This window comes from Thamnophis sirtalis, unplaced genomic scaffold (assembly GCF_051295495.1).
Source record: "Thamnophis sirtalis isolate CommonGarterSnake01/CBP01778 unplaced genomic scaffold, rThaSir2_p1.2 scaffold_6, whole genome shotgun sequence".
Lineage (NCBI taxonomy): Eukaryota > Metazoa > Chordata > Lepidosauria > Squamata > Natricidae > Thamnophis > Thamnophis sirtalis.
This window is the reverse complement of record NW_028261386.1, coordinates 60,399,829-60,688,186: the sequence shown is the minus strand read 5'-3', so window position 1 is coordinate 60,688,186 and position 288,358 is coordinate 60,399,829. Positions and strand designations below refer to the sequence as shown.

General features: G+C 37.2%; 1 protein-coding gene across 2 annotated transcripts; it reads left to right on the top strand.

Annotated features, from left to right (window-relative positions):
- The first annotated feature begins 48,009 nt into the window (after positions 1–48,009).
- On the top strand, positions 48,010–256,096 carry LTBP1 (latent transforming growth factor beta binding protein 1). Of its 2 annotated transcripts, XM_014058956.2 has the most exons (31): positions 48,010–48,616; positions 51,526–51,596; positions 90,023–90,308; positions 120,309–120,484; positions 146,388–146,555; positions 163,598–163,822; positions 165,476–165,759; positions 180,195–180,297; positions 181,077–181,148; positions 187,128–187,250; positions 192,061–192,228; positions 193,163–193,390; positions 202,223–202,318; positions 203,750–203,875; positions 204,594–204,719; positions 206,475–206,597; positions 209,154–209,273; positions 213,821–213,943; positions 215,726–215,857; positions 217,477–217,599; positions 218,255–218,380; positions 219,381–219,506; positions 223,012–223,155; positions 227,768–227,947; positions 229,967–230,053; positions 232,897–233,025; positions 234,580–234,720; positions 237,405–237,575; positions 250,887–251,009; positions 254,231–254,380; positions 255,476–256,096. In XM_014058956.2, exons 1-31 carry the CDS (start codon positions 48,153–48,155, stop codon positions 255,643–255,645), a joined length of 4,884 nt encoding a protein of 1,627 aa, XP_013914431.2. In that variant the 5' UTR covers positions 48,010–48,152; the 3' UTR covers positions 255,646–256,096. The 2 variants fall into 2 exon arrangements, with proteins under 2 accessions (XP_013914431.2, XP_087574087.1); XM_087717961.1 differs by lacking the exons at positions 48,010–48,616; positions 51,526–51,596; positions 90,023–90,308; positions 120,309–120,484; positions 206,475–206,597 and having other exon boundaries at positions 146,048–146,555.
- Positions 256,097–288,358: the final 32,262 nt, after the last annotated feature.

Genomic DNA, 288,358 nt, shown 5'->3' with positions numbered 1-288,358 from the left:
TACTGCTGTTCAAATCCAATCGTTGGTTGGCTCCATGGATCGCAGCTGCTTTGCTAATTCTGAAATGTGTAAGAGATGGGTATTAGCTTGTAAGAAAGGGTTTGGAGTTGCTTGGCAGAGCTAATACTCTCCTTTAAACTCTTCAGTTTTTCTAATTTGCCAAAGAACAGATAATAACTTGGATCAGTTACAGCACTAGATTAAAGGAAGACAGGAGAAAGAACAACCAAAGAGAATGTTTATAATAGGATGAAATTTGGAACCATGTTCAAACATGAGGAACCAATTGATCGGAGATTTATGGCTGGTTATTGGGCCTGGCCTATTTTCCTCAGGCTATTTCTACCTTAAATGTCAGTATCATTACCAGGCCCTTCTGGAGGGAAACTTACCACAGGCTCCATTCCTGGTGGCAAGAAAACTTAGTGGAAGTAAGGAGGGAGGAAAGAGATCTCAACTGGAACTATTGGAGCCATGCCTTCTTCTCTGCAGTTATAGGTGCCAAAATTACTGCATGTCTGAATCATCTTTCTGGGTTCTCCTCCTGTAGATAAAAAAAGGACATTTAAACAGACAGACCAGAATTTATTTATTTTTTTAGAATAGAATAGAATTCTTTATTAGCAAAGTGTGATTGAACACACAAGGAATTTATCTTTGGTGCATATGCTCTCAGTGGTACAACACTTAATGATAATCATAGGGTACAAATAAGCAACCAGGAAACAATATCAATATAAATCATAAGGATACTGTTCTGACCGAGGCTTCCATTAGACAGTAAAAATCACACACTTAGTCCCAAAACCCCTTTTTTTTTATTTAAACGGATGTGAATTATGTTCATTCACAGCCAGTAATGAATCACAACCAGTCTGTGAAGAGTCCCACAGAAGTCTGCCACAGTCTTTCAGGATAAGGCTGATAAGCACCCACCTTTATCTTCCTTGAAAGCTGCCAGAGACCTAATTGCCAATTAGTTTTGCAAGGCCAAAGGAGCTTCAGAGTTTCAAAACGACCAGAACAAACAAAATTACTTCCTGCAAAGGCTCACGTCCATTTGCTCCTCTTTTATGTCTTATGGGAGGGGTCAATCATCTCCAAGCCTTACTCCCAAGTTGCCCATTTTGTCTTAATTGTTCTTGTCTTCTGGCAGTTCTGCACATGTGCGCAGTGGGAACAGGCTCCCCCTGTTCCTCTGCCTTGCTGATGTCAGATTCTGGAGGCTCCGGAGGCAACACATAACTACCAGATGGCCCTGGCTCCCTCTCTGCCCGATGCAGAGTCCTCGTTCGAGCCATGCCCAGACTCCAGAAGTGGCCCATGTTCCTCCCCAACCTCCTCACTGTCCGACTCAGCTGCCAGCTCCGCAGGCCGCCGGTGGACCACAACAGATACAAGCAACAAAGTTACAGTCATGCAGTCATAAGTGGGAGGAGATGGGTGATAGGAACAATGAGAGGACTAATAGTAATAGTAATGCAGCCTTAGTGAATGGTTTGTCAGTGTTGAGGGAATTATTTGTCTAGCAGAATATTTAGCAAATTCACAGTTCTTCCTATTCTCTTCCGATTTTCCTCATGGTTTTTCAAGTTGATCCTCAGTGGAAATCCGAATTCCATGCAGCTCCCAGCAGAATCAGAATGATTAGTTCTCCTGCTTTGAGAGAAGTTACAGCCTGGCTGGGATTTGTTGCTGGTGTGAGACACAAATTAATTACTGTACCAATGAAGTAGGTCACCAGACTGTAGAGCGCCATTGGGAAACTGGCATTTACGAAAGACCTTTTGTCTTTGGGCACAATGTCATATCATGATAATTAGCCTTGCTATAGTTTGCACAGTATTAGCTTCTGGGAGAATTCAGCAGAGGAAGTGATGGAAAGATGGGAAATCTGAACACAGCCTACCAAGCTGTTGCCCTCAGATACTGTATTTTAACACAATTTTATCAGTGTTGTTCTAAGACACACACATTATATTACTTGTAATGTGGGAAGATAGCACAAGTGTATGGTTTCTAGACTGAGAAGCAAATAGAGGAAAATCACATATGTAAGGTGTAGCAAGATAATCAGAACTGATGTTATTCAATAGAGCTATAAAGGCTCTAATATTATTTTTCAAACAACTTTTTGTTTGTTTTCTGAATCAAGCATTAGAACTTGAGTTGTGAGGAATTCCCCCGAGTGTCCCGGATGAAATATTGAGTCTCAGCATGTATTTTGTGTTGATTTAACTACAAAGAGGACACTCTTAGCATTTTTGAATGTTAAGTTACATTTCTGTTTAGAGTTGTAACTTGGCCTTTTCTGTTTATTTAGTCATTCTAAATAGGCACCACACCCATGTCAACACAGTTAAGTTAAAACCTTAGGAACTGCTGAAGTACAGGAGGAGGAAAAATTACTGCTTAGAAATAGTAGAGAATTACTGGTATTTGGTTAGTTTTTCATAAGTGAATGAAGTTATTAATTTCATATCAGCTTTGTAGTCCTTATTGATAATGTCTTATTTTACTACTCAGTTTGTTTGAAAAGATTGGGGTTCTGATGAAAATTCTCCTATGGCTTCAATAGAATAACGACTAGCTCCCAAAACTGTTTGGTTAATCAGGTTGCAAATTTTGCTGCAAATTCATTACAACATTTTAAACAAGTGGTACCTGGCTCAATAGTAGTAACTATGAGAGAGATCTTGGAGTCCTAGTGGATAATCACGTAAGTATGAGCCAGCAGAGTGCTCCAACACAGTTCTAGGCTGCATTAATAGAGAGATAGAATCAATTTTATAATGCCTTGGTAAGGCCACACTTGGAATACTACATCCCGTTTTGATTGCCACAATGTAAAAAAGATGTTGAGACTCTAGAAAGAGTGCAGAGAAGAGCATGATTACTGGAGGCTAAAACATATAAAGAACAGTTGCTGGAATTGGGTATGTCTAGTAAAATAAAAAGAAAGATGGGGTGACATGATGGCAGTGTTCCAATATCTCAGGTGTTGCCACAAAGAAGAGGGGGTCATGCTGTTCTCCAAAGCATCTGAAGGCAAGGCAAGAAGCAATTGATGTAAACTGATCAAGGAGAGAAACAATTAGAACTAAGGAGAAATTTCCTGATGGAACAATTAATCAGTGGAACAACTTGCCTCCAGAAGTTGTGAATGCCCCAACTTTGGAAGGCTTAAAGAAGAGATTGGAGAATTTGTTTGTGTAGTGTTTCCTGTCCGAGCAGGAGATTGGACTAGAATACCTTCAAGGTCCCTTGCAACTCTGTTATTTTGTTATTCAGCATACTGGCTGTTGCTGGAGAGGAAATATAACAAGTAAATCAAAGTTATAAAAAGACAAAAGTCTCAAACAATTAGAATGTTCCAGTACAAAATAATACTTTTCTTATCAGTTGCATCCATCACCTAGAAACATTTAATTATTATGTGCAGAACATTTTGCCATTACTGTAGCAACTGTACATTGGAGAGAAGAAGAATGAGTGGCACACAGCCCAGTGAGGCATAAAGATAAGGAACAACATTGAATGGTTAAGGAAACCACAGTAGATGGCTAACAAATATGGATCTTTTTTGAACTGGTCAAAACAGTCAGAGTGACATATCCTATGTCCTCTCCTCCCCACTGTCACCGCCACTGCTGGTCCATGGAATTGGAAAGATTGGGGATTGCTGCCTTAGCTTTATCACATTGCATTACTAGAGTAGGATAGAGCAGTATATGCAAGGAACACAAACTGACTGAGTTATGTTTGTGCTTCTAAGTTTTCCCCTGTAAAATAACAGTCATTGAATGTGTGCTACTCCATTGCTGAAACTATCATTTTGGCTCTCAGTTTGTAAGCCTTCCATACGCATATTCTTTTCAACTAATTACTGATTCTTGAGAAGCTCCGCCCAGGACAAGAAAGGAAAATGTATTTCCTCTTGTTTGCATCATTTTTTGCTCAAGTTCATAGCATTTAGTGACAGATTTCCTTTCATTAAAAATAGGACACCCAGACCTCAATCCAATAATGTCTATGCAAAAGTATATCTGTATTGAATGCATTTTTAGGCAACACTTAGAATTACATCCAAAGTAACTTTGGCTGAAATCCTGTGTGTTACCTAAAAACTTCTGCAATATGTAGTTGGGCTCTTATCTTGTAGACTTTGCTGTACTGTGTTATCATGGTTATCAAGTCCTCTTCTTGGATGGAATAGGATGTACAAGAGATGAAGCAAGAGCAGGAAAAAGCTGAATCTGTGGTGCCAGGGCCTAACACTGAGAACTTGAAGGATCCATCCTTTACTATATCAATTATCTAACCCTGTGCATGGTTACATAAAAGGACATTCTCCAAGTTGACCTCACAATTGAAAGCCAAGAGGAAGAAAGATTAGGGAATGCAAAATTGTTTGGAAAGGCATTTTAGGAAAATGGCCTATTCTGAAATTACATTCTATCCAGGAGTAGATTACCACTCAAAGTAGGCTAATTTTTGCAATCAGCTCTGATTAGTACCATCTGTATTTAAGTATGGAGCTGCCAATATATAAGCTTCTACTGGAAAGCAGTCAAATGTAAAAAAAAATGTTTGCTTTAATGCTGTGCCTTGTAAAATCTTGGAAAAACTGGATATTTAATAACTTGTTGATAATTTATTACTGATACTGAACCTTATTGTTTTGAACACTGGATCAGAGTTTGGCTGTATTGTTATTTGCTGTCATTACTCTTTTGATTTTTGATTCCTAAGTTTCTTAGTATATTTCTTGTCCTGTTGTGTCAACTTGAAATAGGACAATTTTAGTTCACAGTACAGGTTTATTGTTTGCCATTTTCTCCATGTCAGTGATTGCATTTAACCTTGTTTACACTCCCTTATTGAAGGACCTTGTCCTAAATATATAAATATAATAGAGTGACAGTAAAGAGATATGAAGGCAGGGCAGGGTTGGAATCTCAGTTTAATGCTCAGCCCAATAACTTCAGCTCATAGAAGTGATTTTGCAGATCAACTTGGACTATTCTGGGAATTTCAGGATCTATGCCAAGGCTTCATCACCTTCGGGACATCAGGATTTAATGGATTTCAAGATAATTGCATACTTGAATATACAGATCAATCTATAACTAGTCAGTATCAACATCACAACTCTTTCATTTTATCATAGTTCCACATCATTCTATGCTTTTTTTTAAAAGCTTACAATTTATCTTATGTATTTTGGATAGACATCTGGAAAGCAACATTGCTCAAATATAAACATTTTTGAGCCAATAAATATTTCAACAATACTAGTAGTCTGTGTAAATTATGTATATTCATGTGGTGACATTCCAATTTAGCAGATTATAACATTTTGATTGAAAAGAAATATGTGAACTCCACGTAAAATTTTTTAAAAGGGTCTATGTCCTAAGGGTACATGAAACTATACAGTCTGATGCTTATTTGGAAGATTTGAATTGACTGAGCCATGTTTCTTAATTTCACAATATATACTGCCCCAAGCCATAATGGAGAGGACTACAGTGCCTCACATGATTAGAATGCTGGGTTTACAATCAGCAAAACCATATTCGAGACCCAAGACTGCTATGTGATGGGTTGAGTTCCCATCATTGCTCCAGCTCCTCCCCACCTAGCAGTTTGAAAACATGCAAACTTGGGCGCATTGAGAAAGACATGAACGGAGCCCCAAAGTGGCTTCCCGAATAATGGTGATGTCACCAGCTAATCCTTTCAACTCAGAAGTGTCTTGGTGCTTCTGACATGAATGAGCCCAGATCAGAGGTGGGTTTCTCCTGGTTCGGCCTGGATTTCATTTCATTTCATTTATTTAATTTCTATGCCGCCCAATCCCGGAGGACTCCGGGCAGGTTACAGAAATGAAAAAAATAATTAAAAAGAATTATTAAAAACAATGGGACACAAATTAAAAAGGAACACAACAGACACTCAATCGGATGGGGCTGGACCTCCATCAAGGGGTCAAGGGATTGGCCGAACTGGTAGTGGCAACGGCAGGAGGCTCCACCCACCTGCCTGGATGCTTCTGTGCATGTGCAGAAATGTCGCGCGCACGTGCACGAGCGAACCGGTATTTTAAAAAATGGTAACCCACCCCTGGCCTAGATCCATATGGACCCTGGCTGGTAGACAGTAAGATGCAGAAACAACATAGATATAATAACAATAAGGAATAAAATAAATATATATTTTTAAAAGTGCACTAACAACAGAAGAAAATAAATGTACTCAAGGTTGAACTGAGCAATCCTTCTCTGAACTTGTTTTTTTTTTGCTTGCAGATGCTGTTATTCAACAAGTTAATATCATCAGTGCTAGTAAGTGTGGCGTTTACATCCTGTTTATATACAGTAGCCTTGCCCTGCCAGTTTTGATCGAGGTGTGATTTTCTCCTTGTTAGTTTCTTAATTAGCGTATTGTTTTCTGCTTGATTGTCTAGATTTGATCCGTGCATTTAGGGATGTTGGCTGCTGGAGAGGATGTGTTCTGCTTTTTGTTTTGTTTCCTTCTTAGATGTACGTATGTTGTGTTTTTTTAAATGGTGTATAAATATAGTTTATTTCTGTGTGTCTATTGGTGGCTCTGATTTGTCTGAATGCCAAACTTCCAGGAATTTCTTAAGACTTTGGATCCAACATGCTCTAAGTTTCCCAGTTGAAATTGTTGTTGAGTCTGTCCATGTCTCATGTGATGAAGGAGCTTTCATGGTGTCTTCTGCTTGCAATGTGGTTGTTACAGTCCTCACACTATATGTTGTAGATAAATCCCGTTTCTTCTTCTTCTTCTTGTGCAACTGGGTCTTTAGTTTACTTAAGATGTTTTGGAGGGTTTTAGTTGGAGGGTTTTAGTTTGGAGGGTTTTAGTGTCCTATTATGTCATGTGATTAAAACAGAGTGTTCGTTGTTGCTGAGATGTTTGTGATGTATGGCAATCTATCCCTTTAATAGTTTGTATTGGTCATGGATTAAGTCAGTGGTCTCCAACCTTGGCAACTTTAAGACTTGTGGACTTCAACTCCCAGAGCTTTGCTGGCTGAGGAACTCTGGGAGTTGAAGTCCACAGGTCTTAAAGTTGCCAAGGTTGGAGACCACTGGATTAAGTGATCAGGCTTCTTTTTTTTTTTTTTTTTTGAATAAAGTTGCATGGGTATCCATTTTGCTGGAAGTTGAACAGGCAGTCTATTTCCTTTTCTATGAAATAAAATTTTATTTATTGTCTTCAACTGTACCTTTATGTGATAACAAAAAAAAATAAGGCTTATGTTACACAGATACATGCACACCCATCACTGGAGTTTGGTGATCATTTGAAGTTTACATAAAGGTCTGCAAGCAAATGGAGATTGCAGGATGTCAAACAGATGAGATAACATGCAGAGTAACACAATAATACAAATTCCATCTTAGGTAATTGTGTCCCAAAGCTGATAAAAGTACATAAGTCACATTTTTTTGCGTCATAATGTGATGACATGCATTTTGCCACCTACCCCAGATACATGTGGTAATTTATAATATTTATATTGGACACTGTAATCTAATAGTTACATACTTCTTTTTCTGAACCTTACTGTATCTGAAAATATAAGACCAAACCCTTGGCTTCTTTATTTATCGGTTATGCAACTAGAACCCAGAAATAACTGAGATATAAATACAGATCTTTTGAATGCTTTCTATCTTGACAGGGATTATGGCTCTTCAAGGATATCAGACTGGAAATGCTTACATTTTACCCTAACTTGATGTAGTGCAATTGTTTTTAAAATAAAACTTCAAATACCAATGAGGTATTGGGAACACTTAATTTTTTCTGGATAGCTTTTCTCTATATTCACAGCTGTTCTGCTTTTTATATACAAAAGTATGGCCAGGAGGCAAACAGGTCCCGATTAATGTATCTGTTAATAGAAGATCTGAGGCCTACTACCCTGTTTTTTTTCATACTGGAAAACAGTTGCCCTTCCTTTTTTTGCTCATTTGAAACAACTTGTTGTTGTATCCCAGCCTAGACCACCAGTGTAATATTGCTGGATCTTTCAATGCCAATAAATGGTGTGTCTTGTTAATTTTTGGCTTTGCATGACCATGGGATTCTGGTTCTTTTGTTATGAGGGAAAGACAGTGTTTATTCTCTGATGGAGATAGTCTTACTGGCAAGAAAGTAGAAAAATAGCTTGGCTCCTTGCAGGTTCCATTACTTACTAAAGATCTGAAGAATTTCTCGTTTAAACCATATGCATTTATTTATTACTAGCTGTACCCGGCCACACGTTGCTGTGGCCCAGTCTGGTTAAATTAAAAGAAAGAAAAGAGAAAGTGCAAGTTTGTAATATGTTTAATTTCACAATGCTTGTGGGTATACAATATTTTTTGTTGTCTGTGCAGATATAGAGATTGTCTGGTTTGCCGACTCTAGAACACGCAATATATAATTGTCCATGTGAGAAACAATTTTCAATTGCTGGAAAGACGTTGGACCGGGCACATTTACCAACAGCATGCGAAGAAAGAAACATTCCCAGGGTGGTTCCCTCCAGGCAGGGTCATGCCATTGCCAACAGCGGCAAGGTTCATGAGGGTATTGCCCACCTGGCGGGCCCTGCCACTTGCTGCACTGGCGACGGCTCCCCCAGCAGAGGTGGCCCCTGCATGGAAGTGAGCCACGGTGGTCCCTGCAAGAGCCGGCACGGAGGACCCTCCCGCAGGCCCCAACCTGGCGCCCTCCAAGTTCCCTGCAACAGGCAACCTCCGGAATGATGGGCTGGATGGGGTCCCTCCGGACATGGGCGGGGAGACCCCAGCGTGGGAGGGAGGCTAGGGTTGTCCCCCGTGGGCATAGTGGGGCGGCAGGTAGGCGTTGCCGCTGGTCAGGCCTTGGGGCTGCTGGGCCGGGTGAGGCTGGTTGGGGGAGATGGCACCGGGGCTGTTGGCCTCGTGGAAGTTGTTGAGTGTTTCCTTGGAGAAACTGCGCTCGGGCTCCCCCAAGTCAGTAGCCCGGGAGAACTGTATAGTATATTCAGAATTGTTCCGAATATACTATACTCACGAAATGAACTCTATGGTAAATGACACAGCTCAATTACAAAGCAGTGTCACACAAAATAATTAAATCAGAATGAAAATAAATCGAAATCTATGAAAATTCAATATAACAATGCAATTGGAAACATTGAAATGGAATCATGAAATATTTAGTATAGCATGTGTTGCTTTTACGTCCAACAGATGGTGCTGGTTTTCAAAAAAGCATGTTTTTACCTGTCACAGGTGTGACATCTATATAATATAGGTATATAAAAACACATGCGTATTCGAATGCAACATTGTGTCAAAATATCAAAACAATCGGTGAAGAAGTTTTGGAGATTTAAGATTTTGAACAAACATTTACATTTTTATTTATATAGATAGTCCTACTCCCTCTTTTTTTATGAAACTTGGTTGGACATGTCTGATTCTCATTTTCATCCTCTGTTTTGTTCAAAACAACCTCATGCATAAGATAGGATGACTGACACACGGTTGCAGGGACGTGCAGTCACTAGGGGCAGGGGAGGCGTGGCCTCACGAGTCATGAGGAAAAGGAAAGAATTTTAAAGAATTTTTTTTAAATAATTAAAGCCAAGGTAGTTGCTACCAGATTCTAAGTCACAGTGACTTGGAACAGTGCTTAGTATTAACTATAGGAGGAGGCCAGAGAACTAGGGGCCTCTTTTGCATAAGGAATTTTTCGCCTTTTAAGAGTTAACCAAGGGTTAAAAAGCGAAGAATTACTTATGCAAATGAGGCACATGTTCTCTCGCCTCCTGTAGAGGGCATTTTTAGAGGCTGTTTAGAGTTCTCTGGGAGCAACTAGCTCAGTCTGACTCAGAGCTCTGGCCTTTCATGAGGGCAGAGTTGAAATACTCTCTGAAACAGCTGGAAAAGGTGCGTGTGTGGGGAGAGGGGAGGAATTCAAAAAGTTTGATTGCATGCAGAACCCATATTGCCTTTTCAAACACACACACACACACACACACACACACACACACACACACACACAGAGCTGGATAAAAGTATATAAGCCCAGCTTCACTGAAAAGGCAACGTGATTCACCTGCAATCAAAGGCTCCGATCGGAAGGCAGCAGGGGAAGGGGGGGTATGGCAGAGAAGCTGCTTTCAAGCCTTTGGAAAATATATTCAATCCAACTTCTGTGTTTGTGTTTGTTTGAGAGTGAGTGAGTGAGAGAGGGATCCAAGTTCTCTGTGTGCGTGTGTCTGTTTGAGAGAGGGGGGAGGAAGGAGGGGGAGGGAGAAGAAAAAGAATGGGAAAACTTATTTTGCAAGGGGGGAAAATGCTGTCGCTTTAAATCGGAACTGAGCATGCCTGGCTGTGGAATTCTGGGAGTTGAATTCCACAAGTCTAAAAAGCTGCCTCACCAGCCATAAAACTCACTGCACGTCATTGCACGGTTGCCAGTAAGTTATATAGCTGGGTGGTTGATATAGAGAATGATATACAGAATGCAAGTCTTTCCAATACAGAGTGTAACTAGCCTTGTAACCAATCAATGCTTCTTTCAGGTAAACCCATGTAACATTTTTGTTCTTCATTCATTAGTTATAACCTGCATTTCTGTAAAGGGTGTAACATAAAGAAGAGTTAGACTAAATTCACTTAAAATTATATAATAAATCAAATTCAGATTATAACATTTGTTTTAAAAACAAAGATAAATTCTTAATCATCAGTGAAGTAGATATGAATTATTGAAATGAATTGCAACCAATAATGGGATATAATCAATTAGGATGGTGTAGACACAGGAGATATTGATATAAATACAAAAATCAGGCTAGTTAGATCATTAGTCTTCCCTATAATGATGAATGGGTGTGAGAGTTGGACACCAAGAATGGCTGGTCAAAGAAGAATTGATGCCTTTGACCTGTGCTACTGGTGTAAATTACGGCGTATACCATGGACAGTCAGGGTAACTGACAGATGGTAAATCATATAAAACATGACACATCACTAGAACCTTAAAATCATGTCTGGTCTGGTTTACCTCGGCCATGTCATGCATGCAAATTCATTGGCAAAGGCAATGGCATAGGAATGGTCAATGGACAAAGAAGAAGGAGCAAGTAAAGAACATGGTAGCTTGATAACATCAAATCTGGTACAAAGTTGAACATACAACAATTGAAAGAAGCTGTGCTTGACAGGGTAGCATGGAGAGTACTTGCTTATAAAGTCATCAAGACTCAGACACAACTAAATGGTTAAAAACAACAAACAACGGACACAGATTTAAGTCTACTTCAGTCATGGATTCTCCATTGGCTCTTTGGGTCATTGGAAGGAATATGAATGTTATCTTGAATTTTTTGAGCTCTTTCTTTAAGAAAACTCCACCCAGATTCCTATTAAACATCTCCATCCTAATCACATAGGGTCATCATGAAGTCCTGATGTTGTATGGAGGAATATGGAAAGTTTCTACACTTCCATGAAGTGATAAAATAGGATGCACATCTAAATAAAATAAATATCCGAGTGGATGGTTATTAATGCAATTTTTTACACATTATCTGATTTATTATTTTCAAGCTTTACTATTTTGTTTTAAATAATGACATATTACTTCTTTTTTCATGTACTGGTATACAACATCCTTATCCTGAATGATGCCAATCTATCAAGTCAGTGCTGTTATTTTTACTGCATATCTAAAAAAAGACCTTTAAAAGGTTGCTTGCTACTCTCCTAGGCTTTGGTGATCAGGTCATATGTTCAGACTTCGAAAAAGGATAAAAAAGTGGGTGGTGGGTGGTGGGTGGAGAGGCACCTGTATCAATTTTGGGTATCATGTTTACCTAGGATTACTGATGTGTTTTCTGAGAATTTCCTGTAACTTGGAATAGCAATGGTACGGCTGTTTGTCAGTCGTAAACTTGGTGAAGCATCAACAATTGATAGCAAATTAAATTTGATGCCTTGCTGCTTTGATGTTAGAACTCAACATCACTGACACAAGCAATATGCGTGTTCTTTTTTACTTCATTCATAATGACAAAATGTTAAAACTGGTAAAATGTAAGACATTTTGGAATGAAGTGTATTTGGCTTATTTTTAGCAAGATTATTTTCACTACTGTGTATAATGTTGTCTTAAATAAGGAACAAATGTATGAGTGCAGTTCTATGGATCAATGATGGGACATGGCTTAGCCTCACTAAAAGGTGTCCTTTCCCATAAGAAATCATGCAACTGAAACAATGGAGTAAGGCTTCTATGATGGGTAACCGTTGAAAAACAACAACACCTTTGCCCAACATTTTCTCTTTCTCTTAAGAAACACCCTGGAATCCAAACATTCTTCCATAACAGTTCTTTCCCCCACTATCCTGCTCTCTTTCCTGGACAGGCTCACTTCCACGAAGGCAGAGAATTGGGCCACACATTAATTTCATTTTCTAGGAATAATTATAGGGACTTGTGAACATCTAGAAGTGTTAGTGTAAATTTAAGAAGATTCTGGAAAGCATAATTTGCAACATGCCAAGTTTCCCATTTAACAAATCTGAAGCTGGGTGAGAGGAAAACCTACTAGACTTTAGGAAAGTATCTACTTTAAGAATAACATTGAAAGTTATTATTTAATTCAACTCATGTTCCAAATGAACAATTTTTTTTGTTATAGTTCAGATAGAGGTGAATTGTTCTGTGGGCATCTCTTAGAAAAAGTGCTACAATAGAATATAATAATTTTGTATTTGTCCAGAATGAGCAAATAATAGAATGTAATTATCTGTTGTAAATGTGTACAACAGAGGTGGTATTCAGCAGGTTTTGACCCATTCTGGAGAACCAGTAGCGAAAATTTTGAGTTGTTCAGAGAACCGTTAAATACCACCTCTGACTGGCCCCGCCCCCATCTATTCTCTGCCTTCCGAGTCTCAGCTTATTGGGAGGAAATGGGGATTTTTAGCAACTTTTCCTGGAGTGGAGAGGGAATGGAGATTTTACAGTATCCTTGCCACATCCACCAAGCCACACCCACAGAACCCGTACTAAAAATTTTGTATCCCACCACTGGGGTACAACACAATATCCCTTTGGGATCAACCAAGAATTTTGAAGCAACTGAAGGTTCTGAATTCCATAAATATTTCTGAAACTTTCGTTTGAATATCTGATCCCTTGTTAGAGAATTTTAAAAACATAACAATCAATATTCAAATCATCATAGCAAGTATCATTCCTTGGAGGATGTAACAAAAATATCCTTTGTTCAGTTGCTTGTTTCCACAAGCAAATTAAACAGTTCTTGTTTTTCAGGTATTAGAGATCAATTTGCAAGATGGTGAAGTATTTCTCACAAAGAAACAGTGATTGGATGTATAAATACTTGTTTATAGCATGCAGTGCGTGCCAACATGCCCCAAAACCATCTGAGCTTGAGAAATAAAAATTGTGCCAAGGAAGCCTGATCATAACTCTACTCTATTGGTACACAGACAGAGAAAAATATCTAATGCAAAGTGGGTGGCTTGGGAGCAACAACTCAGTATCTCGTTATGAACAAGTACCACTTATTGCTTAGCTAACAATGCAGGTGGTCATGTGTGATATTTTGAATGTTGTCTTAATATCTGGTAAAAGCTGAGAGTCAGTAATATATTCCTACAACTTTATGCAAATCTGATTTTCAGATCTAGCATAATCACAGCACCTCATGCTCTCAAGTGCTATTTATTACAACTTTTCCTCTCCCCTCCCCATTAGAGGCCAATATCCTTGCATTCTTTCTGAACTGCAAACTTCCACCACTTGAAATTGATGTATTAAAAAGCACAGTAGTTCTGCAGTGTTTGGATGTTTGGAAACAAGCCTTGAAGGAATTTTATTGAATTAGGCCAACTCCTTGGTCTGAGAATTGAGACTCCAGCTTGAAAATGTTGTGACAATCAATCTGTTCTTAATTTTGCTCCATTCCAGTGGTTTTTAACTTTCATTTTTTAAAATGCTGTTTAGGGAAACTGTCGAAGAACACAACACCAGTAACCCTATTTTTTTTAATCCAAAATAGCAAAAAGACAGATTGATGATTGCATACGCTTTTGGATCAGAGTTTGCTTTATCCGATGCTTAAAAGCATAGTCCCAAAACTTATTATATAAACATAAAGAGTTGTTGGTAATGTGGGAAAAGGAAGAGAAGATTAGTAAATATGAGGGAAATTGGGAATTACTTTCAGTAACCTTCAACAAAAAATAGTAGTTAGAAGTATTAAATTGTAGATTCAGGAATTATTTACTCTGTTCTGACAAATATGCTATTAATATTAAGTGGTATTTCATAATTTTGGTAGTATGTGATAATATTTTGGTAATACATTGCTGTTTGTTTTTAAAAATTATTAATTGCACATAAATAATTTGGTATACATAAATCTGATTTTTAAAGATGTGGCCTCTAAATCACCTAAAGAACTCTGTTATTGTTTTGTTTTCTGATGAAATCAGTCTTCATTTTCTAAAGAATGGGTGAGGTCTGAGACAGCATTTCCCGGAGAGTTGAAATATCTCTATACAAACTCCCTACTGCTTCTGAATGTTAACATTTCTGTTGTCATTTCTGTATCCATTTATTCTTTTGCCTATAAACCAACCAGCCTGTTGATTGTCAAGCATAATGGAAAATTGCTAAGAGATGACAGCAAACTTATGTTTGCGCTGATGTTCTGGCTAATAACTGGACCTCTAGAAGGACCAGAATTGCTGAAAGATTTGACTACTGTGTTTGTGTCACTGAGGCAAATCTGTTTTTGCTACTTGGCAGGGTATAAGCAAGTACTAATCTATCATCCAGTATTTCAGTGGTGGGTTGCAGGCAGTATGCTCCGGTATGGACATACGGGTGCCTGCCTGGAGCACCAGATACCATTCTGATACAATGCTCCGGAGGGCCCACCCACCCACCCATTGTCCTTACCTGTCTTAAAGTCTTTGGTGCTTCCGCACACGGTGCATACGGCCCCTGTGTGACGCTCCATCGAGCAGCTGGAGCATCGTGGAGGCTTTGCTGGAGGGTAAGACTGCATGTGCGTGTAACAGAATCCGGAACCCACCACTGCAATATTTGTAGGCGGGAAATATTATGCACCTTCACAGCAGTGTGGAGAATGAACAGTTGCTTCAGTATTGTTGAAGCCTGATAGAAATTTGAGGTGCTTCAGGTCTGTGCATCTAGATAAGAAAACTTCCATAAATGCATCTTAAGGGGAGAAGAGGCTTCTGGGAGGATCATCTGTTTTTGGGAGGGTGAATGCAACCTGAAAATCCTTGTATCTGACCAAAGGCTTTGCTATTCACACATCTCAGTGTACAAAAAACAACAACAACAACAACAAAAAACCAGAGATGCTCATATAAAGTTTTATTCCATTTGTATTGCACACATGTTTTATTATTTTCCCCATCCGACAAATACTCTCATATCTCAATGAAGGACACCTCTGGAAGCAAATTAGTTTTTTTAGTCCTCCTATAATTTCCCCCCTGCTAACCTCAAACATCTGTGAAGACCATCATAACTTTTTTTTTGTATCACCAGACATCCATGCTGTGTTTTTAAACAAACCAGATCTATGTCAGAGAAAACATAAACTCCTTCCTCTCCTTGTAAATGTTTAAAGCATTAAAAAACAAAAAAGTCAAAGCTTTTAAAATAAAAAATAAGATTTCTAAAAAGAAGAATTAGGTTAGGTTTGTATGGGATAGTTCAATTTGGTCTCTGAAGAAATGCCCCAGAGGTGCATCAATGAAGCATTTCTCTGTTAAAAACACCAAAATACTCTTCAGAACCGTCTGAAGCTGCTTGGATGGCTTAGAAGAAGCTCTTGGACAGGTGCAGAGGTTTCGCTCCTATATTTACTTCACAGATGTCACACAGACACAGCTCAACGATCAAGGGGCATCCTCAAGATGTGATTTTTAAAAAGTCAGGATGGTGACCACAGTGGTTGATCTAAGTTCTGGCTGTTTTATATGTGTGTTGCATGTGAAAGACACATTAAAAAAACATATTAAGCTTTAATCATAAGGTCACAGCTGCCATCTTGACTTTTATTTAAAATCAGGCCTGAGGACAGTCCTGTCATCTAGAGAAAAATCCTTTCTGCAGGCAAGAATAAATGTCCATGGTCCATGAAAAAGTGTTAGTGATGTAAAGGTTTATCTCTTCAGAGGTTTAAGCTAATTGCAAAGTTCTTCTGCTTTTCCTTCGATTTAGGAAGTTTTTGGTGCAGTGTTTGGTGGCCTTGAAACTAAGGTCTCTTGAAAACTGCTGGCTCCCAATTCAACACTTACAAAAAAGAAACTTACTTTTAATCAACAAAAAATATGTTCTTACTGATGTTACTTCCGTTAACATCTTCCAACATTTCAGAAATCAAACAGGACTTGCAAAAATATTCGTGGTGGGTGAGGGGGAAAAGATAATGTCACCCTTTGTGGTGAGACTACTTTAGAGTTCTGTTCCTTGGCACAGCATGTTCTCATGTACAAGATATAAAAGCATCAGAATTATGATACTAAGCTGATACTTTATTTTACAGCATGCTAGCATCCATTACTTGCTTTTTTTTGGGTCTGAATTACCTTTCAATATATTAGCTCTAAATCAATCCATTAACAAAATATGTTGTTTTAGTACTTAACTTTAGTACTATTCTTTGAATTTTAATGGGGAGAAATATAATTGGATGTTGTCAGCATACAAAGCCAAACAAAGTCTCACCTTTTTCCATAAATATCAACAAATGCCTGTTTGGCTCAGGAGACATATAAATTACTGTTAATTCTAAGCTGTTGCCTCAAGAATTAATGCAACCATTTAAGGCAGTGGTTCCCAAACTTGGCAACTTTAAGACCTGTGGATTTCAATTGCCAGAATTCTCCAGCCAGCTCTGCTGGCTGGAGAATTCTGGGAGTTGAAGTCCACAAGTCTTAAAGTTGCCAAGTTTGGGAACCACTGATTTAAGGACAATGCCTATCTGCAATGCATCTTTAATTATTATGCAATTGATCATTCAGCACAGATGGTGCTTTGTAGCAATGCTGTGATTGCTAAGGAGAAGTAATGTGGACTAAAAGGCATGTTTTGTTTTAAAAGGAATGTGTTTTTGCATGGTGTAGTGAAACGTGGATGCAAATACCTCTCATTAGGACACATTCTTGTTAAATGATTTACTATCCCAGCTGGGATTTGACTCCTAAAGAGAATTCCAGATTTGCCCCTTGTTGGCATTGGCTCCATTTCAGTGAAGAATGCTGCCTTCTGAGAGAAGACAGATGTGGATGAAGAAGGAAAGGAATGGAAGATGGGGAGAATATGCTTGATCAGCATGTTACATGTGATAGCTGTCTTTCTCATCTGTTTGTGCTATTAAAACTATGGGGAAAGAAGTTTTCAAATAAGAAAAATCCTCAGGACTTACTATGAGTCAGGCCTCAGCCTGGGCTGTTGTTTTGGTGTCAGAACATGTACTGGAATGTGAAGTAATAAGAAAAGTGTGTCTCCGAGCAAGTTCAGAGGATATTTCTATCCCTGTGAGACAACAAATTGTCAGGGCATACATCCCAAGTCTGCCTGGGAAAAGATTTAATTAATTTCCCCTGCAAGGCAATGCTTATTTTCAAAATGAAACTCTGAGTGTATGGACATCTCTACCATTCCAAGACTTAAAGGATGTGTAAAGTTCCCATAGTTGTTTAAGGTATTTATCGATGCCTATAGTGATATTTTAAGTCTCTTAGCTGGGGACATGAATGCACATGTTGTTCTGTATGCAGACAATGCTTGTTGCGATTGAGAGAGAACATTAGATTGCACAATGTAACAAGGAATATGAATTTAAAAATAAATGTATCAAAGACCCAGGTACTTGTGTTCGATGGGGAAAATGAAAAAAAATATCAATGGTGAAAATCTAGACCACATAATCATATTTGTGTATCAGTATGTTTTCTAAAGGTAGAGAAAAAGTTGAAGATATTTTAAGATGTGAAAATTCTGTTTAAAAAGTTGAGGGTAATATGTGTCTGTGTGTGTTGCATATGAATGTTGAAACAAGTAAAAACAGCTTTGTAATTAGCTATGTGCTTCCCACATTTTATATGGAAGAGTTCAGTAAGTCACAAGAAGGCATTAAACTGAAAGCAATGGAAATGGGTTACTTAATAAGTAAAGCAATAAGAGAGAGGGTCAAAAATGAAGGGATGATGAATGAATATTGATTACATATGAAATGGGAGTTACTGTTATAAAAGAAGTACATTGAGGTGGCTTGGTCATAAAGGGAGAATGAATGGAATTCAAATTAAGCAACAAATATGTCACAGAAGAGTGGATGGATTATAAAGACGAAGGAAGGGGAAGTTCAAGAAAGTCATTGATGAATGAACTTGATGAAATCCCCCCTGAAGAAAAATAGGAGAAACTTTAAAAAAAATAGGCAACGTGTGAATCATTGTATGGATGTGATCAAAACAAAAAGTATTTGCAAGGCAAGAGAAGTATGAATATAATAAATTGTGGCTGGTTTACACTAAATTAAGTTTATTTCCTTTTCTTTTCTTATCTGATGCCTTTAATTTATTGACTTGCTTTTTGTTACTCTTTCTGTGCTTTGCATAATGTTGCTTGCCCCCAAAGGGAATAATGTGATAGATTTGTATGATTGCAAAGACTGTACTTGCAATGTGAACCCGACAGGATAAAGTAAAGAAAATGTTGTAGGGAAAGATTGATGATTTAGGTTCCAAGTCCTGCTGTATTTATCTGGTTTCTGACATGTATAGAATCATCAGCTAATGCCATGTGGGTTCAAAGCAGAAATCTTGATGTTTATAATACCTCTATCCATTTTTTTTAGCACTTTGGTCCTAAAACATCTAATTTCATCTTGTGGTTGATCATGATACAAGAGACTGCATCACCTCAATTAGTTTGATTAAACAAACTTATTTTTCAGTCTCTGAAATTGATTTGAGTTTCATAAAATAGAATACATGTGAGTCTTTGTGTGACTTCGCAGTGTAGCTTAGTTATAGCAAATGCCAAAAGGGAAAAAGCCAGGAAACAAACCATGATTTCATCTTGCACAGCTGTGAGTTAAATTTAAGCAAGCACATATGAGTGTTAGTGGCAGTCCTGAAATATGAGCAAAGGAAATTATGGTATTTCAGAATCAGGAAAATAGAAACAGTTTGTTTTGTACTTAGCAAAAAAAAAAAAAACCAAGAATTCAGATTTAAAAATGGGTATGCTTACTAAAGACATTCATATCACATAGAGAATTGTATTTATTTCCTCTAGTTCAAAATGTATACCACATTATGATTCCAGGCCTTGGAAAATATCCTCAGTGCACTCAGTCTGAATATATATTTCTTTGGGAGTAAGGTTGAGAAGGCGTAAATTTCAACTAGACGCTGGCTGTGCTTGGTGCTGAAAATGTTCTTAAACTAAAAAATAGCATTGGTGCAGTAATATGAATAACTGAAATACTCCAATCTTTGTATTTTGTCACTGATTCACTAAGTCTTATCTATTATTTTTATTAACTGTATTAATATTTTTTGATTTAGAAATACTCAAACATTTTTCTCCTGCCCACTTCACTAAAACCATGCTTCCTTCACTAAAATTGCTTTGCAGGATGCGGTGACCCTCTAGTTTAGCGGCTCATTGAAAATCAAAAGTTAGGTTCTCAGATTGTGGTCCAGGTAGCACCCATTGTCTACAGATATCCACCAGAAGATGGCCTGGCCAGAGGCCCCTTGTTACTTCGGCCCTTGTATCCCATTTATTGCCAAGCAGCTGGTTTGCAAAAATGGATCACTGCTGGATGAAAACTCTTTCCCCAGAGTATATAAATGGTAACAAAAGCAGCAAGAAGAGTACTAAAATAAGTAAGTGAAGAAAATTGGACAGTACCAAGGGGACATTAAGTACTGTTATTGAGTCCACATGGGCTGCACTAAGTGGAACTGTCATCTCATACAAGCAACCTCTGCAAAAAAAAAGTGACAATCACTTACTTGGTTTCTTAGTATGCAAGGATTTCCACTGTCCAGCTTGTAGAATTCAAGTAGTAAATAATTACTTAATTTTGAATTAAATACTTGGGAAATGGAGCCAAAGGAAGATAACCATGGTATAATCATTGTCTAACTTGCCAAAAACAAATGAATTCCGGTGCTTTTAAAGAACAAAAAAAAAACCATAGGGAGGAGTTGTTTGTTTAATTGAGCAGTTCCTGCATTTTCCAAATGCTCATTTAATGGTAGAGAATTGCAGGAAGTTTGAGAACACTATTCCAGGTGCTGAAATATAGGTGCCATTAGAACACCTGTCTACCCGTGCCTGTTCCTGGCAACTGAACTCTACTGCTACTGGAATGGAGATTTCCATGCTCGTCAATAGCATTTGTTGGTTTGTTTATTACATAAACTCCATTAAAACCAAGCACATTAAAAACAAAAACTAAATGCCAATCCAAGCTTTCAATATGCAGTCAGCTCAACTTATCCCAGTAATCCAGGGAGAAACCAGGTCTATTATTCTTCTACTCACATCTTAAAGAAGAGTGGGTCATCATCATGGGGCAGCAAAGAGTTCAAGTCCTGCCTAAGCCATGATAACTTGTTGAATGACCTTAAGCCATCACTCTCTCTTAGCCCAACTCACCTCATTGGATTGCTGTTGTGGGGAAAATTGAAGCAAGTGTGCTGCCTTGAGGTATTTGTAAAAAATAATAAAGGCAGGAGATAGATAGATAGATAGATAGATAGATAGATAGATAGATAGATAGATAGATAGATAGATAGATAGATAGACAGACAGACAGACAGACAGACAGACAGACAGACAGACAGGTTTGCTCAATTACAGAATAAATTTTAAGCAACAAAACTCCCATCTTTTACAATACTTGTAAAATGCTTGAGATTTATCTATACTAGGAGCTTTTACATGTCTTACAGCAACTTTCCCCTAATATATTCGAAGCCAGAGGCCTTCCCAGGGACAGTACCACAGAAATAATGACTTTCTTTACTAATCCTGAGGTTGATACTCATTCATTTGCCAATAAAGGAATTTGTGGAAGGGAATTACACATTTCCATAATGTGATTCCGCCTCTTAATTCTTTTTGGCTGGGACTTAAATTTGGAATGTATAGAAGTGACATTGCTAGGAACTGCCACATTTGATTGGTTCTGAAATCCTTCTGTGTAACACTGAACAATTAAAATGCTTTTTTATTGCTCTTTCAAGTGTAATCAAGCGAATAATTGAATAAAACTGAAGTAAGGCTGCAGCAGGGCCACCCACAATTACTTTTCATAGCTGCTACAAATAGATTAAAAAACCCAGATAGGGGAAGGCAATTTGCTCCATAGAGACAATACTTATGTGAATAATATGGCCAGAACATGAGAGTGGGCCCTCTGTTTATATATACCTAAACAAGGACTGAACTTTCTTTTTTTCAAAGAACTGCGTAGTGGATTAATAAAAGCCAAACAATAAATGCCACCTATGATACAAAGATGCTGGGAGCTGCAGAACTGCAAGCTCTACATGGTTAAAGACCACATTGTGGGAGACAATGTATAAAATTATGCATTGAAATTCAACTCTCCATTCACTTATGAAGTCCACAGAAGATGCAGTCATGCAACATATTGAACTAAACTAGTCAACCACATTTCAGTCTAACTAGCATATTCAATGAATCTGGAAAATTATATTAATTTAGCAAATCATTGTTAATTTACACAAACCATGAATAGGTAATGAACTCTTAGCCTGAGTAATTTTAAGCCTAATACCCTAAAGCAGTGATGTGCGGTGAGGTTTATGGCTGGTGAAGCACTGACACAGTGGTGGGTTTCAAATTTTTTTAGACTTGTGGGCTTCAACTCCCAGAATTCCACAGCTAGGCATGCTCAGTTCCGATTTAAAGCAACAGCAGTTGTTTTTCTCCTTTGCAAAGTAAGTTTCCTTCTTTCTTTTTTTTCTTCTCGCTTCCCCTCCTTCCTCCCTCTCTCCCTCCCCCCTCTCTCAAACACACACACAGAAGTTGGATTGGACTATCTCTCCTACCCCGTTCCCTCTCTCACTCACTCACTCTCTCTCAAACAAACAAACACACACACACACACACACACACAAAGTTGGATTGGAGTGAGAGCACCAGCGAGGAGACCACAGGAGGAGGCAGGAAGTGAGTCAAAGAGCCATAATGGTGGAACACACATACTTTCCCCCAACCCTGGAAGGATCCAGTCCAGCTTCACTGATTACAGGTTTGAAAAGGCAACATGGCTCTGCCTGCAATCAAACTACACTTGGGGAGGGAGAGCACAAGCGAGCCAGGGTCCTTCCCTCCAGCCTTTGCCCAAAGCCCCGCACCAGGAGGATGAAATTTGAATTCCTCCCTTTCCCTCTGACCCACACGCACCTTTTCCAGCTGTTTCAGAGAGGATTTCAACTCTGCTCTTGCCACGGGTCCTCCGAAGAAGCCCCGCCCAAATGAGCATCCTCTACTATGAGGCAGGAGAACGGTGTCCCTCACCTACGTCAGGAATTTTTAGGCTTTTAACCCTTGCTTAACTCTGCTCGAGTAATCATAAAACGCCTAAAGTCAGACTAGATGAGGCATACTGTTCCCCTGCCTCATAATAGAGGGCACTTTTTTAGAGGCTTTTTTAAACAGTTAAGCAGAGTCATCCACGGTGAGGCAGCAACTAGCTCAGCCTGACCTCAGCACTCGCCTTTTTCCTTTTACATTTTTTTCTTTTCATGATGGGAGTGGTGAGGCTGTGCCTCCCCTGCCCCACCTGACTGCATGTCACTGCCCTAAAGTTTCTCCTCACAGTTTTCATGAGGAAAACATGAGGAGGGGTCCTTATGTTATTCTGGGTTCATTGGCGAGTAAGATGAAAATATAATGGTAACACATAGCTTTTGTTACTTGAATAAGAACAGCTAAGCAGAATTTGTGGTGCTTCAGGACAAGAACAGAAGATTAAGATCCCATTGTAGGATAGAAATAGTTCTTCTATCTGCTGCTTCACTACCACACTGCTTACTAGGCAGATCTCACAAGACAAGGAATTGCTGTATGTCACTTTTCACTTAAATATGATTATATATGAGATGACATTTAAGTATATATTCTCCACTGCAGAAACATATATTGAAGTTCAACTATACATAGTTTGGTATTGCATGGATTTTTGTGTTTAAACATGTAAATTAATTGTTCTATTTTCAATGCATATGAAGATTCTCAGTCATCCAGGTCATGGTTTTCTCAAAGGTAATTTTTCAAAAGGAAACTGGCCTTTGTTTTTTCCTTAAGGAAGAAGAAGAGGTTTCACTTCTCAACCAAGAAGCTTCTTTCTCAAAGGTAATTTTTCAAAAGGAAACTGGCCTTTGTTTTTTCCTTAAGGAAGAAGAAGAGGTTTCACTTCTCAACCAAGAAGCTTCATCAGTTCTGACTGGATGGTGATGGGGGAGGGAAAGAAGGCTTAGTTTTGACAGGATGGTGGAGGGGCGGGAATGGAAGGATTGTATTTCTTTGCAGTCATCTCTCTCTCAGAGCTGTTGAGGCCACTTGTTCCATTTTCAGTTTTATGTAGCAGGCCTGGGAGAAGTTTTCCTTCCTTAAGGAGAGAAAATGTTCCCTCCCAAACTACTGTTCTATATGGAAAAGAACTCCAGTTTTAGCTGAGACTTAGTGGAAGAGAAAAGTTTAAACTGAACATTTTGCCTTTATTAAGAAAATTTAGAAGATTTACATTTGATAAGGTGGTTTAGATATTTTTTTTCCATTTTTCTTGGATGAAAACAATATGGGCATCTTGCCAGGACTATCCAGATATTTAAAACTCTGACCCAGCCAATGACAGAAAAATCCCACGTTGATCTATTTCCAACCTAACAGTAAAAGTAAAATATTAACAGAATACATTACAACAACAACAATCCTGCCCTTTTCCAAGACCCCAAATTTTCTATCCATGGCAAGTGAATTACACTGTCTAATAGTAGCACTTGCCCTGAAACCAGCCAAAATCGGCTTTTACGTTTTTAGAGGAATGCATTGTCATTTAGTTAAAAAAAAAATAGAATGGTCCTGTTGAGTTGAAATTAAATACAATGACAAGTGGTTTCACAAATAATGAAAGCACTGAATGTGATCATCATCTGGACAGAAAAGCTGCCAGTGCTTTCAGTGCTTTGAATTTTTAATTTTCTTTTGAGCCCCAACAATTGCAGTTGAAATGTTTAACACTGTGAAATGTGATTCTCTTCTTACACTAATCTCAATACTATTCTTAATGGATATAATCAAAGACAACTGAAAAAAATCTTCACTTCTGACTTCTCCCTTCCTTTCCTGATTTTCCAGTTTCTGTTAGAAAGCTGGTTGGGATATAATATGTCATCTTGTGACACATGACATTTTAAAGTGAGATTTTCTTACAATTAGATGAAAAACTGCTGCAACTTGTAGGGAGTAAAAACTTTGTTGGTTCCTCTCCAGACAAACAATTTCTTTTGTTGATTTTAAAGTCTTATAAAACAGCTGTGGAAAATGAATGCATTTGGACCAGTTTGTCATACAATTTATTTTACACAAGGCCACTGTAACTTATTTTAATCTTCATACTGTAGATACAAAATCACTTTTTCTTTGAGGATATAGAGGCTGAACTTTTACACTGTACTAAACCTAATGTGGTTTTTCTTTAGGGTTGCATGAAATTTATCCAACAACCCAGGGCTAAATCATAGCTTAGTGTGAAGTAAAGCTGGTAGTGTGTGTTTGTTTGTGTGTGTGTGTGTGTGTGTGTGTGTGTGTGTATGTACATATACATACATACATACATACACACACAATTCACTTGCTACACCTTCCATTAGAAATAGATATCAAGAGAATCCATATTCTCTTCCAGCCACTTCTTCATATTCATTGGAATATAAAACAATAGAGTTGGAAAAGATCTTGGAGGTCTTCAATCCCCTGCTCAAGCAAGATACCCTATCCCATTTCAGAAAAATGGCTGTACAGTCTCTTCTTAAAAGCCTCCTATGATGAAGCAACTACAACTTCTGAAGGCAAGCCATTCCCAGTAGTTAATTGTTCTCACTTTTAGGACATTTTTCCTTAGTTCTAAGTTGCTTCTCTCCTTGATAGTTTCTTGTTTTGCCTCCTGGATTACTGGTCTTTCTTACTTTTATGTTAACCAGTTTCAGAATTCACAGTATGCTGTGCTAAAAATCTGAGAGTTGTAGACACAGCCCATCTAGAAAGCTGCCATTCATTTGGGAAAAGTAGTAGGTAATTTTTCCAAGCAACTTAATATTCTGAGTAATGCAAAGTATATATTAACACAGAGAGAACGTGCTTGCCTACAATTTATACACAACCTCTGCAATATTGTAGTCCCTCTTAGATTACTGAAAGTTTCAGACAGTTTAGTGATGCAGAATACAGTACTGTACGTTGTCTTTTTTTCCTCTCTTAATTCCTTGCTGACATTTTTGAGATTGCCGTATATTGAGATTTATGTTCTTTACGAAATTGAATCCAGTTGGTTCCATTGCTAATTCACAAATTTTCACCCATTTCATTCCATGAAGAAAACAAGTTTGAGACTTAAGCCCATGCAGTCACAAACCTTTATACAGCAACATTTCATAATTAAAATGAACAGCTGGAGCAAAAGTGAAGCTCAAGTTTTGGCAGCACAATAATAAACTCCCCCATTTGAATAAATTGGAACCTCTCGTGCTGACGTCAGTGAAATGTTACCATTCATAAAAGCTTCTCATTTTGTATTAACAGGAAAAATAGTATCTGTTGGTCTCAGAATTATAATGCAAAGGCATGCTTGTAATTTGTATGATTCAAAAAAGGAGGACAACTTTCTGAATTTGCCTTTCTTTTGAAATGCTCATCCTAAGGTATAGCTTTAAACCAAATGCTGCATTAAAACTAGTAGCATCTGTTTTGTTAATATTGGATGCCATGCAAAACCAGCATCTGTTGAATTAAACACATATGCAAAGGGAAGGATAAAAGTGTAGGGAGGATTTAAAGAGATTCTAAAAAATCAGCCACCATAATTAGCTGAAGCTTGTCTGAACATTTCCAGAATACCCTCTTGAGAAGAAGTAAAGAAATACATACCTAAAATTATTAGGCAAACAAACCAGAATTTGAAGCCAGAGTGTCTGACGGCAGAGTGGTCCCAGTTAGTTTGCCATTCCTATCACTAGTATCCATCCATCAGTATTCTGTGCCTACTAATGAAATGAACGAAACAGGACAGGTTCAGACTTCAACAGATAGTTAGAACTGCAGGAAAAACCATTGCAACAAGCCTTGAGGATCTGTACACTGCACGAACCAGAAAGAGGGCTGAGGAAATAACTGCAGACCCCTCAAATACTGGACATAAACTGTTTTAACTTCTCCCATCTGGACACCCGCTATAGGGCATTAAGACTCATGGTGGCGTAGTGATTAGAATGCAGTATGGCAGGTTAATTCTGCTGATTGTTGGCTGCTAGCAGTTCAGCAGTTCGAGTCTCATCATCTCAAGGTTGACGCAGTCTTCCAGCCTTCTGAGGTTGGTAAAAGGAGAACCCAGATTGTTGTCGCAGGCAATATGCTGACTCTGTAAACTGCTTAGAGAGGACTGTAAAGCTCTGCGAAGCAGTATATAAGTCTAAGTGCTATTGCTATTGCATGCCAAAACAATTAGACACAAAGATAGTTTATTCCCCTATGCCATCACTCTGCTGAACACCTAATTCATGCAGCACTGTTTTAGGACTAAAAATATTTACGGTACCTATGTAATAGTGTTGCATTGATATTATCTTCCTCATGTTCTTTTTTTCTTTCTATTTTCTCATCTGCCTCATCTTCTCATCTTTCCTACTACTTTCTCCTATTGGTATCTATGATTTATCACATGTTGTATCTGTATGATTAATGATTGTAATTATGATCTATGACCTATCATTTTTTGTTGTATGTACATTGAAACTTATGCACTGGAGACAAATTCCTTGTGTGTCCAACCAGGCTTGGCCAATAAAGAATTCTATTCTATTCTATTCTATTCTATTCTATTCTATTCTATTCTATTCTGTATGCTTAGATCATACTCAGCTGTGTATGTATAGAGACAATTATATGTTCCTTATTTTTTTCCTTCATTCAGAGCCATTATGCTTGCCTACAACATTAAATTTTATATTAAATGTACTGTATTTTAATATATATTTCATTATTCTTTATCTCTGTTCAGATTTTTTAAAAGATAGAATTAAAAAACCAGTTTGCTACAATTAAATAAACATTTCCATCATTATTTATTTTGTCTAACTTTCTATTTTTGTAACTACGGACAAAACAATTTTCAAACAATTTCACGAGTAAATTCATGAGTAAAACAGGGCCTTATAGTCACTAGTTATTTAAAGCCATAATACTGGATTTTAAAGATGAATTTAATTGGATGCTGACAATAACTATAAACCTTACTAACATCATAATGGAATGGGGAACAATACAGAAATATGTAAACTTATAATTCTAGTCATAGACTAATGCTTAAAATATTGCATGCATTTTATAGTTTTTTCCTAACCTTCCACTAAATTTTATAGCGAGAGAAATTTGCATATGCCCGTTTACATCCCTGTTGTCTGAATGGCTAGACTGTTTTAAAAAGACACTATAAAGCACCAAAACATATTGCTCTAAGCACCGTAGACAATTTTTTTCAGGCAGAAAAAGCCAGAAGGTTTATGTGTCCACTTTATGTCTGAGGAAAACAGAATTTCCCATGGGCTGTTTTGCGCCCCAACCCCATGCCCCCCACACTTCCCTTTAGAATTCTCCCAAAATGTTTAACTCGCTAATTTACTCTGGAGAACATTTATAGCTTTTTTATTTTTAGGATTGTGTGTCCACATAAGACAGACTGCAGAACTGCCTTTTCTCTTTCCTGTCTAGAAGTTTTGGGTTAGTCTCTTGTGTGGGATTGTGGTTTATGATGCATATTGTCTTAAAATGGCTAGTGTGGGATTTCCCCCTGCTGCTAAGCAAGGCTGAACTATTGTGATTATTAATTTCCAATTATCCCTTTATCAGTGCTGAGGAAAGATTAGACATGTTTTTTTTTCACATAATAAATTCTGAAATTGCTCCCTCTCTGAAAAATCTATTTCATTTAATATTCCCATTACGCTCTTGATCTGATCAGCAGTGAGGTGATGAAAGCCTTGCAGCTGCCAAACATATCTGTATTCTCCTGTGTGTGTGTGTGTGTGTGTGTGTGTATGTGTGTGTGTGCGCGCGCACGCTGAATTTATAGAACATAGAAGAATAGGGACAATTGGATTGTGTCTATTGAGAAATAAGCTATACATAACTACTTACAAAATTTTGGGCTCAATTTTTGTCATAAGTCAAGGACTACCTATACAACAACAAAACAGGATGGGGACAGTTTCCATCCAATGAGACACCCTTTGTCTGTTCAAAAGGCAGCATTCAGCATCTATGAGATTTTGCCTGATCTGATTATGATTTGTCCATGCATGGCAAACAGTGGTTAAAGTTCCTTGTTTAATAATTCAGCATTAAAAAGTTGGATTATAACCTTTTGATTTATATGTCGATGCAACTGATATGGTTTTTGACACTAAGCAAGAGTTTGAGGGTGGGGAACATCCAATTCTTTCAAAAATTCCTTTCAGATCTTTTCAAACCAAAATTTAAACCTTTCAAAAAAAATTGTCTCTAGAAAAGAATAAATAGAAAGGAAAAGGAAACTCTAGGAATCTCTTTGGGGTTATGAATTAACTGTGGCCAGAGATCACTAGCCATTTGTTTGCCTGGAAAAGATTAAAGACATTAAGTGAAGATTAGGCTACACCCACAAATTCCCGTCAGCCAGGGAACAGCAATAAGTTGTTGATTTCCTGTCTAGATATGGAACTGATACCAAAACTGCTATGTGCATAGGAGATATCATTGAAGCCAATGTAAATCTTAGGAAATCCCCCAATAAAAGGGGGAATTTTGTGATAGAAAGTAACAATTAAACACTGCCTGCTATCCTGTCATGACATCTCCCAGGCATACAAGCTACACTTAGAAATTGATAAACTCATCTGGGAAAATGTTGAGCTGGAGAAGCTAAGGGTTTTTCACATGTACAGAACCCTGATGGGAGAGGACAAAGAAGTTGAAATGGGTGGATGATGTGGCAGATAAGAAGTTTTGAAGTTGGTGAAAATAAATTATGAAAGGCAAATTTAAATTGGATTTAGATGGATTTATCTGCCCAGGAAAGGCAGGTTCCAGGATGAACTGAAAACCACTTATAGGTTTATAGGTTTATTATTTATAGGCCGCCCTTTTCCCTGAGGGGACTCAGGGCAGCTTACAGTTCATAAAGATCTAGAGGGTCCTGGATGAAGGGAAGATAATCAAAATTAAAGGAGGAAGAGACTTTGAAGGATCACCTTTATCAGCACAGAATTCCAAAAGGAGAATAAAATCAACATTCTGTTAGTCATCAGAGATGGGCAACCAAGTTTATCCGACACACTTGATAACTCTAAAAGGGAACTTATAGGTAGGCCTCGACTTACAAGCATAACTGAGCCCCAAATTTCTGTTGCTAAGCAAGACAACTGATAAGTGAATTTTGCCCCATTTTTCTATCTTTCTTGCCACAGTTGTTAAATGAATCACTGCAGTCATTAAGTTAGTAACACAGTTGTTAAGGGATTCCCCACTGATTTTATCGCAAAGATGATCACATGATCTAGAGACAGTGCAACCATCATAGACATTAACCAGTTGCCAGTCATCTGAATTTTGATCACATGGGGATGCTGCAATGGTCATAAGTATGAAAAATGGTCATAAGTCACTTTTTTCAGTGCCATTGTAACTTGAATGGTCACTAAATGAACAGTTCTAAATCAAGGACTGCCTGTATTCATTGCTACATACAAAATTACATTCTAAATTAGCTGCACTCATTATAATAGTACCCAAAGAGTTAAATTTACAGACAAGGGTATAACTAAGCTTGAAAAAGCAAGGGATACATTGAATTGTTGCATCCTAATCTCTCTTCTGATCCCTTTGCAGAGCGCCTCTCCCCAATCTTGAACAGGAGGGGAAAACATGATCTACTTAAGCTGAGTGCCTCCTACATGATCTACCTTACGTAGCAGAAAAAGAAATGACTTTTCTCTCTTGAGTTAGGTCAGGAATAAAGAAAAAATGATTTACAAGGTTTGTCTGGGTTGAATCCTAAAAAGTCTCACTCCTATTTGTGACAAAGAGAAATGGGGAAAATCACTTTGAATTGAAGCTTAGGGCTAACAGAAATAAAGAGAATACCTCTTTATTTTGAATTTAATTTAAATCTTCAGGACTAGAATTGCTTCAGAAAATACTTAGTTTCCTGGTCTTACATACCTTTATATGTTATCTTTAATAAATCTGGAAAAAATGATGATATGCCAGGCAATTGGAAGAAGGTGAAAGTTGTTCCTGTCTGTAAACAGGATGAAAGTAAACTCCAGGAAACTTTAGGCAAGCCAGATACTATGTATTCTAGAGCTGATAATCAACAACCCTTTGTTGTTGTTAGTTGCGAAGTCGTGTCCATCGCAACCCCGTGGACAACATCCCTCCAGGCCTTCCTGTCCTCTACCATCCTTTGGAGGTAGAGCTTTCAAGCTCATGCCTACTGATTCGGTGACTCCATCCAGATACTTCATTCTCTGTTGTCTCCTTCTTCTTTCCCAGCATTAGGCTCTTCTCCAGTGAGTCCTTTCTCCTCATTAAGTGGCCAAAGTATTTGAGTTTCATCTTCAGGATCTGGCCTTCTAAAGAGCAGTCAGGATTGATCTCCTCTAGGACTGACCGGTTTGACCGCTTTGCAGTCCAAGGGACTCACAAGAACCCTTACCTCCCTTGAAAACAATTCCCACTGCTAGATTAATCTTCCATTTTTTGTTGGATTACTTTTTAGTAGATTGTGGAAATGTTGTAGATGTAATACTTTGACTTAAGCAAAGCTTGTGACAAAGTAGCACACAAAGTAGCTACTAAATAAATTATGTATTTATTAGATGGCATAACTTTTAAAAAGATGGTTCAAAACTTTAGAAAAAAATACTGGTCAGTGGCATCTGATGAAACTGACATGAGGTATCAAGTAGGAAATCATCTAGTTCGGTGTTATTTAACCTTATTATTAAAAATCTGGATATAAAGATACAGAGGATGCTTATCAGAATTGCAGATGACACAAAATGTGTCTAACAGTTAATAGTCCAAAGAGTAGAAAAAGGACTGAATATGGTATTAAAGAAATGGACTAAAGATAACATAATTGTTTGTTTAATAGACAAATGAAAAGATATTCATTTAGGAAACAGAAATCAAACACACAAGAATAGACTGGAAGATATCTGACAATAGTTAAGAAGATCTTGGAATTATAGTTGATTGTAAATAAAATATGAATCTGTAGTGTGATGTGACTGCAAAAAAAAAGGCAAATGCAGTTTGCATTTATTTCTCTTAAGCGACAGAAATATAATGCACAAATCACAGGAAATAATAGATCAGCTTTACTCTCTGTTGGACAAACCTACTCTTTAATACCATGTCCAGTTTTAGAATGAGAACTCTTAAGCAGGGTTCAAACCAACTGGAACAAGGTCAGAGAAGGACAGACCAGCAGACTAGCAGCTAAGTCTTATGGAGAGAGATGGAAGGATCTGGAAAGATTTAGCCTTGAAAAGAAAAGCCTGAAAGATGTGGGTGGGGGTAGATACGATAGCACATTAAAATGTGTGAGAGGATGTCACACAAAAGAACAGGTCCTGACCTTCATTGTATCAAGTGCAGGATATGCAGTAATGGATCAGCATTACAGGAAAGCAGACTCCAATTGAATGTGAGAAAAAAAAACTCAGCTAGTTCAATAAGGGCAATTTCATGGTGGAAACAATTAGCCAAAGAAACAGTGGGCTTCCCCATCTATCAGTCTGGGAAGCTATGCTTTAATGTGGATTCCTGCACCAAGCGAGAAATTGGGTTTTATGCTCTAAATGGCCCCTTCCAACTCTAGAATTTTACTGCTCTAAGTATATCATGGATTCATGGAAGATACTACTAATTCTAAAAAAAACACACCCTGATATACATTAAAATGTTAATACAGTATACAATGTTTAGTATACATACATACATTAGTTTTGGTTTAGAAAAAGCTTTCTAGCTTAATTGTATTCTTACCATCATTGCAAACATCCTACTGCTTTTAAACTATGATATTGTGAGTACACATGCATTTAACAAATGTATTCCTATCGTCATCACTGTTAGACATAACTACCCATGGCTTTTTAAAATGGGTTGCACACCAAAAATGAATATAAGCATATATGCTACTTAATTTTCACCTTATACATTTGTGTTTTAAAAAAAACAAGCAGAAACTGTTTTCAGATTCTCTCTACTTGCAATCTAATTTAGATTCTAGTATAATAGCATGTTAATTAACATAATAAAAACCCACGTAGCCCAATTCAGTTGACCAAACATTTCTGGATTCAATGTACCCCTGTCTAGTGCAAGGTTCATAGAATAAGATACAGTACTCCTAATTTATGCTGATTTACAACAAAGGATTTGCATTAAGGATCCTTCAGCGGAGAGCTTCTGGTGCTTCCACCAGCTCCCCCCCCCAAAAAAACCACAACTGTGTTTATGCATCATGGTATGACTTGGTTTTCTTTCATTCAATTGTGTTCGATTCTCAGAGATTGTATGGCCAAGCCAAGGCAGTTTTCTAGGCATGTTTTTTCAGAAGTGGTTCACCATTGCCTTCTTCCTAGGGCTGAAAGACAGTGACCAGCCCAGCTAACTTTATGCCTAAGGCAGAACTTGAACTCACAGTCCTCTGGTTTTTAGCCTGATGTCTTAGCCATATTGCCAAACTGACTCTCATGTTATGCCATAGTTGGTTTTAATTATAATCTGTTGAATGACCACAATCAGGCTGAGCTTCTGACGCACAATATACCAAACCAGGATCAGTTGAACCACGTGGTGAATGGGTACCACATGTGCACCCAGCCAATATGCAGCTCTTGTTCTTGTTTCTCCTACACACTTTTTGTTCAAACTTGAAAGAAGCAGTGGGTTATAACTGAACTACCAAGAATATCTAGTGAGTGAAGGAACATTGGGTGAGTTGAATGATATATTAGGCTAGCTAGAATGTTGGTTGGTTGATTTTTGGTTTACATATGTAGTTGATTTATGATTCAATATGTTACATGAAGCCAAGCAGTTGGTTTAATCTAATAGACTGTGGTATAGTTGCATGTGGGCATACAGTTGTGTAAACACAGTTGTTATATGCCTTTTCTGAAAACCGCCTAAACTCTCTAAAATACTTTGTGGCAACTCAAATGCTCTTGTATCTTTGTAAAACCACAGAGTTGTCAGCTATTAAGCCCTGCTAACCATTCTGCATTATCTCAGAACCAGCTGCTTGTTATTCAGTGAGTGCCAGTTTCAATATTCATTTTTTGTTTATCAAGGAACTTGGTGCTATGAAGTATCCATATACTCCATATCTGTTCATCAAAGCATTAGCATGGGTTGGTTTTGTATTACACAACAATTCTGTAGAGTCAAAGAGAAATGGATGAGTTTTAGAGGGTTTTTTTAAAAAAAAAAAAATCCTAGTGGGGCAAAATAAAAGTGTCTCTTTTTCAATTGTTGACGCTTATACCTGTACAGGGCATATATTAAGGCTGATGGTAGGTAAGAGAAATTAGGCTGTTGCCGGACTAATTGAATGGTGTTCCTTGAAAGAAGGCATAACTATTGGTTTAGCTATAAACTTCTAATTAGAGATAAAATTATTTATTATTATTTTTATTTACTGTATTTCAATCCTACCTTTTCATTAGCCCTCAATGTAGCATACCATAGGAGGGACTTCTAGTGTTGTTTCCATTTTAAAAATGCAACCCTGTTTGGTGATTAGATTACAAGAGAATGACTGTCCAAAATCACTCAATGAGCTTTATGCTCAAGTAGGAACTTGAATTTGGGTCTCACCAACTCAAGTACAGTACCTTGACTAATGCATTATATTTCCTCTCTTACTTCCAGGCAGTTCCCCCATCACACTCGTTTACAAATCCTTGAAATCACCACCTGGCCAGTTAAGCTATTAAACCTTAGCTCTATCAATATCTCATAAGATATGTAACTTTTGGCTTAAACTTCTCCCTTAAAGCTCAACATTGTATTTTTTGTCTGTCACAACTGACTAGACTTCAGAATTAATGCTCACAATAGCGTTCTGAAAAATGAAACTATAAATACACTTTTAAAAAGTCTTGGGATTATGTTCTCTATTGGAATCTAATCTCGACATTACATCGAACCGAGTTAATAAAAAGTAAATTGTCCCATATGGCTTCTGCTAGCATCTGTATTTATAGTGAATGAGGTCCATTTCTTACATTTAAGGAAATTCCAGAGCAGCATATATTCTATGCCTTAAAAGTTCAAAGCCTTTTACCAGTCTAGAGCCTTCCAATATGATAACTAGGGATTATGATATTAGAAGTGTTAAACACACTTCTAGAACATACGCTGGTGACCATTTGGTGACCAAGAATCCATGAAAGGGTAATGAGGCAATGGTTGAACATGTGTTTTTTGCCCTACGTTCTTTAAGGTAAGGGTTGCTCCCATTGAAAGTATTTAATTTCTCTCCTGTGCCACTAATTCAGTGGCCCAAAAAAATAATAATTGAGCAGTTTAATTAAGGGGAAATGCTGTTTGTTCTTGATTCTTGAACTAGATTTAATAAAAATGTCCAGGATGTCTCTTAAATGCCCTGAATTGCATTAAAAAAAGAAAGGAATTTTTTAAATGCAAATATTCTCTAACTTACTCTGGATTCTCATTCTCTGGAACATTATAAAAGAAAAATTACAAAGCCACAATATATTGTCTAGTATTTGCATTCATTTGGATCACAATTTAAATAAAAACAAGGGGATATACTTTCAAGTGGAACAACAGATGTCCAGCCTATTTTATTTTCTAATCTTTCTTTCTAATCAGTTCTGCTTAAAGTACTCCCTCCTCAATTTGCCAGTTGATGGTCTTATAAGAAATTCCTGATATCTCAGCTAATTACCTGCTGACATTTAGGAACCATAATTGTATTAAAAATAGATCTAAAACTAAAAGCTCAGGTTTTGTGAAACTCATGGCCATAAAGAAAAAGCAAAAAAAGCTACCTTGACAAATACGGTATATGGTTTGCTCTCTCAACATGGAAGTTGGTATATTTTAAAAAGTATCTTTTTAAATTCCAATAAAATGATTTGGGAAACTGGCCAAGATTAAGTTGATCTTCAGATTCAAAAACTGACCAAAGAAAAGACAACATTGGAAGATCAATTCCGTTAAAAACTAGGAAAAGATCCATGATTTCTCCAACTTACAGTGGCTGGCTGCTTTCGTTAAGATAGTTATAGGCAGAACGTACTATTCAAACATGTCGATTGGAAATATGATTCTAATACACATCATCCCTGCCCTGGAGTGTAAAATATTTTTGTGGCTTGCTCTTTTCCAGGATAGTTGGAGGTTTAGCACAAGGGTAGACATGTTAAAGAAAAGCATTATTTCTATAACATTTTCTCTATAGTGTTGGCATTAATCATCAATATAATTGTATAAATTTGTTTATAATTGCATGACCTTATACCTACGTAATCCAGTTACAGGAAAATTATACATTTTTGTGGCTTTAACTTCAGATATTAAATCTGAGAGTGTTTTCTCATTTCTTAATTGTTGATGCAGTCTAAGATCTCTCTCTTCAAGGCATGTTAGTTAATTATTTTCTCCTTCTGTTGTATTAACCATCACAGGCCTCCAAGGACACACCCAAAACCATATATAAATCTAGCGATATCCACATGATTTGGAAGCCTTTGCCTTTGGAAAATAAAATATAAGTCAACTTGGTCTCCTTTCAACCTGAACATGAAGGGTATTTTTTCCTGTTTCTTAGACGTTGTCTGTATGTGGCCTATACAACAGAAATGTCAGAAGTGGCCCAATTGCTACTCATCATGAATGTTGCATTTTTGGATAGATGATGCATTTGTGGTTATGAGGTACTATTTCTTCTAAAAATGGTATTTTAAAACAGACAGGCGTTTTAATGTACACTGAGGAAAGTATTAAATATACTGCTCTTTGGTTTTTAAATTGTCCTCCTGAAATAGGACAATAGATGGAGATGGTAGCTCAGACATTGTTTTGATACTTTATTTGGCAGAGACTTAAGTAGAGATGCTACTTAAGGTCATCCTCTCAGATTTGTCACCTTTTCCACAATGGTGAGAGAACTTGGGCACTGCCCATCCATTGAGCTACTGCAGTTGAAGGCAGCAGGGGACAGATATTCTTACATCATTTCTTTCTATTTTATCAGCAGATCTGAGAGAGGTTAAGATCTTCCCTTACCTCCTATGTCAACCAAAGTCTCTCTTTCCTTCTCTTTGGACACCAGTCAGATTATGGTCACACAGGTGACTACACTCACACTCTTTCTCCTCAGATAATTTCCCTCCACTTGGATGCTTGAAAATTTCTCTCTTTTAGACATGTTAGGTTTCTCTGATTGTGAGATGCTGATTGTTGGATACTGGTTGTAGATGTGTCGTGTATTGCTCAGCATGAATTACTGTGAGTTTTGCTACTGTTAGCGACTTTGTGTGCTGAACTGATTATATGATACTGGACTGTGTTTGATGGATCATCCCTTAACTGAGAATGTTGATGACTGACTGTCTTAATCGTGTATGAATTGGACTCTGCATACCTCTATTTCCACAGAAGTAAAAATACTATCTGTTTTACAATTCAGTGTCTCCATATGCTGGTTTATGCGTTTCTTCCACACCACTCTCACTACGCTTCTCTGCACACATTCGTTCTCCTAACGGGGAACTCACCTAACACACACCACATTTGGGCTCCAAATATTGGGACAACGATGAGATGACTTTGAAGAGATATCACAACCTTTTTGCTGTTAGCTAATGATCATTCAAATATTGGCAGCCAAGAAATGGTACAATTATTCTCTCTCCTCCTTTCCTATCACCAGAAGAAAGGGGATGCAAGAAGATAAAGAAAGGAACCAGAAGGGTGGGTGTGGCTTGGTGGGCGTAGCATGACATGGTGGGCATGGCATGGCTTGGTGGGCATGGCATGGTGGGCGTGGCATGGCTTAGTGGGCATGGTTTGGTGAGTGTGGCTTGGTGGGCGTGGCAGGGGATGTTCATTCCCTCCCCACTCCAGGGGAAGGTTACTGCAAAATCCCCATTTCCTCCTGATCAGCTGGGACTCAGGAGACAGAGAATAGATGGGGCAGGGCCAGTCACAGGTGGTATTTACTGGTTCTCCAAACTACCCAAAATTTGCACTACTGGTTCTCCAGAACTGGTCAGAACCTACTGAATGCCACCTGTGATATGTATGTATGTCCTTCCTGCCTTTGTTATTTTTATAAATAACTCATGGCAAACATACTGAGAGAATAGTTGATCCAAAATCTCCCAGCCAGTTTTCATGCATCCATCAGGACTAGAACCCACTCTCTTCTGGTTTATAGCCTCTAGTCTAGCTTCCCTCTCTGAGGGAGATGGGTGGTTCAGAAATGTGAAAAATAAATAAATAAAAATAAAACCACTAGACCAAATTTATATATAAGTGGAAAAAAATATAGATATTTAATAGGATTAACTATAAAGAAGACATCAATGAATTGGGAGACTAGAACCTACAGGTGGTCCTTCCTTGTGGTGGTTTAGATTAAGACTCGACAGCAGGAAAAATGAATCACTGACTGGTAGTGAGAGCAATGTGTGAGCACAGGAATATGTCATTTTCTACACCACAAACAGCATAGTGTTTGGAGTTGTTGGCGTAGGTAACCACAGCAAAATTGCTATGGCAATATTTGAAGAAGAGGAAAAACTTATAGTTGGCATTTATGGATATTTAATTTAGGGCAGACTGTCTAAGACAAGATTAAAATTCAGAAAGCGTCTCTTCTTTCCAAAGCAATCACACCTCTGGGAATCTGTCTAGTTAAACAAAAACAAACAGACTTTCTCTTTTAGCAATATTTCTCTCTTATTTAATTCAGCCGCCCGAACCAACATAAAAGGTCTCCTCAATTACCAACCTGGCATCATCCAGATGTTTTGAACAGGAACTCCCATCTTTTCTAGCCAGCAGTCAATTAAATCCAGCTCAGCTACATAACAGTTGATTGGGAAAGGTTTCTCTAACATGAAGCTGGTTTAAATACCACTTTACCACTTGACTGGGGGAAGCATAATTTTCCACATGTCTACTTGTTGATAAAAGTTTGTACGTAGAATTCAAATGTGCAAGTCTGCTTGTAAGAAATCCCAGTTTATTTAAAATGTGAAGGTTAGGTTACATAGGGCAGAATTTATACTTAACCCACCACTAAGCCTGGTTAAGATGCTTCAGTGAAGCCTAGATGGATTTTTCAGAGAGGGCTGCAATGCAAAGAGGAGCAAGAAAAACTTTTATTAGCCAGCTTCCACTTAGGCGATTCCTGAATTCAAGGTCATATTAGACCATCTTAAACTAATACCTGATATTCTATAAAAGAGGAAAAATTTAGAGACTTCCACAGTAGAAGCAAAAACGGTACCGAGGTCCTAAGGCAAAATATGACAAGTGCTCTGATTTGACAGTGAATTCATGTTGCCACAAGCATAAGCATGTTTTCTTGGATGTACCTACTTGATGTAGCTTCCACTGCCTTTAATGCGTCTAACCTAATGGACAGGATAGTCTGCTAGGAAAGCAACCATAGCTCTGTTGACTTTGATGGACTTGTTCTACCAGCAATTGTTATTATTGTGGTTATTAATAGGTTCAGAGATCTTCAGGAAGATCATGGTCATAGCAAAGTAGCTACACAGCAAAGCAGGCTCAAAAGAAAAAAGTCTGGATTGGAAGGAGAAATCTCATTGCTGGTAGAAGAGGTTGCTTTCACTGGGCACTTACTAACCTGAATCCTCTTGTCACTCTCCTCACCATGTCTTCAGGGCCATCAATACCATTTGACAGAGTCTGAGGTTGTATGCAGCAATGGGAAAGATTTTTTTCTCTTGCATTTCCAGATACCAAAATCCCGGCTTCTGGCATTAAGACATTACTATACTACATAATTCAGATATCACTCTCTGCCTGGCTCTTAAAAGTGCTACATATTAATATAGATCAGTGATGGCTAACTGTTTCCAGACCAAGTACCCAAAGCTCTGTCGTGCACAAATGCATGTGCACCCCCCCATGCATGTGCACCCCTGCATGCCCTCTGCCCCCTGTCCATGGTGTGTGGCCCCCTGCATGCATCCTGCCCCTGTGCACGCCCCCTGAACATGTCCTGCTCGTGTGTGCATAGCCCCCTGCATGTGCCCTGTCCAATGCATGTGTGCACGCTCCTGCATGAGCCCCTCCTCTTGCACATGCTCAGCAGAGACCCAAAGACCAGCTGGCCAGTGGAAGATGCACGCGCATGCACAGCGGAACTGAACTGGAGTGATGGCTCATGTACCCAGAGAGGCATTGTGTGCCACCTCTGGCACACGTGCCATAGGTTTGCCATCACAGATAGAGATAGTTCTTTGTAGCTTCACAATATGTGCCCCAGCTATCAGTGCAATGGTTTCTGATTGGTGCAAAGGCTGATTTTCAGTTCTAAAAAGTTGCCAGATTGTCCTCAAATAGTAGCTTTTGTAAAGAGAATTTGAAAAATTCTGAAAGCAGTTTCTCAGTTTCTTTCCTGTAATATTTCTTCTTGTCTTATATAGGATATATAATATATCCATAGAAACAGGAAACAAAATATTTCATTTAAATAAGTTCAATGGCTATTCCAATTGACAAATGTCCCTGACAATCTTCTTTTGTATACAAGTAGAATGTAACATACCACGGCTCCTGTGTAACTCCTTTTAAAATTACTGGTTCGGATAAAGTTTCAAAGAAGATGAAAATGCATAAAACCCTCTTTCCCTCTGACAGCAAGGCACCACTTCACAGAAGGTAGCTCAATCCAGCTGGCTTGAAGCAAGTAGCTTCATTATATCTGGCTGCAAATGTCAGTGATGGATGAAAGAATTAGATGTTGGCCAAGGATTTTTAGTCTTCTAAAAATCAGATAGTAAACAGTGTAATTCCTAAAGGTCACCTCTTCTGGCAGCAGAAAAGGGGAAAGGGACAACCACCTCAAGCTGTCACCATTGTTCTCTTTCAGGAGTACCAGCTTTTGAGCAGTTTAATCTGCTTGAGAGAATTCTTAATGTTCTTATGTTGCTCCAAGCTTTCCATTTTCATGCAATGTATGAAAGCCCCGATTTATAACAACAGTCTGCGGAAACTAAATTAGCTCAGAACTCAGGACTTTGATTTGTGTATGTAGGGTTTCAAATCACTGTTGATTCCTGGCAATTACTCAATTAATCCTGCAATTTTCTTGGCAACGCTTTTCAGGAATAGTTTGCCATTGCCTTCTGAGAGAATGACTGGCCCAAGGACTCCCAGATAGGTTTGTGTTTCTAGCCTGTTGCCTTAACCAGTAAACCAAACTATCTGTCTCTTTTTAAATTATTATTATTATCTCTTTCTAAAGATCAATATCTGTAATTATATCTATTTGACACAGCCTTTCAAATGGTGTGTATTTAAACCTCATGAAAAAAAAAGGCAGCATAAAATTCTTGGTGATTTTTCCAGTTTAGTTATCTGCCCAATATTCTTCACCAATTCATCCTGCTGGAATTGCTCATTCTGGCTCTTGGGGATATTTGGTCCATGGGATCTTTTGTAGCCTTGTCAGAGATAGGATGGAGAAGTGAGACATAAACAGAGAGTGCACAAAATTATAGCAAAACTTATTCTGAGCACTTATGTGAACTTATAGGGTTCAAATCCGGCAAAAATCAAAACCCAGTTTTGACAATAATAACCCAGTTCCATTTTTATTGCATATCTATTCCATACAGAATGGAAAGAAATAAAAAAGTCCCTATCTTATGCTAAGGTTTAATGTACAACTCCTTCTGTATTTTAGAATAATTAATACTAGGCACAAGGGGCTTTGTTGTTTGCTGAATTGTGCATCCAAGCAGGAAGGGGGGGGAACCCTTATCCCCTTCATGTAGTTTTCATAAAAAATAATTTCTTTTAGGAAAGAGAGATGTTCTCTTTGGCAACAGTAACAGCTTTTTTCCAATGGCCAGTTGCAACATGGGCAAATGTCAAATGCATTCCCCAATTCCCACTGGGCTGCCCCACCCTCTACCGGGCCCATTTCTATCAACATGTATTTTGTGTAGGAAGACACAAAATCCAAGAGAGCAAGCAAAGAAAACATATAAAGGCCAGAATTAACATGACTGTCTCTGTTCTCCAGTAGACCTGTGATCGAAGAAAGTCAGCATAATGATAAATCTAGATGAAGAAAATAAGAGATACTGGTGTTATTCAGATGAATTATCCTATCTCATTAGCCTGACATTAGCATTATGAATCCTAATACATTTGATACTTAAATGTTGCTTCTTGGAGCTTTTCTAGAGTTTTTAAAAGTTCTTTTGCAAGCTGCTTTGGTAGCATTTGTTGTGTGAAATGCAGGAAGCAAATAAAATATTTTATAATAAATAAAATAAGGAGGTTTGTCTTTTTAACTGACATTTCTACTTGATGCGACATAGCTTGTTGCATTTACTTAAAAATAACTAATTCCGCTGGAGGAGGAAGGTGCAGTTGTTACTACTTATGGAATAGATGCAGCTAAAAAATAGACATGATCTCATTCTGACAAAGTTCAGAACAGTGAAACCATCCCAAACATGCATATGTGTTCTTTTGGAGTGTTTTGCTACAACTGAAGAGGGGATATTTAGAACTTTTTGTTCTTGGAATTTTGCTAGAATATAAGCTGCAGACATATAGTTGCATCTCATTACCACAGACTTACTATAAACAAAAAAGTTCCCAATAATTAGCTCATGTAACAATGCCAGCAAACAATAATCATATGCCTTTATAGTTGAACTGAGTAGACTGTCTTCTCTCCAGCTGAACTCTTAACTCTATTGATAATTTAAAATTATAAGCCTGCCGAATTTACAGCAATTCAACATATGTGACAACAGAGAAGAGAATGAAAATGCAATACTACAGTAATAGTGCATCAGTATCAGAGATGTTCACATGTGCGTCTTGCTCGAAAAGTTATTTATGAGTGCATGTTATTGCTAATACTGGTATTTAAAGTTATAAAATCATAAGAGCTGGAAAAGGCAATTTAAGCCACTGAATTCAACATCTTGTTCAATGCAAGAATTTAAAATACAGCAGTCCAAAAAGATACCTGTTTGCCGAAACAGAAGGGAAACTGACCAACTCTGGGTAATTGATCCACTGGTGAACTATTCTTAAGAGTGATAGGGTGGTTGGGTTTTTTTTAAACTCACACTCATTCAGAATCTGTATTTTTGTAACTTAAATCCATTATAAAGTTTATCTTGCACCCTGGAAGGAATAACAGGTCTTGACCTTCTTCTGTGTGACTTTCTTTTAGGTATTTGGAAAAGTGCTATCCTATTCCCCTCAGTCATCTTTTCTGAAGGCCAAACATACCTTTCAGCCTATCTTCATATAGATGACCGTAAGTCCACTATCCAACTTTGTTGCTCTTGTTTGATCCTGTTTTGCATTTGTCTGAATCTTTGACGCCTAGAACTGGAGTACTCAAGGCGAAATCTGACCAATAAACTAGAACAATGGCTTTCCAGCAATTGGAACTTATACTTTGGTTGATGCAATGTAAAACTTCATTTGCTTTCTTTACAGCCACATTACACTGCTGGCTCATATTCAGTTTGCAATCAATTACTATTCCAAGATCCTTTTTTGTAAGCACTTGTAATCTGTCTCACCTCTAACCTGTTTCTGCATAAATAGCCTATCTTCACCCTGCATCACCCCAATTTAAATCCTCACTCTACACATCTGATGAAGTGACTGGCAGCTCATGAATGCTTATGCCTTTTAATAAAATGTGTTAGTTAGAAAAGGTACTATCATGCTTTTATTTTTTCTTACCATAGAGTAACACAGCTCTCCTCCTACAAAGGGATCTCTCTAGGAATCTAGTGATGCCTCATCAGGTTTGTCTAGTCACATGAACACCCCAAATATTGAACTGAGAGGGTTCATAAAATGCACATACTTTTTCCAGAAGTGGAAAAGTTGATTATCTTCTGGAATGCAGTCAGTATTAAATCCAATTAGACTTTGCTCTGGACAAAAGAATTGGGAAATAAAGTTTACAAGGGTGTTGTAATACCAAAATAAAAGGTTGGTAAAGAAGGGGCAAAAGTGGTTTTTATTCAATACTCTACTCAGAGATGACTTGACTGATGCATTAAAAACTAGTAGTGCTGTCAATTTATTGTCAGTCCATAGGAGCAATATACACACATACTGAACTTCTCTCTACATCTCCTGATTATCAGTTATGGGAACTGAAGTCCCAGTTCTAGATTTAGGTTTTTCATTAGTCTTTTCAGTGTTCAAAATACATGAACATGTTCTGATTCTGTTCTGTGCATAGACTTCACAAATGACAAATCTGATAGAATTTGCCAGCATTCTCTTTTAACCATTCTCTTTTAACCAGCTACATGATTTATCTATTTGAAAGACTGCTTAAATGAAATTGACCCGTGTCTAGATGTGCAATATGCATTATTGCAATAATGCAATATGCATTATTGACAATAATTTAGACATTCTCAATATATTACAAGACAACTTTTGGTAAGAAGCAACAGCATCAAGAAAGAATCTTTATACTTTAGAAATGTTGTGATATATTTTTTATAGTTTTGAGGCATCAAATGTTTTTATATTTAATACATGAAAATGCATGTCATACTAAATTTATATAATATGATTTAAAACTTTTCATCAGAACAAATGTACATAAAATTGTATAGCATTAACTTCTGGTGTTCAGTATCATTCCAGGCATGGGATTCAGAAATATTTTACTGAATTCAGTAATAAATTTAAATTTCTTTAGGGTTAAACCTTATAATATCCATATAACTATCTGGAAATACATTCATTAAATGCAGGCAGGACTTATTTTCCCATAAGCAATTCTAGGAGGATTGAAATAACTATAGTCTTCCAGATGTCGGTATCCAATTGCCAACAGCTAGCATGGCCAATAGTTAAGGATAACAAGGTTTTTAGTTTAACATCTGGACAGCCACAAATCTTCCAGCCTCATTGCACTGACTTACCCTGTGTGATTACCATTACTTTTGGTCTTAAATATAATGGTACATAATTGTCAAAGATGTGTTTTTATAACACACTTTTCTTCCCAAAGGAATCTAGAATAGTTACAATTCTAAAAGCCAACAAAATATAAAAATTAAAACATAGTTCTTTTAATAAAGCAATATAATAAATAATAAAAATATATGAATGCTATTTAATCACAGGGAAAATACTTGATCCAACAGGTTTAAAGTTCAAGAGACAGAATTTTTACTGAATGTCCAGCTATATGAGCTATTTGACAATGGAACAGGCTGCCTCAGAAGATTAATGTTCATTTATGACAGATGTTTAAGCATCATGATCTGTATCTATGTGGGACGCTGTGAGAATAGGAGTCCTGCTTTAGCAGGAAGCTGGTCTCCATGAAGTTTCAAGTTCGAGTCTAAACCATGGAGTACTATGAACCATAACACATTTGGCTTCCATGGCTTACTTTTCAATGTGAAGGAAATTGATGGCAGATTGTGGTTTAATAATGTGGAATATTTGTAGCTCAGGGTTAAAATGAAGGTTCTTGGTGCTCTCTGAGCTTCATTGTTTTCTTGTAGACTTTTCATTACCCAAACTAGTAACATCATCAGTGGTAGTAAGGAATGAGGTTTGGTCTCACTTTATCATTTCTCTGCTGTGGCCAGGGGGGCATTTGCCCAGATTCGCCTGGTGCACCAATTGCGATCCTACCTGGATTGGGAGGCCCTTAGAACAGTCACTCACGGCCTTGTGACCTCAAGACTGGACTACTGTAACGCGCTCTACATGGGCCCCTTGAAGAGTATTCGGAGACTTCAGCTTGTCCAGAATGCAGCCGCGCGAGCGATTGTGGGTGCACCTCGGTACACCCAGGTTACACCTATCCTCCGCGAGCTGCACTGGCTGCCTGTTGGTCTCCAGACTCGCTTCAAGGTGCTAGTCGTTACTTTTAAAGCCCTACATAGTATTGGACCTGGGTACTTGAGAGACCGCCTCTTGCCAATTACCTCCCTATGACCATTTTAGGCCTCCTCCGAATTCCATCTGCTAGCCAGTGTCGACTAGCAACTCCCCGGGGGAGGGCCTACTCTGTGGCTGCTCTGGTCCTCTGGAATGATCTCCCCGTGGAGATCCAGACCCTCACCACCCTTCCGGCTTTCCGCAAAGCCACTAAGACCTGGCTGTTTCGGCAGGCCTGGGGCTGATGAGTTCCCAGCCCCACTTGAATTATTGCGACTGTCGTTGTGTTTTAATTTGCTTGGTTTCGTTTGTTTTTCTTTGTGTACTCCCCTTCCCCTCTGTTTGTTAGCCGCCCTGAGTCCCTTGGGAATAGGGAGGCATACAAATTGAATAAACATAAACACAACATAAACATATTCTAGTAGCTTTCCCTGTCAGTATTGATGGAAATGGTCTTGGAGTCTCTTTGGTTGGACTATTTACTGTTCATTTGTTTGGCAGTTCCTTGATTGGGGTATTGTTTACTTCTTGACTATTGGTCTGATGCTAATCTTGGTATTAAATCTATGCTCATCTGAATGTTGATTTCTGCTGGGGAGGTGTTTTTGTCATTTTTCTCTCCTTTTGCTTTGCTGACTGTCTCTTTGCACTGTATGTAGATGTTGCATATGTCTATGTGTCAATTGATGGCCAATTTGTAAACTTGCCAAGCTTCCAGGAATTCTTTGTTGTTTTTCGACTTGGCTTGGTCTAGGATGGTCCCAGTTTCCCAGTTGAAACTATGGTTAAGTCTGTCTCTATGTTGGGAAATTACAATTTTCATCACGTCTTCTGACTACTAGTTAGTGTTTATGGACCCGCTCTGCCCGGACCCTGAGGATGTGGTTTGTTTGGTCTATATTGGGAATCTATCCCCCCCTGAAGTTTATGAACTTTATATAGTAAGCCATAGTTAAACAAACCATGTTTGTAAAGCTGTAGTCTGCATTTAGTCATAGCAATCTATTCACACCATAAACATCTGTTAACTTCCCCACTTTGAACTTCTATGAAAATTGCCAGGGATCTTTCCACACTTCCCCAATGGCTTCCCCAATGTCTGAATAAAAGAATTAAAAAATTATTATTATTATTATTATTATTATTATTATTATTATTATTATTAAAGAACTGAAGGCAGAAAACATATCAAATACTCATTCCTCTTCCTATTTTATTTAACTAAATCAGAATAGACAAGATAAATATAGCCAGTATTCCCCAACTTGGAGCCCACTCTCATTGTCCCCAATGGGTCAATGGCAGGCAGGGAGTAATGGGGTTTGTAATCTCTCACATCTGGATTGTGCCTGTTAAAGGCCAAGCTATCCACTTTTGGAGTTCCACATCAAAAGCAGCCCTTGGCATGCAGCTGATTTTATATGCTTTAACACCAGGGCTTTTCACATCCCTTCTTGACAGCAACACCAAAGAATCTTGTCTTACCTTAAGGACTAATAAATTTAAGGTGGCATCAATTTTTATGGATGGCAGAGGAACCTTTCTTCAGAAGTGACTCTTTGCAGACACAGCTCTTGAAATGGTAACCGAAAGAACTGCCATTCAGAATATTCTTTCCCCATCCCCAACTGTCTTGCTGGTGACTCAAAACTGACCAAAAAAAGGATGCTTAAAACACAGCCTGGGAACCAGACCAGGATAGCACTAGAGGAACAAGGGGGAAAATTAAAGAACATTCCGTATCACTGATAAGGAAAGCTTCTTTGCAACTTTTTATTTACCGGTACAGAACCTAGCCGTTAGGAAAATGCAACACATGCCAGCGGGCATGTGCTAGGGCTGGCATATGGCTAGGTAAGACTATCAGCTGAGGTTTTCGGTCTTGCCATCGCGGAGGTAGGGAAGGCTGGCAGATGTGCATTAATTCTGTTTTTGAAACTGGGTTGTGACTTTGGAGCTCCAGCCCCTTTTATAGTTTTCCCAATTAGGAACGGCTGCCTGACGTCACGGCTATCTGGGATTGGTTGTGCAGATCCGACACTCAAGGGGAGCCACACAGCCAGAGAAACTTTTAAAAGACTGGTCCCCCCCCCCTCCCCGCCAGTCTGAACTGCCTGAAAAAGGTTAGTTCTTACCTAGGCGTACTAGCAGCTTGCTCAGCCTGCCTGTTTTCTCTCTCCCGAGAGGGGAAAACCACTGAACTACAAAATCAGCCCCTGCTGCAGGCTTCCAGCTATTTTCCGCGAGCTCCCTCGCCTAACGATGTATTCTTCTTACTCGGTGCAAGAAACTTTTTGACTGAACTTGCCTCGCACGGTGCAAAGGCAACGCGGGAAGGCGGTGGATGAGACGCCGAATCTAAAGCACTTTGATTTGTGGGGGTGGGGGTGGGGTGGGGTGGGTGAAAGGAGCCGCACTTTCCAAGAGCAACAGAGGGGGATTGCAAAGCGCTAAGGGACTCCGTGCGTTTCTTTTGTCTGCGCCGAAAGTTGGTGGGAATTTGCCCGGCGGCAGAGAAGTCCCTGGAATTGGAGGAGATGGCTTGGATCAGGTGGGCTTTCCTGTTCTGTGCCTGCGCCTTTTGGTGCCCAGGGCTTGACGCTTCCGAAAAGGCGAAGGTGAGGACGGTCACCTACGTGCTGCAGCCGGGAGCGTCTCAGAGCCGCTGGCAGAGCGGAAGGCAGCAGCAGCGCCTGTTCAACCTGGAGCTGGCGGATTCTCCTTACGGCAACTCTTGGCGGCGCAGCAGGCGCAGCAGCAGCTTGGAGCGAACTCGCCGGATAATCAAACCAGGCAACCCCGGCGTGCAGCTCCGCTTAGGTCCCACCGTGCGTCTTCAACACAAACCTGCCGGCATCCACACGGCAGCCTCCTCATCTTCTTCCACCTCCTTCGCCAGAGCTGGAAAAATCGTCTTGCGCTCCAAGACCCAGCAGCGCCAGAGCAACGGCACCGCCGGCGCTAAGATCCACCCTAAAGCCCATCTGCGGCAGCTGCAAGGGTAAGGAGACAACGGCGACGCTCTCCCGCCTGGCCAAGGTGCTCTCGCCATTTGGGAGTGTCTAACCTTCCCCCCCACTCACCCACTTCCACCCGGGCCACTTAAGATCGCGCATGACTGGCAGACCCATAATCCGATGCATGATGCTCACGTTGCTTAGGGTTTCCCACAATGCCGTTCTATCCCCATTTTTCTCCCCAGAGTGCAGTTCCTGTAATTCCCAAACAGAATGACCCGAAAGAGATGGAGGTGATTAGGAATTTTGAAAGTGGTAGCATAATATCTCTGGACAGCATCATGTGTTGGTCCTGTTATTTAGAATCACTTCCAAAGCCCGGTGTTGTCCAGATGGAGGGAAACAGCAAGGCCAGTCCGCGCTTGGGTGAATTCTAGGAGTTAAGGTCCAGAAATATCTGGAAAATAGCAAGTTAGGAAAAGCTGCTTTGACTGTGGTTAAAAGGACAGTGTGAAAAGGAGCAGGGGCAGAAACTCCCTTCTAAAGTTTTGGCTTAGTTGTCATTCACATAAATGAACCATAGCTATAGAAACTGAAAGAATAATTTAAACACATGGTGTATATAAGTCTTTTGAGTTCATGGTTTTTGTAGAGGAGCATGTTAAACTGGAGATACTTCTGGCTGAATGTTCATATAAATACCTGCTCCTTACTTGGATAAAAGAGTGAATTGTTTGTCAACACTATCCTTGAGGCACGTACAGCTGTCAAATTAAAAAAAGGGCTTGGTGGTTCCCTAGTTTATACAAATACAGAAAGTCCTCTACTTATGATTGGTCACTTAACAACCATTTGAAGTTACAACAGACCTCCCCAGATCTACTTATAACCTGTTTTTGGAGTTAGGATGGTTGCATAAACTCCTGTGGCGATGTGATCACACTTGGGTGCTTGGTAATTGGCTCACCTTTACAGCCATTTGCAGCATCCTGTATCAGGTGACCATGATTTGCAACATCTTTTATGGGTTTCCGGCATTTACTTCTGGTAAAAAAGCCTATTTGTGAAAATCGATAAATGTTAATCGTTTAACGACCTCCTGTTTACTTAACAACCATTGTATAAAATGGTCAGAAATTCAAATGCAATCATGTGACACCTCAATTTATGACTGCAACAACTTAAGACTGTAATTCCAGGCTCAGTTACAATCATCAATTGAGGACTACCTATAGTACTTTAGATGAAAATGTGTTAAGCTATTTTCATATGATGCGTAAATCCATCTCATATGGTTAATTTAATAATGTTATAATAGAAAGCAGGTTCTTCTTTGAAACAATATTCTAATACAACTCTTTTCTCTTGAATCTTTTTCCACTTCAAAAATTATGGAGGACCCTCAAAAAGCTTTTGTTTGTATGAATTATATTAATAGATATTCACTATATTAAAAATTAAAATTGATGCATTTGCTGCCACTATAGTTTTTTTTACTATAGGGTGATGGGGTTTTAATATTGTGTTCTTTTTCAACATAGGTTGGCAAATAATTTTGATTTAGTTAATCTCTGAAAGGATCTTGGGGGACCCTTAGGGGTCCTAGGACCACACTTTAAGAAGTACTTGCCTAATTCATTAAATCATGGATTCAAATATAGTAATGGTCCAGTTAAAGGTTTGCTTGATTATATTTTAAGTAGTTAGTATGATTAAATATCTTTATTCTTTGCAGTAATCAACCATAGTTTTAAAGGGAAAAAGTCAACTTTACTTTTAGATGACAAAATCACATTCAGCTTATTTCAGTAGAAGCATATACTATGTTGGACAAACAGAGGGAATGCCTCTTACAAATTAGCACACCTCTTTCAATATGTTTGAAAGTCTTTGTGTTAAAAGATAATATTTTGCTTGAATTTGTATATCACTCTTATTTCTTTAAAAAATGTAATGATTTAGATATCATATTCAGTGTTTTGGGAACCTTACTCTTAATACCATTTATAATGATCACTGATTAAATTCTTGAGGGAGAAACTCAGACATGTTTTAAGTCACCCACTATTTTACAATATATGGGCATTTGCAAGAGCATTCCATTTAAGCTTGTGGAAGCCTAGTTTGTACCTGCAACAAAAGATGGCAGAAGTAATTCTTAAACTTGGATAAGTACTCAAACTTTCATTGATGGGACCTATCGGTGATATGGTTTATCTGCTACCTCAATGCAGAAAAGCCAAAAATTATCCATAAGGATTATAAAATCATAATATTAAATATTTGTCCTCAGCTGGCCTTTATTTATGCCCCTAAAAATGTTATTGGTCCACCTGGCATGAGGTGGAGTAGCCAATTTGGTCCCAGTTTTCATTTATTTGTTTATTTTGACTTCCTTTTTCCTTTGGCTTGTGGGAGGTAGATTGAGCCCACTGTGGTCAGAGACGTTCAGCTTTGGGTCCTTAATCTTAGAGAAGGTGGTGAGAATGTAAACAGCTGAGGCATTTGGATGCCTCTAGTCCTTTTCATGCTTATGCAGCCAAGAGAGATGTGCCTCTAGGTCACATACAATGAAAGTGAGGTAACCACAGAGGAAAAAAGAAAGCCCTCTCACAGACAGTCAGGAAAGACCTATTGCCTTCTAAGTACTGAAGAATCTATTCTTATTTGGAACATTTATAATTACTTTCCTTCAGGCCCGAAATCCGCCACCCCTCCTGCCTACCCCTAGCATTCCACTGAAGTGTCAGCCCAACCGCTCCCCCCCTATTTTCTCCCTGTTTTAGTCTCTTGTTATAGTTCTAGCCGGCTTTTTTAGCTCATTCCCCCTCCCTCTCCCTGCTTTGAAAGGGTCCCCAAGGAGAGAAAAATAGTGAGCTATTGAAATGCAGCAGAATTTATTGGCGACGTCTGCACCTGGCAGTTGATCCTTTCCTCTACTATTTTTTTGCAGGGTGAATGTCTGTGGTGGGCAATGCTGTCACGGCTGGAGCAAAGTTCCTGGGTCCCAGAGGTGCACCAAACGTAAGTAACCATGTGGAAGGATAAGCTTTTAAACATGAAACAAAGGCCTCTCTCCAAAGTAGAAAAATAGTTACTGGACCTTGCATAGTCCTGCAGTATGCAGGAGGATACAAGGCCTGAAATGATGGCCTAAAATCTCCCTCAGATACTTGTCATGAGAAATTTACCATGCTAGCGGCCTAATTTTATATTCAGTCCTACTTAAATATTATTTATTTATTTATTTATTTAATTATTTTTGTTTACTTATTTATTAATTTTGCTGCCTCTTTTGCTGCAATTAAAATAATGCACCCTTTATGAATTATACAAATCTGAGAGACTTCTGTACCAGGTCACAAAATGAATTTGTGCTAGGAAATGTAACCCCCCCCCACACACTTTCCTTTGGGATTTGACAGGTCACAGCATGACAGTCCCAATGGTTTTTATACTTAATATTTTAAACTTTGGATATTGGATTGCTTTGCATGTAGATCTCTCCATCCTTAATGACATTTAAGTGACTTCCTACATCTGGTTCAGATTTCCATAACTTCCTCCCAATGAAACAGGGTCTTTCTGGTGGTGAACTTATCTCTTAATGGGAGAGAGGTTTAAATATTGATATCACGGGAGAGAGGTTTAAATGTTGATGTCATGTTTGTGTTAGAGGAGCCTTAATCATCCTGTTTTAATTCCTCCCCACTTTCTAAATCACTAGGGTTCAAAATAGGAATGGCTTCTTCTCTTAAATGCAAGAGTTTGACTGTTCCTGAACAAAAAGCAGATATTTTGCAGAACAGCAACTGAAGGCTATTAAAACATTTTGCAGTCAGAGGTTTCTCTACTGAACTCTGTGTAGCAGATGTGGGATGAGGGTCTATTTGTCCTGTCCTGCATGAAAGCCAAAAGAGGGAGCAGTTTGTTTTCTGACCTGGGATGTGAAAAGCAAAGTTTCTTCTTCAGCACATATTATATTGCCACAATAGTTGGCTGGAGGTGAGGGGCAGGTAGCTCTTCATTCACCTAGTCTTCATCGAGGGAGCAATGAAAAACAAAACTATATTAAGATAAAGCAAGTTCAGCTTTCTAAAGAAATCTCTGGAGATATACAAATTCAAAGCCCTCTTTTCAGTCCCTCCAATAAATCCATAATGGTAGAACTGATACAAGGAAAACATTTCAGCAAAAGGACTCGAGTGAAAAATTTGTTTTGAGTCTTTTCTTTACATTTCAGATTTTGAGACAGCAAGAAACAATAACATATAAAACATTTTGAAGCTGAAGTACATGTGTCAGATTGCAATCAGAGTGCAGTTAAAATGATATGCACATCATGATGTCATCAGATGTTGCCTTTATGTATGTTGGTGCAAGTGTGCAGCCATGGTAACTTGTGCTATCATGTCATTGTATGCGTGCTTCATTTGCCACCTCGTGAGTACTCGTGAAGTAAAACTGTTCTGAATTTGAAACACCTTATCTTAAATGAGAAAAAAAAACTGTTTCAAACATGGAATAGGCTGTTTTGATTATTCTGAACGTGTTTCACGTTCCAAACAGATAATTTTGCATTCAAAACAGGTGTTCTGAGCTTGGAATACTTCCAAACTATTAAAACAGCCTGGGACAGGGCATTCTGAACTCAAAATTAGGTGTTTTGAATTTGATGCAGTTCGTGTTCCAGAATTATTTTATCCACCCAGCAAGAAACCTACCTAGTGTCAGTAAAGAAAACCTTACTTTAGTCTGGTCCTCTGGCTAGACCTATAATAGAATTGGATTAGATTATGGAATACCTGGTACACAAATATTGCAATTGTATGAAAGAAAGGAGAGGGTGTCCCCAGTATAGTTAGGAAAAACATCAAAACTGTACACCAAGTTACCTCAGGATTCTTAAAGGATTTTGTCATGTACGCCTTACCTTAGTCATGAAATTTTACTGTAGGTATAAATGTTGTCAACTTCTGCATACAACCTTCTCTTCTATTTCAATCACCTGTTTTAATTCTACAAAAATCTATTATAGAGGAAAAGATAAAATAATTGCTGAGATTCAGTGTTACACTCTAAATATATCACATAACCAGTGGTGGGATTCAAAAATCTTTACTACCAGCTCTGGGAGCGTGGCTTGGTGGGTGTGGCGGGGGAAGAATACTGTAAAATCTCCATTCCCACCCCACTCCAGGGAAAGGTTACTACAAAATCCCCATTTCCTCCCGATAAGCTGGAACTCAGGAGGCAGAGAATAGATGGGGGTACCGGTTCTCTGAACTACTCAAAATTTCTGCTACTGGTTCTCCAGAACTGGTCAGAACCTGCTGAATACCACCTCTGATGTAAACCCAAAGAACTTAGCCCCAGGGATACTCGGTGGCTACTTTCAGTTACCTCTGGAAAGATGCATGAAGCAATTCCTTTGAATGCTTCCAATATATACCGGTATCAAAGGAATAAATACACAGACTGCCTCTGTTACAGTTCTTACTGGGAAGACTTTTAATTTTAATTTTATTAATTTTAATGTTTTATGAAAATGATATTGACAAATGGCTTTTATGAGCAAACCTTAATATAATCCTTGTGACCCCCAAGATCTTGCTTCTAATTTTAGTATGACTTTGTTCATTTTTCTCAGCACTGGCAGGAGACAGACCCATGTGTATCTCACTGAATAGAAAATTAATGTTTTAATGCTTTGCACACAAACATGGTATTTATGCAGTATGTTATCAGTTGTTATTCCTTTGTAATATCTTTTAAGAAACGTTGGCTAACATTTTCAAACATCTATTGAAAAATTTAGAAAAATACAGGGAAGAAAGCCATAGTCCCATGCCAGTGAAATTACTGACTTCCTTTCCTCTTTCCAACATCCTATCAATTAATATTTATTAATATTTAATATAATGAATGATTCATCTTTTCAGCTCAAAGGGCTAGAAATGTTTCTAAAAATATCTGGTTTGCCATGATTTTCACAGTCCTTGCGGTGTTAATATCGAAGTCTGTATTAATGCAGTATTTTCACAGAATGAACAGATATTGCATTATACAGAGGAAAATGGCGACAGGTGGGGAAAAGTTAATTGGCTCCTGCCCACCTGGTCTTCATATGATGCTGTTTCCTTTGTTCCTACTGCTGAAATTGTTTCTATCAGTCTGGCTGGCAGATGTCCTGCAAAGACCTTGATTTTACATAGTCAGAAATAAATGTTTCTGTTTCATTCCACATTTACATATAGAGATATATCCAATGCATTCCTGATGAGAATGTCTGTCTCCCAGCCTGCATGCAGAAGTAGAAATGCTTTATTGGGGACACACTATAATCTAGTACATTCCCATCCCAGACGGAAAATAATCTGCCTTTAATGTGCAACAAAGCAATGGCTTTATGAGTCTGAGCATCTGTTGCTGAAGCATATGTTATTACAACAACGCATTTGCATTTTGATATGCATTCCTTAAGGTCCATGTTGAGGTTCATGTTGAAAGCTTTCATCTCTCAGGGCATGCCTTAATGGCCCATTCTTCCTTCCTCTTCTTAAGAAGTGAAGCAACTTATTTTTGTAGCTAACTGGTAGTGATCCCTTCTCCCTACAGCTGCAAAAGTTCACTAATGCTTTGTGTTGGTTTATTCACCGGTATAACTACTTGTATTGAAATTCGTTTCTTTCTACCATTTCTTGTGTTTGGAGAGTTTCTAATATGTGTATGTTAATGTAAGTGTATGTTAAGATTGTGATGGGTTTTGATTTTAATAGTGTATTTTTAACCATGGTAAATATGGTAGCTCTAAAATATATCATATTTTTCGGACTATAAGATGCACTGGAGTATAAGACGTACCATGATTGTGAAGAGGTAAATTTAAAAAAAGGTTTTTGCATTCTGCAGACATCCCAAACCCTCTGCATGTCTTGTTTTTTGCCCCCCCCCCCCAAAAGGCCATGCAGAGCTTTGGGAGGCTTGTAGAGTGCCCCTGGGGCTGGGCAGGGGGGCAAAAACCAGCAAAAAATGGGGCATTTTTTGCAAAAATAAAATAAAGGGCATGGGAGGCTTGTAGAGTGTTCCTGGGGGCTAGGGGAGGGCAAAAATGAGCAAAAATGATCCATTTTTGCACCCCCAGCACCCAGGAGCACTTTGCAAGCCTCCCAAACCCTCTGCACATCTTGCAAAGGGGGCCAAAATGATGTATTCACTGTATAAGACCCACCCAGATTTTCACCCTCTTTTGGGGGGTAAAAAGGTGCATCTTATACTCAGAAAAATACAGTAGTAAGCAAATAAAACTATCTTGCTTTGGAGTTTTCCTTCTAGGCACTGAAAAAGGAAAATGGCAACTTATTGCTGTTATCAAATGGTAAATTGCCAATCTATACATTATGTGGCAATCTGGAATCTTCACTCCAGGGATGCATTCTCCTACATATACAAATTCAATATTGAGAAAGTAACATTGGAGCTCTGCCTACTGGCTTTATCTTTCATGTTAGATGCATTTAATAAGTGCAAGCGTTTGACCTATTTACAGATGTCAAACTGGAAGAGATATGGTAGAGAATCCCCAAACTGATATTTGTAAATATTATCTGTTCTGAGGCAAAAGAGCATATGTTTAGTTCAAGTCAAATAAACTGTTGAAGAAGAAAAGCATGCATTGGCTGGCTTTGTAAGATAGCCAAAAATGACCATTGATACAAGTTAAACATGGGAATTTACTGAATGTGCAGAAAACGAAATGAATATCAAAATAATATAACACCAATAGAATACCGGGAAGGAAGAACATTACGTGGTCAACTTCTGCACAAGATTGAAAGGAAAGCGGTAAGGATAAAACCTGAAAATGGCTAACAACTGGAACATTAAAAAAAAAAGAAACTGAAGGCTTGATTTTGGCTGCTCAAGAGCAATCTATTTCAACTGATGCAATCTAAAGCCAGAACTGAAAAAAAATCATCACATGATTCAAAGCACAGATTGTGCAAAAAAGCAGAAGAAACACTCAATTATACATACTCAATTCATGCAGAAGATTGTGCAAATTGATTATAAACAAAGACATAACACCAAGGCCAAAATGATTCACTGGTACAACTGAAAAATTATCACGTGCCACTAATGAAAAATTGATTGGAATATAAGAGTTGAAAAGTAGTAAAAAATGAGTAGATTAAAACATTTGTGGGATTTCCAAATACAAACTGGAGCACCACTTGAACACTGACAACATTGACAAAATCACCATCAGTCAATTTCATAAGGCAGCTTGGGAAGGACTCAGTAAATGGACAAATACAAAATTCAGTCTCTATATCTGGCTGACTGATAATATATTAAATGTATATGCTGCATTACTACCAGTGACTCTGGGTGGTTAGGACTAGTATCCTTCCCATGCATGGAGCTTGCACGTGGGAGAAATGAACTGGTTGGGCCTCTAGAGTCTGACATCACCATGACTTAAAGTTTCTTTATCGTTTTCATGTGGTGAGTTTTTAAAAATAATACGGTCTGCTGTTCACCATATTTTAAAGACCCATTGGAAAGATAAACTTCTCCAGGATGTGGTAAATTCCTTGTGGCTGTGCATTCTTAAGAATTACTGACCACATGAAAATGACTCTGACACTTTAAATGTAATGCAAACATTGGACCTTAAGCAGTACGCACTGAGTCCTGATGAGCAGGAACTGTATATATGCTCCATGTATCGGGTGTTGGTCAAATGAGAAGACAGCCCACATGTTATCTTTATGATGCAGAAGCTATTAAAAACATCCTTTATGTTTTGAGTTCTTCATGCTGCTATAATATATAGTCATGGTCACATGTGATTCTTTCAATAGCCTGGAAACTTTCCACATGAATGAACCCTGTCCTTGGTGTTAGAATGGAAACTAATAAGGATAACTGTGAGCTAATCCATTCCACATACACATTAACTGTAGAATCAGCCTTTTTATCTATGGACACAGTTGGAATTTTGAGATAATTTTGAGTGGTCTCTACTTGTATTCTCTTGAGATATGGATCCTGTCAGACATATCACGCTGCTTTAAAAAAAACACCCAGTTTATTCAGTTTTCATTTTCTAGCAAGTGCAGCCTAAAAGGATTGACACATGATATAAGAGAAATGCAAAAGAAGAATCTTTTGGTTCCAAGCAGAGGCTGATTGCAGAGAGACAGAAGAGATGATGAAAGGACTGAATGATTGAAATGATTATATTAATCATATAAGAGTGGGTAAAGTAAAAAGAGATTTAGTGTTGTTGGTACAGACACCTGTGGAACTCTGGCTATTCCATCTCACTAATGGATGAATCAGGGATATTTGATAGACAAAAAGCATTCTGGAAATTCTTTGGATCAGTTTGTATTCAGTCTTGGATCTAAGTACTGAAGGTTTTGGGATTTAAGGGACTGTGTTGCAGATGGGATACACAGTCATGATGGTGGATGGGGCCATGTATATATGTGTGTGTATGTGTATGTGTATGTGTGTGTATGTATATATATATGTCTGTCTGTCTGTCTGTCTGTCTCTCTCTGTGTGTGTCTATGTTTGTGTGTGTGTATATATATATATGTGTATGTGTATGTGTATATATATATATATATATATATATATATATATATATATATATGTATATGTATATATGTGTGTATATGTATGTGTGTATTTTTTTATTTTTATTTTTTATTTTTGTTTTTTATTATATAGACAACAATGGGAAGGGGAGAGGATGGAAAGAAAAAAAAGGGGGGGGGAAGGGAAAACCCATCTTCACATACAATATGTCGTTTAATCACAGGTGCATCCCTACTAAGTTTATACATCCCGTATCTCTCTATTGTATATTTAATAAGCACCACAATAAGCTAGGGTTTGAAAAACAAAAAACAACAAAGTAAAACAAGGGAGAGAGGAAGGAAAAGAAAAAAAAAAGTTCAAAAAGAGAAGGGGAAAAGAAAGGGGGAAGAAAGGGGTGGGGGGAGGGGGGAAGGCCAAAAAGGACAAAAAAGGTCCAAAAAGGAAGGGGGAAGAAAAAACAAAACAAAACAAAAACAGAACAAAACAAAACAAAACAAAACAAGAAAAAAAAAAAAAACCATCATCACATGCAGCATGTCGTTTGATTACAGTTGTTTTAACATCTACATCTTCAAATAATATTTACCATCTCAGATATTCCCTCTAATGTAACTAAAGGTCTCATTTTCCTTCTACAATATATATTCAGTTAACATTAACATTATTTTCCCCCAGAGAGTATACTTCTATTCATTGTTAATCTTACATTTCATACCTTCAAACAGAGATCTTATTCCTTCATTGTTCAACAAGGCATCGCTGCCTATATATACCCGTTTTCATTTGTTCCCCTACTAAAATTACCTTATCAGCAGCGAAATGTCATTATAATAAATTCTTAATCTTGTACATTATATCACCAGACCTTATATTAGTACTTCCATATATCATTGTTGAATTATTTCACAGCATAATTATATCATCATTTACTTTTTCCAATTAAGGCATAAGTATATCATTTTTCATTTCCAAAATTTTGTTCTTTTTCCCTTAGCCATTGATAAAACAAGTCCCATATCTTATAAAATTGTTCATCCTCTTGCTCTCTAATTTCAAATGTCAATTTACTCATTTCGGCACAGTCCATTATTTTTCGAATGATTTCTTCCTCTTTTGGTATTGTTTCATTTTTCCAGTTTTTTGCAAATACAATTCTGGCTGCTGTTACAACATTTACAATCAAATATTTTAAGTCTTTGTTGTAGGTTTCTGGTAAGATTCCCAGTAAAAAGACCTCTGGTTTAAAGTCTATTTGTTTATGTATCATTTTCTCCAACCACATGTGGATTTTAGTCCAGTATCTTTTGGCTTCAGTGCAAGTCCACCACATGTGGTAGTATGAACCAGGTATCTGGTGACATTTCCAACACTTTTCTGATTTATTCTTAAACATTCTTGCGATTCTGGTCGGGGGTAGATGCCACCTATAAAACATCTTATACAAGTTTTCTCTATATGCAGTAGACATTGTCATTTTATAATTTTGAGACCACAATTTCTGCCAATTCTCTAAATCAATCCCATACTTAAAATTTTTCCCCCAAGCAATCATAGTTTCTTTAACTTGTTCTTCATGCAATTTAAACTCCAATAAATATCCATATAGTTTTTTAATTATTTTTTCATCGGTACCTGTTAGAATTTTATCTAGCTCAGTCATTTTATTATATAGACCTTTAGTTTTTCTATCTTCATTATATCTAGATTGTATCTGTACATATGAATACCAGTTCATTTCCATCCCTTCTTGCTTCAACTCTTGACTAGATTTGAGCTCACCCTCTGCATTCAATAATTCTATATATCTAACTGTTTGTTCCTTTTTATATATTATCGGATACGAAAATGCTTCAATTGTTGATGTCCAGACTGGAATTTTTAAATAATGTAATTTTTTAATCTTTTCCCAATTTAACAACAACGCCTCCCTTATATAATGTCTTCTAAAGTAACCATGTGGTTTAGTTCCCTTATACCATAAGAAAGCATGCCATCCCAACAGCAAATCGTGACCTTCTACGTTCAATAATCTAGAGTTTTTTAATGATATCCACTCCTTAATCCACATCAGGTTTGCCGCCTGATAGTATAGCTCCCAATCGGGTAAACCAAAACCTCCTCTTGATCTAACATCTTGTAGTAATTTAAGCTTTATTCTAGCTTTTTTCCCTTGCCAAATAAATTTCAAAACTATTTTATTTAAGTCTAAAAAAAAGTCCTTACCCAGTCTAATTGGGATTACCTGAAACAGATATAAAATTCTAGGTAGGATGTTCATTTTAATTGTAGAAATTCTTCCCATCATTGATAAATGCAAGTTTCCCCATTTCTCCAGATCGATTGCTATTTGTCGTTTTAATCTGATATAATTATCCTCTTTGAGAGTGCTACATCTAGGTGATAAATGTATCCCCAGATATTTAATTTTACTTGTGTTTTGAATCTGCAACATTTCTGACAACTGATCCTTTTGTGTGGCTGGGATATTCTTTGTCATGATCTTTGTTTTATCTTTGTTTATTTTCAAGCCTGCTACTTCTCCATATTCCTCTATTCTTTCTAACAATTTGGGTGCAGTTTCTAATGGGTCTTCAAGGATGAAAACTAAGTCGTCTGCAAACGCTTGCAGTTTATACTCTTCTCTCTTAATTTTCATTCCTCTTATTTCTTCTTCTTCTCTGATCTTTCTATTTAAGACCTCTAGTGTTAGGACAAAGAGTAGCGGAGATAGTGGGCAGCCTTGTCTTGTACCTCTCTTTATTTCAATCGGTTCTGTTAGTTCTCCATTTACCATTATCTTTGCTGCTTGTTTCTGGTATATCGTTCGTATACTTTGAGTGAATTTCTTGCCAAAGTTCATCTGCTCCAGTTGCAAAAACATAAACTGCCAATTCACATTATCAAAGGCCTTCTGCGCATCGAGGAACATCAGTGCCAATTGTTTTTCTGGGTGGGCCTCATAGTATTCCAAGGTATTCAAAATTATTCTCATATTGTCTTTGATTTGTCTTTTAGGTAAAAAGCCATTTTGATCTGAATGGATAAAGCCATTTAAATATTTTTTAAGCCTCTCAGCTAGTATAGATGCAAATAGCTTGTAGTCTGAGTTTAATAAAGAGATTGGTCTATAATTCTTGATTTGTGTTAAATCAGTCTCTTCCTTGGGTAGTAATGTGATGTACGCTTCTGACCATGACTTCGGTATTTGGTTCTCAGTCATCACTTCATTCATAACTTGTAGGAGTGGGAGGGTCAATATTTCTTCAAATGTTCTGTAGAATTCCACGGGTAGACCATCTGGTCCTGGGGCTTTCCCACTATTTTGTTTTTTAAGTGCCTCTGTTAGCTCCATCATTGTTATTTTACTTTCTAACATTGTTCTAGTTTCATCTGGTACCTGGGGGAGATTGGCATCTTGTAAATACTTTTTGACTCGTCCCTCCTCCACCTTCTCTTGTTCATAAAGTTTAACGTAATAATCATGTATAATTTTTTTCTTTTCTGTATTTCCATATTGAATTTCTCCTTGTTTGTCTCTTAGTTGTAGTATTTTCTTTGTTTCTCTCTCTTTTTTCATCTTATATGCTAACCACCTGCCTGGTTTGTTCGCATTTTCAAAATAATTCTGTTTGGCACTTCTAATTTTTTGTGCCAATTCTTCTTTTTCTAATAAGTCCATTTTGTGTTTAATTATATCCATCTTTATTTTAACATCTTTTTTTTGTGGTGCTCTCTGTAGATCTCTTTCAAGTATTTTATAGTCATTGTCTAAAGCTTTATGCATTTGTCTTTTTTTGGAGTTTCTCTTCCTTGTATAGTCTATTGTCAAACCTCTAATAACAGCCTTCATTGTGTCCCAGAGATTCTGCAACGACGTATCTTCTTTCCTATTTTCTTTAAAAAAAAGGACTAACTCTTTTTCCATTTTTTGTACATACTCTTTTTCTTTCAATATAGTGTTATTTAGTGTCCATCTAGATCTTACCCTTTGTCCTTTCCATTTAATTAAAATTGGATTATGGTCCGCCCAGGTGCTAGCTTCGATCTCAATTTCTTTTATGTTGGAGCTCAGGTCCGCTGAAACCCATATCATGTCTATTCTGGAGAGTGAAGAATGTCTATTTGAATAGAAGGTATATTGTTCTTTTTTAACGTTTCTTTCTCTCCATATATCTTTTAAATTTAGTTCATCTGTCATCCTAAAAAAGGATTTTGGCAGAGGCTTCCTGTTTAATTTTTTTGTTTTATGTGTTTTGTAGTCCATATTTGGATTCACAATGCCATTAAAGTCTCCCATCATACAAATATCAGCATAGTCTAGTTCCAAAACTTTTTGGTGTAGTTTTTTGTAGAATTCATCTTGTTTTTCATTAGGGGCGTAGATTCCAATTAGGAGTGTCTTTTTGGTATCCATAATTTCCACCATCAAAATTCTTCCCTCTTCCTCTGCGTATACTACTTTTGTTGGGATGTTGCCTTTAATGTAGAAGACCACTCCTCTTTTCTTACAATTTGCCAATGATGAAAACATTTTCCCAAGCTTTGGTTGAGTTAATAAATATTCATATTTCTTTTGGATATGTACTTCTTGCAGACAAATTATGTCAAGTTGTAACTTCTCTAGTTTATGAAATACTTTCTTCCTTTTAGCTACCGAATTGAGTCCATTAATGTTAATTGTAATCATTTTTCTTTCTTCCATGTTTATACTTTATATACAGGGTTTATTGCTCTAGTGGATCTAGGTTCTCGTTTTTCTTTGCAGCTCCCATTCCCTATCTCCCCTTTTTTCTCACTTCCACCTACTGCTCCTTCTATTTTTTCGGTCGCGGTTACAGGTGGTTCCAGTATTTGTATCACTGCATCGTCTTTCCCAGCTTTCTCCGCCGTTTCTCTAAAGTATTCTTCGTAGAAAGCTTCTGCCTTCTCAATTGTATCTATCCTGTGTCTTTGTCCTTGCCAAGTACATAATAAACCTTCCGGTATGAGCCATCTGTAGTTAACACCTTTTTTTATCAATACTTTGGTCAGAAATTGATATTCTCTTCTCCTCTCTCTCACCTCTCTTGGGATTTGTTTAAGTACTACAATCTCCTTTCCTTTATATTCTAGTTTTCTGTCTCTCATTTTCTGTAGGATTTGTGATTTAATTGTTTTCTTAGTAAATCTTACATGCACTTCCCTTGGAAGAGCATTTCTCATTGCATACCTTGTGTATACTCTAAAAGTCTCATCAATTGTTTCTTTTATTTGGTCCTGGGACATCCCCAGAACATCTATCAAAATATTTGAAATTATCTGGACTAAGTCCTCTCCTTTTTCTTCTTCTATGTTTTGGAATCTTAAAAAAAATTCAGACCTGTCCATCTCCCATCTTAATATTCCACTGCTCTCTCTTTCTACATCACTTAGTCTAATCTCTAACTTTTCAGTTTTCTTCTCTCCTTCTTGAATCTTATTTTCGATTTTTTGAATCCTATTTTCATATTTCAGCATCCAGTTGTGTATACTTTCTACTTTTCCTTCCATATTATCAACCTTTTGAGCCATATTTAAATTTTGTTGTTCCATTGCCTCCATTTTTTTTACAAGGGTATCGTTTCCTGCTTGCATTTTCTGCATCATTTGTATAAGTATTTCAAAGTTGGCTTCCTTCTCTTTTTCCTGATGAGACGTCATCTGTGTTGTCCTCTGGCCTCCCGCAGGTGAGAAGGCAGGGGTTGATGTAAGGCCAGAGGCAGCTGCTTTTCTACTCATAGCCAATTAGTATTAGAGGGTAGGGGGTTATAAGTATAGTGGATTAAGTACGTAAAGTACACAAAGGAGAGGTGGGGAATATAAGATAAGGGGGGAGGGAAAAAGGGAAGGAAAAGAAAAAAGGTAAAGAAAAGGAAGGAAAGAAGAGGAAGATTTTTTTTTTTTTTTGTTTCAAGGATGAAATACAGTAGAGTGCAGTAATATATATATATATATAAGAGAGTATGAAATAGTAATAATAAAAAAAAGGAAGATACCCCCCCTCCAAAAAGGGGAGAAGGGGTGCTTCAGTTACAAGTGAGAAAAGAAAGAGGCAGAAAAAATGAAGATAGTCAAGAGGTGATCCAGAGATTAAAAAAAAAATAAAAATCAAAACAGAGAAGAGGAAGAGAAAAAGAAAAAAAAATATGTAAAAGATCAAAAAGTCGGTGATGATCAAAAAAAGAAAAACTTGGTGTCGATATCTCCTCAGCCGGTAATATGAGAATGGTGTTGGGAGATGAGAGGATGCCAACAAGCTAAAACAAATGATTTTTCCCGGACTCTTTTTTCCCCCCCTATGATAAGAGTCTCTTCAAGGTCACGGTCAGCTTTGCTGTTTTTTATCTCAGTTTGCCAGCTGCATAAACACGTAAATCAAATGCATTACAGGGGGGATTTTAATAACAAAGTTCAAGTCCACAAGATGGCAGTGTTGGCTTGTAATTTGTAATTTACAGCTTGTTTTAGTCCATTCCGTTTGTTAATTACTAATTGTAAAAAAAAAAAAAAGACAGACCTCAAAAGGGCTAAAAGGCAACGAAGAAAAGCAAACCAAAGGAAAAAAAAACCAATCTTCAAAGCACTTTAAGTTTAAGATTTAGTGCCCCAATAAATTCAAAGTTAAAGGTGTCGACAACCAAGAGAAGGAATGCAGAAAGCCGATTCAAATTACAAGAAAGTCCAGCCCGGCTTAGGAATTAGAAAAAAGGAACAGAAAAATAAACTTCCAAATGGCAAATATTTATCTCCGCCGCTTTTCTCACTTCTCAGCCTTATTTTAAACTAAGTTTCCAAATTTAGGGTGCTCTCTTTCCAACAAAAAAAAGGATTTAAGACTCACATCAAACGGCCTGCTCGTATTCTGCTCTCTCTCTGGGTCTTTGCAGTTGCGGTCGGCATTGTTTAGCCGATCCGGAAGCCACTGGATTGGGAAGGCTTTCCTTAGGTTCCCAGAGGTTTTGCGGGTACCTCTGGGACCATGGAGTTCCGCCCCACGTCACTGTCTCTTCGGGACAGCTTAGATTCAAAAGAATCCTCCAAAAAAGACTCCGGTGTAGATGGTCATTCAGGAAGTGCCTGAAAGTCCGTCTTCTCACTGCTAAGCCCCGCCTTCTTCCTGTATGTGTGTATATATATGTATATATATGTATGTATGTATATATGTATGTGTGTATGTGTGTGTATATATATGTTGCGTATGTATATATATACATACATACCCCCCATATATATATATATGTATGTATGTATGTATGTATGTATGTATGTATATATTTGTGTTGCATGTGTGCTGATAAATAAATAAAGGGAGACTAGTATAGATCTATTTCAAGCTATTTAGCTCTCATCAGCTAGACATACCCTTACTGGGATTTGAACCTGTGCTGTATTACATATTTGGCAATTGTGTTAACCACTAAGCCACAGGTTCTCCTCCTTTATCAGCTGAGCCAGGGAAATAGGTATGTATTTTATGTCACAACCCCTGGTATGCCCAAATATGGGAAGAAGCATATTGCTTCCTTTCTCTGTCTATCAGCTCATCACAAGAGACCATCCAGACAGAAAGCCATTATTTTTTACTGTTGCCTTTGTTACATTTGTGTTGCATTTGTGCTGATAAATAAATAATCCCTGTAAGGGTATGGCTAGCTGATGAGAGCTAAATAGCTTGAAATAGATCTATAGTAGTCTCCCTTTATTTATTTATCAGCACAAATGCAACACAAATGTAACAAAGGCAACAGTAAAAAATAATGGCTTTCTGTCTGGATGGTCTCTTGTGATGAGCTGATAGACAGAGAAATGAAGCAGTATGCCTCCTCCCATATTTGGGCATACCAGGGGTGTAAAACACACACACACACACACACACACACATATAGTTTACCGCAGCTTTTTTTCAGTCTCAATAACTTTAACATGTGTGAATTTCTACTCCCAGAATCTCCCAGCTAACATCTTAAAGCTTTTGAGAAACACTGGTTTAAAGGATCTGAAATATAATGTAGACTGGCAGGTTCTAGATTCTGAACACCAAATATCTGTTGTGGTGAGTACTGCCAGTTCATAAAACGTTTGCCCCTGAAGATGTGGTCAGTCACAAAACACTCATTTGCTAGAAAATAAACTTGTTAAGAATGCTAACATATGGGGAGGAGCTTGGAGGCCTGAGAGTGGGGGATGAGGCCTGCAAGCACTATGTTGAGGCTTCATAATTATCATTGCAAGGATTGGTCACATGAAAAGGAAAATAGAGATCTGTAACTCTGATGATTATGCTAATGTCTCTTGGAAGTAGAAATCTGTGGCTAGCGGGTTTCCCAGATTTGGTCTGAAAACAAATGGCTATCATAAATCCTGTATGATATTTCATATTGAAAAGTATGGATACATGCCAATAATTGAAAACTCTGAATTGGTATTTACAGAGAGAAGATTGAAGATTGTAGAACTCTGATTTGCAGCCTTGTTTCTTCATCCTTGTGAATTCCTGTCCGTTCCTTTTCTAAACGTGGTTCTTTGAACCTGCAGTTGTAGGTTATGCTTTAAGCCTGAAGTTACCAAGGCAGAGTACTGATTATGGAAGCTGTATGTTTCAGCAGTCTCTCTTTATTTCTTTCTTTCTTTTCCAGCAGCCTTATGTTTTTTGTTTATTCAAAGCATCTCATCACCTAACTTCTTCTTGTGTGTTCCTTTTCTAAAGACATGGAGACAAGCAGTTTTGGCTCCAGATACATATCTTGAGAAAGATGAAAACATTTGTATTACATCTCATGCCTTGGTATGAAGTACTCAAGACGACTCATTAAAGATTAACAAAACCTTTTAAAAAAACTCTCACAAAGTAAAACAAACAAACAACTCAGAAAAGAACCAAATCGGATTATAGCAGTTGATCAGTTTAGATATTACTTTGCTGAAGAGAAACCCAAAATAAAATGCACATCTCCTTAGATTTTTGGCAAAATGCCGTTCAGAAAAAAGCTCTAAATATTTTTCCAAATGCCATTCAAGATAGGCAGCCTAATGGTAATGGAGAACAGTTTATTGTCATGTAAATTTTATGTGTCAGTGAATGATGTAGAACGGTCTAATGTGAAGAACAAATCCACTGTGGTTAGCAGTTCCTTGCAGGTAGTCCTCAACTTACAACCATTTGTTTACTGACTGAAGTCACAACAGTACTGAAAACAGTGACTTATATATGATGCAACATCGCCATGGTCACTCGATTAAAATTTGGTTGCTTGGCAACTGTTATGTATTCACCGTGGTTGCAGCATCCCGGGATCACTTGATTGCCTTTTGCCACCTTGACAGATGGCTTTCAATAAGCAAAGTCAATGGGGGAAGCCAGATTTGCTTAACGATGGTCTGATTCACTTAACATCTCCTGTAATTCGCTTGACAATCATAGCAAAAAAATGGTTTGTAAAATGGGTTATGACTCACTTAATAACCATTTTGCTTAGCAATGGAAATTCTGGTCCAAATTGTGTTCATACATCGAGGACTCTCTTTATATATTTCTGGTAGGGGTACCAGGTTTGGATTGCAGGAAGTTGGACAGCTGCAAGGTGGCAGCAAAGGGGCAGAGCTTCCTGCAGGTCTTTGCTACGACTTAGTGGTCAACTGGATTTTACCAATTCTGATAGAATAGCCCTGTTTTTTTATAATATTCCTATAGCTGATGCAGAATTGATTGAAATTCTATTTTCTTTGGTAGTTTGGGGAAAGAGAAGAAGCAATGTAGTTGCTGATTACAACCATGGCAATTTTATGCCATGTCTTTGCAAGTGTAAAACCTAAGGCTTGTGAGCGAGCGAATTTTCATTTTCCTGGTATTTTAGGCATTTTTAGTTCTGATTATAGGGAAATGCACACTTGTCGCTGATGTGGCTCTCATAGATTGCTTCTGCCACCATAGATTTGCTTTCCACTTCTGTGAGGGGATGTAATTTTATTTTTATTTTATTTTTATTTATTATTTGTCAAGCATGTATAACAGAGAACAGATAAGTATAAACATGATTATGAATACATGAAATGGATACGAATAAATGGGGACATTAGGACAGGGACAGTAGGCACTTTGGTGTGTTTTTGCATGATGATGATGATGATGATGATGATGATGATGATGATGATGATGATGATGATGATGATGATGATGATGATGTTAATCTTTGGTGATATTCACAGCCTTTGCAGCTGGTTGGTAGCTCAACAGCTCAAGTCCTATCCAAGGACCTAGGAACTATTAAGGCAATTTTATTATTATTTATTATTTATTGTGTATTATTTATTATTTATTAGTTGTTATTTATTATTTATTCATTGTTATTTATTATTTATTATTGTTATTTATTATTTATTAGTTGTTATTTATTATTATTTATTGTTTATTATTATCATCATCATCATCATCATCATCATCATTACCATCATCATCATCATCATTACCATCATCATCATCACCACAACAACAGAATTGTATCACAGCAGTTGTTTCGCCGGATTTGGCATTGGTTACTAGTCGGGCCCCACCCAGGGGCCTAGGACATCGTAATGTATTTCCGTAATATGCGTGCAGATCCAAGCAGTGTGGCTTTTTGCATTTGACTGATGGTGATTTTGTCAATTTTTAACTATTTTAAATGTAATTCCAGTGCTTTTGGAATAGCACCCAGTGTGCCGATTACCACTGAAATTACCACTGCTGGTTTGTGCTATAGTCGTTGAATTTTGATTTTTAAGTCCTGGTATGTCGCGATTTTTTTTCATGTTCCTTCTCGGCGACCCTGCTATCACCTGGTATTGCGATGTCTATGATTGTAGCCTTATTTTTCTCAACTAGTGTGATGTCTAGTGTATTATGCGCCAGTATTTTGTCTGTTTGTATGCGAAAATCCCACAAGATCTTGACCATCTGATTTTTGGTGACTTTTTCAGGCTTATGTTCCCACCAGTTTGTTGCTGATTTAATATTATAATTTTTGCACAAATTCCAATGGATCATTTGTGCTACTGAATTGTGCCACAATTTATAATCAGTCTGCATGATTTTTTTACAGCAGCTGAGTATGTGGTCAACAGTTTCATCAGCTTCTTTGCAAAGTCTGCATTTGGCATCATCAGAGGATTTTTCGATTTTGGCCTTAATGGCATTTGTGCAGATAGCTTGTTCTTGCGCAGCCAGGATTAGTGACTCTGTTTCTTTCTTTAATGTACCTGTTGTTAACCATAACCAAGTTTGTTCACTGTCCACTTTATCTTTTATTTTTTCCAGAAATTGCCCATGCAATGCTTTGTTCTGCCAATTCTCCATTCTTGATTTTATCACATCTTTTCTGTATTCTTGTTTCGTCTGTTGGATCTTCAATAGATTTTTGTTCTTTACTTCGATTAATAGATGTTCTTGACTTTCTTTTAAATAATCAGCCAGTGCATGTTTTTCTTCTTCAACTGTTTGCTTCACTTGTAATAATCCTCTGCCACCTGATTTTCGGGGCAGGTATAATCTATCAATATCACCACGTGGATGTAAACTGTAGTGCATTGTCATCAGTTTCCTGGTTTTTCGGTCCAAAATGTCCAAATCAGCTTGTGTCCAGTTAACTATACCAGCTGTGTATCTTATAACTGGTATTGCCCAGGTATTTGTGGCCTTGATTGTATTTCCACCATTCAATTTAGATTTCAAAATTTTCCTAACTCTGTTGGTATACTCTCCCCTGACAATAGTTTTTACTTCTCCATGCTTGATGTTATCCAACTGCAGAATGCCTAAATACTTGTAGGCTTTATTTTCATTGTGCTTAATTAGTTTAATTAGAAATGCCATTGGGCATTTCAATTCCCTCACATGTAGTGATTTTGCCCCTTTTTATGGATACAGTGGCACATTTTTCCATGCCAAAGTGCATTGAAATATCGGTGCTGAACACTCAGACTGTGTTTGTCAGTGATTGGATTTCTATTTCTGACTTTCCATAGAGTTTCAAATCATCCATATATAATAAATGAGATTTTTTTTCAGCTTCTTTGGCTGTTTGGTAGCCTAATTTCATTGTTTAAAAGATTACTGATAGTGGGATCATCGCGATAATGAAGAGAAGAGGTGAAAGTGAATCACCCTGGAAAATTCCTCGCTTGATATTAATCATTCCATAGTTCTCATTCCCTACTGTCAACTCAGTTCTCCACTGTTTCATCGCCTTTTCAGTAAAGGATGTAATATTTTTGCTAATGCCAGTTGTTTCTAAGCATTTTATGATCCAACTATGTGGCAATGAGTCAAATGCCTTTTTGTAATCAATCCAGACCATATTCAAGTTTGTTTTTCTGTTCTTACAATTTTATAATATCATTTTATCAATTAGAAGCTGATCTATTGTGCCCCTGCTCCTTTTTTTGTTGCCTTTTTGCTCTACTGGCAAGATGTTATTTGTTTCCAAATAATCCATAATGTTATCTGCAATAATGCCTGTGAGTAATTTGAAGGTTGTTGGCAAGCATGTTATTGGTCTGTAGTTTTCAGGTGTTGTTCCTTTAGTTGCATCTTTCTGAATTACGTATGTTTTTCCAGTTGTCAACCATTCATCAATTTGGTCCTTTTGTAAAATTTCATTCAGTTGTCTGGCCAATATTGCATGTAAACTGGTCAGATATTTAAGCCAGAAACGATGTAATTGGTCCTTTCCAGGTGATGTCCAATTCTTTACTTTTTTACTCGATTTTTGACCATCTCAGTTGTTATTTCTAATACTTGCATTTGTTTGTTGCCAATGCTTTTGTCAAAGTCATGTATCCACTTTGCTTCCTTATTGTAGTTCTTTGCATTTTCTCACAGTTCTTTCCAGAATTCAACTGTGACCTGCTTTTCTGGTTTTTCACTTTTGGTGTCGTTGTTGTTGTTGTTGTTGTTGTTTTTCAAGATTAATCTTTTATTACATTTTCCTTTTCCTTTATACAATGACTTAAATACTGTGCAGTTAAAAAAAAGAAGCAATAAACAACTCATAACACTTCTATCCTACATATACCCTTCCTTCTACCCCTCCAACTTTCATTTCTCCCTTCCAACAATCCCCTCTTCTACTTCCCCTCCCCCTCAGCCATTCCTTTCTCCCCTTCCCACTATCTCACCCTCCTTACATTCCCCTCTCACTCCCTCTTAATTCCCCCCTCTTCTTTCCCTCTACACCTCACTTCGGTGTATTTCTAGTATTCATTGGTCTATTTGTTTTGTACTAAAACAAAAGAAAAATAAAAGAAGAAAGAAGAAAAGAAAAAAAAAGAAAAGAAAAAAAAAGCAACAGTATCCAATTGCATTCATTATTCTGAAAATTGAGTCTATATTTCCACCCTCCCCCCCACCCACCCCCTGAACCCCCCTCCCTGCCCCCCTTCCGACTTCCCAGATCCCATTCCCGGCATCGTTCTTTATCAAGCAAAGTCTGGAGTATATTTAAACCAAAAAGATTAGAAGTTACAAAATAAAAAAAAATAAAAAAAATAAAGAACAAAAAAGAAAAGAATAACAAAAAGAAAAAAAAGGGGGGGAAAACCCCCCCAAGAAAGAGAAGTCAATAAACTCTCTAACATTAAACTCAGCTTCTCATTATTTTTAAAATCTTAAACAATGTCTTTACCCGCTTCCGCATATAAATTTTATACCTCCCATCCTGCCTTTACCCGTGTCCACATATATATTTTATCCTCATCCATTGCTCCTCTCATATTTACTCCACCCTCGTGTAGACTCTCCAGATAATCTTTCTTAACCTTGTATTCAAATAACAATTTATACAAAAATCAGCTTACATTCTGGATCAAGGTAATCTAATTGAACTTTCACTACCCTTCCATCTACCCCACGCCACCCGACTCCATTCATCCCAAACCACAATCCAAGAAAACTACGATCTCCACTCTCCTCGCCCCAAAGAATAGATCATGCGCAGTTTAAATTAAGATTCAAACAAGTCTTATATAAGTCCCATACAATATATGTCCAAATTCAGCACCGCTTCTTTCAGTCTCAATATCTCTTCATCGGTATACAGCTTTGTCATTTTATACCAGACAGGAGTCCTGAAATTTTATTCAGATTAAAAATTTAAGAAGTATTTTAAAGGCATAGCTGGATCTTTATTCTTTACTCTTCTGCCCTTCCGGAAGGGGAAAGCAACACCCTCCGCCTTGTAGCCACGTGTCCCGCTGCTTATCTTCTCCTTCTCCTTGTCTTTCTCCAAGTCCGGGTGAATCAGGAAGTCCCGCCTTCAGAGTTTTGTAGTAAAAATCTCGGGCTTCGCAAACAGAATTGAGACGATATTTTTGGTTCTCAAATGTGACTGTGATACCAGATGGCACTTCCCATTTATATTGTATCTGAGAATCTCTGAGTTTTTCAGTTAAGAAAGTGTAGTCTCTCCTTGCTCTTAATATTTGAGATGGTATTTCTTTAAAAACAATCAAGTCCTGTCCATCGATTCGCAGCCTGTTATTGTAGAACTTCTGTATTATCGCATTTCTGGATTCTCTTGTGGTGAAATATATAATTATGTCCCTCGGAAGCTGTCGTTGTTTTGCTACACACGAGTTCTGGCGATAAATTTTTTGAATCTGCCAATCAAAGTTAAATCCCGGACTTCCCACCGAATGTCTTCAAAAAAGGTCTGTTTCAAATTCTCCTGTTCCTTTTCACGCAATCTTCTGACTCTTATTGCAAACGCAGTCTTATTGTAATTTATCATAACGAGTTGTTTTTGAGCATTTTCAACTTCCTGTTGTAACGTTTGAATTTTAGATGTCAAATTAGAATTAGCTTTTTCCAAAAGTTCCAATTTGTCCTCCATTTCAGAAACATAGTCTGTCATAACAGTCATAACTCCGATCATATTTTCCCTTGTTTGAGCAATCTTGGCATCCAGTTTATCATATAAGCCCGATAAAAGTTGTTTAATTTCCTGTCTGAACTCTTTAAGGGTTTCAAAAATAAATTCTTGCGTTAAGAGATCTCCAGTAGAGGGCGTGGGAGGCAAGGGCAGCGATTTTGTAACAATTTCTTGAGATGTATTATTAAGGAAACGCTTAGACTGCTTCGATATGGGAGCCATTATAAAAAACGTACAAACAAACAAGCAAACAAACAAAGTCTCTGCTCCCCTCGGTTTTAAATGGGATACTATTTATAGACTTTTAACAGTTAATAAGGAGAAGTCTTCAGGAGAATAGAGCTGATTGAGTGTGTCATATATCAAACGCAGAAGCTATAAAATCGCCATCTTGTAACGCAGCTGGATAAGAAAGCCTTTTACAAAATTGAAGCTGGTATTTTGAATAGTAATAAGAAAAAAATTTACGACTTCAAATTAATATTTGGTTTTGAAGCCATTTCAAAATTTATCTGCCTGCAGTTAGTAAAACTCTATTGCCTGAATATGCAGCTTTAAGTAAAGAGGCTGAGTTCCCCTTTTATTTTGAAGTTTAAGGCTTGGCATAACTTTCAGTGAGTAAACATTGTAACAAGACCGTTCAGCAGATTCATCACCATTTAACTTCCAGATAAGCAAAGTTAATGAAGGAGTAAAATTCTTGTAGAAATGAAACTAATTAAAAAGCTTCTGCTGGCCTATTGTGAAACCAAAACATATGATAAGCAATCTCTTTTGTTTTGAATTCTTGTGACAATCAACAAAAAGTGTTCATTATTACCGGAGAAACCAGCCTGCTCGGCGCCATTTTAAAAGCCTCTAAGTAAATAATTTTTCGGAGGAGAAAAAGAAAAGAAGCTAAAATGTTGATAAACAATTATTGTCCACGGAAACAGATTCAGCTCGTGATAAGATTAAATCAAACAAAACTTTGAACTGAGTGGGGGAGACCTACTTTGTCCTGCACAAGGCAGTTTGAAATTCCCTGCACAGACAGCCGTTCTGCCTTGGGCTAGCCCCCCTTTCCCTACAAGCACAAAAGCTGCAAAAATCGAAGAGCATTTGCCAGCAAAACAATTTCTTCTTTCCTTCTTGCCTGAAGGATAAGAAAACCTGATAAGACATCAGATGGAAGATCCTCTAAACAGGTACGTAGCCAGGAATTCGGAGGCAGCTGATTTTTTTGCTGTCACCACCAGTAGGCTCCTCCCAGGAAGCCGTTGTTATTGTTGTTGTTGTTGTTGTTATACAATTGTATCACAGCGGCCAGTTGTTTTGCCGGATTTGGCATTGGTTACTAGTCGGGCCCCACCCAGGGGCCTAGGACGTCGTAATGTATTTTCGTAATATGCGTGCAGATCCAAGCAGTGTGGCTTTTTGCATTTGACTGATGGTGATTTTGTCAATTTTTAACTGTTTTAAATGTAATTCCAGTGCTTTTGGAATAGCACCCAGTGTGCCGATTACCACTGAAATTACCACTGCTGGTTTGTGCTATAGTCATTGAATTTTGATTTTTAAGTCCTGGTATGTCGCGATTTTTTTCATGTTCCTTCTCGGCGACCCTGCTATCACCTGGTATTGCGATGTCTATGATTGTAGCCTTATTTTTCTCAACTAGTGTGATGTCTAGTGTATTATGCGCCAGTATTTTTTCCGTTTGTATGCGAAAATCCCACAAGATCCTGACCATCTGATTTTTGGTGACTTTTTCAGGCTTATGTTCCCACCAGTTTGTTGCTGATTTAATATTATAATTTTTGCACAAATTCCAATGGATCATTTGTGCTACTGAATTGTGCCACAATTTATAATCAGTCTGCGTGATTTTTTTCAGCAGCTGAGTATGTGGTCAACAGTTTCATCAGCTTCTTTGCAAAGTCTGCATTTGGCATCATCAGAGGATTTTTCGATTTTGGCCTTAATGGCATTTGTGCAGATAGCTTGTTCTTGCGCAGCCAGGATTAGTGACTCTGTTTCTTTCTTTAATGTACCTGTTGTTAACCATAACCAAGTTTGTTCACTGTCCACTTTATCTTTTATTTTTTCCAGAAATTGGCCATGCAGTGCTTTGTTCTGCCAATTCTCCATTCTTGATTCTATCATATCTTTTCTGTATTCTTGTTTCGTCTGTTGGGCCTTCAGTAGATTTTTGTTCTTTACTTCGATTAATAGATGTTCTTGACTTTCTTTTAAATAATCAGCCAGTGCATGTTTTTCTTCTTCAACTGTTTGCTTCACTTGTAATAATCCTCTGCCACCTGATTTTCGGGGCAGGTACAGTCGATCAATATCACCACGTGGATGTAAACTGTAGTGCATTGTCATCAGTTTCCTGGTTTTTTGGTCCAAAATGTAATTGGTCCTTTCCAGGTGATGTCCAATTCTTTACTTTTTTACTCGATTTTTGACCATCTCAGTTGTTATTTCTAATACTTGCATTTGTTTGTTGCCAATGCTTTTGTCAAAGTCATGTATCCACTTTGCTTCCTTATTGTAGTTCTTTGCATTTTCTCACAGTTCTTTCCAGAATTCAACTGTGACCTGCTTTTCTGGTTTTTCACTTTTGGTGTTGTTGTTGTTGTTATGTAACCCTGTCCTTCTATAATTTTCTATAATAAATAGAGTAGCCTTGGGCAGGTTTTGCACCATAATATGCAAAACTCTGCAACAGCTTTGTTAGTTTTGTGTGATACCAAGTATCTTTAAAAAAATGTGGCTTTTTTCCAAGGCTTTGAGCTAGGTGGGTGGTGAGTCTTTAATGGGGCCCTGCATGTTGGGTTAGATGTTTTATTGCTCTCCTGGATGTGCATTGTTGTTTCTCTTTGGCTGTTGTTTTTGGATTGTTTCTATGGATGTCAGCTGTCCAGAGACACTATAGAGTTGGTCAGATTTATAAATCAGATGGATAGATATTGTAGAACTTGGGTGCTTTACATGCGCATTTGATTTTTTTTTAATAAGACTGTGAAGAGGTGTTTGTTCTGTTTCCCACTGCTGCCGTGGCATGTCCCATATTTCAGTTTACAGTTCCTGCTATAGTGGTGGTATTTTAAAATATTTCTGGATGGAGAAAATGGAGAGGCCAGACTGAATTGAGTGAACCAAGTTGAAATACAACAGCTGGCTAATATGGTAGTATGGTTTGAAAACATATAGTTCGAATATATATTTTTAAAAGTAGAAACAAATTCAAGCTGGCTGCTTTGCAGAGCTTACCTCTCAAAGACAAAAGGGAGATGCTTTTATTGATTCATTGTTAGAAAACACTTAATGCAAGTACAAGTCTGCATAAATTACAACCCATCTGGCCAAATGAAACTTCTAGTGATATAGGATAATTCACCAGACCCAACAATCGTTTTTTTTGTTTATCAACTGTCTCGATTTGCAAGACCCAATAATTGGTGAGTCCTAAGTGATTCTGCTCTGCCATAATGTAATTCACTGCAAATGTGATAGGCTTACACAATGATGCGAAGAATGCAAACATTAACTGAAAAAAACATGTTGCATGATAGGAAGATGAGATCATTTTTAGTATCCAGCCTAGTAAACTCAGTTATTAGGCACCAGAAACATTCCAGAACACTACATTTGTAGCAACTTAGATAGCAATTGCATTTAACTAACAAATTACAAAGAGCCAAGAATATAGTGCTCTTTATGGGCTATGTTGTTCAAAGTTAAAATTTAAGGTTTGATTGGGAGTGCAGGATTTAGACTGGCAAGGAGAAGGCATGACTTCTGCTTTATTTCTAGAGGTCATGTTTACACAACTGTAGATGTCACTACAGGAATGCATCAGATGTTTTTAAATGGGCCAACTAAGAATTCCAGCAATGACACACACTTTTATTAGAATTCCCAGTGCTTTCACAAATATGATAAAGTCATAGTCTTTATAGAAAAACATAGCCCTGCATATTTAACCCTCTGGTGCTGCCAAGAATTGTAGAAGAGCTCCTCCCTCCCAAATATAGTGCCAAAATACAGAACACTATTGACAGATAGCAAATTGTTATCATATGAGAGCTGTAAGTCTGTGTTTGTGCAGAAGTCATTCATTTATCTAATCCTTAATGTTTGTACCGGGGAGAGATAAATGAAAAGATTGTGTAGCCAAAGATGGCTTAGTCGCATGAACTGAAGGAAATGGGGCAGAAGAAATCAGAAAGCAAAGATTTATTATAATGATGAGTGAAAGAAATTCTGGTTTGAAAGCAGAAATGGAAAGAGGTGAAAACTTACAGTAAAGAAGAACCAGAGGAAAGTGGGAGTTCTACACAGTACGTAACAAACAGGAGATTGTAGAGAATGGAATGCTGAGTACTCAGGGGAACTTTAAAAAATATGGTTGGAAATTAGAAAACCAGTCTATATATATTGATTTGAACTTGCTATTAAGTATATTTCCACAATTTGTTTTCCTTTTTTCAGAACTTAGCTGTCACCTTCATATAGACATGGTACCCAACCTTTTTTTGGCCATGCCCCACCTAAGCATCTCTAAAATCCTGATGCTCCCCCATGACATATAATTCTTACTTTACTCAAAAGGTGAATTCTACTCATGCGGAGGAAGCCTAAAAAGCCATTGGTTTAAACAAGGTTTAAATTGCCCACCTGTGGGGCCTGGGCCCCACGTTCAGATAATTATTAGCGGTCTGGTCACCTGATTGGATCATTGCAATGTGCTCTACACTAAGGTGACCAGATTTTCAGATTGGTAAAGAGGAACACCTTTGACCGTGGGGTGGGGGGGTTGATTAAAAATTTTATATGGAGCAACAAAAATTTTCATACAACGCAAAAATAGTATTGTTATGTTTTTTTTATTTCAACATAACTACAATTTACAAATATAAATTGTAACTGTTGCCAAACATCCAAATTTTGATCACGTGAGGATGCTGCAACGGTTGCTAAGTGTGAAAAATGGTCATCAGTCACTTTTTTCAATGCCATTGTAACTTTGGTCACTATATCACCTTTCTTGCCACAGTTCTTAAGTGAATAAATGCAGCTGATAAGTTAGTAACATAAGTGAATCTGGTTTCCCCATTTGACTTTGTCAAAAGGTGATTATATGACCCCAGGACACTGAAACCATCATACATACGAATCTGTTGCCAAACATCAAAATTTTGATCGCGTGACCATGAGGGTGCTGCAATGGTCGCTAAGTGTGAAAATGGTCGGTAAGTGTGAAAAATGGTCATCAGTCACTTTTTTCAATGCCATTGTAACTTTGGTCACTATACCACCTTTCTTGCCACAGTTCTTAAGTGAATCTTAAGTGAAGATGTTATATCTTAAGTGAATCTTAAGTCTTAAATGAAGATGTTATACAGTAGAACCTCTGGTCACGAACGCTTCTGACCAAAATATTCACATTCTCCCCCCTCCCCCCCGCTGCTGATTTCCCCTTCTGCACCATTTTTTTTGTAAGCGCCAAATGTCCAAAATTAGGTTTGATTCATGACCAAATCAGTTTGCGACCAATGTTATGGAACAAATTATGGTTGTGACTAGAGGTTCTACTGTATTCATGCCTTTACATACTCTATATCACCTCAAAATGTTGCACAGCCTTCATAAGTTTCTAATACAGATAAAATTAAATACAACATCAAAACCATAAAAAAGTAAAATTAACCTGGCTGGAAAATCCTATGCCTGTCTTGCTATTATTACTGATACACTTGCTGCAGTATTTGATGGCTAAAAGAAAAAAAAAATTGTTAAAGTGTGTATTATGTTCACTCCAGTGACGTGTGGTGACGGTTACCGTTGGTGAGGCAAGACCGCAGCAGCGGCGAGAAGCAACGTCCCGGACATAAACGCGAGACGCCTGTCAGACACAGTGGCGGTGGTGTTGCTTCTCGCCGCCGTCGCGCTCCACCGCCTTGCCCCCCGCCTCCTCCGATAAACAATCCTGCTGCCCCGGCCTGCAGCCAGCCCACCACCCCTCGCCCGACCTGCTCCCTGCCTGGACTCACCGCTCTTCTCCTCCTCCTCCTCCTCCTCCTCTTCCTCCTCGTCCCTGCTCGGTGCTGGGCTGGTTGCAGGCCGGGGCATCAGGATTGTTTGTCAGAGGAGGCGGGGGGGGGCAAGGTGGTGGAGCGCGACGGTGGCAAGAAGCATCTCAGATGGAGCCGGGACACCCAGAAGGCAAGCCGGCATTTCGGCATGCCTTTTTAAGTGCCGGCTTGCCTTCCGGGTGTCCTGGCTCCATCTGAGATGCTTCTCTCCACCGTCGTGTTCCACCGCCTTGCCCCCCCGCCTCCTCATACGAACAATCCTGCTGCCCCAGCCTGCAGCCAGCCCACCCACCCACCCCCGCCTGACCTGCTCCCTGCCTGGACTCACCGCTCTCCTCCTTCTCCTCTTCCTCCTCCCCACTTGGTGCTGGGCTTTAAAGGGGTCTCCCCTCCCCAGCCAGCCAGCCCACCCAGCCAATTCCTCCCTCCACCACCACTGTGTCCAACAGGCCAGGTGTCTCGCGTTTATGGCGGACATAAAAGCGAGACGCCTGGCCTGTTGAAACACAACGGCGAGAATGTCCCTGCCACTTCCGTGCTCCGCCGCCTCACCCCCCTGCCTCCTCCGACCCCACCGCTGTGAAGAAAGAAAAAAAAACACACACACAAACCTCACAATAAAAAAATTACAAATTAAATTACAATAAATTTGAATCCCCCCCTCCCTCCGTCCGGTCCACCTTTTCCAGCTGTGGAAACTCTCTCAACTCTCCTCTTGTCCACCCAACGTAAGCGTGCTCAACGTAAGCGTGCTCATAAGGCATGATTCGCTGCTCCCTGATCAGGAGGCGGGAGAATCAGTGCCTCTTTTGCATATGAAAGTTTTCGGTTTTTAACTCCTCCTTAACTTTTAAAAGGCGAACAATTCCTAGGCAAAAGAGGCCCCGAGTTCTCTGGCCTCCTCCCATAGTTAACACTGAGAGCAGACACCAAGCCACTGTGACTTGGAATCTGGTAGCAACTACCCTGGCTTTAATTATTTAAAAAAAAAATTAAAATAAATTATTTAAAATTCTTCCTTTCCCTCAGGAGACTGGTGAGGCCCCGCCTCCCCTGCCTCTAGTGACTGCACGTCCCTGGTTCACTCCCATGTCTTGTCTGCTGTGTTGATTTTGAATTCATTAAAAGAGTTTATTTTACATCAAATCCCTCTCATAATATTCCCCTACGTTCAATAAACCTTAAGAGACAGCATACTATGCATGAAATTCCTGTAACTGTATATTTAGTAAATTGTGGAGCTGAGTTTATCCAATTAACTCAGTTTTTGGACATGAGTAATCACATACAATAAAGGAAATAAAACTATTTAGAATGAAGTGTAGTTGGCTATTTGTGATTAAGGGTGTCATGCAGAAACAATTATAGTTTTGATCAGGAAAATACCCTTAAAAAAACCTTTTGTTCTTTCAGGGTTTTTTTTAAAATGATTTTTCCATGGCACATCACATATTGTTTTGAATAAAAAAACAGCAGCTGCACATTTTTAAAAACCTACATTATTTTAAAATGCATTAAAAAATAAAAGAAAAAACCCAGCACACTTACCAGCAGGCAGAAACTCAATATTTTTCAAAGAAACTTTCCCACCATTTTGGAGTCCTCCAACCTCCGTGCCCCTCCCCTCCGGAAAATCCAGGAAGTAACACTGGCGACCTCTAGCCATTTCCTGCAGCTCTATGGTACTAGATCATTTTTTTCTTATAAAATGAGGTGAACGCGACCGGCGCACGCGGGGGGGGGAGGTCCGTTTTGTTGCTTTAATGTTTTAATATCTTCAATGAAAGTACTGAGACAGAGAGAGAGAGAGATTAGACAGGGTGCCTTTTGTCTTGCCCCGGTTAGGATTTCTTAAGCAAATCCACTGGGCTTTCAACATGAAGCCAGAAAATCGGGACTTTTTTAAAAGGCGGAGGGACGTGGGAAAAATTGTTATAAAGCGTGCTTGTCCCGCTGAAATCGGTACGTCTGGTCACCCTACTCTATACAGGGTTGATCTTGAAGGAGAGCTCTGGAAGCTACAGCTGGTTCAAAATTCAGTGGCATGAGCACTAATGATCATTTTACATTATGTCTAGGTATTTGTGTTGCCAGTTGCCTTCCAGATACAGTTCAAGGTGCTGATTGTCACCATAAAGCCCTTTATGGTATAGGGCCTTGACGAATCACAGAGCATGGTTTCTGCCCGCTTGGTATGTTCTGGCAGAGTGCATGTGCTCCAGGCGTCTCAATTAAATGTTGACATCTTATGGGACCAAGGAAGCCTTTTCTGTTAAGGCCTCTTCCCTCTGAAACATAATTTCTCCCCCCCCCCTGCAAGGTTCAAGTGGGCGCACATTCGTTGGGATCCAGAAAGCCTTGAAGATCCAGCTCTGGTAGTGGGCCTGTGCTTAGTGTGTTGATTAGGCCAACTGCGGACTTTAGTCTGGGCTGTGTAGGCTGTTTTATATTTGTACAGTTTCCTTGGATATCATAACCCATAATCTGCAGAAGTGCCAATCATAACAAATTTAAAATAATAATTGTATTGTATGAAGTATGTCTTTTCACATCCTTCCTCCTCCATTTAAAATATAGTTTAATGATTCTTTGGGTGGGTCATTAATGACATTGCTTGGAATATAGACTTTACTTTTACTTATGGAACAATCTCTGGGCCTATGTATCATCCTGTGAAGCTGTGGAATGCTATCTAATCTAACATGCTATGAGTAACTTTGTACTATATCTGTTCTTCCAAACATGCCCAGAACAGTTATAGAAAAAAATACATTTTTAGCTTGATGTCTTCCACAGAATCTTTACCTAACCAGCACTAGCTATAATCTTATTTTTCAAACACCTCTAGAAAATATTTAATTTATTAGGCCAATTTATTTACAAGGAGACCGCCTCCTGCCAATTACCTCCTCGCGACCAATTAGATCACACAGATTAGGCCTCCTCCGAATCCCATCTGCCAGTCAGTGCCGACTGGCAACTACGCGGAGGAGAGCCTTCTCCGTAGTAGCTCCGACCCTTTGGAATGATCTCCCCGTGGAGATTCGTACCCTCACCACCCTCCAGACCTTCCGCACAGCGCTTAAAATCTGGCTATCCTGTCAGGCCTGGGGCTAAAGATTTAACCCACCCCCACCCGAATGGTATGAATGGTGTGTTCTTTTTAATTATGTATTGTTCTTATGTGTCATTGTTTGTATCCCCTTCCCCATGAGTTGTAAGCCGCCCTGAGTCCCCCCAGGGAAAAAGGCGGCCTATAAATAAACTTTCAAATTCAAATTCAAACTTTCAAATTTTATATATTTTTTAATGAAGTTAGTTTTATTCAGGCTACAGATAGAACACTATTTTTGATTGAACTCATTAAATAAAACATTTAAGTAAGTAAGACCATGAAAGGATTATAATTCAAATGAACAAACCAGGAATTTAAAAATTCATATGTTATCTTACGCTTAATTTGTTGTGACCAGTTAAACATATTGTATATATTTAATCATATTCAAAGTCTACTAAAAATGGGTATCGGGAACCATGTTAACATAATATAAATCGCTGAATAATGTCATATGTTATAATAAGCTTGATTCATATTACTAAGAAGCTATTCTGGTTTAAGGAACTTGTAAAATTCTATGCATAGATAAACTCAATTTTGGGCTGTACTAATTCATGCATTTGATTACAGTCTAGAAATAGTTTCCTGTTTGAGTTGAAATCTTTGTCAGATGTAATTTTAAGGTATAAAGTATTGTTTTTAAGATGCAGCATAATTCTGTGTTATTGCATTCCTTCCCATGCATGAAAGGATTCAGATCTCATTCTGAGACATGGAAGCTCACTTCTTGTTTTGTAACTGATAACTTTGACCGCTAAGGGGTATTGGGGACCATAAGATACCAATGACTACATTAACTGTTTTGTAATGTGCATAACAGGATAGGTTCACTGAGGTTTTTAAGCTAGCATAACTCTTTGGAATCACCCATACACCATCCCAAGTTGTGGCATCCGAATGCCACTGAGAGCAACAGCTGTGATTTACAGTTCTTCAGGAGGCCATGCATAACTGCTTTAATCTTGGAGGGTGCACTGCACAATTCCTAAGGAGACACAAGTTACATAGTGACAGCGTTGTTGTTCTGGGGCAAACAGGAGGAGGAAGGGGAGTATTAATATGTTTGCTGCCTTGAGTTATTTATAAAGTTTAAAAAAGGGAGGGTTTAAAAATCAAATAAATAAACATGGTCAATTAAACTTAGGGTGAGCCCTGTTTTAGCATTCACAAAGCCTTAATTTCTCCTCTGAATTGGGACTCCTAGCTGGTTGCGTTTCTTATAAGGAAGAAATTTGCAAATAAAATGTACACTTTCTGGCTTGTTTGAGAAGAGAAAGATAGAATTCTCATTCAGATAACATACTAATTTTTAAAATAATCCCCTAGTTTAGTTGTTCCTGCTCATGGAAAATAATGAAATGAGAAAGAAATTATTCCATGCATGTGTATACAATCTATGAATGATAAAGAGGATGCCAGGCAAAGTAGCTTCATTTCTTGCCCCCTCAGTATTAGTGGTGGGTTACGACGGGTATGTCCCAGTATGGGCGTACCGGTGCCTGCCGGGAGCACTAGGTACCGTTCCGGTATGGTGCTCCGGAGGGCCCACCCGCCCGCCCGAGCTCCTTACCAGTATTTGAAGTTTTGGGGGCTTCTGTGCAGGTGCACGGAGTGCACGGCGCCTGCACGACACTCTGATGAGCAGCTGGAGCAGAGTGTTGCAAGCGGTAAATATGAATCCGCGCATGTGCACACGCACTGAGCACATTGATGTGGTGGGCGCCTGGCCCTGTTGCACCATACCAGTTGCAATGGGATCTGAAACTCACCACTGCTCAGTATCTACTGATAATTCCCATTACTTTTTTCAGAAGTGAAGGGATACGACTCCCCATTTCTTGGGGTTTATTCAAGGATAGATCTGTCTAGTTGAATGAAAGAATGTAAGATTAACGCAAATGGATCACCTTCATCTGAGTTCAGTTTTAAAAATGTGGAAAGTTCTATTCATTGACCACTGCTTTGTTTGATTAGAGAACTTGCCTTCCTGTCTGAAAGTTGCTGAGAAACGTGTATACCTTGATTTCTAATGAATGCTTATTGGCATTGCATCCTTCCTTGTTTTGTCATGAAAGAACATTCACTTTAGATAATCTTCATAACTAGAAATAGTCATTTGTAATCACAAGAAATGCATTAGCAAGCATTATACAAAATAAGTTCCCACTGACATGTTTCTGTCAACCCTAACTTGGGAGTGAGGGTTGGAGGTGAGAGTGTTGGAACTAATTTAGTAGAATGAGCATGCTTAGCTTGAGCTAGCTTATCCAATCTTACTACTGATAACCACTTGGATATGTTATTTTCTTGACAGCAATATGGAAGAGATTAGTCAGTGTCTTCTGTTTGGGTAGAAATACAGCCATGGTATAAAACAGAACCATTTTCTCAGCTCACTAAGGCCACTGAGCCCAAATCAGAATAAGCAGATAACTGTTTAGAAGCACTCAGAAGAAAACTGCTTGTATCAGCCCTAGGTCTAATGTAAAGTTCATTCATTTGTTTCTTTACAGTTATGTATTTGCTTCTTTTTCTCACATCTCTAATGAAAAGTGGTTTCATTGAAGAGAGAGAAGCCCTATCATAAGGAGAAAGAAGATCTGATGTAACAGTGGTCCATCCAATTCTTTCCACCAGTGCATCTTGAATATCCCAACTACTGTAATAATTAAAAAACAAAACAACAGAAATTACAGCATTTGTGAAAATATCAACAGACCCAATACATCATGGTCATAAACTGTTTCAGCTTTTTCCCTTAAGGTGACACTACAGGGCATTGCACGGCAAAACTGCCAATTACTTCCCTACGACCAATTAGATCCCACAGATTGGGCCTCCTCCGAATGCCATCTGCTAGTCAATGTCGACTGTTGACCACTCGGGGGAAGGCCTTCTCTCTGGCTGCCCCGGCCCTCTGGAACGATCTCCCCGTGGAGATCCAGACCCTCACCACTCTTCAGGCTTTCCGCAAAGCTATCAAGACCTGGCTATTTCGGCAGGCCTGGGGCTGATGAGTTTCCAGCCCCACTCAAATTTGTTGTGACTGTTGTTTATCTTTTAACTTGTTTTGTCTTGTTTGTTGTTTGTATTCCCCCCCCCCCTTTGATTTGTTAGCCGCCATAAGTCCCTCGGGAATAGGGCGGCATACAAGTGAAATAAACATTCCCAAACATTCCCAACAAAACAACTAGATACAAGAACAGTTTCCTCCCATATCATCTCTCTGCTGAACAACTAATTCCCATAACATTGTCCTATGCCCTAGAATGGTCAAACTACCTAGTAGGGCTGTATTACTGAGAAACCATGGTGGCGCAGTGATTAGAATGGAATACTGCAGGGTACTTCTGCTAACTGCCGACTGCTTGCAGTTTGGCAGTTCAAGTCTCACAGGCTCCAAGTTGACTCAGACTTCCATCCTTCTGAGGTTGGTAAAATGAGGAGCCAGATTGCTGGGGCAATATGTTGACTCTGTAAACTGCTTAGAGAGGGTTGTAAAGCACTGTAAAGTGGTATATAAGTCTAAGTGCAATTGCTATTGCTATCGTTGTCATCTTTCCTATTACCTACTGTATTTCCTTAACTTCTTATAACTTTGTTGTTTATATCTTATGATTTATGTTGATTGTTTTATTTAGTAGCCTATTATGATTTATATTGCTTATTTAGTATCCCATGGCTATCACTAAGTGTTGTATCTTATAATTTATGATGAATATATTTTACGAAGATTATGATCATGATTTATCACTTGTTGCTAGTATGTACATTGAGAGCATATGTATCGGAGACAAATTCCTTGTGTGTCCAATCACACTTGGCCAATAGAGAATTTTATTCTGTTCTGTAATAAAACCAAGACAATCCCCATCCTGGTCATTCAGGAGATAATTTAACTTGCGGACTGATCATCAATGGCCATGGAGTACAATACTGGAAATTTTTCAGAGAGAACTGAGCATCCTAGAATACCCTAATGATGTATTTTGCTAGCATAAATAATTTCCTCTAAATGCTGTAATTTGGGGATAGAAAAGAGTTTGGCTACACTTGGAATTTTGAAAGCATGTTGCAGGAGTTCTACAACATGCTCTCACATGACCAAAATTAGTTACAAAATACCCCTTTACCTGAAATCAAACTGTTGATGTTATTCTTTTCATTTCCTCTAGGCAAGTAAGATGTTATCTGCATCTCCCAGCTTATTTAGTTGTTTCCCCCCCCCCCCCCCGAGGAGGCAAAATCATTCTAAGAAAGCTATGGGCTCTCTGATAGGAGCATGCTGGGATTTTTATAAAATAAGATAATGCTATAAGGCCTGATGCTTTTTGCCTTGCAGCATCTCAGCTTTTTATGTTTTAATTTAGAAAATTAACATAAAAATGAGGTCATGCAGGGTGGGAATCTAGGGGAGGCAAAATTATTCAGAACAACAGAAGAAAGCTTAACGAAAGGTTAAGAGTTAAAAAGGTTAATAAAGGTTAATTGGATGTGTTTCCCCCTAATTCTGCAATTGTTACTTACTTGTACTGCGTCTGGGGCCTGCGTGGTTGCATAGGGGCTTTTTGGAAGATGCAAGTGACAATAAATACCACACTGCATTTTAATTTGATATTAAAATATTTTGGGTTTAAAGAAAATTATGGGATTTAATGGCAGGTTTCAAGCCCCATGCATCTGGGCAAGGCCAAAGAAGTAAGAACAACATGTATTTTAGTCAGGAATATTTAATGTAGAATTCTGTTTTTCATACTTGGCAACTAAGATATGTGAACTCCAACTCCCAGCCAGCCTGCTGAGTCTATCTTAAGGTAAATACTAACTCCACACATCTTAAAGTTGCCATGATTGGGAGGGAAAAGGCTAGACTAAGGTAAATACAGAATCCTGGAAACTTCCAAGATTTCCTACTCTCATCTGTATTGAGTTTCATAAAGTAGAGTCTCTATGAATTCCTCTGGGTTGAGTTGCTGTTTATGACATAAGCTGCCAATGGATTTACCTTCTGTTTCTTGATTGTTTAGGTCTACACTTCTTTACATTGTTTTCCCAGCCTTCATACAAACTCTCACCTCCGTAATAGCAATAGGATTCTATGCTTAATTCCTTGCAAAATGCCTGCAAATTCAGGAGGATTTGGGTCTTGGGGCATTCTCTGAGCATAAAATCACATTGTAACACTGTGCTGGATATTTAAAACAATAAAAATAAAATGTTATTTAAAAGTTAACTTTTTATTCTGAATTAGAAGTAAAGCCTGATATTTTGTCCTTGAACAATTTGGTATTGTTTGTTATTGTGGCTTCAATTAAAAATGGCTCTGGTGACACAAAACAGCTTTTTCTCACTATTGCCAGCAATTGCATAAAAACTATTTGACTCGAGGGTATTTTCCTAATAGGTGAATTAAACATGCTGTGTCTTGTTCTGTATTTTCAAGCCAGAGGATGGAAGTGCCAGTGTGTTTAGAGGCCTGATATATACAAAAGGGTGAAATTCCAAAGTATTTTAGGTAACTAATAATAATAATCTGGCTATAAGTGATAGTCAAGGTATGTTATTGACAATTACCTGTTCTAATGGAAGAGCTGGATCTGCTCATTGAATTCAGTTGATCAATACCAGTTTATGTTTGTAGGCTGAGCAGAGGTGAGTTATGCTGTGCTAAGAAATCTGATGATGGCTTGAAATCATCCATGACCAGTTGCTTTGCCAGTGTTCTTGTGTGCTTACTAGTAGAAGCTTTCACGAAGCCTGTAGGAAATCTGTCTCAGCTACTCAATCATTCTCACCTAAACTAATCGTTATGGTTAAGTGTCAGGCTTTTGGTCTGTCAGTTCCTTGTGCATTATATGCAATTAAAGGTCCCATGAGACTAGAAGAACATGGTAGGGATTTGATTTTTTTCCCATTCATTGGAGACCTGAAAGCAATTGGATAATTTGAAATAACAATGAGTTCTTAGTCCAGAATAGAATAGAATAGAATAGAATAGAATAGAAGCAGCTTGCCAATGTCAGTTTTACAGTATGGAGCAGATTTGAAAGTGAGAAATGCATTTGATGTGTATCAGAGGGTGTGCTCTTTTTGTTTCAGGACAGAACAAATACATAAAACATATGAAGAACTTCTGTGTCAACACTTTTTGATAGTACTCAGCAAAAATATTTACCCAAAGAGAAATAAAGTACAACTCTCAAGTGATATGTTTTAAAATAATTAAGTTTTCTTTCTGAAAATGTGTTTCTTGCACAGCAGTGTTGCACCGTAGGCTTTTTTATGTACATCTATTACATATAATATCTGTATAACTGAAGCAGGTTAAAGTTACTGGCTGTTTCTTTTTCTGGCTTATCTGTCCTCACAGGGGTAGCATTATTGATTATTAAAAGGCCATAATTCATGTCTAGTAAATTCTTACAGATTTACATTGTATGTCTTGATCTCATAGTCTTGAAACTTGACTGAATTGTTATATTCTTCCACACTTCAGGCAAACAGGCTACTGTGGTGATCTATGAAAACACTTCCATATATCTAAAAACAATCAGGGAGAAATTTGCAGCCTCCTTTGAATTTACAAGCTTTTCTCTTTTATAGTGGACAGAAGCATCAGCTTTTGGGAGAAAAGACATTAAGTATCACCACAGAAATCTTGGTTGGCACCTTCAAACTCTGCATATTTTAATCAAAAAAAGAAGTATACCTCAAATGGAGCACATACACATTTTAGAAAATGAAAGTGGGTAGCTGCCATCCAGTGCATTACATGAATGTTGGCCTACCTGCCAAGAAAAGATATTTAAAAAGCAGGGATGGTAGAATGCATGTTTTGGAAGCGACTAAATCCTACTAAATCTCCCTGATGAATGACTCCCAACTTTCATTTGAAATCCTGTAATGAAGATTAGTTCTCTATTCAGTGACCCTGTTGCCAGAAATTCCGCCTAATTGATTGGTAGTGATCATCTTGAAGGGAGGAGGCAGAATATAGGAATTTGCACATGTTTGGGTAAACCAGAGTTTTATAACTGGCTAGATCTCAAGCTACCAATTTGTGAAGTGGATGTATTTTGCTTGCAGCATATTCTAAACGTTCCATATGCTTCCCTCTTCCCCCCAATACCTGAAAACGCTGTGCAACTACTGATTTGATTGATTTGATAAAAGCGAGGGTGGTTTTTACTAAAAAAAAAAAAAAAAGTGCCATAAAGGTTGAGTATTTGTGTCATGGTATATAAACCAAGTAGCTGATGTAGACAGATTTGTAGATTTGCTGGTAACAAACAACCTACATCAGCCCTTCTCCAGTTAGTGCCTTTCAACTATAAAGCTCAATTCCTTTAATTCCCAGGCAACATGGCTATAACCAGGTAGCAGGAGGTTGGGGAAATCTGGTTTTTATTTTCACCCTGAAGAAACTCTTAATTTGATAGTCACAATAACAGCTTCTACCAGATTTAACTCTTCAGATAACTCCAGTAAGCAGCATGAGACCGAAGACCTCAGGAAGCTGTAAATTCTGCCTATTTTGTACAACTGTAAGTGTAATATTTGTGTCTGCTACTCAGCAATGACACCAATGACTTTAGATATGGGGCCTTTACTGCACTGTATAGAATTTAATCCCAAAGAGTTGGTTTTGCTTAAAGATTGTGTAACACAAACATATTTTATTTTTCTATTCACTTGTCCCTTTTGTCCCCTTAGCTAACTGTTCATCACCATGCCAGAATGGAGGGATGTGTCTACGACCCCAGTTGTGTGTCTGTAAGCCAGGCACAAAAGGAAGTATTTGTGAGGATGCCACCAAGCAAGAAACTGTTTCACCTGGGGGATCAAGTCCAGCTACTCCACCCTGGCCTATCCCTCAGCGGTCAGTTCAGCAGATGTTTTCAAAGAAGGTGCAGATCCATCAGAAACCGAATCCCATGGCTCAGATGACATTCACACTCAAGCAGAAACCTCCTGGATTATCTCAGCAGGCGCAGCCACAGTAAGCCTTTTCATTACTGTATGCATGTGAGCATGTTTTAAATTTGCTGTATGAACTATATGGGATTGTGTAGCTTTTATAAGGCAAATTTATGAGTGTCCTCAACTTCCTTCATAGGCTGTTACATAGAGAACTTTTTCTATAAATTTGAGCATTTTCATAAAGCCAATATTTTTCTATAATTAAAGGTCGTGACATCATTTTAAAAAAATCAATAGGTCTGATTCTTATTGTATATTACATCAAAGGTAATGTTGGTAGGATAAGTGCCTTTGAAAACTTGTTGAATATGGTAGCAAGGAATTTGGTTTAGTGGCATTTTGTGGACCATGGGGTTATATCAGTGACAGCCCAATGGAGAGCCATGGCACTGAGAAAGTACAGGACAGTTTTGTATAATAGCACCAACAGTTGGATTCAAATTTAATTGTCTTGAGAGCTGGAAAATCGGGAGTAACCTAGGACCTTGAATGAAGTGCCTGCTATAATAAAAATAAAGTGGATTCTTATGAGCCAAGGTGGCGCAGTGGTTAAAGAGCAGCACTGCAGGCTACTGCTAGATCAGCAGGTCAGCGGTTCAAATCTCACCGGCTCAGGGTTGACTCAGCCTTCCATCCTTCCGAGGTGGGTAAAATGAGGACCCAGATTGTTGGGGGCAATATGCTGACTCTCTGTAAAACCGCTTAGAGAGGCCTGATAGGCCTATGAAGCGGTATATAAGTCTACTGCTATTATGTCCATTGATATAAATGCTGCTGTGGCATTTATAAAAGAAAATATTGTCTAGATCAATGGTCACTCATATTCTTCAGCATGCTTGTATATAAATATGTAAATGAATGTCCCCATTCATAGATCTAGACCTAGGTATAGATATATAGATATAGATGTGCATGTGCACCTCCTCCACCCCAAAAGCAATCTGAGCTATATCATGATTGCTGTAATTTGTAGAGGAAAATTAATGCCTTTTATAACTAAGGTATCTTTCGTCAGTCATCTTAAAGCAGTGGTTCTCAGCCTGTGGGTCGCGACCCTTTTGGGGGTCGAACGACCCTTTCACAGGGCTCAGCTAAGACCATCAGAAAACACATATTTTAGAAAAAAATACAGAAAACATAAAATCATTTTATGGTTGGGGATCACCACAACATGAGGAACTGTATTAAAGGGTCGCGGCATCAGGAAGGTTGAGACCCACTGTCTTAAAGCAACCAACATTGCTTCAGAAGAAAGTTAAAATGTCTTCTGCCAGTGATTTTGCCAAAGATATTACCAGAACAAGTAAAGGGGGTTCAGGTTAGGGCCTTTAAGAAAATTATTGTCATCTACAACTCCTTTAGGAATTGAATTGAATTGAATTTATTCGATTTGTATGCCGCCCTATTCCCAAAGGGACTCAGGGCGGCTGAACAAAAGCCAAGGGGAGGGGAGAACAATACAAAAAAGTAAGACAAAAACAAAACAGGACAATACAGACAATTTAAAAAAACACAACAAGCACAGCCAATTCGAGTAGGGGTGGAACTCAACAACCCCAGGCCTGCTGGGACAGCCAGGTCTTAACGGCTATATGGAAGGCCTGAAGGGTGGCAAGGGTCCGAATCTCCACGGGGAGATCATTCCAGAGGGCCAGAGCAGCCACAGAGAAGGCCCTCCTCTGGGTGGTTGACAGCCGGCACTGGCCGGCAGATGGAATTTGGAGGAGGCCTACTCTGTGGGATCTATGGGAGGTAATTGGCAGAAGGCGGTCTCTCAAGTACCCAGGATTGGAAGGAACGATTGGAACAGAAAATAAGGACCGACAACTGACCATACTAGACCCACTTTTTAAATGCAGGTTTGTACTTGGACATGAACAGAGTTACTGACTTATTTTGCACTCTCTAACACTTATGTTGGTTTTAAATTTTTACTTCTGGAATCTACATCACACCACATTGCAATTTAAAAGAATCCTTAATATGGCCTTTTATCCTTTTATCTTTTCTCCAGATGATGTAATATGTCAAATGTGTTACCACTGTTTTTCATTGAAATGATGTGAGGCATGGCAGTACTAGGCATCCACAATAAAATTCTTATAGTAAGCATTCACAACCAACTTCCCCTCATACTTGCTCAAAGGCAGTAGTTTTCCTTAAAAGCTTAAGAAGGACAAAAGTTTCATATCACATTAAGGAAGGATTTCCATATTAAGACCATTACTAGTCAAGGAGTCTGAATAACATGCAAGCTGGCAATTGTGTGGGTCCCAAGCAAAGCAATTGTTATCAAAAATCGGTACTTGTCTAGGAACAGAGTGCTGGCCTCTTTAGAACTATTAAGAACTTAAGAATGGTTTCAATGAAATCTATTTCTTGGGAAATCACTTGCTAGAATGGTATTCCTTGACTATCTTATATTGCTTTGGGCTTGGATCAAATGGTGTACAAGACAATTTTCCTGGGGGCTGGGGGATAAAAATGAGCCAAAAATGGCCCATTTTTCATGAAAATTGTCCCGTTTTTTGCCAAAAAAAAGAGAGGCATGCATAGCCTTTAGGAAGCTTGTAGAGTGGTCCTGGAGGCTGGGGGGGGGGCAAAAGCGAGCAAAAAACAGGCTGTTTTTTGCTCATTTTTGTCCTCCCCAACCCTGGAGTACTTTGCAGGCTTCCCAAATCCTCTGTACATCTATTTTTGTGAAGGGAGTGAGGTTTCAGGAGGCCAAAAATGCTGTATTCAGTGTATAAGATGCACCCAGATTTTCACCCTCTTTCTTGGAGGGAAAATGTTCGTCTTACACTCTGAAAAATACGGTAGTCCAGATAAGAACCACAACTATGAGTACTAGTTCTATCATTATTGAAAGATTATGTTAATAGAATCTTCTGAAATGCTTCCCATCCAGTCTGTGGTTCTTCCTCCTGCCTTACAAAGCCCTTCCTTCCTTCCTTCCTTCCTTCCTTCCTTCCTTACTTACTTACTTACTTACTTACTTACTTACTTACTTACTTACTTTCCTTTCCTGCCTTTATTATACTTACAAATAACTCAAGGTGGTTAACATATCCAACACAACTTGCTCCTCCTATTTTTTCCACAACAGCAAACTGTGAGTTGAGTTGGACTGAAAGAAAGCAACTGGCCAAGGTCACCCAAGTGGATTTCTAGCCTATTGCCTTAACTACTAGACCAACCTGGCTAAACCACTAGATCTAGCTTAATCACTACACCAAACATACTATTATATTTACAACCATAGGATAAAACAATATTCCGCCAAAAATAAGAACATAAAACAATAAAGCAGAAACAGAAAACACTGGCACCACAACCAAACTTCTCCAATGTAACCCACAACACTTATCCTCCAACTCTGGTTTCATCCCATTCCCACATTTCAGAAAGCCAGTTCTTCAGTGTTTTCCAGACGGTTAAAAGAATGAGGGCCTGTTGAACCTCAAGAGAAGAAATGTCTATGGGCAAAGACTGTCACAAAAAAGGAATACTTCCTTGGTCTCTTTTGCCATCAAGGAAAGTTTGCCTTGATGTCATCTTAAGTAGGATTTATCAGACTCAAGAAAAGGTTTATGAGATCTAATTATCAGTGGGAATACTGTGGGTAATTTAAAAGGCTACAGACAGTGGTCTACTTACGATCATAATTGCAACCAGAATTTGTCTTGATGGCAAAATTTAAGGGAAGGAACCTGCAGTGTTTTTTTTAAAAGCAAGAATGACAGTATTTGGGGGGAAAACATAGCAATGAAAAGGACATGATTGATTGACCATTGTCAAAAGTAATCTTATCAAGTTTTAAAGTTAGAATTAATACTGTCTCTAGGACAATTAGTTAATTTATGTGCTTATTCAGTTCATCTTCCTATGTTAAAAATATCTCTTTGTACATGCCGTTATCAAAGCACAGCATAATTGGAGGAAATTGACTGCTTTAGAAAAATGGTAAAAGTTCATATATACAAAATAGCACTTTATATATAAATCATAGTGTTTGTTCTGTGTAGGTTGTTTAGTTATTGCAGTTCCTATTATTGTATATAAAAATTTAAAAGTTGAAAATATGTAAATAGGATTGCATTTATAATTAAATGTTTTATATCTTCCGTGAGACTTCAGTTAGATTATGAATAGGTAACACGTGGCCTTCAGATGTTGGATTCCAATCTTATCAATTTCTACTATCCCCATGGATTGATGTGAGTTACAGTTCCACCCTTTTAGTTTCCTAATGATATCCTATAGCCTACATACATTTAGAGTAGCTTGGTAACTGAATGGGGAATTCTGGGAGTTGAAGTCCACACACCTTACAATTCCCAAGGTTGAGAAAAACTCGTTTAGAGAATGCAACCGGATTTAAGTAGTGTTTCTGCAAATGGGAGAGCTCATGTTTATGGAATAGGATGTGTTTTGGACAAGGGTGAAATCAACTTACCTTTGCTATTGGTTCGGTAGCAATGTGAGCATGCATGCACTTCGCTCATGTGCACCACCTCCATGAATGCGCAGGAACATCTGTGCATGCTCAGAGTATCAAAAAAAGATGTGATGATATGCAGGTGGGTGGGCGGAGCCTGCTACTGAATGCGCCTGCAAAGGTAAGTGAACAGTGGGGGGAAACCTCTGTACTGTGCGATTTAGATTAGCTAGAAAGCAGAAAATCCTGCTTTCTAGCTAATATAAATTGTGTGTCACAGCTGATCATTGGATTTTTTTTTTTACTACCAGTTTAGGCAAATCAGTGGCATTTTTACTACCGGTTCGAGTGAACGTGTCCAAACCAGTAGCATTTCACCCTAGGTTTTGGGGCAATGTCTTTATTTTATATTCTCCTAAGCTATTCCCGCATCCTGTGCCGTCTATTGCAAAGCCAGTCAGTCTCCTAAAGGACAGTTGAGAAAGAACCAAATTAAGTGAAAACTGTTTCTTCTTCTCCTCCCACGTGTACCAACCTCCATTTGTAGAATCTCTGGGCCCGATCCTGTGGCCTAGCAGGATGGACGGATGAGAATTGGTTCGAATTAACTGAGGAAACCTAAATTGCCAACCTATGCAAGGCTGAGTTGAAAGCCTTTTTATGCGAGTTAGCTGACTCACTCTTTGCTGTAGCTGAGTATATCTGATAATTTTACTTGATCGCTTACTGGTCTTGTGAACACTACTTAAATTAATCAGAAGTTAGCGTGTGTATTCATAAGCAGGACACAAGGATGAGATTCAAAATGTAGAAAGAATGCAAAAAGGGATTCAGTCAGCACTGCTTGAAGAGTTCTCATTCAAATAATTTCAGAGTATTGAAGTTCAGATTACCTTTAATCTACATGGCTAAAATAGAATAAGGGATTCTCCCCAGCTTTTCAATAATACCTTGTGAAAACTGATCCCCTTTTCAAATGTTCAGAAATCAAAATTGCTATTTTTAAAGAAAGCCTCAGAGAACCCTGTCTTTTATCTTGAATTGTAGACATTTGCAAGAAAGAACTCTGAAACACCACTAATACTCTTTTGTCCACTGAGACATTTAAGCTTCTTGCCTCTAGAGCTCTCTCCCCATCCTCTTTGATGCCTTTAATTGAAAATGCAAAAACAGTCTTATGCAACTTTATGTGAAACTGAACTATTGTTTTATTATTCTGTTGTTTCCAATTTGATGGCAGACTTTTTTTTTAACACATGACATTGCTGGCCTCTTTTCAAAGGGATTCCTTGGTAGGCTGTATGCTATAATAAACTTTATTGTAATCCTATCACATGTATTATGCAGTGTTCATATGATACTCTTTTTAGTTAATAGAGTTTCTTTTGGCCCTGTGAATTGAAATAATATTATCTTAATGTATTTGCAAGGAGAAAAGAAGCAAATGGAAAGTATATTGTGTCTGGTAATTTAAAATATATAATATTCAATGAAAGGATAAATCATCGCTAGAGTTTTGAAAATTCAAAGCTAATACAGTATTTTTACTGTTATGCTGTTGGGCAGTAGGTGGCAAGCTTCACTTTTCCTTTTCCTTGTATTTATTTTCAAACTACAGATAGGCCAGAATTTCAAGAGGCTTATTTGAGTTCTCTGCAAGATGTCATTTCTTGGCAGAAAGAATTTGATTGACCTCTTTTTTACTCAACTGGAATTTTGAGTAGAAAGGCTTTTCCTATTTCCAGAAGGTAGAATAAATGTGAATAAATGCATAAATTATTGTTTCTAGACTGGATTTAACAAAAATATAACTACTATAGCCAGTACATTGCAAATGAGTATCTGCCAAATATTATTCTATTTAATTTGTGTCATGGGGCTGCATCACATACATCTTCCCTAGTTTTGAAGGTATCCTATGAATAATCAGTTCCCAGTTTATCATATCTCACTTGCCACAAACAAAATACTTGACTGAAGGAAATGAAAAGAAGGAAATACCGGCTTAAATCCTTTCCTAAGGAAAAATACCAGTTACGAGGAAAGATGGCATTGTGAATATCGCTTCTCTATTGGTTCTTCCTGTGGGATAGTTCTGTGAGCAAATCTGATAGTAAATCAATGAATTGGTCTAAGAAGGTTTCTTCCATGTTATTCATAAATGTCCATAGCTGGCATAGTACAATACAATACAATACAATAGCAGAGTTGGAAGGGACCTTGGAGGTCTTCTAGTCCAACATTCTGCCTAGGCAGAAAACCCTATGCCATTTCAGACAAATAGCCATCCAACATCTTCTTAAAGACTTCCAGTGTTGGGACATTCACAACTTCTGGAGGCAAGCTGTTCTACTTATTAATTGTTCTAACTGTCAGGAAATTTATCCTCAGTTCTAAGTTGCTTCTCTCCTTGATTAGTTTCCACCCATTGCTTCTTGTTCTACCCTCAGGTGCCTTGGATAATAGTTTGACTCCCTCTTCTTTGTGGGAACCCCTGAGATATTGGAACACTGCTAACATGTCTCCCCTAGTCCTTCTTTTCATTAAACTAGACATACCCAGTTCCTGCAACCGTTCTTCATACGTTTTAGTCTCCTAAACATCTTTATTGTTCTTCTCTGCACTCTTTCTAGAGTCTCCACATCTTTTCTAAATCGTGGCAACGAAAACTGAATGCAATATTCCAAGTGTGGCCTTACCAAGGCATTATAAAGTGGTATTAAAGTGGTATAAAGTGATCTTGATTTTATCCCTCTGTTTATGTAGCCTAGAACTGTGTTGGCTTTTTTTGGCAGCTGCTGCACATTGCTGGCTCATATTTAAATGGTTGTCCACTAGGACTTCAAGATCCCTTTCACAATTACTACTATTGAGCAAGGTACTACCTATACTGTACCTGTGCATTTCGTTTTTCTTGCCTAAATGTAGAACTTTACTCTTTTCACCATTGAATTTCATTTTATTAGATAGTGCCCAATGTTCAAGTTTGTCAAGATCCTTCTGTATCTTAAACCTATTTTCTGGAATGTTGGCTATTCCTGCCAGCTTGGTGTCATCTGCAAATTTGATGAGTTCCCCATTTATTCCCTCATCCAAATCATTGATGAAGATGTTGAAGAGTACTGGGCCTCAAATAGAGCCTTGGGGTACTCCACTGCATACTTCCCTCCATGTAGATGCAGTTCCATTAAGGACTACACGTTGAGTGTGATTGGTCAGCGAGTTATGAATCCATCTGGTGGTGATGCTGTCTAACCCACATTTTTCTACTTTATTTAATAGTAGGTTATGATCTACCTTATCAAATGACTTACTGAAGTCCAAGTAAACTATATCGACGGCATTTCTCTGGTCCACTAATTTTGGCACTTTGTCAAAGAATGAAATAAGATTAGTCTGGCATGATCTGTTTTTGACAAACCCATGTTGGCTTTTGGCTATTACTTTAGTATTGCTTTAAGAAGAATGGACCAAACAGAATAATTCTGTGTGTTCAAGGTTCTATAATAGAATGTATGAATGACCTTTCTTGGGGAAAATGCTGCCCAGGAAACAATCAGTCAAGGGAGGCAGGCCACCTAATGGCCAGAGAAAGAAACTTAGCAAATACCTATCTTAATGAATCAAGAAGTTAAAAGTGGAAGTGGAAAGTTTGTGCCTTCAGACTTGCAAGATTCTGTCAATGTAGCCTTACAGTAAAGTAGAATTAGTTCAACTTGTCGCGTTTTCTGTGGTTTATCTGGGAGGGTGACAAGGCACATGATCAAGGTCAATGCTTCTATATTGAAAAGGGATGGCATATTTTTTGTGCTATTTTGAGCTGGAGAACAGATGAAAACTATAATAAAAGTTCTCAGTGCTCTCACCTGCATTCCCTCGTGTCCCTCCCTCCCCTAAATATTAATGTGACCCCCTTAGTCCTAAAAAGCTTATTTATTCCTGATTAGCCAAGAGTTACTCTGGCATGTTTCACAGGGCACCCAATTGGTTTCTAAGAAGTTGGAGTAATATTTTGAGCTGTAAATGACATATCAAAGACTTCTTTCCTACTAAATGATCGTGTCCTGCAGCTGACTGAGATCATTAGCAAAAGTGGCTTCTCATAAGCTTGCCTTCTAATCTTTGACAGGTGGGGTCCTGGAGATATGTGGTATGCCCCAAATATGGCTTGTTCGATTGGTGTCACCCTTGTATATTTCTGCTTCTGAGAAAAGTTTCATTTGACCTTTAAGCAGCTGATTATTTCATTTGTTCTGGATGAAAAGTTTCTCCTGATGCCCTACTTAACATGGTCTCAGACTCTAGGCTGCAGAGATTTTTGGGGAGGGAGGGGAGAATTTACAAACGGCACTTTTTCCATTCCTGAATCCCTGCAAACTCTTTTGAAGCCAACTAATGCCGTCATGTTTACCACTGTAGATCTTGGAAAGCAAGAAAAAGGCAAGGAATGAGCCAAGGCTCTAAGTGATTATTGTCAAAGAATAGCTGCAAAACCACCAAGCCACCCTTCCTTCGTTGCATTTAAAAACCTATTTTTACCTGTGAGGGTGAAAGGCAGCATGCTGTTGGTACTTGGCCAGTCAGACGTTCCCCTCAGCAGCTGTAACCATAGTGACACATTGAAGTGGATGGAATTGGGAGGGAGGAGTGTAAATTCTAAAGTAGGCTTACAGATAGACACCAGGGGTCAGAATAGTAAAAGTTGCCTTAGAAGAGAAGAGGTGGTTCTGAAAGAACCAAAATCCCATCATCCTCAGCCATGCATAAAGCAGAGGCACTTGGACAAAAAACAACCCCTTTCCAATCAACAGCATGGCGCTCTTTGCAGCTGGATGATTGTCATAAAAGAAAAGGGTGGGAGGCAGAATTCTTGTCAATTTCCCCTCAGCTTCTTTTCCCTGTCTATCACCAAGGGAACAGATGCAAGAATCTGCAAAGAGACCAAACAGACTTAAACCCTATCACATTTGAAAGTGAAACCAGCAGGATACAGTGCCCAAGGATATGCAAAAATGATCTAAACAGTTCCTGTGAAGTTTGACCTGTGAAGCTGCCAAGGCACCTTTCCCCTTTAAGGACCAGTGCATCGAATGCTAGCTGAATTGAAAGTGTAAAGTTGGGTGGGAAGAGAAACAGCGTGAAAGCTCTGCAGGGCCTTATTCAGTGGTGGTATTCAATTTTTTTTTTACTACCAGTTCTGCTTGGTGGGGGTGGCATGGCTTGGTGGGCATTGCAACGGAACAACCTGTAAAATTTTCATTCCCATCCCACTCCAAGGGAAGGTTACTGCAAAATCCCCATTTCCTTCCGATCAGCTGGGATTCGGGAGACAGAGAATAGATGGGGGCGGAGCCAGTCAGACCTGGTATTTACCGGTTTTCTGAACTACTCAAAATTTCCGCTACCGGTTCTCCAGAACTGGTCAGAACCTGCTGAATACCACCACTGGCCCTCATTGCTGCAAATGGAAACTTATTTTTGGTTATTGCACAAATATATTCGTTCAATTGAACACAGATCATGAGAGCGGAGAGCTCTAGAGAGCATTCTGGAGTAATACAAACAGCCTGTGTAGAAACACTCTTAGTTTTCCCTTTGAATAATTAATTGCTTTTATGTTACTCACTTCTTGACCAAAAGGTGGAATGAAATTTAAAATAAGCTTTTAAAACATTCTTAATATCTAAGAAATAGTTTTGTAGAGAGAAACCTACACAATGACGGAAAAAGTTGTAGTATTCAGCTGTATCCTTTTGATCCAACCCGCACAATATTTTATTTTCTTTGGATTTTTCTGGGCAAATATTTTATTTTCTTTGGATGAAAATATTTTGCATCATATTACTTTTCTGTTTCCCTAGCCCATCCATTCATCTTTTGTTTGTGTCATATCCATACCGTAGTTGTTTCCCTTGCAAATATGCCTTTTTTTTGCTTCTCCCTATCCCTGTGGAACTTCCAGATTCCACTTATCCCCCCTTCTCTGCTTCAGTCCAGTCCAGTCCAATTCCTAACTCTTTCGTTGTATATAGCAGCTGTCCCCAATTTAATAGTATTTGCAGAAATGTTGGCAAATCTGGCCAACATCAACACACATTTACCCTACAAGGGACTCCAACTACACAAGCCTAAAGCTTAGGAGAAAAAAAGAATTTTTAAATTTTAATTTAAAGTTATATTCAGTCCAGAGGTGGGTTCCTGCCAGTCCTAACCTCTTCTATAGAAAAGGTTCCACAAATCTACAGTGCGGTTTAGAACCGGTCCCAGCTCCCTCCCCCCCGCCCGTCCACACATCATCAAGATGCAGAGCGAGAGAAGGAATGCTGGGAGTTGAAGTCCCCAAGTCTTAAAGCTATCAAGTTTGAACACCCCTGGGTTTTTTTCTAAAGGGTTAGGGGTACAAGGGTCTTGTAACTTGACAGCTTTAAGACTTGCATGCTTCAAATGAGTTTCTGAGCCAACATTTTGGTTTCTAAGCAAGAGCGTTGTTAAGTGAGTTTCACTACATTTTACAAGTTGGCCACGCCCACCCAGTCACATGATTGCCAAGCCACTCCCACTCAGTCCCATGGCTGGCAAGCCACTCCCACCCAGTCACATGGTCAGCAAGCCATTCCCACAAAGCAGGCCACACTTACAGAAGAGGTTCTAAAATTTTTTGAAACCCACCACTGATTCAGTCGTAATTTTCATTTGAGATACAGTCAATAGCAATATATAAAAATAGGAATATTAATTTTTCATTAGATGGAACAAGGAAAAATTTCCAAAATCACTTGGATGGCCATCTAGGAGACAAGTTATGAAGAACTCTATTCCTGTGAAGTTTCCAAGAGTTGGCCTAATTAATTTACAAGCCTCCAGACAAAGTTCAAAGAAAACACATTCATTTAGTAGGACTAACATCTTGGCACGGACTTCTGTGGAGCCGAAACTAAATCCCACTTAATGGCGTCTGAACTTTACCTCTGTGTCCCCTCCCCTCTGGTTGAGGTCATTAATCACATTCTCCAACAGGATGTTATGGCAGGGTTCTGGATATGCGCATTCACATCCCAGTACAGAAATAAGAGACTTTTACTCTGGCTAAAAGTATGCATGGCATCCCCCCTCCTCAAGTTGATAATAGTCATGGAAACGCTTTAGACATTGACAATTCAGTTATAGCACTAGCAAGAGCACATAGACTTATATACCGCTTCATAGTGCCTTTACAGCCCTCTCTAAGCGGTTTTACAGAGTCAGCATATTGCCCCCAACAATCTGGGTCCTCATTTTACCCACCTCAGAAGGATGGATGGAAGGCTGAGTCAACCTTGAGCCAGGTGAGATTTCAACTGCCAAACTGGCAGCCGAAGTAGCCTGCAGCATTGCACTCTAAACACTGCGCCACTGCGGCTTATACGTCTGAACACCTGTGGGGACAGTTTGCTGAGTGCATGGTGAAACAGAGTTGTGAATTTGAAACCTTTTTATCCTCTGGGGCAGCCCAAAGATTAGATGATGGACATGCTGTCATAAATTATTTCTTTTTACTAGAACTACGGTATTAAAAAAAGGTCTTACCTGGCACCACCAATGTGACTTACAGAGAAGAGTGGTCGAAACTGCTTTTTGCTTGTTGAGATCTATCCCAAAACAAATTTTGACAGATTTAAAGACTTGGATCCAACTTGAGGCTCTTACAAAGTTAGGGAAGGTTTTTAGCCAGTGTTTCATTGTGGGAGTCTACTAATATTGGTTTACGTAGAATCTAGAAAATGGGGTTTCTATGCAAAGGCTTTTTGAAGCAATGACCATGTTTTGTATCGAGGTTGATACAAAATCACAATGTATCGAGTTTGATATGAATCACAATGTTTATGAAACCTTATACTTTATAATTTTTATATATGCATTATAATTTTAAATAAAAGGAAATGGGGATAGGTTCCCAATTTACCCGCCCGAGTGTTGACTGTTGAATGCAAGTTGTGTTTTTATTATTTTCTTTCTTTTGTTCACATATTGTTTGTCTTTGATATTGCACCCCCTTCCCTTTGATTGTAAGCCGCCCTGAGTCCCCTCAGGGAAAAGGGCGGCCTATAAATCTTAATAAAATGACTAAAAAAAATGACTAAATATAATAAAATAGCATACATATCAATTGTATTTGATTGAAATCAAATAAATTGATGGTTAAAAAAAGTTGCTATTGATTTTTCATGATAAAGTGTTGGGAAGTCCTCTGTCCAACTGTCAAGTTCATTTTTATTTTAGCTTTGGTGGGCTTTGTAGGGAATTCCTAGAGAACGCCTGTTAAATGTTTCTTGCACTAAAAGTGAAGTTCAAAGGCAAACCTTCTTTTTGATGCTGAAAGGGGCAAATTACTGAAAGTTACTATATAATTTTTGCCAAGTTGTTTGACTTATTATGAATGTTACTGTGGTTTTCTCATTTCAATAATAGTCCCAGTGTTTTAAATTAAAGATGACTCACAAAGGATTTTATATCTGATCTAATATCCTGTGTAATATGCAATATAATGTAGCTGAAATCCATGTCATTGTTTCATTTTAAATATCTTGATCAACGTCTTTGTAAACTGTTTTCTAGTGATTTTAGTTAGTATATATAAGCACAGGTTTTATCTATATGCAGACAAATTTTAACTATCAAAATAAAGAACATATTCTAGAATTCACTACAATACTCCTATTCATTCTTTTTCTTTCATATGGAAAACACTGAGCTAGCCTGAACTTTAAATGAATGCCCAATTGTGTGACCTGTATTCTGTTGTAAATTTCTCATTGAAGGAATAATAAAAAATTCTGTACAGAGTATTGTTAGGATTTTTCAATTTTATGCTCAAAGCATCTTTTTTTCCCAAGATGCTTTCACTTACTGTTTTTTTTAAATGTCAGCAGCATATGTTTTATATGGTATCTGGCTTTGCTTTCACATAATACTGTATATGGAATAATCTGCAGGAATGTGTAGAAATAGGATTTGGTTCAGAAAATTGTTTGTGAAATGAAGTTTGCAGAATTTACAATGAACCAGATATCCTACCATATTTGGTCAGATCTGTTGTCCAAAAAATATGTGCTTCTTCTCTAGTGTATAGTGCAGATTGTTTATTTGTTTTGGGGATTATCAAATGATAAAAGGGGCACACTATCTCATTTAAGGCACATTTTTCCACTGAATCTCCTAAATTTGCTTTGTTGCATGGACCTGCTACTAATTCAGCTGTCACTAATTCAAAATTCTATGTGGAAAGTCTTCTTGGTCATATGTTTCATGGTTGTAGTTGGACATTAATTAGTTCTGGGTATGAATTGACTCTCTTTAAAAATGAGAATGCCACTTCATGAGCAAAGAGATTGTAGTTGGATAAGCTAGTTCTTTCATATCTTCAACAACCAGATTTTCTTTAAAAAGAAACAATAGAGCTGATTTCATCTCACATGTATTTCCCCACATTTCACATATCTACACTTAATGATCTGTAGTTCTGTTTGAAGGAATGCTCTTACACATGTGCAAAATAGTAAATTATTTTTATATATACATAAAATCCATTTTAAAGCTCTTGTTGCCATCTGGAGTGCCTAGGCTGGATTAGATTCCTTCATATAATGAGAGCTATGTTCGGTTTAGAAATACTTAGCCTTGTTTTATTGCCCTTTTTTCGTTAAGGCTTTGCTGTTTTGAAAATAAAAGGCTTAATCCTATTTAACATCCCAAGACACGCACTTACTTCTTAAAAATAATACTTTAGTCCATGTGTTTATATCAGGGCCGCTCCAGGGTTGCTAAACCCCTTTTCACTAATGGTGATGTAAGATTCCTTTTTCCAATATTTTTCAGCGGGGCTGTTTCAGTGTACTGTATTTTAATACTTTTTAAATGAATTCTGGTCATGATGTACCATTATGAGGATATAATAATCTTTGTTCAGCAATGAAAGGAACATGATGTATAATCCAGAACCAGCCCTTTAATTATACACCATCTATTTTGTGCTATGAATGCCATGTATTTTGCCATATTCATTTCAAGACCCCCTATGCTAAATGGCTGTTTCGTGTTGTCTCTGATGTAGTTGTTTACTGTGAAAATGAAACAAAATGCCAGGAGTAGAATTAATGGACGCATTCACCATCAACTATCTCTGGCTGCCCACAAACTCATGACCATGTTCTTGTACAATAGATTTGTCCCCAAAGGGTCATGCTGCTGTATCAGTTTGTTGTAGTGATGATTTATAATATATATACTGGGCAGTAAATTGGGTAGCATATGTGGAAGGTAAAAAAACCCTGGGTATTTCTAGATAGAAGATTAACTAAAATTGCAAAACCTGAAGCAGAGGTATGTAAAAAGCAGCTATTTTACTTTTAGCAACAGATGGAAGCGACTAATATTGCTTTGGCTTTATTACCGTTGTTGTTGTTAGTTATGAAGTCATGTCCGACCCTTCGCGACCCCATGGACAACATTCCTCCAGGCCTTCCTGTCTTCTACCATCCTCTGGAGTCCATTTAAGCTCACACTTACTGCTTCGATGGGTCTATCTAGCCACCTCATCCTCTGTCATCCCCTTCTTCTTTTGCCCTCAATCTTTCCCAGCATTGAGCTCTTCTCCAGTGAGTCCTTCCTTCTCATTAGACGGCCAAAGTACTTGAGTTTCATCTTCAGGATCTGACCTTCTAAAGAGCAGTCAGGTGTGATCTCCTCTAGGACTGACTGGTTTATTACTATTAGTACAGTTCTTTAGAGGGACTTTATGGAAAAATATGGAAAAAATAAACTTTCTAAATGTTATGCTGATATAATTGAAGTTTGAATTAGAAATCATTTATATGTAAAGTTGGATAAAAGACATTTCAGAGCCAACAATGTCTTATAATTTGTTCAACTGCAATCCTGTCAACATTTCATAGTCCTAGAATTTCTAGGGCCTGCAAATTAAATGAGGTTGTCAGTGGGTTTTTCCCCCTTCCTTGTCCAAACTGTGGTTGTATAACTTGTATTATAGTGTCCTCATGGGCCATTATGCTAATATTATATTACTACATTTATTTATGTTTTTGCTGTTATTGGATTTAATCCTCTACAGAATGCCATGGAAATGGGCTGATGCATAAATTGATATAATAAATGCTAATATGCCTCCTCTTCTTCTGCATCAGACATCGGAGCATAAATTTGGATAAATTTCATATTAAAGGGTTGTTTGCAAAATATAATTGGTATTATTCAATTGTTGACTTCCTTGGGCCCAAGTAGTGTCTTTGCAATATTTCCCTGATACTATTATTTGTTTTTTGGGGAGACCTGATAAGTAAATAGTGTGATTTTTCTGACTGAAAGTGTCCAATTCCGGCGTCGTTCAATTTGTTGATGCCTAAAATGATATGTATAATTGATTCATTCATTTTTTACTGTGTTGAGCTTTTCCAAGTACATGCTTGGGGTGTGTGTGTGTGATGTTGGACTCACAGCTCCTGTTCAAAGAGCTGGTATAGCTATAGCCAAGGGGACTGTTGCATAAGTACTTCTAGTGTGCCACTTGTACCCTTAGGTGGACCAGGTGGGCCTTCAAACAGTCATTCACACCTTAGAAAGCTCATAAATGGATTAGTATTTTTACATGAAGCATACTTTATATGAAGCTACACTGGACGGCCACTTAGAAACTATAGCTGGGCAGAATGCAAGAGCACGGGCAGTGGTGGGCATACTTTCTTATGCTTAAGTAACAAAATGTACTGTTACCAATTAGCTTCTAGGTGCTGGTTATCTTTACAAAGTTCTTTGTGCTATGAACTTGATTATTTGTGGAATTACTAATCCCTGGTTCTTTCTGCTTGTCTAGTGTGATCGGGCATTAGGTACACGCCCATCAGTTATGTAACGTCGTCTTATGGAAAATGGGCAGTCTTCTCTTTCATATTGCTTACTCTCTGGAGATCCAGATGGTCCCATCCTGATGATGTTTAGAAAGCTATTAAAGACTGTATATTTTCCCATGACCTGGAACAAAATAATGATTGAGCCTCTGCTGGATGTGTATTTGGTTATAGGTTGGTGCTGATTAGTTTTTCTCCTTTGTAATTTTTTACTTTTTTAATTATAAGCCTCCATGTTTCCACTGTAATTCAATCTTTGCAACTTCAGATTTCCTTTCCTTTCAGAGTAATGTAACAACTAGTTATCCAAAAGGCTTTAATCTAGCTGTGTCATAAACACTATTAGTATTCCAAAAGATCTTCGGCTATTCTTCAACAGGATGAATGCCAACCACCCCAAGAGGCCCATGATTCATCATTATATTGCCAGTTACTTTTACCTTGTCTATTCATATAATCTCCTTGGTAAAATAAAGAAGCGGTTTATCATTGTTTGCAATTGATCATCCACCTCCAGCATCTTCCTATATGTTACCCAATACAGAATAGATGTTACTTCTTTAGCTGGGATGACTGCCACACCTTGAATAAACTTGCTAGAAGAATATATATTTTGATCTAAACCAGTGGTGGGTTCCGGATCCTTAGCGCCTCTGCGAGCCTCAGCAACGCTCCAGCTGCTCAGCGCAAGCACTGTACACGCCCTGCGCATGCACAGAAGTGCCGAAGACTGGAACAGTATCCGGTGCTCTGGACAGACTCCGGTATGCCCGTACCGGGACGTACTGCCTGCAACCCACCACTGATCTAAATGCCTGGAATACTTTGCTCATCCCCCACAGGGGCACCCCAGCCCCGCTGCACAAATCACAGTGAGAAACATACAAAACTGAAGAGGACACTTTTTAAAAAAATACCTAGGTCTGAATTATTTGTTCATCCTCACATAGTTCCCTGAATGGGGCTTTGTCCAGCTACTGTATTAAAGAAACTTTTATTTTATAGGTAGAAAAATAAGTGTGGAATATGAAAGTACACTAATAGATAAGATTTTTAAAGCCATTGATTTGGGTTGGTGACAGATGGTGATTATGACAGATTTTCAGTATCATTCACCATTGTATCTTACTAGAGAAGCTTTTCAGCTGTTTGAACAACATAATGGGTCACTGTAGCCCACTTTGAAGCAGGATTTATGGACAGGTGGGGGAGGAAATTACTTGAACTTCAGAAACTTAAAAGTCAGTTCCAACAAGGCACAATTGTTGAGCGTTGGGCCATTATTTGTGAGAAATGATGCTCTGCTTTTGGAAATACATTCTTCTTTAGCCTGGGTATTTTCTAGCTGTGTCATTTGTAGCTCCAAGAATTTCACAGCCAATGTGTCTGTTGTTGAGAATTCTGGAAAATGAAGGTCCCATCTATGGTCCCTAAGTTGTGGAGGCTTGCATGAAGAAAGGCCTCTTGATTTTGCTCAGTGTATTTCGCTGTGAGTTTCCATAATCTTGTAGGAAGTTAGCACCCATCCCTCTCCTGGGAAAATGAGATATTTTAGGAAATATTAAAAGGGCAGAATATAAAGGGAGGCAGAAACTCAGCCTTTTGTCAACTTTTGTCAAAACTTTTGTCAATGGGCCATTAAGGCCTCACCCAGTCTATACTACATAACAAAGATCTACCTCCTTCATGCAGAGTCATAATAGGAATCCCAAAGCCCTTTTATTACATCATCACCCAGCAAGAGTCAACCAAGCATGGGACTCAAAAACACAACCTACAAAGTTACCCCTGCATGGCCCCAACCAATCAGAATACAAGCTCAAATTCAAATCCCAACAGAGGTATAAATCTCTCTCTCTCTCTCTCAACTCCATGTGCCTTTTTGGCTGGAATTCTCAAACTATGTGGTCCTGTTCACCATTAAAACCATCTTTACAAACATCCACCATTGTTTCCAGTGTCTTTCTCCCCACTTGGAACTGAACCCAGATGGACATTTCTTCCAACAATCTGAAATGAGGGGATCTTTCTTAGACAATGTTTTGCTGTGGAATTTTCTGTTTCCAAAATGGCTTGTCTGTTTAGTGTTTTTATAGGTGTTGTGACCTCTGATGTTTAGTTTCAATCGTGCTTGGTTATATTTAGTTTCACTTTTTATTGTGTTTTATTAAAATGGCTTGGGCATTTTGCATTGAAGACAAATATAGAAAGGTTTAACTGAACATTTACATACATTTTTAATACCAAAAGTATATTGGTGAAGGAGGAACTTCCTGCTTTTTTTTTTGACTGATTTAATTTTTTTGACAGATTTAATCTAAAATGGCTTTAAAAATTTTACCACTTTATGACTCATCTAGGAGGGGATAAAAGCTGTAATCTATATAGAAATGAAAGTGAATCGGTTTTTTTTTTTTTGAGGTTTTCCTCAACAGATGTGTTGGTAGATTGATTTAATTTCTGTTGTTCATTCTCATTAAGACGTTGAGTATATCTTCATTTTGCCTGATGTTTGGGCGTTCTTGGCAAGCAGATACGGGTATTGAAATATATAAACTTGATCTATTTCCTTTGTGCAACAACTAGAACAGTTTATATTATACAAGTTTGATAAGATTCTGCAAGGAGAAAGTAGGAAACAGTAAAAAAAAGTTTTTACATTGCTGAAATAATCACTTTTTCTAGAATATGCTCAAGTGTATGTGTAGTGCCTATAATAAACTACAAATAGATTAAAGCTATAGGCTATAATCCTGTGAAATGTTTGCTCTGAAAAATAGACGTTTATATTGTGCTTTTCTTTATGAAGCAAATACAACGGATTTACAGATCAATAATAATTTTCCTGCCAGTCCAGGTAGCTGACCTTTCTTAGTATTGAAATGATAGATGGTGAGATGTAGTAGATAAATTGTCAGACTAGGAGTAGATTAAAAAAAATCCACCTTCACCTCACGGAAATACAGGAGTGACATTGGGACAGCCACTCTCATTTAGCTAACCCTATCTGACGGGGTTACTGCTATGGGGCAAATATGAAGAAAAAGGCCCATTGAATTATTGGAGGCGAGTCAAGTGATAAACCTACCTCTAACAAATGTATTGTTGCAGTTAGTGCCACGGGGACTTTATATGGGCAAATCTATTTATTTGGCTTCTTAAATTTCTTATCTTTTACAGTGAGACTTCCTTTAGTGTAAACTGTGCCAGTGTAAACTAAGTTATTAGTTTAATAAAGTGATTTTAAAGTTACCACAAAAATATAAATGTATATATGTGTTTTTGCACTTTGCCCAATGTACAAAACTTTTGCAAACATTTTTAGTACACACTTCAGTATAGCATTTTATCAATTTATACACTTTTGCATGTGCATTTTCCTAATTAACATGAACTTTTAATTAGTGAACTTTTAAAAACTTTACGTATTAGCTAAAACATGCCACATAAGGCATGTTGCATTCCAGTGTAAACTTTTAAAATGTCTACTTCAATATCTTTACTTCTCAATGGTAGTCCCATATTTGTGGAGGCTTAAATGCTAGTGGGCTAGTGCACAGTGTGATGGATTATGGAAAATGGATGTTCATATTAAATAATATTTATATCACACTTAAAAATGAGGAAATAGAATGGAAATAAAAGAATAGCAGATGATAGAAATGTATAAATGAGATATGGCTCTAAAAATAATTTATTTTTAAGAGCTGAGGGGGCGCAGTGGTTTGAGTGCAGTACTGCAGGCTATTTCAGCTGACTGCTATCTGCAATTTGGCAGTTCAAATCTCACCGGCTCAAGGTTGACTCAGCCTTCGGTACTTCTGAGGTGGGTAAAATGAGGACCCAGCCTGTTGGGGGGAAATAGGCTGACTCTGTACACCGCTTATAGAGGGCTGTAAAGGCACTATGAAGCAGTATATAAGTCTAAGTGCTATTACTGTTTTTAATTATAGTTTGTGCATTTTGTAGAGGGATAAGACAGACTTTTCCTATATGCTTCCATTTGCTAATTGCCATCAAAATAGTTCAATTTGCCTCAGATCAATGTTGGTCAGGAATTTAGGGGCAATATTTGTTTGGTTCAGCTTTCACATAGTGGACAATCAGATCCCCCTGATGATCCCCACTAATATTTTATTGGTGGGTTAGTAAACATTTCCATTACACTATCACGATATAATACTAGTTGTTGGTATGCCTGATTATTTATGTTGATGAAACTCTATTACCCCATTTGAATAGAATAAATAAGTTTGCTGAACTAGATCGTAATTTCTAGTTGTTTGTTTTATTATATTGAGGTCACATCAATATTGACAGTTATTTTTAACTTTGTGGAGATAAACAATTGGGAATCAATAATAGTTGTTTATATGCAAAGAAATTATCTTCAGTTGAAGAAGGCACAGCTAGTGCCTTTACTTTATTAGTCTAAGTCTTGTGGTATTGTTTTAATTTAATCTTATTAGGGGTCTCAGTGTGTAGGTGCCTCTGCTTTTTCCCTCTTGATCGATGGGCAGTAACTGCTGCTTAAGATGATAATTTGAACTAGGCTAATATATTTGGGAATTCAAGCATGTACTGCTTTGAAGTCTGTAGGAGTGGGAGCAACAAAAAAAGCCTAGAGCAGACATCCAATAATGAAGCATGTTAAATCAAAAGAATTAAACTCAAAGTTTAAGGATGCAATTTCAAACACCTTATAGCCTCTCTCATACATGTGTGTGTGTGTGTGTGTGTGTGTGTGTGTACACATATGCATTGACACAGACACAGACATCAGTCACATACTTTTTCAAGCCATTCCATTTTTCTGCCTTTGCTGAAAGAATTTTTCTGCCTTCCCACAGAAAGATTACCATCTTACGTTTTTTATATAGAAAAACTGTAGCTTTAATGTGTTTCCATCTGTGTTTTTTAGTGGAATTGTTTTGTTGACTTTGTCAGTTGGACCAATCTGAAGTGTATTGTTAAATAAATATGGAATATTTAATTATATCAACAGAAATCCAGACCACTAATTTAGAGCAGTTCGGAATACATTGACTAAGAATTGGACATACCCCATGGAATTTTTGCTTTTCATTTATTTATTTTTGAGTGACTGGTTTGTTTGTTTTTTTGAAATGCTTCAAATTTGGCAACATCCTGGGTAGTGTCCTATCTACAGGTGCTCTTGGTTGGACAGTGTGTTTGTGTGTGTGTGTATCTGTATTTGAAGTAGAGGGCAGGGGTTTTTAGTTTTCTCAAATGCAGAGTTTCTAGCCAGACAAATTTTTAAAAAGGCAAAAAAAAAATGCATTTGTAGAAGAAACTAGAGATTTTCTAAACAGCCAGAGGAATGACTTATAGACTTTACATTTACCTAATGCAAATAAGAAAACAACCTATTCCTAGACTCCTGGTATGCAGTCTGGGGTTTTGGTCCAGAGCACTTAAAAAAAATATAGGCGAAGTAATTTTGGAATAAGAATGCCAAGTTATTCCAGACATTGTTGGTTCAAGCCTGTGTCTGAAATAGCTTATAGTTGCTTCTTGCGAGCTGATATTGGACTGAAGTTAGACCTATTTTTACAGCAGAACAGCAAGATTATTGTTCACATAGTTTATCTGTGTTGATCCCAAGATTGAGGCCAGGGATACAGTATTCCTTGCCTAGATTTGTTTGCATATCCCTTCATTAAAGGGTAACAGATTGGGCAGGGGGGGAAACAGACTATACACCATTTAGTTTCCTAAGTAAGGTTAAAAGATAGCAACTGTGATATTTGTATGCTTTACAAACCTAGGACATCAGCAGCTGATTGACAAGCAGCAAATTTCTAGGCTGAATTCCAAAAACACATTTTTCATTTGTGCAAGTAGTCCCAAGTGTCTACCTTTGCAAACAATCATGTTCGTTGAGCCAAGAATATGTGGCACTCAATTACTGCAACTTTTAGAGTCTCAAAAGTTAGTCATTTTCTGACTATGGCGTTGGGACTGTAAACAAGTTGCTCACCTGGGAATTGAATTGGATAAGATCTACACTAGAATAAGGTGACCAGACGTCCCGATTTTGGTGGGACAGTCACGATTTATAACAATTTGTCCCATGTCCCAGGGCGTTTTAAAAAAGTCCTGATTTTCTGGCTTCATGTTGAAAGCTCAGTGGATTTGCTTAAGAAATCCTAACCAGGGCAAGACAAAAGACACTCTGTCTAAACCCTCTCTCTGTCTCAGTACTTTCATTGAAGATATTAAAACGTTAAAGCAAGAAAACGGACCCCCCCGCGCCCCTTTTACCTCATTTTATAAGAAAAGATGACCCAGTACCATAGAGCTGCAGGAAATACTTGGCTAGAGAAGTTGCGAGTGTTCCTTCCTGGATTTTCTGGAGGGGAGGGGCACGGAGGTTGGAGGTCAGCTCGTGTGAAAAAAATGGTGGCAGTTTATTTGAAAAATATTTCCCTGACTAATTTCACCATTTTAATTTGCTCAGTTCTTTGTATTAACATCTACATCATTCTGGATTGACTTGGAGTGCTCACTTGTGCCTGCTGGTAAGTGAGCTGGGTTTTTTTCTTTTATTTTTTTAATGTATTTTAAAATAATATTTTATTTATTGTGCATAGGATTTTTTAAAATAGTTTTATTCTGTGTGGATTCTTTTTTAAATTGTCTTAGACTATTTTAAAAAAGATTCTATCCAAAATAAATTGAAGTGAAACCATTTTAAAAAATTCTATGCACAATACTTTGAAATATATTGTGCATAGAATTTTTAAAAATAGTTTTACTTCAATTTATTCTGTGTGGAATAGTTTGAAATGTTTTACTTCAATTTATTCTGTGTGGATTCTTTTTTTTAAATTGTCTTAGACTATTTAAAAAAAGATTCTATCCAAAATACAAAATACCATCTGCAGTTATTCACTTAAGAACTGTGGCAAGAAAGGTGGTATAGTGACCAAAGTTACAATGGCATTGAAAAAAGTGACTGATGACCATTTTTACACTTAGCGACCATTTTCTCACTTAGCGACCGTTGCAGCATCCTCATGGTCATGCGATCAAAATTTTGATGTTTGGCAACAGATTCGTATTTATGATGGTTTCAGTGTCCTGGGGTCATTTTAATTGCCTTTTGTGACCTTTTGACAAAGTCAAATGGGGAAACCAGATTCACTTATGTTACTAACTTATCAGCTGCAGTTATTCACTTAAGAACTGTGGCAAGAAAGGTGGTATAGTGACCAAAGTTACAATGGCATTGAAAAAAGTGACTGATGACCATTTTTCACACGTAGCGACCATTTTCCACACTTAGCGACCATTTTCACACTTAGCGACTGTTGCAGTATCCTCATGGTGACGTGATTAAAATTTTGACATTAGACAACAGTTACAATTTATATTTGTAAATTGTAGTTATGTTGAAATAAAAAAATATCACAATACTATTTTTGCATTGTATGAAAATTTTTGTTGCTCCGTATAAAATTTTTAATCAAGCCCCCCCCCCCCGGGTCAAAGGTGTCCCTCTTTACCAATCTGAAAATCTGGTCACCTTACACTAGAGCCCCTTCTATAAGTGAAGTTAATTGGTTATTAGTTAGTATAAGTTAGTACCTGTTCGAAAACATAGCTCTTCTGCATGGGCACGTAACAGTGCAATGCCATATCTCCTCTGTTTAAATTGCACATGGGACACACATCTGTGGGTGCAAGACGAACAGGAAGTGTTAGAAAAGCCTGGTGTTTGGTCATTAACACCTTATCAGTTGCTACTGTGTATATGCAGGTTTCCTTATCTGAGAATATGCAGATTTTCTCATTATTATTTCTTATGCACCTAAACTTTCATACATTTTTTGAAACAATCACCTTTTTAAAAACTACCAGCTTCTTGATGACGTGATCACTTTCTACTTTACTGGTATTCCTTGCTTACTAATTTACGACCATTTAGATCCTTTGCAGCCTCCCTCAGTCACATGATCACCATTAGAATCAGTATGTATTATCCTATTAACTTGTGTTCTCTTTTTTTCCTCTCCCACCCACCTACCTCTACCTTGCAGAGCAGAGAGATTGGAGAGGAAGGCACTGTAAGAGAGTATGCTGTTTCCTCTTCTTTACATTGAAAGCAGGATGATCATGCTAGCAACCTGGCATAGGTGCCAGAGGTGCACTATGCAAACAACTTACAGCACTCTCTTTTCCTCTCCAATTTCTGTACTCTTTGAGGAAGGGGGGGACACGCAAGATTTTTGCAAGCAATCTAGTCTTTGCTTGACCCTTTCCTGCTGCAGATAAAATTGCTTTGCTTTCGATGTGCAGAAGAGCCAGCAGCCCATTCTCCTCTCATAGACAAAGGCATTGGAAAGGAAGGGATTACAGAGAATACCATGAGCTTTTTGTGTAGACTGCCTGTGGCTTTTAGTTCTGGGCTGTGGGACATTTGCATTGCTTTTTATGAGTACAAGTCACTGGGCAGGCACTGGGCATTCCAAGGGACAGAGGAGTGGTTAGGAAACAAATAAAAGCAGAAACTGTGAAACTGATTAGTCTTGCCTTTTTTCAGCCAGAATCTGCAGTTGTAGTTTATGTGATTTCCCACTTAGTGACCACTTTGCTTAGCGGTGGAGTTGTCAATCCCAATTAAGATTGTTAAACAAGAACTACCTGTTTTTTCCTGTGAACCTGATTTAAGTCCCTTCTATTCAGTTTCACAATGCTTATTTAAAAATTCCCTATTCTCAAGTAGAGTATCCCACAAATGAAACTGATGGTGCCATTTTTGCTTGTTGTCTTTGGCAGCACATGGAAGCCACAATTCCTCAAAAGAACAGTCTTAAAAAAACAGGCTTTGTGTGTATCTTGAAGAAAAACAGGGGTAAAACACGAACTGTGCATTCTGAAATGCTTAAACATTCATACAGACCCGACCCTTGGATATAATAGGATATGCTTATACAGGCGAAGATAATGACTCTCAATCAACTTTTTCTCTACCTCTCTGCCTTCAAGAGTTTTCCACTGTTACTTTGTGTAGTTGTAGGCCTTTTGTGAGGCCATTCTTCCTTAACCGTGGTGTCCTCTATATCATGTATTTGCCTATAGTTTTCACTGGCAGCAATTGTTCTTTCCACATCATCAATTCAAAACCTTATTAGAGCAGACATTGTGGATCCCGTTTTTAACAAAAAAAAAACTCGGCTTCCCACATAATTAGCCATTCTGGCTAGAGCTGCTGGGAGCTGTAAATTAGAAACAGTTGCCCTAGATCATACGGTTAGGAGAGCATACTTATTCATGAAAAACTTTAAGAAGATCCTCATTCATTCTTCAAAAATTGAAGTTTTCAGAGAAATGGATTTAAAATCATTTAATTTGGGGGGAAAATATTCAGAACTAACTTTCATTGACTTGACTGGATGCTGTTTGTAACAACTAAGACTTCAGCTTGTGTAATGCAAGTTATCACGTGATTTTACTAGCACTTTTGCCATGGTTGTTAAGCAAATCCTGCTTCCTCAATTGACTTTGCTTGTTGGAAGCTGGCTGGAAAGTCATACATTTAATTACATGACCCTTAGATGCTGCAATTGTCATAAATGTAAGCCAGTTGTCAAATACATGAATTGCAACAACATGACTACCATATGGGGGTGGTATCACAGTCGTAATTTTGAGGATGGATTGTAAGTCACTTTCTGAGGTCATCATAATTTTGAACCATTGTTAAATGAACAGTTGTAAATTGAGGGTTACCTGTAGCTACATGGGAACTTATCTGGGCATTCGTTTTTTTTAAAAAAATGAATCTATTTTGCTAGCCAGAATTTTAAAAGAAAAAGAAAGATCAGGACAAGTAGAAAAATTGAGATTCTTAAACAAAACATTTTGGCTACAGAGTAATAAACAGAACCCAATGGAAATTATATAACATACCTATCACCAGCATCTGAAATACACTTCTAACAAACAATATTTTAAAAGTCTGTACTTTTATCGTTCTTATAATATTTATGACTTGGAATGTTAGAGTGTTTATCACATTTCACTGATGAGAATGTCACAGCATTCTGTATCTGTACTTAGATGCATCACGTCTATTACATTAGAATTGTTTCTGTTGTTTCTGTTATCATAAAATATTTTTAATGTTACATAATAGACTATCAGAGATAGTTTCCTTTCTTAGTATTTTGGTATAAGAATCAAAATGTCATAGTAGCTGTCAATTCTCCTAACATATCCAACTTTATTCATTTTACAATCTCCTAATTTCAAAAATGCAAAAGCTTGCATTTTGCTGGCATCATCTCTCTTCCCCAAATTGCTTCATAGGCAAATAGCGGTCACCCCAATATTTTGTTTTGGAAAAAAACAAAGACAAAATAATGATGGGGAATGGGAAGGATCCTTAAGGCTGAAAACTTCAAAGGCAATGTCCTCACCAGTCTGCCCTTTGAACAGGCTTTCTTCTCTTTCCCAAAGTAGCTACATTGTGGGAGCGCTCGTATTTTTTTTCAAATTTCAACTGTAGGCTCACTGGCCCAAAACCATTGAAGAAATACTCTTAAAACTCTAACTATCTCAGTGAAGACATGTGCTAGGACTTCCAAGTTTGATCTGCAAAAAGGATGGATGACTACTGTTGGCAGCAAAAAAATGCAAGAAGCTCCATTATTGTTACTGCACTGTTGCAGTGCAGATTTAATAACCCTGATGGATGCACGTACTTTATGTCCACTTAAAGCTGTTGTATTTTAAGAGATATTGTGGAATTCTTAGAAACAAAATTGGATTTACTTAGTGTTGACTGTTTAAACTTCTTAGATTCCCATGGAATGTTTCAAGACCCCTACAACAAGTAGTGTGTTTGTGTGTGCCTTCAAGTCAGTATTGACTCTTGACAACTGCCATGGCAGGTCCCTACAGTTTTCGTGGTTATATTTCCAAAGTGGTTTGTCATTGCTTCCTTCCCAGGGCTGAGATAGAGGAATTGGCCTAAGGTCACCCAGCTGACTTCATGCCTAAGGCAGGACTAGAATTCCTGGTCTCCTGGTTTCTAGCCTGGTGCCTTAACTGCTTCCTCAAACTGGGTCTCTCTCTCTCTCTCTCTTTTTCATGAAGAAGAAAAGAAGAAACATGTGATTCTATTTGTTGGCTTGTTGGATTTGTATTTCACCTTTCAGGAAAGGTGTGCCTTCTCAATTTTTCTCTCTTAGCAATCGGCCCAAGAACTTCTTGAGAGTTTTCATGTCTGAAGTTGGATTTGAAACTAGGTTTCTGTCATTCTGTCCCTGTTAGTTAACAAACTTAACAAACTAATTGTTGGGTGATTTGAATATCCTTACCAAGGAATGTAGTATTCAACCCCAATTTATTCTATTAACTGGGGACAGCAGTAACAACTCTAGTTATTAAAGCAAAAGAGCCCGTGGTCCATGGCAGGAACAAGATTTACATCATTCCTAGACAGCCTCTTTTAGTAGCAAGAAGTCTGGTTTGCCAGTATTTTGGGACAAACAGTTCCCATTTTGCTGCAGAACTAATAGTACTGACCCAGTTAGTATATAGCTTCTCAGAAAATTTCCAATAATAGCTACTAGTCAGTCTCTGTTTGTTATTATGCAACTGGTGTTTCTGGTTCTTGGCTGAATTTGTTATGCTGGCAGTTTATTGTGGAACAATATATGCTACTTTTGACAGACTTTCATTGTCTGTTATATATAAATATAACTGCATGAGAGCAGAATGACAAATACATCACTCGATTCTGTAAGGAAAAGAGATATACTAGGACTGGAAATATTCTGACAAATTTAAATTAGAAAATATACATTGCCATTTAGAATCTTAAGCCATGATTTGGGGGGGGGGAGATCAGGTTCTTTAAGCAGTTGTTGGCTGCACAGGAAGTATAAGACTTCCAATAAATAGCATTCATTTATAAAAGAAAGCTCAAGTTAGGATTGACTTATTTAGTCTAGACATCATTTTCCTTGCCAAAAGTTATTTTTCTCAACTCTGCCTGTCATAACTGTTTGATAAAAGGAGTCCAATTTTTTTTTATATCGGGATAATTTTTTTGAGCTCTAGATGAGTGATATTTGAGCTTATACTATAAACTGTAATGATTTTAAATTTGTTTCTACAAGGAGGCCAACATAACTGCCACAGTAATTTCTATCTGCATAAAAGCAACATAGGGAGTGTTAAGCTTTTATGATCCATTGATTGTGTTTGGCTGTTGGATCCAATATATTGAGTTTAACATGCCTTTTGGTGTTAAGAGCAAGTTTAAAACCTTTGTCTATTCATATTCTGTACATAGCTGAAACTTTGAATTGGCGAATATTGAATATTGAAATACTGAAAAGTGTGGTTTCTTTGTTACAGGTTGTATGTATGTCAAAATGTTGCTGTCAATTCTGAGTTAATAACTAATTGCTGTAAATATAAGCAACTTACTTGTACAGTAAATAGTGAATTTTTGTGTAACCAATAGGGCTAAAAAGTGTTCAACCTTGGCTAGGCTATTTTGTATACTATTAGACTTTGGCGGTGGCTATCACAAAGAAGAGGGATACAATGAAAATAAACCAGCAATCTTTATTGTTACATATGGATGGACCCAATATATAAAAATATGTTTTTTAAGTGTGATCAAGATGATAATTATTTATTACATTTGTTATAACCTCCTACTCCAAATAAAACTCTAAAAGATTAATGATATCAGTAAGGAAAAGAAAGTTTCTAAATTGTTTGGGAGAGATTGGGAGGCTTTGTGCTTGTGAAATATTTTGTTTTTCAATAGAAACCCAAAATCCATCAGCTGAAGGAAGATGCCAAAAAACAGTGAGAGAATTAAAATTTGAAAAATCAGAATTCACAGATTTATTTGAATGCTAGAACTGAAAAACACTTGCAATCCTTTTACATTAAACACCCAACCCTAGATTTCCATGGTTTTTTCATTTTAATAATATATTTTTAGGAGGAAGAAGTAGCAATTTCATTGTGGTTTTTATTAAAGTGTGGAAGGCAAAAATTCTGGCTAACCTCATGTAATTAAATAAAGGTCTAAGAGAAGTAAATCTACTTCTGTGTATCCTTGTTTTATTATATATTCCTGGCTGCTTATTTAAATGGTGGGTAGACTACTGATACGTTGCAGGCTTTTGTCCACACCAGGAATTGAATGTTACTTATTCTTTATAATCTCTGAAAATCAAAGATATTATATTAGTAACAATGTTCAGTTAATTAAGTATTTGAATCTCTTTCACAATCCACTGTAATTGTATTAAAGATTGGGTTTATTCTAGTAGCATATTGGACTTACCATTTTCCCCCTTTTTTCTCCTTTCGCCCCCCCATTGCTTTAAGCTTAGTGCTGAAGTACACACTTATGTTCTGCACCCTGGTGAACTGAGAGTTTTAAGTCTTCCAGAATCATTGGAAGGATGGGCACTCAATTGTAAGAAGGAAGGGCTGTGATTTTCTTGTATGTTTGCAACTATCACCTAGCAAGTTTGCTTAGCTGATTTTTTTTAACATCAAGATTTAAATATGTTGCCATAGTCTTAGAAATTATTTGTTGCTTATGTTGTTATTAATTTCATTTCTGACCAACATAATGTTTTGCTATTAATTTCTCTATTTTTCTTATTTATTCAAACAGAATTATCCCCCTTTCGTCCCAGAGTTTGATGATGAACGTGCATCATGGCCAAACACATGAATATGTAATCAAGCCTAAGTACTATCCATCAAAGAAAGTGCTCTCAGGAGAACAGTCCACAGAGACCTCTTTACCTCTAAGAATGAGCCAGGATCAGCTTGCCACATCATATCAGAGTAAGTATGGCTGAAATGCTGCAGTGAAATAAACAAACAAAAGTTAAAAGGGAGGTATGTTGTTATAATAATTGAAAATCGGTAGTAAACGTCTTCTATATTTTTCCCAAAATCACTACATGGACATATCTGGGAATTCACTAATGGTTGAGTTCAGCTTGAAAGAGACATTAATTTGGAATACAAAATGCAAAGGTTTTATTTGTCTTCTAGCAAAACAGGAGCTGATGTGATGGATTAAGACAGGCAAGGTTCAGATTCCAGTTCATCTTTAGCCATGGTAATTCACTGGGCAACTGGGTCAGTTGCTCTCTCTCGCAAGTTCCTCCAGCTTCAGATTGAGATTTTTGTGGGGAAAGAATGAAGAGAGATTCCCATGTCATCTGCTTTTGGTTTCCAGGGGGGGAAATGTATGATTTAAATCTAATAAATGCAATCCGTGATTGTGCACAAAACAAATAATTGTGGAATTCTCCTGGATTTCATGACAAAAGTGGGCTGAATGTATATGTGAAAACCTCAATTTGCAATACTAGATGGCCCTATGTAAAAAATTGAACAGCAATTGAATAGATGGAGCCCTGTAGAATTTCTAAAGCATAACTTTAGAACCATCCTTCAGAATTATTAAGACTTAGCCCAATTTTATAATTAAGATTGTAATTGGTTTCTTGATATTTAAAAAAATTGATTGATTCAAAACATTATATACCATTTCTGCATAGTCCGTATCAAAATATTGTGATACTCTGGGATCAGCTGATGTCTTCAGGATTCTTCCACTGGTGCAAGGACTTTAGAATCTTTGGTAGCAAAATGCTTTCTATTAATTTAGTGATTTAGACGTTTTAAAAATAATAATTATGGATTTAAGTTGAATAGTAGCAGACTCAACCTTTTTTCAGCAATCTACGGAACTTCAGGAACAAAATCCATTCACAAAAAAACTTTCTCCTTTCTCCTTTGTAATCCTCAAAATCATCATCCTGATAGATAGTGGAACTTCTAGAGCTGATTTTGATTATTTTGATCCAAAGAGGAGGAGGAGGAAAATGCCAGATGAGCTATTTCTACTTTATTGTAAGGCTGCATTAATCGAACCTTGCAAGTCTGAAATTACAAATTCTACTCTCTCCTTTAGAGTCTGAGAACTTATTTCTGGTCTCTTTTGAGCCTCTTTCTCCATGCATTATGCAGCTGCAAAATAGCTCTTATCTGATCATTCCCTAGGCAACATCCCTCTCTCCTTATCCTTTCCCTGTCTCCAAAGGGCATTTCCACATACCATTGACATATCAGCAGTAAGCACATCTACTGTTGGCAATATACCATTGTATTTAACATTTTATTAAGATATATTACAATATTGGCCACTTAGCTTTTTTAAATGAAAGCAACTTCAGTGATTAATTGTAGTTGAGCTGGATGCTAAAATAAAATATGTACAGTGGAAGTTACTTGCTGATAAAAGCTTCAAATTTTACTGAGGTTGATAGTGGAAATAGATAAACTGGCATCAGTTGGTTCAGTAGTGGCCTAGGTTTCTGTATAGACCACCGGTATCAAACTCTATTGCATCAAGTGATGTATCGTGATGTATCACACCCTTTTTTGCCTTTGCGGAGCTGGGGTGGGCGTGGCCTGTGCATGATGCATCCAGCCCATGGGCCGCCAGTTTGACACCCTTGATAGAGCTTATGTTTGATACAGGAAGCATAAGATTTCCATTATTTCACCTGGCTTATGTCCTAGTTTCAGACTGCTTCACATGCATTTTAACAAGAAACCTCATCATCATCTGGTTTTTATATTAGAAAAGAGAGAAAATGGAGACTGAATACAGAGTGGCTTTTCTACAGGTGTGATATTTGAATTAGGAACTTTTTGACTGAAAGCCAATTTAAATTAATGTTGCTGTATATTCTTCTAAATCCAGTATTTAATTAATAGCTCTCAATTTGAATTCAGTTTTCTCAGTTTCCGGAAGGAATTACTTGTATGAGAATTTAAGAAAAAAACAAAGTTCTGGCACTCTGGAACTAAGAATGCTAAGATCAACATTTACAAACACCACCCTAGAATGTTCTTTCCAACAGCATGAAGTATGATTGTGCCAGAAGTCCATATCTGAAATTTTTTGAGCCTGCCACTAAATGGCCTAAAATTCCTGCCTGTCTTTTTATTTTCTCAACTGAACAGTTGAGCAAAAAATGTTACACAGGCACATCTCCATCTTTCAATAGGCTGAAATGATGCGATTGTTTACTTTCTAGGTAGAATCTAAGGTCACAATTTTGATCCTTTACAATAAGAATTGGTAGTTGGAGCCATGTTAGTAATTATTAGAGGAAACAACAGGTGAAATTAAAAGTGCAGAGTTTGCACAATAGGCAGTAAATATAGATTGAGAGTGCACACTGGAAGATATGCTTAAAATAAATATGGAACAGCTGTCTGAATTACGGCCCATTGTTGATGTTGTGCACTGAAAATAAGTTATGGGCTCCATAGAGGAATAATCAAATATGTGATCATCTAATTCAAGACCATAGAGTAGTTGAGAACTTTTAACCCAGGATTCTTGTAAACTAATCTTTTCATCTTTGCAAGCATTCTTAATATATGGGTTTGGGTTTTTTTAGTTCCTAAAGCCCTGGAAAATGTAGAGGTCAATCTGCCAGGAATTTATTTCTCAAGACTGTTTTAGTCAGTCTCCATTTTTTTCTACATATCAAAACAAAGGATCAAGAAAGATATATTATTTAAGAATTGATTTATTATAATATGTCTTCCATAATATATGCTGAATACAGACTCTAATAATTAAAAAACATACTTAGCATTTTCATACTGGCTACATTGTTCTGAGAATAAAATATTACTACAATACATTGGAACTAAAAACTTCTATTTAAGCCACCATCCTGTTCTATATGTATTTTTGGACCTTACAAAAGTTCTATGATTTGTAACATACATCAGCATAAAACACTTTTTAAAAAGAATATGGAACAGGTTGAATGTACAGTCTGATTTTAAATCTGAATCTAAATATTTGTCTAACATCATAGATCAATAGGCAGACAGGCTTAAATATTGTAGAGAGATGTAAGATATCTCAGAATATATTCTATTCTTACAAGAACCTCTGGCACTAGAATGAAGTTGATTAGTCATTACTAAGTCAGAGGATTTTTATGGATAATGTTAAGATAGGATTCTTCTTTCAACTATGCTTCTCCTTCATGTACCATCATCTCTTTCTTCTTGAATATTCTAAAGAAAGAATATTGTTTATTTATTTACATTATTTACAACAAACAAACATATATGGGTGTCTAACTCACAAACAGTGATTCTGGATGGCTTACAGGATTAGCTTCACATAATGGGTTTTAAGATTGTATGATTTGATCCATGTCCTTTGGCATCTCTAGCCCAAGTCTTTACTTAGCTATTGCTCTTGGAGAAAATGGAAGCTGACAACTTCTCTTTGAAAAGTGATTATTGACAGTCTTACTCTACATATTTTATGGAATGGACATACTTGTTCAATGTATTTTTTTGAGAATTAGGAATACAGACAACCAACAGAGAAGTACAATTTCCCTTACACACCTTTCTAATATCGACTTATGATAGCATTGGAACAAATCCTTGGAGCCATTAACAATTCCCCCCCCCCCCATCTTTTCACCAAATAGACTATGTTTCACTGAGTGCCTATCGCCTTCTAGTGGCATAGCACTGCATATATTTTTTTAATCCATGAGCTAGTTTGGTCTAGTGCAGTGGTAGTCAACCTGGTCCCTACTGCCCACCAGTGGGCGTTCTAGCTTTTATGGTGGGCGGTAGGGGTTTGCTGTATCTCTGCTTTATAAATTTTATAAAGTAAAGTTACTTCCCTACTTTATAAATCACCATTACTGTGGAACCAATGGGCAGTTAGAAAATTTTACTACTAACAGATACAAAAGTGGGTGGTAGGTATAAAAGGTTGACTACCCCTAGTCTAGTGGTTTTAAGGCACTAGGCTAGAAATCAAGACAGTGAGTTCTAATCCTGCCTTGGGCATGAAAACCAGATGGGTGATTTTGGGCCAGCCATTTACTCTCAACCCAACTCAACTCACAGGATTGTTGTGGTGGTGAAACTAGGAGGAGGTTAGCAGAGATTGCCAAATTGTCTGCTTTGATCAAAGAAAAAAAATACAATTATTTTGTCTTTACTTGGAAACCACTTCTGGACTTTGTGCTTTAGGTAAAAACAAATAAAATGTTGGTTTTGAGTTTTATTGTTATAGAAATGGCTAGTTTATATTATTGTGTAAAAGTAAAACGTTGATGTTTGATGTTTCATTCTACTGCATCAAAGAGTGTTGGAAATCAACACATTTTCTTTCTTTTTTTCCACTTGCCCCCACTTCCCCCTTCCCCTCCCCCTGTTGCTTCCTGCTACTTTCTTTTGTATTTTTAATTATATTTTATAAATAAATAATAATAAATAAATGTGGTATGTTCGCTACCTTGAGTTATTTATAAAAATAATAAAAGCAGGATAATTTTTTTAAAAAAAATATAGAGGAGTGAGAAGTTGCAAGAACAACACTGCAATGATTTCTTTCCTTTGGAAAAAGCATGATGATAAATTTAATCTTACATGCATTTATTAGAGTAAGATCTACCAAACAGTGAATAAACACACACAAAATTGTGTTGTCCAGATATGTTGCCTTTTCAAAAACGCCTAGTATGTATAACATAAATAGATTTATTTGATAAATACATAAATATGACTTTTGTTATCAAATATGGCAGTCAGATTTTGACCGCCAAGGTTCAAAGGAAAACTAAACAGTACCAAAGGGGTACAGAAAACATTTTGCTGCTATCAAGCAGTACTAGGATTTTGTAGCTCAAATCTAATAGCCCAGTCAAAACCCCCATATTTTACTATTAACATACTTCATAAACACCAATCCCACATCAGCTTCATAGAGTAAAGCTAGTTGGGAAGAAACAGCACTTACTCCTTAACCTTGTTTCTACAATATTTTTAATCTAGTCAGATTAACTGATTAGATTAATTAATCTAGTCAGAGCTTCCTTTTGGTTGTTCTAACAGCACATAAACATACTTTAATTATGTAATTGTATGTAATTCTTGGCATGCTAGATCCATTTTCTCTTAGAGCATCCTGGTATTCCATATGCTGTCACATCAGATTACAAGCACGATTTCATGACATCACTGAAAACCTGCCCATTGGCTAGGTCAGGTGAGTGAGGGCCACATGAGGATTGTGTTTGACCTTGGGGGGGGTTGTGGGTGTGGCCAGGGTGAATGTGACCGGTTAGCTCTATTTTCACTGGCAGAGGCTCCATTTTTGCTGGCCTTCGCTGTTTCCAGGGAGACCCTGTGGGCCAGATCTAAGCACCCCGCAGGTTGGATCCAGCTCATGGGCCTTGAGTTTGACACCCCTGGGCTAGATTGATAGCAGGCATATAGTTTGCCCACTAGAACTGGTCAGTAATTGGGGACTATTCTCTCTTGCAGTGAGTTCTCTAATATGAAGATTTCCTTTTTAGCAGCTTTCTCTTCAATTCATTTTCTTGGAAGTCTAGTTTAACCGTGTGCATGACTCAGTATGTTCTGCATTAAATTTAACTATTTTCAGATGTTCCTCTATCATACTATCCACTCTCTCTTCTCTCCAGTAACTGAGTCAGGCAGGAATAGGGAACAGGGCCATTGGTTTTCCTTTCCCATCTTAGTTGTGGCTGCAGCTAATTTGATCCAAAGCCTCAGTTCTCTGGTTTTCATCTACTTTCATTTCAACATCACCAGTTCTTCACATAAATGCTTTGAGCACAAGTATTTGCACCTCTCCAGGTAGGTAGGTCTATTACCCAATCAGAAGACCAACAGCAGTCATTCAAAGCATCAGTATTCTTTTGTCACTTCTTTGCATCAAGTGACATCTTAAACCAAATCAATTTTAATTATATGCATTTAATCTATATGACAGTTTCTAGGAGATCAAGGGGGTGTCAATCTGTTGTAGTGCAACAAAAGGAATTGTATGACATTTGAAAACAAATTTATTGTGGCAGAAAATACATGTGTTCTAAGATAGCGGCATTCTGAACATTAGGGCAAAGAATCTATAATGGCCATTGTGATTTTATTGGAGACCTAGAATTAAAACTATGCCTTATAGCAGGGGTCTCCAACCTTGGCAACTTTAAGCCTGGCAGACTTCAACTCCCAGAATCCCACAGCCAGCAAAGCTGACTAGGGAATTCTGGGAGTTGAAGTCTGCCAGGCTTAAAGTTGCCAAGGTTGGAGACCCCTGCCTTATAGGACACTTGTAGTTTATGTTTACATCATTAGGTCAGAACTGAGATGAAAACAAACATTAAATACAATACAAAATATGGATATATGAACTATAGATAGTCCTCAATTTACAACAATTTGTTTAGTGACAGTTCAAAGTTACAGTGGCACTGAAAAAAGTGACTTATTACCATTTTTCATACTCACAACTATTACAGATCATGGTCACATGATCAAAATTCTAATACTTGGCAACTGGCTTTTATTTATGACAATTGCAGTGTCCTGGGCTCCTGTGATCAACTTTTGTGACCATCTGACAAGCAAAGTCAATGGGGAAACTAGATTCATTTAATCATGTTACTAACTTAACAACTGTTGTGATTCACTTAACAAGAAAAGTTGTAAAATGGGACAAAACTCATTTAACAAAGTTTTCACTTAGCAACATAAATTCTGGGCTCAATTGTGGTCATAAGTCAAGGACTACCTGTAATAATATAGTACATAAATACAGCATAAGAACCCAGAATAGCCCCTAAGCTGTTGGGTAGTCCTTTCCCCAAATTGCTTCCTTGTTGTAGTAGCCGCTGAAAGAAACAGTCACTAATGGAATGACCCTTGAAATGTTTACTTTTTGAAGATATTTGGCATAAAATAAAATGGATTTGCTTAGTATAGGTGTTAGTAATTTTTGGCAGGCTTCACAGCAGTATACAATTTCAAAGCATAATAATATGTTCAGTAGATTTCACTTCTTGTTTGCTGTATATACCAACCATCAAAGTGGGGGAATTCCAGCATATCTTCCCTCCAGATTTGTGAATGAAATATGTCTGGTTTATGTAAAGGTGACTGACAGAAGGGCTGATTGAAAAGAACTGTCTTCAATGTTGGTAGTACTACTGCGAATTGTACCTCACCTGATAGAGAAAAGCAGACAGCAGCCAAAACATAATGAGCCCTTTGGCTTATAGAAAAGCTCCGGAACAACTGTGGCAGGAATATAAAGTAATTAGGGCTTTTCTAAAGATGTATCTTCTCAGTAAGAGCTTCAGGTCAAGCATCCATGCCAGGCCTTCTGCTGTACAAGCAAAACATGGATTCTTTGGCTTTGATTTGTGTGAACTCTGTCACTGTAGCTTAGGGTTTGTGTTTGATTATGTTTGTTAAGCTCAAACCAGAGCTTAGCAAAAAATATACAGTCAGTGCTACTCCAAAACTAGACTGAAGTTTGAATCAAGAATCTGTTCCCCAGATGTTGCTGAACGTCCAGGATACCTTACTTTTAATTTTGTTGCCTGGATTATTTTAAGTTGTAATTCAGTAACATCTGTGAGGCCACATGTTTGTTGCCTACCCGTGATTTAAGTAATTTTTAAAAGAATTTGAGGAGAAAAAAGGCAAGAGACATATCATAGGTTATATTATTTTATAAAGATGTATATTTTGTCATGATTGGGATGCTTTCTTTGGCCTTAAGTGTTTTACCAAGTTCTCAACATGTGACTTCTACATTAACAGAATAGCGTATAGTGGTGATGTTATATTTTGGAGCCTTTTAGAATGGTAGCTGCTTTGATATTATACTCCATAAGGATTTCACTGATGGAGTAAGAGGGTGATTTGAATCCCAAATGATTATATATAATGTATTATAGCAACCTTCCAGATGTGTTGGATATTACCTTCAGAATTATCTACTAGCTTGGCCATTGACCATGCTGCTGGAAATTGTAGCCCCTCACACTTCATAGACCCCTACTGCAATAATAAATATGTAACAAAACTTAATTATTTATGAAGTTTATTAATAATAAGTTTATTATTTCAGTTTAATTGGATTGATAGGGGCTTTTTTTAGCAAGGGCCCAAACTTTGCTTCTCCGTTAATCTGTTGGGCTATTTAGTTGGGTCAAATAATTTTTTATGCTACTGTTCCTTATTTTTTTTGAGAAAATTGATTTTATTAATTGCAAATAGAAATATGGCTTCTTAAAAAATAAGGGCCACTTTTAAGAAGCAGCTGGTTTGGTCCTCAGTAAATATATATGGAAAAGGTTTCCAAATAGAAATATGGCTTCTTAAAAATAAAGGCTAGTTTTAAGAAGGAGCTGTTTTGATCCTCAGCAAATCTATATGGAAAATGTTTTCCTTTCATAAGCACATTTTAAGTCATAATAAGTTCAGGTTTAAAATTTTACCTCAAATCACCTCATTTCCTCTGTTTTTGTTTTCAGCAAAAAGCTGAAAGGGCTTTTCAAGAAATAATGTGATTATTGTTCCTTGCTAACTCCAACACGTTAAGTGTGTCATGCAGCAGCAACAATCCAAAACAGCAGTCCCAGGGAGAGGATTATTCAAGAAATACTTGGTAGTTTAAAAAAAAAAATGAAGAAATTATGATTTAGTTAAAAAAAAAGTTTTGGTCTGTGTGGGATATTTCTACATATTCATATGGACACAAATTAGTTAACTCTTATGATAACTATACGCAAAACACAAAGGTAGAACTTTAATTAGAATACTGACTAGGCTTTCTTGAAATTGTCATCTTTTCACATTTGAAGAAACTGTGACAGCAGATGGCTGTCCTTGTAAGGCTGGTTCTTGTAGGAGAATGAAGCAGATCAAATTTGTAACTCTATGGAATGTAGGTATCTGGCTAGAGTCGTATATCTTAGTGGAATAATGAATCAAAAACTATAGGATATATTGAAAAATGAATTCCTCAAAAATAGATAATAAAAACTAGGCATGCTTTTTCATACATGTTAATTTTCATCTTTTTTTAATACAAGAACAATGTCCCCACCATTTTCTGACTTGAGTTTTTAGGATAATAATTGACAATACATATGTATCATATTCCCATAAATGTACAGTATGTTTTGTCAATATGTCTCTTCTTCCTTTTGTATCTTGTAACACATCTTATATTTAATTCATGATTTTTTTTCTCCTACCACACAAAATTAGAGATATCTTTATGACATTCTTTAAATGTTACATCAGTTGTCAAAATGCGAATTGTCTGAAACAAAAATAGCATTCTAGGCAAAAAATTCATGTTAATTACAGAACTTATCTCCAACAATGACAAGCTATATTGTGTCCCATCTTAACATATATTTTTAACCTCATTCCATGTCTTAAGGTAATTATTTTGAAATAACATACAATTTATATTTGTCAAATGAATACCCAAGTATTTCGCCTTTTTCTCAATCTCAAAATTGTTTTATTCATCAATTCTATTTAATTTTTTATTTTTGTTAACATTGTTATCGTCTGTTAGTCTTTAAATTAGCTAATGCACTAAATTCCTTTAGTTTTCCCATTAATAATTCAAGTTCCTTTAAGAGATCTTCTAAAGCCAGGACTAAATAATCTGCAAAAGTTCTCAACTTGTTTCTTTTTAAAATTTTACTCACACAATCTTTTCATCCTGTCTTATATCTCTATTCAGAATTTCAAACACTGAAGTAAACAAAAGAGACACTGGGAAGACCTTTTTTATTCTTTTTTGTATGTTAAAAGTTTTTGTTAGTTCTCCATTAACAATGATTAATGCTTTCTGTGAAGTATAGATCAACTTTACCCATTTTTATAAATTTGCCTCTAAAATTCAAATTCCCCAAAACTTTAAATAGAAAAGTCCAATTCAGATTATTAAAAGCTTTCTCTACATCTAAAAAATGCAGCTTGCTTTTCATTGTGTAGAAACACACAATTTCATTCAAATATCCTAGAATGTCCAACACAGTTCTGACATCATTTTTTAAAAATGTCTTTTAAGAAAAAACCCACATAAATAAATTCTGTAACAATGTTTCATTTATTCTTCATCTAGAAGAAGTAGATTTCCTTGTATAAACTAAAATCAAAAGGATATGATCAGGAAAAATCTTTGATATAATCTATAATATAGATTATAGTATATACTACAGATTAATGGCCACATTTTTTAAAATCATATTTATTCTTGAGAAAGATATATGTCTTTCTGAAAAGTAGGTACATTCTCTAGAATTACAATTTTTCTATAGATTGTTCATCAGCTAAAAAAAAACCTTCATTCATAAAAAAAGATTCAGTAATATCTCCATGAGTTTGCTTTGTCCTCATTTGGGTAATAAATTCCCAGTACAGTCTTAGCTCCATGAAATTCAATTTCCACTCCAACAAATCTATTGTGATAGCTGTCTTAAACCTTAATAGAATTTATTAAGGAACCATGTGAAATCCATTCTGAGATACTTTTAACAAATTAAAGAAGAAATTATGCTATTCATATCAGCATTTTAAAGTATTCAGTACATTATTTAGTCTACATTTGTGAACTGAGATTGATTTATTTTGACAGGATTGCTTGAAGTAGGCCAGCTTACTGTGAACTCTCGTCTTGTTTTTTGTAGCTTATTAGTTTGATGTCCCTTTTAAGATTATTGCATTTAGAAAACATAATATTTACTAACTGCACATGAAAGTTGTTTTCTTGAACAAAATTTTGAATGAGTAATGACTGGCTAATTTTAAGCCATGGTATAAACTGATTATGTGCAATGACTTCACCTGGATTCTAGTCTTCTATATTTTGAATTCAAACCATCTTGGTTGCCTTGAGGAATAACTTATACAGGGAAACAAATGGAAACCAGAGTGAAGATTGAATGCTTCTCAATTATTTTTACTGGATCTCTTAATAGCTCTGAATATCATCACATTTAATGCATTTTGGAAAGGTCTTCTGGATAAGGAATTCAAGTCACTCTCCATGGATTTACTTCTTTCAACAAGTTAGTTATAGAAAATAATGTTATGAGTTTCTACTTTAACCCCATGTTAGTTAGGCTGGAAAAACTTTCAGTATGTTTCTATGGAAGAGCTGTAGATAGATAGATTGATGGATGGATGGATGGATGGATGGATGGATGGATGGATGGATGGATAGATAGATAATAGATAATAAAATGTTAAGCCAAAATATGATGGAAATCTGTTATATGTAGATAGTAATCCACAAAGGTAAGAGAGTGCAGTATTTAATAGTATGTATGACTAACAAAAAGAAACTATTTAGAAAAACATATGGAAAAATGCTGTGAAGGATTTTTTTGTGACAGTTGTGTAGGTGAACAAGTTGTTCTCAAAGGGAAAAAAGGTACACTTCATTGTATTTTGCCAATATCAGATTTTTTTAGATGACTCTTCCCAGCAAGCTAATTTTGATGTGACAATTAGAAAGTGATATGGACCCATAAGTAATTTCCTCTTGAGTGTGGAGTATCAGCAGTTTAAATGGTAGAAAATTTAGTTAAAGAGCATCAAAGGCTTTTAGTATCACTAAAACATTTAGTTATTTAAATACATTTATTCTTGTAAATAGTTGGCAATAGCTCTATAATTTTAGTGTTTGCATTTCTTGCCCAGCACTGTGCTGCTTTGTCTGAAATTTTGTATTAATTCAGACAATATATGGTCTTCTTTAGACAATAGATTTCCTTTGACTTCGGTATAAAAATTTCTGCAGAGTTTGATGGCAGTAGGATCATATTCCAAGTGGAAGAGAATGCAGATTTTCAGAGTCAAGACTCTTGCACAATATACCAATGGTGTGAAAACATTTTTTAAGATCCGTTCAGTTCATTACAGAACTAAAACAAAACAGCAACTGATCACATTAAAGTTGTAGGAAATCTAATAGGAGTCATCTCTTGAAGGAATAACATTATTATATGTAAAAAGACCTACAAACGTAGTTTGTAGAATGCCTTTACCTTATATAATCTAAACTAGATATGGATTAAAGCTGTCATAATCATATCATCATATAACTCTTGCCAGATCCCCATTTTCCCCAGTTATTTTGCACTGTAGCACTAATGGCAAAATTATGATGGTGGCATGCCATGATGTTTTGAGTGACCCTTTATCAGTCACCAATACCCAACAACTAGCCTCAAAACTTGCCCCATTTTTGCCATCAGTATTGGTAGGAGTGGTCTAGGGTAATTTCTAGATTGGGCAGTTCTTTACTTTTAGCTTGTTTGACAGTTGCTTGATTGGGGTATTGTTGCTTCTTGATTGTTGAGCCGCTAGTAATGGTGAATTAGCCAAGGATGTAAGGGCTTTGGAGGTTTCACTATAAAAAGTAGGCTGCACCAAATAGGATAGTCTTTTACAGACATAGTGGTGACTATCATAAATGTAAGATTCTAAATATTTGATTACCATATTTTTCAGAGTATAAGACGCACCAGAGTTTAAGACGCACCAAGGTTTTAAAAAGGCAATTTTTTTAAAAAAAAGTAGGTAGGTAGATAGAGGGTTAGAGTGGAAGAGTGAGAGAAATACAATAGGTAGGTAGGGAGAGAGAGTAGTTAGCTAGGTAGATAGAGGGATAGAGAGAGAGAAATACAGTAGGGAGGGAGGGAGAGAGAGAGAGAAGGTAGGTAGGTCAATATAGGGTTTGTTTGTGTGTGTGTGTGTGTGTGTGTGTGTATGTATGTATGTATATATGTGTGTGTGTGTATGTATGTATGTGTGTATGTGTATGTGTATGTGTATGTATGTATGTATGTGTGTGTGTGTGTGTGTGTGTGTGTGTATATATATATATATATATATATATATATATATATATATATATATATATATATATATATATATATATATATATATATATATATATATATATATATATATATATATATATATATATGAATGATTTTTTACAACCCCTGGTAAGCCCCAATTATGGGAGGAAGCTAACTGCTTCCATCATCTGTCAGTCGGCTCGTCACAAGAGTCCATCACGACAGAAACCCAATATTTTTTTTTACTGTTGCCTTTGTTATATTTGTGTTTTTTTTAATTTGTGCTGATTTATTGTTTATCAGCACAAATTAAAACACACACACACACACACACACACACACACACACACACACATATATATATACACATACATACATACATACATACAGTAGGTAGGGAGGGAGAAAGAGAGGGTAGGTAGGTAGGTAGGTAGGTAGGGAGGTAGGTAGGTAGGTAGGTAGGTAGGTAGGTAGGTAGGTAGGTACATGTTTCCAGTTGTATTTATCCATGTGCTGGAGAAGGAAATCGCTGACAACCTGTCGCACCTAAGACTTGTTGCTTCTGGCACAGCACTTGATTAATCTAATTCTCATCAATCACTCTAACTAAAGAGCTTTCCAAAAGGTAAAAAAAGTTTTTTCACTCTGCAAACCTCCCCAAAACGGCCCGTTTTTCACGAAAACAGGCCCGTTTTTTTCAAATAAAAGGCATGAATAGCCTTGGGGGGCTTGCAGAGTGCTCCTGGGGGGACAAAAAGGAGCAAAATGGCTCGTTTTTCACAAAAACTGGCCGTTTTTTTGTCAGAAAGATTGCCTTCACAGCCTTATGGAGGCTTATACAGTGTTGGGAGGGGGCAAAAAACGGCCTACTTTTTGCTCATTTCTGCCCTTCCCAGCCCCCAAGAGCTCTCTGAAAGGGTATGCACAGCCCTTTTTGTAAAGGGGCGGGGCTTCGGGAGGCAAAAAAATGCTGTTTTTGATGTATAAGATGCACCCAGATTTTCAGCCTTTTTTTTTTTGAGGAAAAATGATGCATCTTATGCTCCGAAAAATATGGTAATCCTTTTAGTATTGCACCAGCATTGAATTAATATGACAACTGATTTTTCCCCCTTCATAATATTTTTAGCTCTATTTGAAAAATATGATATTTTGTTATTTTTCTAGAGTATCAGTTGGACTATTTTCAGATATTGCTATATCAATGAGCTATTCTTTTTACTTTGATTGTAATATTTGGGTATTAATCATTATAATATATAGGCTATTATATAATTGTAGTATGTGGTGCCAGTTTGAATTTTGAGATCCCACAAAATTTTGATATCCACATTTTGTAATTTGTTTTTCTGGTACATGGTTCCATTAGTTTTGCAAACAGTAAAGTCAAATTTACTATAGAAATTCCAATGAAAAACTTTTGCAATCCTTTGATAGTATTATTAATATTTTAAATGATTTTACTTCTAACATGATCGCATACTGTTTCATCCTTAATTTCAATTTGCATTTGACATTGTTGGAAATACTTTGACTTTGGCTTTGATTCCATTGTTTGAAGGGCTTGTTCTAAGCTGCTTTGATTGTTTCCTTAGTTTCTTTTTTAGGTGCTCCAGATTTCAAATATGTTAGATTTTTATCTATTTTTCTTCATAATTGTCCATATATTGGCCATGGAATAGTTTATTTTTTAAAATGTTAATCAACTTCATTTATTCCAGTTTAGTTTTTGTGTTGTCAAATGTCAGTCTGTTCTTCCTTCCTTCCTTCCTTCCTTCCTTCCTTCCTTCCTTCCTTCCTTCCTTCCTTCCTTCCTGCCTGCCTGCCTGCCTGCCTGCCTGCCTGCCTGCCTTCCTTCCTTCCTTCCTTCCTTCCTTCCTTCCTTCCTTCCTTCCTTCCTTCCTTCCTTCCTTCCTTCCTTCCTTCTTCCTTCCCATCTCATTTCAAAGCAACTCTGGGCGGCTTACAGCATCAAAAGCATTAAAACCATAAAAGATACATTTCTAATATTTATATACTTGTGTAACTACTGTATGGTCATTTAGTTCCCTTATTTTTTAATCAAGTTTATCCCATTTTGCTTGGAACCAATCAGTTACACTTGCAATATATCTAATTGGTGGACTGCCCAAACATTTACTGCTTTAAAAATGCATTCATCATTTAATTTAGATTTTAACCATTTTATACTCATTTGGTACAGTCTTTTTTACTTTATTGTGCTCTAAATCAATAGATTCTGTCACTTATAATTAGTTGTATTGCTCAGGTGCCAAATGTCTAATAGCATTTTCATTCATTAGTTGTAGTCCATCTTCTCTTACAATCTTGCCTACTGTAATTGCAAAACTAGTATATTTGTCTAGGCCAAATATTATTCTCCTGTCTTCAGTAAAAATATGGATAATAACGAACAGAAACTCAGTTTCAGATTTTGATTTACAAAGCACCTTTAGGTTATCCATATGAAGAAAAAAAATCCCCCCGGCCCGGTGATTTTGTATCCACAATTGGTTTTGTTCAAGTTTCTGTTGTTGCCACTGTTGCTGTTGCTAATGATTTAGGAGCTCATCCCATCTGTACTGACATGCTGTGGCACTGATGAAGTATAGCTGAATCTCAGCAAAATGACTACTAAATCGTTGATAATGGTTATTCACTTTGGCATGCTTTAATTAGATCTCTTTCTGGAAGGAAAAAAATGATTGCAAAAGATAAGTAAAAATAAGAAAGATATAGACTTAGACTTATATAGTGTTTCACAGTGCTTTAAAGCCCTCTCTAAGCAGTTTACAAAGTCAGCATATTATCCCCAATAATCTGGATCCTCCTTTTACTGACCTTGCAAGGATGGAAGGATGAACTAGTCAAGATAGCAATAGCAATAGCAGTTAGACTTATATACCGCTTCATAGGGCTTTCAGCCCTCTCTAAGTGGTTTACAGAGTCAGCATATCGTCCCCACAGTCTGGGTCCTCAATCAGGATCAAACTCCTGATAGTAAGAATGCATAGTTAGTCTGCAATACTGCATTCTAACCACAACAAAGGTCAATAGTAAGCATCTCCCAATCCTCAAGAAACACATATTGAGGATTCTGCCTTATATGTCAGGAGGAAGACCATACAACTGATCTAAGTGGACCCCACATTTAAATCAAACGCTATCCAAGTGATTGGCCTAGGGTCAGCTAGGGAACTTCCTGTCTGCCTTTACATCACTGAATTCCCTGATGTTCTCTTAAGGAATTATAACACCCTCACTCAAGAATTCTACCAGCATTCTCCTCCTTCCCAACACAACAACAACATTCCAAGCCATGGTTCAATAAGAACTACATTATTATTTTTTTTAAAAATCTCTTCTTGCTATCATTAACCAGACGTATGTATCCAATGCTACACCAACAGCTGCAAAGGACCTCCGCCAGCAGAAAAGTTACTACAAAGTGCTGGCATGCCAGAAAAAAAGAAAACCATGAAAACAACATATGGACACAAGTCATTTAAGCAGTCAAATCCAATGGCTCAACATCTCTCTGCAATACATCACATCAAATTCCTAATTAAATTGTTTAGCCATGATGAATTGTCACATCCTCCTCTGAGGACCAGGGAGGCAAATTTTTAGGAATTCTATATGGATGTCACTTGTGGAAGTGCCATAGCAAAAATATAGAAAATCCGCCAATATGACACCAAGTGACAGAGATCAAAAATCTTATTGTTCAACTAAGATCAGGGAAGACCCCAGGAGAAAATCCAATTCTTCCAAAGGCTATTAAAAACAATTTGGACTTTGGGTCTTGCTCTGGCCTTGCTGTTTACCTATACCAACACATGGCTAACAACCCAAGGATTGGGTCTCATGCATTATATATAAAAAGGGTAAAAAGGATGATGCTACCAATTATAGATCAGTTAGCTTCCTTGATACAATCAACAAACTTCATGTGAGATGGAAACATGCATACATTTATGGATTTATGCATTTATGGACATTCTAGAACTGGCTGGAGCATACTTAAAGAAGAGCAAACTGAATTTAGAGAAGGACAATCCACCATCAACCAGTACTTAGTGCTCCACATCTAATTGGAAAATACAACCTCCCTTTATGCCATCTTTATATACTTCAAAGCAGCTTTCCATATCACAAACCAAACTATGGGGAAAGTTTGAAGCCTCTGTGATTGACAATTATTTATTTCATCTCATATGAATGGTTCATGAAGGAACATCACTGAAAAAAGGGCCATCTTATTAATGCCATTGTAACTGAGAAAGGCTTAAAGCAAGGCTGAATATTGACACCCCCCTTTTACTTAAAGTTTTTTATAAACTCCATGATGGTCAATATCCTTGACATGAACTTTCACTCTTTAAAACTAACTAGAAATCATATTTCTGTTTTACACTATATGGATGATGCAGCTGTATTCAAGAACATATGTTGGCCTTAAAAGAGCATGACAACATGAATACAGTCTTGCAAGGAAGAACCAGTTGGAGCTCAATGATCAGAAAATCAAAAACACTCATGGAAGATAGATAGCCACAAGACCAAGCAGGTCTCCTGTTTCAAATATCTAGGAGTTCTGCCAAGAGTAGGAATCCCAATGGTGACTGCATCACTGAAAATGCTCAAAGAAGTTCATATGCCATCCTTAAATTCCTCAAGATAAGAGATCTCACTATATTCCTGCAGCACTCAAATTACTTCAAGTCAAGCCAATAGTGTGATGCCTCAGTGGTGCCCATCTTGGCCCCTTCTCCAACTTTATACCATTAGAACTTGTTCACTCGAAATTCCTAACCCTTTTCAAGCCTCCATATGGGTCTCTATTGCCACCTTTTCATTAGAGAGAGGCCTCATGAAAGTAGAGGGTAGAGTATGGTGGATACCATACTCAACTATTGGCTTAGATTGTACTTTTTCCCTCTAGGCCATGCCCCATTAACTATGAGGGATAGTTTTCTGTCATATGGAAAAAGTGAACTAAAATCTTATCCTTGGGATTCTCTCTAGAATTTCTATGAGCAGCAGAGACATAATCAGGCGAAAGCTCTAATTAAACAGTTGTCACAGACACAGGCTGGCAGTTGTATCTAACCAGGTCACCAACCTTTATTGCCAGTGAATCCAATGGGTAGTTTGCCTCCCTTATGACACATTTAATGAATCTGGAAGTACCTCCCCATTGAAGGATCTTTATTCTGGCACAATGTCATACCGTGCCTCCAGTTGTCCTTGAATACCAAAGATTATTTACTCTGACAGACAGGGCTCCTGTGACTCTGGACATGAAGAAGCAACAGAACCAATGCCTGTTACAGAAACATCGGTACTAGACTCAGTTCACTATTGCTCTATACAACTTCAGGGCTCACAGGACAATTCTCCTCCTCCCTCTCCATACAAGGTGGCCAGACTTTGTGCAGCAGGCACCTAAAATACATCACAAGATGACCTGTGGCACAAATCAGTTTTAGTGGGCTCCTAGACATAAAATAAAGTGTTTTGAATCATGGTATATTTAATTTGCTCTGCTTTTCAGGTGCATTTATTGTTCTCACCCCTTCTTTCACTGTTTCCACTGTTTTTGGACTCTCTTTAGTTTTATAATTTATAGCTGTGTTTGTAACTTTATTTTTGTATTTTGTATTGTTTATGCCTTTACATTCCTTAACCCCACCCTCCCAATGTTGGCCCTTGACCGTAATAAAGGTTGATTTGATTTCCATCTGTAGCAACTATTGCTTCATCAATTTTGCTCCTGTTCATTAGAAAAGGTATTGTATTTGTTCCTGGAAAATATAATGTAACATCGAAAAAGTCAATATTTAGCTTTATAAAATATATGTTTATTCATGCCAGCTGAAGTCATGATGATGAATTAAATGCAGGATGTTTTAACATACAATATCAGCCATATATACTTAGAACACAGGGTTAAGTCCTAGCAACTGCCTGGAAAAGTTCCTGCAGTTTTCTTGGCAAGATTTCGGAAGTGGCTTGCCTTTGTCTTCTAACTTGGGCTGAGAGTGAGTGATTGGCCCAAGCTTATCCATTTTATTTGGTGCCTAAGGGAAGACTGAAACTCACAGTTTCCCAGTTTATAGCTTGGTGTCTCTGCAAAACTACCGTAGTTCCCATGAGGGCATCACCTTCCTTTAAATAAACAATGTACAAGTGTGAATAATAATACTGGGGAGTTACCAGATTTTTAACCCTGGTAAAAGGAAATGTATAGGATAGAGTTGGAAGTCTACTGCTGAATTGTAAGCTGCCTAGAGTAGCTTCACAATGAAATAGTGGCAAATAAATTTAATAAATAAATAAATAATACATTGGGGACATTTACTGTATATCTGATAGGCAAAATAATGCTGGTGTTTGTAGAAACATCAACTGGCATACAGTTTTCTTTCAAATTTTCAATTACTCTTTACTAACAGTCAACAATAATATAAAATGATGTTCTGGTTAGGAAACATTCTCTATGTCTCATTGTTCTTAATATTTCACCAGGAATCATTAAACAACAGATAAGCCAGACATTTTCCCTTATAGGGCAGAATAAAAAAAATGATAGAAGGTAAAGGTTTCCCCTGTTCAGTTGTATCCAATTCTAGGGGGCAGTACCCATCTCTGTTTCCTAGCCAAGGAAAGCAGTGTTGTCTGAAGATGCTTCCATGGTCATGTGGCACATGGCATCTTAATCATAAGGCTACCACACCCACTCTAGGCTAAAGAAAGGCTACTGATAAAAATGCAAAAGAAATGCTGCATTTGTGAAAATAATAACAATAGTTCAGTAAATCTATGTGATTGTTCAGAATCATTGACTTGATCAGTCAAATATTGCTAATTACAATAGCAGCTAAATGCCCTCAAGTTAGTATTGACTTTAATTTTCAAGTAAATCAAGTAAGTATTAATGTGTAGAAAAATGAAATCTTATTAAAGAATAAGGGGTTTAAATGGGTTTAAATATGAAAGACCTAAAACATTCATCTGAATCTTTAAAAACATGCATACTTTTCAAAAACACAGCACATCCCTATATTATTTGGGTTCTATTTTGCAAGCCTTAAAATTTCTCCTGCAGGTTTTTTTAACCTTTTTTTTTTCCAGATAATTTGTTTTGTATAATACATTTTGTAAAAGAAACGTATGGGAAATGCCTCAAGTGATTCAATAAATGTGGGAGTCATCTGCCCTGAACATAACTGCAGTTTGTTCTTTTGCTGTGGTGAAAAAGATATGCCTACTTCAAATTATTATTATTATTCAATTGTATCACAGCGGCCAGTTGTTTCGCCAGATTTGGCATTGGTTACTAGTCGGGCCCCACCCAGGGGCCTAGGACGTCATAACGTATTTTCGTAATATGCGTGCAGATCCAAGCAGTGCGGCTTTTTGCATTTGACTGATGGTGATTTTGTCAATTTTTAACTGTTTTAAATGTAATTCCAGTGCTTTTGGAATAGCACCCAGTGTGCCAATTACCACTGGAATTACTACTCTGCTGGTTTGTGCCATAGTCGTTGAATTTCGATTTTTAAGTCCTGGTATTTTGCGATTTTTTCATGTTCCTTCTCGGCGACCCTGCTATCACCTGGTATTGCGATGTCTATGATTGTGACCTTATTTTTCTCAACCAGTGTGATGTCTGGTGTATTATGCGCCAGTATTTTGTCCGTTTGTATACGGAAATCCCACAAGATCTTGACCATCTGATTTTCGGTGACTTTCTCAGGCTGATGTTCCCACCAGTTTCTTGCTGTTTTAATATTATAATTTTTGCAGAAATTCCAATGGATCATTTGTGCTACTGAATTGTGCCGCAATTTATAATCAGTCTGCGTGATTTTTTTACAGCAGCTGATTATTATTATTATTATTATTGTAAAATTGTATCACAGCGGCCAGTTGTTTCGCCGGATTTGGCATTGGTTACTAGTCGGGCCCCACCCAGGGGCCTAGGACGTCGTAACGTATTTTCGTAATATGCGTGCAGATCCAAGCAGTGCGGCTTTTTGCATTTGACTGATGGTGATTTTGTCAATATTTAACTGTTTTAAATGTAATTCCAGTGCTTTTGGAATAGCACCCAGTGTGCCAATTACCACTGGAATTACCACTGCTGGTTTGTGCCATAGTCGTTGAATTTCGATTTTTAAGTCCTGGTATCTTGCGATTTTTTCATGTTCCTTCTCGGCGACCCTGCTATCACCTGGTATTGCGATGTCTATGATTGTGACCTTATTTTTCTCAACCAGTGTGATGTCTGGTGTATTATGCGCCAGTATTTTGTCGGTTTGTATACGGAAATCCCACAAGATCTTGACCATCTGATTTTCGGTGACTTTTTCAGGCTGATGTTCCCACCAGTTTGTTGCTGTTTTAATATTATAATTTTTGCACAGATTCCAGTGGATCATTTGTGCTACTGAATTGTGCCGCAATTTATAATCAGTCTGCGCGATTTTTTTACAGCAGCTGAGTATGTGATCAACAGTTTCATCAGCTTCTTTGCAAAGTCTGCATTTGGCATCATCAGAGGATTTTTCGATTTTGGCCTTAATGGCATTTGTGCGGATAGCTTGTTCTTGCGCAGCCAGGATTAGTGACTCTGTTTCTTTCTTTAATGTACCTGTTTTTAACCATAGCCAAGTTTGTTCACTGTCCACTTTATCTTTTATTTTTTCCAGAAATTGACCATGCAGTGCTTTGTTCTGCCAACTCTCCATTCTTGATTTTATCACATCTTTTCTGTATTCTTGTTTTGTCTGTTGGGCCTTCAGTAGATTTTTGTTCTTTACTTCGATTAATAGATGATTTTTGTTCTTTACTTCGATTAATAGATGTTCTTGACTTTCTTTTAAATAATCAGCCAGTGCATGTTTTTCTTCTTCAACTGTTTGCTTCACTTGTAATAATCCTCTGCCACCTGATTTTCGGGGCAGATATAGTCTATCAGTATCACCACGTGGATGTAAACTGTAGTGCATTGTCATTAGTTTCCTGGTTTTTCGGTCCAAAAGGTCCAAATCAGCTTGTGTCCAGTTAACTATGCCAGCTGTGTATCTTATAACTGGTATTGCCCAGGTATTTATGGCCTTGATTGTATTTCCACCATTCAATTTAGATTTCAAAATTTTTCTAACTCTGTTGGTGTACTCTCGCCTGACAATAGTTTTTACTTCTCCATGCTTGATGTTATCCAATAATAATAATAATAATAATAATACAGTCCGAGTATTAATATTTGTATTAATACAAATACAGTCCGAGTATTCAGCACCGATATTTCAATGCAGTTTGGCATGGAAAAATGCACCACTATATCCATAAAAAGGGGCAAAATCACTGCATCTGAGGGAATTGAAATGCCCAATGGCCAACTAATTAAATGCAAAGAAAATGAAGCCTACAAATACTTAGGCATTCTGCAGTTGGATAACATCAAGCATGGAGAAGTAAAAACTATTGTCAGACGAGAGTACACCAACAGAGTTAGGAAAATTTTGAAATCTAAATTGAATGGTGGAAATACAATCAAGGCCATAAATACCTGGGCAATACCAGTTATAAGATACACAGCTGGCATAGTTAACTGGACACAAACTGATTTGGACCTTTTGGACCGAAAAACCAGGAAACTAATGACAATGCACTACAGTTTACATCCACGTGGTGATACTGATAGACTATATCTGCCCCGAAAATCAGGTGGCAGAGGATTATTACAAGTGAAGCAAACAGTTGAAGAAGAAAAACATGCACTGGCTGATTATTTAAAAGAAAGTCAAGAACATCTATTAATCGAAGTAAAGAACAAAAATCTACTGAAGGCCCAACAGACAAAACAAGAATACAGAAAAGATGTGATAAAATCAAGAATGGAGAGTTGGCAGAACAAAGCACTGCATGGTCAATTTCTGGAAAAAATAAAAGATAAAGTGGACAGGGAACAAACTTGGTTATGGTTAAAAACAGGTACATTAAAGAAAGAAACAGAGTCACTAATCCTGGCTGCGCAAGAACAAGCTATCCGCACAAATGCCATTAAGGCCAAAATCGAAAAATCCTCTGATGATGCCAAATGCAGACTTTGCAAAGAAGCTGACGAAACTGTTGATCACATACTCAGCTGCTGTAAAAAAATCGCGCAGACTGATTATAAATTGCGGCACAATTCAGTAGCACAAATGATCCATTGGAATTTGTGCAAAAATTATAATATTAAAACAGCAACAAACTGGTGGGAACATCAGCCTGAAAAAGTCACAGAAAATCAGATGGTCAAGATCTTGTGGGATTTCCGTATACAAACCGACAAAATACTGGCGCATAATACACCAGACATCACACTGGTTGAGAAAAATAAGGTCACAATCATAGACATCGCAATACCAGGTGATAGCAGGGTCGCCGAGAAGGAACATGAAAAAATCGCAAGATACCAGGACTTAAAAATCGAAATTCAACGACTATGGCACAAACCAGCAGTGGTAATTCCAGTGGTAATTGGCACACTGGGTGCTATTCCAAAAGCACTGGAATTACATTTAAAACAGTTAAATATTGACAAAATCACCATCAGTCAAATGCAAAAAGCTGCACTGCTTGGATCTGCACGCATATTACGAAAATACGTTACGACGTCCTAGGCCCCTGGGTGGGGCCCGACTAGTAACCAATGCCAAATCCGGCGAAACAACTGGCCGCTGTGATACAATTGTATAATAATAATAATAATAATAATAATAATAATAATAATAATAATAATAATAATAATAATAATAATAATAATAATGGTGATAGCAGGGTCGCCGAGAAGGAACATGAAAAAATCGCAAGATACCAGGACTTAAAAATCGAAATTCAACGACTATGGCACAAACCAGCAATGGTAATTCCAGTGGTAATTGGCACACTGGGTGCTATTCCAAAAGCACTGGAATTACATTTAAAACAGTTAAAAATTGACAAAATCACCATCAGTCAAATGCAAAAAGCCGCACTGCTTGGATCTGCACGCATATTACGAAAATATGTTACGACGTCCTAGGCCCCTGGGTGGGGCCCGACTAGTAACCAATGCCAAATCCGGCGAAACAACTGGCCGCTGTGATACAATTGTATAATAATAATAATAATAATAATAATAATAATAATAATAATAATGATTATGATTATTATGATTATTATACCATGAAGTTACTCTATGTCACCTGCCTAGATTCCTTTTTTAAAACAGTATATTCTTATAGATTTTTCATATTCTTATTTATAATAGGATATTTTTTACACTAGACTTTTATTTTGGTAGTTGATTACGTAACTGAACAGTTGCATTCTTGTAAATTGGAATGGTTTTCCCAGTTGCAATATATGGCTGTGAAAGTTGGACAATAAAGGAAGGCTGAATGCCAAAGAATTGAGGCCTTTGAACTATGGTGCTAGAGAAGACTCCTGCGAGTCCCTTGGACTGCTAGGCGATCAAACCGGTCAGTCCTAGAGGAGATCAACTCTGACTGATTTTTGGAAGCCCAGATCTTTTTTTTTTCTTTATCCATACGGTAGTTTTTATTGTAACATCGGAAGCCCAGATCTTGAAGATGAAACTCAAATACTTTGGCCACCTAATGAGAAGGAAGGACAGACTTGGAGAAGAGCCTAATGCTGGGAAAGATTGAAGGCAAAAGAAGAAGGGGACGACAGAGAATGAGGTGGCTGGATGGAGTCACTGAAGCAGTAGGTGTGAGCTTAAATGGACTCCGGGGGATTGTAGAGGACAGGAAGGCCTGGAGGAACATTGTCCATGGGGTTGTGATGGTCGGACATGACTTCATGACTAACAACAACAACAAAATTTGAATGCTGAAAGGAGTGTAGAAATTAGAGAGAATTTTGTTTTGTTTGCACTTTTAAGCAAAATTATCTTCCCACTCTAATACATACATTGGCACACATGTATCATCTCCAATTTTTGACCTGGGGTTCTTTACCCCAAAACTGTATATCAGAATTTATGAATGTTGCATATAAAAATAGTTTTATAAAGGGAAAAACTACATAAAAATTAGGAAAACCTGTTGAGAAAAAATATCTACATGAACAGTTTTATCCAAAAACACTTGCTTAACAAAGTAAATGCAAGCTTTGTACAGTAACTTTTTTTAAACAAAAAATAATGACATAATTGGTCAGAAAATGCTTAGAACTGAACTTTGCAAAATGAGTAGGATTTGTCCATTCCTGATCTGTAATATGTTGAGCCACCACCTTCATTTACAATTGAAACCCCTGGGTACATGTCAGAAGCTAAGAATAAAATGAAACCTAAAATATGTACATCCACATGTAGTGACTGTTCCAAGAATCTGTGGAAAAAATAAAAAATAAAGGGTCCCAGCAGCTGCGTCAGAGGATTTGTTCAGACCAGGGTGCCAGGAGATTTGAGACAGATGTTTTCAGACATGCGGCATGCCTGAAACATTTCCAGGGGACGGGCTACAAATAGTGACTTAATAAGTGTAGAATCAGGAAAAGTATGCAGGGGAGAAAGACGCAAGAGTTTATTCACCCTCTAGGTGAATACTTAGTCATTTTACATTTTGTCTGAGTGTCAGGATTGGCTTTTGAAGCTGTCAGATCCTTGGTCTTGCTCTTTGACTGTGAATAAAGTGCAGCATTGTGATTTCTAATCCCACTCCAGTGACTTGATTTTAAATGTGGATTTGGAGTGAATCCCGGCATCCTGTTTGCTAAGCTTCCTACTCCTGTTTCAGAGGCATCACTGGATGTTGAGGAGAAAACACTAACGGCTGCCCTGTTCCATTTAGAACTTGTTGCTTTTCAAAACTTTCTTTATCTGTAAATCATTGGAAAGAAATCCATGGCTACCAAAGTGATCTGTTTGTTTTTCTTTTTTTCTTTGCCTCTGCTCCCAGTGGGAAATCACACCGGACGCATCAAGGTGGTTTTTACACCCAGCATTTGTAAAGTGACTTGTAAAAAAGGCACCTGTCAAAACAGCTGTGAGAAAGGAAACACGACAACGCTGATTAGTGAAAACGGGCATGCTGCTGACACCTTGACAGCTCCCAACTTCCGAGTAGGTAAGTTTGGTGAATCCTTATTTTCTCTTGTTAATCCTGTTGGACTTAGCTGTTTATGCACTTGGGATTTTTGTTTCAACCTTTTTCCTGAAGGATCTATCATATGTTCTCTGTAAGCCAGACTATTCGGTATCTTCTTCATTGCTCTTGATTTTCCTTCTAAAGTGCAAGAAAATAGATTTACTCAAAATCTGCTTATGTTTATGTTCACAGTATGGCAGTACTGTACTTTCATATGGACCCACACATTTTCATATGAACCCACAAGATAGAGCAGTGGCAAAATTGAGGAATAATAACACTCTTTCAGTGTTTAATGTTTAGTTTAATGTTCAATGTAATTTAATTTTTGGATAAGTAAACATAAAAACTCATTGGAGTTAAATGAAACATTCCTGAAAAACATTGTCTAGGAATTGTTTAACTATGTATTCCTATGAATGGAATGGGCACCATTAAAAAAACATGTGCTTTGAATGCACTGTGAGAACCACAGATATTATGTCAGATGTCCAGATAAACTGGACATTTAAAAATGTAATGAAAGGTATTATTACAATAAATAAACTTGGTATGCTTCCAAATATAACATTCAAACAGCATATCTATCAAATTTTAGACAATTGGTTTTTAAAAGATTGTTGATATTTAGGTCCTTTTTGATTTCCCACCTGTAAATTAATTGACCAAGATTTAGAAAATGATTTCAGTGAACATTCATACCAATTTGTAATGCCAGGAGTAATACAAAGAAGAATACCATATATTTTAATGTTTTGTTGCACAAACCTCACATTTTTGTTGCCGATTCAGGAAATTTTAGTATATTGCACCGCAAATACATTGTTCTTGTTAAGTTGCTTTTTGATTCTTTTTTTCAAATAGAATAATTCTATTCCTATGCAGCATATAAAGCAGATTATCTCAACATACTATAAAGAAGCCAATGATAGAGACTGTCTGATTTCCTTTCTTTATAGTATGTTAAACTTTGCCTTAAAATATTCTCAGTACCTCTAACAACATGGGTGGTATAAAATGCTTGTCAGTGTGAAGAGCATCCAAGACTGAACACTTGATACATATAAAATACTAAGGGCTGGCTGGCTAGTCCTATCATTAAACTATGGTGAACAAAATTAATCTTATATTCTTTTTCTCTTACATTGACCCTCACTGAGCAATCAAGTGTGGGTGCTAAACAGAACACATAGTTTCCTCAATTACTGGGGAACCTTTGGTTTGGGACAAACCAAAATTGGGAACCATGGTTTACATATTGCTTTCAGTTTAGATTGTGGTTTGACCATATAATCATATTTTAGGACAGTGGTTCTTAAACTGGGGATAATTTGGGGGTAATGGAGCAATTTGTAATTGCATGTTTGTGAATTGAGAATCCAGTTTGAGATTCCTGCTGCCAAGATGCTTGTGTAAAGCAACAGAATCTGTGTGTGCAGAGTGGGTGTGTAGGGATTATGATATTATTTGAGATTAGGAAAATAGATGGGTCCAATAGTTGAAGAGCCACCTAAATGTTTTCCAGTAAATCAAATTTGGCTTGGCATTACACATGAATGGGATCTATGCATGAAAATAGATTGTAAACTACATTAGTAACATACCATGGTATGGATTCAGATTCTAAAGTATGTGGTAGTATATGAAGTGTTGAAAAAAAGTGGAGAATTTTTGAGCGTGTACTGCTAAGAAACTCAGTGGCTGTGATCATTGTTGAACCTAAATGCATTTGTTTGTTTTAAAGGACATGTATCAAGTGGCATAAAATGTAAGTTACTTCAGAATATCTATTTTTAAATAGGTAGGAAGAGATAGAGATAAGAAATTATCCATTTATTTCATACATCTATGTGACATATTGTTTGTCTAAAAACTGAATGAAAACATTGAAAAAAGAATGTTTTGTATTGCATGATTAAATTTTATTATTTTTAATTATTGTACTTTTTTAAAAAAAGTTTGTATTTTCATTTTCAATTTCCTTGAACATTAATTTTCAGATGGAAGAGCGGAATGAAAATTCAGTAATTGAATTTTTTTTAAAAAATGATATTTCACATTTATTTCATTGTACTGCACTACAAATTTTAAAAACAGTAAAATTATTAGCTTTTTTTTAAAAAAAGAAAGAAGCAGCAATAAGTATGGGTACAAACAGATATGGGTACAATTTTGTATTACATCAAGACTTTAATAAAGATTAAAATTGGAATAGGGAGAAAAATACATGGCTTTGTAAGTGAGAAGTAGGGCTGCCTTGTTTGCAAGTCCTAGAAGCAAAAAACCTGTAGATGATTAAGGACTGGGATGGACAGAATCCAGCTGTAGTAGCTATGAAAACAAAGGGTCTTTAGTCTACAGCAAAAGCATCTGCAGCTTTCAGAATCCATGTTAGCATCTGGAGTATTAATTGAAATGTAGTCTTTCAATACCATTCCTAGCTCTAGATTGCTCAGTTCTGTTGTTAATTCTCAAGAGCTAATAAGAGCCTAACCTTAGAAACCACAGCATTTATTATGCCATGTTTTCATAATGAGGGATCCCAATGGTTCAGATTATTAATCACCTAATTGGAAATGCATATAAAATATAAATATAAAATGTTTTTTAAAAAAAAGAAATCAGTATATATATATATATATATATATATATATATATATATATATATATATATATATATATATATATATATATATATATATATATATATATATATATATATATATCGTGGTGAATGCCAAAATAATATCCTTGTGGTCATTCTTTTAATACTAGCAATCTTTACATGATCAGAGTAGAATTTTGTAACTCAATAGTAATATTTCTGCATGAGATATTTAACTTTCCCATTAGTTTATGAAAGCCCACTGGGTGACTTTAGGCCACTCTCTCTGTGACAATCCAATTTCTATTCAGATTTGCAGTTGTGGAGAAAACAGGAAAAAAGTACAGTGTATTCTACCTTGAGCTCCTGATAAGATTGTTAGGTTTTTAAATTTAACAAAGATAATTGAAACAACAGAGATTGTATCATTACTGAACTTTCTGTATTGCATTAACAGGCATGTGTATCATTATTTAGAAGTATAATGATTCTTTCCAAGCATATTGCATATGGAAGTAACAATAGCCATCCATAAAAACAAGAACACATTTACTTACTTTGGTGTGCATACCACATAATGCAAACTCAGTCCAGTTTGGAAGGTGAAACTGAGGCAAGTTCTATCCCTGGTGACTCTTGGACAAATACTATGTTGACAAGCATAGTATTGACAATATTTTATTATTCTTCTAAGGCCACTTTGGTAATCTCCATGTCTCAATCCCACCATCTATCTGTGGTCTTTCTCTTCTATTTATTGCAATTATGTGGGTTTTTTTAGTCCATTCCCTGTCTGCATCACATGGCCAAAGTTCTGTACAGTATTTGAGTTTCTGCTTGCTGTTCATTATCTCAAAGGAATTTATTTCATCAAGAACTGATTGGTCCATTCTTCTTACCTTCTGTGGCATTTCTAATAACTTTCCCCAAATCTGTAAATTAGAGTTTTCTATCTTCTTTCTCTTAGTTTCTGGCTTTTATAGTTATGCATTATCACTGGCAAGACCACTGCTTTAATTATTCTGTCCTTATGACATTGTCTGCTCTTCTTCCTATGACTAATCTCTTTACTCCTTCAGCCCATTATCCAGCTTTATTTGTTCTTGAGCACACACAAAAAACCACAAATAGTCACTGTCAGCTATAACAGTCATTGTTATCTTAGCTGAATAGAAAAGCTAGCGCTCCTGTTATGTTCTGAATATAACCTCAATCATATCAATATTGGGTGATATCAATTAAGTCCCCTCCATTAGCCAAAGGGAATAGGGAAGGGAAACTATTCTGTGATTTCCATGTTGCACTTCAACCCCTTTATATCTCAGATCTGCTCTGGAGGATTGAAGAATCAAAAGGTTTTGGTGCTACAGAGAAAGGAGGAATTGCTGAATCCCTCACCCTTGGAGTGCTGATGAAAGCTTTCCATTAGTAAAGAGAAACTAGATAAATTCTTCTCATAGATTTTTTTTTAACATTACATACACTTTTTCCATCATAGAATCTGCTTTTCAAAGAATTTATAATTTTAATTTCATTTATTTACTTTTTGGCAAGGAACTGAGTAATACAGGAAACGGAAAAAAAATGATGAATGTTGTAGAATTTCCCAACTAACTTTTGTAATTATATGACTCATTCTTGCTTATAAATCTGTTCTGATTGAGGAAGATTGAACAATAGAAGTCTAATCTGGTGCTTATTCATGTACTGACAAAAATGGTATGACTCTGTTCTTGTGCATTTAAAGTTTTGCATCCAATTTTTTTGCATTGCACATCTGAAACGAAGTAAAATAATCTTGTGTTCCAGAGGTGCATGGCTTCCAATCATGCACAGGCCTCCTAAATCTTGGATGTGCTTCCAGGGATCTCCAAAAGCTATTACCACATTGCAATTTTTAAGGTGATAGAAAGAAAAGCTAAAGAGTACATATATGGAGACTTAATCAAGTGTGTCACATTTGTAATGCAGTCCTTAGTGCACATTCAAATGCCGGAGGTGGCTATTGGTCCCAAAAAGGTTGTTCCTTCTTTGATCTTTTCATTGGTTATTCTTTCTTTGTCTGCATCACTGTACCAAAACATGCAATAAGGCTGCCAATTCTAGTTGTAACTATGACTTTTAAAAACCTGTAAATTTGTTCTAGAACCATCTATAAGCCCAGATTCATTTTTTTTCATCTTCCTCTTCCATAACTACTCTAACTTACTCTAAGCCTTCCCACTATACCTTTTATAACAGATTATTCCCTGGAGAATTTGATCTATTCATTATGTTGATTTGTTGTAATCTAAACACTGCTCCATGTATAAATTCTTTTAATTATTTGTAAATATCACTGTTTGTTTCTCTACTGTATGGGCTATGTTTATTTACCCATAAATAAAAGAAATAAATCCAAATCCTCTCACTGCATCCTGCCATATGAAGGTCAAGTTCTGAAAAGCCATTGTTGTTTGATTCAGAAACTTTGTGGTGGCACAGTGATTAGAATGCAGTACTGCAGGCTACTTCTGCCAGCAGTTCAAATCTTACCGGCTTAAGGTTGACTTTCATCCTTCCAAGGTCAGTAAAATGAAGACCCAGATTGTTGGGGACCAATTTTATGTTCCATGAAAATAGAATGCCAAACGATGCTTTTCTCCTCATTTCTGTTCATATTTTCTCACCTTATTATATTTTTCCATACTTTATGTAAAAAAATTAAGGGACAACATTAAAACTGTTTAATGTTAAAAATTTGAGGAACGGTTTATTTGTGGGTAATATGTCAGTATCTTGGACAAATGCATACTTTAAATAGCATGGGGGGGGTGGACAGGAGAGAGACCTGATGACATAAAAGGATCCGGTGCCAGGGAAAGCAAATTAAGAAAAGGCCTAGTCAGACAAAACAGCTTGTGGAAGTATTTGGACAGAAGTGGAACAAAGCTTTCAAAATGTTTGGCAACTTGTGCCAGTCACTTTGTGCTTAGTGTTCTTATAATATAATTGTTTCATTGTGCATATTGCCCCTTGTGTCGCAATAAGACCAGTTATACTGCCAAAAGCAAAGCAGAAAAATTTAAAACATTTTTCTTTTTCCCAATGATATTCAGTTATCTAGCACTATTTGATGGACAAATTGGTCCTTCAGAGAAGATATGCACCAGTTCTGCTGTGTCATTCAGTGATCTTTTGAAAAGGAGGATAACATGGCCATGTTGAATAAAATACTATGAAATAGAGTTTCTTTAAGTCTGGTTTGTTGTGACTCTCCAGGGTAGCCTTTCTAAATCTTGACAACTTTAAAATATATGTATTTCAACTCTCATAATTCCATGTTAGCCATGGAATTCTGCGATTTAAAGTCCACACATCTTAAAGTTGTCAAGGTTAAGAAATAATGCTCCAGGGCCCTAGAAGGTAGCCTTATGAATTGCTATGAGATCCTTTTATTTGGAGATACTGGGGATTGAACTGAGCTTTCAAAATGTTTTGATGTACAAAACTTTATTTAGACTATTCCCTATTGACCTTAAATAGGAATAAGGTAAATTTCATATACTGGCTTTTAGAACATCAAGCATAATAAATGGATTCAAAAATTAATGTTTCATGTTCATGTATGTATCATTTTTTGCTTTGTCTGTCTGTCTGTTTCTGTCTCCCCCCCCCCTCGATAGTTTTAAAAAATATAATATTCTTTGATTCTTTAAAAGTGTTAAGCTTTAATAGAACATTCAATAATTGTGTTTTAATGGTAATGTAATTTATTAAGACAATGTTACATTGAATTAGAATACAAGTTTTAAGACTGGATGCTAAAAGAGTTGAGTTCATGTTTATAACAAAACTGCCTACATTTTATTACTAAATCTGCAACTGAAAATTGGGTGTACCCTCTGTAAATGTTTGTTGGCAAACAACAATTTCCCAAGTTTTTTCAGTCATTTTTATCCTGTTCAGTACAGGTATTTAAAATAGACTGAAATCTGACAAAGTTTGGCTTGAATTGTGTCTCCATTATTAAAAAAAATCAAGATTATAGTAGATCATCTGTATTTTTTATCAAACAGCAAGTTGATACACAAATATGATTGTACTATATCTGCATGATAAAGGTATCCTTGTGACTGAGAAATTAACATAGAAAATCAAGCTACCAACAAGAACTTACTTCAGGATAAGTGGCTCAGAATTTGGTTCAGGTCTTTTATACTTGTATAGTGCATACATTAAAATTGTATGTCATCTTCACCCATATATCAAATTCAGAATTTCCTAGTTTACTTTATTTGGTTAAAAAAATGGAACTTCTCCTTATGCTGTCACATTTTATTTTTGCCAAATTTTTATTCCATGCTAGTTACCAGAAAAATGAATTTCCACAGTGACTTCTAGCTATCAAATAGCTTCATATTTTTTAATAATCCAACATTGGCTTTCTATTTGGCAGCACCTGGATGCCCTATCTGGTGTGAAATCCTAAGCAGATGTTAAATTTGATTAGTATTTGGATGAGTATTACCAGGGAATCTTAGAGCTATAGAATAGATCAAGAAGTTGAAAACATTCTGGAAGAACACCACAGTAAACCATTCTGTTCAGTTACCAAAGAAATAGAATTGATGTTTCCATGTAATCAAACCTGATTCAATGAATTTCATTTACAAAAAAACCCAAGAACTTTACTTTAGTGGTTAACACTGACTTGCCCTAAAAAATGGTATTTACTTGAAATGCAATGGAATAGTCAAGTCTTTAAAGCTCCTTTAAAAATAGATAAGGAAAGAGTCATACATGTATCCCAGAATAGAAAACAGATTTTTTTTTAAGGACAGAGAAAGGGCTTTGCTTTTTGTATCTAGCAATCTGAAATCTACACAACCTGTAATGTAGGTATGTGATCAGATCCTCTAACGCAGGGGTGTCAAACTCAAGGCTTGGGGGCCAGATCCAGCTTTCAGGGTGCTTAGATCTGACCCACAGATCCACCCTGGAAACAGCCCATTTTCGCTGGCAGAGCTCTCGGGTCACCATAGGCTCCCCTAACACGAGTGACGTATAGCTGGCCGCCACCACCCTGCCTCCCAAGGTCAGACACAACACTGATGCGCCCCTCAATGAAATTGAGTTTGATACCCCTGCTCTAACTTAAGCAAGATCTGTGTCTAATCTTAATACCCAAGAAAATTTGTACAACCTCATGTAGGAAGACAACGTCTTTGAAATATTTTAAATAGTTACTGTGCTTTCTTGCCACATAGTGGATCGAGTTTCTGTCTGTTTTTACATGTTTGATTGTAAAACCTGCTTGCCAGTAAGTTGACAACTAGGCAGTTGTGCAAATAGCATGGATGAGAAAATATTACTCCTGGATGCATCCTTTAAAACTGAGGCGTTCCCACTGAACTATCCACAAGAAACATGCTATTACTATAATATATCTTTCAACAAAGGCATTGCTATAGGGAAAGTGACTTCCACTCATTATCGATGTTTTCCATGTATAATAGTTCTTGTGTTAGGAATTTGTCATAACTAACAGAGTTACGGTTGATAATAATAATTTTCTTAGCCTCTTCATTATGAATTTATCCCTTAGCATTGTTTATTGCTATTAAATTTCGTAAGTAGCTTTTAGTAAGCTTTCACAGGAAGAAATGTAACATAAGAATTTCAGAGAGGTATTAGAAAACACAAGAAGCAGTTGTACAGAGACATCTATAAAGATAGCAAAGATGGAAAACAGACATGGAAAAACAAGGAAAGTCTTCCCACAAAATGGTATATTAAAGGATGTCAATGGTCACATAATAACAAATAGAAAGTTCAAAGGAAGATGGGGAAAGTGTGTGGGCATTGTGTACAGTAGAAATGTCAACATACAAGCTACTTAAAAATATTCCTTATTTATATTAAAAAAAACAGTTACAAGAGTTAAATCAGCATTCTAATCTTTACCAAATAGGAAGACTACAGGGCATGATAAAATAGATTGGTTGATGGAAAAACAACGCTTCTTCTCTCCTTATTTAATCAACTTACATTGATTAAATAATGAGAAAGGCTAGACTGGAAAAAGATTGGGGGGGGGGTGTTACAATTGGAAGAAAAAAAACGGAGTCATCTATTTTATGCAGGTTTATGTAGCCTAGAACTGTGTTAGCTTTTTTGGCAGCTGGCTCATATTTAAATGGTTGTCCACTAGGACTCCAAAATCCCTCTCACAGTTACTACTATTGAGCAAGGTACTGACTATACTGTACCTGTGCATTTCGTTTTTCTTGCCTAAATGTAGAACCTTACTCTCTTCACCATTGGATTTCATTTTATTAGATAGCCCAATGTTCAAGTTTGTTAAGATCCTTCTGTATCTTAAGCCTATCTTCTGGAGTGTTGGCTATTCCTGCCAGCTTGGTGTCATCTGCAAATTTGATGAGTTCCCCATTTATTCCCTCATCCAAATCACTGATGAAGATGTTGAAGAATAGTGGGCCTAAAACAGAGTCTTGGGGTACTCCACTGCATACTTCCCTCCATGTAGATGCAGTTCCTTTCAGGACTACACGTTGAGTGCAGGGGACAATTAGTTCACTTAATTAGTGTGAAGATTTGTTCATTACTGTAAGAGACTCCTTGCCAAGTATTTTCTTGTACAGCATTGCGTTTGGAAGATAGTCACCTGGCAGTTCTCCAAGCCTGATAAGACCTGTGGTTGTAAATTCACCCTTGAAAGACTGTTTGCCAGGGACTTTGCTGGATGTGAATGAGAGGAATTCAGATTAGTTTAATAAAAAGGGGGTTTGGTCAGGACAAGGAGTCTGCTTCGTGATTTTGTGAAGCCTAGGTCAGAACAGGTGCTGCTGTCAGGTGCAAGAATGTTCAGGCTGGGAGAAATGGTGTTGTGTTGCCACAAGAGTGCATATGGGCTGGCAAGAGAGTGCTGATGCTTGGGGCAAGTGCAGGTGAGTGGCAGTAGTGGATACCGTGTCACGAGTGTATGCTATGGAATATGAGGTCCCTGGGATCTCATACTCTATAGAGAAGTTCCTCAGGAGAAAAAGTGGCAGGAGATATTTGCATGTGGGAAGCTGGTGAGAAAGGTTGTAAAAATTGAAAACAATCAAGAAGTTGTTTGCAAGGTGTCAGCAACTATAACCCTAACTGAGCCTTTTGTGAAACGGCCTACAATATAGGCTGAACATTCTAAATATATCTTCCATTGGGAACTTCTGCAGAATTAGGGTAATACCATTTTCTGAACTTCAAAAAAAAATTACCCTAATTCTGCTCCAGATTCCCCCTTCTAATGTACCAATATGATTACATGTCTCTTTTTTAATAAGAGGGTTGACTGATTATTAATATTGTTTCTCTTTTTTGCTTAATTACATCCAAGGATTAAGAATGATTCATCCACTTCATTGTTTAGGCCAAGCTACATAATTGCTCAAAGAATACGTAATTTGTAACATTTTAATAATTTGCTGGACCCCACAGAAACAAAAGAAGGGAAAAATCTTTCATTGGATTAAATGCTAAAAGTTGTGAAAGTTTTTGAATTTCATAAAATGCTTCATTGAGCAAAAAGACTATTCAGAGCCTGGGGATTTTTAGGGTTTAACTTCTGTGCTTTGTATAGCATCACTGATAATTAAAATTCCTCTTAGTCATGGGTGGCTATTTCTTACTAATACTTGACTTAGAGTAATGATGACTTACCACATGGCATTCTATTCCAATGATGAACATTGTGGGTGGCTTCATGAAAGCCTTTGAGGAGATGAGGAGATTCCATTCAGGAGCCACAGACCTTGAATTTGTTCGGGGAACAAATGAGAAGAGAGCAATACCACAGAGCTGCCTGCTATCACCACATGTTAACCTCTAATCAGAATACTTAGCTAGAACCGCCCCTGTATTCTTGGATTACATGATCCTTGCTTCATTGAGATAACAGCAGCTTCTGGCATAAGCAGAAACTGCTACTGACAGAGCAACTGAATGATATGGGCATTTATGCATCTTGGTACATGTTTAGATACACAGATGACAGATACACAGATCTTACATGCATAGATACACATATGGCAGATGGGGTCAACTTATTTTCCAGAAAACCAGAAGGCAAGACAAGAAACAATGGATCGAAACTAATCAGACAGAGAAGCAACCGCCTAACAATGTGGACAAGTGACCAGTGGAAGAGCTTGCCTTTGGAAGTTGTGGGTGCTTCATCACTGGAGGTTTTTAAGAAGAGATTGGACAGGCATTTATCTGAAAGGGTATAGGGTCTCCTGTTTAAACAGGGGGTTGGACTAGAAGACTTCCAATGTCCCTTCCAGCTCTAATCTGATTGATTGACAGCTGCATCGGCTAATAACTATTTTAATTAATTAAAAATGTAAGGCAAACCGTATTTAGCACAATGGAAGGTTAGGAATACTAAATTTGAAGCATGTTGTCCCCTTTAAGTTAAAACAATAAATTTACACAATAAGAATTCTACTAATACTCAATGGCTACAAACTTAGGTAACAGTAGTTTTTCTATTAGGGTAATACTCTGGCTCATTAAGAAATTAATATCTACTACCATAAATCTATTAAAAACTCTTGCTTTGAAAGTTTAGAAACAGCCTTTGGGCACTGATCTGTGTCTTCTCCCACTCCTTCATCATCTTTTGAAACACAATCATAATTGTTCCATAAAAAACAGTAAGAAGAACATTTTATTGCGTAGAGAAGTGATGATTGATGGAAAACATTTTGTTACTGAATGTCTTAATTGTAAGATTATCCCAATTCTGAGGTTACTGGATTAGCTGTACAGTATACTTTCACGTCCAGATTAAAGCCCCATGTATCATGATGTAGAGCCCCATCGTTGTGGCCTTTTGGCCGCTGCCCCCTCCAGCAGCCGAATCAGATGATGAGGAGGCATGGGCGTAAGGGTCAGCATCAAGTCAACCTGAGAGCTCCAAAGGGGAAGAGGGAATGGAGCTGGCAGAGAGAGAGACAGAGGTGGAGCTAGGCCATCTGTCAGCCCTCAGATGGAGAGTCAACAGCCCCAGGTCTGGAGGTGGCTGATGAGGAAGAGGAAGAAAAACTAGGTCCAGTGCCTGATTCGTGGATGCACAGAAGGCAGAGGAAAGGAGAGCAGTGGAAATCTGTGCGCCGATCCTTGGGAAGGAAGAGCCACCGCTGCTAATTAAGCCCCACCCTAGTTCTGGGGAGAAAAGGCAGAGATGAATAGATGTGGCAGACAACTATTCATCTTCCTGCAGGAGAGACTTGTTAGCCTATGGTGAGAGAGAAACTTTTTGCCAGGGCTGCTGGTGCTCCTAATAAAGGAATCATTGATTTAACTACAGAGAGTTTGTCATGTTCTGGTAACTCAGTTGAAGTCCACCTATCTTAAAGCTACCATGGCTAAGAGAATGTATCCCATGATGTATTGGAATGTGTTAGGAACTGTCACACCAGGAAAGATTATGAAAACTTGCAAAGATGCTGAGAAAGAAGTGAAATTAATTCTAGACACATAGAATCCAGAATAGGAAGAATTCACATATGATTCATCTCATAAATGGCAGTTCAGTCTGTCTTGCAAGTAGCATGGGAATTTCACCATGTTGGGTTTCTTTACAAGTGAACTGAACTGCATTTCAATTGGAATTCTTGTTTCAGCAGAAAATACATGAATTCTTTTTCTGTGACATTAGTGTGGCCATAATATTGTGCTCTTGATCTTCTCTGTAATAATACCACAGATATTGTTCTGAACCTGGAGATGACAAATTAAGTAGATTAGGTTGATTGAAGCAGTCATTTCAGAAAACAGCTGTTAAATGCCCTTAAAGCATGGAGACTTATCTTGTTTATTATTACATTAGGGTTTCTATTTTATTGCCAGATAGAGTCAAGCTTCTGTGTAGGATTTTGTCCATAAGATATCAAATAACTTGCCTTTTCAGTGTAAGTGATGGAGGTCATTGCCAGCCATATTCGCTGCATGTAGAGCTATTGCTAGAAAGCTGATAACCTTTCCTCTGTGAAGGAGTTTTTCCTCTTTTGAATTTAATATTTTATTTAAGGAGGGATATTCAAATAACTTTCAATAGAAGAGTATATATGCAGCACTGGGTTAAACTGGGGAATCCTTGGTGCTCTCTGGGCTTGGTTGTTTGCTCGTATATGTTCAATTCATAGTGTACTGGTGATGTTATCTAGTCGGATAATGAAATGTCTGCAGGCAAAAACAGTTTGGAGAGCACCAAGGATGATATAGCTTTATATACCAATTTAATAACAATAACTTTCAGTTTCACAAGTATTTAATATCTGTCTTGGACTCATGAGCCATGGTGGCCAGTGGTTAGAATACAGTACGGTAGGCTACTTCTGCTGACTGCCAACTGCCTACAATTTGGCAGTTCAAAAGGCTCAAGATTGACTCAGCCTTCCATCTTTTTCCATATTAGTTCTTTTATTGCAAAGTTTCCAGATAAACAATCACTTTGGGCTTCAAAGGATGGGACCAGGCCTTTCATACTTTAAAAAAATCTAGTATCCCAATAACTTGAACTAGTAAAAGTTCAGGTTATTGGGATATTACTCCAACTAGCTTGAATGATGTTTTACTTCTTTTAGTATTTTTATAAGCTTTTTTAATGCTTATGCCTTTCATACCTCCAGTTTATCAGGTACAATGTGATTAAAGGTTGCAATCCCAGTACACCTTCAAGACAGTATGTTGGGAAAAGCTAAATAGATTCTTGCATAGCATTTTTCAACAGGTTTTTAAATATAGCCTCTTTTCTGTTTAGGATTTTATTATCTCAGAGATAGCAATAGCACTAAGACTTATAAGTGTAAGGTCCTCATTTTACCAACCTTGGAAGAATGGAAGGCTACGTCAACCTTGAGCTCTATCAGGATCGACCTCTAGGCTGTGGGCAGAGTTAGCTTGCAATGCTGCATTCTAACTACTGAAAAATCAAAGCTCATAAGATAATTTGGGGTAGAGTTGATGGAGCAAGGAGCAGAGCCATAAATAGAGATTCACCAGTTCTCTTGATGTCCTCGTTTCCCCCGCTCTCTGTGCTCTTTTTTCACTCCCAATTATGGATAGTATTTAATTTGTAGTTGATAGTACTTAATTGAGAGCTCTTAATAGAAGAAAGAACTGATCTCTTGTAGAGTAGCTTTGATTTAAACTAAGATCTTGGTGGAATTGTCCAAGAGCCATAGATCACCCCCCCCCCCATCATAGACCAGCCTGTTGGAAGGGGTTTGTGGCTGAACCCATTCTGGGAGATTGATTTCATCTTGTTATAAGTGTTTCTTATAATACTTGAATATTTGAATATATTTGAAATAAAATATTGGTGTTGATTTAACTTCCACAAAGAACGCCAGAGAAGCTGCCTTATTCATATATTTCATTTACTGTATTTCATCTAAGTCAGCATTATCAATATTGATCAATATATCTCCAGGATTATATAAAGGATTCTTCCAATGAAGATACAATGGCCAACAATCTTTTGTGCCTGTGTAAGCCTAACAGTGGCATTCTCCCTGGCATCTAGGCATACTTTAATATTTATCCAAGCATATTATTTTTTTACAAATAGACTAATTGTATTTGAATCCAGATTCATGGTGATATAAAATGAAGTTTTCCTGTACTCTGTACTCTGCTTCTGTAAATACAAAAGGAAACACAAACTATCAGATTCCAATAACTATTTCCATAAAACCCTGTGGTAATTCCATCGGCCTCAACTTGTAGTTCCAATAAAGTCTTTCATCATATATTGTAACTAGTCATCTAGATAATGTTAAGAGGTTCTCAGTGCAAAAAAATGAAAAGATTATACTATAATAGGAACTAGGAAGATGGACATGCTTTTGCTTCTCTGGAAAACAGCTTCAGTGTTCAATATCTTCAATAACACTGCTATTGAGTTATGCTTTTCATTATTATCAGTCATTAAAGCAACTTTCACGTTTCATCTATGGGACTGCCCTCCTTTTTCCTCACCATTTTTAAAAATGCCTTAATATTCTGATAATATAGTAGTAAAATATACTAGTGTACACTAATATACTAATTAAGACTTTTAGTCTGGCTTGAAGGCTATCAATGGTCCTCTCGCACCTGATGTTTGAGTTTTGAATCTTTTGAGGTTTTTTCCCCCCTTATTTATTTACTTAAACTTCTTGCTTCTGATGCCATAAAATAGGCAACTGAGCTTTGTGCCTATGTTAGATTGCTCATTTTCTTCCTTTGCATTAGCATCAGGTTATGTTGCACATTGATCTGGCATTTTAGACTTAAGAGGTTACAACAGATGTTGTCATTCCAGTTTTCCTCTGATCTGCAAGTTGATACCCTTAGTCTGAGCCTGGACTTCCATAGGTCTTCCTCTTTAATTTGGATAGGATGACACTGTTCATGAAGTATCACTGTCTGCTCATTTGTCCAGTTAATCCTTAGCAGGATCTTTGAATTTCCCTATAGCGTTCTTCTTGGCTCCTCTCCATAGTCATCATATATTATAAGTTGGCAAAGCAGTTTCTCTGGGCTGCGATGAAAAATCCCTCCATCAAGGGCATGGATACTTTTTCTTCCTACCCTAGGGCAATCTCCGAGACTATCTTGCAGAATGTAGCCACCTGGCCCACTCTATCAACATTTGTGAAATACTTTGCATGCAAAGAACAGATGGTCTTTGGCAAAGCAAAGTTCTTCGCTGCTTATTTTTCCTTATTTTCTATCTTCCAGGTATGTAGGTTAACAATCATCACATAAAAATACTGGGCTAAAAACTATGAGAAACAAAAGTAGGGGGTGTTTCTTTTTTTAACTGAGTTATTTGTACTGATACCATCAGTTTTGTTCCCCCTTTTTATGGTCTATAAATTCAAGACTTCATCTCAGTAACATTGATAATAATGCAAAAAGTACCAAGTGTGCGGTTGAATATGGCACCAAAATTGGATAATTGCTGCGGGAGGCAAATTGGTTCTCTAATAGAATCACCAACCTGCTCTGTCCCCCACTAATCACATCACTGATCACTGACCACATAATCAGCCACATAGAAGAGTAACCATTTTGGCCATCTTCTTTCTTTTGTACTTGGATAGAGGTTTAAGCAAGAGTTCACCACGAATGTTACAGGCTTTCTCTTAATGAATCTGCAGTTGAATCTAGCCAGTTGAGGACTCTATTTCAGGTAATTTTATCCCTCCTGGGTGAGGAGTGGCCAAGGCAACCTTTGCAGGCTCATTGTAAGGACTATTGTAGTTACTAAGATTCCGGAATTGGATTCTGGCTTTGGGGGTCTTTGTGAAATTGACTGATGCACCACCTTGCTGTGTTATCTGGGGAGAATCATCTCTTTAATAACAGCATTTTAGGCATTTTACTGTTTGTAATGTTCGGTATTATATTGCCTTTACATCTATCTGTTTGCCATCTTGAACTGGCAAGATGTAAGGTGCTCATAGCTGTTTTTTTTTGTTTTGTTTTGTGTTTGAATTGGAGAATCCCAATATGATTCCCAGTACATTATAGCAATAGCAATAGCAATAGCAGTAGACTTATATACCGCTTCATAGGCCTTCCAGGCCTCTCTAAGCGGTTTACAGAGAGTCAGCATATTGCCCCCAACAATCTGGGTCCTCATTTTACCCACCTCGGAAGGATGGAAGGCTGAGTCAACCCTGGGCCGGTGAGATTTGAACCGCTGACCTGCTGATCTAGCAGTAGCCTGCAGTGCTGCATTTAACCACTGCGCCACCTTGACAATTGACAATTTGGGGAAGATGCAGTTAGTTAATTATAATAACGATAGCACTTAGATTTGTATACCACTCCATAGTGCTTTATAGCACTCTCTGGATGGTTTACTTTTTCAGCATATTGCCCCCGACAATCTGGGTCCTCATTTTACAGAAGGATGCAAGTCTGAGTCAAGCTTGAGTCCCATTTGGATCAACTTCCAAGCTGTGGGCAGTTTGCCTGATTATTGCATTCTAACCACTGCACCAGCAGGGCTTTTTTGAGAAGTGTGAGATTCTCTGTTCTAAAATAAAATTGTACATATTTAATTATAATGATCTCAGTTTTCTTGCCTCTATCACAGATAAACCTTAGTAAACCCTAATCTTGCACTGCATCATGCCATTGCATTCAAATGGGATATTGCATATTTGTCATTAGGTTGAACCTAAGCTTGGTTATAATTGGAAAGGTTCCATTGATTTGCATCTGAATAAAAACCCTGTGGCAACACTGAAGATCATAGAAAATATGTTTGCCATTAGAAAAAATAATAATGAAGTTAATAATGATATTAACAGTGCTTTTGAAAAAAAAAATTAATACTAGTTTCTCTGGTATTTTTTTTCTCCATCAGTTATTTGCCACCTCCCTTGCATGAATGGTGGGCAGTGCAGCTCAAGAGACAAGTGCCAATGTCCTCCTAATTACACTGGCAAACTCTGCCAGATCCCTGTGCAGAGTGGAAGTACTTCGCAACTTTATCATAATTCGCAACAAGTAAGCAAAACTGTGGGATCTCATGTCATCCATTCCACACATACTTTACCACTGACTGTGCCTGGGCAGCAAGGAGCCAAAGGTAAACTTTTCTTTTTTCTATCTCTCCTCTCTGGCTAGATTTCTAGGTTGGCTGCAATGAGACTTTATAATTTGACCTGCCAAGCTAATCAGAGATTTTGGTATCATCTCCTCACATAGCTGTGATCTGAAAGCCTACTGGAATGACACAATGTGCTTTCCAGATTCATTGCATTCTTGCAATTACAATCATTAATTATATAAAAAAATGGTTAGTGAAAAATTAACCGAAAAGGATTTTTATCTTCTCTGTGAAGTTGATAAGTACGATTTTTAAAGGAAAATGATTTATCTTCCCAGGCATGTTGGGTGCTCCTTACATTTTTCATATCTGTGTCATCAGACAACAATTGGGAAATATGTGCCATTAATTTCTGAACTTGAGGTTTTCATGCAAGCAATTTGTATTTCCTCTGTTTATTTTAATTCAATAGAAATCATGTGTTTAACCTTTTCACTTAGACATTACAATTAATCAAAGCCTACAACTTCATCAATATGTTTCAAAGTCATAGATTTACTTTTCACATTAGATTTCAAGATATGGATACTGGGTTTTTCTTGACAGATTTCTTTTATTATTTGTTTGTTTATATTTCATATTTCTAAGTCGCTCACCTTCTTCAAGGAAGAGCTTTCAAATCGTTCTTCAAACTGTTCTTAAATTCCTTAAAATCTCTGGAAAAAGGTGGTTTTGGGGGAAGATGGAACTATTTTTTCTCAGATAGATGTTGCAAACATTTAATTCTACCCTTAGAGTTGAATTACTAGTTCAGACCTTTACTAAATATTAGACTGTTTTATACATCTTGAGTATTTCAAAAATAATTGGCTGACCAGCTTTTAATTTTTTAAGGTATTTTTTCTCCAGTGTAATTCAATGCCATTTATATTAAATGGTATTTTGATCCAGAATTTAATAATCATATTCACAGGTCATCTTATACCAAAAAAAGGAACTTAATAAGCTACAATTCCCAATTATTTTGTACCTCTTTTCTTCTCTCACTGTGTACATGGTTCACATGTCATCTAAGCTAGGGCTTATGTCTAAGTGTACCCAAACCAATATATATAATGCCTTGAACAATTTCAACCAACTGGTAGACAGATGACTTACTCTCTGGAAAAAAATGTTATTGGGGGTGTTCTGTTCAGATACAGCCTATTGTGCCTTAAAATGGCTATTACTGTACTGCTGTAAAATGGTTTCTACTCTTCAGCGCAGTGGAGTTGCCCTGGTAACGGCTTCACAGTACTCCACAACGGGGCTCCTTTTGATAAGGGAGAAAATCCAACATTAGAAATTACGTTTGGTTCAGACATTTTCCCTCTATAAATGAATACCCGAACAACGCCAGGTTATCAGCTAGTATTTAAATAAGAATAAGACTGGATTTAAAATTGGCTAAAGATTCTTCTACATTTGGGTGAACTTAATCATAATCCTGTATTCAAAGTCACGAGGAACTTTCCTTCTTGGGGAAGAGGAAGATTGCATATGTGTAGATGCCCTTCTAACTTATTGCCCAACAGTCTTTGGCAAAATTTAAGGTGTTTAAAATGCTGCTATGAAATCAATACATAATTTCTAAATTGATCAATATCTTCTCTTATTTGGAGATTTTTAATGCTTGATTTCTTACTTTTACAGTGAAAATTCCTCCAAACATTGTAAATATCCATGTTAAACATCCCCCTGAAGCTACTTTGCAGATTCATCAAGTTTCAAGGATTGACAGCCCTTCAGCAGGTCAAAAAACAAAACCAAAGCTTCCCACATCGGGACATTCCCAGAGTCCTTATCAAAGCCTATCATTTCAGAAGACCCAGAAAATTCATTCACCCTATATCCACCAGCAGCCTATCACGCATACTTTTCCTGTTTCTGCTAAAACACAACTTGGACGATGTTTCCAGGAGACAGTTGGGACCCAGGTAATTTTTTTAAAATGCCTTTAAAAAGTAACTATGCATTTCCTGTAAACAAAAAAAAAACTATTTTGCTCTATGTAGTAGACATCGTGCTACAAAAATGACTCTACAATAATTAATAAGAGTTAAAATTTAGGAGAAAAATAATGTTTTTGAGTAATGAATACGGTACTTCATTTTGGAAAGGTTCCCCACAAAGTCTCTTTATTATTCTTAATGTTTTTCCCCTAAATTCAAGGCATGATGTAAGGCTGCTAGCAAAAGGTTCTGCTCCATGTTTTGTCTTTTAAATGAAAATAAGGAGTTTCTAAATAACCTCCACATATTTACCTTGCAATGTACATGCCATATTTTTTAAAAGCCACATTTCTTTACATTTGCCTACAGATGCCATAAATCTAAATACTTTGTGGATTAAAAACAATGTGCTTCCAGATTAAGCTTTTAATGTATATATTAGCAATGTAACTGATTAGTTCAATTTAGTAACATTTGTTTGAATGTTTTGTTGAAGTGTATTCAGGTTTTATATATTTTTGAGTAGTATATAAAACACCTCTTTGGAGATGGAACTTTAACTTAAAATTTGGCCTTTTTTTTAGTTCTTAGTTATTTATGGGGTATCTTGAAAGTTAGATTTTTGTGACTTATATGATCTTATTACTAACAGATTTGTTAACCTCTATAAATCACATAGATCATCATTTTAAAATGAAATTTATTGCAATGCTCAAGATACTGAACCTTAAACATTGCAGTTGGAGATTGTAAACTAAAGAAATAACTGTTCATAAATGACAATTTATTCAAAAGAGAGAAGAAAAAAAGGGAGATGTTTGAACTGGGAAGCAGCCTAACATTTACTGGAAAGTCCCAGACTAATCCCTGCCATAATTCTACAGTCCAGTTGCCATTTTCATGATTATGGAATATGTCTGGCACAAAATGAGAACACAATATTGGCTCTGAAAATATCAAAAAAGTGGCAAAGAATAAAGAGGCTACAATAGGGAAAACTAGGACAGATTATGAAGATGGGAGGGGGAACGGGCGGACTCATTTTGAATTTTTTATTTTATTATTTCCAGGTTGCCTATTAAAGTTATTCCAAAAAAGCATATGGTTGGTAGATCTAAAACCAGAGTCTTCACTATCATCTGCTTTATTTGAAAATTAATTTTACGTGTTTGTTTTCTATAGGTAGAAGATTTTTAAATTTCTCCCCAAAGTTACTTAGATTATTACTGAACTTTGTTCTAGGCTATATAGATAAATGTTAAATTGCCAATAATACAATGTCACTTTCATATTTAAAAAATCAAAGTATTTGGGAAACATCATACTTTCCCTTTCTCTACCCCAGGGGCATCAAACTCAATTTTATTGAGGGTTTCATCAAAGCTGAGGTAGACCTCGGGGGGGGGGGTGACTGGATGGGTGTGGCCAACTGGGTGGATGTGACCAGCTTGACGCCACTCCCCAAACTGTTGGCAGTTTGCAATTCTTCGCATTATATAGATCAGGCCGAAGCCATGCTGGCCCGATCTTTCCTCTTCACATTGGGTAGACCAGGGCAGCCGTGCAGGTCAGGCCTGGCCCGCAGGCCCTGCTCTACCCTATGCACATGGTAATTGATCCCGAAGAGATTAGACATCCATTAGACCAGGGGTGTCTAACTCAAGGCCTGTGGGCCAGATCCAGCCTGCAATGTGGTTGGAGTGGCCCACGGGGCGGCCCTGGAAAATGTATATGCCATCACAGCTACTCATGTGCCCTTGGAGCAGAGATGGCCACCAGTGCCTGGGCCCTTGGGAGTTGAGGCAAATAGGTCTCAGTTAGTGACCAGCCAGCCTTGATTAGTGGCCACGATGCAGGTCCGAGGTGTAGGCCATGAGGCATTCTAAAATGGCTGCTTCCACGTGACTGGTGAAAATGGCCGCCGGAGGCTCCAATCGTGCTGCTGACAGTCACTTTGAAATCACGGTTTTCCTTCTCAAGCCACAGCTCGTGCCAACCAGCTGTAGCTCTTCGGCAGAAGCCGGAGGCTCCAACTCACCCAGGAGCGCTGCAACGAACTGCGGCTGTGCTCTTTGAAGCTTGCAGCTTGAAAGAAGACTCTGACGCTCTGCCGGCACCACGAAGCCACGATTTGCCTTTTTAAAGGCGTGGCTCGCTTTTCTCACCCCGGCATGGTTGAAGGAGTCCTGACCACCTTGTAGCCTCCTCTTCGCTCCTGGGTGGAGCCCGTCACCCCCGCTGGCCCAGGGACCAGACAGGGTGCCTCACCTCGTGAGGTAGGAGGGAAAACACCAGGCAGGCTTTCTCTTGCACGGAACAGAAACTACAGTCCCTGAGGGCAACAGCCAATTAATTTAGAAATTTTAGAGTAGTCAATTAGTCAAATTAAATTTTCAATGAATTTAGCAATATTTCCTACCTAGGAACCAAAGCAGTGCTTGGACAAAAGACTGAGAGGAAACTGGGAGCCCATAGGGAATGGTTGAATATTAAAGAAAATTCCCTCAGTCTATGGACCAATCAGGCTTTGACTAAACCCACATGTAGCCTCTCCCTCGATTCTTTTGGAAAACATTTTATTCCAGATTTATTCTGCAAATTCCCTGAAGATTTGCATTATCTCAAGATAATTTTAATGCAAAAATCTTGATATGTCATGATATATTAGACGAAAGGGGTGAGTTTTCTTACTTGTTTCTTTTTTGTGTTTATTTGAGAATGGAATCATGGCATTCTAGAGTTGTGTAGCCTTGTTTGGCTGCTTTTTTAAATGTAAGCAGTTTAAATAATTGTGTCTGTTCTGAATAATCTCCATAATGTTACTTCAGTCAGCAACTGTCACTGTTTATATATTTTCTTGCACGGTGGATTTCTGAAGTTGGCTTAGTAATTTAAAAGCTTTTATTAATTACTTTGGGATTAGAGGTGATTTTATTATCTGCAGATGAGACTGATAATGTAATGCACATGTATATTTGGCCTTTTATCTGGCAAGCCACAGAGTTTGGTGCAACAACTGATTATCAAGATCACAAGAAGTGTTAACACCACTTTATAATGTCTTGGTAAGTCACTCTTAGAATACTGCGTCCAGTTTTGATTATGTAAAAAAGATGTTTAGAGTCCAGAAAGAATGCAGAGAAGAGCAAAAAAGATGATTAGGGGACCTGAGGCTAAAACCTATAAAGAACGGTTGCTGGAATTGGGTATATCTAGTTTAATTAAAAGAAGAATTAGGGGTGACATGATAGCAGTGTTCCAATATCTCAGGGGTTGCCACAAAAAAGAGGGAGTCAAGCTATTCTCCAAAGCACCTGAGGGTAGGACAAGAAGCAATGGGTGGAAACTAATCAAGGACAGAAGTAACCTAGAACTAAGAAGAAATTTCCCGACAGTTAGTGGAACAAATTGCCTCCAGAAGTTGTGAATGCTCCAATACTGGGGTTTTTAAAGAAGATGTTGGACAACCATTTGTCTGAAATGGTAAAGGGTTTCCTGCCTAAACAGGGGGTTGGACTAGAAGACCTCTAAAGTCCCTTCCAACTCTGTTATTCTATTCTATTTGATAACTTCTGGCCTTTATTTTTAGACTGGTTTTCAAAGGTACTATATTTATTCCCTTTCTCAAATAATAATTTACAGAGATATTCTTTTATTTACAAAGGACTTGTTACTCCATAGAACCTTCCAGTGGAGGCTTCCCAGTGGTAGTATCCAGGTAGTATCTTTTTCTTGATTCCCTTTTTGAACACTCAGATAACAGGGTAGTGATGGTGATGGAGGATGGTGGTGGCACTGTAAACTTCAAGGAAAAGGGATTGAGGAATTTTACCAGTCACTTGATTTCCAGTGCCAAACAAAAATAATCTCAGGGTAAGTCTGGACAAATTTATACATATTTAAAGACACCAATACTATGGATAGGTAGGACATATAAATTTCAGAATAGTTAGAGTTAGGGTTCAAATCATTTGTACTGACTGGGATACTTCTTTTTGTTAGAATTCTAAGCATCCACACTGTAAGTTGGACCTAAAAATAAGTGGGCATCCAGTAAAATTAAGACTGAGAACAGATAGTATAAGAAGGTTGGATTTGTTCCAAAATTCTGCAGTAACTGAAGAATCGGAGCCTTACTTACTTATTATGCAGCAATTCAAAAATCAAAGGCAGCCTATTACAATGTATAGTAATCAGGATAAGGGTTGACTTCTGTAATAGTCTAAAATCCTACTGCCACTTATCTTCAAGTTCTCTAAAGTGAAATTAATTAATGAAATGTTATGGATAAACCTGTGGAGTTTGTTCACAACGAGTTTCCAGGTCACAATATATGAAAGTATTTTTTCTTTGAAAATCATAATTTCTTTCTTATTTATTTATTTATTTATTTAAAACTTTTATATGCCGCCCAATCCCAAAGGACTCCGGGCGGTTTACAAGCAAAATATAAAAAACATAAAAACAATACAATTTAAAACAACAATCATCCATCAAATTCATTCTAGTCGGGGCCGGACCTCAATAGTGAGGTCAACAGCCCCAGGCCTACCGGAACAGCCAAGTTTTTACGGCTTTCCTGAAGGCCATCAGAGTGGGTATGGTCCGGATTTCCGTGGGGAGCTGGTTCCAAAGAGTCGGAGCAGCCACCGAGAAGGCTTTCCTCTGAGGGCCCGCCAGCCGACATTGTATGGCCAACGGCACACGAAGGAGGCCCAATCTATGCGATCTTACTGGTCGCTGGGAGGTATGCGTCAGCAGGCGGTCTCGAAGGTATCCTGGCCCTAAGTCATGTAGGGCTTTAAAGGTAATAACCAACACCTTGAATTGAGTCTGGAGACCAATAGGCAGCCAGTGCAGCTCACGGAGGATAGGTGTAACGTGGGTGTACCTCAGCACACCCACTATCACCCGCGCGGCTGCTTTCTGAACTAACTGCAGTCTCCGAACGCTTTTCAAGGGTAGCCCCATGTAGAGCGCGTTACAATAATCCATCCTTTCTTGTGCTTTGATAGGAAGACTGGTCATGCCAACTTAAAACATCTTGAAATTCATGGATTGTATTTGGGTGATTGCTTGTCAATATTGTATATGTATTTAGTATTGAAGAAAGACAAAAAAGTTAAAGCTGAACATGGTTTTTGAAGAATGAATAAAAGGAAAGGATAGCTGTTTTTTCAATTGTGTTTTTATGCAGATATGTATTGTTTTTCATGTTTCTATTTGAACACTATATTGCTGGGCCTATGTCAGTGGTGGGATACGACCGATACGCCCTGGTACGGGCATACTGGTGCGTGCTGGGAGCATCAGGTACCGTTCCAGTATGGTGCTCCCGAGGGCCTGTCATCTCTCCTTACCTTTATTTGAGCCGAATGGGGCACTTACGCATGCACATGGAGCATATGGCGCCTGTGCAATGATCTGCTGAGCAGCTGGAGAGTCGCGGGTGGTGGGTACACATGCGCACGCTGCACGCATGTACATGGTGGCCGCCAGGTCCTGTTGCAGCATACCGGTTGCAACAGGAGCCGGAACCCACCACTGCCCTATGTATATATTTTTTTAGTATTATGGAATGTACATGCAGCAGCCAAAATTAATTCAATTGCAACTATTGGCTTCCCCCCCCCATTTAAAATAATGGTAATAACATGTTGTATTCTGGATCTTTCTGAAAGCCAACAACACCGGTAAAAGCAAGCGGAATAGCAAGTTTACCGTATATTTCTTTTCCTAGACTCCTTTTCCACTCAGCTGCTTTACATTTTATTTTCATAAAATGCTCTTGATATGACTTAAAATATTATATCATTTCTCACAGTATCTTTATAGTGTTATTAATAAAGATAGTATTTGTATTTTTTTGTATTTTATTAAATTTATAATAAATAAATTTATTATAAACTTTATAGTAAAGTTTGCATTTCTGATGTGTGCCCTATTAATTTTTCTTATGACTAATGAGTGTGGAAATAGTTGTTGGACATTTTGAAAGTAGGATTAATATAATTTAATGCATATGTTGACCATGTGTTGGGTTTATATAGAAAAAGGAAAAAAAACCACAATAGAACCCCCCATTGTTACATCTATTTTGTTATAATTGCTATATTTTAATGTAGTCACTGATGTTAAATCAAATATTGAGTTACTTAATGTATATGTTTCTTAAAAGTAACACATTTTTCTACATATTTTAGCTATGTATGTAATCTATGCAATTACATAATCTTTATACAATGTTATACATAATGTGTTAGCTATGCAGTACATTTGCTAAACATTGTTGTTAAGTTTAGCCTTCACAGAAGTTATTACTGCCAAATAATTAAATAAAATACTGTAGCTTAGTGTTTCTCAACCACAGCAACTTTAAAATGCATAGACCTCAACTCCTAGAATTCTCCATGACTAAAAACTAGTCATGAAAGTATTTTTTTAGTAAACAACTCCACAAAAACTATTGCCTTGGATTGTTTTGTTTTGGGTGGGTTTGTTGTTGTTGTTTTGGTATTGGCTTTTGGGGCTGGCAGAGAACTTCTTTCCTTCTGCAATAATCTTATTGAATGTTCTTGTTGGACACAAAGCAGAGATGGAGAACGTCAGCTTATTTGAACACCTATGAAATTCCATTCTGTCATCATTATATGCGTATCTGGCTGTTGCTTAAATACAAGGCTGGTGTAAACAGCAGGTAGCATTAATTTTCCAAAACAGAAATTAAGAATAAAGTCAGATCAGTCTAAAAAAAAAAAGCTCTTCAGTTCTCATCTTTTTTCAGATATTGAAAGGAACCGAGGTAAGCAAGTATGTGACAAAGAGAGTTATACATTGCTCTCTCAGATTGATGGCAGTTTTCCATTTAATAGATTGCCTACATACCGCTTTGGAACAGTTGATATTGCTAAAAAGATAGAATCCATCTCAATTCAGTAATTATTTATAAACAGTTTCATTAGTTTGTTTTATTTAAGTGAATGCTCAAGTAGGAATTGGCATGGATAGCATGTGGAAACAGCAATAATGCAGTTTAATTGTAAAGTCAGGGATTTAATAATGGAATGCTTTCTCCATTTGCAGATATTTACAAATAGCTCTTAGAGAAGTTTAAAAATGCATTCATTAATTCACATCTACATTGTAAACAACTACATTACTAATTAGCATTGCTAATTTAAAACAATATTAAAGATAAGTATTCCATGCTTTTTTGTATGGAGTATCTTTCTTCAAAAATGTTTTAAAATATTTTACAGCACACAAAATAATCTTTTTTATTTCATGACAGTGATATTTATATAACTATATATTCTTGACATTCTATTATTTAGACTACTTACAATATTGGAAATAAAAGAAAAGAAAATAGATATATTAATATTAGCCATAATTCAGGATATTTTGAACATTAAAAGGAAAGGGAAAAAATAAAGAACATGCTGCAGCTTGCATCAAAGTATTCATTTCAGTCTTAAACTAAATTATTGGATATTAAAATCTCCACTGTATTGTTAGTTGATATATGTGTCTATGTATATCAGTATGTATGCTTTTGTGTGTATGTGTGTCAATGAAAGGTAAAAAAGATAAAATAGATGAACAAATAGAAAATAAATAAAATAAAACATAAACATATTAAAAAATAAAAGGCAATAAAAATGATTAATTTTTTATTCCACTGTTTTATACATCTGCTAATCTGCAATATTTGTACACATTTAAACCCACTTAGAAACCAGACTGTAGGAGATTATATTTGTTGTGCTGCTATATGGGAACCATTTTCGCTTAAATTTAGATTTCTATTAAGGTAAAGGTTCCCCTCGCACATATATGCTACTCATTCCCAACTCTAGGGGGCGGCGCTCATCTCTGTTTCAAAGCCGAAGAGCCAGCATTGTCCGAAGATGTCTCTGTAGTCATGTGGCCGGCATGATTAAACGCCAAAGGTGGCTCCTATTTTTCTACTTGCATTTTTACATGCTTTTGAACTGCTAGTTTGGCAGAAGCTGGGACAAGTAACGGCAGCTCACTCCATTAAGCGGTGCTAGGGATTCAAATCGCTGAACTGCCAACCTTTCTGATCGACAAGCTCAGCATCTTAGCAACTGACCCAGCACATCCCTTTCTATTTCTAGATTTCTATTAAGTATATGTGTGTGTGTGTTTGTTTGTGTGTTGCATTTGTGCTGCATTTATGTGTGTGTGTGTGTGTGTGTGTGTGTGTATGTGTGTATATATATGTGTATATATATATATATATATATATATATATATATATATATATATATATATATATATATATATATATATATATATATATATATATATATATATATATATATATATATAGTTTGTTTTGCGTATTCTCCAAGTTTAAGTTCCCAACCAGATATTGTCAGAATTGTCTTTGTTCCAGTGTGGAGCAACTTTCATTCTCACTGCTCTAAGCATATATAAATTCTTGAAATCTGATTTTGTTAAGATATTTTATTTCATTTCAACTATTTATAAATACAGCCATCAGATATTCCAGCCTTGACTAAATACTTGTTGCTTAGCTTATTCATAGAATCAGATTGAATCATATCTGCATATACAATTATACAAGTAGAGTCTTGAATTCCTTGAAACTAAAAAATATGCATCAGCAGAATGTATGCAACCATTTTTAAAAATCTGTATGGATACAATTTCAACAATGACTGTCCTATCTTCTGTTAATCTTTATAACATCAGTGATGTTTAATATCAGAAAATATGTACAAGATAGCAAAAGCATCAAATGCAAATTCAGTTAATTAATCAAAGTCAATACACTGATATATTGATCCTTTAAGAAAATATTGGAAGCCAAACTAAATGCTGGACAAGTTTCTTTAGCCAATCTGGAGTTGCCTAATAGTCTTAGAGGTGAGGGGATTTGAAGCAAAGATGAGCAAAGCAGGTGAGGAGAAGTGTAATGTTGTTGCCTAAAAATGGCATAGACCTGGCCTAACAAATGCAACTGGGACAAAGCTGTGTGTTCATCTTAAATTTCATCTACTGACCAAATCACTTGGAAATGGAAATTCTATTCTCAGAGTCATTAAGCCAGAACTACCTGTAATATAGAGAAGTACTGTGTCCTTCCAATGACTTGCAGCGAGTCATTATCTCAGAAGAAAACACTGGCAATCACAATTACTGCTTCCAAGTGGAATCCCCAGCCATGCCTTCCCAGATTACATTAGTTGAATTCAGATATCTTCAATAGTATAATATACTTTTTATTGTTTTTAAAATGAAAATTCCCAGCAGAACGCAGCAGCTGGATCACAGAATTATGGGAGTATTTCAGATCCTCCCATGAGCAACATTTGGCATTGCTTGTGAAGCTGCTATTTCTATTAAAAGCTCTATTATTTTATTGCTGGAGTAGTTTATGTGCATGGATCACTTCTTGGCTTTTTGGCTAAACTCAAGTATGTGCAGTAGCTCAACAATGTTGAGACAGATGGTAAGCAAGGCCCTTTCTCACTTTTGGAGAGTTGGCTAGTTGATGAAGCACTTCTTCATTGAGTCTGAACCGCAAGCATGGATTTCCTAACATGTAGGACCAAACCTAACAAGCAGAATACATAATGTCCACTGTAATTGATTCAGGGCTAATTATAGTGGAAAAGATGTGTTTATTTTATGAATCAGTATTGCCATATTAAATATGTTTATTGATCACTGACATTTTGCAAGTCTGTTTCTATTAGTATGATTGAAAACATGAGTGTTGATAAGCAAAGGAAAATAGTAAGCATTTTGTTTAAAAAAGTTTTAAATTACAGTTAAGTAAAAGCACCCTTGAGTTGAATTCAGCTCCTAGTATCTGTATCCAAGCAATTTTGTTAGGACAGATGTGGAAATAGCTTGCCATTCTACTTTTCTGGCTCATATTTTTTTGGTTAACTTTTTGGTCTAGAAGCATCCTTGGAATTCCTAAGGATTCTTCCATCCGTATGCTAACTAGATCTGACCCTATTTGCCTTCTGACATTAGCCAAGATAAGCAAAGTATTGCTGTCTGCTGAGGTTATAGTGCATTTAGGAATTCATGTTTACATATCTAAGAGGCCACGCAAAACAAAATATACAAGAGAAAAAAGTGGAAAGTGAAAATGAGGGTTTGCACAAAATGGGTGGCAGAATAACCCACCATTCCCAAGGTAGTGCAATGATTGAAGTTTGTGAGGCAAGAACCAGACGTTCCCAGCCAAGGGCGGACCATGATATAAATACATATCAGTCTTCTAAGACCATCACTTGTATACTCCAAGAATCTTCCAAAAATTAATTAAATTGCAACAAGTAGAGTGTTAATTCTAGAAAACAATACATGAATCTCTGAGGTCTTTGCTCTGTAGTTGTTGATCAACTGAAGTATTACAGCCTATATTCTTGCCTATAATGAAGTTTAGAATCTTACTGAACTATGTTTTGGGGGTTTTCTATTGAGTCTAACCAAACTGAAGATTAGGCAGTTCTGTTTCTTTCCCAGTGCAGGTTTGAAACCTAGTTTCTAGATAGATTAAGTTTATATATTTTTATCATACAGTTCCTTAATTGCCTTGGCTTGTAGCACCAATAGCACTGAGTGACAATGTCTCATATAATTATTGTCAGCTATTTGAGATTCAAGCTATGTTGGACTATAATCAACCCATGACTGTTTTTCTGAATTCAGTGTGTCATCAGTGCTATGGCATCTGTAGAATAATTTTAACTTTTGAATTATTTTCTGAACAGTAAATTTCCCAATGAGTCTAAATTAAGCACTTATCTGTAGTTTTGATTTCTTAATTTTCAACATGCCACATGTGGTACACTGTATTTTTCAGAGTATAAGATGCCCCCCCAAAGAGTGTGAAAATCTGGGTGCGTCTTATACACTGAATACAGCATTTCTGACCTACCGAAACCAGCTTCAGCCCCCAGGAGCACTCTACAATCCCCCCAAAGCTATGCATGCCCCCTTCTCCCCCCCTTTTTTTTGCAAAAAGCGAGGCGTGCAGAGGGTTTGGGAGGCATGTAGAGTGCAAAACCCTTTTTTAAAAAAAATTACCTCTTCAAAATCATGGTGCATCTTATACCCCGGTGCGTCTTATAGTCTGAAAAATACGGTAACTATTGGGTCTTGTACTTTAGATGTAATTTTCATTACATCAGTTTCAGATTATTATGAAATATGCTATTTTATATTCAGGAAGATATATCAGTAGTTCAATTCTATAGATTATGGAACTAAGTCATTGCATTTGATCTGAGTGTTATCCTACTATATTAGCTGTTGATATGGATAATATCTAGTCTAGGTTGGAGTCAAAACAGAATAACAGAGACATTCAGTGCATTAAATAAGGCATAGCTTGGAGTAAACAAACTGTGTGATAGATTATATACTTCAGAGGGGAGAAGAAAGTATTGCATTATTTTACTTTTTCTTCAGTTGATATCCAGAGTATGGTATTATATTTCTTCTATCAATACCTCTTGAATGTTACCACTTTGTTATGATAGAATTATGCAGTAACTTCAGTGATCCTTAAAATGATGCCAGCAGCAGAATAAGATTCTGATGGAAGGGGTCACTTTTGCTGGTAAAGTCAAAGTCAGTAACCCATAAAGGGGATAAAGACATTTAGATTGGGGGGGGGGACAAGCAATTTATGAAAAGAAATTCCAAATTCAGAAAGAAAGAATGGAAAACCAATTGTGTATAGTTTCTTAAAAATTCTATGGGCATAGATGTAACATTAATCCAGTTTGAGTGCCAGATAACAAGTCTGCCAGTATGAAAGAAATATCCTTAGTTATTATTACATCAGAGTATCATAAGCTGATCTGGAGGTGTCAAACCCATTACAGGAGGTGATGATGTGGCCAGAATAAAGTCTGGTTATTGATAATGCCAGTAGTGAAAGCAGTTCCATGACTGATGATGGACATAAGAACCACAGTCACAACATGGAATGTAAACTAAATCAGAGGGGTGGAAATTGAAATAGTAAAGTTGAAATCACACATTCTTTGGGACAAAGTGGACTGAAATCAACTATTTTAAATCCATTTTAACAAAGAGGCCTAGCTGGTGGGAGATTGTCAATGATCTTTAGGAGGGAAGGTGATGTTTGTGACCTTGAAAAACTACAACTCTTCCTAAAGAATCCCTCTCTGGATCCCTTATCATTATTGTCCAGTTGATAAGAGTTGTGGGAATTATGCTACAAAGTACCCTAGAGGAAATGGGTTATCTAGGCTCCTTTTAGTTGGTATTCATACATAATCACAGAATGGAAATAGTATTGGTCTCACTGATGAATGATCTTTGTCTGGACTTACATAAAGGTAGTGCACCCATTCTGGTCCTGATAGAATTTTCATCTACTTTTGATACTGTAAATAATAAAGTATCTGTCTGGATCACCTATGGTGTTAGGAGCTGTATACTGTATATGTATACAGTATACATATACAGTATACCATGGGTTCTAATCCTGCATTAACAGGAGGTTGCAGTCGGTGGTGATGGGGAGGAAAGGTCAGCCCCATGGCCTCACATATATGGCATACCTTAGAGGTTGATTTTTTTTTAATCTCTGTTGTTTAACACTTACAAGAAGTTTCTGGAAAATGTCAGCAATAGATTTCAGATGCAGTATCACTGGTAGTTGTCCCAGCGTCTGAAGGCTCTAGTGGCCTAGATGGGAAAAACTATGTGTGTGTAAGTGTGTGGGTATTAGTCAGCTATTAATCTGTAAAAAGATATGCAGCTCTTTACTCGGGACTTTTTATTCATGATTTGGTGTATTAAATAATGTTTGGAAAAGTTTTTGGAATTTTATCATCTTTATCCACTTGATCGGTTTTCAAATTCTGATGAATATGTATGGGAAGTTTTCTCTAGTGGAATATAAAAAATTCAAGTATTGCTTTTGTATCAGTTCTAGCTTATTGCTTCTGACTTGTTCAAACAGCAGCATTTGATTTTTAATGAATTGAAATAAATTATCATTAGAAGTCAGTGTTCAATCATCCCACAACTGCAGTGATATAATTGTACTATAGTTAATATGTTGTCTATATTTAATGGCTAATTTTTGAGTGTGGGCTGTTTGAGACATTGAAAAATTGGAAGAGAAATTTTGAATTTTGTGATAATAGTTAACATTTTTGGTTAGTAGGTTTGTATTTCTTTAAAAAAAAACAAGAACAGCTTCTTCTTGAATGTTTATAGTATGAATTTGAGGTGGTCAATTCAAAATTGAATCTTTAGGTCTGTTTTAGCTCTGTGTGTAAGTTATCCAGAGAGAGGAAAGGGTGTGTCTATCTTTGCAGTTCCAGCAATAAACAGAGCGTAAATTTGGCAGTGAGATGAGTAAGTAGAAACATTTTTTTAATAAATGTAACATAGAGGCTGGCAGAAACTATTCTGTGCAGTACTAGCACTATTTTTTCCTTATAAGAACAATGAAGAAAAGCATTTGTTGGTATAAAGAAGGATAAACAGGTGCCTAGGTTTTTGTTCACCTATAAGTTAATTTCACATCTTTCACACAAAAAAGCAATTCTTTCTAAGGCGGGTGTACTCTGTTGATGCTGGAAGGAAAGGCTTCTACATTTAAGGATATGCTAGAAAAAACTGGAAAATCTGTTAGAAGATTCCTAACATTCACCTATCCTGTAATCTAGGCTCCTGCTCCTTCCTGAACCAGGACAGCTGGCAGTACCTACTAATTCCCATTAATCCTCTTGACAATAATTAACATTTTCTATAGCATTTGGCCCAGGATTCTTCTGAACAGGTCAATGTTTTAGTACTGTATCTGTGTGATATACATCTTTTTAAAAATTCCTCTCTGATATAGTTTTTCTTTCTCTATGCAGTGATTCCAGTTGTTCCGGACTGAGATATTGGTTGTTTCTCTTACGTTTCAGTCTTTTAATCAGGATGTTGACTGTTTCTCACTGGCTTCTGGCATGCCATTGCAAACACAGAATTTTTAGTGGTATACCAAATGTCACTTTGAGCCGAATTCACCAAGTATATAGACAGACAAACATTTCAAAGTCAGGCATGGATAGAGAAGGCAAATGGCTCGTGTGATTTTAGCATGAAAAGAACATTGGAGCACCAAACAGGATCATGGATCAGAATTCTTGGGCAGCCATAGGAATAAATGAAGACTAATTTACAAAAGGTTTTTGAGAAATGTATTGTATGTAAAATGCTAATTCACACTGGAAAAACTGAAGATCTGAAGCAGTAGTTTTGCATTCTTGTGAATTTTAAAAGCCACCTGGTACAGAGTGATCCTGAATTAGCAGCATGGAAGAAGACATCTGTTCTTCAGAAAGACTAACTTGAGATTTTCCAACATTTTCCAGTGTAGCAAAGCACTTCCTGGCCTCTCCAAGCAAGAAGATTGCTGTGGAACTGTGGGAACTTCCTGGGGTTTTAACAAGTGCCAAAAATGTCCAAAGAAGCCAGGTAAGCTTTTAACAATATGTTTTCTGCTATTTTGCGTAGTATACATATATTTTCCTTTTAAAGAAAGTGGTGAAAGCATATGAAAACTTCTTTCCAGAGTAATCTGAAAATCAATAAGAAAGTTGGGTCTGTGCTACATGTCTCAAAGATCTTTTCAAATGACATTAGAGTTTGTATTGAAGAAAGAAGAAATAGGGCCCATTTACATTAATTAGTCTAATTAATTCTATTCATAATGAGACCCCAAAGAAGCAGAAGATTTCTCCTTCTTGGATTTGGTTGCAGTCTAGCTCACTAGTTTATTGGGAAGAAAAAGAATTCACATTCCTACTAATTTTATAGGAAAGTAGAAGTGATTCACTTATGGGTCTCCAATAACCCATAAGAGTAAATGAAAACAAGATGTTCAGAATTTTGACTTTTAGGTGATGGTTGACAGATTCGAGAGTTAGTTTCCATAATAGTTCTACATTTTTTTTTCAAATGAGGGAATATTGCTTGTCTGATAATAATAGTTGTTGGATGAAAGTAGACTTTTGTGGCTTCTGGTGTCCTGAATTCTGCTGCCTTCAAGACTGAAATACTTTTAATGCCAATTTGGAATAATAATTCACAAAAGCTAATTAGCAGCAGCAATAATATTAAGACATGCGTAAATGTTGTACAACCTTTTATTTGGGATCAGGATTCAATCCTTAAAAAAGTGGTGTGATATTAAAACAGTTGGATGATAATAGATGGGTCACTTTTTTTTCTGTTTTGTTTCCTGTCAAATTTAGCTTATTTTGGATATAGCCCGGTAGTGGATTGTCCACAAGGTTATAAGAGAATTAATGCAACGTTTTGTCAAGGTAAGACATTTGTATCATTTGTTTTGACTAATTATTCTGATTTAAAATTGTGTTTCTCTATTTATTTAATTGGAATTAGAGGGATACATTTGATTTAACCATTTTATTTGGAAAAAGACAAAATTCTACCAAAAAGCAACAATGATTATATAATTATCAGGAGCAAAAAACAATTTTAAGTGCATTATTTGTATGATTATCAATAAATACAATAATTATATATTATATTATTTGTATTAATATAGTATGAATTCCCAGTGCCAATAGCAGTGGCTAAGGTTGTTCACATTCAACCTAATTTAAAATCATAATACATATACATATTTAGTATTATGAAGTAACATCAAAATAATTTAAAAACTTAACTTGGGAATTTATAGAAAACCAATAGTTAACTAAATCCATCATGGTAAAAATAGTTTAATCTGATTATGAAATTGGTTAGGAGGACAGATATTTTATTGTAAATTTATTTAACCTCTGAAAGACCTGAGGAGAGAGGTGGGTTGCTCCCGATTTGGCCTGGATCAGGCAAACAGGTAGTAGCAGTGGCGGGAGACTTCGCCCACCCACCCAGAAACTTCTGTGCATGCGCAGAAGTGTCGTGCACGCACATGTGAACTGGTAGTAAAAAAATTGAAAACCCACCACTGCCTCAGGAGACTAGCCAGTGGAGACATGACATAATTTTATCAGGAGAAAATAAATGTATTGATCTAGTTCTTTTCTTAAGAATAACTTTTGCTAGCCTTAATGTACAGACTTCACCTATAATTTCCCCACTTCTGGGTTAAATGTTTTGGCCATGTACACTCTAGAATCAAACTTGCAGTGTCGGGTTGCCATCATGTGACACTTTGTGATGTTTTTCCCCTTCATGGAGCTGGGATGGGTGTGGCCCACAGGCTGCCAGTTTGACACCCCTACTCTAGAGCTAATCTGGAGGTTGCAAAAAATTTCTGGCCTAGGGAGACCCCTTAAATAGGCAAATTTCACAGTTTGAATACTATTACAAAAGCATTCTTAGCCTAAAAATCAAGTAGACTTTTGGAGGAAACAAGTTGGTTCTTCTGTTGTGTATTCTATACAATCACCCATTTCCTTCATTAAATTAAAATTAAAATATCACTTTGATATTGTGGTTAAAATATTTATCTAGAAACTAGGAGACTATGAGTTCTAGTCCTGTCTTAGACAGCTAGGTGACTTTGGGCCAGTTGCTCTTTCTCAGGCCTGCCTACCTGACAAAGAGCCATGGTGGCGCTGTGGTTAGAATGTAGTATTGCAGACTAACTCTGCTAACTGCCAGCAGTTCAAATCTCACCAGGCTCAGGATTGACTCAGCCGTCCATCCTTTCCAGGTCGGTAAAATGAGGACCCAGATTTCTGACTCTGTAAACTGCTTAGAGGGGTTGTAAAGCACTATGAAGTATTATATAGGTCTAAGTGCTATTGCTTATTGCGGGGAAATGAAAAAGAGGAAATAGTATTTATGTATGTTCATTGCCTTGTATTATTTATAAAATAATAAGGTGGGATAAAAATCTAATAAATAAATAGTGTATTTACCACAAATGCTCATACACTCATCAATCTTAAAAGGTCTATTGATTTCACATAAGGTGCAGTGTGTTGTATATGGGGCTGCCCTTGAATAGCATTCAGAAGCTTCAACTGGTGCTGTTGTGGCCCATCAGCTGCCAGCGGAACGGCAGCAGATTCAGACAGTGAGGAGGTTGGGGAGGAACATGGGCCAGGAACATGGAGTCTGGGGAAGGCTCTGATGAGGGCTCTGTGTCAGAGGCAGAGATGGGGCCAGGGCCGTCTGACAGTTATCACCTGTCTTTGGGGTCAGACATCAGTGAGGCAGACAAACAGCTGGAGCCTGTTTCCAGTGTGCATATGTGCAGAGTTTCCTGATGAAGGGAACAGCTAAGGAACAAGGGTTGACTTGGGAGTAAGGCCACAGATGGATGGTGAATGGCCCCTCCCATAGGGAATAAAAGAGGAGCAAAAGTGGAGGGGTGTTTGCAGCAGACAGTTCATTCCTGCATTCTTGCCGAGTATTGTGGCATCTGAAAGCTATTGGCCTGGCCACTCTCCAAGCCTGATAAAGGTTGGTAATTGTGAACTATCTTGAAAGACTGTGGGAGAGGAAAGACTTTGCTGGAGAGGAATTCACTGTAAATTAAATAAAAGGGGTTTATCGGGACGAGGATTCAGCTTCGTGCTGCTATGGGAAGCCTAGGTCAGAACAGGTGCAAAATGTGGCAGCATAGGTGGTAAACAGTGTCAGATATACAATTACTACTGCATGAGTTACATTGGTTATCGGTCTGTGTCTAGATGCAATTCAGAGTGTGGGTTGTCACTTTTAAAGATCTATATGCTTGGGACTTAGTTACCTAAGGGACCATCTTCCCAATAGATTGGCCAATTGGGTATGGCAGTTTGGACAGGCTGCAGGTCCTTTCAATCAAGGAATGTCAACTGGTAGAGATCAGGAGATGCGGCTTCTCTGCTGTAGCCCCTGCTGCTCTTTGGAACTGACTCCCTTCAGAGAGTAGAGTGGTCCTGTTGACCTTTCACAAGGTTTTAAAAGCCTGCTATGTTCCGAGGTCTGGGGACCCAAATGTGTTAAGGACCCCATTTCTTGTTTAAATTGGCAAATGTTATAATTTTCTTGGCTACTGGATACATTTATTTTTGTACTGCTTTTACTATTTTTATTTATAATTTTATTTATATTTTGCATTTATGAACTGCCCATCTCCCTCAAACAGAGACTGTTTGCAATAAGTCTTTCAGAATTATTTGCTGCCCAGTGTCACTGGGTTGAAATGGGTGGCTACAGAAATTAATCCATCAAATAAACACATGGTTGGATCAGAGTAAAAGAATCAAGAAGACTTAAAGTTTTGAAGGAAAATGATTGCTTTATGCTCCTCTCCTGAATCTTAATCCTCTTGTAACCTCTACAGCTGGTCTTCTGTTTGAAGTGAGCACTCCTTGTATTTCATTCAGTGTAGTTCTGCTGCCTGACAACTGAACAGGGACTAGCATTTTCATTCCAACTAGATGTCTGCATTATTAGGGTAAAGTAATGTATCTTCAGGAAATCAGTTTTAACTCTGTCGCTTACAGTGGTCTACATATAATTCTTTGTACTAAAGTTATAAGCTTTATTCATCCTTCCTCTTATCTGTGATCAGGTCAAAGGATTTTCTCCCGTTTGAACTATGCATTGCAATTACTGTTCATAGCTGTTTGATACATGCTTGGATTATTAAATAAAGTTTGGAATTGACTGTCAGTTAACTTTAACCATTTATTTACGTTTAGACATATCCAATGACATAAAATAAAAAATGGAAGCACATCTTGTTGGTTTTTTACATAGGTTGAAAGAGGGAGTATTCATATGTATTTCCTGCATATTCCATTCAGACATTTGTGCTACAATTTGTTTCTTGCATGGTTACTAAATTATAATTTTGTGGGAGACTGCAGTAGATGAGCCTTCTTATTAACACAGGAGCTTTATGTAGGTGCTCTAGATATCCAATGGATCCATTCTTTCCTCTTCATTGTTTAACACATTTAACATCTGTTGAACATCTAAATGAAGGTGCTGGTAGAGTTCATCAGAGGTTTTGGGGTGAGGTTTCCACAGTATGTGGTATCCCATAGAAAGGGAAGCATAGATGTACTCTATGTTCAAAATATCTCCCTTTGCTTAGAAAGTGAAGGAATGTTCTAATATTATAGAGAACCTCTCAGTTAAAATAAGTAGAGGAACAAATAAAAGCTGTGCAGTTGTTAATGTTTAGTAAATTCTCACCAGAAGAAGGGGAAAATGGAGATGCCTTTCAAAAGCAAATTACAGATATTTCCAAGAGGCCTGAAACAATAGGGATGAGGGATTTAAAGTCCCTTGTTATCTGTTGGGGAAAAACTCTGCCAGGCATGATGTTTCCAGGAAATTCCTTACTTGTCTTGCTGACAGTTTTCTTCTTCAGAAAGTGAAGGAAGGAAGGCACTAGAGGCGTAGACATTTATGTCCTGACTGTACTGAATCTCATTGCCTTCCCTACTAATTCCTAGCCTTGATGTTATCTTTCAGGTACACTGGAAGGTTTATTATTATTCTTGTGGGGGGGGGGGGAAGCTGGATAATATAAAAAAGATAATACACGAGTATTACAATACTCAGGAATCATGCAGCTAACTGCTAATATTCTTTTTATATTAAAGAATATAAGGGAGAACTAGGAAGTGGATAAATCCATGAAATTCTGTTTTTGGGTTGCTATAGGATACTTGTCCTATACTATTCATATGGGAGATCAGTTGTTACTAGTTTGATAGTCATGATCATATATTACCACCACAACTCTACAGGATTCAGTAAGGTTATGATGTTCCTTGCTAACTTATTTAAAACAATAGAACAATTTATCTATGAAAAAAAGTCCCCTTCCTATGTCTGACAGAAGAGTTGCTATATTATGTATGAAATTAATATTTTGCACAGTTGATTGTTCATATGATGGACAAACTGCAAACCTCTCTTCCTAAGGGAAGGTTTACACAGTTGCGATCACAGCACATTCTGATATTATAGTTCATTACTATGATGTACACTGTATTGTGCAATATAATCACATGCCTGTTAAGAGTAAAGTAAAGTCCTTGGACAAATAGTTGAAATAGGCTAGGAGGATAGTCTGTTCCATATGTCAAAATATGGGGTAAAATCAGGTTATAGTGACTAGAGTGATAAAATATAGATTTGATAGATAAAATGTAGTTAAAACATTTTTTTTTGGTTCCGTCATAGCACAGAAGAAGGTTCAATGAATAATATCAGGTTATTCAGGATTTTCTCCCCACGATGTGGATGTGTTTAAATAAAGACCATCCACTGTTTAATGAGCTCAATATAGTACTAGGGCCGTGATGGCAAACCTATGGCACGAGCCATATTTGCTGGCACCCCAGTCATCAGCTCCGGCGCATATGCGCATGCTGGCCAGCTGATTTTTGGGCTTCTGGAGGGCCAGGGGGAGGCCGTTTTCACCCTCCCCAGGCTCCCGGAAAGCCTCCAGAGGCTGGGGAGGGTGAAAAACAGGCCCAACGGGCCAACTGGAAGTTCAGAAAAGATGTGTTTCCACCTTCCGTAGGGCCTCCAGGGGGGTGGGGGGGATTTTTGCCCTCCCCAAGCTTCAGGAAAGCCTCCGGAGGCTGGGGAGAGGTCGTACACTTTTGCGCATGTGGGCAGGGAGGATTGAATTGGTGTGGGCATGCATACATGTACAATAGTGCGTACAAACACAAATATGGCACGCCATAAGAAAAAGGTTCGCCATCACTGCACGGGGTTTATGTAGTCTGTTCTTCCATTACAAAATTGTTGTCCTTTAAATCTGTTTCTAGATTATCAGAAACTCACACTGCCAATTTTTTTATGTATCTTGGTCTACTATTCCTTAAATTAAATTAATACTTTAAAACTGAGTATCAGATGTGGAGCAAACACATAGAATAGTTGAATAGTTCAGTAGTTGAATTATCAGGAGCATTTTATATGTTTCAACTGTAAACTCCATTATTTATTACTTAATAATTTCCAACATATCACTCAAATCACTTTCAAGTTCCTCACCTCACCTCACCTCACCTCACAGGGATGCTGTTGTGCGGAAAAGAAGAGGGACGTATGTTCGATATCTTCACCACCTTATTTGTAAAAAATAATAAAGGCAGGATATAAATAAATATAAACATTTGGTACACTTATATCTTACAAATTAATGCCACTTTTCTAGGCATTCCTTCTGTGTTTGAAAGAGATAGGAGAAAAATGGGGACCAGATTTGAGAACTGAAAGATTCTGTAATGTCTAGTGATTAATAAAAGTGTTTATACATATTCTAATATAGGTTTATTTAACTGACAATTAGTTGTGTTTCTTTTCAGACATTAATGAATGCCAGTTACAAGGGGTTTGCCCTAATGGTGAGTGTTTAAATACCATGGGGAGCTATAGGTGTACCTGCAAACTGGGATTTGTACCAGATCCTACTCTTTCCAGATGTATCCGTAAGTAACCAAAACAGTCCGTACCATTTAGTTGTGTGTTTCCTTTTTCCTGGTGTTCTGAAAATTTGTATTGGTCATTGTAAATTTAAATGTTCCTGACTAGAAGTTTCGCTTCACGATTTTGAATTGTTTTGATTTAAAAGTTAATGAGAAATGATAGTTCTAATCAGATTGTATGTTGCAATAGAATCCAGAAACTTCATTTTCCCAAATAAATAACAAAAACAAAGTAGATTCTGGGGGTATGCACCAGCAGACCATTTGCCAACATCTCCTGCCTCTGGAGTGAAGTTTAATCAGTGGCTGAGTAAAATAACTGATATTTCAACAGAGTTTGATTAAAATGAACAACCATATATAAATTATGTTTTGATATCTCATGATTTATGATTTTACCAGCACTTAAATGCCCATATGCTCATGAAAGTAAGGGTTAGTACTAGTACTACTAATGCAGGGAGCATCCCAGACATATTGATCACAAAATCTTTGACATAATTACATTATAAAGCTTTGTTTAGCTGCATCTGCAAATACAATTACATTGTTAATTTGATCAAGAACTGAATGGGTTATTAAGGATCATTCTCCTTCACCATTAATAATTACTTTACTAGGTCTGTTATTTTATCATATGTGGAATGCTATGAATGCTTCAGTAATGATCAGGAAGAACTATTTTGAATCTTACGTGAATACAATTTTTCCTTTCCATTTATTAAAGCTTCCTAACTTTGATAAGAAGACTTTTAAAGTAGCCACAATGTTTTTAAAGGGTTGCTTGAATAATCAGGGAGAGGTATAATGCTCGTGGAAAGTCTAAAATATTTCTTCCAGATCCTTTTCAAATCATGTAAAGTCCTGTTATATATTTTAAAAAACCAAATCCATTCTCTATTAGTAGTCCCTTAGCTTTGCATATGTATAAATTATTTTCTTCCTAAAGTTTTAATAACCCAGTGAGGAGCTCAGTATGCTCAATAACTAAAGCATGTTTGTGATTTATTGCAAAGAAAAAAAATAGAAACACAAGAGGGGAAAATGTAAAGAAGGATTCTGAAAAGGTGGTTGGCTGAATTTTTTTGGTGGAATGAGCCAAACTCCAACAATTTGTTACAAGTCCCATTTGTGGAAACCTTTTGCTAAGAGTTGTAAATTAAATAAAATAGAGCCTTGTTCTCCTTGTTGCAGTCACATTTTAAATAAAAGCCTTTTACATGATGGAGCTCTCAAGTGGCTCATAAATATATCACATGTCCAATTCAAATCCAATTGAGATGTCTGCTTGCATGGAGTAATATAAGTCAGTTGAGCAATCTGAGCTCAGAGTTTTCAGATAAACAAGTGTATTTTCCATAGTTGAAGTGATCCTTTCTCCTCTCTGCCAAGGTAATGAAAACTGTTATTAGGCATATCTTTGACCAGCCAGTTCACATGCTATTTTTGCCAATAAACACCTGGGAATGACGAGATTTTTTTGTATAAAGAAGAATAAGAAGATATGGGTTGTTTTTGAAACTTGGAAAAGTGGTTGAGGAGTAGAGTGTAAAACTTGACATTTAATTTAGTCCCAAGTAAGAATCACTTTATTTATGCATGGGTAAGTAGTGATTTCTTATCAAGGTTAAAAATATAAATTAATTATTGGAAATAAGAATAAGCATCAAGTTGCATGGTGCCACATGCAAGGATATTGTGTCAGCTCTCAGTGATATAAAGTTGCTGAATTCTCATTTTCTCTGCCAATTAAACATTGTTTGGTCTCTGGCATTATTTAAAACACGTGCTGGTCTCATTGCTTTATTTTTTAGATCATAACAGTGATTGCTTCGCTCATTTGTCAGGCCTGCAACCCAGAAGAGATGCTGCCCAGGGCGCATCTGCCCTCTCAAAAAATGCACTTTCAGTTTCTGGTGTGCACATACACACAACCCAGCTATTCTTCCAGTTACTGGCATGCATGTGCGCATGATGATCAGCTGGCCATTGCGCATGCTCATGGAGGAAATCATGCACCAAAGCCAGCCGATCATCATACATGCATGCGCACCAGAAACCCAGAAGAGGAACAGGTGATGCCGCTCATACCAGGTGACATGCTCTGTGTGCCACTTCAAGCACGCGTGCCATAGGTTCGCCATCACAGGATTATAACAAGGTAGGGAATTATGACCCCTTTACAACTCATTGACTTCAAGTCTCAGAATTCCTGAGCCATGCTAACTCAGGAATTCTGGGAATTGAAGTCCACAGGTTGTAAAGAGGCCATAATTGCCCACTCCTTTATTTTATGTTTGCAATTGGAAGAGTTTTACACACACATAGGCCTTTTTTTTTTTAAAAAAAATCTATTTCAGAAGAATGAAATGACTATGACTTCTTGTTGTGCTGGAGATTTCAAAAGGTTCCCTTTCTTTTAACCCAGTACTAGAACAAATATATAATAAAAGATGCTTTCTTTCTTCCTTTTCCCAAAGCCAGAAAATATAGAACTTTTTTAAAAAAAATAATAGAGATGGTAACTGAGCAGTCATGCAGTTGCATATGGGAAAGCTTTGGTGAAAATTTCTTTTTTTAAATGATGCAGTGATATGTAGGGCATATTATTTGAGTCCCGAAACTAGAGGAGTGGGATTTATGTGAGAAGATAGCAATACCACATAATGAAGTCTGCATACTTTTTCCTACTTGGACAGAATTAATAATGAATCTTGAATAGGATTTTTTTTTTACAGAATCCCTTAAACCTTTCTTATTTTTATGTGTTACTAGAAAGACCAAGATTGGGAGAAAAGCCTTATCTATTTATGGGAATCTTTGGGTCTAAAAGCCACCTCTTTATTAGAAGTGGGCTCTTTTGCTCATGGGTAATCTAGGCCATTAAAAAATGTACAATGGAGTGCAACACATGAATTTTCTCATTGAAAGAACTGATGTCAACTATAAAAGCAACATTCTGAAAGAAAGCAGAGTTTCCCGAACACTCCCCCCCCCAAAAAAAACCAAAGCAGGACAAAATATTAACACCAGATTGTAGGCAGATTTGTTTTAAGAAAACTATATTTGATGGAATGTGCCTGACACTCTATGATCACTTCATAATTGTATTGTGTTGCTGACTTTCGTGCTCAGTAGAAAAATTATAGGCTGTTTCAGGCTAGACCCCTAATAATCGTTTAACAAGATAGTAAATAATACAATGTGACTCTTTATAGGTACACTTCTGTTTTAAAACATTTTGAAGCCCAACAAATATATTGTCACTTTTTGGGGGGATTTCTCAATTTCCAAGTGAGAGATAAGTTATTGTGTACAAATATATCTACACAGTTCCCTTGAAATACAGGAGCTATATTTAAATTGATCATGTACCTTAATTGAATTATAATCAGGCTGCATCTGTAACAAATTGTTTCAGGCCGAAATGTTTTCTTCCTATTTTTGTTTCTATGCAAATAGAAGAAGATAAAGAACTTTTTCTATGTTTGTTTGTACTTGAAGAATTATGAAGAAAGATGGTCTTTGTTAAATTGAAGAACATTTAACAATTATTTATTTAATGTCCTGTGCGTAATTTACAATATATCAGAATTTGGGTGAAATCTACCAATTACTGCTGCTGTGCAACATCTGTTAATTTAATTGGATAATTGATAGATTGATTCTTAATAATTCCTTGGGGCTTAGGATAGAACTTTTGAACCATTCTTTTATAAATTAAATATGTATTCTGCTAGAAATCAATAAAACACTTTGGATCTAAACAAGTCTTGATAAGAAGACCTAGGAACTTCTTTGAAAAGGCAGAATATCTTTTAAAATAAAATTTTGCAAAATCTGCAAAAAAAAATCACTAAAATGAATATAGCTAATCAGCTGTAAATTTGATAAATGTTTTGGTTTTTTTGTAGGAACGAAGAAACAGATTAATTTGTGTGGAATATAATTTATAACTTGATCCATCTTGGTGACCAGGCCTTAAACTTTTGCTCAGCTATTATCACATCTGATTTGGCATTCTTATTCATTATATTTTTTTCCATATTTTAGTATGATTCAAATTTTCTGACCTGCCAAGATAACTTGTTTTATTTTTATAGTATCAAAAAAAGATACAATATATTCTAATTTCACTTTGACTCCTTGCTATCTGTTCTTATAACTATGTTTTTTTTTAGAGTAACAACAATAGAACAGTAGTTCTGTTAACTTAAGGAATTTCAGATTTTGGTGATGTGAATTTGGAAAGACCTGCAGAAGAAGAACAAAACATTGGGAACGATGATAGTGCTTTAGCTGATTTTTTTTGCCAATGATTTAATTTATGTGCATTGATTGATTAGAAATGACTTTTGTTTCCTGTTTCCTTGGTGACCTTAAATGATCTTACCTATCAAGTCAAAGTTGTCATTTTGTAATTCATTTGTGACATAGCTTTGTAATGTGAGTGTTGGAAGCGAATGTGTGATCTGACAACATTCTGTATTTTTACTGTTCACCTGCTTTAAGCTTGCTTAGGTGCTTCTGCATGGGAATAAGGCATTCTCCTAATTCTATGTTATTGGAGCATGGCCGCATCTAATTTGAACACTGGCTTTTACTTCTAAACAATGTGGGCTTTACTTTTGAACTGTATCAAATTGTCAGATATGACTTATGAAAAATGTTTTGTTTCTAGACATCAGCATCGTTTTGTCTCTAATGATGTGTTGAAGGGTTTTTTTTCTTATTTGGTGGTGGAACTCCTGTGGTGTTTCTCTGTTTTGTTTCTCAAGTAAACTTTAGCATCCTCCTTCCCTTTTTGCTGCAGTTGATAATCCCATGGTCACTGAAGAGAAAGGGCCTTGCTACCGGTTTGTCAGTGCAGGAAAGCAGTGTATGCACCCTCTCTCTGTTCAGCTCAGCAAGCAGCTCTGCTGTTGTAGTGTTGGCAAGGCCTGGGGGCCCCATTGCGAAAAATGTCCCCTTCCAGGAACAGGTAAGAGGTTCCCAGAAAATGGATGTATTTGCACCCATGTATAACATACCACATAGATAATAATCTAATGTCATTCACCCATAATCTTATATTGGTTGTATCTCTTATCATTGGAAACTGCAATAGATGAGGTTTTTTTCCTTCTATGTTTTGCAATGACCAGTTTTTCAATTACAAAGCATTTGTTGAGTGATGTTTGTTACTGCATAATTCATTTTACAACATGGTCATAAATGCATTAAAACGGGTATGTCTCTTGAGAATTTTCTAAAGGGATATTGTTCATGTTTAGACTTCAAAATATACTTTGTAATTATCACAAAAGTGGCTTTCCTAAGGCTACTTGTCTGTATTAGGTGTCTGAGACAACTTAAGGTGGGAAGAAACTGTGATGCTAAGGATGGGATACCAATTTATTGTAGATGAAACATGGATGGAATTAAAGGAGAGAGGGTTTTTTTTTTGCTTCTGAATAAACGTTTTGTGTGGCAGAAATAGAATTTTCAAGTCATTTAAATAATAAATTGCCCAACCAACCAAACAATATGTTGAACAATAAACTTATATTGGGAAATTTGATTTTGAGTAACTAATATAGCTTCCAATCTACTATTCCAAGGCTGCACCAGAAGGGAGAGAGAAGGTTCAAGACTCATGTGGTCCTGAACCAGAATTTAGAATTCATTTTAAAAATGCCCATTGTTTGGTTGAATTTATTCTCAAATTGAATCTTTTTCTAGGAGGAACAAAATATCTTCCCAAGTAATTTATGCAATATTACTGTCATGTAATTTGTGGTTTTGCCTAACAATGGAATACGTAATATTTATTGTTTTAAAAATCGTGCCAGATTTTCTTTATTATGTTTTCCAATGTGTCAAAAATGTTACATTTTTAGATTCTTAAAAGGAATGTTTTCCCATCCCAAATCTAGCTGCTTTTAAGGAAATCTGCCCTGGTGGAATGGGCTATACGGTTTCTGGCTCTCATAGAAAATATCATCACCCTGCAGTTAGAGTTCATCCACCTGTCTCTGGCAAGACCCAGATTACTCATCCTGTTGCTAAAGGTCCTTCTCCTCCACCTCTCCCAGCAAAGGAAGAGCCAGTGGAGGCACTGACCATCTCACAGAAAAGTGAGCCCGAAATGGCTGTGAGAGAAGGTGAGAGTGGAAAAGGATTTCTATATGTAGTTTAGTGTGTTTTTGAGTATGTTCATGTGTTTCTTATTTTCTGTGTATTTCTTACAGTGTAAAGTGCTTGTATCAAATGTGATGGCCTCCCAGCAGCCTATCAAGTATTTGATTGTATCATTTATTATAGGAACTGGTTTCAGATTCTACAACTTGGTGCATGTAAAAAATATTTAGCCCTTTGGGCAAAGAACTGAATCAGGTGACGTACTCCCAGTAAATTATACATTTCTTGCAGATGTATGCATGGGAGTAAATCTTAATTTTGTCCTTCATTATTTTCCTCTACCCAATCAGAAATTGAATTCTTTTGAGTTAAATGTTAAATGTTTGGAATCTTCTACGTTTTCCAAATGAAACACAGCTTTTCACCATTGCCAAAGTTTTCACCATTGCAATTGTTACCCAAAGTATTTCTAGATGTCAGTTTTGTAGTTTTATGTCTCAGTCTTTGCATGGTTCCTGCAAATGCCTTTAAAATCAGCTGCTTCTAAGTGTCCTGTTTTTTTTAACATGCTTAACATCAATGCAAACAAAAAGCAAAGAGCTTGCCGCATGTGCAGAAATAACTGCATTGCCAACACGCTATTGGTGAACAGAACATAGACTGGTAGATGCAGAGTGTTATGTGGAATGTTGTGACTATTTTGATTTTGAATTATTGCCTTTCCAGAGTATCTAAATGTGGTTGTATGCAAATGTGTCTTGCGTGGGGATTGAAATAATGCAGAAAGCACATAAACTACAAATTCATTGAAATGACTTTGAAACCCTACATCATATCTACAAAATAAATTCTTTTGAGCTGGAAATTTATGCCTAAATATGTTTAATTTAGAAAAACGGGTCCAATTTTGCATAGAATATCTTCATGTTAATGTTTAATTGCCACTTAAATTGAGATTTCTGTTTTTAATTATTATATTCATACCTTTTAATCTTTGAAAAATACATTGTCAACCTAATGAACATCTTGAACAGATCTAAATCCAATAAGATGAGGTTTTGTTTTTTTTAAATGTATATAGCTGCAAAGATTGGTATAAAAACAGCTTAAATTAATGTGATTTTTTTCATGCTAATCTTTATACTGTATTTGTTCATTTTAAAATGTTCGTGATGGATTCTGTGTTAATAACAACTGATCAAAATTTGTTTTCCTATTAGTAGTTTTGTATGGAATTTCTTTAAACCATAGATGTTTCCAGAGTAGTTAATATCAATGTATATCAATGTTAATATCTCATTAAAGCTTTATTTATTTGTCCTTTAAGTCATGGGAGTGGACAAACTGTCCCAGGAAATGCTAATACTAAAGGTAAAATATTTCTTAAAACGAGGATAAAGTTGAGACTAAGCCACATGATAACGAGCACATCAAACATTACAGCTGACTTCACTACCAACCAGTTGTCCTTTTGCTCTTTCATGGAATCAAAATAACATTTAGCTTTTATTTGGGTATGCAGTAATGAGTATCTCATTTGAAGTTAAAAGTCATGCTACTAATATCAGTAAGACTTCTGGTGCACATTGGGTTTAATATTCTTTGATTTTACCATCTGAATAAGAATATTTTTTGTATGTAAATAAGCCATTCACCACTTCTCATATGACGCTCTATTAAAAGTATCAATGACACTTTTCTGCATCTAAAAAATCAATATAGCTTATTTTTCATTATATCGCTCCAAATATTCTAAAATGTCCAGCAGATTTCTAATATTGTCTTTTAACTGTCTTTTAGATAAAAATCCATATTGTCATGAATAAATCCTTACAAAATTATTTTTAGTCTATTAGCTAAAACTGATGTGAAACAGCTTGTTGTCATTATTAAATAATGATTTCATCGTATTTGTTAAAGTCAAATCTAATCCTCTTTAGGTATTAATGCTATATTGGCTTCTTTCCAAGTCTCGAGCTTCTTTCTTCCCTGTAGATAGAAGTTCATTGTGTTTTCTAAAGATTGTATCAACTAGCCCTAAAATGTCCATTAAATTGAAGGAAACATTTTGTAGTTTATTCTGAATGATGTTACTATTTTTCTCAGAATTTTTGTCTAATTGCAGAGAGATCATTAAGCAAAATATGCAAAGGAAATAATACTTTTTGTTATGTCCCTTCTTCATTTGCTTAATGGGTTTGTTCTTTAATTTTAAATTAAACTTAATATTTTGCTAATTCAGTTTTGATGATATTCCAGTTCTTTCAAGTATCTTTTATTAATTTTCAGTGCTAGCAGAATAGATTCATTTTAGCACAAAGGATTGAGAAAAGATATACACTTTGCAGTTAAATTCTTTTCATTTTAGATCCTCTTCAGTTGTTCCTCTTTCTCCTTTTCTTTATTTCTTGAGCATGCAGAAATAGTAATTATTTAAATTCCATTTTTGTTTACAATTTGTGGCCCTGACATATATGGAACTAATTTCATGCTGTCTACATGTACTTCTCTAGACTACTCACTTTTGTGGTCTTCAAACTAAGCTATATGAAATATCAAGTAGTTGCATTTTGATGGACCAAAATATTTGAAAACTTTGTTTATCCTCATAAATAATTTTATGAATATGCCTATTTTAATGAGTGAGTCAATGTGCAGACTGAGGCTTAATCCAGTTATTAGTGAGATATCTGCTTTGAAATTGCATCATTTTAGAATATAAAATAGACATTTTCAGCTCATGATAATTTCTTAGTTTCATATCACAGGAGCTTATTTTCAGGAGAGCATATGCGCTCAAATGCCTGATTGGGCTTATTATCCGGGGAGGTCTTATTTTCAGGGAAACAGGGTAGAGCTCGACTTGCAATAGTTCATTTAGTGACAGTTCAAAGTTACAACACTGAAAAAAGTGACTTATGACCATTTTTCATAGGTATGACCTTTGCATCATCCCCATGATCATGTGACCAAAATTCAGATGCTTCGTAACTGGTTCCATGTGATCATCTTTTGCAACCTTCTGACCAACAAAGTCACCAGGGAAGCCAGATTCACTTAACAACCAAGTTACTAACTTATCAACTGCAATGATTCACTTAGCTGAAACAAGAAAAGTTATAAAATGGGGCAAAACTCACTTAACAACTTACATGTTTGGCTCAGTTTTTGTTATCAATTGAGGATTACCTGTAATGAAAACTCTGGGAAGAAATTAGTTACATTTTAAGATTATAATATTATAATCACTGGTTAATATAGGTGTTGGTGAATATTCTCGTAAATTTAGCCCATATTTCATTTGCTAAAATATTTATTTCAAGAACTAAACCTTAAATCATGTATTTTTGATTGTTCGGGCAACCAGTTCAGGCTTTCTATTCAATAGAATTCTTCCAATAACTAAATTTGCTGACTAAAAATCTCATATAACTGTGATGTTCAAACATGTGTTGTTATTCAAGTATAATGCTATAATAATATAACAAACAAAAGGCCAAGGAGAATCAGAATTGAGGATTTTCTATTCTCTCGGTAGTCACCAATTAATTAATTGGATAATATTTTTAAGATCCGCTAAAATTAAAATAAAACAACCTGAATACTATTTAAAAGTATACAGTTTTGTTTACACAGAGATCTTTGTTCTTGTCATTAGTTGTCAACAGGAGAAATTATTCTAGTTCGCAGGTTCTTCAATTTGAAAGACCATAAATGCCACATTTATTTTTGTTTACAAAGTTTGTTTACATGACACCGAGAGAGGATTAAAAACATGCCATAAATAAGCAACTAAAAATAAATTTTAATAGGCAACTGTTTAGTAAACACCAAAATATTATATCCCTAATTAAGTTCACAAGAGGGCCTGGGCCTGCTAACCATTATAAAATTGGACCTGACAACAGTCAGTGATAGACATGAACACCATAATTCTTTTGATTTTTGGCAGCTGGAATTGCATTTATTTGTCACTGATACATCTCTCTGAATTTAACTAATCATTTTGAAGATTGACTTTTTTTGAAGTTACTTGTTATTTGTCCCAGCTTATGCCAATCTAGCAGTTCAAAAGCATGTAAAAATGCAAGTAGAAAAATAGGAACCACCTTTGGTGGGAAGGTTTCAATGTTCTGTGTGCCTTTGGCACTTAATCATGCCGGCCACATGACCATGGAGATGTTTTCGGATAGTGCTGGCTCTTCTGTTTTAAAATGGAGATGAGCATCGTCCCCTAGAGTCGGGAATGACTAGCACATATGTGCGAGGGGGACCTTTACCTTTTTAAACCACTAGATGTGAGCAGATCTATGTTTGTTTCTTCTTATTTCTTACTTTCCAAAGCTTGTTTTGTCTAATTTCCATGTTAATTTTAAAGTTTACACGAAACTCATCAGGCGCCTAGCCAATTTTCGCTGTGTCAATCTTGGCTGATTGGTATCTCGTCAATTTGATTTGTCAAAAAGTTAGCAGACTGGCATCTAATTAGTAGGACTGTGCTGCTAGTACACTTCAGAGCTTGGAATAGAAGGATTGCCAGAGTTATGAACTAAAGTAGGGGTCTCCAACCACGGCAACTTAAAGACTTGTGGACTTCTATGGTTAATTCCTTCTACCTTTTATGTTAATGTTAATTGCAGGAAGTCTTTGGTCTACACTGATAAATACTATTATTGTTTTTTAAGCTAAGGCTGCACTCTGCCCTTGATTTGCAGGATAGGCTAATGTGTCTGTGAGATCATCTTCTCTGTTTCACCTGAATTTTTTAAAATTAAAACACATTCATTCTTTTGGGTTTTTTTAATGGAAGTTGGCATACTGAAAGCCATTCTACTGACCAATACACCTATACTGAAACTTGGTTTTAGATTTCATGTTATTTGGCTCAGATGTTGGAGACCAGCAATTTTGTTGATATTTTGAATCTCTGCATCCAAGCTGATATTGCCCTTAATAGCTCTCCCAGCCATTCTGATCAATCGTAGTATGTATCAGATTGATTATATGGCAGATTTTATTTTGCTGTTATGCTTTTGAGTTACTGCAAAAGTGACATCTTTCAGTGAAAGATTTCTGCTGTGCATCCATGTCAAAATTTAATGCAACTGCTAGAATAGTATTTACTCTAATTAGAATGGAATTTGCAGAATTCATTAGAGTTCTTGCAAAATTTCTACTTGAGCAATTGGTCCTTTCTTTGGTGGAGATAAGTCAAATAGTTGGCACTGTTGTTCAAGAGAACAATCTTTTCAGTCCCAACTGTTTATGGTAAAGCAATATTAAGAAGTTTTCAGAAACAAATAACATTCTTAATATGTAACCATCTAGAATAGATACAAGGGATTAATCATTGCATAGAATACTGTCGACAAAGAAAGGTTTATTCACACAAAAATGGGATATATATGTAGAGTTATTCATATATATTTTAACTCAGATGTTATTACACTTGAATCAATGAACAGCTAAATATAAGTCATTGTTAAATGGATTCCAATTGTTGCACTCTGAGAATATACAAAAAGCAATATAGCAATAGCACTTCAACTTACATACTGCCATATAATGCTTTACAGTATTCTCTGAATAGTTTACTAAGTCAGCATATTTCCTCCAACAATTTGGGTCCTCATTTTATGACTTTGGAAGGATGGAAGACTGGATCGAACTCCAGACTGTGGGCAAAGTAAGCCTACAGTACTGCATTCTAGCCACTGCGTCACCAGGGCTTAATGTACAAAAAGAGCTTTGTAGTGTACTTTAATGTAGTTTTTTGTAATACAATAAAACTGACCAGCTTTCACATTTAACTGGAAAACCTGACTACAACTGCATTCAGTAGCAAGGATGGTGAATTAGAATAGTAATCGAGATAACTGATGTGATTTCTATAATTATATGACTAATGTAAATTTACCCAAATAACTTAAATCCATATTGAATGAACATGATTGTCCCCCAAATAGTCATTTAAATCAAGATTTACTGTATTATCCTGCTTATATTATAACATGTTGCAGAAACTGAGTCCAAAAAGTTAATACTTTCTACTTGTTTGGTTTTTTAAAGCAATGTATTTATTAATTTCCAATATCAAATGTTAAAGTACAAGCTGACATAAAAGGAAGAAGGAGTAACAAAACAAAAATGACAAAAAAGATATTTTATAGATTGGTGTTATTGTTTAAATTTACAGAAAGGTGGTTGTACTATTGTATTAAAAGATGAAATGTATTATTGTTATAAATGATTTTTACATCAGTTTTTTGATGTAAAAAGTTGCTAGTTTCTACTTGTAAGGGAAGTGTGTTCAATTATCTATCATTTCCACAAATTATAGATCCTATGGATTGAAATAAATGTTGAATGGTAATAAATATCCCAGTTATTGCACAAGACATTAGAGTGGATAATTTGGATTTTATTGACAATATTAATCAATAATGCAGCAGTCTAGTGAAGTTTAGAAACAGTGCAATATTTCTTATCTGTAATTTAATGCTTAAAACCTGCTATATGGCACATTGTTTTTGTGTTACAAAGTTCATCAGAGGCTATTTATTCTGCCTTTTCATGGCCAGGCAAATAGGTGTCTGTTTTTAAACCTTTTAAGGTATTTGCTGGAGGGGGAGGGGATTCTTCTTTTTTCTCTTTTCCCTTTCTCTCTCTCTCTCTCCTTCTGCTCTCTTTCTGCTCTCTCTTGCTCTCCGTGCTTTCTGAATGCATTATTATTTTCTACTGGTTCCCTGCTTTTTTGTGTGCTTTTAATTATCTATGAAAGACATTACTGAAGAATGTGATCTAATTTTAAATAAATAAATAAATAAATAAATAAATAAATAAATAAATAAATAAATAAATAAATATTATTAGTCATGGCAGAGAGGAGAAATTACACTCCTGATGTTCTTGCTTTGGATTCACCAGAAATGTTATGTCTGCACTCCTAATAATAATAAGAATTGTTTTTCCGATAGAAGTACAACAAAATTTAACAAAGCATTTCCTGGCATGAATAGAATTTTTTAAAAAGCACAATGAATCCTTGTGGTCTTATGAATATTAGTAGACAGAATATTTTTCATGCTGTTTCGCTGCCTCCTTTACGTTATGGTAGACTGAGACTTCAGCATCAATCCAGACTGGACAACCTTGAGGATTGTACTTTCTGTTTGTGCATCCCCACCTGACAGCCAATAATGGGTATGAATGGTAAACTTGGGATGTTACAAAAGAAGGCAGGGATGATATTTTCAGATTCTTTTTCTCCCACTTTGAGTGGTTTGAGCAGAACGTAAAGTTGAAACCCAGAGAAGATTAAAAATCAGACTGTTTTTCAGGAATTTTAAGGTAGTCTAGAATGTTTTAAGCCTATTCAGAGTTTAAGCACTCATTAATACAGCAGTCTCCAGCCTTTCTGGCTTTGTGGACTAGCGGCAGGGGTGAGAAGTGAGGGTTGCATACGAGCGGCGGGCGAGCACACAGATGTGTGGCTCTATTTACATAGGCAGCAGGTGCATACGCGTGCCATTTGCACAAATGGAACTTTGCGCACACGCTCGCCTGCTGCTCGCACAATGGAGGAGTGCACACTCGCTTGCCCACTGCTTGCATAGCCTACTTCCAAATGGGCCATGGTGCCAGGCTATAGCCCGGTGGTTAAGACCACTACCTTAAAATCCCTAACTCCATCAGAAAAAACCCTCATAAATAAGAGTTTCTTCCTACTCTGGGGAACTTTGGAGACTGGATATGAATGTTGAGGCTGCAGATTGCCAGATTCTGCAATTGAGGGGATAATAAGAAAATCAGTAGAATGAGACATAAACATCTAATTGGATATATTTTACTTTGCCCATTCTTTTTTCAGTTTCTTGTTCAGCTTAACAATAATAGCTGCTTATTAGTCAGTTTATGAACCAATTTATTATTTTGGTTTTTGTCTTTTTAAATTCATTACAGTTTATATATTATACAATCTAGAAAAGCACATTATATAGCAGGTGAGTTATATTTTAGGAAAACTTTTCAATTTTCCCATGTTTTGAAGACTATTGCCCACTAGAATGGGAAGAGGATTTGAAAATTGTATATATTTCAGGGTCCATGCAATATTTCTGTGATATCCAATGAAGCCTTGGGTTATAGTCTTAGGGCTGATTAGCCCATTGAAATCTGTGGATTGTGTAGCTTATGCCCAAAAATGTTATATGCAAGAACATGGTTGGTGTATTGGCATATAATCTGCATATGCATATTTTAAAAGTGAACTGAATTGCAGAAGTAAATGTCTTGGAAGACACATACATATCCATTTGAATGTGGAGGCTGTCTGTTATCCCGAAATAAATAAGAAGCATGATTAGGTGATGATGCCTAGCATTTCTGCTGCAAACATCTTTTTCAAGCAATGCTTAAGCAATAAAGTTGATTGTCATGTTTTCTTCAATTATATGTGCTGCACATCATTCAATGTATTGCCATGTATTGGGTAAACTGTAATAAAGGTTCAAATTTAGAATATATTTCTTTAAGACAAGATACTTTAGGTACTTTTTTACTATTAATAACTATGCCTGGATGTTCATATTTATACTCCAATACCATCTGGAATCTTACATGTACTCTGGATATTTCTGAGGGTAAATGCAGCTTGCAGTATAAACTAGATGATTCCTTGTCACTTCAATTTTATGATTTGGAAGAAATTCAGTAGATACTTTTAATATGCATTGTTAAAATTGTTACAAATGAAGGGGATCTTAGTACATTTACATTGGTCCTTAATGCAGTAAGCTGTCTATATTTTTAGGAATGCCTATCTCATACAGAAATACTTTTCTTTCACTCAATAGTGGTGGAGAAAACCTCTCCTCCGCTGCCTGTAGAAGTTGGACCAGATGTCTCTACTTCAAGTGCTAGTCAAGTGATAGCACCAACTCAAGTTACAGGTATGATGCAAAAATCATTGGTGGTACGAATTGGTGCATATTACAACAACCAATGGAACGTTATTATCGCATCTTAGAAAGTACAGAGCAGCAGAAGAAAATAATGAACTCACAGGATTCATTTTTAGGTGGACAGAATGCTCTGTGTAAATGCCTGCTTCTGTGCTTCAATCCAATGAAGGATTTAGATGGAGAGATCAATTTCCTGCTAGTTCTTATATTCTGAAATGATTTCACAAGTTTATATATCAGCTGCAGTGATTCTGTTTGAGAGGTTTCAGATTTGTCCTTTAAAAATGCATATCTACCCATGTAGTTTATTTTAATATTCATCTCAAGGAATTGGGTCTTGCATTGCAATGCAGATATTCATTAGCATATTACTGTATATTACTTATTAACATATGCATGTAACAAAATGGTACAGAAGATGATCATACTCTTATTCTGTCCTAAGTTTTCACAAAACCTCCTTCTCCTTTAGTGCCTAGGACAACATGCTTCTAAAGTTAACCATTGGATAATTATTATCTAAATTCTATGTTTAATTAAATAAAGTATAAAAATCACAAATTAGAAAATTAAACTTCATTAAGGACTATGTTCAATACATATGCAATGGTGTGTGTGTGTGTTCCTCACCATATGACCAGTCCCTTAGTGATCATTTGAACTTACAACAGATCCCTCAAAACTACTTTATGTTACTACATTTTGGGTGCTCGGCAACCAATCTGCATTTATGGCCATTTGCAACATCCCACATGACTGCAATTTTTGATATATTTTTTTGGGGGGTGGAACTGTTTACATTTGATTTTTTGAAAGAAAGAAAACCACTCCATAGAGAACAATGGTTCACTATGATCATAGTATTCATTTTATGACCACAGCATTTGCTTTAGGATTGTTACATAAAAGATTGCAAGAAGAGTCCATAATTACAACCGTCATGACTTATGACCATAATTGCCAGACTCAGTTGTGGTCATAAGGTAAGGACCATCTGTAAGCACACATCACACATAGAGGGAGAGGGAGAAACACATACGTGTATTTGAGTGGTTTGGGTCTTACATATTCTAGACAATCTATTTTCCACTACTATACATGTAAATAAATTATACCATCCAGCAGTGGTATTTGGGGGTTCTACGAACTGCACAGAATCTTAGCTAGAGGTTCTCCCAACCCCCTGAGAATCCCCAGCAGCCCATCCCTGATTATGTGTAAATGCAACAACAGGAAAAAAGACCTATACAGGAATTTACCTAGATGCTTATATTATGTTGCACTTTGCTGTGGAATCGTTTTTTTAAAAATCCGAATTGATCCTAGTTAGTTTATGGTTTTTTTTATTCTTCTTTTAAAACTGATGATACGATGAAATGTTTCAAATGGTTTACTGCAAGTATTTTTTCCTTCATTTAGAAATCAATGAGTGTACAGTCAACCCAGACATCTGTGGACAAGGACATTGTATTAACTTGCCCGTGGGATACACTTGTTTATGCTATGATGGATATAGGCTTAATGATCAACAAACAAAATGTTCTGGTAATCTACATTCCATGATCCCAGTTGCTAACATGATGCATGTGAGAAGGTTCTGGAAAAATACTACTATTTATTTCTGTGTTGTGACTATAGCAAATAAGAATGGTTCTTCTCTTTCGGGCACATGGTATAATTTTAATTTATTTTCCCATCATCCTTCCCTGAGTTTCTATATATGGCATGCTTGGTTTGTTGATTTCCTTTATAGACACAAAATTATAATTTGATTTACACATTTAAGGAAGGAAAATTGAAATTTCTTAAATCACTCAAGAATTCCATAATTTCATCATTTTGGAATCCTAATACAAACCTAAGCAATTTTATGATAAGTTTACTAGGATATTTGCAAAAAATGTAACTCAATATTTAAATTCCTCATATAATCTAACATTAAATCTATATAAGTAAAATAGAGCAATCTTACAAGATTGTACAAGCTGAGGGCATACAATGCTTGCTCCTCATATTCATAAATATATAATGGTCCATCTAAAAGATCAGCAAATGTAGATTTCATCTCCAAAAAACTTAATGCCCCAAAACTGGTAATTATATTTTTTGAATCAAATTTTATATAAAATCTTATGTAAACACATTTGAAGATTTTTTTTAAAAAATAAGTAGGTCCTTAAGTACATAACGGGGAGTGAAGCGATGGTAATGTAAAGAGTCTGGGGTGTTTTTGAGTCTTAATATATTTTTATTTCTTTTACAGATATTAATGAATGTTCTCAGACTCCTCATCTCTGCTCCCTTGGGCGTTGTGAAAATACAGAAGGAAGCTTCCTGTGTATTTGCCAGGCTGGGTTCATGGCCAATGAACAAGGAACAGATTGTGTTGGTAATTACTGAGCTTTATATGAGGCAGCTTCTTAATCCTTAAGGCTAATGATCAAGAGCATGAATTTGAAATATATTGGTGTGATTAGAAAACAAGTTAGAAGGAAAGAATTTGATTGAATAGATGCATTCCTAAAAAATGCTGCACAATGCCATACTATAGTGGTAGTTAATATTTGATCACAGTTACAGAGGAAAAGTTATTGTTCACAATACAGACTTCAAATATATATTTGAACAATTGTACTTCCTTGACAATAAAATGTTGGTATAAGAACTATGGTAATATCTGAAGCACAAGAACAGAGAGAATAGGGGTTCCAATCAAAGTATTTTCTTCAGTAGACTCTGAAGTTAATATAATTTCTAAATAGCAACAACAATGTTTACTGTAAATATTGGTTCATTTCGGATATCTATGCAATTTGCTGAAATGGTGCTTGAGAATGTCAATTTCTAGTTATTGGTTTGGGGATACATTGCCCAGGATGTTGAGGGATAATATAGAAAGAGAGATACTCCCAGATCCGCAAAATCAAAATTACATTTACTGGGAAAAGTTATTTTGAACACGGATCAAGCACTTGCCAGAAATTGCAAAAATTGTGTCTAATAATGTGGGTTTTTACATGCTAGACCTGAAACAATCATCTGTCCCAGGTATCATTGTTAAGTTCTCTATATAAAACAACAAAGTTGGAGTATTTCTTTCATTCTGTTTCCACCAAGATACAATCACTTTTAAAAATGGATGCCTAATATGGACATTAATATATATGGTATATGTTGATATAACAAGACTTGACTATTTTTGTATCTTATTTTAGCATTGTTTTCCCTCATAAGTATAACTCAATCATTCTGCACTATTCTCTCTCTATTGATATTATCTCTATCTATGTGTATAAAATAACACTAACAAAAGAGGGATAATGAGAGATATTGAAATAATGATAGATCAAGTATGAGCAATATAGTTAACATTTCATTTAGCAAAACTCAAAACATTTAATGTTTATTATTTTCATTATTTTAAATTTATAATTCATTTTAAAGAACACTGCCTATCATTAGGTTTAAAAAACAACAACAACCCAGGATCAACTTTATTTTGTATAAAGGTGTTACATTTTTCCTTTTATATAGGAAGCTTGCTAAAAAAAAAAAGACAAAGAATAAAGATATACCTTAATGTTAGATCATATTCTTAGTATATGAAAGTCCCAGGTCCATTGTCTGACATTTCTAGATAAGCTGGAAAAGTCTCTTGTCTGAAACTCTTGATGAGTTATTGACATTTATATACATTATAGATATACAGTATATCTATATACTTCTAACTAAGTAAGGAGCGTTTTTCACAGACCCTAGTCATGGCAACTTCTGTTGATACCCAAGTAGCAAAAAAGGTGTTTACAAATTGGGGCTACTGCAGAACAGACCCATGAGTTACAGGTAATATATGATGATATTTTTGCAAGGACCCAGCTCTTCTAAATTTAAAAAATAAGATCTAAAATAATCCATGGATTTAGTATTCTATGAGTGGTGTTTGTATCTGTCTGCTGTCTGCCTGGTTATTACCTACCTACCTACCTACCTACCTACCTACCTACCTACCTTCTATCTATCTATCTATCTATCTATCTATCTATCTATCTATCTATCTATCATCTATCATCTATCTATCTATCTATCCTGCTGTATTGTTGCTTAATGTTTGTATTAAAATTATCACAAAATTGGTTTTTTTTAGATGTTGATGAATGTGCCAGGCCTGATACATGTGGAGAAGGACTATGTAAAAACACCATTGGTTCATATAAATGTGAATATTGTGACAGGGGATTCCAGAGGAACAGAAGGGGCCAATGTGAAGGTGGGTTTTTTTAATGTCCCCTAAACAAATTTCCTGACTACTTAGCTTTAACTATGTTATAATTCCAGAGGGGGGGGGGAGTTCAAGGAAAATTAAGTCATTAGAAATGTCAATAACTAGCCAAGATGACAAAAACATAATTAAATGTGTATCATGACATCATAATCCTTTGTTACCTACTTGCCTGCAACATTTCAATGGAAGTAAAGAAAGAACTGAATTTGCTCTGCAGCACATACTTTGCCACTCTCCTCCCTTCTGGTAACACAAATAAAGACCATATGCTATTGAGAGTAGCACAAGCAAAGCAACCTTTCCTCTCCTTTCCACATGCTAAGCCATAAGGATTGTATAGTCCATATCAGAATGCTCCTTAGGTCCTATGGCCTCAGTTTTCCTTTCCCTTTTTCCTGGGTGACTAGAGATAGTTCAAAATAAAGTATTAGGATGTAATTACCTGCCATTTTTACTTTCGAAGAATGCCTCCAGGGCCAATTCTTTCAAAGTAATTCTGGAGCCAGTTTTCTTTTTGAAAGCCTGCCAATCTTCTAAGGTCTTCTTGTATGTGCTTTCTTAATCTATTAAAATTCTGGAAGGACTGAGAGCCTAATGGACAACATGAGACACACCTACAAAATCAAATTGCAGATCTTCCAGAATCAGCATGGATGGCAGCCAACAATATCAGTAGCCTCAGTGCTATCTGTGTTTTGGGGATAGATTTCATTTATTATATAAACTCTATAAAACCATAAACAATTGAATGGCTTTGCCTTAGGAAACACATTATCTTTTTAATTTGTTAATCTTCTGTCCTGAAATTGCTTATAAGGTTGTTATTTCCAATGAAGGTAATTACTTTAGGTTATATAATAGCAAGAATTACATACCAAAAAATCCATTTGTACTTGGAACAAAATACTGGCAGAAAAAAATCAACTTCAAAGAAACTAAACATCTAACCACAAAAACATGTGAAATTGGATTTTGGCATGAAGTTTCCTGGTTTTGAATAGGAAACTGATGAAAATTTACTTGAAGATTTCATATTTTCATTGTCTTTACAGTATCTACAGTATATCATTTTTATCAAGAATATATTAATCATTTAAATCTATCATTTCTAGTTCAAATAGCTTTAAAAATGGATTTTAAAATGTGCTGTGTCTATGTGGTGTAGATATGAAAATCGTGGAAATGTTGCCATTATACTTGTAATAGAAGTGGAAAGCTGGACACCAAGAAATAGATTTAAACATCCTATAGTTTTATTGGAGAAGCATAACATATTCATTAATAATGAATCAATGAAGAGTTTAGCCTCTCCTTGTTAATTGATTGAGAAGGCTGACTTTGGAAGTTAGGCACAATGTACCACTGGGTTTGCTGCGTTGCTGATAGAACATTTTTCTCTCAATAAGTTGCAGATGTGAAGTTATCTTCCCTATTTTTTGCTTGGAATTAACCTGCCTTCTCAATCCTAGATAGTAACTACTTGTTCCTTATTGGTGTTTCTCATTCATGACATTCCCCATTATCCCTCTTAATCTGTTCTCGAATTGTATGTAATTGTATAAGTCTCTTATCTGCAAGGTAAGTTATGCTTTGTACAAAAATCTTAATGGAAATGAGTTGTGGGAGATGCAAGTAGGGTTTAACAGGTAAGACTATAGTTTAATATTCATGTGATAAGTAACTATATTATTATGTATATTCTCTGCATTATTGCTAAACCACTGGGCTTAGATTCAGGTTTTTTTTGAAACAAACAAACAAACAAAAAAACCCAGGAAGCATCAAGGACAAACTTCTGCTTGATTTCAGAATAGGACATTTGCAAACATAATTTTGCTTAGTCAGAATGTATTCGTAGCATCTTTATTTCTTAATTTTATGTAATCATTAATCTATATTAATGTCTTTTTTGACAAGAAATTAAAATCTTTAAAATCTATAAGTAAGAAGTAAATATATGTAAATATATACATCGGGGAGGGGAGTAACACAGCCATTAACTTATTTACTACCCTTTTTCAATGGAAATCAAAGAAGAATCTTTATTCTTTTAGAGTGTATGGAATTAAATTAAGAAATAGTGCCTTGCCTGTGACCACTGTGAAAGCAGTATAGATTAATGGAGATGGAATTCTAGTTTTTAAACACTAAAAGTGAGCAAATTGAATGTAAACTGTTTTGAAGGGGAATCCCCTGTTTTTGAATTGGAAAAATTCAAAGGATAAATGGGCGCTTTAACTGTGAACTTAGCTTGAAAAAGAGTTTTGTGATCAAGATGGAGCATTTGAAACTCAAAATGGTATATTTTGAATTTGACTCAGTTCAGATTCAAAATGTTTTGCACTTTCCATAAATTGCCAGGCACAGTCTACTTAATATTACATAATATATTTTAGTGGACCTCTGGCATTTGTATTACAGTATTTAAGAATCTGGTCTATAGCGCCAATTTTGAATACCTTCCTACATACTATTAATGTGTTGATCTTTATTTATTCTTTAATTACCATTAAAATTTTCACTGATGTTTTGTTTTCATAGACATTGATGAATGCTCAGTGCCACATACATGTCCAGATGCAGAGTGCATTAATGCTCCTGGTTCTTACCAATGTGTCCCTTGTAGAGATGGATTCAGAGCCTGGAACGGAAAGTGTCATGGTATATATTTTCTTGATTCCCCCCCCCTAAAATCATGTTGAAATCAGGATAAAAAGTGCACATAACTCAGTTTATGGAAGATATTTTTGTGCATATTTCTCCTGGATATAGGCAATTTTCCCTAGTATCTACATTTTGGATAGACTGTTTTTCCTAAGGTTTTGTTGTTGTTGTTGTTTGTTTATATTTAAACATATTTTGTTACACTTTCATGCCAGTTCATTGGCAAGAAAATTTAGCTCAATTTTAAGTCATCTAGATTTTCCACTTCGTAGTTGCCTTTGTTTGTTTGTTTGTTTATTGGCTTGTTTGTTCATTTATTAAATTTGTTTGCTTATTAAATTTTTATGCAGCCGATCACTCCTACAAGGTGACATTAGGCACAAGTAAATAATAGTTATAACAGGTTAAAAGATTAAAATGAGTCAAATTAAAATATTATTAAAATTGTATTATATTATTGTTAAGTTAGTGAGGTGCTATTTCTGAATAGCCAATGGTGGGCAAAAACTTTATTGCTTAGTTAAAATTTTAAAAACCATACTCTGATCTACATAATCACTTTTCCTGTCCATTTTAGTCGTGAATTCAGCTTTGCAAATACATTCTTTTGCATTTCTGCTAAAATAGGAGGCAACCGGGAACTGCACTTATTTATTTAATCTGTATCCTTAATATTAATATCCTTAAGGATATTAATATCCTTAATAAAAAGCTTTTAACAATATTAAAATAACATAATAAACAAAAAGTTGAAACAATAATAATAGGCATGGAATATAAAAATAGGAACAAATAATAACTTTTATAGTTTAATCTTTAAATAACTTTCAAAGATAAATTATGTTCTATAACATTTAGCAGTCAAACATCACAAAATGCCCCAGAAGCACAATAACTGCAGCCTACTAAAAATATTTCAAGTTTTCAGTGGAAAGTTTGGAGCTGGGAAATTTGAAGTAAAGTCTGTCTAGTTTTCTGGTGTCCAAAGGTATTGGTGAACAAAGATTTATGTATGTAAATATGTATGTATGATGTATGTATGTATCTGAAGGGCAGCTACCATGTTATTCATGTGCTTGTGCATAAGCCTGTAATAATTTGTAAAATTTAATGTAGCGTACAGCCGACATTGTGAGTCTGACAGCATAGAGTCACATCATAGAAGGCAGGAACTGTTATGTAGTTAATTCTCCTACTTGTCTTGCTCCATGTCAGATCAGACATCAGACTTTGGGCTTCAGTAAAGGTCTGGAGGATAAGGCTAGTTGCCCGGCAGATGGTTAGATTTGTAGGCATAAAGGAGTAAATGTAGGACACTCTTGTACAGATTATGTCTGCACCTCAGAATGGGTCTAAATTTTTTGGAAATGTTGGCCTTCTGCTAACAATAACAGCCTGTTTCTCTTTCTCGTCTTTCATAATAACCAGACATCAAGACATAACAAAATAAATGTCGTGGCATTTTTGCATTCGAAATTTCCCTGATCCTGCTTAGTTTCATCTGATGTGCACTTTCACCAAGTCATTTGCTTGTCATGCTACTGTTTATCCAGGAGTGGAGGCAGAAACCCATGGTTGATGCTTTTGACATTGGCCCTGTGTGTCTAAAAACATCTTTCCTTGGCGTCATTAATAATAAACTGAAGCCAGAATGTAATTCCTTGTTTACCAAGGAAATATATTTTACCCTTTGACTCCTTTCCACGGCCATTTCACTTCAAGTTTTCCATGCCTCTATCATAGGCTCATATATTACAGTGAAAGAACAATAATATTTCAAGGAGCTTGGCCTAGCTCCTTCAGTCTGGTTACATAAACTGCATTATCTGTCTATCTCAAACATTGTTAGATTTTTCATAATTCAAGGCAGTTTATTGAATAGAAAAATAAGATCTCATAACCCATTATCAACCCAGATGTGCTGATATTTTCACCGCTTTGCGAAATGCAAGCAAGAAGAGGGTCCTCTCTGTACTTGAAAGGGCAAAATATTCCTTCTAGTTCCTACCTCTAGACTTTATATGGGATTGATTCTTGAGTGCCAAGCCATGTAAGGTTTTATATTTTAAACCAGCACCTTGAATTGAGCATGGAAGCTTATTACTTATCAATGTAGTCAGCTCGGCACAGGTTTAACACTCTACTCCTATTTTTTTGTACAAGTCGAAGAAAATGTGTGCCTTATTTTTTTAAAAAGCTATCCTTTATTTTCTTTAGAATGTATATCTTTGAATACATTAGCTAGAACATATGAGAAATCGTTTTCTGAAAAGAAAATCCAGCTAAAAGAAATTATATTTTCCGGTATTGTCTAGAATCCGACTGCATGGCTTTTAGTGTCTGGCAGCAGGGAAAGATAATTTTATTACGTTGGCACTGACTCTGGCTTTTGGCATCTTATCCTGTGATGTCTGCTTTCAAAGCAGAAAGGAACATTTGAAAATGACAACCAGAGCAGACAAGCATTCCTTGGTACAGTCTTTCATTGTGCTAGTCCTTGTTGGCAAACCCTGAGGGGCTTATTCAGCATTTTCTGTGATCTTAAGCAGACATCCTTTTTACAGCCTTTCTGAACTTCACCTATAGATATACTTTCGTCCATTATAAAAACTTACTTTTCCATTCTTCTAAAAGCAAAATAAAAGTTGCTTTGATAAAATACAAATATCAAGGACATTTGGGGTGGGGGTGGGGACCCACCAAACTTGCTTTTCTTATGGTTCTCCACTACAAAAAAATCTTACTTAATGAGTAACATTAATAGTGTGGTGTGAACCATTTCCAAATGGCCAGAGCACCTAGTGAACTCTGAACCCTCAAAAATCTGTGTTGTTACATCCTCTTGAAGATTCAGGATCATGCTGTCAAGGCCCTTCCTGTGCCATCAGAGCATAGAGTACATTTCGAGCAGAATTACCAGTCAGGCAAAGCTAACCACTGGTTGAAGAAGAAATCGGAGAGGAGCATAAAGTATCAGAATCAGAATAGGATAGAGCTGGAAGTGACCTTCAAGGTCTTCTAGTCCAACCCATGCTCAAGCAGGAGACCCTATACCATTTCACACCTGTGACTTAAAAACCTCCACTGATGAAGGCAAGTTGTTCCACTGGTTAATTGTCCTCACTGTTGGGAAGTTTCTCCTTAATTCCAGGCTGCTTCTCTCCTTGATTAGTTTCCATCCATTGTTTTTTGTCCTCCCTCTGGTGCTTTGGAAAATAAGTTGATCCCCTCCTCTTTGTGGCAACCTCTCAAATACTGGAATACTTCTATCATGTTCGCCCTAGTCCTTCTTTTCTCTGGACTAGCCAAATCCAAATCCTGCAATCTTTCTTCATGCTGGATGAAATGCCCCTCCAAATAATTTGCACCAATTGAGTTTGCATTCATTTTTTAGTATTTGTACTTCATTTTTAAAATGTAGAAGATATATATTTAAAGACAACGTTTCTAGTACACAGCTTTACAGTTTACAGACTTGCCTCTCTAAAGTGACTAGATATTGTAATTCATTGTTCTAGTATAAATTAATTTATCCTCAGTTTTTACTTGATAAGTTTCCAGAGGGAATTGGAAGTGACAATTAGAGTTAGGATTAAGAAGAGAAATTTGTTTACTCTGAATTTGAATATGAATTTATCCAATTTCATATTTTAAATAATAACAAATAAATATTGAATTTTTCAGAATAAGTTTGAACATTCATTTCTCCAAATTTTATGATCCTCTTTGCCAGCTTAAAAAACAATTATGGAAACAATCTAGTATATGTACATAAAATAATGTATACAATTGTATTATATTAGAGGAAATTACAAAAATATGTGTACACAAGGAAATTTGCAAACACAGATGCATCTGCTTGGAGAAATGTATATATCATAGTACATATATCTCTTAGATTCAGAGGAGGGAACAAGGATAATTGGAGAATTAGAAAGGTGAAAGAAATTAGAAAGGTATAAGAAGAGATTAAAGGAACTGCAGCCTTGAGAAGAGATATTTAAGGGAGTAAATAGCATTCTTCAAAAGAAAGAATATGAAAGACTGATACAGAAGTCCAAGAATTGTTCTCTATTATCCCTAGATAGACTTTAAATAACATATATAAATTACCGGAAGGCAAATTGCAGTTGAATATTAAGAAAACAATGAAAAAAGTCTGAGAATAAAACTAATTACCAGTAACATGATACATTCCTTTCACTACATGTACTGAAGCAGAACTGGATACCCATCTATCAATGATGCCCTAGTTTTGGATCCTTATAAATGCCAGGAGTTGAACTAACACAAATGTTTTCTAATTCTTTGATTCTCTTGTGCTTTTTTAAAAAATAACGAATAAGAGCAAGTGTCAGATAAATGGGATTTAATAGATTCATCCATCCCTACTAGTTAAACAAAAGTATGAGTATAAAAGGAAATTTGACTAAAGGTTTCATTGAAATAAATCGATGACAATTTATTGACAGATTCTATGGAAAATGTTTACATCGTGTTAAGTAAACAATGCAATGTTTAAAATTTATCTTATGTATTCACAGATGTAAATGAATGTCAGTATAGCAGTCTTTGCACAAATGGCCAGTGTGAAAATCTTGAGGGATCTTTCAGATGCCTTTGTAGCCAAGGTTATCAACTTTCTCCAGCAGGAGACCAGTGTGAAGGTAAAGACATGACTAATACTTATGTGATTTATTTAATGGCAAGAAAGCTATTAAGCATGGTCATCCTTGTTTCTGGTGGCAAGATATTATAAAGAAAATGAACTACTAGAAAATAGCCACTGTCTCCTGGTAGGAGCTGACCCTTAGCAGGCACCCACAATTTATTGAATAGGATAGACAGAAACTATTAGGAAATTCTATGATATTCAGATTTTGAGCCACACCGAGCTCTGTAGGTAGAGCCCAGCACCTTGAACTGCATGTAGAGATATAACATGGCAGTTCCATGTTCTGGACTAGCTGGAATTTCCGGGTAGTTTCAAAGGCAACTTCATGTAGAGCAAATTATAATAATCTAGAAATGACAAAGTATGAGCATCATCATTGCTTCTTGTTCCAAATAAGGCTCCGGGTAGGCAAAAGCCCTCATGGCTACAGTTTCCCCTGTCCTTTCTAGGGGAATGCAGCCCTATCAAGAGTCAAAAATGGCACTGACTTAGAGTTAGCTCCTCACTCAGCAGCCACTCCATCCTGTTTAAGTGAAGCTTCATTTTCCCCATTCAAATTTGGATAGCCTCCAAATGGTACATCATGACTTCCACTGTCTCTCTCAAGTCGAGGGTGGAGAAGTATAACTGAGTAATATCTGTATATTAATCGTACCTCAACCGAAACCTAATTCTTTGGTAGTTTCATGTAATTTTTAGACAAAATAGAGAAAAAAATTAAATTCTAAGACCTTCCATAACAAAGGGCCCACGATTTTTCCATCCCACAATCACTGTAGGGACCTGCCTGCTTAGGTTGGAGTGGAACTGCAGGTATCATAACAGTGTGCCTTCAATTCCCATGTCTTTCTAGTAATCTAGAAGGATACTGTAATCTACAGTACTGTAATCTGATGAAAGATCTAGGTAGGCAAGAAATGTATTATTCTCTGCATCCAAGTCCTATCCATGTCCATCTGTGAGAGCAGCCAATTCAGTTTCTGTCCAATGCCCAGGTTCAAACATGAACTGCCATGAGTCTAGGTAATCTATGTCCTCCTAGGTCTTCTGCAACTGCAGCCCCACTACCTTCCCCCAAAAGTTATGGTCTAATTTGAAGTCCCTCTCTAGCCAGGTACGGCAGGCATCCAGTCCACAAGTGGAAAAGCTGGAATTGCAAAGGACCTCATCCATTTGATTCACGGTTTTAAAAACCCCAAGTAACACCACAGTACATTACTTTGCTTATCTCCATAGATTCTACCCCCTTATGTTTCAACTCGGAGTGAGTGCCAGCCATTTTGTTTGTGGAATGAATCTGCAACTAGTTATTTTGCTTGGTATGTCAGCAGCACCATCCTGTAGCCACATATGTTTTTTCTACTTTTCATGTGGCTTTTAAATGACTATTCCTGCTGAAATGCAACTGTTGGCATGTCTGACAGTTCTTAAAGTATGAGAAAGGAAAAAGTTATTGTAAACTCATGAGTGAGCAACAGCTGAATATGATTGGAGTCAATTTCATTAAAAATAATAGTAATGTATATCCAGATCCATCTATCCAATTTCTCCTGTTTTCAACCTGCCAGTATTACAACATGGGTAATTAATACAGGAAAGACAACTTACTCTATCAAACAGCCATATTGAAATTGCTAATAAATGTAATGTGTTTTGATTCAATTCTTAATACTCTGCAAATATAACTATATGAACATATTTTAAAACTCTTAAATAGTTAGATGTGGGGAGCAGATTTTAAATAACTACCTAAATGTTTATTGATCCTTTGCAGATGTAGATGAATGTCAACATCAGGAGCAGCAGCAGCTCTGCATAAATGGGCAATGCAGAAATGTAGCTGGATCTTACAGGTGTATTTGTGAGCAAGGCTATCAGTTGTCACCTGCAAGAGACTATTGTGAAGGTATATCATAACTTTCATTTTTACCATGTTTGCGTGAACAGTTCAGCCAAATGCTATTTTGTGAATTACCAAATGTTATAATCAAAACAAATATTCTTAGAAAATTGTGCCTGGTTTAAATATAGCATTGTTAGCCAGGGATCAAGTGCTGAAAAAAAAATACATAAATGCTTTTGCGATTCATGAAATCTGAATTCTTATATGACTTAGATTTATATAAGAGGAGAAATGGTTATAGCATTTAACAGCTGTGTGGAACATAGACATTCAAAAGTTTTCTTTTCTGTATAAATACAATTATCTTCCCTTGTTGACATTCCATCTGTCAGATATGTTACATATGGGCTCTGTTTAATTTTTTTTCTGCTGGCAAGTGATTTTATAGATAGATAGATTTGCCCTGAATAAAAAGAGACTTGAATTTGTCTGAGTCTTTCCCCCTATTATATTCTTATTTAAACTTCGTTGTCTACGAACTATGGTTTCCAAACAATCTGAATCAATTTTTAAAATACTTTGGTGGGGTGAGGAAAGCTACATGTAAGTCATAGTTTTTAAAATGTTGCTGGCATTCTTATAGCATGTTCATATTATTGTAACCCTTAACAAATGAAATACCATTTGTTTCCCCTTCATTTCTAATTATAAGACAAGTTAAGTAAAACAACTGTAGGATTACATGGGTTCACCATCATTGTAATATATTTAGTATCTGGATTTATGAACATGATCCTTCTTTACATATATATTAAATCTGTTCTTTCATAATTGTTTCATCTAAATTTGTAAGTGGTTTCTGGCCAAAGCATCTATTTTCTCTCCAGTAGCTTTAGCTTTGATAAATCATAATAGTACCCTCATATTTCAGCTTCATTATCAAGTAATATAATGAGCCATACATAAAATTATTATTTTATTTTGCCATAACTTCTATAAATATGATACAAGATTTTCTCAGTTTATTTTAAAAATATTGTTTTAAGCATTTTTTTGTACTTTATATAATTTAAATGAGCACATTTTTAAATTTTTATTGCCTTTAAAATAATATTAGGAAAAAAAACAGTAAGGGAAACAAAACATAAAGTACATTATCAAAAAAACTAGCACATGTTTTTAAAAAGTGAAAATGCAACAAAAAACAAGATATAGATGTATAATATGTTGTTAAAACAATAAACATTTGCAGTTCTATATATAATTATCTAATACAAATATTTTTTGTATAAAATATACTTATACCAATATCATGCTTTATTTAATTTACTGTGTTTTGTATAAATGACTCCTATATATATCCATACAAAGTCTGTCAGCAAATTGCTATTTATATCCTAATACTGTTCATTCAGCCATCAATGATATGCATGTGTATTCCAGTGTTGCCCAAATTATTAGAAAATTATTAGCACCAATTGTTGGCTTCCAGTGCTTGAAATTTAGTACATTTTAGTAACATTTGAAGGATAGGTCAATATTTTGTTGGCTTTATAGTATCCCAAAACATACTTTTTACGTGATTCACTCAAGCATTCTTGTATGTCTGATCTTTCTATAGAGAGATGTTGCTAAAATAAGTATCGTCTAAAACAGTCTGTCTGAAATTGGATTTCTTTCAGATATTAATGAATGCCAGGAAGACAAGAATGTTTGTCGTGGAGGTACTTGCATTAATACCAAAGGGTCTTATGAGTGTACCTGTCCAGAGGGCTTCCAGTTAATGCCTTCTAGAGGCTGTCAAGGTACAGTATCACTCAAGGATTTCTAGTCTTTTTTTAAAAAGCTAAGAAATGTAATTTTGTATGGTTAAAATTATTGTATGATCATTTGTTTAAAGATTGAAATATATGACTACTCCTGTCATTGTAGCGTTTGTCAAGCACTACCTTGATATGCTTTTTTAGGAGGCAACTTGTTATCCAAGAAGCTTATTTCAATACCAGCATATGACTCTCAGAAACAGATTAAACATTAGTTCAGTAAGTTAGTGGGAAGGAGAAGAATCTCATTTCACTCTTGGAGGCTAGTTAATTAGTAGGACACAGTTATCAATCATGGAATTCAGAGGTGAGTTGCAAATCCGGGCGCTAGCAATTCACTCGTGATTGTGCACATGCTCGCGCGTGACACTTCTGTGTATGCGCAGAAGCGTCCGAGCGGGTGGGCAGAGCCTCCCGCCGCCGTCATTACTGTTCGCCCGATCCAGGCTGAACCAGGAGCAACCCACCTCAGATGAAATTTTTATTATCTGTTAACAAAGATTTTCTGTCTGTGAGTTTCCCATATCTCAGTATTTCAGAAATGGTGGTACTATATTAAATATTGATGATCATTTTAGAAGTACAGGGCTCATATTAATATAAATTTCTTTGATCTCTGTTTTTGTGTTCCCTCCAGATATCAATGAATGTGCAGGATCCAACCTCTGTTCATCCCATGGAAAATGTTTAAATACTGAGGGTTCCTTCCGCTGCATTTGTGAACAGGGTTTTATGGTTTCTAGAGATGGCCGAACATGTGAAGGTGAGATGGGTTTGGCAGAGCTTTGATTATTACATCCGATCATTAGTTTTCATTCTTTCTCTACAAAGACTCTCATAGAATACCATGATCTACAAAGATAACCAAAGATATCTTTATATTTCACTGTCCAACGTAGGATAATGATTTGGATAAGTTAACAGCAGCATAATGAATTTAGCAAGGTGTCAACTAGTGGTTCCCAGGCAAGAGAGAACCATTACATAAATGTGTACGAGATGCCTAAGGGCACCAAGTGAACTACCAAATATTCATGACACAAAAATATGGAGCAAGATGAAGTCTTTGACTTCCGTACACTCAAGAATCAAATCTAGCCAAATTGTGTATAAGAGTAAGCTACGGCTTTTAGATAAGCTATGGCAGCTATGTTTTACTAGGTGAGGCCCAAGAGGAAGAAAAGAATGAGATTGCCCTCGCTTCCTATTGAGCCAAGTTAATACGATCTTCTTTCCAACAATATTAAGGAGTAAATGGTCAGGACAAATCCAGAAAACTACAGAAGAATATGTGGTTCATATTTGACCATAGAAAGATAGCATTGCAACAGTTTATTCCCAACATAAGCAGATATTTATTTCTAAATGTCTTTTTTTCTGTACAATTTGCCTCAATATTATGTTCACTAATATAAATGGATATAATGTTAAGAAAGTCATTGTAATATGATAGTTAAGGTTATAGCATGGATTAGGAATATTCACTTTCAACTTCTTTCAAACAGAAAAATTGGGCTGACTTTGAGCCATTCACTCATTTATTCGTTCTTTCATTCATTTAATCATTCAATTTTTACAGCCACCCATTTCACATATGTGGCTCTGGGTAGCTTACAAAATTAAACCCTAAACAATACCAATATCATTATCTTTCAGTCCAACTCAATCTCACAGGGCTATTGTTAGGAAGAGGCTAACTTGCTCTTAGAGTAAAGGCAGAAGTACTACTACTAATCACAACAACTATAATTTGCTATTTTCAGATATTGATGAATGTGCAAACAGCACTATATGCGGTGACCATGGTATCTGTGAAAATTCCCCTGGCTCCTATCGCTGTCTTTGTTATCAGGGATATCAATATCTACAGGATGGGCAGGGCTGTGTGGGTAAGATGTTACATTTTAATCATTTTCCTTGACAAATCAATTTTCATGGAAATGTTAAGTTTCTTTTTATTTTTGTTATGTGGAGAAATAAATTTATCAATGACTTTTTAATATCTTATTATCTTTATTATCTTACTTTTTTAGAATCTTTTTGTGAAAATATCAGGCTCTTCGTAAATCTGGTTAATATTATTGACATAATTTAATTTTTTAAGGTTTTTTTAAATTGAAAAGGTGACAAACCAAGAGAGTGGTTAGTATAATGGCATAAAGGAGCCATGGTGGCACAGTAGATAGAATGCATTATTGCAGGAAAACTTTGACCACAGCCTGGAGTTTGATCCTGACAATCCTGTTATCCTTCAGGGGTCACATGGAAACTTGGTAAAAATTATATTAGAGTAACTTCCCAAACAAACTCTTTTTCCAATCTTCTGACCATGATTGTTGAGTAATTACAATAATAAAAAGATTCATAACAATATACAGTACATCGAGTACATATCAGAAAGCAAAATTCAGAAAACCAATATGAATTTCAACAACAATACAATTATTTCACAGTCATCAACATAGTGATACATTTAAAACAATACCATGGTATAAGACCATGTACCCTATAAACACATCTGTAGTAACTGAAATTGGGTATTAACCTATAACTATCATATAAAGTAGCATGGAATAACTAAATTCTACCCAAAAAAATCTTCTTCCAGTAAAAAGGCCTTTAATCCAGTGGTGGGTTCCAGGTGGTACAGCCCAGTAAGGGCGTACTGGTGGCAGCTGGGAGCAGTGGCCACCATACCAGAATGGTGTTTCGTGAGCTCACTGACCCGCCCGCATTCCTTCCCTCTTTTTGAGGGGAACGGACCAATAGTGCACATGCACACAGCGTACGGCGCTTGCGTGACCCCACTGAGCAGCTGGGGTGTCACAGGGTGATTGTGTGCGCACGCACACATAGCAGACATGCCCGAGGTGGATGCCCAGCCCCCGTCACAGTGTACCAATTGCGATGGGATCTGGAACCCACCACTGCTTTAATCCATTTTAAAAGCCAGCAAATTTCCACAGAGTGGGATGGAGTTGGTTTCAGAATTATAGAACAAGTTCTTGAAAGACTGGATCCTGAAGACCATGACACTGAATCAAGGAACTGAAAGAAAGCAACAAGGACTATAGGGAGAAATAAGGGAAGACAGTCACTGTGGAGTTTGTGACTGGAAAGCTGTCAACATAAGATGTGCTTAAACTGGGCACTGGTTCAAATTGGGATGCCAGTGAGTAGGCCTACATTGTATGGAGACATGAGAATAACATGGAAAATCCAGAATACGATTGTTTTGGACTAACATCACAGCATGACAATGAAATAAGAAATACCTCAAGATTGGTGGCACAAACGCTTTCCCTTCATTTTGAAGTTGAAAACAGATGAAAACCTTCTAAAATAGAATAAAATAGAAATTGTCCAAGTAAAGGAAGAAACTCCTCTTAATTCATATGTGTGACACTAGTTCCGCCATTCTTAAGTCCTACTGAAAATATCAAGTTTCACCTCTGATGCATCCCTACTCCAGGTTTCCCTTCTGTTCTTTTTCTACCTTTCCTCCATCTTCCTACCATTCTTCCAGTAGACAAGGAATCTTGAGAGTTAGGGAGGGGGCACCAAGAAACAAATCTTATCAAGACCAAAAACCCAAGATAAAGAGAACAAAAGCAAACAAAAAGGTTTCTCCAGCCTCTGTTTGTTTGGGGATTTAGAATGAGTTAGATAACAAGAAAAAATAATTAAAATCCTACCCACTAGAAATGCATTTTTCCCTTCAAAAAACATTCTGTATACTGGAAATAGTTGAAGGGCAAAGCTGAGGAGGGTGAAGACCTTCCTCCTTTGTTTTTCCTGTAGAGCTTTTAAAGCCCCTGACTATTCTCTTTCCTAATATGGGAAAAGGAATGGGTCTCCCTGGCCAAAACTAAATAAATGAATCATTTAGCAAATAAACAATATTCCCTTCTCAGCAAGGTTATGGGCAGCTTTCATTATCTTTGATAAAAGTGCCTTTAGCTATTTTAATTTATCTGTTGCAGCCCTGCCAGATAAGAGGCTCAAGGCCCAGAGACCCATGTGATAAAAGAGCAAAACAAAGCTCTTTGGAAAATAGTTGAAGCATTGAACAATTTAAGTCATCAGTTGCAAATTCTGCATTCACCAAAGTAGTCTGCTTATATGTGCAGACTGAAAGTATCTCAGAAACAAGAGAGTATTCCAAAAGGAAATGGTAAAATGATAATTTTAAGAAGAGTTTCTGCCCTGCTACTCTCATAACTGCTTGTTCATTAATCTAAGTTCGGGGCCATGATGGCCAATATATGGTTGAGATCCAGATTTACATAGAGGTCTAACATGCAGGGAAAACTATATTTGGAGTGTCTCTTTAGAAAGTCATGCTTCCATATCCAGGTTCATCGGAATGGGAGGAAAAAACATCACCCTGATGCCACAGAACTTCAGATCATTCATTGCTAGATATCTCATGAGTTATGACTACTGTAGATCTGAACCTAAATTTCAAAGTCCCAGAAAATCCTCAAAATTGTTAAGCAATATACATTTTCATTTATATAACCACTTTTTGTGTGATTGAGTTCTGTTTTATGTCAGTTTTTTCAAATCCTCTCAGAGTTATAAAATGTTGTAAGACAGGGCTCAGAAGAAAAATAACAATTCCTCACTGTGAATTCCTGTTCTCTTAATCAATATGAGGGCATTCAACCTGCCTCATATTCCAGAACTAGAATGTTTATGCTGAATTATATCTGCCCTAGGCATACGTGGATGGACTTTAGTGATGTCTGAGTTTTTCCCCCCAAGTTTCTTATTTCCTTTTATGCCCTTGATACATGTTAATAAGTCTTTTTACTGATAACTGAAACTTATTACAATTGTAATAGTTTTCTTGGTTTCTGTTTTAAGTCTTGAGAGGCAGTTTCGCTTTTTCTCTTCCTTGGTCTGACGGCAAGATATCTCATTACAAATTTGCTCCAGAAAGAGATGATATTTTGATTCTGCAGTATGGAACGCCTTCCATTTAACCCATAGAATTTGTCTTTGGGGATTTTTTTTTTTTTGGTAATATTCTGAAGTCATTGCTGGAATATCATCTGCTAGATCCACCCTTAGCAAATGCAACATTTTTAGTATTATCGTACAGTTTGCCAAGTTAAGGTGCATTCCTGAATTCCAGTTGTGGGAATGTTAATGACAAATTGGAATAAATAATTATATGAGTTAAGTTCAACAATAATTATGTTAGTTATATAATAAATGGAAATGCTTTAAAAAAATAAATATGTTCAGTTTCCCAGCTGATAACACTGATTACACAGAGAAATAATAACACTTTGGTGGTGGTGGTGGTGGTGACGACGACAATGTTAAATTTAATAGAACAGAACAAAATGAAGAAAGTTTGGATTAATATTATACTTTATTTTTCAGATGTGAATGAATGTGAAATGCTGAGTGGGGTATGTGGCGAAGCTCTCTGTGAAAATGTGGAAGGCTCCTTCCTATGTCTGTGTTCCAATGAAAATCAGGAATATGACCCAATGAGTGGACTCTGTCAATTCCGCTCCTCAACAGGTAATGCCCAATGACTCTAAATTATCTCCTGGTTAACATGTCTTTAGTCTGACATGCTGATTGTGTCAAATTGTTCAGTCATATATGCAGATGTTAATGATAATAATGAACTAATGGCTGTGAATATTTGAAAATTTGTTATTTTAAAAGTTATTTACATTTCCTGCCAGTTTCTGATGCTTATCCGTTCTTTAAATATCATTTATGCATAGATTTGTTATGTTTTCTAGTTTGGATTCTTGAAGCATCTCAGGATTACACATTTCAAAAAACTGATACACAAACCATTATCAGGTTTAAAATGATAGAATAAAAATAAGAACAAATAATCAATTAAAACCTATTGCAGTCCCTGTATTAGGTTCTTAAAATCATCTCTTTTAATGTATTGACTATGAAGCTAAAAGCAGAGGCTTTCATTGCATTGAACCAATTATTTTTGTTAAAACAAATACATACAGTACTTTATCCAATTCAGAATTCAGAATAAAGTAGATTAAAAATACATAATATATTACTAATAACAATAGCAAAAATAATAATGCTACAATATATCTGTTAAAATTTTTGTATAGGCTAATCTTAAGTGTAAGATTAAATGATGGATATTGTCTAACTATATAGTGTTAAAATTGCATACTAAGCAAGCCTCAATAAAATTATTCTAAAACTAAAGCTGTACTTTCGAAAAATATCTGTGCCTAAAAAAAATTAATAACCTATTAAGAAAGCAGTTGAAGAAGACCATCAATGAAAACTCAAAACGGCATAGCTTGAGCAATTCTACCACAGAGTCTCCACAGCTGTGCTTTGTAGGATCACTGTGCCAGTTCTCTATATCAAATAAAACACCTCTATGTTCTTTGGAAAGGTCATCTTAGGACAATGAATAGGAACCTTTTGTGCTTGACATGTGAAAAATCAGAAAATGATGAACTTGACTCTGCTGGTGTGCCACTCAAAACATCATGACATATCACCTTTAATACCCGTATGATGGGTTCTCCATCACTGTCTTAGGAAATAAGGAAGCTGGATGTCCAGCCCTTTTCTTTACTTGGTTGTCTATAGAATAAAGATTTATTTTGGCTATACCAGTATTATAGGATGGAGTTAAACTTGAAATACAAAAATAGATGTCCAAATTAAAAGAATATTGGAAATTTGAAATGCTGCTGAATTCTGTTCCAGAGATCAGCATAACAGAGACTGCTGATATCTCAGAAGTCCAGCAAAATAATGTCAATTTTCTTCATTATGACACAAATTAAAGCATGAATAAAAGAGCAAAGGTTACAGCTGGATGGAGAAAAAATATTTGTTTAAACCGATCCAAACACTTACTAGAATTAATCTCCATGCTCTTCAATAATATTTTAATTTTTGTGTGTGCTTTAATACCTAAGTATATTCCTTTTTGTTGCCCTGAAAGCCAATGATTTGCCACAGTGGTTTATTTTTGTGAATATTAATTGCCTTCTCATTTTACTGAATTATTTGCTTAGAACTACACTTCATGCCGCCTTCCCAAGTAAAGTCTTGCAGTCAGATTTATTCTGGACACCGTAAAGACTTTTCTTCTAACCAAGCCTAAAATAATCATCTCTGTAAAATAGATTACATTGGTACATCTTTCAAATGTCTCCAGAGATTTGCAGCATGAAGTAAATCATTACATCTATGTATATGCTAATAATATCAAAGAAGACTCATAAATATGTAAAACTGGTTTATTCTGTGTCCATTTCTATTGTTTTCATAAAAGTGTTTTGTCTCATTCAGTTTCCAAACTTTCACAAAGCCTCTCTAACTTTTAGTCCCAGCTGTGTAAATAACTATTTTAAAAATCAGGACACTAAATGGAGGGAAAATTGAAACAGAATTACAAAGGATGTTTAAAAAATCACTATGAGTTTCACATTCTGTTGCAGCAAAAATAATAATTTTGAGACTGTGTTAATTTGTACTCTGCTTGACACGGGAACCCAACTTCTTTAATTTGTCCCATTGGCTAATATTTTGGTCTAGCTGTGTATTTTTTTAATCTTCTCGATATTCATGATGTATGTCGATATATGTAGATGATTATTTTGTGTGATAGAGATAGATTTCACCGGCAAAAGTCATGTTATGCCCTCTCCTCTTCCTCCTCCTCCTCCCCTGTTTCTTTCACCTGGTCTTTTGAGTGCCTTTTTGTTCAGTGAAAATAATGTATGCTTTGGGGATGATATACAGATCCTTCTCTCATCTTGGAAACACCAAATTATTCCAGCTACATATCATACATCATACGTGTGATATGTAACATTCTTAATTTGGTTCTTCTTAGACAGTGGATAATGCCACACATAATAATATATATTTTATGAAATTCAGACATTTTTAAAAACTATACATGCCTGATGAAAAGAGAGAGACCTTAGACTGGATTAGTTTGTCTGCAGCATATTTATTGATCTTGCAAAGAATAAAAGCAAGATGAGAATGCTGTGTGAATGCAAGATGAGAAAGTGTGCTGAATTTTAAAAACTTCATGTTGCTTTATTTATGTGTTTTTTATAATAGAAACATATGTTCTTCTGAAGGCAGAAAATACATACATATCTAAATGTATAATAACCAGTACATGAAATGGAGCTACCTAACTTGAATTATTATTTTATATATGACAATTATCTAATTGTTTTGGGCAGCTCAGAGAACTTTTTCGGGCTATTCATTTTTAATTAGTGGTACTGTAGGCATCTCTTCTGGCATTGCATCTCCTGGGGCTGCTTGAAAAACTAAGGAATATTGCAAGATAGGCACACAATGGGAAACTGTGTAGGAACAAATTAAATAAGGTCTTGTCATACCTCCCTTCCAGCACTCAGATCCTAAAAAATAAAATCCATGGATAGAGCCCATCGGGGTTCATTAAATTATTAAACTGGATCAATCTAAATAGGTCCTATGTCCCTGAAGGGTCCAGCAATGCCAGCAAACAAATGATTACTGTGGAAAGGAACTAATAGTTATTCCACCACTCTTACCAAATCATGTCACAACTATTCCAAGACAAAAACCAGATCTAATATTTCAACCCTTGATTTGTGTCAGCCCTAAATCACTTGGGTCAGGTTAATGGTTGCCACAAACTCCCTAATTGTCTCCATTCTACATCACCCGGGGGGGGGGGGGAATGAAAGTTCCCCCAGAACAATCAGCCTTTGGGACTCAACTGCTAACCCCATAACAGGACCTAGCCACTATTGATATACAATAGGCTACAGCATCAACAAACACAGCTCTCCCTAGAGTTGAACTTCCACCAAAGAGGCTCACATTTGGTTATCTGCAGATCAAAAACTTTACTAAACAATGTTCTTATAGCAACTAATGTCCATCTAAACTAGCAGGACTGAGGGGAAAGTGTCAGTTGGTAGGGCGAGCCCAATAATTCTGGATCTGTCCCCATCCTGTTCTGTCTGAATTTAAGAATAATCTCTTGCCTTGGTTCAGCAGTCTTAACGTGCTATTAAATTTGATTCTCTGTCAACTGGGTTGACGTAAGCACATTGGCATGAAACTGAAATTAAGTTTTACAAGCTCATGCTCAGGGATATTTATGAAATTGATGTCCAGAACTTGGGGGAATTACTGGAGCCAAACAGAAGCCGTATGAGAGCACATTGAAGAGGCAGGATGCTCACAGCTGCTGCTGGCTCAGACTCTATGTCAGAATAGAAGGAGAAACCTAAGAACTAGGTTAACACTAACCTTTCTTTCCTCTGTCTATACTAAAAGATGCTTTTTCAAAAGGCAACTGGAACTGTTTTTTTCCCTTGAGGTAGAAGAAGAAGAAGACATTTCACTTCTCATCCAAGAAGCTTCTTAGATGAGAAACAAAATGTAAGAGTCTTCTTCCTCAATTCCGTTTGCTTTTTGGAAAAGCACCTTTGAGACAACTATGACTTGGATGACTGAGAATCTCTACAGACCAGGGGTGAAATCCAGCAGTTACTGACAGGTTGTGGAAAACCGGTAGCGGAAATTGTGAGTAGTTTGGAGAACTGGTAGCGGAAATTTTGAGTAGTTCAGAGAAGCAGCAAATGTCACCTCTGGCTGGCCCCAGAGTGGGATGAGAATTGAGATTTTGCAGTATCCTTTCCCTGCCATGCCCACCAAGCAACCTCATGCCCACCATGCAACCTCATGCCCACCAAGCCACGGCCACAGAACTGGTAGTAAACAAAATTGAATTTCACCACTGCTACAGGCATTCCTCTGTACTAAGGAACCAGTCTCAACTACAGCTACCTCTTTCAAGATGTTTAAGTCAGGAGATAAAATAAATGAGCAAATCTTATTTTAAAAGGGTTCCTGAACAGAGGAAAGATTGGTGGTTGAGTCTGTAATTTCATTGTCTGATTCTAATCTCTGAAACATAACCAATAAAGAGCCTGATATTATATTTACATTGACCCACATCATCAGCTTAATATCAGGTTATAGATATTGTGAATTGTTTTAGATGGTTTTTGTTTAAGCACTGTATTTATTTTTTAGTTGATAACTTCCTGCAGTTATCAACTACATATTGAATGTATCTTTTACTGTTTGCTTTTCCTAGAGATTCCAGACAGAACCAAAGAAACAATTGAAAAGAAGGAATGTTACTACAATCTAAATGACGCAAATTTTTGTGACAATGTCTTAACATCCAATGTTACAAAGCAAGAATGCTGTTGTACTTTGGGTGCTGGCTGGGGTGACAACTGTGAAATATTCCCATGTCCCGTGCTTGGAAGTGGTGAGTTACCCTTTTCCATTCAGTGGCAATTATTGTGCATAACGTTATGGGGATGCTCAGTGGTTACGTAACTAAAAAGTTCTTGCTCTTAGCAATCATATTTTCCTAAACAACTTGGATCATTGAGGTTAATATTAGGGAGAGGGGGAGAGATGCAAGCTGGAATATTTGAGCTTTTCTGTCAACTGAAAGCTTTACTTGCATGAAAGATATCTACATTGGAATCATTCAGTCATATAAAATTAAAAGAAAGTTAATGTTTTAAATAGTAATAGTTTTTTAGAATACATCTGTCTCTCTCACACGTGGCTGTAAAGACTATATGTTTTAAATTTTCCTTGTGCTACCTAAGATAGGGATTTTGTTTGCCTAATAGTAGTTAAATGTATAAAAATTCTGCCTCAGAACAAAAGTGCCCATAACAGATTGCAAGTCCTTAGTTCTTTTCATAACTCCGGGTTGTTTATTATTTTATTAAAAGATTGCTGTATTTCCTTTAAAAAGAAATCTAATGTTGTTTTGCAACAAATAATAAGAAAAAGGTTTCTGATTTACTCCTGTATATAACTTGTTGGGGATGGAGGAATGAATGTGATTGCACTGCAAGTAATTCTCAAAAAATATATTAAAAATGTTGCCAGTTTTCCAACTCCAATTCCATAGAATTGTTGCAACAAACTTGCTTTACAGATTACTTGTATTTGTGTTAGTATTTGGCTAGGAAACTTGCTTACAAGGGCCAAAAAAGATTTTTCAGGCTTAATTTTTATTACTTCCCCCCCTCCCTTACCAACTGAAGTCTATCACATACTGAAAAATTGGCAGTGTTCAACTCATTTTTGCTTTCTAAAAGAAAGATTATCTCAGCCTTTGCATTTTCTTTGAATTGTGCAGCTTGTGTTGTATGCCGGTTGTACCTTTTCCTGGATCAGGAGGCCCTATTCTCAGTTACTCACATTGTAGCTACTCCCTAAATGGACTATTATAACATGGGGCTGCCCTTAAAGAGTATCTGGAGTTTCAGCTAGTGTAAAATGCAACAGCATTGGCATTTATATGTATCCCAACAACGGCACATTGTTTTAACAATTTGCTTCCAGTTCCAATTTAAGGTGCTGGGGAAGACCTTTAAAGCCCTACAATCATGGCATCTTATTTGAGGGTTCACCTCACCCTAGTTAAATCCAGCTGTCCCATCCCTTTCAATCCTTCAGACAAGGAGCTTTATTTGGCAGAACCCAAGAGAAGAGCCTTTTCTGCCGTGGTACCAGTGCTATCGTTTCCCCCAATATGAAGTTGGTACCAGCTCTTTGTAATATCATTCCCCCCAACCCTGCTGGCCTTCCGGAAGACCCTCAAATTTTGATTTTGCCATAGGACCTTGGGAATCCCATGGAAGTGTGGAACCCCTTAAATTACTAGCATAAGTTTGATTGCATTCTTCCCTATCCTTTTGTTATTATAGCTTTTAATTGTTTCTAAGTCATTTTAATGGATACATTATACTGATTGTTTAGTATTTGTTTTAGTTGTGTATTCTGCCCATAAGTCACATGCAAATGAGATGGGCAACTATATAAATCAGTCAATAAATGGTTGTAAATTAGTTTGGGTAATAGAAATCTGCTAAAGAAAAGAAGCTGAGCTCTGCAACCAAACTTAAATTTAGATTAATTACAATTCCAATAATAAGCTAAAATAAAGTTACACATGTACTACTATACAAATTAATATAAAGATTCCAAATTTGCATCTTGAAAATATGTCATACTCATGGAATCTTAAGTTGTACGTACTGAGGGCAAACTATGCACTTAAATCTTACAAGCCATGGATACTAAAAGGAAAAGAACTGAGTTCTCAATAATCCCATATATTTGTACCATTTAAAAACTTAAAATCTGAAGCGTGATATTTAAAAATCCATTAACACATTCCTGTTATAGAAATGTTGCTATTGATTTCAGTCTGTAATGCACAAATATTCTAAATGGATTTTTGATTTTATCTTCCGGCTAGCTGAGTTTATTGAGCTGTGTCCTGAAGGGAAAGGGTTCATACCATCTGAAGAACCACATTATGGAGATGTTGCACATAGTTACAAAGGTCAGCCTTGATACAGACTTGAATATAGACTTGAATAAATGCCATGGTTTTAATATTTGTTCATAATTATTGTTTCCTTCAACTGCTGTTTATTTGAATTATTTTTTAACTTTTTTTAAACCGACCAAGACTTTAATCCCGTAAAGTGTCAATGCAGTTAGATGATAAATGATGTATTGGTTTGGTACTGCTGAAAATATTTTAAAATTCCTAGGATGTATGTGAGCCAGTGTTCCAAAAGGTACAGTTGTATCTGTTGGACTATTTAACCAGGTCAACTAAGGAATATCATTGCTGGTTTTGCTTTTGTTTTCCCTCAGATTTCTTTATTTAAAGGAATATAATTGGTTCTCTTCTTTAGAACTGCTCATTTCCCTTTAAAAACATATAATTCTCTTTCAGCAATCCTAGACATGCCATTTTGGGGATATCTGAGCTTCTAAAAACTTTGCTTTATTATGTGGGTGTCTAGTTTTTATCCAGATTTTATTTTTTTACTGTACTGCTCAATTTCAGGAAAAATGCTTTAAAAATATTAGAATAGCCAAATCTTTCATTCTCAAGAATATCTTTAGAATATCCAGCAAATAGAAAACATTTTCTTAGTATGATATTGTTAGGATAATATGAGTAGACTTCAAATCTGTTCAAAACAACTACCGTATTTTTCGGAGTATAAGATGCACCGGAGTATAAGACACACCAAGGTTTTGAAGAGGCAGATTTTTTAAAAAAATAGGTAGGTAGACGGATAGAGAGATAGAGAAATACAGTGGGGTAGGTAGGAGGAGAGAGAGTGTGAAGGTAGGTTGGTAGGGAGAGGGAGAGAGAGAGAGAGAGAGAAGGTAGGTAGGTAGGTAGGTAGGTAGGTAGGTAGGTAGGTAGGTGGTGTTTCTGCTGGCACAGCATTTGATCAGTGTAATTCTCATCAATCAGTTAAAGTGCTTTCCAAAAGGGGAAAAATAGTTTTTGCACTCTGAAAACCTCCCAAAAACGCTCAATTTATTGCAAAAACGCACCCATTTTTTTCAAATAAAAGGCATGGGGTGGCTTGCAGAATGTTCCTGGGGGAGTGGGGGTAGCCAAAAATGAGCAAAAAAGGCCAATTTTTTGCAAAAACGGCCATGGTTTTTGTCAAAAAAATTGCATGCACACCCTTATGGAGACTTATAGAGTGCTGCTGGGGGCTGGCGGGGCAAAAATCGGTCCATTTTTTGCTCATTTCTGCCCTCACCGGCCCCCAAGAGCTCTCTGAAAGCCTTCATAAGGGTATGCACAGCCATTTTGGTGAAGGGGGCGGGACTTCAGGAGGCAAAAAATTCTGTATTCAGTGTATAAGAAGCACCCAGATTTCCAGCCTCTTTTTTGAGGAAAAAAGGTGTGTCTTATACTCCAAAAAATATGGTATCTTATATACCTGAATGATTTGACCAAATTTTATTTGGCCTTGTGTAAATAGCAAATTGGTGTTGTTTAAGAAATAACACAACACATGGGATAAAAATTGAGACATTTCTAAAATTTAAGTGTAACATAAAATATGCATTCAGTAATTTAAAAAACTAAAACATTATACACATAAGCTAGTTTATAAATATAAAATATTGTAAAAAAAACATTAATATTCCTTTGTCCTGGTTGTTTAGATGATGAAAACAAGTGTATGTAGAAGGCTTTACAAAACTTTTCCCAAGCATGTAAAAATTCCTGGCTATCACTTACATCAAAACCTCTCAAATAACAGAATAGATACATTTTAGAATTCTATTCAATGATAATTATTGTCATAGCTGTACAGAGGAAAACATCACTGCTGTAATTTCCAAAAGGGATCCACAAAATAGTCATTAATTCTCAGCGGCTTTTAAATCAGATATAATACAGAACCAAATCATGAACACAAATTGGGGTATATTGGTAATGTTAGTAATGGTAAATTGGTAAAGCTAGTACATGAAAGTAATTTTGGAGCTGGAGGTAAAGGAGGGATCTCCAACCTTGGCAACTTTACACCTGGTGGACTTCAACTCCCAGAGTTGGCTGGGAATTCTGGGAATTGAAGTCAGCCAGGCTTAAAATTGCCAAGGTTGGAGAGTCCTGAAGTAAAGCGCTTGATTGAATTGTCTTCTAAATTTTACCATTAATTGGCATTATCAAAACTGCTGCTAAGGCAATCCTCATATGACAACAGGATTGCTACATGTAGTGGAATTGTCAATATAAAAAAGAACATCTCAAATGAATAAATTGTTTCACATATATTAGTTCTATACTAAATAAATATCAAGAATAAGTTGCCAACATTCCAGATGAGGCTGTTGGTCTCAAAAGACAGGCTCTTGGTTGTTTAACAATTTAATCATGCCATGCAACTTCCCATGACAAAGTTCTGCAATTGATTCTTTATAAAAATAACACTTTTAACAAAAATAAACAAAAGTACTTCCCAGTTTGTTATTTTTTACTTCTAACTTATGAGTTTTAACTTGTTGTTAACTCTGTTTTTAATATGTGCTTTTACTCGTGTGTTTATATTTTTGTTATGTTGTTTAAAACATATGTGTTTAAAACCTATGTATACACATAGGTGAGATGGGTGGTATAGGAATTTAAAAAACTGAAATAAATACATAATTTCACCTGAAGAAAATGCAAGTCCCTTAGAGTAACTTTTTAGAAACATATACTTGTTTTGGTCCATCATAGAGGCTAATGTACAACTCCGGTGTTTTATTTATTGTTGTTATATACGGAGATTAACCATATCTGTCCTAACAATTTGATCTGAAAATTCATACTCCACTTACTGTATATGTTTTAGAATGTCTGTGTTTCCTTTTCAGATGCTGATGAATGCCAGCTCTTCGGCCAAGAAATATGTAAAAATGGCTTCTGTTTAAACACACAGCCAGGTTATGAATGTTACTGCAAACAGGGCACATATTATGATCCTATAAAGCTTCAGTGCTTTGGTGAGTGTTCAGGGGGAATCATCATATTCCTCTCACTGGGGAAAGACAACAAGATCAAGATCTAATTTTTGACCGCTTATATATGTAGCTGATATATGGAACCTGATTGCTTTTATTCCTCATATGTTTCTTCAAAATTCTTTAATCACTTATTATTTGGAGAAATATGGAACAATGGCTAGCACCAGTCTGCTTGATTGCAATGTCCAGAAAGAATGTTGTGCAGAAATTTTGCTACGTTCTTTTGTCCCTAAGGCAACCAGAGGAAGGGATATATGGAGGTAACATTACAAAGAAATAAAATACATGATTATTTTACAGTGGGATATACAGCAATAATCCCAATTATATTCAATTTCATCTTCCTATGGTAAAAGTTTTTACTGAGACTTATTACACAATATGTAATTAACTTGGGGTATACTTTCTGAGTTGCATAACAAAAGGAGAGTAGATAAATTTTATATTGCCATTACAGGAAGAAACCTCTGAATAATAGCAGCTGGGAAATAAAATGTGAAATAGCCTAGCGTCCTCATTTAAACTTGTAGTCTTCCCAGGAATCCTCTAGAATGTTACCGTGAAAAATGGTGGGATGAGTGAGATTTTGATGTGCTCTAGCTGAATTACATTTTTAATGAGATAAAGTTTGTCAACAATACCAGAAAGCTGAAACCGGAAGAAGTAATTAAATAATTTGTGGGAAACTGTCTGAATTTTCTAACAGGTTTTATATTACAGGTTTTACAGTCCTACAATTTGACTAATGTACAGTTAGACTCCCATTTTTTTATGTATAATGTATAAATATACATGGATTCTTTTTCAGTGAGGGTCACATTCTGTTTATAAAAAAATTCATTTGAGGAGATGAGTATTTTTGCATACTATCTTGTCCCTAAATATGAATAGCAATTCATACTTGTGATTATCATAAATGTATTCCCATTAATCCACTGAATTGCCTACTTATTTACTTTTCGCCATTTAACTGGAAATTATTTCTAGTCATGGCCTTGACTTTTGAAATCTAAAAAGAAAAGCCATTCTGAATAGAATAACAGATTGAAAGGAAACCACAGTGAAAGGTTTAATTATCTTGGGTCCAGATAACTTTTCTTTTATGATATAAAGCCATTTAATTTCTTGAACTTATATTGTTGTTGTTTTTCTATAAAATGAGCTGTCTGAATAACAGTCAGTTTTTGTCTGAATATTCATGAGGATCAGGTAAATTTTTGTCCAGTAGTACTAATAGTCTTGTTATTCTAGAGAGAAAGCATACATATAATTTATTGAGAATATACTTGCTGTGCTGATATACCAGGTGTGTAGAAGAAAATAAATCCACAAGAATATTTATTTGGGTGCTTCAGGAATAAATGTCTGTTTAACAGTTTTCTTCCTTGTGAATATGTTCAGTATGACTATCTTGATTTTAAATACCTGCTAATGAAAAATACAGTCCAGAAGTTGATCGCTGCAAATGTTCTATGCACGCTATTTTTCAGGAAGTGATTTCCTTTGAAGTACTTTTCATTTGCATTTGAACAGATACAGATGAATGTCAGGACATCAACAGCTGTATTGATGGCCAGTGCATTAATACTGAAGGCTCTTACAGTTGTTTCTGCACACATCCAATGGTTCTGGATTCTACAGGAAAGCAGTGCATCAGATCAGCGGAATCTAGTGGTGTGCATTATTTTATGCTTTGCTGTGTTCAGGTTGAAAGCCAAAATATATGAAATCAAAAAGAATATTGTAGGCTTATTATTAAAGTATTCAATGTGCTTCTTTCTAAAATACTTTTGATTCATAACTGCAAAGCCCTTTTGCTAGGTATGTCATTGTGTTTAGTGGACTCTAGGGTTGCAGTAATCTGCAAAACATAGGAAAACTACCATATTTTTCTCAGAGTATAAGACACACCGGAGTATAAGACTCACCAAGGTTTTGAAGAGGTTTTTTTTTAAAAAGGTAGATAGCGGGATAGAGAGGGAGAGAAATAGAGAGAAATACAGTAGGTAGGTAGGGAGAGAGAGTAGTTAGGTAGGAAGGTATGTAGATAAAGGGATATATAGAGAGAAAAATAGAGAGAGATGGAGAAATAGAGAAATACATTAGGTAGGTAGGGAGAGAGAGAGAGGGTGTAGGTAGGTAGGGAGAGGGATAGAGAAATAGAAATAGAAAGAGAGAGAGAAATACAGTGGATAGGTAGGGAAAGAGAGTAGGGAGAGGGAGAGAGAGAGAGAAATTCAGTAGGTAGGGAGAGAGAGAGAGTAGGTAGGTAGATAGAGGGAGAGAGCGAAAGAGAAATACAGTAGATAGGGACAGAGAGAGGGTAGGTAGGTAGGTAGGTAGGGAGAGGGATAGAGAGAGAAAGAGAGAAATGTAGTAGTTGGGTAGGGAGAGAGAAAGAGTAGGTAGGTAGGTAGATGTTTCTAGGTGTATTTACCCATGTGCTGGAGAAGGAAATCACTGACAATCTACAGCACCTAAGACTTGTTTCTGCTGGCACAGCACTTGATCAATGTAATTCTCATCAATCACTCTAACTAAAGAGCTTTCCGAAAGGAAAGGAAAGTTTTTGCACTCTGCAAACCTCCCCAAAATGGCCCGTTTTTCTCCAAATAAAATGCATGAATAGCCTTGGGGAGGCTTGCAGAGTGCTCCTAGAGGTGAGGGGCCAAAAATGAGCAAAAATAGTCCGTTTTGGGGGAAAATGGGCCCGTTTTTTGTCAAAAAAATTACATACATAGTCTTATGGAGGCTTATAGACGCTGCACAGGGCTGGGGGAGCAAAAAATGGCCCATTTTTTTCTCATTTCTGCCCTTCCCAGCCCCCAGAAGCTCTTTGAAAGCCTCCATAAGGGAATGTACAGCCATTTTGGTGAAGGGGCAGGGTTTTGGGAGGCAAAAAAAATGCTGTATTCGATGTATAAGATGCATCCAGATTTTCAGCCTCTTTTTTGAGGAAAAAATGTGTGTCTTATACTCTGAAGAATAGGGTAATTATCTGCAGAGATAATTACTGTTATAATGTTATAATGGATATTACTACAAAATATCCATTGCAAGGAAAACATTCTATATACAAAATAGCCAAGTTCACATGATTTGTGCCCAAAATGTGTGTTCTATACACGCACTTCCCCGTAACACATGTATTACAGGCCCAGATACAAAATATGTGAGTTTCAAGCATAGGTGTTTTGAAGTGGGGCACAGAAGGGAAACAACAAACACAATAGCAGCAGTGCACAGTAGTAGCAAAATAAAAGGAAAGGAAAGAAATGTTCTGGGAACATGAGCAAGTGAGCTGCTTGGGTTGTACCTCCCAACATTTAAGTGTGATGATAGCCAAGGAAAGATAAAGAGAAATAAAGCACTGAAAAAATGTAGAAGAGGTGAGGAACAAGCCTTTTGGGGAAAAGAACGTGCTGAGAAAATTAGGGTGTGGTCTGATGTCCAGGCTATGCAGAAGATAAATTTATTCTATTTATTCCACCAGATCCCTCCAGAATTTATTTAGACTGGTGTTTCTCAAACTTTAAGATTTAAGTTATGTGGACTTCTGTTCCTAGAATGCTGGCTGGAGAATTCTGGGAGTTGAAGTCCACATACCTTAAACTTGCTGAGTTGAGAAACACCAGCCTAGACTACATTCCAGAATAACCAAATATTTCAGATTCCAATTTGGCTGACCCCTGACCTGACCTGACCCCTGACCTGTCCAGAACAATATATTCAAACTTCTGACCCAGAGTATAGTTGTTCCACATATAAAACTAAATACATACCGCAGCAGATATGAATAGCTCAGGGGTTTGATGTTCTCTGAGCTTGGCTGTTTTCCTCAGACATTTTGTTACTAGACTAGGTATCATCAGTTGGATACTTTTGAGAATTGAGAAAATCTTGAGATTTTCAATAAAATACAAAAACAGTATGAGAATCCTAAAATTGCAAATCTTCTCCATGTTATTGGGAATGTAAAAAAGTGATTGCTTTCCCCCTCACACTAATCAGTTTTTAATGATAATAATAATTGTCCTTAAAAAAGAATTGCCCAATATCAGAGATATTTCTAGAGAGCCCTGAGTATTAATTCAATAAAATGGATGTGATAATTCCAAATTCCTTGTGTGTCCAATCACACTTGGCCAATAAAGAATTCTATTCTATTCTATTCTATTCTATTCAACTGCCTTATTTGTTTATATTTGAATATATACTGTATATTCAAAAAATATCTCATTTGATTTTGCAGAAAATAAATATCTTTACAGTGTAATTCCACACATATTGAATTGCGTTTTTATTTTTACAGATGGGGATGTTATGATAAAACAAATACTTTCTGGGTTTTGTTTCAGAGCAAACTGAAGAAAGTGATGTCTACCAGGATCTTTGCTGGCAACATCTGAATGAAGATTTTGTTTGCAGTCAACCTCTTGTTGGGAAGCAGACTACTTACACTGAATGCTGTTGTTTATATGGCGATGCATGGGGCATGCAGTGCGCCCTATGCCCCATGAAAAACTCAGGTAGGACAAATATTCATAGGTTGAGAAATATTTAATATTTGTAATAATATCAATTCAGAAACATTACTTAGCACAAAGACAAAACATTTTCATTGCTGTTCAGATGACAAATTATTTTGACTTTCATTTTGCACAGTCTGAATTCAAATTGTCTTCAAATAAGATCACAGTTTAGTGATTAGTTATTTAATGTATCTCTCAGTAATATGATGAGTGACTGTATTGATATTTTCTAAAGCATTATTTGGGCAATCCTAAATATTTAAGTTTAGATGCTAATATGATTTAATTCTGCTGAAATATCTAGGATTTTACATTAAAATAATATCCCATTAATCGATTTGTTATGTAGTTCCAACCAACTTAAGTATGGAGTAGGTTACATTCAATCAGCAAATTGTTTGTGAACATACACAGGATACCAATGTATCCTAAAAATGCGATGACTGTGCTTCTGGATAAAGAAAATATTTATGTCTCTGAATCCATATTCCTAAATTTAGATTCAAAGTAACGAAGCCACATAATTCTTGTAGAATATTATTTGATGTATTTTTAAAAGATAGTATACCAAATACTAAGCTCTGACTAATGGACATGATTTATCTTTGATAATATAAATGAATCTTAGGCTTACATAATCAGTTGAATAAATTTTGCAAATATATCTTTCATTTTTTAGTTCCAATATCAAATTTGTATGAATTTTTTTCCTTAGTTCTTCTGATTGAAAAAAAAATCAGTTTACTGGCTCCTTAAAAAGACGTTGAGAAGATAGATTAATAATTTCAAGTGGTAATAGGAATGGGAACTGTTTTTCTTCATGGCAGGAATTGGTTTATAAGTTGTATGCTTTACAAAGCAATGACCTACAATGTGTTTTATATGTGTTTATATATTTGTTTATATATTTGTTTCTTCATCCACTGTTTCAATAACCTTACATAGGTTGGAGATGGGGGAATGTGTTCCCCTAATATTATCTACAGTGGTTTTTTGCAATCCAATTCAACAAACTGTATTTTAATTTCCAGAGTGCTGTACCAGAATGGTTCAGATGGGAGGGAAATCACGGGCACAGTGGAGGAAAAAATTGGAAACTAAATATTGTGTACCATTGGCTTCTGCATATTTAAAGCTAGGGCTTGCTGGAGGTTTGCCAGAAAAAAATTCCCTTAAATATTAATTTATAACTTATTTTTTCTTATGAGAAGAATTTATTGATTTTTATGAGTTTTACATTTTCCATTGATTGAGTATTCTCCAAAGTAGTTACCTTCAAATATTAGTTGAGAAATATAATCAAACACATCTAGGGAGAAATTATTAGGGAAGGTGATTTAGAAATTGTTGCCAGAATGTAACTTTGAAGAAAAATACAGCTTTGTTTAAAATTAAGCAAAGATGGGGTTATGTCTGATTAGGTTCGTAGAATTTATTAATTGTAATGATTGCTTTGATGAGGCTGTAATTTATACAGATACATGGTGTATACAGGTATAATCAGTTTTGATTTTTTAGATTGGCTGAAAAAATAATCTCAGTTTGACCTGTCTCATTATGAAATAAGATTTTTTTATATTCTGCCTTCTCTTTGTGGGCTGATAGATGTACAAATGAGATAAAAAGCATTAAAGATTATGCAGACTGCTTTTCTAATACACTTACTTGCTGGCTGGTGAATTCTGGGAGCTGAGTCCACACTTCTTAATGCTTTCAAGTTCAAAAAACTGTGTGAGATCTTGGTCTTTCTACGGAAGGAACTTGTGGCTTTTATCTCATCACAATGGAAAGTGTAATCCACAAATCTGTCACTCATGGCCAGAACATATTGTATCACTTAGAGCTTGCAATGTGTTCTACAGTCATGTAATACTCCAGTTTTTTTGCTTCTTATTTAACAAAGTTTGATGGCTTGCATTAAGAAGAAATAGGATAGATTATAGCATATATGGAAAAATATTGCCTCTTATACCATAGTAACAATCTTACTTTTAGTTTTTAATTTAAATTTGGAGAGAAGAAATTTATTCAAACTTTAAATGATGAAGTTGATACAAAGTTGATACAAAGCAATTTGTTCCTTTATTACTTGATCTTAGTAAAAAGTATTCAAGTTTTGGAATATAAACTTTCCCCAAGACAAAATAATTATGAATAGTGCCTGAAATAACAAAGTACCCAATTTTTAAGTTCAAATATTTAAAGTAATAATCTTGGTTCAAAATAATTTTAAAAGTTTTCAACCGGTAGTTCATATGCTCAGTTCCTGTATAGAGAAATTGCAGTTACTCTCTAATTTAATTTTAGATTTATACACTATATTGATTAGACTTGGTTTACTACTAAAATCTCACTCTTCCATGATACTTTAAACATATGATTATGGCAACAGGGAAGCAGTTTATATAGATGATTCTCCAGTTTAAGCAATATATTTCTGAAATTACCCAAAACATTCTTAGTGTTGTTACAGAACAGCATTATCTGTTTTCCAATCATATTTTCTGATATTTAGAAATACAAATTTTGCATTTAAAAGAAAATAGGGGCTTTGAACAGCATGCATTTAATAATAAAAAAGTATTTAAAGTTCTTTTATTTTTAGAATTGTATTAAACTTTTATATTCAGTTTTATTTAACTCTCACAGTGTTTTAAGCTATGCTTTGAGTTAAAGCTTTACAATAATTATTAAATTATTTTTACTAAATTAATAAATTATTTTTAAGCTAAATAATACTTAAATACTTCAACAATACTTATTTAGTATTGTTAAATACTAAATAATACTCATTTATGTGAAATTTTCCTTTATCATTGCCTGTAACTTTCCTTTATCTGTACATCAGTTCTCGTCAGTTAGCCTTTTGTCTCTAAATTAGAGTTTACAGACTTGAATTTATTAGACAGAGCAGAATTCAGCATTTTTAATGGGATTTTATTGCATCAGTGCTTTAGTATGGAATGCTACTAAACAGGAAGCTTAAAAGAAGTGATGCCAGAAAATGATACCAGTAACATGCAAGCCCATGGCACATTACAAATCAGATTGTGATTTGGAAATGCATTTGGTTTGTTGCCCTGTCTCGGTTAAAGTGAATCACTGGAATTTTCCATTTGTAAAATAATCTACAAATAAATCTCTTCTGTTAAGCATGTCATTTACATGTTTCCAGGAAACTTTTCAGTTAAAAATCCAAGAATTATCTGAACAGAGAATAATGATTCAGAGTCCGTATATGTAAACATTATCAACTATTATTAAGCTGGTTAATATATGCTAAAATATATTTATTTGGGAAGCAAATAAATACCAACAGAAAGGCCACAGGAAGATGTTTGTTTTTCACATTAGGAAGAAAAGATATGTTTGAATAAATAGTGGGTGATGGTTAGATATGGAAAAAAACAAGATTTTTGTTATGAACGTTGATGTTGGGGAAACATCTACCTGGCATTAAGAAAGAATGAAGTGCGAAAATAGTTTAGAGTCACTGTGCAACTGTAAAAGGGCCAGAACCAGCCCTCCCTGAATTTCTTATGACTTTATCTAATAGTTCCCATGGGAGAGATGCTAGGCTGGGAAGATTCTTGTATTAAGGGCAGAACATAATAAAGTAGTTAGCTCGAACTCTACACATGTAGGCCAGATTGCTTATGCCTGACAATAAATAAAAAGATGCTGACTAATGTGCATCCCAAGTGGCATTGTATGCCAGGGATAAAGGTAAAATATTTATAGAAATATTTAAGATTAAGTTTCAGTTTTCTTTCTTACTCAAGTTCACAAAGTATTTCCTTTGGTAAAAGTTGCTGGAGGTAACTAGAATGTGTAATTTAGGTCATCTGGCATGTTAGAATGAATATAGCCTCACAATAGTAATGTTGTGCTGGTCTTGCCAACTGATTTGTTAATTGAGTTTGTTTATGTGCAAAATCAGCTTGATGCTATACTATTCTATCTTCCCATGACTATTCTAGAAATAGTTTCGAGCACTCATAGATAAAAACATACAAAATTTGCAGAACTGTACTTAAACCCAGCTGTTTGTAAAATGGTAAGGGCTTTTGTATGAAGACTTGATTGAATTATCCTCAATAGTCATAAGATGTAAACTACTTACTTAGCATAGAATAGTTCTGAGAATGCCACTGTTCTGCCACAGTGCAGAATGTTCTGTTCAGGATAAATCTTGCTTTAGAACCTCAGATTTTTATATATATATATATATATATTAAAAGCATTATTCCCAGTCTATACAGCCACAAAACATTCTTAGAAGTGCATGAGCAATGTGTGCTAAAATCACAGATGTCCTGAGCAGACTTAACCATATCATTACACAAATTGAGGTGGCTTGATTTGGAGCATTGTCAAAGTAAGTTTAACAATAGTCAGTTGTTCTGATCCCCTCTCCGGCCTGCGAATCACCTAGACACAGGCTTGGCTGTTTGCCATTCTTTAATCACAGAGTTATCGACTCCTTTGGCTGAAGGCCCAGACAAGACTCACATGCAAGAATAGTTGGCAGCAACCCAAATCCAACAGACATGGATACAAGACAGACAGAGTTTTCCAATACTGTTTCGAACGGTTGTTTCCTGCAAATGTCACCTCCCAACTTCTCCACTTACATACTCTCTTGGGAGGGGCCAAGCCACAACCACCTGGGCTTAATTATCATCTTTGAGTCTACCTCCGGAGCTGCTGCTTCAGTTTCCCCCCCCCCTTCTTAATCTTGCATCAGGGACAAACTGCCTTTGATCCTCCCCACTGCTCCATGCCCAGGCACCTCCTGGTGGCCAACCAGCCTCTCTAGTCCCTGCTCTGAGTCTGAACCCTGTCCAGGGTCCTCCACATCTTCCCTGGCAGACTCATATGGTTCCTTGCTATCCGAATCCATCAGCAGCTCAACCGGATCCTGCCCGGCCACAACAGTCAGTTATTCATAATTTGAATTACTTATTGCATCCTTAGCCCAGGAAAACTGGTTGGGGAACATCTCATTATTATCTTGCCCATATTTCTTCCACATGTTCATAAATCTATCTTTTATCCACATAACCATTGGACATAATCTTAAAGAAGAAGAAAATTCATTTGGGTTAAGAGCATGACTTTATGGTCTGGAGTAAGACATTTAAGGACCATCAGATTATTTGGTTTAGCATCTCCAACAATAGAGAGACAGTGCTTTGAACTTGAAGACCATACTAAGGGAAAAGAAGTCTTTTAGACTTGTAGTCAATAATTACAGTGTCTAAACTAAGTTGGATAAAATAAGGAATACCCTGAACATTTAGTTTTTGGCCATGTACAGCACTGTACATAAACTCACTGTGCCTAGAGCAGGAAATCTTTTTATCCCATTGGTACACTTTAATTTATAGTATTGTTTTGACTTTTGGAAGCTAGGAAAACATGTTACTAGATGATACAGGATCAAGCCAGAATTTTTAGCTAGGGGAAGCTTGTTTAGTTTTTTTAAAAGTAAGTTTTAAAAAGTTTTTTTTAATATTTTAAAAGTTTTTTAAATATGAGCCATGGTGGCACAGAGGTTAGAATACGTATTGCAGCTACTTGTGCTGACTGCCAGCTGCCTGCAGTTCAATTCTCACTGGCTCAAGGTTGACTCAGCCTTCCATTCTTCCGAAGTTGGTAAAATGAGGATCCAGATTGTTGGAGGCAATATTCTAATTCTGTAAACCACTTAGAGAGGGCTGTAGAGCACTGTGAAATAGTATATAAGTTTAAGTGCTATTGTTATTAAATTATTTACCCTATTGAAAGGTTAACAATTTGACTTTTTTTTTTTTGCAAAAGAACAATATACCTTCAACATTCAGTAGTTTGTGCCAAAATAAGTGACAAATGGGACAGTGGGGACCTGTGTAGCCTGTTTGCCAAGTCTCCAGACTAAATTCAGTTGTGATGAGGAATAGTATCACTACAGAATTGTAATTCTGCAGTTTTTAAATACCGAGTGCAAGGAAGTTGAATTTTAATTGATTTGTGAAAATAACTGCAGTCAGATGTTTGGCTGAAGAATTCTGGTTTATGGTTGAAGCTGAAACTACATTTCCTCCTACCAGACATATCAAAAGTCAGGAAAATGCCATTCTATAAAATGCCACAATTGCTGGATATTTTAAATGGGAATGGAAATTTTAAGCAACTCTCAAAAGTGTTATGTTAGATATATTTGATATTAAATTGTACATACAGACATTACAGTTCTGATTCAATTCAGAGTGCTGGTATTTATCCTAGTATATGGCATGGCTGCACTGGGGATATCCTTGCCAAGTTCAGTTCAATTTCTCTGAACATTGAATTGAATTGAATTTGAATTTATTTCATTTATATGCCGCCCTTTTCCCCGAAGGGGACTCAGGGCGGCTCACAATCCAAGTCAAGGGAAGGGGTACAAATAAGAAATAAAAAAGACGAACAGAACAATACACAATTTAAAAGCACACAACAACCATACCATTCAAGGGGGGGGGCAAAAGCTCTTTAGCCCCAGGCCTGTCGGAACATACAGGTTTTAAGGGCTTTGCGGAAGGCCTGGAGGGTGGTGAGGGTTCGAATCTCCACGGGGAGCTCGTTCCAGAGGGTCGGAGCAGCCACAGAGAAGGCTCTCCTCTGGGTGGTCGCCAGCCGGCATTGGCTGGCGGATGGAATTCGGAGGAGGCCTAATCTGTGGGATCTGATCGGTCTATTGAAGAAGAATTCACTCTGGATATCAGGAGATGTTGGAGATTGGTGTTTTTAGTAGCAATCCCTGCTCTATGGAACATGATCGATCTGAAACTGCAATTAGCCACTAATTTTGTTAAGTTCAAAAAAATATCTCAAAACTACCGTACTTTTCAGAGTATAAGATGCACTTTTTCCTCTCCAAAAGAGGGTGAAAATCTCTGTTCTTATACACCGAATACGGCCATTTTTGGCCTCCCAAAACCCCATCCCATGCCTCCCATTTTATATATGTATGTATGTATGTATGTATGTATGTGTGTATGTATATGTATGTATGCAGGTTTTGGTGTATTCGGGTCTTTTCCCGTGTAAGATTGAGAGTATCTTGGCGACGTTTCGACGAGGTCCCACTCGTCATCTTCAGGCTGGTGTCTTTGGCCTCGTGCCTGTGTGAGCAAAGCGTGATAGGAGCTGCCGTCCCTCTATAAATATTGCTGGGGTGTGTGGAGTGCATTAGTAATCAAGATGTTACAACACAGCCAACCAATCTGCTTGCAGCAACAGAGCCAGCACTCATAGTCCCAAAAATATGGTACTTTTTGAGACCTTTGGATACACAAGGATTACACAACTGGACTTTTATTGGTTGTTTGTTTGCTGTTACAATTGCAAATATTGCTCTTTTGTTTGTAACATTAGTTGAGGTTGCCATTTTGATTGGTTTGCTCTCCAGAGTTGCCCAGGTTGTGTCATTTTATAAGGATACATAGATAGACAGAAGAAGTTGTGATAAATGTATTTATTTATATTATATAAACTGACTTTCAAAAACTCACCACAGCTTACAAAATAATGCAAATATTAACTAAAATCAGCTCAGCCCAACTAAATGCATCATTATCCTCCTTAAAAACTTTACAAAACTGTTCAGTCTTTAAGATAGTGTGGAAAATTGTCAAGGAGCGTGTCAGATTAATCTCAGGAAGATTTGTGTTCTACAGCCTAAATCAAGAAGCAATGCCTTCTTTTATCTTTGCTTGCTGATTTCATTTGGAGTAGGATTTTTAACAGATTCCTTCTGCCTTGACCTACTAGTTGGGTCAGTTTTTGTGAGAGATTGTGGGAAAGCTGGGGGCGAATCAGTTGACAAATTATATCTAAAGGGCAATTCATTCAAGTTGGGATTCATCTGGGAAAGAAAACATTACAAACAGACTCCATCTTAATTAACTCACTATAAATGAATCAAAGACATTCTAGGAAATACCTATTACATAGCCAGATAGACTTCAAAGGAAGTCCCATGTAAAGCTAATTGCAATAGCTAATGCAAAATGATTAAGGGCATGCATCACGTTCCAGGAAGGGCATCTGCTGGCACATCAACTACAGCTGGTCAAAGACCCTGCCCCAGTCATGGCAACCACCTGTTAACTAGGACCAGCTTTACTTAGTTTCCAAAGTCAGCTAGGTGCTCTCACCTACTAAAATCTTGGCAGAGATATCTAATAAACAAGCCCTTCTAATTGAATATAGTGATAGTCTGACTGGCCAAAATAATAGATGCTTCTGAAAAATAATCACATAAAAGAATGCATTCCATCACTTAAGTAGCATCTTTGCTTGTTTCAGTGAAAAAGAAAAAAAACCCTTAATAGTTTTTTTGTTTTAGATGATGCAATTCCACAGCTGAATAAATAAATACTTGAGATCCAAAATCTTTGATCAGGATGATAGATGTAACTGGCTCAACAAATGCTTTATTATGCCATATTACATTTGCAATTAAACTGTTGGCTGTGGAAATGCTGTTGAAAAATTACTTGGCTCCTTTGTTAAGAAAGTTACATTGCAATTGTTGGAGTAAAATAAATAATGTTTAAAAATATAAATTGTGCTTTTCTTTGCACAAGGCTAACAGATTGCAAAAAATATATATAAAATATTTGTAGCTAGAGTTTAAAGATTTATTTTCAGGGACAATATATATTTTGTTAGCATAAATCTAGTGCATTTAGCAATCAAGATATGTTATTTCTAAAATAATCACATTTGCTGCAGCATATTTGAAAAAAATGGCTCAATCATTATTAGTTCAAGGATTGTCTACATCACTAAGTACATGGGAGTTTTGACATTTTTTTGTACCTTCTCTGAATTCATTTGTCACTAAGTAAACAAGCAGGTGGCACTTAAGAGAGAAAAATCAAAGATGCTTGAAATTATTTTTACACGACAGGGTTCAATGATATCACCCACACAGCATTAATCAACCGAATAAGCATTTGAATTATTTTTTCCAATTGCTGTAATACAACTTTTAATTTATTGCCCAATGAAATTATCTTGTTCTTTAAATAAATGTATTTCCAGTTATTCCTAGAAACTCTACTTGCACTTAATACACTTCACTCTTTACACTGAAGCAACATAAGACAGCAAAAATTAAGCAAACCCAGATTATTTTACTATTCATATTGTATGTGTTATGTATATTCTTCTATTGTCTTCAATTAGTTTGTTAAAAAATAATATTGTCCCACAATAGATAAATAAAATAGATTTGCTTCAGAAAAAAAGTAGCTGTTTCTCTACCCTGTCCATCAGTCATGTAGAATGTTTAGGAATAACTTCAGACATGCTGAGAAGAATATTCTACCTATCTGGTGGATTAAATCACTCATATACACTCAGATTGAGCTCTAAATGAGCAAGTTCAATGGAGGTGCCTGGGGCCTGGTCTTCTGGGTTTACCTGAAGAGAGTTAGTGCCTGTGACTTCCAATGAAAAAGTAAGGTCCCTATCAGTGGTGGGTTCCAGATCCTGTTGCAACTGGCATGCTGCAATGGGGCCCGGCATCCACCACATGAATGCACGCAGCGCACTCATGCATACTTACTGCCCGTGATACTCCAGCTGCTCGGCAGAGCGTTGCACAGGTGCCCTACACTCCATACATGAAAGCCCTGATTGGTTCAAATAGTGGTAAGGAGAGCGGGCGGGCGGGTGAGCCCTTCAGAGCACCATACCAGAACGGTACCTGGTGCTCCCAGCAGGCACCGGTACGCCCATACCGGGACGTACCGGTTGTATCCCACCACTGGTCCCTATATACCTGAAGAGAAGCTCCATGTCCCTCCTGGACTGCCCAGGAAGTGATATGTGGTTGGCTCCATATAATAGCATAAGCTTGTCTGAGCAAGGACTCATCCCTCTAGACCTAAAGTAGATGTTAATGTACCACATCCACAAACCATCACTGGACCAAAAAATTCTGGACAATTTTAATTCAAAGGATGAAAGATTGTTGAGAAGAAAATCAGGCAACAGCCTAAGAGATCCTGCAGCAAACAGGTCAACAATACAAACTCAACACATACAACTGCCAGATCAGATCATTAGTCTACATGGGTAGTCATTGACTTACAACCAAAGTTGGGACTAAAATTTATGTAAATGATGCAGTTTTTAAACAAGTTGTCACATACAGTAGCTAGATCAAATTTTACAGCTTTTTTGATCACATCATTCAGCAAATTACTATGGTTGTTAAGTGAATCATATGATTATTAAGTGAATCACATGGCCTTACATTTTACATGCTTACATTTTTTATTCTTATTGTTATATTTTTACATCAGGTAATTCTCCCCCAACATCTCCTGTTTCATAATTCTTATAAATCAGATTCTTTGTCATCCAGGTTAGATAATCTAGGCTAGTCCATGTAGAAGGGAAAGCTGCAAAAAGTTATACCCACTTCAATTATTGTGGAAATATTTATACTCAGTTTATTTTATTGGAATAGTTCATTGCTTATATTGCTACAAGTTATGTTCTTTAAGTTAGTAAGAGACAAAAACAGCAAAATCAATCATTATAAATGTCCAGCCCTGAGAAACACAAAAGCCAGTTGTGCAAACAGAAAAGTATTTGGAGCAAAAGTTATTTTACTGAAAACCATGCATGATTAGGAAAGTACCAATGTATTTCTCTGCTTTTGATCCCAAAATGAGCTTGTTCTTGGCTTTCATTCAGATGTTTTCATTCCAGCTTTCCTTTATACTGGCTGTCCTTCTACACTGAAGGTTCTTTTAAATGTATGTAATTCCCTTGGTAAAGTATTCCATGCAAAACTGTGTTGTATTGATAAAATATTTGGCTGGATAATCACTCAGTTTTGTTTTTAATGGTACATAGAAACATCCATCAAAATCTTTTTCTTTCCTAATAGACCATGTTTCTAATACACTGGGCTGTTTTATACATAATGAAGTATTTTCCTTTTTTATAGTCTGCTTAATTCATTTCTTTTTAGTCTTTTGCAAACCATAGTTTGTCACTAATTTGAATCAGCAATCTATGTTTATAGTTGCATAAAAATCAGAGGCTGTTGTGAGATATACCAACAATTTGAGGGGAGGGAAGTGGGGAGGGATGTCGCAAACCAGTAAGAACTAAAAAGAAGTAAGTCAAATTTGTAAAGGGAGATAGAGAGTATAGAGGAAGTCTTTGATTTAGAACCATTCTGTTAGTGGCCGTTCAGAGTTACAACAGCACTGAAAAAAGTGACTTATGGCGTTTTACACATGTTGCAGCATCTCCATGGCCACATAATCAAAGTTCAGACAGTTTCAGTGTCCCAGGGTCACACAATCACCCTTTGTAGCCTTCCCAGCTGGTTTCGGACAAGCAAAATTGTTAGATATCCCCCCCCCACAGCTGACAGACTGACATAGGTTTCCACCAAAGTCCTCTGTTCCAGTGTGAACAGAGGTTGAATCTCATTGGTCAAGAGGTCTGACAGATCCTTGTAAAAGGAGATGCTGCCAGACCATTCCTCAGCCAGATGTTTACTTGACTTGCAATAAAGAGCTGTTGTTACTGAAGCCTTTGTGTGCCTCCTTTACGCGATCTAACAAAAGTCATTGAGACAATCTAGCTCTCTTAACAATCACACGATTCATTTAACAATGCAGAGATTCACTTAACAACTCTGGCAAAAATATGTCATAACATGGGCCAAAACCACTTAAGAATTGCCTTGTTTAGCAACTGAAATTTTGTTTCTTTCAAAAAGAAAATCAAAGTAATAAAGGCACATAACCTTAATGTATTCCCTTAATGGCAGCCGAGATAGTGATATCCAGAGTGAGACATGCTGTGTAACCTAACTCCCTTTTCTCTTGCAATAAGCCTGCTTACTCAAATTTCGTGAGAATCTTGCTTTTGGTTTTGAACTGCCAGAAGTACCTTGAGCATATTAATCTTAGTGTTTACACCATATCCTTGTAGATCAATACCACTACATCCTCATTAGGGATAGAAGGTTGAGGTTGTGAAATGGTGGCATGCCTAAGGCTTTGTAAGAGAAAGGTTCCCTGCACATGCGTGCTTCTTTTCTTTTCTGACTCTAATGGCTCATCTCGGTTTCTAAGCCAAAGAGCCAGCGCTGTCCGAAGACGTCTCCGTGGTAATGTGGCCGGCATGACTAAACGCCGAAGGCACACAGACTGCTATTACCTTCCCACCAAAGTGGTCCCTATTTTTCTACTTGCATTTTTAATATGCTTTCGAACTGCTAGGTTGGCAGAAGCTAGGACAAGTAATGGGAGCTCACTACATTAAGCGCTTAGCCACTGAGCTACCGCTTTGTAGTTGATATTAAAAGCAAGATTTCAGTGAGGGAGTGTTTGTCAGTTCAGCCTTAAGCCTGCTGTGGTTTTTCCTTTACTACAGAAGTGAAAAAGCCACAAGGTATTTGCTGGTAAGGATTAGACTTGTGGCTTCACTTCACAATATATTATATTTTTAATAAAAGGGAGTTGCCTGACAAAAATAATGGAAGTTTGATTTGCTCAACCCTTCTTCCCATTATCTGGTGAAGCAAAAAGTACCGTATTCTGCATGTATATCTTTTATTAGGCAACAACATGGGAAACCTCTAGCCAAACATTCAAGCTTTTACTCTATGTCTCTCCCAATTTAAAATAGCACAATTTAATTGGCTTTAAACATTCACATGGAATGGTTCTGTGTGATTTTGAAGCAAGTGAAAAACAGAATTGCTCAAGTTCAGTAAAGTTGGGGCATGGTGGTGATGTTTTTAAGCAACTTCAATCTTTTTTTTAAAAAGGAAAGCAATATAAATTGATAAATATGGGAAATGAGCATAGGATTAATTGTGTTCAAAATACAGGTAGTCCTTGGCTAATGATCACAATTGAGCCCCAAATTTATGTCGCTAAGTGAAGGATTTGTTGTTTTGCCCCATTTTCTTGCCATATTTGTTAAGTGAATCTCTGCAATTTTTTAAAAATAACCAAGTTATTAAGCTAATCTGGCCTCCCCATTGATTTAGCCTCTCAAAAGGTTGCAAAAGGTGATTACATGACTCCAGGACACATCAATAGTTATAAATATGAGTCAGTTGTCAAGCATCCAAATGTAAATCACGTGACTATGGGAATGATGCAATGGTCATAAGTGTGAAAAATGGTCATCAGTCACTTTTTTCAGTGCCATTGTAACTTTGAACAGTCACTAAATGAACTGTTGTAAGTCGAGGACTACATGTACATTTTACTCTTATGTGTTTCTTTCCAGAGGACTATGCCCAGCTATGCAACATTCCTGTTCCTGGATCCCGCCCATATGGACAAGATGCCTTGGTTGACTTTGAACAGGAACATTACACTTCGGAAACCGATCCATATTTCATGGAAGACCGTAAGCCTCCTTTACTCCTTAAGTCTAAGAATATATAATTTATTTATTTATTCTTAGAGTTCACAATATTCAAAGTGTTGCATGTTTTCTATGTTTATTGTGGGTAATATTTTTTTGGGGAAAAGTATTCATTAGGAGTTATGAATGGGTTCAAACTATAACACGTTTTTATTTCAATAAAGTGAAGTAAGCAGGTAAGTGTGACAATCCAAGCACTTAAATTCAAATGAATATTCAGTGTTCTCGTTATCAGACAGTTGTCCCTTTGGAACAGACAGTGTTAGGTGTTGCAAAGAAACATGCTTTCTAGTGTACTATACAAATGCAGACTTTTTCAATGGCATTAATTCAAATTTAATACTTGGTCTAGTACACAGGTGTGAAATAAAAGGCTTAGAAACCTTGCCAGATTTCCTTTAGGCTATGGATACACCTCGGAGATTCTATAGCAATAACTGAACTATTTTCAGAGTTAAAAGGAGATATTCTTGAGGGGGTAACTTTACAGTGGTTGATAACTTGACAACTACTTACCTATTTATTTGTTAGATTTATATCCTGCCTTTCGTTTGAAGCAGGATAAATAATAGTCCCTCCTCCCTTTGATCCCCATAAAAAACATTCTGATGTATGTTGGGCTAACACAGAAGACTAGCCTAAGGTTACTCAATGAGTTTCTATTGAATCTGCACCCTCTACACCCCAGTGCCAGTCTTAAACACTTCCTCACACTCAAATTTACCTCTTCAACTTTTAAAATAAAGCAATACCGTCTAATGCAATATAATAAAACAGACTCTAGCAAACCAAATTTGCTAGATTTCAGCCAGAGAATAGTTGTCTGTGGCCTGTAAACTGAAATATCATATGAGAAAAGCACCCAAATCACAGTTGGCCTCTGCTCAAACATAGAAAGAGAAGAATGGGATAATAACAAAACAACAATTTAGGAGACAGAACGTACAATATTGGCATTGGCATCCAGTTACAATGAACAATTTGTAATTTAAAAAAATCTCATCAAAACTGACCACATTTTCCACTATATTTCTTACACCTGGCTTCCATATCCTGGTCTGATAGACTATCCCTGGCAGTGATGGGTGGGGATAGCACAGAAATTACATTAACATTTTTAAACGTTTGGCCCAAGAAGTATTATCTATCTAGCTACCATATATGCTCTACAAGAGCTGCGGAAACTGTAAAAGAACAAATTATCTCTCACATACAAGCAGCATCCTTAGCAGTAGCCTTTTCATCTCAAAGCACAATTAGTGTTGAATTAGTGGCCATGGAATTTAGTAATATCCAATGTTTTCATTTTGACAGGAGCCAGCAACATAATGTCCGTATAAGGGAATTTCTCTTGATTTTCTTGTGTCAGAAATGATGATATCTTCCTAAAATGCCATTCTATCCGGGACTGGTGACTGCACTGCAGTTTTTGTCTTGCACAAATGATGTTATTTCATGTTACCTTATGTTATCAATTTTGGAACTTTAAACCTGAAAACAGAATGTATAAGTTGGATGTTCTGTAGAATTTTCCTGAAGATTATCCTGGGCATCTCTTGTTTAGTATTTTGTGGGTGGGAGGCTATTCTATGAGCATTTGTGGAGGGGGGGGTGGAATCACCATGCTATATGCAAGACAAGAAGCAATGGATGGAAATTAATCAAGGAGAGAAGGAACCTGGAATTAAGGAGAAACTTCCTGACAGTGAGAACAATGAACCAATGGAACAGCTTGCCATCAGAAGTTGTGGGTGTTCCATCACTGGAGGTTTTATAGAAGAGACAGGACAGCCATTTGTCTGGAATGGTATAGATTCCCCTGCTTGAGCAGGGAATTGGACTAGAAGACCTCCAAGGTCTCCTCCAACTCTGTTATCCTATTTGTTCTGTTATATATCATTATTTGCTAAGGTCTTTGGATTATTCTATATGTAATGAGACTTACAGTAACACCTTTGTTCCTGCCTACTCCTGCCTATCACTGCCATCCTAAACAAGTCCAATTTACTTTCACAGACTGAATGGGCAATCACTCACTTTTCAATAAGTTCTACATCCTTCAACAATTAGAGTTACATTTCTTTCAGTCAACATCATTCACTGATGTTTTAAAAAATCCTATACTATAATTGCTACAATTTGCTGCCGGGGAAATATAAGGACCATTAATTCATGCATAGTTAGCAGAATAAATACAATCTTATATATATTGTTCTCCTGTAGAATCATGTAGTATAGAAACTCATTATAATTTCCATGCGTATGTTTATCTTAGTAATCAGCTGCATACTATCAAAATGATTTTGTATATCTTAACCAGCTGTGGTAACTTGTTTTTTTTAAATAAGACTTATTATTTAAAATTCCAATTGCTGTTCCCCTCCCATCCAGCAAACAAAGGAGTGGTGCCCCCCCCCGCCATGCTTAGAAATCACCCCTATTCAGAAAGTACTCTTCAAAAATGACCTCATGGAATTGTTCCTTCTTCGACCAATCAAATTTTACAAAGCTCTTAGTTCTCAGGTTTCCCCCCAAAGTACTTTTAACTTGTGCTTGGCTGCCATCTACCGTTCTCTTCAGTTATGCTGTTGCTTCTGAAAAAAATCTATGCTAAGGGTCCTTCCTCATAGCTGAATTAAAATGCCATCTGCCAATCTTGAACCGGCAAAAAAGTATGCCAGCAAAAATGGTCTTGCCTATATTGCAAGTCCTATTCTGCCAAGTATATCTATCAATTGATGCTGGTTTTTCTTACTTATTATAGGCTGTTAATGTGTTTCCCTGCTTTGTTTGTCCTTTCATCATTAACCTCCAGTCCAGTCAGTGTCTCTAATATATGGTTGTAATAAATAATCTTGGGAGATCTTGGGAAAAAGATGCTGCCTAAGGAATAATCAGATAAGAGACAACAGAGCCCACAGGAGAAGCAAGAGACTCAGAAGGGACTATTCCTTAATTCTTAGGCTATAAAGGTGTTGGGGGGGAATTGTGCCTTTAGACTTGCAAACGTAGCTTTTACAGTAAAGTAGAATTAGTTTATTTATGTTTGTGTTTCCTGTCTGGTCTACATGAAAAGGCTAAAATCAATCTTGCAAGCCCAACTTCGTAACTTCTGACTTTGTGCTAGAGAAGCACTTAGTTTTTTGAATGAGCATGAGTACTAATTTGTGTATTTACATCAAAATTCTTTTTTTAAAATCCAGGTTTCCTGAATAGCTTTGAGGAATTACAAGCTGAAGAATGTGGAATTCTGAATGGATGTGAAAATGGACGCTGTGTCAGGGTGCAGGAAGGATATACTTGTGACTGTTTTGATGGCTACCATTTGGACATGACCAAAATGACATGTGTTGGTAAGAATGTATTGCACTGTTTATACCCAGACAATTCCCATAATCTTGAAAGATAGAAAATTACACTAATATCTTTCAGAGTGAGTGTCAGATGGCCCAGAGGGATATCACACTGCAAACAACAGGTTGTACAAGAATTGTCTAAGAAAAAAATAGCTTATCCCTTTCCAAGGGTACCTGGTTCTGACATCTTCAGTTTTACAATAGTTTTATATATATACTTTATAACTAAGACCTTCATTTAGAATCTCTGCAGTGTCCTTTAGTCACATGGTCACCATTACAATCATATGTTGTCCTACTCTTGACCTGATTTTTTTTAATCCTTGCAGAGCAGAGAGATTGGAGAGGAAGGGATTACAACAGAGCAAGCAGGCACGCAATGTAGAATACACATTGAAAGCAGTGTGCTACCCCCAGTATCTCTGAATGCACTATGCCAACTGCCTGGTACATTTTCCATTGTGTGCCTGCCTCTTTTGCCAAAGCAACTCTCGACAGCAAACAAAATTTAAAATTAAAACAACAATAGAAATAACTATAAGAGTAACATTAATTTACAAAAAAATAAGAATTGCAGTTGGGAAATATATCTCAAAGCCAAACAAAAACCTGTGGATTGCTAACTTCCAATCCCACGTGGTTGCAAACAACCAGGTCTTCTCAAAAAGCCAATAGGTTGGGGTTAATCTACTCTCCAGTGGTCAAGTATTCCAAAGGCATGCTTCCTGGGTCCCATAAAGTGGCGTTCCTAATTTAACGAACCCAAAGCATACCCTATTATGCCTTCATGCCTTCCAAGTGTTGCTGTGCATTTGGATGCCAAGCATATATGTATTAAATTTCTATGCCATCAGTATCTGTTAGAAACTCAACCAGCATACATTAAGGGTGGTTGGGATATCCCTTTATTCAGTAGTATTTTTCCTGCCACCAGTAGTATTTACTATAAGTGTCTACATAATTTGTAGGTAGATAGATTGTGATGATTTAGTTAGATTATTTTTATTTGCTCAGTCATTTTTCCCCCTCTTGTACCTATCCTCTGGTTGAACGCAAAGGGCTAAACCTGATCCAATTCACATTTTCTTCCAGATGTGAATGAATGCAATGAACTGAATAATAGGATGTCTCTGTGTAAGAACGCCAAATGCATCAATACCGAAGGATCTTATAAGTGTGTGTGTCTTCCGGGCTTCGTCCCTTCGAACAGGCCAAACTACTGCACACCCTTGAACTCAGACCCAGAAAGTGACCTGGAGTGAGCAGCTGCCCTGTGATTTTAAGTCCGTATACTCTGCACTGTATAAACAAAAGGCAACAGAGAGAAAAGCATATTTAACTTGTGTTAAGGTTGTGCCTAATCCAGAGGTTGGCTATATATAAAAAACAAGCAATAAAATATCTTCTTAAAAGTGAAAGGTGATGATTTAATATATATCATCTTCACTAAAGCAGCAGACCAAATGGACACATTTCCCTGTGTGGAAGAAGTAATTAAATATACTATGTGTTCATAAATGAAATTCATGGGAATAAGCAATAAATGCTGTTATTTTGAACAGAAGGGTTTGGGGTTTTGTTTCTATTTTGTTTGGGGGGGTTGGTTTTTTTTTAAACTATTGCTTGATTTATTTGGTATATAATTAGTTGTGAAAATATGTTATAGTCCTTTTTTATTTAGCAAATCTTTGCCTAATGTTCCTTTCAAAGCTTTCCCCCCCCCCCCACTTTTAATCCAGCTATGGCAAGAGATTAAGCAATTTTCCAAACACAAACGAAGTAATGTTCGTCTTTGTCTGGAACATTGGCCAGTGACTTTTAAAAATTGCTAACTGACTGCCCTGTGGAGCAGGCACTGTTCTTTAAAAGAATGTACAGTCCATGGAGAGAAGTCTTTTGTATTCCTTTTGTACTTCACATGGCCTTTTACTGCACTTACCATGCATTACAGCCAGACTTGCCAAGTTTCAAAGCTGCTAGAGGAGTTCCTGTTTGTATTGTAATATATAAATTGAACACAAATCTTGTGTTGGTTACCCTAACATATTAAAGCTCAATAAAATCTGTTTTTTAAGGAAAAAAAATGTCCCCTGTTTCTAAAATGTCCTTTTATTCCCTTTAATTTTATTGTAATTAATGTGACATAATAAGTGACAATAATTATTCAAGTTCACTAGCTTGTGTTTGTAGGGTTTGGCTTTCATGATCATGGGAGATTTAATCTCGTGTCAATCTATTTGGATGGAAAGGTGGGCTGCAGCTGTTTTTCAAAAGAAATCTGATTCATTCATTATGCAGAAAATTGGGCAGCTTGCAGACCTTAGCATAAGGCGAGTTGTTTTATGCACTATTTCAGAGTATACACTTGGGCATTGAATTGGATCACTCATTCATCATTAGAATAATCCTAATATTCAGCAAGTAAAAAGCAAACTATCACCAAGATCAAAAATAGTAAACCTTGCTTTGGGTTAAATTTATATTTACCAACATAAAAATAAAGGGAGGCTAGTATAGATATATTTCAAGCTATTTAGCTCTTTTCAGCTAGCCATACCCTTCTGGGATTCAAACCCGGGCTACTTGGCTAGCTGACAGAAGGGTATGGCTAGCTTGAAATATATCTATACTAGCCTCCCTTTATTTTTATGTTGGTAAATATAAATTTAATACAAAAATAGTTTGTCGCAAAAGCGGCTGCCTGTGAAGGCTCCTGGATTGGGCCTGAAAGGCAAAAGCAATATGTTCCATCCCATATTTGGTAGACCAGGTTGCCCTGATAGATCAGTCTCACTGGAAAACACTTAAACCTTGCTTTGGTTCAAACGTGATTGCCAGGTAAGCCACAACTAAACCATTACTAAACCACAAATAACGGTTTATAAGTAAGCTACAAAGGCTGAACTCACATAATGTATTAAAAAAAAGGGAGTTCATCCACTCCATGAACAGCTCATCTTCAGACCTATGTAGATATTTAAAAGCAGCAGATTGAGAAAGACTACCCAATTTGAAAAACATAAGAATACAGATCCTAGATAGTTTTTTTTAAAAAAATAAGTCAGTTTGTCAAAGAGAAAACTAAGTTGTTCTGCCCTAAGTGGCTGTTCCATTTATTTCAGAATAAATTCTATTCATTTTTAAATTGCTCACTTCCAGATGAGCAAATTTGAATGCATAACCGATGAGACATTTTTCAAACAGGAACGTTTGGAGTTACAGCTTCAATTCCATAAAAACATCTAGCATTTAAATCTCTTTTGACCTTGAAGTAGAGAGAAGTACAGACAGAAAGGAGTTGTGCCAGATATATATCTGTCTGCAGCAAAGTCTAGAAAATTGTTCTGTATTTAAATATTTGAAAAAGATTTCTCTCTCCAATCAAAATATCAAGTACCAGTCAGCTTAGAAACATTGATGTGACTTCCATTGAAGTCAGATTCTTTCGTTGCAGTGCTTTGATCTTTCTTTTCACACTACTCCATGAATGGGGAATTGGTTGTTACATTTGCTGAGAATAATAAACAAAAAATCCAATCAGCAGATGAAAGGCCGCATACAAAAAGGACATTGTTCTATGTTAGATCTTTACAGTATTGTCTTGGTGATGGGGTAATGCAACAATGGATAACAAGTGTCTACTGTTCTTCTGTAAGCCCTTCATCTGTGCAAAACTGGCCAGAGTATTCATAAATGTTTCTCCTGCTCATATCTCCAATTTGCACACTAAGCTAGAATAGAAAGCAACAGATGCTAGACAGACAGAAAGACATAAAACATAATACTGGAAGCGAACAAAGAACTGGCTTGATAATGTTGCAGGCTGGGTAATACTGAGCGTGTATCCCAATCCTGTAAGGTAGGAAACATCTATTAATTTGTACTGAAATTCAGAAATGGATAGATTGATATGACTGATATCCAGTTTTATACTAGTCTTTAAAGCACATACAAGAAAAGAGAGGGATGTAAAGGTGGGGTTCATGGAAGAACATGCTTTCATTTTTGTTCCCTAGGTTTAATTATAATAGAATTCAATAGTTGCAAATGGTTACAGTAAAAAAATAAAAATAAAGGGTGCTCATATACAGTGGTTTATAAAACTAGGTGTCATGATACAGAATGAGATCATCTATTCCAGTGATGGCAAACCTTTTCGACACCAAGTGCCCAAACCAGAACATGCGTGCATGCACATGCATGTGCAAGGGACAGAGCGCAGGAAACCCAAAGACCAGCTGGCCAGCTTGCCTGTTTTTTGGCTGTTTTTTTGCCATTTTTTTTGTCATTTTCTGGGCTGTTTTTCAGGCCCAATAATGGCCTGAAAATGGCCCAAAAGCAGCCTGGTAAATGACCTGAAAATGTCCCAGAAAACGTCCTGGAAATGGCCCAGAAAACAGCCTGGGTTTTGGTCATTTTCCAGGCCATCTTCAAGCGCTCCGGTGCCCGCGAAGACCAACTGTGCGGAAACCAGAAAAGCAGCTGGCAATGGCACGTGTGTCCACAAAGAGGGCTCTGTGTGCCACCTCTGGCACCGGTGCCATAGGTTTGCCATCACGGATTTAGTCCTTCATATATGAAAGGTTTAAGAAAACAGATTGCTTTATATCCCGCTTGTTCCTTCTTTAAGCAGAAGTGATCTTTCAACTTATGTTCTCTCCACAGGAAAATTTTACAATAGCATTTTCAGACTCTTCTCTTATGGCTTCTCACAGACTAGGTGGGATCAGATGTTGGGGAGATACAAAAGCTGATAATAGGGGAAAACAGAGAAAATGGCTTTTCATTTCTGCTAGTAAGGATCACTTTTGATAGAATTCCATGGGATGCTCCATAGAGTGGAAGAAAAGAACCAACATTAATAAAAAAACAATAAGTTTGGATCTTACACATCTGGCTAGGTTAACAAATTAAAAGCAATTGTTTTTTTAAAATGATTGGCTGGTTCATACCATACGCTGAGCTCAAACTACATATCTGAAAAACTGGCATATATTTTTTTAAATGTGCATTTCATTCATTAAAAATGAATGATATTAAAGATATTAATGCTTTTCCAAAAAAATCCACTTTACTAAGAGGTATTTTGTAAGATGCAAGTGTGTGTTTTTTTTCTGTAACAGAAATGAGCACTAAAAAGCTAGGGGCCAACAAAAAAGATCAACATTGACTGATCAGTTGATAGAAATTTTATAGACCATAGTCCAACTGAAGCCTGGACAGACGCCGTGTCAGTTTTATGCACTTCCTAGCAGTGCCTTGAGGTGCCACTACAGCCTGATATTAAATGACTAAAATTGTGTGGCACACAGTTTCATAAATGAAAAGTGTTGCATGTGCATACACACGCTCCAATTTCCTGACTCTCCTTAAGTGAAAAACAAAAACATTAAATTGGTATTGGGGCTATTTGCAGAAGTACCTTCTGTTTTAGGATTGTTCCATAAATTCTAAAATGAGCAGGAAGTGCCTGTGAGCACCTAGTGTTTGAGATCTAGTTGCCATAGTACTTGAACTGACATGGCAGAATCCCCACTCTCTCTGTTGTGATTACAGAGAAGGAAAAAAAGACAGCAGAAATTTTGCCATATATTTAGATCCATATTCATGATTAGCCAATTAATTAGACAGGAAGAATAAATCATCACTGAAGAATAAATACGGGTGAATAGGACGGGCAAAACCATAACTTCCTGGGGTTTATACATTAGATCAGTGTTTCTCAACCTTGTCGACTTTAAGCTCTCACTGGCTGGGGAATTCTGGAAGTTGAAGTCCACAGGACTTAAAGTTGACAAGGTTGAGAAACACTGCATTAGATGCTTAAAAAAAAAACCAGATAAACAATCATGTGTCATCAAATTCTTAGGGGGGGGGGAAACCATTCTGAACCCCCAGAAATATCTAGTTTGGATCTCACTAATTCCTCTACCTCTTCTTCTGTCACCTTTAATCACCATATTCACCATAAATTTACAGATCTATCTGAAAGGTTCCTTTGCATTGTCTTCTAAAATGTACATATTATGAAAAGAAACCTCCCAGTCTCCTGGACCATGCAGAACTCTTAGTGGTTTTTTAACAAAATCCAGACTCTGAGTTTAGTGAGAAGGATGATTCCACCCGCAGTCCTTTCTTAACAGGTAAATGTGATCTCTGCTTTCAGTTCTGCTGGCTGGAGCATGACCTGCCACAAATGCCTGAAACGTTTTTTGTTTAATCAAATCAAACTTTTACTACACTCCTTCACCAACCATTCTTCATAATCCTTTCTTTTTAAAGCAAAATAATATTTTTTGTCATCCAGAAAACTCTGTATCATTGGACAATGGAATTGTGCTTCTCCCACCCAATAAATGGAAATAAAAATGCTCAGCTTTTTCAGTGCCAGCATAGCATCAACAGAGATTATTCCTTCAGTGTGGATCAAATAATTATGGATTTACTGGTACTGGCCCAATATTTATATTTTAAAAATCACATTTTTGGAACAAAATAAAAGATCATGAACTGATTCCATTACAGTTACCTTGTTTTGAGGGGGGGGAGGTAAACAATGTGCTGCTAAATTACAGTTACAGTAACCTATTGAATATCTTGATTTTCTATTAACAGCATTTGCCTCTCTAGCATGGACAAGCAAAACAAAAGTACAAAAATGAACCAGACTTTTCTTTCTTCGGATAAAAGGGATATCAGTTAGTATCATTTCATTCCTTGGTTAAAAATATTGAGGTACCCTCAAAATGACCAGGCAGAATAGCATCTATTGAGCTGCACATATCTCAAATTCTGTAATATGATTCTTTCAGATGAAAGCTGAGGAAATGGGATTGAGGCCTGGGGAGGTATTGCCATTATAAGAACCAACTAAAGGAGAAAAACACTATTGTCAGCAGTTTGAGGAAAGCCATGTCAGGAAACAAAAACTTTGATTCAATATCCAGGATTACCCTCTGGGAGAAATTAAAATGCACCACTATCGATAAACGCCTCCTCTTCCTCATACAAAAATTGTATGCCAATTCCACCTTGAAAGAGAGGTGCAATCCCCAAGGGAGTTTAACTGGCCCAATAAGGGTACAAAAAGGGGTATGGCAGGGTTGCACCCTGTCCCCCTCCCTCTTTAACTTCTATATTAATTCCCTGATTGATATCTTGCAGAACCATGATTTCCATCTTCCTAACCTAGCCCAACACAAAATTCCAATTCTCTTATATGCTGATGGTGTTGCTATTATTTCACAAACCCCTATAGGACTGAAGAGAGCAATTAGGGAAACACTCGGCTATTACAGGCAAAACAAGCTGGTCCTTAACTTTGTTAAATCAAAAATTTTAGTTTTTGCTAAAAGACCTAGCCAATCCCCCTGGAAAATAGAATGACATAGTTTGGAACAGGTTAGTACAATTAGATACCTTGGGGTGGTTTTCCACTCGCAAGGGACATGGAAGGCACACCTGGACCACACATTGCAAGTAGCCAATAGGTTCTCAAACGTAATTAAACATTTATTTTACACAGGTGGAAGTCAGTTAGTACCTGCTGCCTTAAAACTTTTTGAGGCCAAAACATTGGCACAAATTCTATATGGGGCACAAGTAGGAATCCTTGCAAAGAAAGACTTGCTAGAAAGCATACAAACCAAATTCCTGCGAGCCATCTTAGCTGCACCCAACGGAACTCCAAATGCCCAGTTAAGAATTGAGACAGGCATGCCTCAAATTCAGGTAAGAGCCTGGAAGATGATAATCATTCATTGGCTTAATGCATTTCTTTCCAGAGGGACTGTCCCCACTAGTGTTGACTGACAACTTCCCCTCTCCCTGGAAACGGGCAATTGATCACATGCTGGGCTCTTATGGGCTCTCACTGGTATTCTTAATGTCCCTAGGCTTTGAGCAAGCAAAGCAAGTAGTAATCAATAGAATGAAGGACATGGAGTTCCAAGAAGAACTAAATAGGTTGCCTCTCCACAGTAGGGACTGAATCAAACAGGGTTTGTAGGAATCGGCAAGATATCTAAATGACCTGATCTTCCCAAAACAAAGAATAGCTTTCTTCAGAGCCAGATTTAACATTCTTCCTTCAGCACTCCTCCAGGGCAGGTATAAGAGAACACCCACAGCAGAACGGGTTTGTATATGTGGTAAAGGAGAAGTGGAAGATATCTCACATGTTCTATTACACTGAGCTATACAGAGCTTGTAGATCTGCACGTATTCTCCCCTTATTAGAGAGATTGCCAGGGAGGGCAGACAATTTTTAACTAGGCTTTCTCCTCCAGGACACAAACCCAGCTACCACGTATGCAGTGGCAAAGTTCTGTGCTGCTGCAATGTCCACAAGAAAAAAAAATGGTTACAGAAGTATAGTTGTCATCTTGTATCAATTATTTGGACATATCTCTAACAATTTCTGGACCATTGTATTTACTCATATTTAACGGCTTTTCACCCAGGTAAACCAGGGAGTGGCCCGAACAATTTGAGAATATATATGTTATTTTCCACTTTTAACATCAATACTTTTTAATTATATCTTAATGTCAGTACTTTTTAATATATTGTAAAAAGTAATGTGTATTGCTGGTCTTTGACTGTAATAAAGATTTATTATACATACAGACATGGAAACTCTAGAAATCTGCCCTAGGCTATAAAAGTAGAATCTTGAAGCCTGTTTCTCTTCTTTCTCTCTTCTACCGAACAGACTCAAGGTGGCCTGTCTTAAGTTTCCTTCTCACCATTTCTTCTGTTTCATCATTTTCTGAGCTAAGTCATGTTTTTTTAATGCATGCCACATATTTTCTCTAAGGCCATCCCTGTATACTTCTACACTTCTCTTTTGTGACCAGTGGACATCTTAGAAATTTGGAGAACATATTGCAGGCTGTTTTATAAATACAATGTACACTTAGCGACCGTTCATAATTATGACAGATGTGCCCAAGGCTATTTATAATTAGACTTAAAATTCCACTGGCCAGCTCTCCGCCGGCGCCCCCCCCAATACATACACAATCACATGATCACATTTTGGGCATTTGGCAACCAACCTACATTTACAACTGTTTGCAGTATCATGCAGTCATGTGACCATGATTTATAAACTTTTTTTTCTGGAAACTGCCATTTATTTCTGGTTTCTGGCAAAAAAAATGCCCATGGCAAATAATGGTTTTGCTTAACCACTGCAGCACTTAACGATCAGAGCGTTTGCTTAATGACTGCAAAAAAAAAAGCATCAAATTGAAGTGCCGTAGTGCAGTAACCTGCTTAATGATGGCATGACATATAACTGAAATTCTGGGCTCATTTCCAAGCTGACAGCCTTCATTCAGTGACAATTTGAAATTAGAATGAAAAAATGGATCCCTGTCTGAAGTTATGGCCATTGCAGTGCTCCCACAATGAGGTGATCCAAATTCAGGTGCAGGGGAAGATCGCCTATATTTACAACTGTGGGGGCATTGTAACTTCCCCTGGCTATTCCCCCCTCACCCGCCTCAATGTCTTTTTGGTCACCCTGCACAGTGACACTCAGTGGCTTCCCATTGGTCTCCGAGCACAATTCAAGGTGCTGGTTATCACCTTTAAAGCCCTACATGGCTTAGGACTCGGATAGCTTCAAGACCGTCTTCTGCCGCACACCTCCCTAAGACCGATAAGATCGCACAGGATGGGCCTTCTCCAGGTGCCATCAGCTGGACAATGCCAGCTGGCGACGCCTCGGAGTAGGGCCTTCTCTGTTGCCACTCCAGCCCTATGGAATGAGCTACCCCCAGAGATCCGGACCCTGCCCACTCTCATGGCCTTCCGGAAAGCTGTTAAGACCTGGCTATTCCGGCAGGCCTGGGGCTGTTGACCTCTGGATTGAGGGGGATGATGCAATGATAGTAAATATGAAAACTGTTCATAAGTCACTCTTTTCAGTTCCATTATATCTTCAAGCAGTCATTAACAAATGGTTGGAAGTCGAGGACTATCTGCATTTGTTTTGATTTATCTGAAGGAAGGATTTATCTGGGATTATGCCTTGGCAGGGTGAAGCCAGCAGAAACTCTGGTGGAGGTCCATAGCCATTCTGACGTGCAAATCGGTCATCCAACCTGGGCATAGGGGCGAAAGACTAATCGAACCATCTAGTAGCTGGTTCCCTCCAAAGTTTCCCTCAGGATAGCTGGCATAAGACTGCCACAGTTTTATCAGGTTAACCGAATGATTAGAAGTCTTGGGGCCAAAACGATCTCAACTTATTCTCAAACTCTAAATGGGTGAGAAGCACGGCTCGCTGGCGTGGAGCCAGGCATGGAATGCGAGACGTCTAGTGCAGTGTTTCTCAACCTTGGCGACTTTAAGTCCTGTGGACTTCAACTCCCAGAATTCCCCAGCCAGCTATGCTGGCTGGGGGATTCTGGGAGTTGAAGTCCACAGGACTTAAAGTCGCCAAGGTTGAGGAACACTGGTCTAGTAGGCCACTTTTGGTAAGCAGAACTGGCGCTGCACTCCTAGTTAATGTTGAAGCTTTATGTAGAATGTCACTGAATAGCCAACTTGATACCACAAAAGTGAGCAGGATTGGCTGCCATACTCTGCACTAGGACAGACTGGCAAAGCATGAGCAATGATTGGCTGAAGATCTTTAAGCATTCAGACAAACGCCACTAAAACATTTGAAGAATAGCTGCAGGATTTGGGTCTGGCTAGTCTAAAGAAAAGAATTAGGGGTGACATGATAATAGTATTCCAGCATTTGAGGGGCTGCCACAAAGAAGAGGATTTCAGATTATTCTACAAAGCACCAGAGGCCAAGACAAGAAACAATGGTTGGAAAATAATCAAAGAGAGGAGCAACCTGGAATCAAGAAGAAACTTCCCAACAGTGAGGACAATTAATTGGTGGCACAGAAGTTGCCTTCAGAAACTGTGGGTGCTCCATCACTGGATGTTTTTAAGAAGAGACTAGACAATCACTTACCTGAAATAGCTTGAGCAGGAGGCTGGACTAGAAGACCTCCAAGGTCCCTTCCAGCTCTATTCTATTGTAACCATTCTGAAAGCATTTAATGTCTGCAAATAATGAGAGCATTAGGGAATTGCAGGCTGAATTGAAATCCACCCTGTAGTAGGCATTTGAAGTTTATTATGAATACCTTACCCGTATTTCATATTTTCAGATTGGAAAATCTTACAGGAGACTAATGCAAAATAAAATGTACCATACTAGTATCCTTATAGCAGCGATGGCGAACCTTTTTGGTGCCAAGTGCCCAAAGTGTATGTGCGCACTCCCAAAATGCAATGTGAGAGGCACCTGCGCATGCACCTATGCATGCACTCCACCCCCATGCATGCGCACGTGTCCCCTGTGCATGCACCTCATGCCTCCCTTGCCCATTTTTGGCTTCCAGGCTGGTGCAGGAGGCCTTCCAGGCTCAAAACAGGGCATGGAGGGTGCACGCGGGGCCCCGCACCCAATTCTGGCTTCCAGGTTAGTGCAAGAGGACATCTATGTCCAAAATGGGTTTTAGGGGCACACACGCGTACAAACCCCCAAAATGCAATCCAAGCACCCCCAACGCATGTGCCCCACCCACTCCCTCATATGCACACACGTGTCCCCGACATGCGCCCCGGCCCCCATACATGCAGAGACCTGAAGACCAGCTGGCCGGTGGGAGGCGCACGTGCATATGTGGTGAAGCTGGACTGGGGTGGCAGCTGACATGCCCGCAAAGAAGGCTCTGCATGACACCTGTGGCACATGTGCCATAGATTCGCCATCACAGCTGTATAGCATCCACTCCTTCCCATTAGCCAAAGACTGCTGAAAAATATTACTGTAAAAGGTAAAGGAGAAAAGGAGAAAGGCTTTAAACAGGAGACGTCTGATGACCTCAAGTCAGGAGGAAAACTTCTCAGGAGGAACGTCTCTCAAGCTCTCCAGTCGAGGAAGAAAGTTCCCAAAAAAGCAAGCAAGAGAACCCGCTTAATTTGTTCAGACTTTCAACCAGTGCTTTAAAGTCCCTTGACAGACCTATATTCAGACCTATATTGACATTAAGTATTATTAAGAAGCAAAGAGTTGTCAGACATTTTTTTAAAAAAATGTTTACTTGGTTAGTCACTAGGAAGGCCGCAGAGACCCATTTACTCCAAGTTGTTCTTTCTTTGTCTTTCATTCATAAAGGTGAGTCATCTTACAAAGGGAGCAAATGTTCTGTAATCAGGGCCTTGGTGAGTCAGGCATAGCCAGGAACTCAAATAGAGAAAGTCCAGGAGCCTGAGGAAGACAGAAATATATCAACCGTTCCCAAAGGGTACGTATATGAAGCTTACATAGATCTCACAGATCATGGTTGTCTCTGAGCTTAGTTGTTTCCTTGCAGACATGTCATTACCCAAACTAGGTAACATCATCAGTGCTAGTAAGGAGTGGGATTTGCTCTTAGTTTATATTCTAATGTTGGTGGGAGTGGTCTTGGAAGCTTTTTGGTTGGACTGTTTATTATTACCTTCTTTGGCAATTCCTTGATTTGGGGTATTATTTACTTCTTGATTTCCTGATTTCTTGGCCTCGGTTTTTCCTTTATCGGTACCACGTATGAGGGTTCTTTTTTTTCCCCTGCTGGAAAGCATCTCAATTCTCTCATATGTTATTGTCATAAGTTGATATTGCTGGAAAATACCTTATACGAGAATATCAAGTCTCTCCTACACACCCTCATGCCATGATTGTTTGCAGATTGCAGACTCAGATGGATCCTTCTATACTTCTGCAATCGAGTCCCAGTTTGGAGAGACACTACAATTTACCTTAAAGTAGTAATAGAACATGGGCTTCGTAGGCTAATGTTCCAGTTTTAGTCCTCACGTCAGAATATCTGTCTGAAAATGGGGGAAACCAAGAAATGGAGGCCATCCTAATTTAAAAGGATGGTGACTTTGATTCAATCACTCTCTTTACCTCTGGTCACCATTCTGCCAATCTGGACACAAGATAGCAAACTGCCTGAAGTTGCACAACAGGTTCATTCAAAATCCCACACAACAACATTCTAAAGGCTATTGTATTCGTACAACATACAAAATTAGCTTTAATAATTGTTAAGAGCTTTGTGCACAAACCCAAACCGCTGTATGTAAATAATTACTTACTGTGCAAACCTAGAAAATGGGTTTATTCAGAGAACTTAACCACTGGAAGCAGATTGAAGAGCATAATGTCTCAGCCACTCTCTTTCTGCTTCTTATTGAACTACCTGCTTAGCATTCTTGGATTAATCAAAGTTATGGTCAGTCTTTTCTAGCCTTCTCCATATATCTCTGTTACTTATCCTGTTCCTCCTCTTTTGCTTTTCTCTTCAGTGGTGGGATTCAAATATTTTTACTACTGGTTCTGTGGGCGTGGCTTTAGGCTTTGTGGGCATGGAGGGGAAGGATATTGCAAAATCCCCATTTCCTCCCCACTCCTGGGGGAAGGTTACTGCAAAATCCCCATTCCCTCCCTACCCCACTAACCTGCTTTCCAGCTCTATTCTCCTGTTCAGGGCAACAAAAGAAGATCAGCTGGAGGCAGCAAAGCTGGGGCCAGCCTCTTAGCTGGTTCTTCAAACTACTCAAAATTTCTGCTACTGGTTCTCCAGAATCTGTCAGAACTGGTTGAATGCCACCTCGGTTTCTCTTCCTTCAGAAGACGTTGCAACCTCAACTTAGAGGAAGACATTCCTAGCTTATGGCTGTAAAAGAAGTTGCCCTCCTATTGTTGATCAATACTTAGTAACAAAGGCCTAAAACAGATGTAAGCTGCAATTAAACAATTAAAATCCCATTAAAAAAAACTGGGGCATAGATGTACCACAAACAAATCTGAGTGATGAATTCATAAGATGTTAGTTGCTTAGACAGATCTTTGCTGTTTAAAAAACGTATTAAGAAATTATGTGAAAATAGGCAAGTCTGTTCTTTAAAATATCTAAGCCCACATTCCAAAAGAAATTGAATGCATGCATGGGCTACATACCTAGTTCTCAGTTTTAAAATGAATGATTGTAACTATTTTGGGGGAAGATTTCTTTGGATATGACAATGTACATGGTCACAACTTCCTCTGTTGTTCCTGTAATACGATATCAAAATTCCTACTGGAAGTGGTGACAAGCCCTAAGATTTATTCTCATGTCACGATATCCAAAGACTGCCAACACTGCAAAAAGAAATTAACCAAAGCTTTTGCCACTGCACCAAACTTTAAACTGGAAGTAATATTATCTGATTTGTGACTGTTGAGAAAAACCGGGCTTCCCATATCACTTTCAAAATCTAAGAAAACAACAAAAATAGCAACAGCAGAAAACTTTAAAATGAGTTAGTTTTGTAACCCCTGACATTAATAACATTGCTTGGAAACTTGTGACCGAACAGTTCAATGTGATCACCAATTAATATTGAGTTTATTTTGTGGTGGATCCTGGAAATAGGCATAAGTTGTTTGCTTGTTTCACTTCTCATCACAGCCAACACACATGAAGTCTCTCCTTTGCTTTCCTGTATTTCCTGCCGCCTTCGCTATTATAAGTTATGTTGTGGAAGCTCTATTTATAGTACAAGGAAAGGAAAAAGCACTTCTGGAGGCAGGAAAACCAACCAAGGAAAGAATCAAAGGAAGTGTGGCTGCCATTTTACCAAACAATTTGGAAAGCATTGAGCTTCGAAACTCACAAGCGTTGTCATTGTTGCTAAGAATATGAACTGAGCACAATTCCTTTGTTTGTCCTCCAGAAGTATTCAAAAGGGCAGCCTGAACGAGAAGGATAACGGAATGAAAAAAAACCTAATTTAATCAGTGTACTAAGAGCAGGAAAAAAATCTGGAGCAGAAAAAGGGGGTGCGCAGGTAGGTAATGCAGACACAGAGGTAAAGTATGCAGTCTACATTTTTATTTCTAGGTTTCTTAGAGATGCAAATAAGGTTGTCTTTCTTCAGAGTTCTGCTTCCCTAAGCTCACTGCTCCATCTCTGTGTCTATTACTTTTTGGCTGGATCGATGGGAATTGTACTTTGAGGTGTGAAAACTAAATGTGCTGGGGACATTGAATGTCAAGTGGAAGAAACTGGCACCAATACAGGTGCTGTGTCAGAATTTCTGTAGAGACAAAAGGAGATGGTAATAAATCGAAGAAAGTTGAAGTGTGACAATATCTAACGCACGTGTTCTTGAATAACATGTTTACATTACAGAAAAAGTACACTTGTTGTGTTTAGTTTGTGGCAAATATCGCAGTAATTGTATGAGTGGGATGTGATCTAAATGCCTGCTCTTACCAGGGCTGATCTTGTTGCTAAAAGCAGCTGGAGACCATTTAGCGACGCATCTGCAAGATCTCCTGATGTCTTCTCACTTTGACTGGTCTGGGGAAACTTTGTAATTGCACAGATTTTGTTGACTTGCTTTCATGGATTCAGAACTTTCATTGAGACATAGTGGTGGCTGTGAGTGTGGGCTGTGATTCACAGCAGCCTATGCCCCAACAAATGTGTTAGGCTTTTAAATGGTCCAAAACTTTGTTGTTGTTATAGGTTTTTTGGTTTCTACTATTCTCCTGAACCATTTAGAACACAATTTGGTAGAAAAGAAACTATAAATGAACTGATGGTGATGAATACTATCAAGATCGAGTAGCTGTATTTGTTTGAAGAAGCAGGGTTGAAACAATCGCAAATATGCTTAGTTTGCACGGGCAGTTTATTCTTTGTGTTGGTAGAAAGTATCAATGGTGTAGTTGCCTCCGAGTTGTCCGAGATCTGAAAAGTACCAGCTGCCCTCTTTATTCTCAACTAGCATCCTAATTTCAGTGGCTAACTTAAAGATCCAGGGTGACTTTTTTCTAACCTCTTGTGTCTTGGGGGGGGGAGTATAATGGCAGTCACAACTGTACAATGAAAGTCCATCCTTTTTCAGTTTATTAACCTTTGTTGAGCTCCACTCCACCGCAAATGTTCATGCTGCCTTATCCATCCGTATGTTTCTTTCATTGCCCCTCTTCCCGGTCACTGCCAGTCATCTGACCTCCCCCCCCCCCGATAATGGGAAGATGACAAAGTCTAGTCTAACACATTTTTAAAAACCGTAAGGCTCCCTTTGGCCAAATCAGGAGAAGAAAGGGACTCCAATACATCTAGGGATGTCTATATAAGTCAACCTTCTTCATGTGCTGTGTGTAATATGAAGGTAAAGTCATGATGGAAGAATTATGCTACCAGAGCATATTTCTACTATAATAAGATTAAATATAAGGCCTTCTGTACATTTTTGGAGGTTTCGTTTTGCCTGTAAGAAAAACAAATGTGAAGGTGTCTCTGGAAGTTAAAAGTTGAAGAGGCGTATTATTGTTCAGCAGATACTTTTAAAAGTTAGAGTTATGTACAAAATTACACAGAGTCATATGATAGTTGCATGTATAATGAAATAAAAGTGTGTAAATAGGAAGTAGTATAAATTAATAAGATGAGAACATGGGAATATTTGAAACTTTGCTAGACTGAGTCAAACAGTTATCTAAGTTTGCAAACATGTGCATGCAACCGGGGCGGGGGGGGGGGCATTTTTTGTGTCTGCAAGTGCCTCCATGATAGGCTCCCTATCTGATACATTTTGATTATGCTATTTTAATTTTTGAAAATAAATGAAAAGCAGGCACATTGCAAAGCAAAGTTCCAAATCATATAGTCTTTCAGTACATTGCAAAAATGCCTCTCTCTTGTGAATACAGATGCAAAATTGATCCAAAAATAGTTAAAAACTAGAACATAAACCCTGAAAGGTGTTTTTTGTTAATTATTATTTTAGTGGTGGAAAGTAGGAACTGGGATTATTAAGAGAGCAGGTAGCAGGAAGTGGCCTCACCATTTTAGTTCTGATGAAGTGAATTGGTATTTTGGGGTCTGACTATATTTCCTGCAGTCTTTTTTTGAAAACACTCATAACATTATCATCATATTTTGAGACTCAAGATAATACACTCTAATCCTAGAATGGAAGAGTGCTTGGGGATACCTTCTAGATGTCTTTTGGATAAAATGGATTACAGCTTCCAAAATTTGCAGCCAGTTCTTCTTTCCATAAAGCAAAGATATTACCGGTAGATTGCAGAAAGCTGATTTGTCCATTGCTTTCTGAGGTACAGGTGTGAATAGAGAAAAACAAAAAACAACTTTCTAATGGAAGCCCTCACAGACATACAGTATAGTATTGAGAAAGAACTACACAACCACAATAATGCTGTTTGTTCCAAGAATTTGGTCAGCTTGCATTCCACAAATAGTGCAGCATTCCTCAAAGGCAGATCTCTGAGCTGCAGTGCTAATTGGTTTTGGAAACTTAGAGGGTTTTTAAGGTCATATGAAGGATTATATGGCAGGAGTTTGGTCAGTCAAAGCAGAACAGATTTTCTTTTTAAAAAAAATCTCAGCCTTTGGCTGCCTTCTTCCTGGGATCCCTGCTGATGAGTTTCAGCTGACGGAAGAGAAGAACTGTTGGGTTTGTTCACTCATGATGTGTGTCTTGTCTTGTGTCTGACTCATGACATTAAATGTAAGATTGCACAAGCAGCAGAACAATAACAAAGATTCAGGGCGATCCTCAAACCATATCTAATGTTATTGCCCTTCTTGGCTGAATCATGTGGCTAAAACAGTTCTGTTCGTGGCTTGTTGCTGCCATTTATTGTGTTATCTATGGGCAAAAGAGGCTTGCTTTAGCCCCAACAGTCTGTTGGAAGAAATGTCCTCCTGGGTTCGGCTCCAAGTGGGGAAAAAGACACTGGAGCATTGAGCATGGAGGCTGCTTAGAAAGATGGTTTAATGGTGGACAGGACCGCATGGCTTGAGGTCCTGGGGAAAAAGATGATCACATGCTTCCAGATGTTGGGTGAAGAAGAAGGGCCGAGGGAGGGCCTTGCAGGGTTTTTTATAATCTGTTCGGCCCCACCTATCTGTTTCCTGTTCCTGTGTAAGAAATGTATTCTGATTGGCCATCAGACTCACATGGGGCCATGCAGGGGTAACTCTCTAGGCTGAGTCCAGGTTTGGTTGAATTCTCAGATGCCATGTGGTCAGTTGGGTAAAGGTCTTATACTAGCATGCCTTGATTCCATCACCCTGGAGTTGATGCGGTGGGGTCTTTGTTACGTGAATAGACTGGCTTGGCATCTTAATGGCCCATTGACAAAAAGGGGGGGAGGCAGGAAGCTGCAGGAAGTTTCTCTTTAAAATGTTTCTCCTTTTTCACATCCAGGGAAACATAATATTCTGCCTTTTCAATATTTCCTAGGATATTTCATTTTTCTGGGAGAGGGCTGGGTTATAACTTCCTACAAGTCCATTCCAATACATGTTTCATGATGCAGCTTTGCCCTTCCAATTGTGGTAGTGATCTGTTTCATCTGTCATTGGAAAAGCAGAATTCAGTGATGGGAGTATCTGCATAGACTTCTCTGCGAGAGAAACACTAATGGAGCAATGGGGGATATGGGCATCCATGGGCAAGGAGAGCAACTGTCATCACATGCACATTGATGTCATCACACCTTTGATATCAATTATGTCATTTGCAAATTTCATAACTTGTGTCTTGTACAGTGATGTCATGAGGCACTTGTCATCATTGTGGTTTGTGCCCATGCCTATGGTGGTGGTCAGCTACTTCAGGGTGGATTGTTCTTAAATCCCTTTAAGTAGGGATTAAAACTGCCTGCTCTCTATGGCCCTTTGGGATTACTTGTTGCTTGACTGAAAAAAATTGAACAGCCTAATTGTGAAAACAAAAGCACATTTTTCATGATCGTTTGCATATACATGATTTTGCAATCTGGTTACATCCACACAAGATCGTAGTGTCAACTATCTACAACTATGGGAATTGTAGTTCAATGCATCTGGTAAGTACTTGGACCAACAAAAATACATTTTAGAATAACAGGCGATAGCTACTACATTCTCCTAGAACTTCTCACTCCAGTTTACAGATCAAGAATTCATACTAGCACGAATGCCCACGTGGCACATGAACTGATGAACTCAGTGCTTCTCCACGAAGAAGTGACTCACTCATCTAGAGTTAAGGTGATGTGGGCCACCTTCTTCCTTCCTGAGGATATTTTTGTCCTCAATCCCACACTCTCCATCCTCTCTTTCTCTCCCCCACTCCCCCTTCAGCAAACATATACTTGTCAGTCTCCTTTCCTTTCAAACCTTCCTTCCTCAAGTAATGAGTGCTCAGTGTTGGACAGTGGGTCCAATTCACTCTTTCTGATTTTGAAAGGGTTGATTGGGCCAGTGGAGAACAAGCTCACCACCTTTCTCAAAGGTATCCCTCCTTGGGTAGTAAGCAGAGACGTGCAGTCAGGGGAGGGAGGGGAGGCAGAGCCTCACCACTGTCATCATGAAAAGAAAAAAAATGTAAAAGGAAAAAGGCTGAGCTAGTTGCTGCCAGAGTCACAGTGGATGCCTCTGCTTAGTGCTTAACTGTGTAAAAAAGCCTCTTAAAAAGTGCCCTCTATAGGAGGAGGCGGGGAGGGAGGGAGAGAGGGAGGAAGGAGGGGGAGGGAGAAGAAAAAGAATGAAGGAAAACTTTTTCACAAAGGAGAAAAACAAATGCTGTCGCTTCAAATCGGAACTGAGCATGCCTGGCTGTCGAATTCTGGGAGTTGAAGTCCACAAATCTAAAAAAATTTGAAACCCCTGTGTCAGTGCCTCACCAGCCATAAACCTCACTGCACATCACTAGTAGGAAGCTATGTCCAGTAGTGAGCATTGTTCTCTTTCTGTTAAGGTCCACCTTCCTTTGACCATGCAAGGTTTATTTTCTCCCTTAGTTTACTCAGAGAACTTTGGTAAAGGTTTTACTTCACTGCTCTTTGTTTCAAATTCTGTGGGTGAACAGCCTACAACTACAGATCCAATCTATGATTGATTCCCCATCAGCATTTCTTACCTGCTATTACATTTGGGATCCATCTTTGTGTGGCTGAAGTATAAAAGCTTTCTAACTCAGTTAAATATCTACTGTCTCGATCTTTATTGGCAATGCCTCACCCACATAATGGCCCAAGGAAGGCCTGTTGAATATGCCAGGTGCTGCAGCATCATAGACTTTCAGAGTTCTTTGACTTGCCCTGCACGGCAATAAAGGAGAATATTTATTGCTCATGGTTGAAATGAAGGATCCTTGGCACTCTCTGAACTTGCCTGTTTTCTTGCAGATGTTTCATTATCCAAACTAGGAAACACCATCAGTGCTAGTTCTGACAACCAAACAACAAAGCTCAGAGAGCACCAAGGACCCCTGCTCAGCAATGCTAGTAGATGATACTACCTGATTAATGCTGAGAGGACATATAGTCTCCTGCTCATATGCCAAATTCTCTAGGCCAGTTTACATGACTGGCAGGAGGAATACTCTTACTACTGTGCCCCACTGTGGCCTTATCTTCTGAGAGTGGATTTGGAGTCTACTGTAAGGAAAGAAGAAATGGATAAGGAGAGATCTGTGGTATTGGGTGGGGGGATTGTCTTAAAGGACTCTTCCCCAAAGAACTCTAGTCTCTTGGGATATCAATGTTGTATTTATATAGCTATTAGCAACAGTCATACAAACATTTCACACATTTTCTTAATAAAGAAAATGAATGGCAAAAAGGATTTCTCAGTTGCATCTGTACATCAGTGTCTTTTTTCCCCCATAAAGTTTTTTATTTTCATTTTCATAACATATAATAACATCTATACTATTACATATCCAACATCGTATTGTATTATTAAATGTTTACATCAATTAATCTTACCATCAACTCCCCAAGAGAAAAAGAAAAAAAACAACAGTTATTGGCCCTTCTGCTCTACATACACTATATTTGTGCATTCACTTTCTTTTCTCTCTCTCATCCCCCTCCCTACCTCCTTTCTTCTCTCTGTCCTCCTTCCATTCTCTACTTCCCCTCCCTCTCTCCTACTCCTCTCTCCCTGTCCCCTCCCCTGTCCACTCCTCATTTCTCTCCTCCTCTTCCCTCTCCTATCTATCCCTCTCTCCTTCCTTACCTCTCTCCTTTTCTTCCCACTCTTCATCTCATTTGCTTAGTGTATTTCAGCTTCTGAGCAAGCTCCATTTTATGTTGATGGTATTTATAGTTCCTTTTCAATATACATATTTAATTTTAAAGATATATTCTCCTTTAAAAAAAAGAAAAATAGAACAAAAAAGTATACATATATAGTCATTGTACTTTTAAAAAAACTCAGCCTAATTTTGGTTGAGATGTAGACCTGGTTACAATTCCCAGCTATTCCCATTGTTATCTTTATATAATTATACATCCTTACACGCCCCCAATTTGTGATTCTGCCTTTAAGTCTCAATAGTTTCTGATTATAAGTGTATTTCATGTTCCCACTGTAATTTTTCCATGTCTTGGATTAGATTACCTTTATATGTCTATGAATGGCAAACCTCACTGTTCAATATTCATTTCAATTCCCTTAATCTATTGTATAGAATAACAAAAGGTAAACATCTCTCTTTATTTCATCATCTTAAAAGTACTATGTATAGCCATGTTTCATAAATTTTAACCCATGCTTAGTTGTCCTTCTGTTGTCATTTCTAGTCAATTTGCCACTCAGTTTAATTATCATGTATAAAAGTGAATGGCAAACCTCTGCTTTACAACCTCCACATGTCAGTTTCATATTTATCCGCATTCCATATATTTTGGGCTTTGTTTAGTTGTCTTTCCATTATTATATTCAACCAGTCAGCAACTTCATTTTATTGTCATGTTTTTCACAACCTCCCCACATCAATATCATATTTATCCACATTCCATATATTAAAACCTTTACTTAATTATCTTTCCATTATTACATTCAATCAATTAGCAACTCCATTTTATTGTCGTATTTAGAAATAAAACCCTTATCTTAGTTTTATATTCTCCCACATAAAAATTTCAGGTTGTCCTATTTTTTTCTAGTAAATCTTTTGTCCCACTTCTCTGCGCCTGACCTCTCCCTTCTCTTCGCTTCAGCACATCCAATCTCCCCAACTTTCCCCGGGTCACCACCAAAAGGATGTTTTTTATTTCTCTTTGTTGGGGCAAAACCTCCCCCTTCAACTTCCCTTATGCCACTAACAGCCTCAACCTCTTTTGTCTGCCTTTTGTTTCCCTCTGTTTCTAGTCCTTCATTATCTTGCCCCCCCCCCCGCCCCTCTTCCTCTTTGAATTCTTCTTTAGATATCCGCTTCTCTGGGTTCAGAATTCTATTTAGACTTGATTTTAATGATTTATGCATATTTTTTATAATTTCACGTAGTTCTTCAAATTCCCAGCTTTCCATGATGTCCAGTTCCAAGTTAGAATTAGCTCTATGGTTATTTCAAAGTTCTGGTCCACCTTAAGTTTGTCCACTTCCACTGCTGTAGGAGAGAACAATGGGACCCATCTTGATCTTTTATGCTTCCTTAATATCCAGTTCCAAGATTGCAGTTAGTTATACAAAGTCTTATTTTGAGGCTCTGATCCACCTTAAGTTTTAGCTACTGTGGGACCGGAAGTGAAGCTGGGGCCATCTTAATCTTTTGCAGTAAAATAAGAAGATGAAGGAGGGAAGAAATGAAAAGAAAAAAATAGCATTTTCCAGTTCTTATCTCTGTAATAATTCTTCCCCCTGTCACCTTCTGTCTCTGATCAGGCACAGCTGCTTAAAACATATCAATTAGAATAAACTTATAAAGAGCTAGAATCGGGTACGTGTCTCTTTTGCCTCATGCTCTTGGTTAGGTTATCCCTTATCAGAGAAAAAGAGATCAAAATATTTGGTTTCTATTTGATATCCGAGACCAAATTAGAGTTTATATTGAGTAGGTTCAGAAGAAGACATGCTTTTTTCTTGATTATTTTAGCTGGAAGGAATTCAAACAAAGTAAAAATATTGGTTTCTGTTTAAGATCCAAAACCAAATTTAACGTTTATAATTAGGTGGTTTGTAGCTGCTCTGCTTTCTGTTCTTCTGTTCAAAAGTGCAGACAAAGAACTTCAGGGGAGGCTGGTGTTACAACCCTCCACCTTCCTTTCTTCCTTTTCTTTTAGGAAAAAAAAGTCCCAATCTGACCATCAGTATTATTTATGTTCTCAAAATTTCTTTACCTTTTCCAGGTTTAATTTATAGTTATGGGTAAGATAAATTCTCTTACCAGGTCTTTTATCTCTCCCTGTCTCCTCCTGTTCCAAACTTATTTTTACAAAAAGGCCAGTATCTTGTCAGCCAGGAAGGTTAACACTCCAACTCTGATTCATAGGCAAATCTCTAATCCACAAGAGATCTGTTGCTTCTCTCAGGGTCTGATGAGACACTGCCCTTCTTCTGATTCCAAAAAATCTTCAGAGATGGTTTGTCAGACAGGGTTCATGTGAGACTCTTAGGAGCCCACATTTCCCATGTCTGTCCAGCCGGAGAACTTCCTGTTGAATCGTACATCAGTGTCTTTCTGATGGTGATAGATTGTATGCTGCACTGGAGCAGGAGCAATGTGAACATAAAAAGCCTTTTCTTCCTCTAATTATCAATGTGGAATTTTAATTATGGTGTACTTCAGGAATTGTGGGCCCACCTGACTGAGGGAACAATATATAAGTGCAATAAAATCAAAAAATCAAACAATGTAAGCTTTTTTCCTATCTTAATTGTGCAGGCCGGAAATACACACTAAATCTTTTTACCTCTCAAAGCATTTGTATCATCTAGACTGTTTAGGAAAATCCTCAAATTGTTGATTAAATGAGTTCCTTACAGGTCACAAGGCGCAGAGATGGCATGAGTAGCATTTCATGTGGGCATTGATGTTACTGTCCTGGCATCCACTTGTCACTAAAGGCCGTGTTCCTGGAAGCATGACAATAGTTTGAGGAAGGCTGAATTAGATATAACAGAGATGAAGTAAGTCAATAAGTAGAGTAGATATTGTAAATTGAAACAGAGTCCTCAGAAATGTCCCCACTTTGGATATAAATATTTTACTGGTACCTAGCTTTCTTACCAAAACTGGAGGTCACTCTGGAGAAAGAAAATAATGCGATGGCGAACCTTTTCAGCACCAAGTGTTGAAAAGGTTGTGTGGAAATGTCATGCATGCACACACACACACATTCATTGGGGCCATGCTCCAGAAAAGCTGAACTTCCAGGTTCTAGCGTACATGCGTACCCAATGATCAGCTGGCCAGCCCAAATGCATAGGCTGGTTTTCAGCACTGCCGCACATATGAAGGGATTGTGCTCCAGAAAAGCTGGACTTCCAGGTTCTGGCACGCGTGCGCACCCAACAATCAGCTGCTGGCGCTTGCGCACACTGGTTTTCAGCACTGGTGTGCGAGCTAAGGACAGCTGATTGTCGCGTGTATAGGCAGACCAGAAACCCAGAAGACAAACAGGCAAGGCCACACGTACCAGGTGGCATGGCTTTGTGTGCCAATTTGGACACGCATGCCATAGGTTCGCCATCACGGACCTACACTAATCCTGTTGAGTGAAATTGTGGTGCATATAAACCATACACGCTGAAAGGAATTCTGCCTTCATGAGGTCATTCAAATTATGAAAAGAACAGCTTCAGGAAACGTATTAGTGTTTCGTATTAGCAAACAAACTGTTCTCTTTACAGTGTTAAATCAGCTCCATTCTTCCTGAATTTCTATATTTTCTCCTTTAAAGCCAACTTCTGTGAAGGTTTTGTACAGAGCAGGCCTTTCATTAAATGAAAAGCACAGTGGTTAGTGTGCTGGTCTGAAGGCCCATCCATACAGGCTCTGTTCCCTGCTACAGAAATAGTCTGCCCCTGTACTATCTTCTACAAGTGTACTGCTGCTGAACTGGTGTACCTCTGGTTCATTTGCAATAGAGCTCAAATGATAGAAAAAAATAAATGGAAAGCTTACTATGTTGGGCAAGCTGGTTTTCCACTGGTCAGAACTCTACCCCTTCCTGCCTCCTGGACTCTGTGGACTATTTCTTGTTCCCCACCTCCACTGGTATCCCACTTCTGCTATCAGTCTATAGACATGTTTCTTCCCCTCCTATCCCAGGTACATAGCAATGTAAAACCATGATTAGATAGTCCAGGGCTATACAAATAGTGAAAACAAAAAAGGATAGCTATCTCTGTATTTGCAAGCATGGATGGGATTCGTTTCCTTTCCCAGTATTTACCTCACACTTTCAATCTGATTAAGTGGAGCCCATCACACAAGCTATACAGTAATAGAAGAACATTGTGGAAGGAAGAGAGAAGGGAGAACTTGAACATTGGGCACTATCTAATAAAATGTAATTCAATGGTGAAGAGAGTAAGGTTCTACATTTAGGCAAGAAAAACAAAATGCACAGGTACAGTATAGGTGGGTACCTTGCTCAATAGTAGTAACTGTGAGAGGGATCTTGGAGTCCTAGTGGACAACCATTTAAATATGAGCCAGCAGTGTGCAGCAGCTGCCAAAAAAGACAACACAGTTTTAGGCTGCATAAACAGAGGGATAGAATCAAGATCACGTGAAGTGTTAATACCACCACGTACGGCCACACTTGGAATATTACAGTTAGTTTTGGTCGCCACAATGTAGAAAAGATGTGGAGACTCTAGAAAGAGTGCAGAGAAGAGCAACAAAGATGATTAGGGGACTGGATACTAAAACATATGAAGAACGGTTGCAGGAACTGGGTATGTTTAGTTTAATGAAAAGAAGGACTAAGGGAGACATGATAGCATTGTTCCAATATCTCAGGGGTTGCCACAAAGAACAGGGAGTCATACTATTCTCCAAGTCACCTGAGGGTAGAACAAGAAGCAATTGGTGGAAACTAATCAAGGAGAGAAGCAACTTAGAACGGAAGAGAAGCTGCTGCTGACTATCTTCTCCCCTCCCCACTGCCATTTCTAAGGAAGTTGCTTCCTGAGGCAGCAGCTGGGTATTCAACTCTCTTCTCCTCCTCTGACCAATTGGATCATCTGGAATCAAGGAAAGGGGCAGGAGAAGTCCAATCAAATGATGGCATCTTCAGAAGTCCTGACATTGGGACTCAGTTCTTCTCTTGCATTCCTTATGGGGAAAGGAAAAAGCATCCATGTGGCTGTCCCTCTGCCCTCAATCTCTGCCACCTGCAGGAGAGGCTTGACAGAACTGTCTTACCCTTGGAGGAGTCATCTGAGAAGTTTATCTTGGGTTCCAGAGAGTCTTACTTTAAACACTAGAGAGTTTGGTAAAAAAAATGGATATATGGTTATTTCGCCATTATGGGTGTTGAAAGATCCTTAAAAGTAACAAGGGAAGAATATGTTTGGAGGCAAGAAATTCCCTTCATAGCAACTGCTCAGAGGTATGAGTTGTTTTGCAAACTGTTTAAGCAAATGTACACAAGTTACAGATGTGCAATTCTCAATATTCCAACATTCCCAGAAAAACTGCTGAATTCTTAGTTTACTGTTAGAAGTTTCTGGATCTGATTGTAATCCAGTCCTATTCTAAGCAAGCTTCATGTGCCCTCTACTTTGTATTTTAATAGTGGTTTTTTTTTACATCTACAACTGCATATAAACAAGATAAAATAAAATAATTCATACACTACAATAGATGTAGTGAATGGGGGATTACTAGAAATGTTTTGGAGAACAGATTAAGGAGTTTTTGTTACTCCAAGATTTATTTGGGGGTCAGGATGTTTACAAGGTGACAACTCTCCTTGTCAACTACAGCTAAACTTTTATTGGCTTCCTATATGGTGCTGCCTACTAGAAACAGGAGAATTAAGATGATTGTCCTACAGGAATTACAGTAAAAATGATTAGTATAACATTTTTCATGAGTAATTGAGGTTGGGAAACAATATGATGTGGAGATGAGCTAAGAAACCCAGGTTCGAATCTGGGGAATCTCACTGAGTCACCTTGAGTGAATCTCTGTCTCTCAACTCAGTCTTCCTTGCAGGCAGCGTCATCTGCAGAGAAAACCTTCAGGGAAAATAGTGAAAGCAGGATTTGCCATTGTGATGCACGCAGTGCCCCCATGTTGTGACATTGCATGCATGTATGAAAGTTTGTGTTGCTATGTTTTAACACTTTTGTTATGGTTTTGATAATAGTGCCAATCCTGTGATGTAGAGGTGAGCTTGAAAGAAATATGCAGGAACCGTTAGCTCAGCAAAAGCGACAAAAATATTTTTGAAGGCCAGAACAATGAGGGAACATTTGGAAGCAGTTCAGAGCAGATGCCTCCAGGAGGAGGGATATGGGAGAGGGAGGAGGAGGAGGAGGAGGAGGAGGAGGAGGAGGAGGAGGAGGAGGAGGAGGAGGAGGAGGAGGAGGAGGAGGAGGAGGAGGAGGAGGAGGAGGTGGTGGTTTACAAGATTCTGTTATTCGAGCCAATCTCAGTTACAGCCTTCTTGTGGAATTGAATTTCTTTCTGATCTGCCTAGTGGGGCTGACATCAGCACAGCTCTTCTTGAGGGGTCTTTGGAGAAAAAGTATTATTTCATGCTATCTTGAACTCCTAACCATCTAACAAGATTATCAAATATTTTATTGTTTCTCTACACTTAGTTCCAAGGCTTTACACCTGCACACCCATCACTGATAATATGAAGTGTTTCACATCTTCACATTCATGCCTTTGTTTTTTGTGGAGTCCATATGTTATCTCTGCTTACAGTGTGAGCCCTGCAAGGCATTTTTCTACTGCCATATCTAGAGAAAGCTTTTCTTTCCACCATGTCCTCCAGATGCCTTTAAGCAAAACCACTTCACATGAGAGCTGCTTGTTTATTTATAGCCGGCTTTTAATCACACTTGGATATTTTAAAAATGTCTTGCCTGGTGATATCGGAATTGCTTTCATTCATACATTTGCTTAAATCTCATTGTTTGTCCAGCAATAGCAGAACTAGAAAGGTACTATATAGCAGTAAATCCAGCAGCCACTTTCTTTTGGAAGCCCACTTAGGAGAAAATCCTAAAGATAAACAATAAAAGCCTACGAGATATGATTAGAGCACAAGCATGTTCTTTGAAAAAATCATGCCACACTCTTCCCTTGTAGGGTTGTAAATGCCATCAACCTTAGCAGCAGTACTACTGACATACTAGCTGGCAACATGGACATTATAGTCCAACCTTGGAAAGGTGTCAGGTTGGATGAGACTACTCAACAGAGACTCAACACCATTCAAATCAGGCTGGTCTTGAGCTTTTGCACAGTCTCATTGCACTGAGGCATATGTATGGATTCAATCAGGGGCAAAGTGCATTACGGAAGGACCATTTAGCCTTGTCAGAGGTAAAGAATTCATAGAAGATAAATTGAGAGTAATGGAATAAATGAAGGATTCAACTACAGGAATGTTTTTGGCCCCACTGTCTTGTGCAACATCCCCCGCCCCAGCCTCACCTGAACAGAGAGGAATGAAATTGGAGAGGGGCTACTGGGGAGAAGAGAATGATTATAAATTAAGCCTGGGCATCATCATTGTCATCATCGCCTATTAAGTGTAAGTTTCTCAATTAAATTTAAATGTATTAAACTTAAAATAGTTTAATAAATACATGAAGTGGCCTCTCTCACACCACTTCATGTTGCCCTGGAGAAACATTTCAAAAGTACCTCAACATGCTGCTTCAGTAGAAAGAAGGGAGTCTAAAGAAGGTTTATTTTGACAACGTCCTTAAGTTTCTGTCTTTGAATTCAGGCAAAGCATTTTAGACTGCATTTCCCACTTCCCTTTTTTTACTTGTAAGCCGCCCTGAGTCTCTAGAGAGTGGGCGGCATACAAACTAATTAAATATAAATATATAAATATTTTAAGTGAAATCCAGGGACAGATATGGGAAAAAAACTTACTCAGAAATCTCCTAAGGCATTCTAGTATAAAAGACCTCGACTAAAAGTGTTAAAAGGTTAGTGAAGCTGCTTCACACACTTTCAAAAGGACGTCAATTCAGATTATCTAGGGAAATAGAGGGTGGGGTGGAGGATTATTTTGGGAAAGGTAAGATTAAGCAAAGATCAAGCAACGAATTAGAGCCTACCAAGGTTAAACATCAAGGAAACAGAATGCCCACCAAATATTTGTTTGCATTTCTTTTTTCTTTGGCTGCAGCCAGACAGCATTGGAATGCTACTTTCCAATCTGTGAGGTGACGGGAAAGTATGTTGGCATAAATTATGCTGTCCTCATTATCTGATCCTTATTCTGCCTCAGTGATATGTTTTACTGTTTTCATGCAAAACAATTGATTGATAGCCATGACCTGGATGACTGAGAATCTACATAGACAATAACTAGTTTAGCTGCCTATTATTTTGCCTAACCAAGAGGCTGTACAATGAGGAGTGGATTTCAATGCTCTGCTGAAAGAATGCTAGAGTTCAAAAATAGTTCAGTTCACAAGTCACACATAGGGAAGAGATGACTGATCATGAGTGAGCTCCACCTTTGACTGATCCTACCACAAGACTGGCATTGCTGCTAGTAAGTGGCAACTACCAGCAATGGGCCATGAGCACTCAGGGGTAACCTATGGACAAAGCAATAGAAATATGAAAAGTCTAGCCATGCTAGACACAATGTTGGAAGAAGCAGCAGAAAACTTGCAGTTTGCTCATTGATGACACAATCAGTAACACCAGCAGTACTTGAGAGTAGTCGTCTAGCTTTTCAACTCATATTTGCTCTGAGCTCTGGTGGTGCAGTGGTTAAGATGGAGTATTGCAGGCAAACTCTGCCCACAGCCTGGAGTTCAATCCTGACAAAGCTCGAAGTTGACTCAGCCTTCTATCCTTCCAAGGTCTGTAAAATGAGGGCTCAGATTGTTGGGGGCAATATGCTGACATTGTAAACTGGCCAGAAAGTGCTGTAAAGCACTTTGAAGCAGTATATGAATCTCAGTGTTATTGCCAAATTTAGTAATAAGAACGCTAAAATATCCAGCAGTCTTCAAAAGACCACCATTAAACCTGTGCATATAAGAAGCCCATGTAAGATTTGACCTGGCATTATGTCATCACATGCTTCTGAAAAAGCCAAGCACTTGGTGTCTTCAACAGGTGAAGTCAAAATGGTTGGAGGGGGACAGGTGATAGCTAATAATTTGAGAGGGAGGGAGGAAACCCATTGAAATAGGCAGTAGAATAAAATAAGTAAAATAGACATTAAAAACTCAGCAGATACCTCTATAATACATTCACTCTTTTTCATATTATCTAGTCTACACACACACACACGCACACACACACACACACGCACACACACGTATTTAAAGTTAGCCAAGAAGGGAGAATTACATGAAAAGGGAAAGGATTTCATTTTCCCTTTCTATGATAAATCTGCATTATAATTCTTTGAGGGGTTATATTCTAGCCTTCGATTCCTCATCACTTTCAGATTAAATTTCACAATGTTGCACATATTGCCTTTCTTTCCCTTAGAACATTAGTAAGTTATATAATTCAACTACTCCCCATTTCTCCTTTAATGTGGACAGCAGAAAGAGTTTGGGGTTTGTTTGTTTTTTCCAACCACATCTGAACCCAAACAGACCAGCCTCAGGTCTTGATTTATTACTATCTTCCTGAATCTAACCCTAAGGTAAAGGCAAAGGTTCTCCATGCACATATGTGCTAGTCATTCCCGACTCTTGGGGGCGGTGCTCATCTCCGTTTCAAAGCCGAAGAGCCTGGGCTGTCCAAAAACATCTCCATGGTCATGTGGTCAGCATGACTAAATGCCGAAGGTGCACAGAATGCTGTTACCTTCCCACCAAAGGTGGGTCCTATTTTTTCTACTTGCATTTTTATGTGTTTTCGAACTGCTAGGTTGGCAGAAGCTGGAACAAGTAATGGGAGCTCACTCCGTTATGCAGTGCTAGGGATTCGAACCGCCAAACTGCCGACCTTTCTGATTGACAAGCTCAGCATCTTAGCCACTGAGCCACCATGTCCCTTTTTAAATCTAACCCTAGACAAAGCTAACACAATATACAATATACAAATGTGATTAAAAGGTACATTACATGCATGCATGTATACATACACGTATTCATTCAACCCGGACAAGACCGAGTGGCTGTTGTGCTTCCCTCCCAATAATTTGGCTAATGTACCAACGCTTAGGCTGGGGGGTCAAATTTTATACCCCTCAGATAGGGTCCGCAACTTAGGAGTCCTCCTGGACCCACAGCTGACTTTTGACCACCAGCTGTCAGCTGTGACCAGGGGGGCATTTGCCCAGGTTCGCCTGGTCCGCCAGTTGCGGCCCTACCTAGATCGGGAGGCTCTCACAACAGTCACTCGAGCCCTTGTGATCTCTAGGCTGGAATACTGCAATGGGCTCTACATGGGGTTGCCCTTGAAGTACATCCGGCGACTACAGCTAGTCCAGAATGCAGCCGCGCGAGTGATAGTGGGCGCACCGCGGTTCGCCCACGTTACACCCGTCCTCCGCGAGCTGCACTGGCTACCTGTTGGTCTCCGGGTGCGCTTCAGGGTACTGATGACCACCTTTAAAGCACTCCATGGTAGTGGATCTGGGTACTTGAGAGACCGCCTTCTGCCGATCACCTCCCTACGACCAATTAGATCGCACAGACTGGGCCTCCTCCGAATTCCATCTGCCAGTCAATGCCGACTGGCGACCACACGGAGGAGAGCCTTTTCTGTTGCAGCTCCGACCCTGTGGAACGATCTCCCCGTTGAGATCCGTACCCTCACCACCATCCAGACCTTCCACGCAGCCCTCAAGATCTGGCTCTCCCAGCAGGCCTGGGGATAGGTTTCCAATTCACCCGCCCGAGTGTTTGATTGCTGAACGAAAGTTGTGTTTTTACTATTTTTCTTTGTTCACATTTTGTTTTGTTTTTTTGACACTGCACCCCCCTCCCTTGTGGTTGTAAGCCGCCCTGAGTCCCCTCAGGGAAAAGGGCGGCCTATAAATCCCAATAAACTCAAACTCATTCATTCACACATATATACATACTAAAATTCTACTTCTACTCAACTTGGCAAACAGTACTTAATAAGAAAAAGGAGCAAAAGTTACTAATCTCCTTTTCTCAAGCATAGCTGACTATGTGTGAGCCCAAGACCAATTTTGGCCAACTCTCAAGTAAACATGGCATAATGTGGTATTCAACCACATCTGAACTCAAAAAATGTGACTAAGTTTTGCTATAGTGGATTTATAATAGGCTAGCCTCCGGCTATAGTTTATTATTATCTTCCTGAATCTAACCATAGAGAAAGTAAACTCCGTGCCTTTAGTAAGCTACTACTGCATATGAGATGGGCAGCTATATAAATTAGCATATAATAAAGTTAGTAGGTAAAAGCAGGGTCAATTTGAAATTCAGATCACCAAGATCCACTCTCAATGGCAAGTCTGTGTAGCAAGATGTCATCAAGGTGCTAACAGAGATGAAAGATCCTGAGTTGTCACAGCAAATGGAGGGATCAAAGGAAGCACAATCTCAGCTTCTTACGAAAGTTGTTCTAGCATGTGAATATTCTTCCCCCCTCCTCTTCCTCCCTCCTTTTCTCTCCCTTTCTCCCTGTCTCTCTTTCTGTTTCCTACTCTCTCACCTTCTTTCTCTCTCCCTCTCTCCTCTCTTTTTCTCTCCTTTTCTCCCTCTCTCTCCCCCTCCCTTCCCACCCCCTTCTCTCTCCACCTACCACAGCCAAGGCCACAGTAGCTGATTGTTCTGATTATTCTTACTCCAGAGCACTAAAAATACAAATCCTGCTATTTGCTGTTGGGGGGGGGGGGGAGAGAACCGCACAATAAACAACTAATCCCAAGGTGTAGCTGTGAGCAATTTGGTATTCCTCTGGCTTTGGTTTCAGTGTCATTGACATTCAGACAGATTTAAAGACTTTGCTTATCCACGAAGCCTGATTCCAGCGTTACTATTTTCAAGATCACCCCAACATTTATAGGAAGCCTTTTCAACTCTGCTGTGCTCTGCTTCTCCTCTTTGGGCAAAGATACTGTATATCCTTACAAGGAATGTTTATCTCTAATGTTTATCAGCTGACCTCTATATCTTCAAATATCTTCAAAGAGGCAGCAACTACAGGAGACAATACTAACATCAGAGGTGATAAGAGCACAGATAAGTAAGATTCCAGTTAGGATGCTCTGTGCTCTTTGGGGATAATTTGTGCACTCAGAAGTGTGAATGACACTACAATGAAAATGTGCCAGAACAACAATTTACAAAAACAAAATAGTTTGTTGAATAACCCATAGTGGTCTGGTACAGACACAATGCGGGGGCTAATGCTAAACTATTCTGGGGTGATTGTTAAACCATATAGTAGATTGGTGTCTGATGTTGAGGTAAGCCATGTAATAATATGGAATTAAATTTAAATATTAAATTGAAAAGAAATATGCCCCCTTTAATGTTGTTGTTAGTTGCGAAGTTGTGTCCGACCCATCGCGACCCCATGGACAACATTCCTCCAAGCCTTCCTATCATCTACCATCTTCTGGAATCCATTTAAGCTCACACCTACTGCTTCAGTGACTCCAGCCAGCCACTTCATTCTCTGTCATTTCCTTCTTTTGCCCTCAATTGTTCCAAGCATTAGGCTCTTCTCCAGTGAGTCCTTCTTTCTCATTAGGTGACCCAAGTATTTGAGTTTCATCTTCAGGATCTGCCCTTCTAAAGATCAGCCAGGGTTCATCTCCTCTAGGACTGGCCAGTTTGATCATCTTGCAGTCCAAGGGACTCACAGAAGTCTTTTCCAGCACCATAGTTCAAAGGCCTCTTTACTGTATATTGTTACTAAACCCACCCACCCCCCGCCCCCAAGAACAGATGGAAGAATGAATACAGTTAAGGTCAAACTGAAAGAAACACTGAGAGGGATTCTTGATAT

Excerpts from the sequence above, each read along its gene's own strand:
- LTBP1 (XM_014058956.2), top strand. The coding sequence starts at position 48,153 with ATGGCTTGGATCAGGTGGGCTTTCCTGTTCTGTGCCTGCGCCTTTTGG. Across the intron at positions 227,948-229,966 it reads ATGTCCCGTGCTTGGAAGTG|CTGAGTTTATTGAGCTGTGT; the intron begins GTGAGTTACCCT and ends TCTTCCGGCTAG. Across the intron at positions 251,010-254,230 it reads TCCATATTTCATGGAAGACC|GTTTCCTGAATAGCTTTGAG; the intron begins GTAAGCCTCCTT and ends TTTAAAATCCAG.